Consider the following 270000-nt stretch of genomic DNA (forward strand, 5'->3'; position numbering starts at 1 on the left):
TCAGTAATCGTTCTGAAAGCGCGCACACAGTGTCTTGCGGCTCTTGTTCTTACGCTGGTCGCCACTGCCGGCTTCAAGAGAGAAGAGTAATCAGCATGCTTGGTCTAAGTTTGACCTGTTAATTTTGATCGTGCTAGTGAAAGAAAGCGGGGAATCCGCGTCAGCCGCCGCGTAACCTGTTCTCGAAGGCCCTGTTTGCGATGGCCTGCAGGCATAACAAAATATATTTGAACGAAAAGAAAAGTAACGAGAAGATTACACCTTAGCTTGGGTGATCCGACAGCCTAATCATAGCCTTTAGTAATTCCATCTTAATAACGAGCGGCAGACGTTTCGACACTAATTAAAAGAAAAGCGCCATTAGTCTCAGACGCTGTCCGTAGGGCTGGAAGCTCCGATACTATAGTTCAGCGTGCTTGTTTACCAATTAATTTTTATATTTTGTTTTGAAACGCGTCTCCCGCGATACTTAATTGCAAGCGCTTTTATTTTTCATTTTAGACTTCCCGGACGGCCGGGTCAGTTGGGACGGCGTACGCGCTCGGCGCGTTTAGTGTGCTCTAGCTCTTGATTAGACCCCGGAACGCGGCCCAGACAATCTAGGAGTCTCCGCGGTCTCTTACGGACCACCGAAGCGCGAAAAAGGCCGGCCCCAGAGAACCGCCCCGCCGACCAAAGTGAGCGGGGACCCTCACCTTTCCCTCCGCCACTGCCGAAGAAGCTCTCCCGAGTTGCCGCCGCCGCCAAAGAACACCTCGGCATCCAGCTGCCGGGAGCCGCGGAAGCCAACGGTAAAACGAACGAAGAAGGACCCGAGGAGGCCAAGCATGGTGGCTCGTAGCTGAGTAGCTTCAGAAGAACTGCGCTACTGCCGTACTTGATACGCGCCTCGTGCTGGAGTCGAATTCGAATATACGCGAGGCCTAGCCGACGACGACCAAAACAGGCCCAACTAGTAATGAGGAAGGAACAAGGGCAAGCAGCGATGTGTTTATTGGGTACGGCCGTACACAGTTGCTGCAGCGGTATCATGTGACGACTTCCATACAGAAGACCGACGCGATTTCGACGAACCAATCTTCGTTGAGTGCTGTAGACTAGACAACAGGCATTTTGGCACAGATTATTGATGAAGGTTTGTTCGACACTGCCTTTCGAGCCAAGCGTCTCCTCAGCTATGCCGATCGCCCCTTTAGCTTCCCATTGCACATGATCGCTGCAAGGTGCATTGTAAGCGCTTCTACTTTTATGAGACCGGCGTAAGCGCGGGACAGCAACATGATAGATTGTGAGGCAATGCTACCGACTGGCATTCGCGCCCTGAGAGCAAGAAAACAAGAAGCAATGATGGCAACTAACAACAGCTCGTAAATGATGCTGTAGTCAAGTGCGTGCGATGAGCGATGCGTTTCTCGCCTTCTCGCTTCATCGCGGTCGACGGCGTCTGAGCATAAGTGGCGATCCATCATCACCTGCAGGTGAGAGAGGTGCCAAGTCTCCGAAGTCTTCTAAGTAGCCTATTCACGCTTAAAAAAAAAAAACTGCTTTTATTCGCTTTGAATTCTATTCGCCTCTTCAAGGTCATGGGAGGGGAAATTCAGACGAAGGTAACAATGCCTTTCACGAAGACTACAGCAGCAGAAAGAGGGCAAGAGTGGCTCTTGTGGTCAATTTTATATACAACGTGAACAAACTTTTTGGCTGAACATAGCTCCCCATCGTATATGAGCTCGCACTTGTCGCTGTTCTGCAGATACAACGCATATATGACCGAATAGGTATGTAGCCTCGGAAATTACTTTCTTCAGAACGTTACATTACAGCGCCACTGCGAATAGACTAGCTGTCGTCGCGACCTCTGCAAATTGAGTGCATCGAGTTGCAGGCGCTTTGACCATGTGAAAGCGAGTCAGAGCCATAGGAGAAGCGATAACCGAGCTCACTTCCAACGATGCATGTGCGATTCGTGTTTACCCCTGACAGCGCATAGGCGAGAGACCGTAGATATGGAGAATGAGACGGGGGCTCCCCACGGGCGAGCGATCGGCATCGGCAGCAGCCGATAGGGGCGTTACGTCGGATGCCAGCCTGCCTCGCGAACTTACACCCGCGGGTGGGTGTTAACGAAAACGAGCATCTCTGCCAGCAGCAGTTGCGAGAGGTGTTTCGAAATTTATATTTATCAATGCATCTCCGGGATCGCTTGACGCCCCTTTTCCCACCCTCGCGCACTTTAGCCTGGGTCCGCCCGCCCCACTCACGCATTCTTTTGCTTCATTTTCGTTTGGGGCTCCCGCTTTGAGCAAAAAAAAAAAAGGGGAATGAAAAAAGAAAGGCGAAAAACAACCCTCTATACTGCTTACGTGTACACACGACCCAGCATGGACCAGTCTGGGGGGAAGAGGAGTGAAGTCCGCCCCCTGACAGTTTTCATTTCTTTACGACTGGTGAACACGAAGAGAGGGGCCCCCTGGCCACCCCGCCACTACTGGGCCGCTTGAATAGGCTGCAAGTGGAAGGAGAAGCTCGTTGTTTTTGATGCGATAAGCAAGCTAACGAAAATGTGTGCGCCGGCTGGGCGTGTAGAGAGAGAGAGAGAGAGTTTGCGATTCATACGCCGCATCCGTGCACGCGGTTATTGAAGCCTGCAGAGACCGGACGAGAGGAATGCACGATACGAGATGCTTGCGAGAGTATAAGCTGGAGAACAGATGAATTCCGAGAGCCCCGCTGCAGTCTTGCATTGAGGAGGAAGCACTGAAAACCAGTCGAGAAAGCGGCGCGGGCTGTTTTACGAGGGTCCATCAATATGCGTGTGCGTGGTTTGTTTCTCCGAACCGGTGCACTTGATCTTGACAAAAAAAAAAAGAAAGAGCTAGAGCTATGCAACAGCTATAGAACTGTATCCGCCTGGGGTTTTGTGGAAAAAATCATTTCCGTGTCTGACGCCTCAATCCGCACAATCCGAACTCGTATTCGTGAAGGCATCTCGCATAAAAAGAAAAGAAAAAGGAACGTGATCAATTAAGTAAATAAAGAACGTTTGATGGAAAGAGCAAATTAAGCTGGGCAGAGTGGGTGCGTGGGTGTGAGTGGAGGGTGCATGCGGGTGGGCAGCTTTCCTATAGGTAGGGGGTGGGGCGGGGAAGTGGCTGGCACGTGGTGGAGGGTGGCAGCTTCACGCTCTGAGACAGACAGACAGACAGACAGACAGGCGGACAGACAGACACAGACAGACACAGACAGACACAGACGGACGGACGGACGGACGGACAGGGCAAGCAGGCGCCGGCATTTCTGCGTCACTGTGACACTTGTACTGCTTTAGACGTAAAAAAAAGTCTGCGGTTTAAAAATGACGTTCACGCAAGAACACAGCTCAAATATTAGTCCTGACCATGCTATCTTCTCTAGGTGAATGTATTTGAGCTGCAGGCATGATGTCCACATACTGCTGGCCGCATCTCTTCGCTTGTGCCTGTCAAACTAAATATTCCCGCATACATCACAAGACGCGGCGGCCATCAGCTTCGGAGGCAGCGGTCTGCAAGCTGTAATTTGCTCCCGACAGGAGAAACACCTCTGCCGCGCTAATGTGACGGCACGCATTATCCCACAAATCAACAGGCACAGCGCTGCACCCGAAAGACCAGTGCCAGAACCGGCTATACTCTCGCGGTCTAATAACCGCCGCCGCCACTGCATGCAATACTCGCAGGCAGCGCGTCGCAACTACGCACACAGGACACAGGAGCTGCTAGATATATCTCTCAATCTCCCCGGCGGTTTGCGGTGCAAGCTACTCGCGTTTCTCAGTGCGCGTTGCATCACTCTCACTATGTATGGCGGCCCGCATGTGTTTGCAACCTGAGCTTTTTACGCACCCATGCAACGCACCCTGCGTCAGTGCTCCCTCTGTGTTGCAAACTTCGCCGCCGCCTGCGGCTCCTGGTCGCCCTTTCCCGCTTGGGAGGTAATCTACCGTGAACATGGAAGCCGGGATCAGCCCTGAAGCATCGTGGAGACGACGCGTTTGCCCACCGCACGGATATAATCCTGCGCCTCACGGAGAGCGTGTCGAATCGCTGGATACGATGAGAACGTCGCGGATAGTGATACGAGCAGGTCGTGACCGAATAAAACAAACAGTCAGTGCTGCTGACTCAAGGAGTGGTGGCTTTGGCCCATTCGGGCTCAACCACTGCAAATGGGATTTCATACTTTTTGGTATGAAGGCCCTTTCCTTCTTATTTGAGTATTATAAATGTCGACGTTTAAACGCGCATGGGATGAAGGGAAAAAAAACCCTTGGCTTATTGAGCTGGTTGCGTCGAACGAGTTGTAGAGTGAGGGAGCGCTTAACACCAGAGTCATTTTCGGTGCACAAGATTGCAGGCAATTATGGAACGCTTTAACACGTCGCTACCACCGCTGCCAATCCTGCTCATGCGATAGGTAACTGCTGTAGCTTTCGGTAATGATGCATAATAAACGGTCACATAATGGGGATGCGTGAAAATTACGCAGCTCGTTAGCAACTAGAAAAGTTTTAAGACATGAAAATAAGAATGCGGAATGCATACAAGCCCCCATTCAGCACATCCCTCGGTTTTGCGGGGCTCGAGAAATTCAAAGGTGGAAGCGAATGCAGCGTTTACGCACTCGCAAATCAGCGAGTCAGCCTTCGTGTCGCGCCGTTGCAAGGAGGCGAGCGAGTGTCCGCATTTGCTGAATCGAAAATAATATATCAGTCAGCAATCATGAGAACTGTATTTAAAAGAGTACGCATTATAAACTCCCAAAATTAGATGCGGTGGCAGTCGCATGCAGGCTTTTAACAAACCGCGCGGTTTGTTATTTTCAGCAAACACGGACTTTTGGAAAATCTTGGGAGGGATGGTGAAGGGGATATGCGGTCTGCATTGAAAGAAAGAGAGAGAGAGAGAGAGAGAGAGAGAAAGCAGATAAACAGAAGAAAGAGAGGGTGAGTGGGAGTAGCCGCGCGTCCGGTTGTCTACCCATGCACCACGCAGGGAATCAGGATAAACAAACGTGTATAGGGCAAAAAAAAAAAAAAAACCTGAAACTAAACACAAAGTCACCTGGCAGTTACTCTCACTGCTTTGCAGATACGCGTAAATCACTCCTCCGCTTCCTGACACGCTACGTAGCATGACAGTCTCCTTTTAGAAACATTGTTACACGTTTACATTCTCAGCGCTTCAAGCAAACCTACGGACAACCCGGGACACCGATCGCCATTAAACGACCCGTCGAGGCTTCCCACGAAGACGTTGACGCCTTCGCTGGGCTTGAAGCCCCCCGACTGGCAGATGCTGGCATCCGCGGAAAGTTGGCGGAAAGCACGCAACAGACAAGCCGACAGGCGGTTCCGTTTCGGCGGGGTCTGCGGCTGGACGCGTCACAGTAGCGGTCTCCGCGGGCAGGATACGAGGAGACACCGTCCTCAAGACGCGTCCCTTGTTGGTCGCCACACCGCGCGACCACCCGGTGAGCGACGAACGAGATAGCGGTCGCGGACCAAGCATGCGAGCCGCGCTTTGCTCGGAGAGTCGGATCTTCCCGCGCGGAGATTTAGTACGCCGCTCTACATGTGCGGTCTCGGCGGGACGCTTTGCCAGACTGACGAATGGCTCTCCGTCTAGGTGGCAGCAGTAGTCGTCGTTCTCGAGTGCTGCTTCTCTGCTGTCCTTTTAAACCTAGCCGCTCTGCGGCCACTGAATGTCACCTCTGAGACTTAGGTGTAGAATACGTGCATTGTGAGGAGATAGCAACGGAAGGAGCAGTGAAATGTCGTGGTATATGTACCCATGTATGGCGATAGCATCACAGCGCTACTGTTTCCCATTCTCGTTAAGTGCATTTTCAGCATAACTGCTTCATTTTCTTTCTCTCTTTGACTTTGCTGTCCCTGTGCGTTCAAAAGTTATGTAGGGTTTAACGTTTCCTCTCTTGTTTTTTTTTTTTTCTAGATTGAGCAGCTCATGTAGCAGTAGTTAACACAGAATCATAGCATTAAGAGCCGTCATATACCACAAGGAAGTCGACCTGCGACTGCATGTCTGTGTTCGCAGATCACTGCCTCCGAACTCACGACCACGGTACTGAATTCCAAAGGTACTGCTGCCCCACCGCGCTCTTGGTACCAACATTTTTCTTCTTATTATTTTTTTTTTTGCTGTGACCTACTGTAATTGGTACTAAATATCCAGATAATTGTGACATCCATGCCGGAAATACTGACCTTTTTCGGTTAAAGCTTAGAACAGAATTTAGAAAAATGATTGCGTGTATTTTTATCTCTATTTCTCGGCTTACACCGATAATTCCAACCCCTAAGTATCGATATGCTCTGTTCCAGGTTGTACATCTTTTGTTTTATCGCAATTAATGATCCAAGAATAAAGCGTAAATTTGGCCAAGCTGGTTCGCGCACACCGCAAAAGAAAGTTGCGGGTCCTGCAAGGGCGAGACAAAAAGAAGAGACCAATGCAGCCTTGCATTGTGAGACCTCGCAGAATGAAGCGGTGATAATACTAAAGAACAAAAAGCAACAATACGGAGACATGAACATGTCGTGAAGCCACTTAGTGGCGACTTTTGCTTGCCAGATTACAAGCCACTCTTTATTTGCGGCTTGACTCTTTCCAATACGGATGAGCATGACATGAAAGCCACTCGAGGCTGCGTAAAGTTGTATACTTGGGCAGCTGTGCTTGGACAGCCGTAGCTTTTATTTTTATCGTGCATAGAAATCAACCGCCGCTTTTTTTTTTGTTTTATCCTTGAGCTTCTGTACCTTCCGCATTATCATCGGTTCCGTAATGTGCTCCGCTTAAGAAGTCCCCCCCCCCCTGCTTCTTTCGCCTTTTTCATCGCAGAATAAACAGCCCAATGCAGTTTCTGATTGAGAATTGTTTCTGCCTCGGAGGAGAGGCTCCTCCTCTAAATACACCTATAACACGTATAACCTTACAGCAGCCCTAGCTACAAAATGCCTTCCAACGATGTCGAGTACGGCAGCGGCCAACGTTTGCAATCTTTTCTCCGTCGCAAACGATATCACCTCTCAAAATATTCAGGAAGATTCGGCCAAGGAACTGCTCTCAAAAGAAGCACACGACCGCATTAACTTCTGTTCTTGCTTTGTGTATATTTGCGCATTAACTTCTACATACAATCACAGCACTGCAAGCAATCATTTCTCAGCAATATCTGCATATTTGTTGGCTACCGTGGACACATTACTGATCGTTTAAAAACGAAGGAGAGAATGTGTAATGAGCGCCGGATTAAGTTCGGATTTCTAAAGGAGCGTCCAGTGTCACGGCGAACACTGAAAAAGCTCTAATTATAAGAAAAACTGAAACACGGTTCAAATGTCTCTGCACCACGACAGGAATCGAGCTCACTTTTGGAGGAAAATTCAAAATAATTGACAGCGACGTGCTGCTGAACATGTTCTTTGTCCTGATCCGCCAGAATTTGCCAGAATTTGTTTTTCGGGTGGAGGACGGGACAAGGTTGTCTTTCGGATGCCGTGTTCGCTAGTGCACCAGACAAAACAATCCCTGCAGAGAGCTTAGCTGTACCGTGAAAACCAGCTGCTGACTCCTATTACCAAAGCAATCAATACAGCGTCGCGAAATATCTACGATGAAGACCAATCGCGCGCTCCTTCTCTTGCAATGGCCCGGAGAATGTCGCGTTCCAGATGAATGCTTCTCTGTTCAACATTCGTTGAGCGCCATTCTCCTAGCTCACTCCAGTAATGCTCTACAACTTCGGATGGAGTGGCTCAGCTAACTGTCCCAACTGTCCAGAGATCAAGGCAGACACAGAACACAATCTCTACTCATGTCACACTGCCATTAGTTCTCCTTATTTCCCTTACCCTCCCCCTTCCTACCTGGAGTGCTTGGCTTCACTCGGGCTCGGAAAATCTTCAGCGGGCCTCAGCGGAGTGCGCTCTTCTTCACTGGGCCTTATAGTGCTGGCCTCAAATAAAGTTTTTCCTCCTCCTCGAACAAAGATTCAAGATTTATTCGCAGTCATCATCATCTTTTTGAAAAGCTGTCCAGACAAGCCACGTGTGGCCCGCGTTCCACGTCTCGCCTACGTCAGCAGATCGAAGAAAGTTCGGCGTCAACTAACCCTTCTTGCGCCGTTTGTTGAACATGCCAGCGGCTGATTGAAACACACGGATTTGATAAAAGAAAATATAGAACGCGACATCAACCTGTTCGGCGAAGTCTTCTTTCGAGTTGGTCACATATTGTTCACGTCAAGCACACCTGCCTACGCCCACGTCTTGTTCCAAGTCTGTGAACAGTACTGTGACATGCTTCAAAGTTATTGCAAGTTGCACGGCCGCTAAATGGAGGCGCGCTCTCCATTGAGCGGCCGTGCAAGTTGTATAGAAGTCCGTGGTTGCACTGTGCGAAGCAGATATATAGGGGATTTCTTACTCTGAAGTGGAACTTTCTTGAGAATAAAACACACGGTCATCCGTTCATGACATGTTCTAAACTCTGCTACTTTTTATCTCGGTGAGGTCTTGCTGCCATGCTTGACAAGGTGGAAACAGAAAGGTATAATTAATGCCTCATACACCATGTAATATATATATATATATATATTGTAATGTGGAAACTCGCACAGTTAGTGTGGTCGGGCACAGTCCTAGTCCCAGCAGTGCTGCTCAGCAGGCCGGCGTTCGCAAGCGCGCACCCGAGCTTCGTCAGCTTCGTCTTCTGTGTCATCTTCCTCTCCTTCGGCAGCGCTAGCCGCTGAGGCAGCAAACCCCAATTCTCTTTATTACAATATATATATATATATATATATATATATATATATATATATATATATATATATATATGATGTGGGGTTTGCATGGGGGAGGGTATAAACACGTATTCCCCGTTTAACCGCGGCTGAGCCAGTTCAAAGCCGCGCGGACCCCACCCCGTGGTCGCGTACGCTACTGAGCGCACGCCGACCACGGCGGGCCGTGCTCTGCGGGAACAAAGGAACGACACACTGGCTGACACAAACAAGGCATTTATTGCTATAGCAACAATAACGCCAGCTAGCAACAAAATACACTGAGGAATCTAGGATGTCCGACTCACCAGCACGGCTACGAGCGAACGTCCGCCCACGGTAGGGCAAAGGGAACTCCGAGGTCGAGCGGGACGGGCTCGGCGGGAGTAAGTTCCGACCGAGGGGCGCCCGTCGACGAAGAGCGAAGCTGCGAGCGAAACGTCCGTTCGCTTCCCGTTGCCGAGGGAGAAGAGACCCCGTAGCTCCCCGCGAGCGCGCAGCAAAACGCCATCCGTGGCGCTGGTGTCGCTGCGACGCGAGCGCCCTCCCCTGTTAGTGGAAAGTCACCGAACCGAGAGGAGTGCTTTGCGGAGGAGCTAACCACAGGGAACTAGCGCGTTGAGGGAAAGCGAACGCAGGGGACGAAAGCGTCCCCACATCCCCCCAACCTTAAATAGACCCCCGCGCCTACAAGTTACATGCTATGGAGGAGTCTCCTGGTCTTCATGCACTTGAGGCAGGTCTTGCAGCGGAGGTCACGCCGACAGAGTGCACGCAGTCTTCCGCGGTATTCCGAAGGCGGCGTGAAGGTCTCCGCTGGGACGACTCGCATGGCCCGCGGACTATGTGCCCGCAGGCCCGCCAAGAGGAGGGCCGGTTGACCACTGCAGGCCAAGATTTCGCAGTAGTCGCCAGGGCAACAGCAGCCGGAGGTGGCTGCTGTCTGGTCTCGCCACGGCTGCCCGGGATGGATGCGGCGAACAGGATACAGGCCGCTCCGTCGCAGCAGGCGGCAGCGAGACGATGTGCACAGGACAGCAAGCCGCAGTGGCTCCAGATCTGTAAAATTTCCGAAACACACTCCGCATGCCTTTAACGTAGGTCACGGGAGGGGAAACGGTGTACACAAGGGCCACGTGGCTCAATGCTCAACTCGCTAGCAAAAGGTGTCGGGCGGCCGTGCCACGCAAAGTTCGAGTGAACAAAGCCCTTTCTTGAGTTGAACGAGAATGCTCGGTTCATGCGAGGTTAAAAAAAAAAACGGGTGGCCAGCAAAGTGCGCCCCCTCTCAACACCACGGTCCGGTGGTCGTGTCACTTTTGACATGGCGCAGGCAGCTATGAATAGCCTTAGGCCTCACTACCATAGTGGCGGTCGATGACCCCCAACAAAAGAAAGACCCGAAACGGGTTTCGTGCGCGCAGCCGCGAGGAGACATCAGCGTTGTGGGGTGGTCCTCCCCGCTCACTGCACGAAGCAGCTGCTGAGTGATCGGCGCCCACCGTATCGGACGGTGTCGGAACGCCCGGTGCCGAGCTGCAATACCAGCGAGCTCGTAACAGCACCCGTGGCCCCAGGCCACCCGGCTCCCAGAGCCGCGACTCCCAGAGTCGAAAAAGAGACAGCGAGAAAATATATACAGAAAACTCGGACCACCCACGCGGCTTCCGTACTCACTCGCTTCGGGCTCGGCAACTCCGCGGGCGCTAGGCCTCGCGCTCCCTCGATGCGGACCAAGTGGTTCTTTAAGAAACTCCAGGAAGAAAACTTCACAAAAAAAAACATGCTGCGCATGTCGAAAAGTTCAAACATGCCGCAGCGCAATACACCTCGCACTCAAGAAAGCATGCCGCAGGTCCTAGCGATCAAAATTCACTCTAGGCCTAGCACTTGTCAAGTCCGGACAAAGAGCGTTCCTCGAACCGAACAGACTGTCGTCCAATGTTCCAAGAGCAGGCCCCACGTTGGGCTGCCAGATGTGGGGTTTAAAAGGGGGGGATAAATGCGTTCTCCCCGTTTAAGCACGGCTGACACAGTTCAAAGCCGCGCGGACCCCACCCCGTGGTCGCGTACGCTACTGAGCGCACGCTGACCACGGCGGGCCTTGCTCTGCGGGAACAAAGGAACGACACAATGGCTGACACAAACAAGGCATTTATTGCTATAGCAACAATAACGCCAGCTAGCAACAAAATACACTGAGGAATCTAGGATGTCCGACTCACCAGCACGGCTACGAGCGAACGTCCGCCCACGGTAGGGCAAAGGGAACTCCGAGGTCGAGCGGGACGGGCTCGGCGGGAGTAAGTTCCGACCGAGGGGCGCCCGTCGACGAAGAGCGAAGCTGCGAGCGAAACGTCCGTTCGCTTCCCGTTGCCGAGGGAGAAGAGACCCCGTAGCTCCCCGCGAGCGCGCAGCAAAACGCCATCCGTGGCGCTGGTGTCGCTGCGACGCGAGCGCCCTCCCCTGTTAGTGGAAAGTCACCGAACCGAGAGGAGTGCTTTGCGGAGGAGCTAACCACAGGGAACTAGCGCGTTGAGGGAAAGCGAACGCAGGGGACGAAAGCGTCCCCACAATATATATATATATATATATATATATATATATATATTACATGGTGCTGAGTCAGTCTAGTTTTATATATATATATATATATATATATGCACAGAAATAGTAAAATGTAAACTTGGGTCCCTGACCACGTCAAAAAGGGGTTAGTTGACGTTTCGGAACCGCTACGGGTTCCTTGTTCACACATTGTGAACAAGGTTCCGAAACGTCAACTAACCCCTTTTTGACGTGGTCAGTGACCCAAGTTTACATTTTACTATGCCACTACCTGACCAGACGGGATTCCGTCAAACCCTGGATTACATGCACAGAAATGCGTACTAATAAGACAGCATAACAGTATGCAACCTATAATGTTGTCAAGCAAAATGTGTGAAAAAATGAAGTCCATGAACATGATGGGTAGTGAAACTTCATCGATTCGGACTTCAATGGACCACAAAAAATGTCCGAATTATCCAAAGGACGAATTATAAAATGCCTCCCTCCCTAACCTCGAAAAAAACAAAAACTATCAAAAACACGAAAATGCGGTGAAGCCTTGTAAGGAGGCTCCATCGCTCACCCAACGAGCACCACGTGACCTGCTCCTGCCTCTGCACGGGAGGCGTCAGGTAAACTGGCATACGTCTCCGCTGTGCTAAAAGTTTTATTAAAGTCGGAACGGTGAGACAGCTCATAAAAAGAAAAATATGCGACCGGTGACGCGCCAATCGGCGCCCGAGAGCTGCGCGCAGTTGGATTCAGACGGCTGGCGAATGTGCGGCCGATAGCCGCTATCGCCGCGGGCTGGCGGGCAAGCTCAGAAAACGAAACGCAGCCTGGATATATTCCATGGCCTAGCGACAGGGGCCTTCCTATTGTCGTCATTGGAAGGCGCCTGGTGCGGGCAGGGCACTTTTTTCTTATTTATTTTGTAAGCCCACACTAATATCTGTCGTCATGCCTGCCGTTACGCGCACATCAGAGGTGCACGGGTTGAACCATGCAATAGATGGTATTTTTGCACGATCACCTGCCCTGGCGGTGGCACCTCGACTCGGCCCCCTTTCGGGAGCCCCACGCGAAATTCCGCAAGTGGGCTTTCCCGCACGTAATAACTGACTAAAACGATATGGCGGACATCAGTCTAGAAGAGTTGCGAGGGCGACAGGCCGAGCACCATTGCTGTGGGCGCTAAGTATGAAACACGTTACGGAACTGTCTAACAAAAAAAGAGCGCGCTTTCGTGTTGTGATTGCTCAAAACGGATGATCGGCCTTTTGTTGTCATCAAGTGTGATATGTGAAAAAGCCAACATTCGGAATTTCGATTGAGGTCCAAGCCTACCAGTGTCCAAATGTGACCGGTGCACGCAGTAAAGGATGGAGAATAAAAGCGGAGCGGACACTTTTGCACTGTTTTTATGAAGCTTTAAACTCTATCTTCGCATAATTTTCCGAGATATTGCAGTTTTGCCGTGGTCGGATTTATTACAGTCGGTAGTAGTCTGTCGCTGCCGAATGTTCGCATATCCATTTCTCTAGTCTAATATGAACCGAATTACATATTCATTCGTATTCAAAATTTCGAATATTCGCACACTTCTAAAAAATAGTATTTTTGAGATAAAAGAGGTCCTTACAACAGTGATACATGCGGTGACGGACGCCAGAAAACTGGTTGATTGTGTGTACTATGAAACCTGGTTAACTAAATTCAAATCATTAATTGTCGAACTTTCCTGGTCAGGCGCCTGGTTGCTATCAGAGACTGCCGGCCGTAAGTAGCTGTTAAGAATTTCGAAAACGCTGTTATGCTCAACGGTGAGACGCGTCGAATTCTGGGCGTCTAAGCGAGAAAAACCGAAACCGGATGTCCAAATGTTCTCTAGTGTTAAGTGGAAACAAAGCTGCGTTCCAAAACTGCCAGTCTATAAGCCATGTGTCTCCTTCCATGCGACATCACTCTCGTAAAATACCGCCCCACGTAACCCCGAGTGGGTGCAGAGAGGTCGGTGAGGGACGAAGTGACCAGCTGGAGGGAGAATTAAGGAATCCTATTTGCACCGCTCGATATCCCGGGGAGGTAAATAAGGGACCCCGCTGCCGGTATCCCCAAAGCCCACTCGTCTCGTTCTCTGTGTTCGTGCTTCGGTCGATGACAGGACTCGTCGTATGACCAATCTTTTTGTTTCGCACACGCGTCTCACAGCACTGTCGGAACACGAGACCGCGCTCAGCAATGGCCGCGACCGCACCCATTCGCACGACACGGGAGAGGAGGAAGGATAGGCGGGTTCGGGGAGAGAGGCTGAATTTTTCATGAAGCGAAAACCTGCAGACCCCTTCTTTTCGGAGACCATTTGTTAGCGAGCACACGCTGCATGTAATAGCTGATCTTGGCGGTGCTTGGCCATTCGCTTGATTAGGAGGCATGGGACAAGCACGTATCATATCGTGTTGCGGCCGTAAAAAAAAAAAAAAAAAATGGAGAGGGAAGAAGTCGGGGAAGACTTGATGGTATCACACCAGAGTGCTGATTAAAAGGCGTCGTCGAACGCTGCTGGACTAGCGTCAGTCTTTCAGGAACGTCTCGGCAAATTATATATTTGAACGTGTGGTGGATGTATGCGGTGGCATAGCCACCAGTAAAAGTCTTAAATCACTAAGTAACTTGAAAATTACTCGTGTAAACATGAGGGGCGCTTGGCTTGCATACTTCGACCAGGCATTTTTGTAGTTTCAGCATATACGGGCACTGAATATAAATATAAGTTGGCTTGTATCGACAGAGTACAGCGTTATAATCTCGAAGAGGCCTATCTAATATAAAATGGAGATTTCATAAATAAGAAAAGACAGGTGAAGCCATCATTATAGCCAGTTTCGAAAATAAAAAATCGGCATCGATTTTTTTTGGAGCATGTCCCAGCGGCTACGGTACACAGCCGTTCACTCGAAAATAGTGGCAATCCGCCCTTTTCGGTAAGGACATGAGTTTGTGTGACTGGCGGCAAAATTTGAAATCCAATTTTTTCAGCAGTAAATGCCTCTTTTGAAGCCGGACAAACAGGGCGTCGTCCAGGCGGGACGTTGTGTCAATGACTGACTCAGAGAGAAAGCAATAAATCTTGCTAATAATGGTGGAATGCACCTTGTTGAGCTCTGCATTGCTAGCAACGATTATAAATCACGTTTCGGTAACGTGGAAGTTCTATAGGCAGAAGTAAGCAAAAAAAAAAACGCCCATGAAACTTTGTAGGAGTTTTATATCAGAAAAGCGAGACAGGAATATGTAAGGGATACATCAGCTGTTCTTCGTAACGCTGCGATGAAAATTTTTTCGCGACTAACTCTCCGGTACCTTTCACCTGCACGCTTCTAAAAGCCTGGTACGGTTCCTGATAAGAAGGGACACCGCCGAACGAATCATGTAGCGCTCTAATCGTATGAAAAGTTCAGGCGCCGGTGTCGGCGGGAATCCAGCTTGCTCATAAACGCGCCAGCATCGACCGTTCGCCACGATTACTTTTGGACAACTCTTCCCGGGTGGATAAAAAGTTGAAGCCATGCTACCTGTTAGAAAGAGAGTGTATAGTCGCATATTTTACTAGTGCTGTACTGCAGAGCTATAATGTGGCCCACGTTTTTCTGTAGAGTTCATCAGGTAAAAGCACAGCACTGTTAAAGAGGACGAAAGGAGTAGACAAACACAGTGCTGACTCACGACTGGTGATCTCGGTCGCGCTGTGCCTTTACCTGACGAACATATACCGACTAGCTCAAGAAAGTACCCGTTTACAGACTGTTGACTGGGGCTGTCTACTCTCACAATCGGCGGATATGTGGTCTAGCAAGGTTAGTTTACCATCTTATTGAAAGTTTCACATATGTTTTTTGAATGTTTAATGACGGCTAAGAAAACGTTATTCCAAAGTTTAAGTGTAACGTTTCAGAAACGCTAGAAAAAAGAGCGTTAAATACGTTAATAACAATGTGTTCACTTCTGATTGTAACGTCTGCAAACGTTATTGTAACTTTTCGATGCTACCTAGATATTATTAGGGTCCTTCGTTTTCGTGTTTTATAACCAAGCAATATTTTTTTAAGTTCAAATTTGCGTTTTTTTACGTTTTTTTGCCGCAAAACTCAATTTACTATAGGTGATCATTTTTGTGCGGGTCACAAAATTGACTAATATTTGCAGAATATTATTTTACATACAACATGAGAATAGCAGGCTGCGCTGAAAAAACGTTTACTAAATCAGATTTGCTCTCATCCATTACAATTGTTTCGTTGCGTACACTAACAATCTTCTACGCAGCACCTCCGCGTGCGTGCAAGACCTGTCTTCCTTGTACGCTGCGAAAACAGTTATTCAACACCACAGATGCCAATTTAAGCTCGCAAGAGTCCTGAAGAAGAATGCCATTAGCCTGTGTAGCGCAATGATGCCGATTAAAAAAAAAAAATCCATGTCAGTCCCTTTGTTTTGTCCTCTGGTTTCAAAAAGTACTCGTCAAACTTTGCCTCAAATGAGGCCACATCACGATTAACAAGAGTTAAATGAGGTTTAAGGCCCTGGTTGAGCAAAAACACCCCTCGAATGGTCAATACGGGGTTTAACTCCCTAGAAATGGGCTTAAACCCGATTTGCCAGAAAATTGTTCGCGGTGCGAGAGTTGGGTAAAACCGGGTTTTACACGGGAACGAAGGGCCTATAGTAGGAGGTGTGTTGTACAGTGGCCTATGCACGCAGTATAAGTAGCTTTACAACACTATTGAACCACGGTGCAACATAGGGCGTTTACAAAGCAAACAGTGATTGCATGCTAATTTGTTGCCAAACAAAATGACATTCTCTCTGGTAGTTATTTTCCCCGGGCGGACCTCCTGAAAATGGCAGAATGGCTTTTTCATGCCTCTAATTCTCCGACAGAAAACGTGCCACCAGCATCGCAGACAGCTTTCTATAGTTGCAATGTTGCCCCTTTATGCACGACGCTGATCCCTTCAAATACTCTCTTAAAAGGTGTAATTGTGCCTAATACACTCGCTGCGCCAGTGCTTGTGAATAAATGCACTTTTTCTGGGGAGCAAGGGTATCAGTTTCAGACATTTTGAAACACCCTTGAGGGTGCAGAGAAACATTAGTGATAGAGGCAACTTTTTCATTTCAGAATTTCAGAAGACTGAGGTTGTTGTTGTCCTCTGTTGGAGTGGCATATACCCACAGTGGCAGAATGGCCAGGGTGCCTTGTACAGTCAAACAATTGTGAAACATTGACTCATTTGAGGTAGCCGAGGTTGAATTCTGTACTAAAAAAATTGTGCATTATAACTAACAATAGAGTCTCCCTGACGCAATGATGAAGTTTTTTCACTTTTTCATTTTTTAGAGAGCATTTTTTTTCTGCCATTCTATTTTTCTTCTCAAGGTGTTAGAAGATGACCGAGAGCAGATACGAACACACCGCGTTATCTTTATGTGTAAAAGGTTATAATGCTGCTTTTATAAAATACATTTGGATACAGCGAAAGTTTTTCTTTCCTTTAAAGCACTTTCTTTGTAGTGGCTGTTTAATGGAGCAGCAGCGCACTTTCCAAGAAAGAATTAAAACTACACTAATAAATGCGCGATTTTCCCATCCACTGCCAGCTTTTCGCTACCTCGTCGTCTTCAGCCCCTTTTCAAGAGCTCTATACAGTGGCATTCGACATTACCGATAGAGGACATTCGTAACACTGGACGTTAGTGAATATGTAGCCGTAGTAAACATCAAAACGGCGTAAATATTGCTCTCCGGCCTCTATAAAACTATTACTTACCATTGGTTCTCCTAAATAAACAGCTCCTAAACCCTTTTCTCCATCTGCTTCAATCACATGTCATAACTTGGGGAATTTGTTACCTAGTAACACCTTTTGTGGCGTTACAGAAAATAAAACTGTCGTGTCCGGTCGCTGTGTTGAATGCAGCGAAAGACGCACACGGTACTTTTAGACTTCGTTTATTTAAAGCCGATGAGGGTGCGACCAGCGTCGACCGAGGCAGGAGCCGAACTGGCCGCCCGAAGAAAGGAGGGAGTTGAGAAGCGTCCACGGGAGGGAGTGGCTTCCCAGAACAGGAGGAGGGTGCGGGGGCGCACCGTGGGGGGGCATCCGGCGACAGCGTGCGACGAAGGGCAAGCGGTCGTTAGGAGGAGGATTGAGTGGTCGTTAGGAGGAGGATGCGAACTGTCGTTAGGAGGGGAATGCGAGTGGTCGTTAGGAGGGGGCGCACACACACAAAAGCAATAAGGGGACACAACACTTCCTTCCCCCTTAGAAAGTTGCCTGGTATCGTGCAGGGGGTCGGCGCTCACGCGTGGAGGCGCGCTGGCTTTGTGCGCTCGGGGGAGAAACACTTGTAGGCTGGCTGTTGTTCGCTGTGTCTCCTAGGTCTGTCCTGGGCGAAGTCTCTTCTTCCGGGAAGAGGTGCCAGGCTATGTGGGAACATGGTGCACGTGTTCTCTCCGCTGGCGGACAGCTCTCAGACGGCGTCGTAAATCTACGCAGCTGGTTGAGATGTCGGCGCGCTACTGTGCCGTGTATGTTGACGAGCCAAGAGCGCAGGCCTATGCGTCTGACAATTGTAGCTTCCTCCCAGCGTGGCTTTTTCAGAAACTGTCGGGCGAGGACGCGCTGCCCCTCATTAAGCGTGCCGCAGCGCGGAATTGCTTTTTCTTTTCGGAACGTCTCTGCCTTTGGCTCGGGGAGGATGGCTGTGAGCTGGGTTCGCATTTCACGCTCGAACATCATTTTCGAGGGGGTCTCGCCTGTTGTGCTCTGAACCGTCGTGTGCTGCTTGAAGAGAAAGCGCGCAAGGCGGCGCTGCAGCGAGCCTGTCTGATCTCTTTCAAGGGCGCGTTTTAGCTCGGCTACGTAGCGCTCGGCTTGTCCGTTGGTCGCTGGGTGGTAGGGGGCCGATGTAACTGATGAGATCCCGTTGTCGCGATAAAACTTGAGGATCTCCGCAGACACAAACGGTGTTCCGTTGTCCGACACTACCTTGCGCGGCAGGCCGAACGTTGCAAATAGTGATCGGAGGTTGTCAATGACTGCTGCCGAAGTCGTCTGTCCCATTTGCCTTATCTCAAGCCACTTTGTGTAGGCATCTACGACCACAAGGAAAGTGCAGCCCTCAATTGGTCCTGCAAAATCAATGTGCAGTGTGTGCCATGGTGTGTCTGGCTTTTCCCATTCTGGGACAGGAGCTTTCGGCGGGGCGCTCCGGCTGCTCTGGCAAGGCTTGCATTCTCGCACCACTGTTTCGATGTCGTTGTCAATGCCAGGCCACCACATGTAGCTTCTGGCACACTTTTTCATTGCAACGATGCCCCGATGTCCGGCGTGGATGAGAGACATAGCTTGTGCGCGTAGTTCTCTCGGCATCACAACTCGGGACCCAAATATGATGCAGCCGCGATGGGTGCTCAACTCTGTAGCTCGCCTGCGGTAAGCGTCGAAGTTGTCCCCTTTGAGTTTATGCACGTTGCCTTGTTGAACAGCTGTGTAAACTAGCCGGAGAGCTGCGCACTTCTGCGTAGATGCTGCAACTGTGCCTGCTGTAAGCGGAGGTTCTGGCAGTGCTTCGAACATCAGAACGTCTCCTGGTGGAAATGGTTCGTCAACAGTTGCGTCTAGTGGCAGACGGCTTAGCGCATCGGCGTTTTGATGTTTGCCGCATATCATCACGCCTAGTGGAGAAAACCAGTTTCTCCCTAGAAGGCTTGATCCTGTGCCCTTCACAACAAGCAGAGGTAGCGTATGGGTCTGGCCGTTGTAGTTAACTTGCACGTTGGCAGAGCCCAATAGTGGCAGATTCTGTCCTGACCACGTTCGCAGGTGCGTGTCGTCTTGTTGCAGGGCGGGTGCGTCAGATGGCCATGAAGTTCGGAACGTGTCCTCACTGATCAGAGTACAGGCTGCGCCGGAGTCCACCTCGAACTTAATCAGCTGGTGATGTACGCTTACTTCTGTAAAAATCTTCGGTCGCGTGCCGAGATTCATGGTGTTCAGGTCGTACAACACAGATGGTGTTGCTGATGTTGTTCCATGGAGATCAGATAGTGGCGTATTCTCTGAGGCGTTGACGCTGTGATTAGGCTGGGAAAGTGACTTTATCTTGGCAAGTCTCCGTTTCGTAATGCATGCTCTTTCGATATGCCCTCGCTTGTGGCAAAAATTACACGTGGCTGACTGGAATCGACATCCCTGGGGGTTGTGTTGGTCGTCACACCGCCAGCAGCGTTGTGCCTTTTTGACCGATTTTACAACAACAGAAGGCTTGCGCACCTGGTTGCTTGTCTGGTGTACCGGCTCGGTGTTCCGGCGAATCCCTCTCTGCTGGTGACCGGCGCTCTCCGCTCGAACGGCGATGTCGTAAGCTTTGCTGAATGTGAGGTCCTTCTCAGCGAACAGGCGCTGCTGCAGTGACTCGTCACTCAGTCCGCACACAAATCTGTCGCGTAACATCACGTCCAAGGGAAGCATGGTGGTGTTAGCAGAAGAAGCTGCGTCTCCCTCCTGCCCGGTAGCTGTTGTCGACAGCGTTCCAAAATTGCAGTCGGCAGCGAGCTTCTTGAGCGCGGCTACGTAGGCGCTCACAGTTTCTCCTCCCAGTTGATCTCGTCGTTGGAAGCGAGCCCGGCTGTAGACCTCGGATGGCCTTGGGTCGTAGTGCTTTTGCAGCGCTTTTACGATGTCGTCGTAAGACACTGCCGCTGGTGTGCTTGGCTGAATAAGGGCGCAGACAGTATCGTAGGTCTGCTCCCCGCACAGCGTCAGCAGGTTGGCCCTCTTCAAGGCTGGGTCTGTGATGTTGTTAGCTTCAAAGTAGAACTGAAGGCGTCCAACCCACGATGACCACGATGAGCCGTTGAATTCTGGTATCTGATTGGGAAACCCTCGCGTAGCCATGGCTTGTCAATAGCGTTGCGTAGCGCGGGTCGAATCCACTTTCTCGTCGCCACTGTCGTGTCCGGTCGCTGTGTTGAATGCAGCGAAAGACGCACACGGTACTTTTAGACTTCGTTTATTTAAAGCCGATGAGGGTGCGACCAGCGTCGACCGAGGCAGGAGCCGAACTGGCCGCCCGAAGAAAGGAGGGAGTTGAGAAGCGTCCACGGGAGGGAGTGGCTTCCCAGAACAGGAGGAGGGTGCGGGGGCGCACCGTGGGGGGGCATCCGGCGACAGCGTGCGACGAAGGGCAAGCGGTCGTTAGGAGGAGGATTGAGTGGTCGTTAGGAGGAGGATGCGAACTGTCGTTAGGAGGGGAATGCGAGTGGTCGTTAGGAGGGGGCGCACACACACAAAAGCAATAAGGGGACACAACAAAAACGCAGTCGGTTTTCATGACCAGTCAGAAGTAACCTTTTACTCAAAAAATAAGGTAAAAAGAAAATAACAAGAAAGTTGTCACCGCGTAAGGTGACATTCAGTGAGAGCTGTTTGCGGTGGTGAATAGTACATTGTTCATTCATTGATATTCTTATTGGAGCCGCCGTGGTGGCCCCGTGGTTATGGTGCTCGGCTGCTGACCCGAAAGACGCGGGTTCGATCCCGGTCGCGGCGGTCGAATTTCGATGGAGGCGAAATTCTAGAGGCCCGTGTACTGTACAATGTAAGTGCACGTTAAAGAACCCCAGGTGGTCGAAATTTCCGGAGCCCTTCACTACGGCGTCTCTCATAGCCTAAGTCACTTTGGGACGTTAAACCCCATAAGCTAAGCCTAGTCTTCTTATTTGATTAAGACCGCCTGGCGTCACTGTGTTGGGGCCGTTCAGCATAATGCATTGCAGTGACGCCACGCGTGACGTCACTGCATGCTGACCAGTCAGCGTAGCGCGCATAATCTCCATCGCTCGCCCTTACCCTCCAGTTTACTCTTCGCATTCCTTCAAGTGACGCCAACACCGCAGGACAGGGAAATGTACCTCAAACAGCTATCGCTGCAAAATATGCCGAACAGTGACCTATGTATGGACGAACATCGGAAACCTTGCGTATGCTGCATCGCACCTTTCTCTGCACTATGGTATTGTCGAGACAGAACATTGGAGACAAAAAAAAAAATACCAGTTTAACTAAAAGTTCAACTCAAGTCAAACTTTTAGCTGCATAGCGTGAGCTAACATCCTGCTTCCGGCGAAGCGCTTCCTTTTTCCTCCCAAAATGCGCATTACACCTAAAATTCATATGATTTAATAAGCACGACATATGAATGAAGCTCTTAGTTGTCGAGAACGAATGATAATAATGGCAAAGTCCAGAATTCTCCCAACTTCAAACACGATCACACGGGCTTTGAGAGGGGCCTTACAGCGTGCTTTTCTGCACGTATTGTGTGCATCGCAGCAAAGCGCACTTCGAAGGCAAGAGTTATTCATTTTATCTTAGTTATCCTTATTTTTACTCTTTATAGAAAAAAAAGTATAGAGAATAATTCTTGCTCTGAAGCGATTTGTGCGAAATAATACCTCGTAGCGACGCGTTTTACTCACACAAACTCTTTGCTTATTAATAAAGACATGACAACCACTCCGCCGCTTCAGAGAACTCGGCGTGTACTCACGCCGAGTACACCCCGGGAACATTACTGTCAATAATAATAGCTCTGCGATGTTAGTGAAGAAAGAAACGGTACAGAATCCATCATACCTGGCGCTGACTCGGTCGATTTGAACTTCGGGAGCGTTGGCCGCGCAGCGGATATCCAATGTGACGCTGGCGTCATCGTTCAACAAAGACGCGCTCGCCGAAGCCGGTTGCCCGCGCATTCAGTACCGCTTTCTCCACAGAGAAGCGATGCCAGCACATAGCGAAGCTGTAAGCTCATTCACGATTCTCTTCGGCACGCCGCGTCGCAGTGGGCGCCCCGCACGCACTCGAAGTCCACGATTTGGCGTCGCTTGGACAACTGGCTTCCCCGCGTGGAAACACCTGTCGCAGGCGCTGAAGCGTAGTCACGTGACAGGATTCGACCGCTCCCATTGGCTTGTTGCGATTAAAGGGAGGACCGAGGCGAGTTCGCTGAGCGCATGGCGGAGCGTATATTTTTCTCTCTTTTTTTGGCACCATCGGGGATCGCACCGTGGCACGCGCTGGCGAGCGCACGCTATTCGGGGGAGGTTTTTGTACGGCGCGTAGGGCGACGTTGAGGGAAGGGGAGCTTTGAAACCGAAGTTCCCTGCGTGAAGCCGGCCGGCTTTGCGCGGAACGAGGGGTTCGTTCCTCGGGCGCGGTGGCGCGCTGTTGATGAGTCTGTGTTTTGCTTGTGTTAAACGGCGCGAAAGGGGACCGCCAAATAAATGAGCATGGCTTCTCGGTTCTCTGTAGTGAACACTCAGCTTGACTCAAACGATGCTCAAAGTGTTTTAACGTTAACATTTGTTTTTGAAGGCGCTGACAATACGTGGCGTCATATGTGCGTCCTCTTTATTGCAAGGTCGACATACACCGTTTAAAATCGCGTGGTATTGATCACTCCAGTTTACCGCGCTGATGCGTATTTTCTACGTGAATCCAGATTTTCTCTCAGAGATCAATGACTTATTTAATCTCTAAGCCAAGCCCGATCCTCGTTGGTTTTGAAGCTGTGCTGGCGCTGTCTGTTGGCCTTCGTTACGTTTTTGTTCCTTTAGAATAAACTGATCAGTTAGACAGCAGGGCGCGGGATCTTTGCATGTGCATGAGGGTGCGCCTCCATGCATATGCAGCGTTATAATATTATAACCCCCCTCCCCCCTCCCAGCAAACCAAAAACCTCTCAGAGACATCTAGATAGACGCCTCTGAGAGGTTTTTGGTTTGCTGGGCTCCTATAGCGGGAAATTTTACATAGGAAAACCATGCCGAATCTCAGTTTTCAGCCAAAAAAGTCGAAGAAATACATGACTGAAATGGAACCGTTTTTAGTTCATGCCATATACTTCAGGTAGAATCCATCGGTATTGCTCCTCCCGTTTACATTTATTTTGCCTTTATTATGTACAGGTGTATAGCAACCTATGTCTCCAGATTCTTGGACGATCCCTCAGTGTAGGTATGTGCCACACCTAAAGGCCAACAACAACGACCGCCCCCTGGTCTTCAGTGAATGAAACATTCAGAAACAAGCCAAGTCTTTTCAATGAATGGGCTTTTTGAGGTCGTTATTTTTGTTTGCATATAAATCGTATTCAAACCGAGCATCGCTGAATTGCGAGCTAACATTATAAGCCCAAGCTAGCAGCGCATTTGCCGGAAACACCGCAAGTGAGCGTGTGAAGCTAGCAATGGCTAGAGTCTCTATGGCAGTTCCCCTGAAAAAGCTGGTGTACACGAACTCTTAAAATATGGCGTATTTCGTATGCCCCACGAACGAGTCGTTATAATATGAACATGGTAGAAGTGACTGCTTAAAAAAAAAAAAAAAATGTGTATATCGTGTTTGGAAAAAAAAAAAAGAACTTACACACATGCGCCAAGCATGGTTTAAGAATTAAAGTGCGCGCAAACTACACATATGATTGTACTCATGTCATTTAAAGCGCATTAACAAAACACGGTGCATTGAACATTTATGCCCAAAAGCACACTATGGCAGCGGTGGGATTCGAACCCACGCCTCCTGAGAGACTGGTGCCTAAAACCAGCGCCTTAGACCACTCGGCCACGCTACCGACGGATGATCGGCGCACTTTACGGCGGTTAGGAACATAGCGAGAGGCATGGAGCACTTTTATCTTTATTTGTTGTACCTAACTAATAAATTACGTTAAGCTGGTAATGTACAGTCTTAGCACAGTTATTTCAACACTTCCGTTCGATAAAAAACGGTGTTCGGGTGAATGCTGGCGTTTCGCAGAAGCCAATATGGTAGCCGGTTGTTTACGTCGTCCACGTGAGGTCTTCACGAGGTTAGCGGGTTCGGTAGCTAGCTTTAGAAGTTATGGTTTTGTGAAATTTGAATTTGCAAGGCAAGAAAATGTCCATTACAGCAAGCAGGAAAAAGATGCTGCAGTACTCGCTTGGTCAGATAGAAGCGTGCATTGGAAACGGAAACTTCGGCAGAGCACTCGCACATTTCTGCGTTGTTTTCAAGCTGCAACCATCCACGAAAAATGACCTGAAAGAAGCATTCCTGCTTGCAGTTGGTGAGAATTTTCTACAGAAGTCTTGTCTGTATTTCTAGTGGAAAGGAAGATGAAAAGGCAATTTTTGTTGCTTCGTTCTATTTTCAGGTAAGCACACCGAGAAACTGGAAACTGAGCAAAGGTGGACTGAATTATTTGACTGCTACGAGGAGCTCTTGAAAGCGTACCACTCATGCGAAGAGCTACACCACTCGCTAGGAGCATTGTTGTTAAGGTGAGCTTCCTTCAGCGTTATTCTATTGTTTCTAGTCACCGAGACATTGAAAACTGATAAAGGTTGACTGAATTGCCTGACTGCTACGAGGACCTCTCCAGCGTGTACTACTCGTGTAGCTTCATCGCTCACTATGCGCCCCATTATTATTAGGTCAGTGTATTTCAGAGTGAATTACAGGGTGCCTTTCTAGGCTGTAACGAAATTTACACGGTTGTGGGACTGTTTGATTTTCTTGTGTGTCGAGTGCCTGTTGCTGTCTTCATGTAAGAGCTGGTTTTCGAGATTCGCGACTCATTTTCGGATGGCTTAATACTTTCAGTACATTTTGGGACGTGGGAAGACATTCCGACGTTTGGTGCCCTACTTTGCTAGACGCTGATCAGCACCATGGTCGTCAAGCTTCTCGCCCTCATCATCGTTGAAGCGGAGTTGGTCCGCGGTTACTGCCTGTTTACTGTTGGCATTGAAGTCGCGAACGCCCACATATCGCTCAGTGTGAGTTAGGGAAATTCGGGGGGTATTTCCAAGCAGTCTCTTCAGTTAATGAGTTCCTCGGACATCGAAAGCGTGTTGTTTGACTTCATTACGCGGCAAAAATTCAGATTTCTTGGCAAATTTAGCCTTTGTTCTTCTTGTGAGAGTATGTGCAGCAGCCTCATTGCACTGTGTGCCCACAGCATGCCCTGCGCTATAAGACTGCATGCTTCATTTGAAGGAGCATGCAAGATAACCTAAACATTTGACCAACACAGTTCCCACTTCGAGTTATTGATCAATTCGCTCTCGCCCTATCATACGCTTGCCATCCTGGTTAGCTCAATTGGTAGAGCGACTGCTCCGGTGAAGTGGTGGTCCTGGGTTCGAACCCCGGACCAGGACGAATTTTTCTTTAACTACGAAGTTTCTGAGAAAGCTGTATAGCTTTCCTTTGTAGCCGTATGGCTGCGCTTGGGTGGATGCCAATGAGTAATTACTCCCTTATTACAAATCTACTCCACCTTGGGGGATTCCCCTAAACATTTGACCAAGCTTACAATATTCACATGCATAACGATGGTGGTTTTTCTCCTTGTCCGTGGTGTTACATTGACCTGCAGTTGTACTTGAAGCCATTCCATGACTGAGACGTTGTTGCGCAGTTTATTGTTTCATCACTGCCTGAGCACCCAGGTTTCAAGACTTTATTTTATGGGCGTACCTGTACGGCGGGCTTTCCATAGCGCATAATGGCATTGCTGCTGCATCGCCATGGTATGAAGCCAACTGAAAACACCTGCGTTCACGTACGTGCTGGACAGTGTGGATGTTATCTTCGAGGGCCTTGAAGTGAGTGTCATCATGTGGTCTGGATGGGTTTGATTCATATTGGGCCTAGAGTGTGTGTTATCATGAGTGGGTGGGTGGGGGGCATAGAGAATGGGGCAGCTTTTGCCACCACTTCATCAGCCTGGAAAAACATGGAAGGTTGAAGACTTTTTACAGGGGTACCTCCATGCGGAACGGCACATAAACAACACGTGGATCCAAGATTGGGGGCTCTTGTTAACGTACCACGTGTTTTTGTCTGGTTTACGGATGCCTTAGGGTGGGTGCTGTTGGGGACGAAGTACATGTTGTTGCTACTGTTTCTGTCTTGGTGTTGTGCTCGAATAGCTACAGATGGAAAGCAGTGAAGAAAGGAACAGCTTTGTGTGCAGTCTTTAGCTTTTGTACATTCAGGACACCAGGGAGCTACTACATGTTGGTGGTGCACTGTTTAGGTGAGAAACTGTTCTCCTGGTCCTCACATTGTATGTTCGTCACATAGCACAGCCACGGGCGAGAGTCTTTAGGCCCACACTGGGTCAAAGAGCATGTTAGTGTGTGTCTCCTCTTTTGTAAAACATATGATGTGTGCTTGTGTGTAGGTGGCGGCTAAGCCCCTAGAAACAGGCCACAGGGCCTGTTTGTTGAATTGCTCGGAGGATGATCATTTTGTATTGGTTCCGGCTGTTGTGATAAGTAAACAGATGAGCTGACGTTCGACAGCAGGGTAGAAATGAGGTCTTGTGTGGTCACTGCTAGGCCGTGCTTATGCCTATAACTTTAAGTAACCCATAATATGTAAAACGCAGGCTGGGAAAAGTGAAAAATCTGCCCTTTTGCTTAAGAAGCTCATTATGTTGCTTTAGTGAGAAAAAATCTCTGTTGTGTGTCTTGTTGAAACTGGTGCCCAATGCACAACACATGTAGGTATTGTTGAAGGGAGCTGCATTGCATTGCAGCTGTCATTGTCATTTCTCTGCGACATGGAACAACAGAATGTCAAAGTGCTTTTTTTTATTAGCTTAACGCAAAGATTAGTTGCACATTTTAACTTTTGTTTTCATGAACACATAAGCTGACCACTCTAACTCACAGTGTGAGAATGCTACTGAGTGCTCTGGTCGGTGGAAGGTTCAGGCATTGGGACCCTGTAACCCACTACCATCTTGTAACCCTAACACAGCATTGACAATTTGTGTCATCTAGATGTAAAAGCAAAAGCTACTTCGCTTTTCAATAAGCACGTCTATAATAGATACAAACCTTGTAATGTTTTACACTGACTTGTTCTGCAGTTTTGGTAGCACATATCTGCTGGCACTCGTGTACAGATGCTGGGTTTGGCAAGTTCTTTGAGATTATTGCACCAACATTGTAAAATATACCTCATAGGATGTGTTTCACTGTGGTTGCTTGCAGGCACGGCCATATAAAAGAAGCAGCATGCAGCATACAGAAGGCATTGGAAATCAACCCAAATTTCTCAGCTGCCCGTCAGAGCCTGGATAGTTTGAAGACAATACTTGTGGAGCGTTGGCACTTTAGGATGCTGAATGATGTTTCCAGAAATCGAGCATTTCACGATGCCATCACAGCTGCTGTCCAGAATGGTCACAAGCATGTGCTTGACATTGGAGCAGGGACCGGCCTATTAAGGTTTGTGAATTATTTAATCTATATATGCCCAGCGTCCTACATATAGGGCATCGCTTTTTAGCATGGGAACTTCAAAGTTTATTGTGTAAAAGCTTGTGCCCGCTAGCTTGCGCTCAAGAGGCTCTAAACTGTGCAAGATTTGGGCTGTGTGCATTCATTTTTGTATGTTATATGCATCCAGATTGATCTGCCAGTCTTCTCTGGACGCCATTTTTCTGATTCGACCCCATAAACTAAACTGTGATTCTACTGTGAAACTGTACGCAGCCATGATATTGTGGGTGATTTGCACATGTAAAATTAACATGGCATGACATAGCTGTGGAAGGTTTTACTGTCATGCAATTATGTAGTGCTTGGTGGTGTGGCCAGATATCTCCTGGTAGGGAATATTCTTATGCTTCAGAGGTATAGAGAACACGAAAGGTGTGGCAGTGTGCTGTGCAGTTGTACTTAGTCCATCAAAGTGTTCCCATGATGGGATTTTTCTCTTGGAAGGACGCTAAATATAGGCCCCTTCATAACTTCCTTAAAGGGTTCTGAAATGGTCTGCACCGAGGGTAAGAAATGTCAAAGACTGATTGATGTTGAATCATCCATCATCCTCCCGCAAGAAATTTTAGATCAAGCTTATGTAGCACCAGAGGTGTCAGAAGTTAACAGCAGTCATCTTCCTTTTCTCACCTTGCCTCTGCACTCGAGCGAACCAGAAAAATAAAGAAAACAGGCTGAGACCCTTTTTTTGGCGACTCGCTCCCCCCACCCCCCCTGCGGGCAGGAGAACAGACGGGAGACTGGAAGGGAGTGAAACTGTGCCATCTCCAGCTGCCTGCACCCCCCCACCCACTCCCCTCCCTTCGTCTACAAACCCTGTGGTTTCTAGCGACCCAGTCGCAGCCCCCCCCCCCCTCACGACTTACGTCTTAAGGGCAAATGTCGTCGATAGACAGGATTTGCATGAGGTGCAGGAATGGGAATTTTTAAAAATTACTTGTAAATTGTCGGCTCCCTTTTGAGTACTTGTATGTGGCATGCACACTCGATGGCATTTACTGTACGTAATGCATGCATTTGACAGCCACTTTCATACCATTTCATAGGTCCTTCAATGATGTTGCATTTGTCAACAAGCCTTTACGGTCATGTTATAGCTGTGACTCTGGTCTCATTTGACTGCCTGAAACTTTTCTTCGTCTTGTGGCTTGATTCAGATAAGCAGAATTTATGAATTTTTAAAAATCGTGTTTTTTAAAATTCGCGGGCCGTTTGGTGTCTTCGTAGGGAGCCATTTTGGAACCAAAATCGGGAAAACAGACGTCACTGGTCCCATGACGTCGGCAGGCCACCACACGCTGTCATTCGTTCAAGCCGCGGCAGCTGCAACGTCATGGGCACACTTCCGGTAGCGGTGAAAATCGTGTGCTCGAGCCGCCGAGCGACCCCCTCGGGCAAGCGCGCGCCAGCTAGGCATTGCCTTCGCGCGTATGGTTTCAATTTACCTCTGCCGCCTCTTTCTGTCGCGAGTTCGGGAACCAAGAAAGCGCAAAGACCGGAGAGACGCTGCCGATGCACGCTGCTCCTCGGGAGTGCGACAACCGGAAGTCGTAAACCGAACGTCAGCGAATGACGTATTCATGGGCGGAGCCCAGTCCCGGAGCTGTTTTCTTTATTTTTTTTTATGGTGCCCCGCGCGTACGAGTTGAGGGGGGAGAGGAGGAGCGTGATTTTTAATCGTCTATAACTTCGTTATTGATGCTAGCTCAAAAATTCTTGCGCTGGGGTGACGAGTGATGGTTTGCCTATCTTTACGTAATCTCAATAAATTTATTTCATAGTCCCTTTAACTTTTTGTTAACACGTTTATGTCATTTCTTGCAGCTTGTTTGCACTTTCTGCAGGTGCAGACAAAGTATACGCATGTGAAGTGTCCCCCACATCGTGCGAGGTGGCACGCAGCGTGTTTGATGAGAATGGATTTGACGCAAAGGCACACATTATCAACAAACACTCCACCGAGCTTACGGTTCCGGGTGACATTTCTGAACGGTATGCTATGCTGCTCTCACTTAGAGGCTCTTCTCTCATTACCCTGCTGTGAAGCCGAGCTTTCAGTAAAGTTTGATCTGTGGTTGTGCTGCGCATGATTTTCAGAATAGAATTCCTGGCTTTGACAAACTCGAGGCTAGTTGGGCTTATATTTGAGGTTGTGGTTTAAGTTGGGGGGGGGAGGTAATAGAGCATCATTTTTTTAGTCCAAATTTGGGCACAAATAGGGTTATTTAGTGAAAAGCTCCATAATTTCGGTTGTTTGTGCTATTTTATGCAAGAAATTCATTTTTTTTTTGTGTAGCTTAGAATAAATTTTTTTGCTTGTCTTCACAGATAGTCTAGACATGACATGTTCCACCAAGACTCTGTCGCTTAAATTATGTGTATATTTTTTGTTTTTCCTTTCTAATTCATTATAATTATTTAGTCATGTGTACTACCATCCTGATGTGCGCACATCCACATCTGTGCTGGGCCTGCCTGCCTTTGGAAACATTCATTGAACATGATTGCGGCCATTTTAAGTGTGCATGAGCCTTGCAGTCGGAAATTGTTAGTGTAGCTAGTGCTTTATATATGATGCCAATAAGTCAGCTGGTTATTGCCTCTATTTTTACTTCTCTCTTCTAGGACAGACTTTTTAAACTTGTCCCCATTAGGCCGCGCCATGAATGACAGGTGTTGAAAGGTTTGAAATCATCAACAAATAACTAAAAACACCGCTGTAGATTGAGTACAACACATCCACTTGTTTCCGCGCACATCTTCATCTCCGTGTTAGCAAACTAAATTCTTTCGAAGGCGCATTTTTAGGTGGAAACTGGGTTTACCTTTATTTTAAAAAATCCATCTGGGTTGCGACAACCGGGCAAAACCAGGTTTTACCCACAAATGAAGGACTCTATATTGTCCTCAACTTTTGAAATGTTATGAGACAAAATAACTTCTTTACTTCTCATAAGTAGCATTATTGTGAACACGTCTCTTAGCCATGTTGATGACAACTAAGCTTGCAGCTTGCGATGTCTCTTGAGGAAGGCCTGCATCTTTTTGCTCATGATACTGCTCTTCTCTTACACAAACTGTGTTGTTGTAGTTTGAGAATATTTCGCTACTGATGTGATTACTCTGTCATATGAAGTCAACCACATTCATTGTAGATACTGGGCATATCAAACAAACAAGTAAAATCTGTCGACCTCTGCTGACAGACTTGGGCACGGAAGCAGTGATTTCCATCATTGTGCTTGAAAAAAAGCACTTGAAGTAGTTTCTTTCCCTTGATCACATAGGGACAGGTTTTCCTCGGCCATGCTAATAGTGAAAAGCAGCCTGATATATGAGAAATAGCATCTGTTGTTTGATATAATTGTGGGTCTTGTTCTTTGGTGTTGCAACCACAAAAATTTCATAAAATTGTTTGTTGTGCAGCTTAACCTAACATATCGGTATCTTAGTTTGACCTTTTCTTTTCTCTATTAATTATGTTATTTTCTTGCAGTGTCACACTTGCAGTTACTGAGACATTTGATTCTGGCTTGTTCGGAGAGCATGTCCTTAAGACCTTGGATCATGCCTGGGAACACCTCCTGAGAGTGGAGCCATCGTAAGTTGTTCTAGTCCTTGCCATTGTTTGGCTTTGTGTGGCTGTATTGATGTTCATTCTGTAGCAAAAGATTTGCTGAGGAAATTGGGCATAAAAGTTGAAAAATATTTTTTTCCCTCCTGCTTAATTTAAACTCGTGACTTCAGTGACAAAAAGAAATCCTGTATCACCAACTTGTAGTCAATAGGAATGTGGCCTGTCGTGAGAGATTCACAGCAATAAAAAAAAAAAAGAAGCATTGATATCATTGTAGTTTGCTCGTGAATATGGACACTGGTGGGGGTATACCTGTGTTTAGTTTTTTTACCTTTCCTAGCTTAAAAAGCTCTGTACTCAGTGTGCATAGCATTTTTTTCATTACAACAAGGTAATTTATCGATATGTGGCAACTTCAACTGGTCCTCAGTGGCCCAATAACAAGATTACTATGCTCTGCACTATGTTGTCACAGTAAACAGTTTAGTTGGTAATGTTTAATGGCCAGTGATGGTGGGCCCATGGCTCAAACAGCCGAACATTTGTCTCGAAACTGAAACAGTAACACTTTCACTCCCAGCTCGACCAGCAGCGCAAGGCTTATTTCATTTTATTTCTGGGCATTTTTTGGCAAAACTGCATGAGCCCCTGCAACATATTGGCTGAAACTTAGTTGACTCTGCCTTCGAGAATTTTGTGCTTAGAAGTGTCTTCATTGTTGTGGTTGAGAAGTCCAGAATAATGAGAGTGTGAATTTGCCAGTATGATTGACGAGCATATTGTGCTTGCCTGTATATGTTCTGCTTGTTTGCTCATTGTTGGCTGCTAGTATGGTTTGCTTATGTGCACTTTCTTTCATACCATGGTTTGGGTTTTTTTTACAAATTGCTTGTTTAATTGTGAACATGGCAGGTTAAATAATTTATTTATGTTTCTTAAGCTTGCTTAAATTTTGCTCTCAAGTAATAGCTTTGGCATTAGTGCCATTCCAGACATATTGTCCTTTCTGTGAAGTTAACACAGCGTGAGTGAAAGTTTCAAAGTGTCATTATGCCACGGGATTAAAACTGTAGATTCAACCAGCCTGCTGGTAGCTACATCTTTTATTTGTGCCATTGTGCGATTTGCTAGTTTGCCAAAACGTCAAAAATCTCTCGCGTTGGTTGGCTTCTCTGTTTTTGTTTCAAATGTACCCAATTGGCCAGTCTGGATTTTGCCACACTCTCAACTTCAGACAGCTAGTTCATTGTCGTTTTGCTGGTTTATTGACAATTCCTTTGCATTTGATTTTGTTTGATTTATCCTCTGCTAGAGCTTGCAATTTTTACAGTTTTTGCACACACTTTAACTTTTTGTTTACCATGGTAAAAATGAGTGGTTTTGTTAGGTCTCAGCCAAAATTTTTTCTTGCAATGTATGTGATGTCTAAAAAAACACAAAGTGCATGAAAATGATAGGAATATAGATAGAAATAGAGTGTGCTTTCCAAAGACATCTATTTCAACAAAAATATTTGGTGTCAATATTGTGATAAAAATTGTCAAACAAAAAAACAGTTGAAAAATCATTAAAAATTCTCTTGACATGATAATATCTCTTGGCCGAAAAAAAAAAATTGGAACATTTTAGAAGGCTCTAAATGTTTCAGACTTACTTAGAAACTAGCCACTAAAAGTGAAATTACATCTAAAAAGTTATGTGGTAGGAAAATTTTTTTAACACTACATGAAAAAGGCTGTTTTGAGAGCGTACTTGATATAAATTGTTCATGCCCAGCAAACACTTTTCAAAGTACAATGTAATATATTGAAATATAGCTTGATAAATGTACTTTTACAAGTCTCAACTAAGAGTGCTGTTATTTATTTATTTATTTGAGGAAGCCTCAAAATTTGAGAAACACGAGAAGTATATCCACCATAACATTTGTGAGGATCTACTCACAGGAATATGAAAGAATATAATAAAATATTTAGAAAAGCTGCAGACTGCTTTGGCTTTACAAGAAACTATTTTGGAAGATGCTTCTCAAGATTTATTAACAGTTGGAAGACGTCCGCAGCTTTCACGAACTGCTTCAGGCAACTACACCGCTCCTAGGTCGATGCCCTGATATCTGCTGGGCCGGAACTATATTATTTTTTCGGCAGGGGGAAGTAAATCTCGCCCTTATGATGTCAGAACACTGCAGAAACGAGAAATATCATTCATGATATCATTGTGATGCATGAACTGCTCCAGGTACTTACAAACAGACAAGAAGCAGAAAACGAAACTCACGGGTGGACAGCTGCCCACTTTTCTTGCTGAGGTTGCGCTGTTTCTTTGTTGTAGTCAAAATCCGATACCGCAGTATCATCGCCGCTGTCACTGCTGCTTGATGATTGAAAAAATGTACTGCAGATGCACTAGAATCTTGCGATGCCGGATTTTTCGAGCATGCGCCTTCCCCGTGGCTGATGCCGTGCTGCGAGCACACTGTGCTGGAACCTTTGCTTCATGTTCTTTTTTTTTTTAATTGGAGGGACGCTCCGCCTTAAGGATATGATGTGATAGCATTAATCGGTTAATTCCCATATACCGTATAAACGCGTGTAAGGGCCGCACCCGTGTATGGGCCGCACCCCGTTTTCCCGAAGGCAATGTTTAAAAAAAAATAAATCCGTGTAAGGGCCGCACCCGAACTTTCCATGACCCAGGCGGGAATAGCCTTCTAAATGCACGCGCCGTGGCCTCCGCGATCGGCTCCGGCTGCGAACAACGGTGCGCTCGATCGCGGAGCGCTTGATCGCAGAGGCCAAGCACGCGCACAAGAGCTTCCAAAAACCATCCATGGATGGCGCCCGAGGCCGCAGCCATCATCATCGTCAATTTTTTTTCTCCCCCCCCCCCCTCTCGCGACTTTCCGCTATCTAATCAGCATCAGTATCGCCAGCTCCAGCCTTTTATGGCGGATTAGCGTGTTCGCCGTAGTTGTGGCTTTCGCGTGCTGCCGCCGAGTAAGCACCTTATCAGCTACACGGCTGGGAGTTAGCTCTCGAAGGAGGCAAGCGTGGGGCGGGCAGGGAACTCGACATGGCCGAGAAGTGCGTCCGATGACCGTGCAATCAAAAGGGTGCATTGAGAAACACAAGCTGCAAAAAACGCGCTTTCGGAGGCGAGCCATGTGTGTTTCCCGAACTGCTCTGCTAGTGATGGAAATGCGGAACAACGGCTACACGTTGACAGCGGACATGCTGCGCGGCTTCTTTGGGATGAGCGTGCACCAGAATAAATGCCGTTCATTCCCTAATTGCTGTGTTTTTGCTTACAAAAATTTTTTTTTTTTCTAAATCGCGTGTATGGGCCGCACCCCGAAAATTGGCTCCCGAATCTGGAAAAAAAAGTGCGGCCCTTACACGCGTTTATACGGTATGCAGAATTGGTTAGTTTCTGCTTTAGGTTTGGTTTGGTTTATGGGGGTTTAATTCAGGCTATGAGGGACTCAGGCTATGAGGGGCGCCGTAGTGAAGGGCTCCGGAAATTTTGACCACGTAGGGTTCTTTTCTGTGTGCACTGACATTGCACAGTTCACGGGCCTCTAGAATTTCACCTCCATTGAAATTCGACTGCCCAAACCATCTACTTTACATTCATAGGTCCCTGGCAGTCCTTATACCACTTCTGGCACAGTGGTGCAGCGGTTAAGTGATGCGCCACTGCCCTGCGATGGCAGGTGCTACCACTGGTGGGGCTCGTGCGACCCCAAGTTGCTCTTCCCGAGTGACCAATCACTAATTTAACTGCCTCCTGCCACGGTAGGCAGTTTGCTCACAATCTGGTGGGCATGTTGAGATGATACCTCGTGTGAAGGTCACGTGACCTAGGTGGCCCACCTGCTTCTTAGGTTGCTTCTCTGGGGGTTTTTTGTGGACTTATTGTTCACGGTGATCGCGCCACCACCCCTGGATGTTTTGTGACACGAGCTGCTTCACGTTATGGTGTTAAAATTATGGCCTTGTGGGAAAAATACATACTATGCAAGAAACAAAAGTAGTGTATGCAAAACAACCCACTATATGGTACAAGTCCTCGGTGGACCTGGTTGCACTGAAATTGCACTTTGAATCTGTCGATCACCAGTGATCGATGCAAGTGGCATGGTAACAAAAGAGTTAAGTGAACAGTACTTTTTGTTTGCATCCAGTCAGCTATGTTTAATGTTCTACTTTTGGTTTGCAGTATCTATGTGTGTCGTACCACATAAGGATGCGGTACGATAATCAGCAGCTTTGCAATGTATTGCACGGCTGTGCTTGCCTTTTAGTGCTAGTGCATTTAGGAATAAGGCCGGTGAAAGTGTTCGTGTGCCTATCCTTTCCAAAAGAGATGGTGTGCAACTATACTAGGCAGTTATGCTTAGTGGCTATAAACATTATCCACTTCAGTGGCTGAGTGACTCTGGTGTTCTGCTGCCAAGCACGAGGATGAAAGTTTGAACCTGGTTTCGGCAACTGCATTCTGATGGACGTGGAATGCAAAAGCGCATATGTATTGTTATTTCAGAACGAATTTAAGAATACCTAGTGCTCGAAATATAATCTTGAGTTTTGCACCTTGCCATTCCTAGTAGCTTCATTCTCAGTTTCCTCTTGAATAAACAGCGCGAACGAAGACGAGCACAAAAGACAAGAAAACGGACGACACAGCGCTGTCAGTTTCCTCGTGTAAAATTTATTAGTTGCTATACTATGCTGTGAAAACATTGGAAACATTGATTTCTTGTAATCCTCTTTGCACAGTAGCAGTTGGTTTTTCAACAGGCTGTTTGGATTGGTAAAGATATTTTCTAACCACATTGCTATGTGGTTTGAGAATCCCCCCCCCATTTAGTCTAATAGTTCTAATAATCAGCAGCAACTGCCTTTGGCTGCTGGGAACCATGGCCGAGTTTAGGTGGCATATAGCATTCATTGATTCTTTATTGTGTGCATTCATTACTGCAGCTAATGGGAGCACCTTTACATTCTACATCTGTTCTCAGTTTGGCCATATTTTTTAGTGAGAGCAATTTTCCCTAGTAGTGTCCTGCCCACTTGGAGCTTTTTACAAGTTGCCTGAGCTACCTGTGTTTAATTATTTATTTATTTTCAGAACATGCTCCCAGCCCAAAGCTGCTGTTATTCCTGAAAAAGCGGAGGTATTTGCCTGCCTGATTGAGTGCCAGTGGATAAGGGATGGTCACAGGTGATAGAGCACTTTCTGTTATTCATACTTTTCATTATGCCTGTTTCGGAGCCACCTACGTCTGTAGGATGGGTAGATCTACTGTTGCTGAACTGGCGTCTCGTGGCTGAATTGCTGATGCAGCCAATATATGTTTGTGTTTTGTGTCTTTCGTTTTGGGGTAAAACTTAGTGTCACCTATTATATCAGCAGATTTCTTAAGAATTGTGTATAAGCTATTTCTTTGCAAAAATGTGCCTTGCCTTCTAAAATATCTCCTTTGCCAGAGTACAAAGCTGAAGACATTACATGGCGACTAGCCAGTGTCTTGTTATTAGACCAGAGTGGAGTTCTCAGTTAATCACTGATCACATTGAACATTGTTTAATGGTATCCATTGCTTTGCTTAATCAGAAGGTTGGCTCAAAATTGCGCTTTAGAAGTGAGAGACCAGGTAGATGCTGTCCGGAAGTTTTACTAGGAGCTTTGTATGGGTGCTATCCCTGCTAATGACGTCCTGCTTTCAAGGTGAGAGAACGAGAGGAAAGAAGAGGAAAGGTAGGGAGCTTCTCCAAAGCTGTTACATGCTTAAAGTGGCAGTATTGATATTAACTGAATATTTTCACAGTGTACAGATATAGTCAGGCAGGTCTAACACTAACACTGGAGTGCTGCACAAGGGTATGGCAATGCATGTTGCAAAATAGCGGTTGTGAATGAGAAAAAAAAGAAAGGAGAATATCTGATTTGGTAAACAGCTTCTTGATACAACCTGTCATTTTTGTATTCATTCAGAAAACTGTGAGCTAAAATCAGACCATTACATTTACTGCACAAAGGCAGGTGCCAGTTTTGTCAGTTATTTTTGTTGGAAAAAATAACTGGAAAAAAAAAATAGAGTATGAAAATTATCAAAAACACAATTTTTATCTGAATTTTAACTCAAATTATATGGTGCCTGATTTTTGCTCTGCCCTGAGGTCCACTTCATCTTGGTGCAGCAGGCAGTCTCCTTTGCTGCAGAAACAGGCAGCTGAGGTCGGCTAAAATGCATGGGAAACATATAAAAGCCCCAGTTTTATAAATACCTCAGGTAATCAGAGGCACATTTTAATTTTTGCTTAACAAGGTGAGAATTTAGTACGTGAGGCATGTTGTTTACTACTCAGTATGAGACTTCAGGTGTATATGTGTAATACCTTTTGATTAGTTGTTTTAGATGTGAACATGAGGCTGTGGGTGCTTGGACAGCCAAGCTAGCACTTGTCCAGACTGTTGATGGTATCTCAAGCTCTTCCTTTTCCATTATAGCTTGAAAAAAGAGAATGTGATTTTAGATGGCTGTCTTCTTATTTTTCTAATACTAACAAAATTGCAGCATGCCCTTGAAAATGCTTGTGGTGTGGTACTGTTGCTGCAACTGGTTTCTCGTAATGAGCACTCCGTCCATTGCTGTGACATAGGGCATATTGCTTCTCACTTATGGAGGCAAATTGTGGTATATTTTCGATGGGCCTTGTGGTTGCTTGTTAGCAGAATGAAACAGCTGCTCCTAGTGTGCTGGTGAAGTTTGCTGCTTCATGTTCATCTTGCCTGAAGTGCTTGCTCTTTAATTCCTGAAAAGTGAATTGGTATGAGTAAAAAGTCACTGAAGTATGAGATATAAAAAAATAAAGGAGGTTTTTTTCAGGAGTGCACAGACATGAATTGACAACTGAAAGTGCTTGTAATCTTTGTCTTTTTAGATTGAACGATGTTACATAGCTTGCTGTATATTGATTTCTTGGCCGAGCAACCAATATGGAGCTTGGTGCACGGCTGTGCTGATCGAGATCAGGAAGTCTGCAGGGATAAGGTAGCCATGGCTTACGCAGCACTGTCGAAAGGGCAAATTCAGGTGGAAAAGGCAGCTTCAGGCGAGCAGCAGGAAACTAGCTACAAGTTGCTTGGTGGCTGCTAGTGCGACTCATTTGTGGTTGACTCGCTGATGCTGCTGCTAGCCTTCTTCTAAGAGGGTGCTTCTAGAATCTGCTGCCCAGGAGGATATGGGGCGAGACTCAAGCGACTGATTGCGCTAAGTGTGTCTGTTCACTTGGGCTACAAAATAGTGTGGCTGGCTACCGTGTAAACGCTGTGCTAGGTCTAGTGAGAGTGTTGTAGCGTTCCAGCTGCTCTCCATTGGTGTAATAAACATTTGATCATCGTTTAAACCTAACATACTGAATTTAGTTGGTATCATTGTCATTTGTCACTTCTCTGTAAATTTCTTCCATGCGAAGAAGGCAGCAGGTCCTGGCTGGTTGGAAGCCGCGGCCGTTATGCAGGCATTGAACAACAGCGGGCACACTGCTTTGGGGACAGCTTTTCGTGGAATTGTTCGTGTAAAGTAACAGCTTAGGGAATGTAGTTTTTTTTGATGGTGTGAAACTCTCGTTAATTCAGAGGAATTCGGTCACACTTCAGTTAATTTGGACTGCTAGTGGAACTTGCTTGTGTGCAAGGTGCTGGAGGTGATCGTGGGTGAACAGTTCAGAAGCATCACACTAGTGACGCTAGTTTCCCGTCAAAATGTAAAGGCTCCATACTCATTGCTGTGACGATCAGTCAAGAAGTATCGATGAGATGCTTTTTTGTTTTTTGCTGCTTTCGCAGAGGCTTAAAGACGTCCTTCAATCTCCGCGCTTGTTGGAGGCACGAGTTTTTCTACTTCAGGGGCGAGTTGACAGTGCCACCTCATTCGCTATAACTGAGTGGTGTGGCCTTCGCTGTTCGTTTTATCTGAGATGAATTGCCATTTCCCTAATGCATATTTTAACGGTAGAACTGCACTTGTCTGTAATAGGTGAGCGTTCGTTATATCTGCAACCATTATAAATGGACTCGCATGTTACTAACACCTTTTAACACTTGTATTTCAGAGTTAGCCAGCAAGTGCTAGAAGCTGTTTTGGGCATGAAAGATGTTGAACTGAATGCTGCATACTGTGATGAAGAACCTTATGACTCGGAAAAGCTTAGTCAAGTTAAACATGGCTTCAGGAGACTCTCGGAACCTTTTCATGTGCTCTCAGTGGACTTCAACAACCATAAGGTGTGCTTTCATCTGTATTGTTGGTAAATTGGAAGCAGTTCCTAGTTTTTAATTGCTCGCCACCATGCCTTTTTGCTGTATTTCTGGACTCTGACATTGCTTTTCTCACAGGAGATTCAAGATCTGATCAGAGGTGTACATTTGAAGGAGAAAGTGCTGTGTGCTGACTCTGGAATTCTTGATGCTGTGTGTCTTTGGTTTCGCCTTAAAGTTGGGGACACTTGGCTGGACACGGGGCCTGATTCAGAGACCTGCTGGGAGCAAGCTATATTTAGGGGTATGTAGCTCCTTGATGCAATCCTGGTTATTACTGCTGACTGCTTGTTGAGTGCTTCTTGGGTGCTTCCTGGGCGCTTCTTGGGGCTTCTTGGGCGCTTCCTGGGCGCTTTTTGGGCGCTGATGCTTTGGTCCTGTCTGCATCTCATGAATTAAGAAGGCTCCTGTTAATAACTCCACATTATTTGAACATATTTGCGGTCCCCTTCAGGTTCAAATTTTCAAATGTCGGCTGTACTGTCATTTATGAATGGAAGTGGATAAAAATGTGCTGCACTGGGCAGCATTGAGCGAGGTGACAAGTGTAAGGTTATGGGGGCTTGCGTACCAGTTGCAGGATTGAGAAGTTGCTGAAATCTTCAGATACGTCAATGATTGTTTTGACGTCCTTGAAGGTAATGCAGCTGGTTATGAAGTAGGTCACATGGTTAACATGTGCTACAACTGTGTAATGCCAAAGAAGTCTACTTACGATGAACTGATAAGCAACGCTTTGAGATATCTGAACGTCAGGCTCTGCTTTGACATTCATCATGCACGCTGTGTGTACGAGGGGGTACCCAAAAGAAACCGGACTAAATTTTTTGGTCGGCAAAACTTCTGTGGTACCGCGTTTTGCCACTAGGAGCGCATAGAACGAACATTCCAGAGTCAGTAAGCCGAGTGCCGTCGTTGAAGGAGGTCAGACTAGTTTAGGCAGAGTTTTAGAGTGACGACTGTTTTGTGTGAATGTCGTTTTTGCAATGGCTGATTTTCGTGAACAGCGTGCGCCGGTGAAATTCTGATTTTTGCTCGGAAAAAGTTGAATGGAAACTCTTGAAATATTAAGAAAGACGTACAACGACAATGCTATGGGGACAACTCAAGTGTTCCTGAATCGAATCCTGAATCAAAGCAACAATCATGCCAATGAAAAACTTCAAATTCACCTCGCCTCAAGAAAGCTCGTCAGGTGAAACCAAACCTCAAAACAATGCTGATTTGTTTTTTCGACGTGAGAGGAGTCGTCCATTGAGAATTCGTTCCGCAGGGTCAGACAGTTAGCCAGGCTTTCTACTTGGATGTTTTGAAAAGATTGAGCAACAGTGTGCGGTGGAAGCGGCCAGATTTGTGGCGGTCGGGTGACTGGTTTTTCCATCATGGCAATGCCACTGCTCACACAGCCCTGTCTCTACTACAATTTTGGACCAAAAATGGCATGACCCCTATTCCTCAACCCTCATACTCTCCCGACCTTGCCCCGTGCTACTTTCTTTGTTTCCTAGAATGAAAAAATAGGTGAATGGAAAGCGTTTCGCTGTTGTTGCTGAGGTGAAGAAAAAAACGATGGAGGCACTGTCAAGCATCCCAAAAAATGAATTTAAACAATGTTTTGAAAAATGGAATGAAAGATTTGACAAGCGTATCATTGCAAGTGGGGAATACTTTGAAGGAGATTGAAGGTCTGTGCTTAAATTGTGAACAAATAAGTTGAAACAAAAATAAGTCCGGTTTCTTTTGGGTACCCCCTCGTACAGTCGTCCACAGTCCTGTCCAGAGCGCTCAAATGACACGCCGGGGAGTATACTGGTGTAATTTTCGAGTGGTCTAGGGCTTGAAATAAGACCATATTGCAATGTGCATGTACAATATTGCACATGCACATTGCCATGAATTGTGCTTAACTCCTCATACCTTTAAACGCTATGGAGGGCCCACCAGGGAGTGGAGACTGAAAAATTCACAACCTTGGCTTTCCTTTATTCTCCTTTTTCTGGTTCGGTTTTTGTGTGTGTGCAAGGGTTACTGTTGTAATTAATGTTCCAGAGCACTTGTGCACGTAGGCTGCTTCTGTGCATACAGAAGAAGAAACATTGCAAAGTGAGCAGTGCAAACTGATGTACACACAGTAGGATGAAGAAACAGATGAAGACAGCTACATACGCTTCTTCTATTTTGTCTGTTCTCCCTACTGTGTACGTCCCAGTCCGCGGTGTTCACTTCATGATGCTTCATAGCCAAAGAGCCTGCCAGAACAGCTTGACAGAGAAGTAGAAAGGTGTACTTTTGTTGAAAGTCGTGGCAGGAACTGGTGCTACATTCCTGCTGTTATTCTGTCCATGTCTCTCCACTGCTATTTGTTGCTGCACTCACAGAGACCTAATAATCTGTTTGTGAGCTCTAGTTAAAAGGAAACTAAATATTCAGCACCTCCACACAGCACTGGTTGTCTGACTTTTCAGCATACTGCCACAGTGGATTTGCATTCTTGGTTTTATGATTGTTGTTTTCTACAAGTAAATCACATTCTTGCTTTTAGTTATGCAGAATGCTTTTACTCATCTGTCAAGAAATGTTAGCTCAGCAGTTATTGTTTAGAATAAGCTCGGCCTTCACAGTATAGCGATCATTTTTTTGTTTTCCTTACCCACACAGTAGCCATTTACTCATTTAGCTACACCTGTCACCCCTTTCAAGGTTGTATCTAGATTGCTGTTAGATTTTTGCACTCAGTAGTAAATGCTGCAACTTCTCTAGTGTGTAGTAGCAATCTGTTTGTGTGTGTGTGCGTGCGTGTGCGTGCGTGCGTGCGTGTGTGTGTGTACATAGTAGAATCTCGATGATATAAATCTCATCAGGTCGCAAAATATAAAATTTTCTACGGCTGACGGGATTAATTTACGGCCTCGCCACCGTTCACCCCCCACCCCTCGTGTGTGTCATGCGACTGGTGATCGCGACGTTAATGATGTTTGGGTTGCGTGCCAACGCTCACTCTATATAATTTCAGCAATTTTTCACTTGTGCGCACACAGCACAACTGGTGATTGCGGCTTTGGCGGTGTGCGGGCAATACTTAGTTCTCGTAGGTAGAATCACGGCTCGTGGATTCGTATCATCCGCAGTGGCTCGGTAGAGTGTTTGGAACACCCGAAATTCTGCGCATTGGACTAAATGCACTCTAGCCAGGAAATTTTGGAAATTTGTATTCTGAGCTTTGTATCAACTGTGATCATATTTTCCTGGTTCTACTGTACAAAACCTCTTTCTTGATTATGAGTACAATTTACTACTATCATGCAATTCAAGGTGCGTAAATTTCTGAGCAGATTAAGATATTTTGAGTCTGATGTGTCACTGTGCAAAAGCTTGTGATTTAGTGTTTTTGATGATGTAAATGTCCTTAGAAGCCTAATTTGTGGAAACGTGAGCTATCCCGATTCTCTCCTGTTGTTTGTATTGATAGAGCTGTCTATTTTTGCCCATGTGTCTGTTTCTTTCTTTGACCAGTTTCCTCTTTTTTGCGCAGGGCCTAGTGTGCAAGTACGCAGCGGGGAGACTGCCATGCTTGAAATATCGTGCCAGGGCCACATCACTGTGCACTGTGTGTTAGACTCCTTAATCAGCGCCCCGAAGAAGGCAGTGACAAGCTTGGAGTCCGAGGTTATACGTGCAATCAATGGTCAAGCACCCATAATGGCAAGGATTTCAGAACAACTCAATGCAAGGCTTGGGAACTGTTCCACACAAAACATTCTGGATGCCTCACACATTCCTCTCCTGGGTTTGCTTCTGCTTCGACGTCAGCCAAACTGGAAACTCACCTATGTGCAGAACTCAAACTCCAAAGATTTTGTGGCCTCGTTTGTGAAGGCTCATGGGCTCGAGACGGCTGTGAATGCCGTGGAAAACCTGGAGGAACTACATAATGGCAAGGGGAAGCAGTACGATGTATTTATTGTCAACGTGTTTGAATCATCAGGGCTCTTGCGTCAAGGTGTTTTTGAAGACATTGCATTGCTGAGGTGAGTTGGTGGGGCACTGCCCATTTTGTGCTGCAATGTTGTTGGGTTATAGGTTTGGCACCTGTGAATCTTATTTTGGAAGCTCTTGCCATAGTGCCTTTGCAGAGGACAGGCATTTTTTTTCCATTTAACCAGTTGGAATTACATTAAAAATTTAGCATTCACTAAATATTGCCTTCTACACTGTAAGTAAATGAAAAATGTTGCATTGAACTGAAAGCTTCGAGTGTCCCCTTTCTCAGCTGCAAACCATTTTAAGATACAGTTATCACCAATCATGGCGCACTTTCATGATGGTTGCACTAGTCTATCATGACATCGTAGAATAATGAGGGTGGTCAGCTTTCCATGGCACCAGTGGTCATGCAGTGTTGATTTCAGCAGCTGTGGTTGAGGATGAGAAAGTGTCTGAAAAAAAAAGGGGGGGGGGGGGGGGGGTTTCTCTAGTCCTGGCTTTATTTTCCTCTTCGCTTTCTTGTTGTCTTGTCTCCTTCAGCTCGCTTGTATTCATAGTAGTTGCCTTTTTTGCATCTGAGTGCTGTGCACAATTCAGAATTTTTTTAAGAGACTGTTGTTTTCTTTTTGTAGGAAGAGCTGTTTAAAGCCTGACGTTACAATGGTTCCATCTTCTGTGACCTTGCGTGGTGTACTTGTAGAAAGCAAAGCACTAGAAGAACGGTCGCATCTTGTATCGGACAGGCGAACCCTTGGCTTTAAGATTGCTGACTCTATCAACATTTTTCAGGTGGGTGCTTTTTCATGTTAGCCGCCGCGGTGGCTCAGTGGTTATGGTGCTCGGCTGCTCACCCGAAAGACGCGGGTTCAATCCCGGCTGCAGCGGTTGAATTTCTTTGGAGGAGAAATTCTAGAGGCCCGTGTGTACTGTGCGATGTCAGTGAACATTAAAGAACCCCAGGTGGTCGAAATTTCCGGAGCCGTCCACTACGGCGTCTCTCATAGCCTGAGTCGCTTTGGGACGTTAAACCCCATAAACCAACCAAACCAACCACGCTTTTCCATGTGAGAGACTATGAGGGTTTTTGTTTGTGCGTTGCGGTCTCTAGGAAAGTCATTCTGTTCTTACGAAGGCATCTTTGGGACAAGTTTTATTTTTTATTGATGCAAGGGCATTCTATGGTTCTGTCGCGTCAGCAAACAGTGTCCACAATTTTGTCCTTGTGGTTACGTCACTCTCTGAAGATAAATATGTGAAAATGTGATTGTGACAGATAGTGTGTGGTAAAATATTGCCGTGGGTAAATTTTGGTTGATGAGGTGCAATTAGTTAATTAATTAAACGCCAAAAAACGCGAAAAAATACGCTTAGACATCAAAATACTCTTGGACGTCGGAACAACCACGGACGTCAATATAGTATGTGGATACTTCGCTTTCGCATTGCTCCAATGTGGGTCGCCGCAGTGATCTCAAAGTTTTTGAAGGCTAGACTGCTGTGCACAGCCGTTCTTGATCCAACACAAATGCATTCAACAAAGAGTACAGAAAGCCGGCGCTTCCAAGGGAAGCAATTACTGACTATTTCTTTTAACGGCAAAATGTTATTGTGCAGGTTTCCACGAGCACGTGTGCAACACTGCAGTTGAAGCTGTTTAGATATCATTTGGGGAACATTTAGCCGTGGAGAATTTACTTTTTTTTTGTGAAAACAATCAAACTTCTTAAACAATTCTTACAGAACACTCAGAAGCAAACCATCTATTATGAATGAGTATGCTAGAAAAAACATTTGTTTTATTCAAGAGTATTTGGATCTACATATATAAACAGGTAATTACCTAGGTGGTCAGGCATGCTTAATAAAAGTAGAAAGAACATTACTGTAATTTCCAGTATGTAGTCCTTGGACTGTACATGTGTATTGTGCTGTCCAGACTATACAGTAGTTTTGGTTTTGAAATGCCCATTATAAGGTGCCATTCCCAGTTTTCGCAATCACAACCATTTTTAGTCTTAATTGGGCAGTGTTTAGGCCGCCTGCCATCGCAAACTTTACAGGTTCTACACATGATGACTGGCACGACCAGTCATCTCCATTCGTATAATATCGCGTGTCTTCTCCCTACAGCCCACATTGAAAATAAAGCACATGGCTGATCATCGGTGCCTAACTTCATTAAGCATGTGCGTAACTTTGCTGGTTTTGTAGCCGGCAAATGCAGTGTGCTGCTGTGCATTTCACTTTGCAGGCAGAAAGAGCCTGAAAAGTTAGTGTTATCAGTGTTAGCTCGTGAGGGAAAAATCAGAGTCAAGAAGACTGCAGGGTCTAATCTTTTGACAATATAAATTGATACACCTTTGTTCCAGCAGTGTGGATAATATCGATCATGACGGGTTCTGAGACTCTGCAGTTTTTTGTAGCAATTGGGAAAAAAATGTACACTTGCCAAATAGAGTAGAAAGAAACACGTCAGTGCTTTGGCACCCGTACTGGTTCATGGGCTGTACACCCAACCCCTTGCAGACTGTGCTGAGTGCCGACAGTAGTAGAAAAAATTGCTTATTGAATGAGAATTCAGCACTGCAGACTACACATTGGGTATGGCCTATAGTAAACTACTATACATACCCTTCAGGCATACAATATGCTCCACTATCGGGAATAATCTAAAATTTTGTATGTGTATACTTGAATACCGTGTTTTGCAAAAATAACATGAATGGCTGGAAAACTTTAGGAATTCATGCATTCTGCACACTTCCACATTCATTGGATTGCAGCCTTATTTTGCAAAAAAAAAAAAACACACTTTTATGCCCAATCAGTTATTTTATTTATCATCTGAAGCTTTTTCTGCAATGCAAAATCAGCAGCAGTGTCCTTTAGTATAACATTCCACCGATGAGGGAAGAAGGAAGTGGCAGTATACCAGGCAGCACTTCCTGGGCATACCATGCAACTTGCCGACATCTACCTCTGTTTCCTGGTTTGGAAAACCGATTCTTATCTCTAGACATGAAATAGCCCTCCCATTCTGTGCAGCAGGGATTTCAGATGTAGCCGCCATCACTGACTTCCTGAAAGCAGCGCTAGACAGTTCGAAAAAAATTTGAAAAGTGTTCAGAAACATTGACACGGTGCTGTGGGGGTATATGATCTGCAGTCATTTGGCAGTGCTAAGCAGCTGTAGTGAAAGGTGGTATGTGAAGCACATCTGAATGCTGCTTATGCTCGGAAGGTGGTGCTAATGTGGAGGCTAAGCAAATATTGCTGTTCAGTTCAGTTCAGTTCAGTTTATTACCTTAAAAATCCCCCGTAGGGGCATTACATAAGGGGTGGGTTTTTATACAAACAATAAGGATCATGGTAAACAGTTATTGAAAAAATGGTCAGATACAAGTTGCAAAAACGAAGATGGGCAGGTAGTAGAAGCGATTTCGTGGGGAAGGCCGTTCCAGTCTGTGGCGGTTCGGAAAAAAAATGAAGCAGTGAAGGTGATGGTCCGGGCACGTGGGCGCGCAACTTGAAGTGGATGGCTGGTTCGATATGATATGCGTGCTGCTGCTGTGATGTATGGTGCTTGATTAAGGGACGAAAAAAAGAACTTGTGGTACAGTGAAAGGCTAGCAATGCGACGTCGACAGAAAAGTGATGATAAACCAGATTCTGCTTTGAGAGATGAAACGCTGATATTATATGAGTACGATGAATGAATAAATCTAACAGCGCGATTTTGAACTGATTCTATGCTTCGGCGAGATATGCTTGGTGCGGATTCCAAATGGGCGACGCGTATTCCAGTTTTGGCCTGACAAGTGATTTATAAGCTAGTAATTTGATATGTTCCGGGGCGTTTCGCAGATTACGTTTCAGAAAGCCTAAGGTTTTGTTAGCTGCGGCGATAATGTTAGTGACATGTGTGCTCCAAGACAAATCGTGACAGAGCGTTACACCTAGGTATTTGTAAGACTGCACTAGTTCCAGGGGTGTGTTAAGAATTGTGTAAGGGAAACAAAAGGGACTGCGCCGGCGGGAGAAGTACATGCATTTACATTTGTTGGCATTTAGCGTCATTAGTGAATTGTTGCACCAGTCTGAAACGCTGATTAGATCGTTCTGGAGAGCAGTTTGGTCAGATATGTTTTTGATTGTGCGGTAAATGACGCAGTCGTCTGCGAACATGCGTATATTAGAAGAACTACACTGAGGTAAATCGTTAATGTATATTAAAAACCTCTTGTTGCATGTTGCATGTTGCGTGTTGCATGTTCAGTCGCATTTGTAACATGCTTGCCTGATTGTGTTCATTGATAGTTTTTAGTGAATCGTGGCTGGATTAACGTATTGGATCCACACTAAAAAAACTGTAATAACATCCACATTTTACTTGCGAAATTGGCTGATGATGTTGACACCTGTGTTTCATTTCCTGGCCTTTTCTAGCCTACAAAAGCTCTGTTCTCGGTGAAAATAGTGCCTTTGACATTATATTGCGGTAATCTGTTCATACAGGCCAACCTCGGTTTTCTCTCAGTGTTCCTTTAAATCTAGTTATGAGACCTGCGGCATGAAATACATTACAGTGCGCTGCTTGGCTGCTTGAAAATCATGATTAAGCACTAACATGATGAAAAGAAATGTGAACAGAGCGGAGCCTAGGCGCTCCGCTGTTCGCATTTCTTTTAAACACACTTTTACTTTGGTGGTAGCAAAAAGATGCTAGAGTTGTCTGTGATGCATTTTAGGACAACTATAACGTCTTTTTCTTAACACCCAGATAAAAGTGCCCTCAAAAGAAATTCGAACAGCGGAGCGCGTAGTTGCTGCGCTGTTCCCATTTCTTTCCATCGTGATAGTACATTCAGTGCATGGACTATGGCGCTCAACAACATCGCTCCTCTACGTGATATGATGTTCATAGGTGACTACGAATTGTTCATTCCTCACAGTGGTACCATTGCCACTGCTTTTTGATATGTGAAGTGTGGTCAGCTTGTAGCCACGGGCATAGATTGGCACCTGCCGCATGACAACAGTGCATGGGTGCCCATAAAGATTTGCCATTTGAACACATACAAACTTAGTTTTATTCAGAGCCTTGCAAAAATGTGTTTAATTGGGCAGTACCTTTTTACTGTGCTGTAAATGCCCGTGAAGACGAACAACTTGGTTAGGATGAATTCTTGGATGAACATTGCGAGACTTTTGGTTGGTTTCCCAAAGGGTTCAGACAAACTGCTTGCTTCGGTTAAGACGAATTTTCACATTGACTGCAACCCCCAGCGACCGCGATCCTCAGCAACGCGGGGCGTCGTGCAGCACTGCTGAGCAAATTAAAAATACATGAAAAACGTTTCTAAGCACAAAAGTGCACACTGACAAGATAGCTTCTCCGCAACTTCCTGCCGTTGTCCGGAAAAACTGCCTTGCGGGAACGTGTGTCCTTGTGGGGAAGCTTACTTACCGGTTACCAGTGTGGCGAGCGCCTTCGCTTCTGCCTATGCCTGGCGTAGAGATGCCAGATCTAGGCATTGTGTGTGCGTCAAGTGCCACTTGTTGCTATTGGTCGACTAAAAGATGCAGAGGCGCGGAGTAGACCTGATTGTTGACTTTGGGCTTAAATGGTTGGGAGCCGAATTTTTAACTGATTTCAAAATACGCGTTATCGCAGCTTAGAGAAGGCCCAGTATCGGCACTGCATGAGCACTGCCTGCGGCAGGCGGAAAGGCACACGATACACCTGCTGATAACAGCTACACTGTGAAGGAAGCAAGATAAGAAAAAAGACGCCAGAGCAGCTGGGTAGCTTGTCACCTTCAGAGCACTGGGGGCTTCAAAAATCAAGCCAAGAAATAAAAAAAAAATAGCAGTAGCTGCGGAAGAGAGAATGAAGAAAAGATGTGGAAAAGAAGAAAGCTAGACCATTGCGGATTTCAAGTAGAATAACATGACTTTGTTTCATGCCCTCACTCTACAGCTCACTTCTTGCATAGTGTCATATATGTTTTATTTGTAATTATCCCCGCAATGGAACGTCATTTTATTCTTTTTTCATGCAACACACGTTTGGGCATGCAGAGCATACTCACAAATCTTTTTCGGTGGTACTTCTATTGGAACGAGCTTCTGATAAGACGAGGTTTTCTGATCCCTTCAAGTTTTTCTTAATGGGAGCCTACTGTAATTTTTTCTTCTTGATGGTAAGAACAGTGAGTAACAAGATGGGCCAAAAAAGGAACACATGATGACATGAACGCTTTCTTGTAGGCGCTGTCCTTACCAGCATGAATCACCAACTCGCCCAACAAGCATCACTTTTTGAACTTCTTAAAGTGGAAAAGTAGAACTGTTAATATTTTTGTGACTGCTGAACCTCCTGCTTGCTGGTGGTTGCCAGTAGGCAACCGGGGTGTTTTTCTCATAGTTTTCTCATACTTTAGGAGGAAAGTGGGAGAACGGGCTTGGTTGACAAAAGACAAGCAAAGCTGGATAATTGCATCATTGATGTCATGATTCTTGTTGGATGCTTAGGAAAAATTTTGTTGATTACATCAATTGTAAGGTGGTGCGCTGAGTCCGACCGGTTTCTTGTAATTGATGGAGAGATAATTGAGGGCACATATTTGTCATAAAATCGAGATCATACACCAGCCTACTTTGTCACACTTCACTTCATTGATGATGGTGATGATTTGGGGTCTTTATGAAGGTTTCCAAGTGATGTATGCTTGCATAGCTGCTATTGTCAGATTGCCATCATCTTCTACACTCTCAAGCCTTTGCTGGCAATGTTGTTGTTATAGCTACGTTGAATTGCAGTACTTTCCTTCATTCCCTGTTATTTGGAGTGAAATACCAGGCAGTGAATATGGACTGTTTGCTGATACTGTATGTTTAGCTTTAATGACTCTCCCATTCATCTGCTTTTACATTATCTGTTCTCAACTCAATTGCAAGCACTTCACAGGAGTCTTCCGAGGGCGAGTGAATGGCGGGATGTTTCACTCCTTATTCTGCTTTCGATGTCGTTAACACAATATTTAGTTTTATATCATTTTCGTCTTCTTAATTCCATGGTATCAGGTTGTGCCTTTCAGCATTCTTTTTACATTTTGTATTGCTTGGCTGTCAACTAGATGTTTAAAACCACTTAGTTTTCTTTGTCGTCTCACCTCTTTTGATGACTTGTAGGTCCACATGCAGCAAGAAATCTGCCTAGCAACGCTTCCACATCGTCCACTGTGTGATGTGTTCACCCTGCTGGAAGTCAACATGTATAATGTTGGACTTGACCTTCCTGAAATATCAGCAGTCCGAACAGTACCTTTGCTGCAGGCAGGACGTATCTCCGGCTGCTGCTACTGGTTTGAGCAGGACAGTCCTGATGGGGTCACCATAAGCAGCTATAGTGCGGAAGACACATCTCTGCAAGCAGCTGTGGTGTTTAGTGATGGTGTGCTTGGGTCTGCAGGAACTGCGATCAGGGTTGGGACGTCGTGTATTGACAGCAACATCAGCATATGGCTGGACAATGTGAGAGATGGAAAAGTACTGCAGTAATCGTTTTGGAACAGTCTGTTCATGTTTGCATTGTGGCTGTTGTTGAGAAAGATGAAGGGGAGAAATCTTCGAATGGGGTATAATTTAAGGTCATGTGTAGGAACAAAGAAGACTGTCAGTAAAAGAGGTCCAGAACAAACAAATATCTCATGTATGTTTTCGTGTGCAAAATTTTTTTTAAAGTGATAGCTTTACTACGCCATGTTCTGCAAGTTTCGTCGACTCCGTCGCTTTGACCTTCAGCAACCTTCAGACGCTGGCTCAACCATGTGACTAGCATCACTCAACACAGTGGTTCCACCGCGGGCGTGCGCTCTCTCTCCGCCGCCGCATCTGGAGCCGCCGCGCATGCGCGCTCCCACTGTCAGACCACGTGACTCGTCGCGCGCTTGGCCGCAGTTTAAAGAGGAGTGCACCTAGACAGTGCACGCTTCATCATGGATCCGAGCGAAGCTGGGTGATTTTGGAATGTTACACAGAGGACCTTGCAACATTGTACACAAGCGACATTTGACCACCCCGTGGATTTCGCCTCTTTCGCTTTGTATAATTAGGTTTAGAAGAGTTAAACCTTGAGAAGTTTTTTTATAAGACCCTCTCTTAGTTAAATGGTGACTGAGTTGAGAAGCTGTCATGATCCTGTTTGTTGCATGAACGAAGGATGAGAGTGCGCTCGATAGCATGCAACTTTGTGGTTTAACTTTTAAGGCCAGAAAAAAAAAAGGACATGGTCGGTGGGTATGGTGAGTGAACATGTAACTTTTGATTTGCTGTAGACAATTTATTAAAATGCAAACATGTTTCACAACAGATCCGAAACAATTTGTTGGAACTCATAAATTTTTTACAGTCAAAACTCTAGTGCAGGTGTGACACTCACTATGTCTCAAGACTGCATATGGCTTTCGGTGACTGTTGACTTTTTTCATGTAAGACTGCATCATAGCATTAGTTTTGGTAACTGTCTTAGTATTTCTGTACGCCGTAAGTACTGATGCAGTGGTGCCATGGGCTGCCATTATAAATGACAGGTGGCACATGGCAAACTACAAATATTCAAATGCTGTGCATGAGTTAAGTGTGTGTAGCCACTTAACTCATAGCAAAATGGTTTATAACTAAATAATGTAAATGTCTAATAGCTCTTCGTAGCTCTCTAATCTGTGTATTTGATATTTGTTTTTTATGAAGTAAAATTTGCCTAAAAAGGGATATACTTAACCCAACTGGTAGTTCCACACAGAGTGCATCGATTTTTAAATGCGCACAACACTTCTGTGCTCATTTAACGCAGCAAACTGAAATCGCCACGCATTACCCGCTAGGCTGAGCACAGCACCAAACGTGCACTGAAACTTACCCCGCGTCCAGCGCGGCATGCGTGGCGCGTTTCTCCGGATGATTCGTTGCCGTTGGCTGCGGCGTGCTGGAACTCTGGCAAGGCCTGCTGCTCGAGCATCGGCAAAGCCATCGGAGTTCTCCGACCTCCTTTATCTGCTCACTGCCCGTTGCGAACGCGCTGGGCTTCTTGTGTACCATGTGCTCAATAGTTCTCATTTTTGTGGCGTGGTTTCACAAGGCCAAGGTTAGTGTTAGCGGTGGAAAACGAAAGCGCATGGCAATTTACGGTGACCAGAAGGCGGCCATGATAAAAGCAGTTGCATTAGGAGTGTAGATATACATATAGCGAATGACTGAGCTCTGAGCACGTTATCTTCAACCCTTGGCAACAACAACAACAACAAAATCAATCACTAACACAGTCGCTCGAGGTGTAAAAGGAACTAGGAAAGGGCTGAGATTCCTTGTCTTCGCAGCATTTGAGAGCACTTTTCAAGTTTTTCCTAAGCCTTTTGTGTGGCTTATCCATTGTTCACAATACACTGTAGTCATGCCTGCGCGTCGTGCAGGAGAGCCGACCAACACGGGCGCTCGTGACGGAGTCGCCGCCTTGCGGCCTCTTTCGCAGCGGCCTTTATCGGCTTGAGCCTAGAAAACGGGGCTATAGGTCGCCAGCGTTCATTGGATTCACTGGTGTTGGCATTAGACAGCGTTGCAGACCGTTGATGTTAGGGAAGCCGTATAACTGGAAGGGGTCATGCGCCTTGCTGGGGCCCCTGCTAGTCGCAACTGTTTTGCCATTAGCTACAAGCGGAGCCATGATTCCAACCTAAGTGGCATCTCCATAATACTGGTTGGATTTTTCAACATAAAATCATGCAACAATATATATTCTGAATGGCATATGTAATGTCACCACAACGTGGTCGACTTGACTAAGCTTTCACGTGTGGCAGGTGGCAGACAAAAGCCGCGATGGAGCGTATGTTCCTCAGCGTACAAAAAACACCCGTCTTGCCACCCACCAGATTGGGTAGGCCCAGGTTGGTCCACTAGGGAATATAGTGGGTCAGGGCGAAAAGAGCCCTTCACAGCCATGCCACCATGCTGGCATGTAGCAGAAGCTTCTCCGGCGTGGTTATAACATGACTGTGTCGTAGTCTCTGAGCGTACGGGACGTGCTTGTGTGCTAATAGGTGCTCAAAGAAAGGGCCCTAACAGCGTTGAGTGCAGTTGGACTTGATGCTTGATGCCGAAAATCGGGATAAGAGTCCATGGACAGAGGGTGGGGTATTAGTAGGAGAGGCACACTGCAATCTGCGTGGCAATATTTACCTTATTTAAATTTTTCAAATTCAGCTACATGTGCCATCTTCAAAACCGAAAACATCAAGTTTTATTCATACTTTCGGCTGAGAATTCTCGCAACAGTTTCTGCCGTGTTAATTACACATAAATAAGCTACCACGATCTTAGGAAGGTGAAATTGCGCATTTATTTTCGTAGCAATTTGTATCTAAAATTGCATCAGGCTCCTGTCGATAGAAAATATTATAGTCGAAATATTTTTTTGAAAAGCTTTCTCCGCGTTCTACCCAAAGAAATGTCACGGGCGCTGCCTTTGCCTTCAATATTTTGGAGCTCGTTGCACGCATTGGAGGCTCCCTCAGCACACGTCGGCGGCATACAAAATAATAAGCTGGGTTGTCCTCGCTCTACATGCTGGCACGTAATCAGTGAAATTTGTGGCCTAGGTCACTAACAGCCTTAACAAAGAGATTGCGGGGACCTCTCGACTTCGTTATACCGAGGTTCAACTTGTCGTTACGTGTCCCGAGTTCACATGCCCATGGTGCCATTTGTAAATTTTGTAAACTTGTTTCGCTTGGCTACGCGAGCGTGTGCTAGGAGTTTTCTTTTGCTCTAGGGTGCAGTAGCAGTGGAATAAAAGTGTCACGTGGGTCACTGTTATCGTAGCAGTCTACCCTTGGAATGGGCGCTGTCATGATGTGTTCGTGGGGACGCTTTCACTGTTCTTTTTTTCTTTGCCTTGAAACCAGGCAGCAATTCTGGGAGCTCTCCGTTTCCGGGTGTCTTGCAATGTTCCCGTCGCTTACATACGTAATTAATCTGAGCTCAGGCCAGGTGTTATTCTTTTCTGGACGCAATTACAAACTCTACTCCTATAGAGGATTTCTGGTTCTGGTAGGCGTGAGCACGTGAGAGGCCCAATCCATTTCAGAGATTTTCGCTGATCGGGAACGCAGGAATGACAGCTCTAGAGGTGCACCGTGACCCGTTGACCTTTCTCGCAAGAGCCCTCTCCAGCAGGCCAACATTAAAGTCCCTAGATAGTTCTTGGAATAAGCTTGTCTGTAGCTAACCTTGTAGCTTCAAGGGTTTTCCCTGAGGACACGCGATGCCAGGTGGCAGGTACAAAACAAGCGCGCTCGTGTACAGTGCCCGGGCCATGAACAGTGAAGAGGCGCAGCGCTCATCGTCGTGTCAGCGCGCCTTCAGCGAGCGCTCGAAGTAACTCGGCCAAGTTGAATTAGTTGGCCGAAACAGCAGTGTGTCGCCTCGATAGTCGTTGCTTTACGGTACAGTCGCAAATACATTACTTCTTGAAGCTTCGATGTCGGGATGAATTCTCGTCTCGTGCCACTCTCATATCCTGGACGTACTGTGTTCTTTGCGTTTTTATTGTTGTTGTTGTTAGCCTTTGAAAGAATGGCACATACCCACACTGGGGGATCGGCCAAGAATCGGGAGGTAAAGGTTGCTATTCACCTGTACATAGCAAATACAAAAAAGCACACGGGAGAGCAACACCGGGGGAGTCTACCACAAGGAGGGCAGGGAATGAAAAAAAAAAAAGGTAGGAGTTTGGAATACCGGAGCCTTGGTCGATCTTCTTTCTCTACGTGTCCACTTGGTTAAGCCTGAGGACATCATCATCATCATCGGGGATGAAGACGACGAAGAACCGATCCTCGCGACGAGCTCGCGCTGCGCTCGCCCTCACGCTCAGAGAAGAAGGAGACCGGTGAGCTGCTGGCACGGACTGTCGACGCCATAGCGGAGCCGCGTCCTCGCCAGTGTGGAACGGGCCCCCAAGCTCACTACCGGTCCGCATATGCCTCAGAGGCGAAAGAGTGGCCCCGCCTACGCAAGCCCCAGCCTTCCCCTGTGGCCACTGGTCCTCCTGTGCGGCCTTTTCCTTGCCGGCGTCGCCTGCCGTCCGGAACAGAAGCCTGGAGTCCGGCCGCGCAAGTTCATCAGCTACTATGGCCACAAGGAGGTGAGACGTCACGAATGGTGGAGTAACAACATGTAACGTAATTTGTTGGGTTTAACGTCCCGAAGCGACACATATGGGCTCTGCAGGAAGCCGTAGTGCAAGGCACCGGGCTAATCTTGACCTCCCGGGGTTCTTGAACGTATGCTGACATCGCATAGCAGTCGGGTGTTTTTCCATTTCTTCTCTGTCAAAAGGCACCTGATGTGGCTTGGGTTGACCCACGACCTTGAGATCAGCAGCCGAACACCAAAGTCAGAGCCGCCGCGGCGGGTAGAGTATTGGGATATTGGGATAATTGAGACGCTGTGCTACAAGGTCCACAGCACGAAATAAGCTAAGATGAGGGCATCTACTTCGCTAGACGTGCGTGTTTTCAGCTTGTTCGCTTTTTTTTTTCGTGCCGACCACGCTATAAAGAGAAAAGAAAGAATTAAAAGAGAGGAAGAGAAGTTAAACGCATTGTGCAGAACAAGGACTTTTCGTTTGTATAATACACTGTTGGCGCTCGGCATATTTATCGGTTAGTTTCAACGCACAGTAGAATTGTTCCAGCTTGCTATGCTTTTTTAAGATTTTCCTTCGTGCTTTCGGCTTAATGGCGTATCCTGAGGGAGACCGGAACTACAGGCTCCAATGCGAATCAAGAAAAGTCTGCTATACTGCCCGGCCGTTCGGGCGGAATCGACGCGAACGAGACCGCGGGCAAGCGACGCAAGGCTGAGAGCAGCGTTGTCGTGTTGCCATTTTCATCTTGCAGCGTGTTCTATCTCGTTTGCGCGTTGCAGTCGTAAGCCCTGACCTTGCAGATCCTGCGTAGCTTTTATGACATCGGCGGAGTGATCTGAACGTGACTGCACAAAATTGGTTGCTACGCATTCACTCGGCTCGAACTCACTGCATACGTAGGGAGACCCTCATATCATACTGGCTGTAAACGAGAACGTATTCTTGGATCGTGGTCGTAAAAGCCCGTCGGTATAGAAGCTGCATCCGCGTGCCACCGTCAGCGGATGGACTCACAACGTCAACTCTGGAGCGCGTGGATTCATGCACTGCCGGCGCATTCTAACGAGGTCGCAAGAAACCGCGATGTACTTACATGCTCATCGTGTCAGACACGCACTCGGCGTGTACAGTCTGCAGCAAAAGTTTACGCGATGAGGACTTGAGGAAATAAATTATTTCGTTGCCGACACGCGAGCAAATCGGCTGGAATTCCTGCATCTGTGAGGGGATACATATGGGACACCCAGTTGTGCCAATACGGGCGACTGGGCCACTACGAAGCGCTACAGTAAATTTATTAAGGAACTCACGCATTCCGTCAACTTTTGCCGCTGACTATATATACGTTGATTTCTCGCGGCTCCGTTAGAGTGCACTGATGCATGGTACGTGAGGACACGCGCCCCCATGTTCAAATGAATGTGCTCGATAGTACACAGTTCTGGGAAGGCAACAATAAATAAAGACGAGGAGCTCAAGTGACAGCCTTCATTTTACCTAGTCGCGAAACGTGCATTGGAAGAGCGCACAAGATGACTGCAACTGACTATTGAGGATGACATCACTTCCTCCTACTCGCTCACGTTGCTCGTTGAATGAACTATCGTTCAGTATGTCTGTGGGAATCGAAGGCGGAGTATGGTTGAAATAAGGAGCAATTACTGATTATCATGCACCGAAGTTCAGCCATAACGCTACAAAATTTTGTGGCTGAAAAGCCGTTAGCCGTACACGCTCTTGGTTGGGTGCTAATGAGTGCCTTGTTTCAATTCTGCTCCTCCTTGCAGGATTCCCTTTAAAACGTTGGACTAACTTGATTATTGCTTTGAGTTGATGAATTCGGCCTCATCCTGCAGTCAGCTAGCCGTCGTGGTTAGCCTAGTTGGTAGAGCCTAGAGAGGCAGTAGTTGTTCAGGGTTCGATCCCCGCACCAGGACCAAAGTTGAAATGCGAAGTTCTGTGAAGGTTGCACCGCTTTGCTGCGTAGCCTTATGGCTGTGGTTTAATTTAGGCTAATGACTAGTTACTTCCTTTCTGGATCAGCGTTCACTCAATCACCACGTTGGGCACGCGGCGTTCCCAGGTCCAAGAGGGAGAAAGTTTCATCATCTACTGCTTCGCCGATACAAGAACCAAGATCTCTTGGACCAAGGACGGCTTGCCGCTGCGCTACTGGTCCCCTTGGCAGGGCTACTACGTGTCGGAATACAACGCCGAGGACCTCAGGGTGTCCCGGCTCGAGGTGCAGGCAGCCGACGTCGATTTCTCGGGCGGCTACAGCTGCTCGCGCGAGTCGCCCGCCAAGCACTTCGTCCGGATCACGGCCCTACGGGACCAGGCCGTGGCGCAGCCGGCCTGCCACGTGCTTGTGAGTCGCCGGTCGCCGTCCTGACAAGAATAAAAGAAGATACATGTGTACCCTCCTGTAGCAAGGCGGACTTAACAGCGTCGATAAAGCGTTTATTGATATGTCCATTACTATTTCTTTTTGTTTGAAAATAGCACCACACTCTTGTTGGTAGCAGTTTGCTGGAGCGAAAGCGTAAAACGACGAAAATGGCAAAATACTGCAAGAGAGAATGAAACGAAGTATTATAATGAGAGTCGTGAGTAGCGAACAATAATGAATACAGTCTACTACGGCGTCGAAGACTGCCTGGTCGTGGTCTCAGCTGCTAAGAGCGCATGATTCGCCACCTGATCTAACGCGACAGCGTTAAAAACCCCAATGACCCAGAAAATCCGGCGTCGGCGTTGCGAGCGAAAAATCCCGAGCCTGACTTTGGCAGATGGTGCCCAGAGAGCAACCTAGGAGGCAGGTGGGACACCTAGGTCACGTGACCTTGCGGCGTCACCACATCCTGCCCACCGCATTGCGAGCAAACTGTCCACCCTGGCAGGTGGCGGTTAACTTGATGATTGATCGCTGGGGAGGAGCAACCACTGCTGGGAGCATCAGCCATCGCAGACTAGTGGTCCATCGCTCAACCGCTGCACCACTGCGCCAGGAGGGGTATGAGGAATTCCAGGGATCAATGAACGTAAAGTAGCGAATGACCTACTGCATATATGGCAGTTAACCCACTATGTTATACCCTTATGGCGTCATACCCTTATGGCGGAGCTTCACTGTCTCTGTCAATTTTTTTTTCTGGTGTAAAAGTACACCTGTGGCTGTTGATTAGAAAACAAACAAGAAAAAAACTTGATTAAACTTATGCCCTTAGTCAGGACGCGGTTGTAGGAATGTGGGATAGGGGTATGCTGCCCCAAATACCAATCATCAATGCCAGATGCACTAACGGCGCTGTAGCGGAACACTCAGTCAGCCACGCCTCGAAAAGGATTTAAAAGCGCCATATTGTTGACCGAAGAAAGTAGTATAGCCAGCACTTCTAGTAGTTACGTTTGCTGCAGAATGCTTAACAGGGCTATTCAGCCACGGGAAAATCGCGTAGCCACATGTAATAGCCGATACAGATCCCACGTAATGTCAGCTTTAGGAACTGACATTGTTGAGGAGAGGCAACATTTTCATGCGTCCTTGAAATACACGTCGCACAAAACATCATCTTGTCAACATGAGACTGACGTGACGGCCTGTTTATAGCTAAATATGTAATGCAAGTGCTGGCAGAATATTGAACCTCGCATTATTTTACGCATCGATAAATCGCACGTACTGCCTTTGTCATTTCGTAATTTGCACACTCTACCGGTTGCGAACGAACAATAAAATCGATGCCAATGACAAAATACTCGCTGCCAAGTTGCAATATAACTCTATTGGCGACATGAACTACAGAAAGCTCCGCTTCGCTGCACAGGTTCCGAACGAATCCCTCCGTCTGCACTGCCATGTCTCCGCTCCGGAAGGGGAGAGTGTGACATGGTTCAAGAACGAGGAGCAACTATTTCCCGACGACGACCGGTTCGTGGCCGCCGGTAGAACTCTGGAGATCCGCAGGGCCAACGATGAGGACGCCGGCGCGTACGGCTGCTCTCCTCGGCGCTCGAACGACTCGTCGGTGGCGCACGTCCTGCAGCTGGTCACGCCCGTGCGCCTCGAGCCACCACAGGGCACCGTGGCCGCTCCGCTCAGGGCGCGCGTGCAGCTGGAGTGCCGCGCATACGCCCGCCCGGACCCGCAAATCAGCTGGTTCTTCGGCGACCGGAGCCGCGTGTCCAGCCCACTGCTCAGCGTCGACAACGCGTCGGCCTCGCACTCGGGCTCGTACAAGTGCTCAGCGTGGCACGAGCGCTGCGCGCGGCTCGTCGCCGAGAGCGACGTCACGCTTAACGTGTTCGAGTCGACGATCCGCACCAACGAGGGCTTCCCGGGCTCCGGCATCACGCTGACGCCGGGCGCCGACGCTCTACAACTCAAGTGCGACTACCCGGCCGACCGCACGGCGAAGATCATCTGGCTGAAGGAGAACGCCACCCTGCCGTCGTCCGGCGGCAAGTACGCCTTCGACGAGAAAGACCAGTCGCTGGTGATCAACAAGCCGGAGCGGAGCGACATCGGCAACTACAGCTGCGTCGCGCTCGGTCGCGTCTTCAACGAGACGGCGCTGATCGTGGTCGGGCTGAAGGTGGCCATCCGCACCAGCCACTCGAAGCCCTTCAAGGAGGGCCAAGACGGCTTCATGTCGTGCTTGGTCAACGAATATCCCAAGCCGACCATCCGCTGGTACAGGAACGGCCACCTGCTCAGCGCCTACCGAAACTCCAAGTTCAAGTACGGCGGCAAGCTAAGCGACGAATACGAGACCCTCGTCGTTCGGCGACTGGACAAGAGGGACGAAGCTCTGTTCACGTGCCTCGTGGACAACGGCCACAGCCAGGACCAAGCGAGCTTCTATCTCAGAGTGGCTATTCCACCGTCACCCCTCACGCCTTTCTGCTTTATCTGTGCCGAAGTTGTTATTATGACAGGCATCGCCTACATATTCGATAGAAGCATACGCGGCGCTTGGATAGCGGCCCAACAGAAGCCGCCCCAGGAGGGGGAGCGCTATTCCTCGACACGTGGACGCAGAAGCCCCAAGAAGAAGAAGAAAAAGAGCTGCACCGAGTCTGACATTTTTAGGTTTATACAATGCGTAGAGTCTTCGGGTGACCTGGTTCTGGACGATCTGAATGTGCCTTCTGAAAAACCCCAGTCTAAGGAATTAGATACCGCTGTCGAAGAAAAGCCTCCAAAGTCCGCACTCCTTGAGAGCGGTAAGCCAGAGGAACCCGTAGAACCCCACGTAGGTTTTAGACCGTCGGAGAAGACGGACGAAACGACCACTTCACGAAAGAAAAAACGGCGAAAAAAGAAATCGGGCTTTGGGGAGAAGACAGAGGAGGAGACTTCCCAACTTGCACCAAGTGGTCCAGCGAGCGGCCCTGCTGAAGAAGAGGTTGTTAAGGAAGGCCCGCTGAAACTGGGAAAAGAATTACCTATAGACGGGCCTGCTCCTTCGACCAAGAAGAAGCCTCGGCGGGCTCCGGGCAAGTCTGATACATCGAAGGGGGCGCGCTTGACGACTCCGCTGGAAAAGGAGGGGGCGGAGCAAGTTGGAGAAGAGCCCCTCGTGGAGTTGCCACTTCTTCCCGAGGAAGGGAAGGAGCCCCAGGCGCAGCGAGCCGCTGAAGAACCGCCTGCCGAGCTTGACTCTTCGCGGAGAAAAGCCAAGGCGAAACGAACATCGAAAGAACCAGTTTCGTTGAGCCCAGCGCAAAATGTGGAGGACATTGCGGATCGATCAGCACTGCAAGAGGCGGAAGGTTCCGTACCTCCGGAAACCTTTTCCGTAAAGCCAAAGAAAGCCGGCAAGAAAAAGATTTCCGAACCATCACCGCACACGGAAAAACACGATGTGCTCGATGACGTGGACTATCGAAAAGATTCAGTGATGACCGTGGTCGCCCTCGAGGAGCATCCCCAGGCAGTGTGCGACGGCCAGCAGGAGAAGAGGTACTCTGCCGATGCGACAGGAAGTTTTCTGTTAGAAGATGAGCAGTTTGGCTGGCCTTCTGTCGAGCATAAATTCGTGGAATACCACGAACCCAAACCGACCTCGCGAGCCGCTGAAACGCCGCAAGTTGGCCACGGCTTCGTAGAGAATACCATGGAAGAAGGCCGCACTTTGAGCAATGCCAAAGAGCGAAAAGGCAAGAAGCGGGGACGTGCGTCAGAAGATAAAACCATCGATTCTCCTGCGTCTCCAGAAAAATCTGAGTTTTTCTTTGGAGCTCACTCGACTCCAACAAAACATGTGCACGTTTTTTCTGCGCCCTTTGCCAAGGATAGTCAAGAGGTGAAGAGCGCAAATGTGACGGACTTGACCGAGAAAATCGCGGATGAACGTCGAATGATGGACGAAAAGAAACCGGCCGAAATTTTAAAGCATGGAGATTTTTCTACGCACGATGAAAAGGGCGAGTTACCGATTATAGAAGCATACCCATGTCCTCCAGTCCCCGTAATGGTACCGCTGCAAACAACTTCGGAAGCAGAACCTTCTCTGGCCCCGGAACCAACTGGATTCATTCAACCCCCGGAAGAAAACCGTATTCACACAATGCCAAAATCGAGCCCAATCCAGTTCTTTCAACCCCTGGAAGCGAAACAGCTTACAGTGCCGGGACTTCAACCAGCTTCCTTTAAACCCGGTAAAACGCCTACCGAACTCAAGAACGTGCCTATCGAACCACCAGCGTCAGCTAAAATGCTATTTCCGGAACCAACCACAGATAGTCCTCTTGTCAAACCGGCTTCTAAGAAGTATGGCTCTAGGTTTGAAAGCGACAGCCACTCGGGTTATGAAAGTCCGTCACCCATACCGTCTCCTGAAGAAGTTCTTGTCCAGAGCAGGAGAGTGAGTCGCATTCATCCAATTGTCACGAAGATGCAGTTTCCTCAAAAACAAAAGAGCAGCAAACTGCAGGAACGTGGAACTAAAGGAGAGCTTCTTGATGAGCCGGAGAAAGCTTGGCCTGTTGCTTCAGGCGGCGAAAACGATGATTTGAAGATGCAAGATTATCCCGCTTACCCAACACTACCTCTCGAAGAATCTCACGTGGGGCCGCTGTCATATAACGAAGGGACTGATAGGCTGGAAGCGGTTCGAGCAGACCAGAAGAGGGTCGAACGTAAAGAAGAGGCCGTTGCAACGCCGCTGCTCCCAACTGAACGCATTGTGAAGGTTGCAGAAATTGAGCTTCCTGAGGAATCGAGGACACTGCCTCCGAGCCTGCCGGATACGGCGGTGAAGCTCACCAAAGACACCCGTCTACCGGATATACCCAAAGATACCGATCCATCGAGACTAATCGTCTCGTTAGAAACGTTAGAATCCTCTCCTGAACCACTGACAGATTTCAAAGAAGGTGGTGGTCTTACGATGAAGCCGGTACAACATCCGGCGACTTTGGACACATCACCGTTGGAGACCGCCACTCGCGTGGAAGGAGAAGGAAGAAGGGATCGCAAGAAGGATCATCAGCCTGAACGGAAGTTGGTCGAGCGCCCAAGGAGCGACTACGTCGTCGACGAACACTTCGAAGACAATATTAAGCCTTATGAGCATCCCGCTGAGACTTCACCAGAACGGGTTTACAGACAGCACGGAGTCTCGCCGCCTAAAAGCGAAGCCGATCAGCGAGCAACGACAACGACGGGGTCAACAGGCCAGTCCAGTCCACAGGAGGGCACACTCAAGGAAGCGTATGGCACCATTGGCCTCAAACAAACAGCTCCATTGGTGCTACAGGAACCTGCTTCGCGGGCAAAAGGTGAACAGAAGGTCCAGCCAATGAAAGGCAGAGCGCCAGTAAAGAGTCCGGCTGAGTATACACCATCGGAGATAATCGCACCGACAGCGCGGCAAAAAGTTACTTCAAGAAGGAATAGTGAACAGGGCGCCAGTACAGGGATAAGAACGCCGGAAAACATGGGACAACTGGTTGAAATAGTAGAAGGCACCCCGTCGAGCAGAGGTGCTTTTGACGCTGCAGTGCCAGAAGGAAGAATGTCTGTGGCGGAACAAAACACCTCCTCGCATAGAACCACTGAACCAAAAGAGATGGTGGAAAGTAGAGTGGTCGAAAATCTTGGTGCGTTAGTTGGGATACCAGGGCACACAATTTCAGAGAGCTCATTACTAGAGAGTACCGCCGCCGAAAGCTCAGTGCTGGATAGCGATACGTCTATGACCGAGGAGCACAAAGCCGGTGAACAGGAAGGCAAGCCATTGAGGAGCGGGGTAGAGAAAATGGGGCCCCTCGTTGAAATTCAAGGGCGCAGACCCTCCCAGACCTTGCCTCACGTCGCGATGGCAGAAGACGTGGTTTCGGGTGTAGAGAAGAGAGCTAAAGGGCAGCCGCTTGTCGCGGAAGAGACCTCAACGACCGAAAGCACGGCACATAAGGCCACCACGCTAGCGAGTACTACGACAGAGAGCATCGGATCCGTAAGTGACGACAGGCGCTTGGTGGAGCGACTACCACATCCTGTCGTCCTTAAGGACAGCCCTTCGGGAGAGGGTAGCTTTGCAGAGGACGACTTTGACACTATGGAGGAACAGATCACTCTCTACGAAGGCCTCCACGTCCCCGAATATCCACACACGCCGTCTTCGGAGGCCGAGTACGAGCCTCCGCAGCCAAGCGAGCTTTTCAGCACTACTGCGTCCCCGGATTCAGATTGGACGCAAGATCCGGATCAGTACTACTTCCTCTGCCTTCCTCCTTTCGAGTTCGCTATACCGCGCAGAGAAATAGACGGGCCCGAGCGAGTGCCCGACACTGTTGCCAAACGCTCAAAGAGCAGCAAGCGGAAGCGCAGTTCCTCGAAAAAGCGGAAGCACCACCACGGTCATCGCCATAGTAAGCAAGGGGCCGAGAATCCTTCTGGGGCGGCAACGCCCTCTTCGGAGGGATCGTCGCCAGGAACCAGCGCTAGACAGCCAGACTCCGGCCAACCACAAGCTGACGCTTCCCGGCCTTCAACCAGCCGCGATGGCGGTCGTCAGCAAGATCGTGAGAGATCACCGCAAGTTCGGGACGGAAAAGAGAAAAAGTCCAAATCGCGAAAGGAGAAGCACAAGTGAATACTCTCTCCACATATCTATTGAATCCGTTCCCCCATTCTGCCCCCCCTTCCCTTTTCCGTCTCGAGCTTTTTTTCTTTGTTTTGTTTTTGCAAATAAATATTGTTGCCTCCTCCGTAGGCGAAAGCAGAGTTCAGCATGAAAATTTTTTCTCACTGTGCTCATGCGCCGTGTGCTTATCGCCATTGCCGTCGCTTTCCTTGTTGCTGTAAAGGAGGGTATTATTTCGACAATCAGCGGGCTACGCAAGAGTTAATCCTGCTATGCTTGGTCACTATTAGCTTCCTGTTAATGCGCGCTTGCTTTGGTCAGTTAGGGTTCTGTCGCGGTGGAGAGGATTGAATCAAGAGCATGGGTGCTGACAGGGCTGACGGCTGTCTTTCTAGCTGTCTGGTCTCAAACTCGGAGGCCTACTGTCGGATTTAAAACCCTGCCTTTGCTTTACTAATGCCATTCGCAGTAGCGAAAAATCTCGCTCAGTGAAGCACGCTCTTTCCGGTGAGGCCCGCTGATAATCTGCAGACCCCGGATAAAGCCAAACACTGCAGGTAGGAGGGGAGGTTAAGGGAAATAAGGAGAGCTATAATGACACTGCACTCTGTGCTTACCCTGATCTCTGGACAGTTGGGACAGTGAGCTGTCACGCCATCAGAAGTTCTAGAGCATGAGTGGGGTGAGGAGAGAGTTAGTCGAAGGACTTGTGGCTGTTCCGTGTTAAGTGACGGGTGATATTCGGGTAAAATTTTATTTATGTATTTATTTATTTCAGTACCCTCAGGGCCCGAGGGCATTACAGAGGGGAGTGGGGTACAATAGACAAAATGACAAAAGAACAGCAGTCACAAGTAACACAAAATGTGAACAAAAATATGGCTCGCGCAAATCAGTAGGTTACAGCAAATACAACCAAACAAATTAACAGTCATTTAACACGAAATTATGAGCAAAGAATAAAAGTAAGCACACCACGCAAACAAAAAAAAACATGAGGAAGTTGTTGAAAATGGCAGGAAAACACTGGTGCACACATTCTGTCATGCCCTTAAACAGCAGAATTTGTGAAGGGGGAAAAAAAAGACCAGGTCTGTTTGAACTACCACATAAGCTGAAAAGAATAAACACCAGGGCGCGAGAATTACATGTACTATGTTACCATCAAGTTAGTTAAAGCCGATTTAAACACAGAATGGTCACTTATTTCGACGACCGATCGGGGAAGGTGATTCCATTGTGCCGATGTGCTGGGGATGAATGAGCTGTAAAAGTGGTTTGTTTGGTATGAAAGAATACCAACTTTATGACGGTGATCGATCCGAGCTGAAAGTAGCAAGGTGGCGTTATAAATTTTCTCTTAAGGATGCGGCTATCATAGTAAATCTTATGGAATAGACAAAGGCGGGATATATTTCTACGTTGCGACAGTAGTGGGAGTGATAAGCTTGATTTCATGGCACTGACGCTAGAGTTACGGTGATAATTCGAGAGAATGAAACGGGCCGCACGGTTCTGTATAGATTCGAGTTGTTATATTAGTGTCTCTTGATAGGGGTCCCAGATAGATGCAGCATATTCCAGTTTACTACGAACCAACGACTTGTAGAGAAGCAGTTTTACGGAGCTAGAAGAAAGATTAAAGTTACGGCGTATGTAGCCCAGCATGCGGTTAGCGTTATTGCTTACATGGTCTATGTGTACTTTCCAAGAAAGATTATGGGAAATGAAGACACCTAAATATTTATAAAAAGGCACAGACTCAAGGCTGCAATTGTTAAGACGATATGAAGGCAATGTGGTGTTACGACGAGAAACTCGCATGTACTTGCACTTTTTTATGTTTAGTTCCATGTTCCATTTGTTAGTCCATTCAAGAGCATGATCAATATCCGATTGAAGAAGAGCTATGTCAGAGTCACTGTTAATTTCGCGGTATATGACGCAGTCATCAGCAAAAAGATATATTGTTGAACATAGATTGTCAGGTAAGTCATTGATATATATAAGAAAAAGCAGAGGCCCTAGAACAGAGCCTTGTGGCACTCCAGATCCAACTGGAGAGGTGAAAAACGAAGCATTATTAGCGGTGACAAATTGTGCACGATTAGTGAGAAACGAATGCAGCCACCTAAGAACGTTAGGGTCGAGGTTAAGTTTACTAAGTTAAAAAAAAAAAGCACTTGATGAGAGACCTTGTCAAACACCTTTGACAAATCGAGGAATATGCAGTCGACAACGAAACCCCTGTCGAGGAATGAGTTTAGATCATGCGTGAAGGTTAAAAGCTGTGTTTCGCAGGAAAACCACCTCCGAAATCCATGCTGACTGTCAGTAAAAAAGGCATCAGAATCAAGGAACGATGCAAGGTGAGAGTAAATAACATGCTCCATAATTTTACACGGCGCGCTGGTAAGTGAGATGGGTCGATAATTATGCGGGGAATGTTGATCACCAGGTTTATGCAAGGGAATCACCTTCCCGACCTTCCAGTCATCAGGTATGCATGCTGTTTCAAGAGATTCCTGAAATAGGTTAGAGAGTATAATTGCGCTGTACACTTTGGTTTTAATCAAGAACTTATAACTAATGTTATCAACACCACATGATGAAGAAACCTTTTGTTTTTCGATTATTTTTTCCACTCCAGCAGGACCAAAGATAATAGAATCCATCGGTAAAAAGTCAGCACTGTTATATGCAGGGATTACCGAACACTGATTTTTGGAAAAAGCTGAAACGAATACACTGTTTAGAACATTTGCACATTCATTAGGATGAATTAGTTGGTCACTGGAGTCTTTAAGGCTGATGGATGAATTGTCTTTTTTGTTAACTACGCTCCAAAATTGCCTAGGGTTATTTATCAAAAGGGAAGGTAATGTGTCATTGAAAAACAAATCTTTGGCATCCTTCAGTGCACTTTTATATTCAAGGGCCGCGGCCTGATAAGCAGTCTAACGTTCTTGGGAACCGGTTAGTTTTGCAGAGCGGAACATGCGTGTTTTCTTATTACAGAGCCGTTTTAACGATTTGGTGAACCATGGTGATTGACGGTTAGAGGTGATGACTAAGCGTGGAACATATTTTTCAGTGAGCGCAGCAACTTTTTCTTTAAACAGGCTGCAGTTAGCATTCACGCAGCGATCATGAAAGCTTAGCAAGTAATGGTCTAGAAAAACAGACAGTTCATGGTTAATAGCATCAAAATCAGCATTTTTGTAATCATGGATATATTTACTGTGGCTACGTTGATGGGGAACTGCGCAGGTCAAAGCAAAATGAAGGAGTAGGTGATCACTTAACCCTGGCAAGTATGATATGCGCTGGAAAAAATCAGGCGATGTGGTGAGTACCAGATCGAGGATATTAGACGCTGTAGGTGAAATTCGAGTTGCCTGCGTTACAAGCTGGGATAAGTTAAAATCACTGCACAAATTCAAGAACATGTCGCATTCACTTGAAAAAGGTTCACAATAAGAACTCACATTAGACTACACTATGTTGGGGAAATTAAAATCGCCCATTAAAATAAAGAAACTGTTCGGATAACGGACTGTAATCATATGTATGACATCATGAAGATCGTTTACAAAGGTGGGGGAGGTAGACGGCGGACGATAGCAAACGTCCACTATCAATTTCCTAGAGCATGTGCGAATTTCAACCAGGACAAGTTCCAACGCGCTTACAAAATGGATCGGAAAAGACATAACAGTATCAGCAACAGCTACAAGCACGCCTCCGCCACATCTAGAACCCCTGTCGCACCGATAAATTTTATATCTCTTTTTACAGGTAAGAAGTTCACAGCTATCTTCGCCGATAGCCAGGCTTCAATGAGACATACAATGTCAGCATCGCAAGCATCAATTACAGAACAAAGATCATCGCGTTTAGGTATTATGCTACGAATATTTGTGAACAAAAAAGAAAGTGGGGTAATTGCCGGGGACTTAGTTCCACTGCCCCTCGCGCAGTGCTAAACGGTAACAGGTTCGGTCGGTGGCGCGGAGGCGCTGTGGGTATCATTCGTAGGGTCCTCAGAACGGTCGGTTGGCAACGGGAAGGCGCTTGGGATTTCATGAACGGAGTCATCGGAGTGATTGTAGGAGTAGCATTTATTTTTTATGTAAAGCTTATTGAAGCGAAGCTTGAAAGTGAGTGGCTGGGATTTGCCAAATTCGACCAGTTTTTTTCTAGCGTGACGGGTGGCGAAAGGATAATCCTCGCTAAGCGTAGAAAGATGAAAATTTGGCAATAATTGGTCGACATTTTTCCGATGCGAACCCACCGAGCCTGTGCGCTCTATCGATCAAAATTTCAGAGGACGGAATTTCCAAGCAGGATGAAAGAACCTTGACTAGCTTTTCTTCTCACTGAGCCCAGGACTCTGATTGCGTGTCAGGTATGCCATAGATTGTGCGATTTTCCCTGGCGTTATGGTAGTGTACAGCTATATGCTCTTCGTATGTCTTCGGCTGACGTTGGATTTGTCCAGGGAATCGAAAGCGCCGGATGTTGATTCAGCGGGCCCGTTGATGAACCAACTAATTTCCCTCGATCTTAGCATGACCAGGTATCTAATGAGCGACTGTGATGTTGACATTGCTGTTATATGACTCTACTAGAACGTCATGTAGGTGAGTTTTCTAGTAGTCTGCATTGTATATTGTGGACTTCTTTGCTGGAATCGGTATAGATGTTGACGTTAGTGGTGTGGTGTTTAGTTATTTATTGATTGATTGATTTATTGGGGTTTAACGTCCCAAAGCAACTCAGGCTATGAGGGACGCCGTAGTGAAGGGCTCCGGAAATTTAGACCACCCGGGGTTCTTTAACGTGCACTGACATAGCACAGTACACGGGCCTCTAGAATTTCGCCTTCACCGAAATTCAGCCGCCGCGGCCGGGATCGAACTGGCGTCTTTCGGATCAGTAGCCGAGCGCCGTAACCACTGAGCCACCGCGGCGGGGCGGTGTTTAGTTAGTAGAAATGCTTCGTGTATGGCATATATTATCGCGTGAGTTTCTAGAGTGGTTATATATTGGGAGGGTTGGAAAATGGCCCAGCTGTGCGGGTGATTGGTTCTGTCTGTCAGCGCGCCTGTACTGTATACGCGTATGGCCACATAGATCGTGTGGCGTCCGTGTATCTCGCTGTAAATGCCCTTTCTCTGTGGCGATTGTTTTCATGCGTTTGACTTCTGCCGTCATGAAGGTGTGGCGTCATATCTTTTGATATGTTTGGAAATGCGATGTTGTGCGGTAACTTGGGGCATTGGTTGGCTGGAGTCAGGTTGATGGGCGTTATAATGACTGCTCGTTTCAGGATGGCGCATGCCTTCTAACCGTCCGCCTGAAGTCCGGCTGACTTAAGTAATGCATAACTATTTGGGAGAAACGTGGCATCCGACCTTGCACCTTAAAATCCGTGCGCTTCAAGAAACTGCGCATGCGCGGAAAGACAAACAAAAGCTCTCCGTGATGTGCTTGCTGTTTCCACTGCCATCGCCGCTGCGTAATCTCTCGTTCTTTGTGGAGAAATTAAGATCCTGGGCCAGTTTAATCCACAAGAAAGCGGCAACCCTACCAAACTTCACAAGATTACCACTACCACCACTACCACCACGCAAATCACTAGGATGCTAAGCCGCATTCGAACTAAACACTACGTACTCAAGGAGAAAGACGCAATTCGCCTAGGGCAAGCCTTCGTAACATGGAGGATCGCCTACGGCAGTGCACGTCTCCGACTCAAAGCCGAGATCGAAAAACTCGGAACTCATCCGCACTGCCTACAAGACTGTCCTCGGCCTCTCCAAATTATCCTCTACAGTCCGCCTACTGGCTTTGAGCATACACAACGAAATCTGGGACCCACAGAGGCTCTCGTAACTAAACCACCTAGCCTCTAAACAAACAGGTTGGGCCCTTCCGGACAATTTGCACTTCACCCTGCCTCACACGATAGATCAAAGAGAAGAGCTCCCACTACCGATTCGCCAAGCTATCAAAGTTGACCAAACACCCGACGTATAAGGAGCGACGGAGCCAAGAGCACGGGCAAGAAATCGGACAACCAGTCATGCACACACTATGTGGACGCCTGGTGCATTCCAAGGAAGAATGGCCATCACTGTTACGAATGCCGAGGGCAAACTGTTCAACTGCGCATCAGTGCGCACGTTCAACCCCGCTTACATACAGGAGGCACCTATCGCGCTAGCTTTAGCAACCAACCAGAACAAGTATTGACTACTGACAGACTCCCAGAACGTGTGTCGAAACTTCAACAGTGGCTTAACCCACTAAATCGCGCCTTACATTACTCACAAAACACCACCTTAACCACGTCTCACTGTTTTCGTTCCTAGCCCACACGGAACCAAACGGATGGGATGCTGCCGCTCATCGGCACACCAGAGCGCCCCTGCACCGGGCTTCCCCCTCGGCTGAGGTGATGGACGAGGAGGATAACTTCCAACTAATCACTACTTACGCAGAACGCGTACAAGCCTATAGATAGGACAGGTAAACATATCCAACACCACGCAAAAATCTCTGCGAGAAGGAACACACACACTGCCGGCTACGGACGGACACACTACTCACGCCGCACCGACTGCATCTATGGTACCTCTTCCACCACAGCCCCGAATGTCCGCGCAATGGAGGAATAGCTACGGCTTTTTACAAAGTGTGGACACTCTATTTCAGAAGGAAATATGCTATTTGCGATTTCGCGTCATATAAGCACCCTCTTTAGAACGACATACTGATTCACTTTAATGAAGTTTCCATTTATATTCTAATTTGTATTTGCGCCTTTGCTGTTCGAATACGAACTGTCGACGAGCTTGTATGAGTTTCGCTGTTACTTGCGTTATCGATATACATGTAATGCCCCACACCAGGGGCCTTTGAGGTATCGAATAATAAATAAACAAAGAATGGAACGACCGACTACAGGTCTGAATCATTTTAATGATACTTCGTTCCTTGAAAATCTATGTCGGCTGCTCTTGATAAGTAGGGCCTGAATGAAAGCCGTCAGTAGAGGTGAACCTCCACAGTAATGTAGGATTCCGGAAGTGCATCTTCACTCGCGCTTAGGCAAGCTACGTCCAGCGTAAACCAACGGACGTAGTTAGGCCTAAGTGCTGACTGTGGAGGCTTGTCACTCCGCCCAGCGGATAGGCAGCTTGGCGAAGTCCTTGGAGGTGAGCAGGGGCCCGGCGAAGGCACCGGCGTAGAGCAGCGCCGCCAGGAGGAAGGCGAGCGGGAAGAGCGTCTTGCACGCGTCATCCGTCTCCTGCGGCGAGAGGCGCACCACGCGGGCCAGGCCCGCCGCTGCTGCCACGGGGGAGGACACGGGCGACAGGAGAGACTTCCGTGGCGAGCCCCCGGCAGCCGGGCACGCAGCACCGACGACTGCCGATGAGGCACTGTGTGGCGGCGAGGCAGTCATGGCGGGAGATGCACCGGCGGCCTGCAAGTTGTCCGCCTTTGGGGAAAAAAGGAGAGAAATGTGGCCACTTATGATTGGGCCACCAGCTTTCCTGAGGCTTCGGTGTGCTAGCGGTTATAGGGCATACTCTCGGTCCCCCTTACCTTATACAGCCCTGAATCACTAGGACTGCCGTAGTGATGTCACTGCAAGGCAAAACGACTATAGAATTTCCGTAGTGGTGTCACTACATGGTATAAAGAAGAAGGGAGGGAGGGTGAAAAATATTTAATGTAACACTAAGTCCAGCGTTAAGAAGCCAGAAAATCTCTGACGTGCGTAATCAAGGCCCGTGCTTTGTAAGATTCCTTTTCTTGTTTCTTGTGCATCGATGCCGCTGGCCAGGCCCGCCTTTAGTATTGGGGCTTGCAAGTGACATTGCTGGCCGACTATATCAGCCCTGACGTCGCCAGCTGCATCTATGATAAAGGAAAATCAGAAAGGAATTTAGGGCAAAAGAAAGATCATCTACAAAATAGGGCAGTTTTAAGCTGTGATTGAGCTGAGAGAGCGTTGCTGGCATTGATGCATCAGCATTTGGGAGAACACGGTGACTGCCTCCGCTAAATTTATTTTTCACATGCCGTTGAGCACGATTCTGCTGATTTGGGTTGTTTAGTCTGTGGTGGTGTGGCTAAGCAGCGGTAGAGTCTTCCAGAGAGCTCTAGCACGGCATTCATGAAGGCGGGAATTGTGGTTAGCTCTTGAAGGGAGCGGTTGGAGGAGGAGTGTGGTCGCACTGAATTATGTAATTATTAAACTTTATACACAAAAAATTAGCCCGGGGGGCGGGGGTTTCTTTGATAGATGGAAAATTCCTCGCTCGGGGTGGAAGGAAGGAAGTAAGGGGCCTGAGGCCGCAGTCCTACCTGCGCCCCCTGCAAATTTGCTAAGGGGGGCTGTGCGATGGTGTGCCAGCCCTATTAGCGTAGTCTCGTCGGCTTTTACGGGCATGCCCGCCGCACACGACCCAGGTAAACGGCAAGGACAAATATTGTCCCGCCTCACGACGGCCGGCAACTCGCTCAAACTAACGCCGTGGTTAGGAGGTGGCTTGTATGCAATACCTCGTTTTGCGCAAAGGTAGAACAAGCGAATGTGGGGGGGGGGGGGGGGGGGGGGGAAGAAAAGCGAGAGGCAACAGCTTTTCTTCGCCGCTGGGTTGGAGCGCTTTACGCTAGTTCTACTCGGGCGATCTCGCACCTGGTCACACTCTCTACGCAATCGCTTTTACTGGTTCATCGTGAACGTGACTGCGTTACTCAAACAAATACGTGTACAGCCAGTTCGGACTTGCTCAGTGTTGTTGACAGATTAACGCTCTTGGAGCCACTTACTACTGCCACTTGCGTCTCTGCAGTCAGTAGTGACCTTCGGCGTTTGCTGTCGCTACTGTATAACAACGGAGCAGGCATTGCACAGTAGGTTAACGCCTTGCTCTGTCATGACCCGGCGAAGTAACAAGATGTTCGGTGTAACTCGCACGCTGGCGTCATGGGGTTATCGAAACACAACTGAATCTGAGTGCCTGCGGCGCCGCGTCTTCTTTTTGCTCCTGTTTTTACTTTTTCTGCAATGGTGTATTAGATTATGTTTAAACATTTGAAAGTGTTGCACGGTCACCCAGGGATCTGTCTTAATATTTTTCTCGTTTGGACAAGGACATTGTGCAGGAAATTTCTCTTGTGCGCCACTAGGCGCCGCCCCTTAATACGTTTTCATCGGCAGTTGTCGCAGTGTGACGTCACCCGGTCATCTGCTAGCACTCGGGGTTAAGTCGATCGACCTTTCTTTCCCTTTGCATGAAGAGCGCAAGAAGGGAACCAGCGGAGCTGCCCTCACCGTGTGCAGTATGAGGACGTACTGGAGGAGCGCGACGATGATGAAGCACCGGCAGACGAGGTACCAGACGTCGACGGAGCGCAGCTGGTGGTCTTGTGCCCTGGTCACCTGGTGGCTCACTTGCTGGTGCTCCAGCACTACGAAGGCGAGCGCCATGAGCGCCGTCCGGGGCACGGTGCGCCGGGCATCGAGCCAGAAGCCCACCCACGAGAGGAGCACCGGAAACACGCTCGGCCCCAGCGGATCCATGAGCACGGCCAGCAGCTGTCGTCGGAACGCCGCACGCACCACGAGCCGCGTGCGTCGCTTGCCTGGGTCGGGGTATTCACGTGACGTCACGGGCGCCATTTTGTTGCCCAGAGGGTAGCTTAAGGAGTGCAAGCCAGGGCAGGAAGCAATAATCCCATTAGACACCCGCAGCCGTTCGCAGTGGTCCACTGACAAGAAAATGGCCGCAACTCTGACATCAGTGAATACTTCCTATACGACGAAGGCATCGTTGCCAATGCGCTGGTTGGGCGGTTGGCAAGGCTATGGGTGCGCTGTTGCAGCAATCTAGAAGGCAAGTACTAGTGACCTGACAGGAACCCTCAAACTGCCGTTCGTTGACGATGCTATTTCTTCGACCTTTGACGTTTTGCCTCTCTCCATCGGCCTTGCTACGTGTGCTCGTAGCTACGCTATCGTATCCCCTTTCCTCCCTTATGTAATTCCCTTTGTGCCTTTCCGGGTAGAATAAATTACGATGATGATGCCCTGAAGTCGTTGTCATATAGTTGGCAGGGTGACGGCACTGCTCGTCCTGCGCTGTGTTGCCTCATTATCTCGTGAACAAACTGCCTTCGCCAGTGGATATAATGGATTCTGCGTGTACACTTGCGCAGCCTGTGTACTGTGACCTTTCACAATACGTTCATTGTGGGTTAGCCCTTCAGGGAGCTTGCAAGATGAGGAAATGGTTATGACCTGTGCGATGCATGTGCGTTTATGCGTATCGACACCGCGGCCGTCTGCGTAAAATTTGTTGATTCCCTGAGCCATGTGGTCGCGAGCTCTATGCTTGCTCCCAGAAGCGTTGCTGAACTCAACTTTCGACTGACCTTTTGCGGTTTTACAATTTATTTTATAGCTAATATAGATACGTGAGGACATGGGAGAGAGTTCTCAGCGATCAAGGTTTGCCTGTTATCTTGGGGAGGTGATTGTTTTAGAAGGTGGGCGCTCACAGCCATTTAGACTGCATGTCGCCAAATGCGCCCGTTGACAGACTCGTGCGCTATACAGTGTAAAATACAATAAAGTTGCCCTTCCTAAGCTCTATAGCAACTAGCGCTGAGAAAAACCACATGACATACAACGCAGAAAATACCATAACAGGAATTCTGAAAGATTTTAAATCAATACGCGCTTCTCTTCTCCTGGTCTGTGTCCTGTTAACTATGCGGACATTTGGGATTCTTGTTTTCAATGAAAGTGCAAGACAAGGGTTATTAGTTACAGACAAAGGAAAATCCTGTTTCGTCTGCTCTGCGTCCACCCAGTCACCACCGTTCGTTGGCCCTGAGATTGATTAGGGGTCACAGCACTTCACACAGCAAAACACTCAACAGCCTCGCATGTCGACAGAAACGAAGCCACTGGCCGAGGTAAATAGAGAGTAGCGAATGACTATCTCGGCGGCTTTAATAATAGGGCAGAAAAAAAAAAGTCAGCACTATTTGTAGTTGACCTTCGTGGACATCGAAGACATTCACCATCTCTCTAATAAACCGGGTGAGTGTCAACGGCCGCATATGTGGAAACCCTTTCCGTCCTGCCAGTTATTACGTGCCTCTCTTTCATTATCCATCGAAGTCGGTGCTCTATCAACGGCTGACGTCGGCACGAAAACATCCGCTAGACGTCTAACGTTGTTGTTTTTCGCGTCTGTGTATTGAGTCGGGAAGATCCGCCACTCCATTCGCTACGCTGTTTGATGATCGCCAGCTGCGCTAATGAACACTGACAGGATCCGTCCGATTAACCTTTTGATTATTCGCTAGAAACTGCACCCATTATTACGCCCTCATAAAGATAGACGTCGGGTCTTAGCAACTGCACAATGGTGAACACAGAGATGGACAAGTACGACGTCGCCTTATTGTAGCCCAGCACTTTTGTTTCAAATATATGAACAGCTGCCGTAGTCATACAAGCCTCTTCTTAAAAGCAGACTGAGTCCCTCCCTTCCTCGGGGGTGCGTAAGGAAGAGGGTTTTATCATTGTTCGGTGACCGCCAAATGCATTTTATTTGAAGGCCGTGCAGTTTTCATGCGTTTTTTCATGAAGGCGATGCATTTGTAATCCACAGGATGTATAAAAAGAGGCCCAATCTCCTAGATCCTTAACGCATGCCTATACATACCTGATTTTACTCATGAAGGTTAAGCGTTCTTCATTGCTAAAGTACACGCTTATATTTTCCGTACCTTTACAACACGTCAGCATGTTCATAAGGTGCAATAAGAAGCCGTGAAACAACAGGCTTACTGCGCCCACCTATATTTAGCTGCATGGATCTGACGCCAAGATCCAAGAGGAGGCAAACGTACCAGGGGACGGCAGAAAATTAGGTGGGCGGATGAGATTAAGAAGTTTGCGGGGATACAGTGGCCGCAACTGGCAAAGGACAGGGTTAATTGGAGAGACATGGGAGAGGCTTTTGCCCCGCAGTGGGTGTAGTCAGGCTGATGATGATGATGATCTGACTGAGGTGATTACTCCCCTTTGAGACCAATCTCATGGAAGGCACACAAAAGAAATACAAAAACACGTGTAACGGACACTGAACCCTCCAAACAGCCGGACCGAGTGATCTCGTACTAAATACATAAAGCTGTTCGTATGCAAAATCGGTTGACAACCGTATCATTGACAAGTCCGATTAACCACTTCACGGGCGCAGGCTCAACGGAGGGTACTCTTTCCTGTGTGCCGCAGGGAATAACAAATATAGATTACATTCACAGAGAAGCGAAGTTTTTAAAAATAAATGTACTAGTTTTTTTTTACATTTCTGCAATGCAAGTGTGAGTAACATCGAAATGCTGGACGTTGACAACTTTCGCCTGGCATTTTCATTGTTTTGGGCATTACAGAGAGTATTACCCTAGCTGGTAATGTCCGCATGATCGGACTATCATATCCATGACCCCCACCCCCCTTTTCCAGGAAGAAAAGAAAGAAAACCATTCGATGGACGTCGCTGCTGTCGTACCGTCCGTCATTTTTCGGCGGACTCGGGAGAATTTCGCGCACTTGAAAAGCAACCGGTCGTACCTCCGGGCAGGTCGTCCACCACGAAGAGCGGCAGCAGCCCGAGGAACGTGAAGGTCCCCTCGCTGAAGTCGCTCGGGTTGAAATGGATGCTCTTCTCAGAGACGCGGAACGGGCTCTGGTCATCTCCGATCCAGCGCAAGATAGACTGGTGGTCGTCGCTGTCCACTACAAATACGTCGGAGGTGGAGAATAGGAGGTCGATGAAAGGCGGTGACAAAAAGCTTAGCCCTTTCGATCGCTGTGTACTCAATTCAGCACTATCGGGACGAAAGCCTCGAAGACTTTGACCTACACAAATGTGGTCTGGATTCCGCGGCGGATATGAGATGTATCTACTCCGTTTGCAGCTCGCGCGTCTGACAGTCTTTTGTCCCTGACTGTACATAACGTACTCGCAGCTTTTTCTGAGTGTGCGCTTTATTTATAGCAGTGATTTTTTGTTTTGTTTCAAACGAATTTAGCCCTTCTCACATGGCAACTTCGCATTAACGTTTGCACAGGAGAAGGTGCGAAAATATCTTCGAAGAGGGCGTCACGAGAAGCCTCTAATTATGACATTTCTCTGAGAGTCGTTCTGAGCGAATTAAGCTGTCTATGGCAACAGCGCGTGGTTAGGGAACAGCGCAAGGGCGAGACACAAGGAACATGTTCCTTGGACTCGTCCCTGTGCTATTCCCTAAAAGTACAAAAGAACCAACGATATAGCCTGCCGATTCGCTCTTGTAAACAGCGCGTGCTTTGAACACGCCGCGCTTGGCACTACTTCGCTGAGGTGGCGAGGCCAAGGTACGCAAACACACGACTCTCCACGCTTCTTGCGATTCTTTTAGAGCACACGAAAAAAAAAAAAAGCGTTCAAATGAAGAAATCTTGCAAAAATTTTGTTGTTCAGCGTTCCGTTTGATGCTCCTTGGTGTTCTAACCGAAGCTGTGTACACAACTCCAATTCCTCAGAGGCTGAATAGTCAAGGTTTACAAATTTTTCTTTAAAGCATTTGGTAAATATCAGTGAAGATCAGTTAAGACTAACTGATAACTAACTTCAACTCGACGAGCTCCGCAAACAATACTGCTTCTGGTTTACCCTCACAAGATGTACATTTGTTTTGCGAATTTCCTGTTAACTTGTGTGCGACGGGGCAGGGAATTCTAACCATCCTTCGAACAGTATTTTTTCGTACAAAAAATTGCACCGATGGAAGCCTTCAGCGGGTTGAGAAGGCTGATGCATTAAGATTCGTGGCAATTCCAGTAGAACAAGAACGAACAATTTTCTGTCGTCAGAACAAATTTTTGTAATGTTCTTGCCCGTGAACTTGTAGTACAAAACAGAGCATTTCATACTAAAAGCAGATTTTTGATGTTACTACATAGAAGCACTGCAGATCTACAGACTACAGAAAAGTACTGCAGAAAAAGCTACAGTACTGCAAAAAATGCCACAAAACAATAGAAAAATTTGTCGTGACAACAAAACGAAAAACACTTGTTCGTATTTTTGACACGGCTGTGTCGTTTTTATTGACTGGGATACCGCTTTCATTGAAGAAAGGTGCCTAGCATTAAACAAATTCTCTGTGTTCTCGAACCTCTTTCTACGATAGTCTGCTGACAATTCGTATAATACTGTTATGAAGAAAGACGTTTTTACAAATAAATATTTTATTGCCATTGTTATTTGAACATTCCCAATCGTCGTGTTTCTTACCATTCACGATGGACATGTCGCACACGTGCACATCGAAGGGATAGTAAGCGAAGTCAATGTTGCAGCACACAGCAAAATGCAGTCTGAAAAAAAAAACAGGCACAAAAAGAAAAAAAAAGTAAAAAAAGACGTGATGACTGGAAATATGCAGATGGAAAGTTGAAGAAAATACAGCATTAACGCTCTGTCGAAAGCCACGAGACGAAAGTTTGTTGGAAGCCGTAGAGGTACGGCTGACAACATGGTGTAGTGAGCAGCAACGCGGAATTTCAGTGAAAAAGCACGAAGAATAATGAATTGAATATTATTTTTTACTGTCATTATAGCACTCCGACCATGACTGTTAGCTGTTTGACCCTGCTATTAGAATTTAGATTGCTCTGGCGTTCAAGTTTCGCCCCCTGGCACATTTCAAAAGCTCATTGTCTCTCATTTCTTCCCCAGTGGCGTCGTGTAAACAACACCCTCTGTCAACCTGCTTCTTGTTTATTTTGTTCCATCGTGTTAGCTGCACTTCGAACTCTCAAGTTTCTTTGTCTATGGGTGTGCGCGCCCTTGGCTCTGCTTCCTCTTCTCTATTTCCTGAAGGCACCATTTCCTCAGAAACTTTCCGAAGAACCTTGAACATTTTCTAGTTTATTCCTCACCCGACGACCTTAGCGACAGATGATATTTCCGGTTTGTCACCACGTGTCAACCTACATCAGGCCGCCGGCTGTTTGTTTTCAGCTCGAAGGACGCTATAACATTGAAGGCTGGGCAGTCTGAGCGAAAATAACACAACTCTCTGTGCAGCTAAGTCAATACTCCTTGAACACCTTTGAGGGGGTATTGGCTAAGTCCGCGGTACTTTCGAACTTATTTCAGAAACAACGGTAAACACAGCGAACTGGATATTAATTAAACAAAGCTTTTTGTTGGCGGCCGCCGACGAACTTCATTCAATGCCGTTCAAACACAAGAAGAAAAAAATCACAGGACGGTCGTGAAACCTGACGCGAGAAAGCTGCAGTGGGTGGGGGATGGGTGGATGGAAGCGTTGTGGAGAGCGGAAGGCGGGTTGATGGTGGGTGGAACTTCTAGAGGGTGAGGGTTAGTGGAGGCGAGGGGAGGAGGTGGATCGAGGTGTCAGTGAGTGGGTGGGCATCCCTCTAACTAGGGGGGTGCGGTGGCTTGTGGTGGTGCTTCTGAAGGGTGGAGGTTTCACTCACAGAGGCTTCACTCACCCAGATAACTGCGGCATTTTCGCCATGTGCCACTGCCTCTGCTTGTGGTGTAAACAATGGCGTCCGGAAGTCAGTCGCGAGATGTTTCAGATGCAACAAGAAGGGTAACCAGCGCGCCTGTTCAAACAAGGTTCCGCATAGTAAACTGCTGTTTAAACTTCGGAATGCAGGTATTGATTCAGATACTGTGAAATGAATTGCAGCTTACCTGAGTGACCGTGTACAGTCCACCCGCATTGGAAAAAACATGTCTAGTTCACTAGAAGTTCTGTCTGGGGTTCCACAAGGGTCAGTATTGGGGCCGTTATTGTTTTTGGTTTATATAAATGACATTCCTAGTGTTGTTGAATCACCTGTAAAAATCAAACTTTTTGCTGACGATTGCCTAATTTACTCTAGAGTGACCGATTCAACTGATCAAATTAAAATCAACCGATGCCTGCAATGTTTATATGACTGGTGCGCAAAATGGGGAATGGAAATTAATTACTCTAAGTCGACGTTTGCTCATATCACAAGAAAGAAAACCAAGCTTTCCTTTGATTACAAAATTGGTGAAAACTCCTTGTCCAATGTACGTAGCTTTAAGTATTTAGGAGTAATTATTCAGGACGATCTGTGCTGGCGCATTCATGTAGAGGAGGTCTGCTCTAAAGCCTATCGAAAACTATGATATTTGAGAAAAAAGTTACAGCATGCACGAAAAATTTGTAGTTAACTGCATACAAGACATTTTTCCGCCCGGTTTTGGAGTATATCTCCTCTGTTTGGAGCCCCCACCAAGTGTACTTGCGAGATAAGCTCGAAAAAATTCAGAGAACCGCAGTGCGTTTTGTATGTTCGCGTTATCGGAAGACCGATTCTGTAACAGACATGCTTAAATCTTGCGACCTGGAACTGCTCGAAACACGGCGAAAAAAACAACGGTTGAAACTGTTTTTCCAAATCACCAGGAATCAACTAAAAATAAACAAGAAACATATATTCACCCCCCTCTAAAACTAAGTGCGCGTTTAAACCACAGTGCCGCAATACGGCCGTACAGAGCCCACCTATGTGCTTTCCAAAACTTTTTTTTTCCTCTCATGTATTAATATGTGGAATGGTCTTGCGGAATGCATTGTCACAGCTCAAAATGTCGAAGAGTTTGAGAACCTTTTGGAATTATATTACCGGCAACAGGGGAATTGACAACTGATCATGCTGTTATGATTTCCCTCATCTCTGTTTGTTAAGTTGTTAAGTATTCGTGTTTTGATTATGTTTTTTGTGTCTTGTTGGTTCCTGAGGTTTTTGTTCCTGATAATTAAAATAAAAACCTCTCCCGTTATGGCCCTCAAGTGAGGGCTACAGTATTCCCAAATAAATAAATAAATAAATAAATAAATAAATAAATAAATAAATAAATAAATAAATAAATAAATAAATAAATAAATAAATAAATAAATAAATAAATAAATAAAATCTTACGGATTGCGACACGTTAGGAAAATCGTGCGAATGGAAAGTGTAATTGTACGACCTCCGTGGTCTTAATGATAATGACACGTTAGGATATGTGAATGGTGATGATATGACAGCTGAATCTGAAGATGATGACCTTATAACCATTCTCACTACCAAAAATATATCATACGAACAAAGGAAGCGCGAATGCATTCGTGGTGACACCCTTGTGCTCTTGAGTTGTGGTAGACACAAGTCTGATAGCGCTTGTAGTATGAGAAAGAAACATCAAACAGCGATGTCTGTTCCATCTTGCCTAGCTTTTACAGATTTTCTCAGTCTTCCCGAGGCCGTATAGCTCAGACACGGCTGGGTAAATATGTGCATGCAATATCGGCATTAGGTTGCTTTTCCAAGTACGTACTGCTCAGTATTTTGCTCTGTGATCATCAGACTGCAGCCCTGTCATAAGCTCGCGGAACGATCCAGAAGACACACACCGAAGAGTAAACAGAACGCGATCTTTTTTACCCGTGGCGTCATTTGTTTATTGATAATTTCGCTGTCGGTGCGTGGGACGCACTGTTTATTCAAAACCGAGCTCCTCAGACACCTAACGTGCGCAAGTATCTGGAAGGCGACAGTTTGACTGTCGCAATTATGCGGAACGGCGCCTCTCCATGCAGATAAGTTTGCTTGACCACCCGAGTAGGCACAAGTGCTAAGGTCACTAGCCGACGACCCGTGCAAAGAAGCACGAGCGTGCCTTGACTGACAAGAGCTCGCGCTGAGAGGTGAATAACCCCACATAACGGATCTTGTCTCCTATCGCAGGTCAGTGCCTTGACTTTTTTTTTCTTTCCTGTGCGGCGTTGTGTACATAACGATCATTATTTGTTTGCGCAGCAAATAGCAGCCTCTTACAAGCCTTCTCAAAAAACACGTGGGAGCCGTTCATAAAAATTATACAACCATCCTACCAGTCATGCCACGAATATCGCTCACTTAGAGAGTGCCTTTGACCCCGCGGTCATTTGCGTTTCAAGCGCGCTGCGCTGGAAGCCGAAGCGTTTACTCTGTCAGCGTTATCGCCCCTTCTTGGAGGTGGTAACAGGAAGCCCAAAGAAGTAAACGATAGAAAAGAGCAGATATCTTGCATGCTGTCGCATTACGGCACTGAAAACCGTTGTCAAAGCAGATAGCTGAGACGAGCGAAACGCTGGTTGCGTTTTGGAAGCCGCGGTCGCCGTAGTCTGCGCCGCGTTAATATGCACAGCAAAGCAAGCTGACGCTCATACTAGCCATCCTCGCTGCACAATGTTTGACCGAAGAAACGCCCCGACAAAAGCAGGCCGATGTTTCTTACAAGCCTCCCATAGTATGGGGAATGCCACTCTTGATAAGGAACCAAAGAAGTTTCGGTGGGAAATGAATCGAGCATTTCGGCAACACCGGCTTGCACTGTGCTGAAAGATTCCGCTCTACGCATGCTGGGAAGCAGCCTTCAATAGTCAGACAAAAAATGACAGAATTTTTGCCTGAATAATACAAAAGTGCGAAAGCAGAACTGCATGAACGATAACGGCGATGATGAAGACAGGGAATTATCCGTCTGTGTCTTCTTGCCGCAGATGGAAGTTGATGAAGACGACGACGCACAGCGCAAGTGTGTGTTGCAGTTTAACAGTGAGGTGTGTTCGGCTGCGGCGATAGCCTGGTGCTCTCGTGCAGTGGCCAGTGAAGCTGATTGTTCGCGCTGCCGCTGGTTCGAATACATATCACGGATATTTGTTTGATCTATTTTTATTTGCTTCTTTCACTTGGCACCAACCCAAAAACATTGCAAACACACAAACGTCACAAACCTTCGCAAACTCACAACCATTGCAAGATCTTGCTTGGGATTTGCCCATCGGAATAGTGCTTTCGCACTTATAAAAACATACACATTAACAATGTGGTGCGGAGTATGACAGCCGCCATATGAGCTGGTGAGCACATTACAATGCAATCTGTTTTGCCCTTTCATTACCGAACCGCTTCGTCGCGGTTCGGCCTTTTTTGCATTGGCATTGTGGAGTGCACAGAGCCGTTGAGGACGGCATCGCTGACTACGGGACCGTTCGGATTCAGAATGCTGCGCACACTATGAAACAAGTTTCAGCTTGCTGAGTGACGACAAAGGACAAGACCGCCCCTGGCCTATCCTTTCTGCTCTCTCCTGAGGTCGTGGTGTGAGCGTACAGGCGGGGACTAGCTTTACAGTGGCCTGTCGGCAATTCTTCTGCCTGAATCACTGATTTAAATGATTACATCTCTACCATTGTTCCATAAGACCAGTGTCCTCTAAGAACTTCGAGTAATTTTGACATTGATCGCCACTCAGTTCGGAAGCCTTCAGGGTACACCGTGTGAGAGATGTTCAATGGAACGTTCAATCTCCGTAGGTTGCTTAGGAGTGTCACATGCTCGGCACAAAAACGCGGGCACGCTAAAAGGAAATGATTCGCAACACCCATAACAACACACTTTACACACATATAGAAAAGGAGGTGAGGTGAATCTTGTTCATCCATACCGGAATATAGGCAGGGTTTGCGCGCAGGCGATACAAGAGAGTATCTCTGTCACGCGACAAGCCGCAAGTAACGCCGTGCCACTAGTAACGCCACCAGCTGCCTTGCAAAGTTCTTGTCCTTTGGGACAGCCTCTGAATATGGATAAAACCAGACTTCTTGAGCAAGAAGGTCTGCCGTCATGTTACCAGCGATTCCAACGTGAGAGAGTAGACACTGGAAACAAACTACAAATCATTTGAACTGTAACTTCCTAAGCCAGGTTAGAAACCACAGGCCAAATTTATCGTCGGGAGCCCCTCGTTGCAGGCGCTGTAGTGCAGGACGAATGCATAGACCTATTTCATAGCCGTGAACCAACCAGCCCGCCAAAAAGTGTTACCACAGGTACTACTGTAGAGAAGCTTCGAAGCCTTCTACACTTATATTTCAGCTCCATGGTCATCGGGCACCAAGAGCAATTGCTCGTGTAGAAAGAACGCGTGCGTATGGTGTCCTGCTTGGCCCCTAGTAATGGGCGGGCTACTTTTAGTTAGATTTAGTATTAGTGCTGAACATGCAGACGCCTTCAGAACATTTCAGCACGTTCACGATTACCTTGGCTGTTTGCGTGCTGCGCTTTGAGACGGCTAGAAAAGCCGGCAAGATCTTCAACGTATTTTGAACTAAACTGACTGGAATGTCCTTGACGAAGGAGCTTCTAGGGGAAGGCCAGTTTTTTCTGGACCTTTAAGCTTGCACGTGCAGCGCATACGCTGGAAACATGAACGGAGACAGTACTTTTGCATTTACGCATTCTGGACATTTAGAGTTCATAAACCGCCGTCTACCTTACAGCGACAAGGAACACTCTCTTTTGGTTTTGCCTAAAGGTATTGGGAATCGGACCAAGATTCGATTCTCGAATGCTGCCGCAAGCGGCAGCAGGTTCTCCTCTCGGTTTCTTCGTGAGCGCTCTAGTAGAATCATTCAGACGAAACAAAAGTCCGCTGAAAGAAAATCGGGCGATTGAAGGTGGTGGCCATCCGCAACGTTCGTAGTGTTCCCACAAGGTGAATGAAGCAGTAGTCCTTACAGGAGGAGCCGTCGCCTTCTCACACTAATCAGACTTGGTTCTTTGTGCCAAGACAGCAGGTCTCTAATAAGGAATGTACTCTATAGTCTACCCCCACAAGATTGGCGCTGTGCACGAAGGGTTATAATTTTGCAGCAGGTTGCGGAAATATTTCATAATCTTGAGAAAAACCGGATGCTGTGCACACTACCATTCAAGAGAGCATGCTGGCTTCCTGAAGAACAAAAATTGCACAGGTTAAGCTCTTGTTTAGCGCATCCGTCCTGTCCACTCTTGCGCCTTGTATCATCGAGTCATCCAACAGTCAATTCTTCCGATTTTGCGAACATGGTGTTCATCCCTTAGCATACGTTTAGCAAGCCGTGGCTCTATGAACGGTCTGGACAGGGCCCAGAGGGCAGCTCAGTCAACCATCTTTGTGTCGCACCCCACATCCTTCCGGGCAGCAGGTTCTAGGAACTTCCTCTTTGAAGACGACCGGCAGCGGTATCGGCGAGTCGACGTCCCTCCCCTCTCGTTCCGCCTCCCTAAAGTAGCTTTTCGCTCCAACATAAGCGCTATCATAGCAATCCAGTGCCATCTGCGTGTGTTTCTTGTTTTTGGGCGCACTGCTGTGGTAAAACGACGTCGGGGCCAGCACACGCGCAAGATTTACAAATCCTTCCCTGTCGCGTACAAAGGTTCTTTGTGTTCATTCTGGTGGTTCTTTGTATGTAAGACCTTCGTTAGTGGTACTGCCTGACACGGAATTAGAGAACTTTAGCGACCAGGAAAGAGGCCACTCTGCAATATGGAGTGTCATCTTCTAAAACGCTTGTTTTTTCTAATGGGCAAGCGTGCTTGGCTGTCGGGCTCCCCACGCAAAAATATGCATCCTGCGATATAGAAAGATTAGCTGATAGTCAGCACAGTGCACTCTCTGTCGCTCTTCTGTTGGAGTATACCTCTTCCGCACTGTTCTCCTTTGGTTGACGGCCTGCCTATTATGCGCATCTTGCAAACGTGTAACACGTGACTGTCCTGCCTGCTTAGACTACCATTTCTTGAATACGCGGAGAAGGCAAGTCTTGACTGGAAATCGGCAGTGGTACGTAACACTGTGCTTAGATCTTCCTCGCGCGATGTCACACTACTGCATAGTTGCAAGACGCGCTTATTCTCGTGGCACAACAACGTATGCGCACCTCTGGCTGGCCACGATCCGGTTGTCGGGCGCGACGCGCAGCCGCGGCCGCCGGTCGGCGTGCGAGTCCAGCGGCGAGAGCTGCTTGACGGGGGAAAAGGCGAGCCGGGGTGTCCACATGCGGGCCCCGACGCCCTCGGGCACAGCTACCATGCGCATCCCTTGCCCCAGGAGGCTGAGGTTGAGTCGCGAGTCCAGCCACGAGTATTCGAGCTGGCTCGCGAAGCTCAGCTGCTGTAAGGTGACAAAACAGGCAGTCAGGGATTGCAGGGCTTGGGATAGGGCTGCTTGATCAACGCCTTGGGTAGCCAACATGAACATGTTATTGAAGAAGAGAGGACCTGGACAGACACAGCAGTGGTGTGTTGCTCCTTTATGTCTTTCTGTCTATATGCTCTTGTTCTTCAAGAACACATTCGAGCTGGCTGCCCAATGCATTCACTAAGAATATTTCGGATAGGTGGTGGGCTTCGGGATGTTTCCAGTTTATGGTTTATGGGGGTTTAACGTCCCAAAGCTACTCAGGCTATGAGGGACACCGTAGTGAAGGGCTCTGGAAATTTCGACCACCTGGGGTTCTATAACATGCACTGACATCGCACAGTACACGGGCCTCTAGAATTTTGCCTTCATCGAAATTCTGCCGCCGCGGCCGGGATCGAACCCGCGTCTTTCGGGCCAGCAGCCGAGCGCCGTAACCACTGAGCCACCGCGGCGGGCTTTCAGTTTAAATGACTGAGGTGGTGAGGTGAGAAAGAAGACGTGCCATTAGCACAAAGCGACTCTATTTTGAGACAGAAAAGTAAGTGCGCCTTTATCCCACTTGGACACTCGGGGGATATGTCTATGCGTACGGTGAGGGAAGGGGAAGCGAGCTGGAAGAGAGGGGAGGCAGGTATGGGCTGCGCAGCACATGGCTTTTATCTTCTGTCTTATCTACATAATTTCGCTCTCAATCCTGTGGGAAATGACAAAAATTATTTCCGCGTCACACCTAGGGCCAGGAAGGACTGAAGAGCATTGGTAAATGCTTTTGTCCTTCAGTAGACTTAAATGCGGGTGATGATGATGATGAACGCAACGACTTCCCTAGTCTATTCTTGCTTGAGGTGACTGCTAGATTTTCAGATGTCTAACTTGGCTGCGCATTCTGGTGCCGAGCCCAGGGTCCAGCCGTATAGCCGCAGAGGCCGCATTTCGAGATACGAAACGAAAAAGACTCCGGGGACCTGTGCGATGTCAGTGAGCGTTTAGGAACCGCAGGAGGGCAATTTTGATTTGTAGGCGTCCACCACGGCATTCCTTATGCGACGTTAAGCATACAAGTCTCCACGCATCTAAGATACTACGTTTAATCAAGTGAGTGGATGTCGGCATACTGATACCAACTGAATAGAATTCCCCTGGGTGGTATGAGGCCTCAATGAGGGCGGCTGTCCTGTCCATAGGAGTCGCGGAAAGTTAGTTACACGTTGTGCACAACGTACGCTATTCGGTGTTCCCAATTCCGTCGTGCAAATTTGTTGTTTTTGTTTTTTTTTTATTGGAAAACACTTCATACGCCCGGATTAGATGAAATTGGCGCAGCGTAGCTCTCGTTAAACTTCAACAAATTTTTTGCTTACTTTAATGATCAACTTCATAACTATCAAAAATAAAAACGTTTCAGAATAACGATACATATTATATCGCAGACAAGCCCTTTAACTGGTTTCTCAGGCAACTGGTAAATTTCCAAGCAGTATTAAGTGATAGCTGCTACGAAGTTCATTAAACAGTGTCGATTGTATAGGTTGCGACATACAACATCAATATTACGTCTATCGGCTGAGACGACGTCTAATAACATTGAGTTCCACCAACTTAGTGTTCCACTGTGTTCCACCAACTTAGTTCCTACTTAGGTAGATGACCTTATGGTACGCTGTATGAGAACTGCAGCTAATACACGCATGACGTTAAGAACGCATGAATCGCTTTGATGTCGGTGTGCGGGGTGATCGGTTTGTGGACAAGCAAGATTTAGGTTAATCCTTTTCTCGAGTTTCTCCAAACAACCAGCTCCGCAGGAGGAGGACAAGGCGACTGCACAATGCGCTGCATGAGCAGTGCGTCGTGCTCAAAATTTGAATACGTTTAACTTCTGCGTCTCATACTGTCACGCTGGTGTTAAGCGGCCGAGGGTCAACAGTGGCGTAGTCCAGGACGTGCGCTTCCACAACACTTCTGATGATGATGATGATGTCCGCAGGCTTAATGGCACATACCCACGGCGGGGGATTGGCCAGGGGCAGCACTTCTTTCACACAACACACACATCTTTCTCTTCTTGACTGGCGCTGTCGTCTGCACGAGCACTGGCGCCGATATATGGAGCTTAACTTGTAGAGGCTGTACGAAATTTTTGTATCTGTCCTTATGCGGTGCATCTACTGCGCGGATTTCATGGGAAAAATATCAGCGCTTCATTCGTTTAGCACTAAACAGACGAGGTTCATGACTGGCGGGAAACAGAGGGTCCTGCTCACCTGATTAACTGGACAGGCCTCGAATTTACTTTGGACGAAGAGTTGGAAGTATATGACTGTTGGGTCGCCTGCGAAGGTGAAAACAGAAATACTAATTAAACTTTTGGGGAAGGAAATAAATTAATAGCATGACTATTGCTTTACAGTTTACCTTGCAGATTAGGTGGACTGTTTCGAGTAATTTTAGTTTAACATTTAAGGCGCTCCGATTTTCTTGTGCTTACTTTTACAACTGCTTTCACTGCGCATTTTTATTTTTCCTTATGTTTCGTTTTAGAGAAAATTCAGGAAGAAGCTGCAGTAGACAGGAGCCTGAGTGCGCAATACTATATGGAGTAGAAGCCGTGCTATATTACCTTGATAAAGAAATATGCTTGGAGCTCGGAAGCGAAACGCAGCTTTGCAAGTGAGGTCTTATATCGAGCTTATCCGCGATGTGCATTTCGTTATGAACTGCGCAACGAGGTGTGAAAAACTGTCGTTTTGTCTTCCTTAGATATTCATTCCTTTCGACGCAAGCAGTTCCCTATAACTGCGTTCTCAGCGCCCAAACTGAATTTAACGCTCTGAACTCGCTCTAACTATAACCAGTGCAGTACAAGTGCAGAAAAAGAGAGGTGACTGACAAAACTCTCCGCGCTATGCTGTCGCCCTGTACATTAGCCGGCGAAGTATAAGCAGCATGAAAAGCCACTAGCCTGTTTCGAGCATGGTTTGTCGTGTTGCCTTTTTTCTCGTAGTTGAAATAAACTTGGGAAGCTATAGTGACATATCTTTCTTCGGATGCGTAGGAATGGCCTTCCTGTCTGGCGTTTAATGGAAGTATAAAGTGAGGCAGCTTCCGGCAGAAGAGTTCGGCGGTGAAAGAGCGGCGAGGTGCGTCTATAGCTACCTTTGCTGCTGGGCGGAAACAGCGATCCACGTAGGTGCATGCTTTCTTCAATTTTTTGCTTTTGTTTCCAAAGCTTCTCAGAGCATCGATGCTTTCATTTCAGCTTTCACGCTACTTTGAAGATTGCGATAAACTTGAGACAAGAGTTCGGAGGAAAAAAAAAAAGAAGAAACGAGCTTCTCTTTTAAAAGCCAGAGTGCGCAACAGTACACGGACGCACTGGAAACCTGGGCGACGAGTCGAGAGGGCGAACTCTGGCCTTTAACTCGAAAGACGCCGTTGCTTGGGCCGATGATGGCGGAAAAAGAAGGTGTTATTGGATTCGCGTGGCAGTTCAGACGGCCGTTATTTCACTTTGCGTTAAGTGCAGCAGGCACAGCTTCGCTTGTCGTTCCACACTGGCATACACTAGTGGTGTGCGAATATTGGAAATTTTCGAATAGTCAATCCAATATCCGCCTACTCGATTCGATGAACGAATCAAACAGTGCGTGCTCAAAGTAATTCGAAACGAATCGAATCCGTTCGCAAGTTTTCGAATAGTTTTTGAACAAATGGCACGGCTAGTTCGAATAGGGTACACCGTAGTTTGTTTCGATGTCTGTTTCAAAAACAGTGTCCACTCCGACGCTCCATAGCATGCTGCCTGCCTCGGTCGGTCTCTTTGAGGAGGTGGGTTCAGCCCCTCGACATGATCCATTTGTGTGTCGGCGTTAATAATGCTCACACATTTGACCTTCAAGAGCGGGAGACGCGACTAATAATAACAGCTTCACGCTCGATGTCGGAGACCATTGTACAAACTCTCATCCTTCTCGTCTTCTGAGATTTGGCGCCACTTTGTTCGTTGTCGTCATCGATAGCAAGATGAAATTTTCCTATGAGTTTAACACGGCTGCCATAGAGTTAACAGTCTGACTTATTAACTCTAACCCTTGCGGTGATCAGTGCTGCGTCTGTCGACAGATGCAGCTTTAGCTCCATGACATTCTGCCGCTATGGCTTCGCTGTTTGGCATGAATATTCGCTTTGGGCGAATACTCGCATAGATACCGAATAATCACACTAATATTCGATTCGTATTCTGTATGCTTTTTAACTGCAATATTAGTATTCGATTCGGTCGCAAAGCTGCACCATTGGAATTTCGAAAAAGTGCTATTTGCCCAACCCTAGCAAACGCACATGCACGGGTACCGAGACGTCAGCAAACATGAATCCCAAATCCTAAACGCAAATAAAATAAAGAGAAAACATAAAATCGCAAGTGAGAGCGCATGAAAGATGCCCTCTATAGAGCCCTGAGGTGATTGAATCCTCTAGCAGGATGATCTCTGATATGTCCCCCATGCAAAAAGGTGGTTACAGTTCTTGTTGACTTCACTCTCCCCAATTAATTACTTGCCAGAAAAAGCTAACCAATGCGCTCCCTCTGTTTTGTGCATTGAAAGGGCTGAATTATTTGTATTGAATGCTATAGAGGCGTGGCTGTTTTATGTTCTTACGCATCTTTAAAAGGCAACTGCACCACTTTTTGAGAATTTCGCGATATTAAAGGATTCAAATTTATATAGGATGTAGGGAAAGCGTGCCAAGTCTTTTTGCACTAGCATTTAAAATAGCAATATAATCGACTACTGAATTTCGCGCTTCTCCTCAAAGCCCGGAAATGTGGGGGAGTTCGGTGTGACGTCACGGAAGGTATGAGTTCAAGTAGTAGTAGTGAAAACATTTATTTTTTTTTTTTTTTTAAGGAAGAGTTAGGGAGTAGGGGGATGGGGATAGATAGATGTGGAGCCTCAGTGGTCGGTATTCCCTAGTCCAGGATCCCGTTGGCCTCCGCCGCTGCCTTGGCCCTCGTCACCAGCATAAGCTGTGTGCTCGGGTCGGAGTCAGCCAGGAGGGCCTCCCACTGCTCTAGACTAGGGCTATTTACCTTTGGTAGTAAAGGGAGTTCAAATTACCGCTGCCGCCAGCCACACCTTGCAGTGCCTCGTTGGATGCTGACAAACAACAATCGGCGAGCTCTGTTTTCGGTGGCGTTGTTTTCCTTCAAGGTAAGCGTTTATGCTTTGGAAATGCACCGGTACCTTCGATGACGTCATCATGCCCCCGTACCCCCTCCCTCCCCCAACTTGGCGCTGCGCGCTGCGGAGATGCTTGAAGGTTGTCGCGATTTTTTAATCGGCGATTATGTCACCATTTCAAATGCTAGCCCATCGCATGATTTACTTGCAAGTTTCATGCATTCGAGGCCTTAAAGCTCGTCGGTTTCTAAAACCTATGCTGTTGCCCTTTAAGACTATTTAAAAATGGCCTTAACCTTCCCGCTTTAAACTTTATGGATTAATGGCCTAACCTTCTGGCTGTGTAAGACCTTTAAAAAGGGCCTCACCAGAAATATCATTCGCACATAAGGTGCAAAATCATAACCTTTTTTTTTTTTCACCAAGTTACGCACGCATCCTCAGTATGAAAGAGAGGACATTGAGAAGGTCGTGGGGTTTAGACATCTGAGATCCACGAGGGCAGACAACCTAATTCACAATTATGCGCTGTTGTTCAATTGTGCATTCATACCCTCGGCGTCCGTGTACATGGAAGGCGGTCTGTAGCGGTTATACTGCGCGTCGGCGAAGAAGTGCGCGTCCTGGTCGCAGTCGGGGTCGAGCAGGAAGCAGGACCTGTTGTCCGGGCCCGTCCACGAATTTGTGGCAGCGGTGCACACACTTGACGCTGCGTGCATCGTCCTGAAAGATACATCAAAACACCGCTTGCACAACTGCCCTGGCTCTTCGCTCTTTCAGCGGGCAGCTGGAATCGGCACTTTCAAACTTTTCCAAACTTTGTATTTAACGGTGCCCTCTCAAAATCAACGCGTGCCAGGACACTTAGCCTGAAACCTTTTTAGAGCGCAGCTCTTTGGCGTCCGTTCCTGGGTTTCGCGTCGGCGTCGGCCTCGTAACCAGCTCCGCCCCCAATGTCACGCTTTTCAATTGGTCGAAATGCTCGTGACGTCACAGTGCGCGAATTTCAAATGGGGCCAATTGTACTTTGGCTAGTAACCATGCAACCAATCAAAGGGATCGTATAGTGATGCTGCAACTAAGTTGGACTGAGTTTAGTTAATTGCTTAATTAATCAATTAGCCTAATTAATATAGAGGAGAATGAAGAGGTCAGAAGAAAAGAAAAGAAAGACGCGCGCCGCAGCGATAACAGCGTCCGCGGAAGGAGACGCTGCTAAAAAAAACAGATAAGTACGAAGCCGCGTTCCCTCCACCACCACGCACTTCCCCACTCAGTAAAACGTTGCTCGTTTCATATACGTTGTGTCGAACATCCTAGACAGTTCCAACAATTGACAGGTTAATGACACAACACGATGGATAGAAATACAATAATATAAATATGAAATAGCCTAATTAACCTTTCTAGTTAGACCGCATAAATCAATAAAACCGAGAACGAAATTGGTCGAGTTGGGGAATCGAACCAGGGTCTCCGGAGTGCGATACGAGCACGCTAGCCACTCCGTAATGCCAGCTGAATGGTTTGGAATGAACAAAGGCGCGTCTAGCTAATACGGCGTCTTCGTTCACTCCCATCTTCCCCCTTTCCCTTACGGCGAGGTGCAGGTGTCCACCCAGATATGCGAGAGAGATACATTTCCTTTCCTCAAAAAATAAATTTACCGTCCAGCAAGGCGTACAGCCGAATTGGTGATGGCGTTCTGTGGACTCCCTGGCAGCGTTGCAAGACGCTGTCGCGTTCCACTCTTACAGGCGAAGCTTAACATGTTAACCACACATCAGTAACACACGCAGACAGCCAATGGACGCGTCATTCGCTGGCAGCACTTGATTCATCATTCACAACCACATTCTTAACGTACGCTCCCTTGCCGCACATGCCAAGGACGTACACCACGATCACATTCTGCGCCATTCCTCTGTACTTTGCTTTGCTGAAACCTGGATGGATCCCGAAGAGCCTCTCGAAATCATAGATTTCCTATACTGCTGTGGTGCTCGCAGAGACCACAACAGAGCGGCGGGAGTCGCTATCTACTTGCGCACAGGTCTCTCTGCAATACCAGTCGAAATGTTTGGCACGTCACATGAAGTTGGCGAACTGTGCGCCGCAAAGTTGCCCAACGGCTTGCTGGTAGTAGCTGCCTACTTCGCCCCTACCGCACTCACGAAAGACGTCGTGCACTTCCTGCAACTCGCATTAGCCGTCCATCGATCCACACCGATGTTAGTAGTGGGGGACTTTAATGTTGACATAAAGACAAACAGCAATTTCCTAACACTTATGCTGGAGAACATCCCGTTCCTCTCGCTCGTAACGCGTCCCACGGCTGTGACAACCTCGCGAGGCACTTGTATAGATCTCGTCTTTGAGAATCAAGCATTGGTGTACCAAGTCGAACATATATCAGTCTATTTCTCCGACCACAAAGCTTCCTTCATGACTGTCAAGAACTGTTAGTAGAGTCTTTGTTAAAGGAATACGTGTGAAAAAAAAAAAAAATTCTGTGATAGCGCATACATGTGTTGCTCGATTTCTTTGCCTCAATCTATCGAAAAGGTGAAACAGCTTATTTGCTGCGCTCAAATTTCGCATTAGGAAGTAACGTAATCGTCGGTAATTTTTTTCTTTTTTAATGCGAAAGCAATATATGGGGTCTGTCGCGTCAGCAAAAAAAGTGTCCGCAAAACGTACGTGTCCGCAAATTTTGTCCGCACAATTACGTCGTTCTCTGAAGTTAAATTTGTGAAAGTGTGATTGGGACAGATAGTGTGCGATAAAATGTTGCCGCGGGAAAAATTTCGTTGATGAGGTGCAATTAGTTAATTAAGCGCGAAAAAACGCGAAAAATACTCTTAGACGTCAAAATAGGCATAGACGTCGATATAGTACATGGACGTCAGAACAGTAACGGACGTCGGTATAGTATGTGGACGTTTTGCTTTCGCATTGCTCCAGTGCGAGTCGCCGCAGAGATCTTAAAGTTTCTTGCTTACTTCAGAAAAAGTAGAGTAATCGGCAGCCGCAGGGTTATAAAATAGAGAATAGCATGACGGAAGTTAGGGAGGAGCATACACATTGAACGCAAGACATGTGGATTGGAGTACAGGCCATTCCTTCGAATGAATAGAGGAATCAGTTAACTCATCGTATGTTATGGTTAGAAATGCAGCTGCTATGGCAGTAACCCGAGCAACATATGCGCCTAGTCATCGTGCATGGTGATAGACGTAGTCACAGCATACTGTCGTCCCAGCAGCAATATTTCGGGAAGGATAGCCTGGAAACAAGTGAAACATATTCCGTAGGACAAAGGGAAATTGATTCTAATATGTGTCAGTTTTGAAGAATCCTGCGGTGAAAATCGAATTTCGGAAGTACCTGTGAGCAGGCATGTGGAGAAGTCACGCAAAAGGCACAGATTTGGTTCTCAACGCTATGATCGATATTTGAAGGTAAAAATCTCAAATAAACAAAAAAAGGTGCTTCTAAAGATACTAGTTTAAGAAAAAAATGTTGTCCAGCAATGAATTCGACTAGGCGTAGCAGGGAGGAATGATTAATGAACTACTGTAGTCGTGGAGCAGAACGACTGATGACGTAGCAAGACTTAACAACAGACGTAACAAGAGGTTTGTAGCCTGAATGCATGGCAACATTCAGCACACAGATTTTAAGGCGGAAGCCTTTAATGTCTCATCGTTGTAAGCAGCAGTTGTCGACAGAAAATGTCACGCTTTTCAATTGGTGGAAACGGTCGTGACGTCACAGTGCACGAATTTCAAACGGGGCCAATTGTACTTTGGCTAGTAATCATGCAACCAATTGAAGGGATCGTATAGTGATGCTCCGAGTAAGTGGGACTGAGCTTAGTTAATTGCTTAACTACCCAATTAGCCTAATTAGCCTTATTAGCTTTACTAGTCAGGCCATATAAATAAATAAAACCGATTAAGAAATTGGTCGAGCTCAGGAATCGAACCCCGGTCTTCGGCGTGAGAGACGAGCATGCTATCCACTCCGCCATGTCAGCTCGATGGTTTGGAGTGAACAAAGGCGCGTCTAGTGAATACGGTGTCTTCACTCACTCTCATCCTCCTCCATTCCCTTCCGGCGAGGTTTAGGTGTCCACGGACAAATGAGAGACAGATACATTTCCTTTCCTCAAAAACCAATTTACCGACGAGCGAGGCGTAGAACCGAATGGGCGATGGCGTTCTATGGACTCCTTGGCAGCGTTGCAAGACGCTGTCGCGTTCCACTCTTAGGGGCGAAGCTTAACATCTTAACCACACATCAGTGACCACACTTTAGGTCAAAAAAGTGCCCCCCTGAATTTTGTAAGACAGTTACTGCGTAATTTCCTTTCCTCAAATACAATTTTCATTTTCTTCATTACGGCTCCTCTTTATCTATCTTCTTTCACTCCCACTTCCTCCCTTCCTCTACGGTGCGGTTCAGGTGTCCACCGAGATGACAGAGAATTACTGCGTCATTTCATTTCCTCAAAAAGCGTTGCGTTCAAAGGGCAAGGCATCGCGCCGAACGGGTGGTGGCGTTCCGTGGACTCCCTGGCAGCGCTACAACGCGCTGTCGCGTTCTACTCCTAAAGGCGAAGCTTAAGCGTCATTAATTAGCAGTTAACTAGTATTCATGCATTAATCAGTAATTAACCATTGATTAGTGATTTGTCATCACTTATTAATTAGTACTCATTTATATGTGACGCCACCAGTGCCACAGAAACAGCGAAGGTGGTGCGGAAAACGCTTCCGCCTCTACCCACTTTAGACTGTCAAAGTGCCCCCTGAATTTTTTTTTCGCGTTCGTGCGTCAGTGGCTGAGCTTGCCTTTGCTTAAGAAACCGAAGCTTGACCTGATACAAATACACGGCGGCATACTCACATTGAAAGAAGCCAGGCAGTCCAGCAGTGTGCCAACATGAGGTGACATCAGTGGGTGACAACTTGATCTGTGCTTCTCACGTGTACGCCATTGGTGGGGTCGAGGCAACCAGAACAGACGATGATGATGATGATGATGTCCTCGGGCTGAATCAGAACAGACAGTGGTGCATGAAGTTTTCTTTTTCTCATACAGGCGATGATGATTGCGAATGAAAGAAGGCAGTGATCCTCACCGGGACAATAGAATAATTTCGATAAGTGCACCAAGGCGCGCATTCACGGTTAGTTTATTATGCACGAGGCAGAGAACTGTCCAAGACCGCGGAGCAGGATTTAGTGAAGAGCGTCGGCTTTTTTGCATACGGCGACCCTGCGGGCTCGTGGTTGTGATTGCGAAAGGAAAGCGCGTTTTTGTGTCGAGAATTTCTTTCCGTGAATACCCTGCTCTCGGGGAGGCTGTGCATATGTTTCGAACAGCGCTAGATCGCATTATACAAGTTGTATACACTGCTATTTGAGGAGCCGAATAGAAAAATAAAATTATCACATAGCTGAATGTGCATAGGCCTAGCGCAGACATCTCTATGGCCAATACTGTTTCATTTACTTTTCCCTTAAAGCTATAGAAAGATGTGTGCAGCGAACAAGAAAATAAGGAGCAACAGAGCGTGGGAGCAAAATTTATTGAGTACATTTTTTGTCGTCGAAGGTGGTCCTCTTAATTCAAATGCCCAGTGCTGGCTGTGATCTCTCGCGCATTGGAGACCACCAAAAGCTGATGGTCGGGCAAGTGGATGGTCAGCCATGGTGTTCCCTCGAGGCATGAAGAGATTGCCTTGTCCCAGAAATGTTCTCAGGGACTCTGGTATTTTCGCAATGAAAGAGATTTTGTGCGTCTCGCAAATTTACCAACGAAGTCAATGCTGCGAACATGAATGAGGATGCCGGTAAGGTCTTCTCCTTTATACGCTTTCAAAGAAGCCAACTGGATACTTTCCAAATGGTCGTACGCGTACAACGAGTGCTTAAGTCCTTATATTTTAGCACTGAAGTTCGATATTTAATGAATAAAAATTATGAACACGCAGTTCTTACAACATGTACTCCTGAAATAGAAGATAGCGGCCTTAGTGGGCCTAGTAGTAAGCGAGAATCGTGGAGTACATGAGCGTTCTTTTGAAGTAAGGTAGGGTATACTGCGGATTGTTTCGCTTCGAATGGTGAGAGTTTTTACAGAGAATACATAATCAAGAAAGGGCGTTTCTCAACGCCGAAACTTCCCAGGCCGCAGGAAGGCAATATCATCCCATCAGGACCAGCTTATTGTGAAACTCTGAAAAAAAAAGAAGGCAGAGTCAATTCATGACGGCATTTATTTGATAAAGAAAGCTATTATGGGTCGGCAACTCCCAGCAAATAAGAAAGCCCAAAACCTTTGTCCAACATTTACAACGTGCAGTAAAAGTTTGTTACGAGAACCTTAACAGGCAAAAAAACTGAGCAGTCAAGGCTGCAGTTATGCGAGGCTTACGAACCATTCTTTGCAGAATCAATACCATCTTCAGGAAGTTTAGCTTGAAGGAAAAAGAAACACAAGATTAGAAATAAAGAATAACACACAAATGACAGGAACAAAAAAAAAAAACGGTATTGTGGCTAAAATACTTACAGCCCGATACATTTAGCTCTGAACAAAGAGGAGAAAATAATTATTAGTTGACGTCACGCAGCTTGTGTGACGGTCGCACATTTAAGCTTCCTGGCCCGGCATAATAAAAATGCTATTCTATTTCTATTGTATTTGGGCTGTTCTCTATTGGAAGTATGCCCTATAGCATCGCCTCACCGCGGCTTTATGCAGGGACTGACGAGTACCAGCGGCGGTTAATATAATATAATATAATATAATATAATATAATATAATATAATATAATATAATATAATATAATATAATATAATATAATATAATATAATATAATATAATATAATATAATATAATATAATATAATATAATATAATGTAATATAATATAATGTAATATAATATAATATAATATAATATAATATAATATAATATAATATAATATAATATAATATAATATAATATAATATAATATAATATAATATAATATAATATAAATGAAGTATGAGGAAAATAATCATTACGCCACAACTACCTTGTATTCGACCGTTTATTGGGTGGCTCTGAAAGACGCATTTTTTGTTGTTTTTGTATTCCATTTATTTGCCTCTGTGTTCTTGGTAAGCTCCGCATTGGTACAGCATAGTCAGTGCATTACTTTCGGTACTTGTAATGTATAAAAAAAGGTTTCGGTACTTAAAATATAGAAAAATCTTCAAAAATTTACACGATGCCTAATTGCCTAATGACCACTAGCGCTTTATAATTTTCAGGTAAAATAAAAAATAAAAGCCCATAAACAAAATTTTGATGCCTTTAATCTCTTAAACGCAGCTTTGGTGCAAGCGAGGGCGATTATAACAAAACGTTAACGGCACTGACCAGCGCCCGATTGAGGAGTTGTCGTTGCTTCTGCTGCAAGATGGGAAGAAAAGAAGCCATGTTAATGGTTTCTGTCCATGCTCCTGATGTCGAAGTCTGCGGCGCTGTGTCACACATCTCTGGAACACGTGACGACACGGGGACAGAATTGGTCTTACAGGTCTCCTCTCGAAAACAGTTCTCTGTGTACTTTTCTCGTAAAGCCGGGCAGAAAAATTACGAGGAACTTTAGCAGCTAAAGTGGTGAAAGGCGAAAGCCTGAGTGCTGCATTGTGCTACGCGATTGTTCACTTCACATTCTGTTGGTGCATTAATTAACTGCCAATTAATGACGCTTAAGCTTCGCCTTTAGGAGTGGAACGCGACAGCGTGTTGTAGCGCTACCAGGCGGTCCACGGAACGCCACCACCCGTTCGGCGCGATGCGTTGCCCTTTGAATGCAACGCTTTTTGAGGAAAGATTCTACGCCTTGCTCATCGGTAAATTGGTTTTTGAGGAAAGGAAATGTATGTCTCTCATATCTCGGTGGACACCTAAACCTCGCCTTAATGGGAAGGGAGGAAGATGAGAGTGAACGAAGACACCGTATTCACTAGACGCGCCTTTGTTCATTCCAAACCATCGAGCTGGCATGGCGGAGTGGTAGCGTGCTCGTCTCGCACACTGGAGACCAGGGTTCGATTCCTGAGCTCTGCTAATTTCCTACTCGGTTTTATTTATTTATCTGGTCTGACTGGGAAGGTTAATTAGGCTAAATGGCTAAGTAAGTCCCACTAACTTGGAGCATCACCATACGATCCCTTTAATTGGTTGCATGGTTAGTAGCCAAAGTGCAATTGGCCCCGCTCGAAATTCGCGCGCTGTGACGTCACGACCGTTTCAACCAATTGAAAAGCGTGACATTTCTGTCGACAACTTCTGCTTACAACGATGAGGCATTAAAGGCTTCCACCTTAAAAAGAAAGCTGCGGCTTCTTAAAGCGTTTTAATGTCGCTACTTTCAGAGTTCATTGACCTAAATGGACCTTAATTTTCATTTCGTTTCTGTTCCCTTTCAGCGCCGCACAAATTATTGGAGAGGTGCAGATGGGAGTAAGTCGACAATGAAACAACAAACTAAGAGGACGAAATGCGGAATGCAGAAGTGGAAAAGACACTAGAAAAAGTGAACGCAAATGTTAAGCAAATTTACTGCGGAAACAGGGAATTAACAAGGCTTGAAACTGCTCCGGGGCTAATAATAGATGGTGTTTGAAATGACACGGGTGAAATGGAAGAGATGCTTGGCAGCGGTAGCCAATGCGGCTAATGACAGAAAAAAATGCGGTACATTTTCGGGCGCACCTAATGGCTAACGAATATGTTTCCACAGATGTTTCATGCCGTAATAAAAATTCTGAGACCCTGAAGTCCCTATTTCTGGTTCTTTTTTTCTTGCTGCAGCTAAAAAAATTTAGCAATTTAGAAAAACTTCGAGAAGTTTGATTCTTAAAATTGTCTTTGCGCCCTTAAGATTCCCTGTGCGACAAATTTTACTCCTCATATTCTATGAAAAAAGAAAGAGCACCTGAATTAGACATGACTGGATGTTTTCGTCACGTACCTATTTACTGCCACTTATTCGATATTGGTTACACAGACTGAAGAGAGATAAGAAATTTCAAGTGAAAACTTCGCCTTCTTGTCCTCAGACTGTTTTAGCAAGAGCGTAATGAATAGCAACGCTCGTACAAAACCTGTTTCCGCTACTTGGGCACCTTTGGTGGTAACGGCCAAGTAGATAACTGGGCTGATGACCACCACTCCGAGCACGATGATCGTTATGCAGTACACCGGCCTCGGGATGCGCCGGTACGAGCGGCTGCATGCACAAAGCATTCGAGTCACTCGCTTGCAAAATATATTTATCAAGGTATACTAGGCCACCACAAGCAGCAGAGAGTAAAAAATAAATAAATAAACAAACCGGTGGATATGAGGTCACACCGTTCTCGTGGCTATGTCGACGTCCGCACTATTTCGACGCAATTTCGACATTTTTGCCTATAATTAATTGACTAACTAATCTGCAGTCATCAAACTTGTCTTCTCGGTTAATTTTTTCCTCCTCTATCTGAAGCTACCGTTGGTTTTCTTCCATCTTTTTTAGTTCCCGAATTTAACGCGTGTGAGACGCTTTGTTAACGGACGACAGTATGAGCCATTAAAGGCTTTCGCCTTAAAACATGCTGAAAAGAATCGAGGACTGGCAGCACTCGGTGCTACCTCCCATAGCATGCATTGCAACTATACGCTACCATCCTCATTTTCTGCAAGATGTTTAACGATCATGCGTGAGCGACTTACAGGCTGAAGGAGACAGATTTCTTGCTCGAACTGGTCGTTCCAGTACTGTCCGGCGAGCTACTGAAAAATGGCAAGGTAAAAGAAGAATAAATACTGGACAATCAGACTCCTGGTGTGTCATTTTTGTGAAACAATCAGACTCCTGGTGTGTCATTTTTGTGAAACAGTCGGACTTACACTCGATGAATACCTTAATGCTGTTACTCCAAGCCGAATTGTTTTAGGAAATGAAGGGCGTAGTAACTGCCTCACTTCGCAGAAGACACCTCAACCGCGCCATGGGGGAAGGGAGGAAGGTGGAAGTGAAAGAAGAGAGAGAGAATTGGTGCTGTATGGCGCAGGTCTCTGGAGTAATTTCGACACCTTGGGGTTCTTTCAGTGCATTCGCATCGCAGAAGAAGTGAGTGATTTTTTTTTTTTTTACGAGTGGAGGTTCACACACACGACAATCTTTCTGGGAGGTGAAGGTGGGTTGAGGGTGGTAGCGGGTGGGTGGTCATGTCTTTGGACGTGTGATGCCTTGCTATCTGCCTTCGAGCCAATAGACCGATTTCACAAAGCCTACTGCGCATGCGCGCGTTTACCGGAAGTAGCCAGCCGCCATCTTGGCTGTAGTCCTTCGTGGCGTCGTCTGCACGACAGCCTACATTACTTTTCGCCTTGACTGGCATTATACCCGGCCGCAGTAGCTTTCCGCCGTTTCGTTTATTGTGTTGAGCTCTATAAAGGAAACAGAGGCTCCACGGCGGAGTTTCGAGGGGTGCAATGCTAATCGCGGTAGGAGCAGCGCAGAGAGGGCGGTCAGTTGCCACATGAAGTGGAGTGGCCGCGGTGGCGACGCTGCGTTTGTTCCCCGAACCTTGCTTTGGAAAATGCTGCAGGTGGCGATAAAAACGTGCTTGACCGCCGCTTTCGTTAATTTTGTCAGCAGAACATTTGAACGCATAGCGATGCACGCGATTTAATTAACGTCTTCAGACAGTATTTACATTTCTTGCCACCTCATTTTGTTGTTTCAGTATTCGCTGTATTCATCTAGGCATTTGCTATAGATGTGTCACACAGCGTTTGTTGCTTTTATTTTTTCATCATAGCCATTGATCAAAACCGGCCATGCGATTGTTTTTTTCTTATTCACGTAAACACATACATGTATGCACGACGTGCTCGGCGGGTCACCAGCAGGAAAGGTCAGCGATTCGAGCGAGCTATGCCGTTTTTCTAAATGGAGATGTGACAAATGCTTGTGTTCAGTACAAAATGAGAAAAGGAGAAGCCAATCGGGGAGCTTTTGAGTATGCCTAATTAGGGTTTAGGGGATTTTAATTTCGTGACGAATAGTTTTATTTTGATTATTGATACACTAATTACTTTTTTATTTCGGTTAATATAATCTTCTGCCAGGGAGGGCGTCTCCCGTACGACTCACTTTCGCTATTCTCGTAGTACGAGTCTGAACAGGTTGACTGATTGGTAAACACTAGATGGCCTTTTTTATCCAAAACAACAGACAAAATGTGGGTGATATCCCGGCATAAATGGCATGTGGCTGTTACTGGAATACCATGTATACTCAACGACCAGTGAGCAACAAAACGTTGGAAATTATTCCACATTTAGACAGTTTTATAGCCTCGCTTTCTCATTCCGTGAAATAGAGAAAGCATTATCGCTAGAATAGGAGCTCGAGACATCAGGAGTGAATACGTGCATCAAGCTAACATTGTGGATTCCTGAATATAACAATAAAACTTAGCACACTTGTTCCCTTACAACCTTGCACCGGGCAGAAATCGCTGCAAAGAAGGCTTGACGACGCAGCACGAAGGCAAATCCGATTGCCTTCTTTTTAACAATTTAAGGGACTGCCTCAAAGCTGAGAGCCGCGTAAAAGGCATTTAATACAGTTCAGAACTTGAAAATTTGCCATTGTCCACTGATCAACAGGGACAGTACGGCTAAATGTACTGAACAGCACTTCTTCTGCTGCCTCTCGTGAACAGCTTCTACGCAATGTCTTGGCTACTTTTTCTCTTCTAGAAAACGGAAAATCCGGGACGCTCTGCTTCGCTCAGTTGTCGGAGCTCACGACACTCCTCATGTGAACGCACTTGTCCCGCAAATACAGCATTCACGCAGAGAAACACCGTGTGGCGACGCTAACAGGGCTGCTTCTCGCGCGTGCGCCACGCACCGCGCTGACGCGGCCGCCGGCCGGAGTACCACAACTCCCAGAGTGCATCGCGGCGGCGGTGGCGTAGCGCAACTGCTTGTGAAATCGGCCTATTACACTGTTTGATTGCTGGTATCATCCGGGCCGATATGTTGGAATAAAGCGCACGCTCTTGAACGTACAGGGCTGGTTAAAAGTTCCCAGGCCATGGGGTCTGCTTTTAGTCGCTATATCCTTATACTTAAAATGCTGATAAAGCTATCAAGGTTCTCAGAGGTTAGAACAATACTTCTTCTACCCTCTACGAATATTCAGAGCTTCGGGGGAGTCGTAATTTCTTGAATATACTGCTCAAAAGCACTCCCTGTGGCCTGGGAACTTATGACCGACCCTGTACATGTTGCTTCCATTGTAACTTTTCGTGGGTGTGGAGTCCAACTGTAAGAGTCAGTAAAATGCTCTCCCTATCACAGTACATGCCTCTGTGCTGAGGAAAGCTACAAAGAGAGAGTTGAAATTTAAACAACATTCCAGGCTTCTACCAGCGCGTTAGAAAGAAAAAAAATCATAGGGCAGCAGCTTTTATCTAGATAGCAAAAACAGAACGATTAAATAAATGACACGGATCCAAGCCGGCAGCTCTGAGCCACACCTGGAGTGAAAGCTCGACCTCCTGACCGGTTCGACGCCTTCGACGATGATGTGAACGGGCGGAAGAGTTTCGGGGAGCGGGTCGCACACGACGCAAGCTGCTTGCACGCTCTTGTTGGCCACCTTGATCGTTGCGCCGCTGCCTGGGCTGTGGAAACGAGAGACAACAGGCAGAGCGATATAAACAGTCGAAGCTGTGAGTGCATTGGCTCTTGCCGATGCACGCGCCCCCACGCTCCTGTTCTCGGAAACTCGCACCTGTACGCTGTAGTTCTCGGAAACTTTCTGGTAAGAGCAAATATCCTGTTATGATCTCACACGCACACACGCACACACGCACCCGCCGTGCGCACGCACACGCAGATCAATGTCTAGGATCTGAGCCAGAAAAAAAAAATAACAAGAAACTGTGCAGGTGAGGCTTACAGATCAATTTAGGCCGCCTGTTGAGGTAATCCCTCAGTCGCATCAGGTTGCACTAACATATATGTCCTTATGCACTCATCGCGATGGAGCCCAACGGCACACACGGCCGGAATAGGATCCGTTCGACAGCAGAGCATTTCCCTCATCGGCTCTATGGGTGCTGCCAGATGGGTCGTAACAGAGATCTGCGACCATGCCCCCTGCCTGAACAAGAACACGAAAAACTAATTTCTCGTCCTCTTCAGAGAGCCTCCGACGAGGCAACTCTGGGGAAAATGAAAGGGACGCGTGCGAATTCGTCAAAAGCAGCATAGGGGAAACTAATCAGCGCGCAGCCTGATTGCGTAGGCGGGGAGGTTCGCGCAGAAGAGAGTATCCTCAGAGAAGGAGATAAAGAAGGCTTCGGTGCAACCTGCTGCAGAAAGAGGTAGTGCTAGCATTACTTTGCAAGTAGGTCTTGCATTTCTTGCGATACCCGGGGGACCTGATGCGCAAAAAAGTCTCGGTACACAAACACGCAGAGACCTGCATTCTTGTTATTCTTGTTAACCCCGCCGTGTGGCTCAGTGGTTACGGCGCTCGGCTGCTGACCCGAAAGACGCGGGTTCGTATCCTTTCACCGTGATCCCGGCCGCGGCGGATTTCGATGGAGGCGAAATTCTAGAAGCCCGTGTACTGTGCGATGCCAGTGCACGGTAAAGAACCCCAGGTGGTCGAAATTTACGGAGCCCTTCACTACGGCGTCCATCATAGCCTGAGTTGCTTTGGGAAGTTAAACCCCAATAAACCAATGAACCTGGTTATTAAAATCCATCACTTGACCAGTTCCTTAGACGGCCCCGGCTCCCTTGTTCTTGCAGTGGGTACTTGCTATGGGACTGAACTTTATGGGGACATGCTGCGACAATAGTCCTACAGCACAGCAATCTTGCCGCAATACATTCGACACAATACATTCAGCCCTTATTTCAACCTGCCGCCGCGGTGGCTCAGTGGTTATGGTGCTCGGCTGCTGACCCGAAAGACGTGGGTTTGAACCCGGCTGCGACGACCACATTTTGATGGAGGCAGGCCCGTGTGTACTGCACGGTGTCAGTGCTCGTTAAAGAACCCCAGATGGTCGAAATTATTCGAGACCCTCCACTACGGCGCCCCTCACAGCCCGAGTTGCTCTGGGACGTAAAGCCCGCAAACCATGAACCATAAACCCTTCAATCTCCCTGGCTGAATGAAGGACTGGCGTATGTGCCCTAATCTTGGTTTCCACATCCAACAGGGCCAACTTTGCATACAGTTTGGCGAGTTGCTATTTTTCCTATATTAAGATGTATGTTGGGGGGGCAGGGGGACTGGGCACGCGGCGAGGTGAAGAATGTATCTACTCTAAATGTTAAAATATGAAATTAACAACACCAAGGGATGAAAGTGTTGAGTTGCTACAGCTTATTACTTATGCTGGCATACAGGCGCACATTAGTTCTGGATGCGTACGCACCCAATAGCTGGTTTGATTTGGTTTATTGAGATTTAATGTCCCAAAGCAACTAAGGCTATGAGGGACGCCGTAGTGAAGGGCTCCGGAAATTTCCGACTACCTGGGGTTCTTTAACGTGCACTGACATCGCACAGTACACGGGCCTCTAGAATTTCGCCTTAATCGAAATTCGGCCACCGCGGCAGGGATCGAACTCGCGGCTTTCAGGTCAGCAGCCGAGCGCCGTAACCACTGAGCCATCACGGCGGGGCGTACCCAATAGCTCTCGTTCTGACTGCAGCAGCGAGCAGACGCTGAAAATGTTTCGTGAAACAAACACTGCAAAATTCACCCTTGACCAGTCAACTGATTATGTTACTAGCCTTACTTTATTTACGTGTAATGGGGAGCAGTACGGACTATATACGCCAGTGCTATTTTCTACTTCAAGGGAGACAGAAAAAAGCGACAGGTTCGTTTCTACACGAAGATAGCGTGAGAATCTGTATTCACTTGGTGGTGAATATGCATTTTGTGTTTGCATCCTCCGCAAATAAGCTCAAACGGTGCTTTGAAAATTAAAAAAAAAATGAAAAACGCGCGGGCTTCCCCTTGCCAGAAGGTACCCTGTGCTAAGTACCACGACGTGAGCCGTACATAGCCGAGAAGCAATGTGGTGTGGAGTTAAAACAAAACTACCCCAAGCAACGCTTGAAGTGGAACAGCAAGAACTGCGTATGCAGTAAGTGCAAGATACCAGCGGGTAAAGGACGGCGCGTGCCAAACGCAACATTGCAGCTTATCGCCTCGCTAAGGACCCTGTCGGTCCTCTGGCACGCGCCCACTCGCGAAAGAGCAGCGGGCACGGTCCAGCGAGAGACTCCTCTGAGAAGCAGCACTTCTAGGGACTAAGAAGCAATGGGAGAAAAAAACGAAAGCGCGCAACGCAGAATCCTCCTCTCCCTCCTGCAAACGCTCAAGAAATGACAGCAGAGCAATTGTAATACTGGACTGTCTATATTTATTTAAAAAAAAGAAAGAGTAAAAACGTCGTAGTTTCGTTTCATAACAAGTATGTCTAAGGGGGAGAGAGTGGAATTTGCAGATAGGGGGATGTGGAAGAACGGCTCCGTAAGATTTGTCTTCCTCCGGGCGTTTCGAAATGCTACGATGTCGGGTGAAAGCACGTCCGCCGCAGCGATACCGAAGGAACGGCTTTCTATTCGTTTTGGAATCGACTTTTGAGTTCCTGAGACGGCGTGCAAACCCGCATGTCGTCGCCGAACAAGGCTCGCAAGCGCGCGCACAGGAAAAGGAGAAAATGACACTGAAGTAAAACTCAAAAGCAGAGGAAACTAAGGGTGTCGGTGGTGGTTGGGGCAGGCAGGGAGGGCAGGAAATTGGAAGTGTACATATAAGAAACATAGCAACGGGTGGGAGAAGGTTTGCCCAAGATGTTATTGAGCGCAATAAATTTGTTCTTTTCCTTTTTTTTTTTAAACTCGGAGTTGCGAAGCAGTGTTTGCTGTGGACAAACGAGACGTGCTGTTTACGCTGGCGCAACAAGAGCAGCACGCTGAGGCTCTGACTTGTCAGCCGCAAGTGTGGGCGGGCATTGTGGAGGGAAATTCGTAAGGTGGAACGTATCGCTCGTTTCTCTGTCCGAAAATGGGCTCCGAATTTTTACGAGAGACTTCACGACTTAGGTTGCCGAAGCAAGGTGACACAATTGGTCTTGCGAGGATAGAGTGAGTCAGTGGTATTTGCCTGGCTAAAAAAAAAAATTGACAGACGATTACGATATATTCGGTAATGCGAAATTTGAGCGCACCTCTTCACACGCCACCTGACACCGCTGGCAGGTGGCGTGTTACGCTGCCATCCACCCTCCGGGATCTCCCCGTGGCAGCCACCTTCCGGTTGTTTCTTCCTCCGTTCTCGCCGTGGCAGGCGGCGTTTCGCTCTGCTACAACCTGCCACGGTTGTCAAATGGCGCATTACTCCGACTACGCCCACTACGCCGACTACGACACTGAGTCCACGGACGGGCACATAAGAGCTGCGCTCTAAAATGTTTAATCTGAGGACATTTTTTCTCTAACGTCAATTTTCGAAGCGCTAAACATGAGCCTCTTGAACTCGCGAAGAAAAAAAGAAGGAGTAAATGGCCCGACTTGTTTAGTAAGATTGTTCTGTCGAGCGTGAAAGTTCGGAGCAGCGCTGAGAAATTCTTACTCTCACGAATGTGCGTCATATTCCCCTTATCTCCAGGAGCTATACTTTGAAAAGAAGCGCCCATGGAACTTGTGGACACTCTCTAAGAAAGCAAACAAGTCGCCTAACAGTACGCTGACGCTTCATTCTCGTTATGCAGTCTAGTAGTAAGAACGTGCCCTTGTTGGTATAATAAAGAAGTGGCGTTTGCTTACGCTGATGTCTTGGGTTCTTGCACCACGATTTCTTCGGAATACCTGTGACACAAAATAGCTCTGCAGACTTTATGGAACACAGATGCAGGTGCGCTCAAAAGTGACGCACCGTCGGAAGGAAGGCGGAAGATTTGAATTCGAGGGAACTAAGCGGACAAAATGCAGCCACGTAAAAAGGCTGCGGGAAGTTAACGGATTTAGGTTGCGAACGTTTTTTTTTTGTTTGGCTGCATATATTAGTATTTGATAGGATATACCCAGAGGATTTGTTGAAAGGTAAAAAAGTTTGGAAGAATTAAAGGTAGAATCATATCAGATTCAGACATGGCGGTATGTTCATCAATGTAATTACAACAATTTAATTATCTTTTGAATAATGTACTATGTCACCAATTACTTTGTGGACTGGTAGTTTAGAAATATAATTAATTACTTCGAACCTGTAATTTCGCCGAAGATGATAATGACTTTTAAAGTTACTTTGATAAATATGCCCCGAATTTAATTCTTCCCCGCATGACTAAATTGTCGGTAGCAAAGAAAAATCGGATATAAAAGAATACGGTATCAACCTGCGAGTCACTTAATCTCCAGTTAAATGACAGCTATGAAGGCGATCCCTCTCTCAACAGTGTAGCGTAAGTGCAAGTTCAGTTTGGTGAGAACTGTACAGGCCATATGGTTTGCTTCCCAGCTCTGCATTGCATCGCTTATATTCCTAAAAGCCAAAAGGTCTCGAAATGTGATGACGATTGTCATCCTAACCCCACAGTAATTTAAAGGTTCAGGTGTCTCGTAAGCGCCTCGCTACACGCTAAAAAACCAAGTGGCTTAAAAACTTTCGACAAAACCTATGCGCAAACTTAGCGCCTTTTATTAATTTGCGTTTGCTTGTTATCCTACATACTTTCACGGTGTTTTAACTCTCATCTGACTCTCATTGGCATTTATTGTTGCAACGCATACGGCTTATGCTTAAGTAAGGCATTGTCGTGTCCGGTCGCTGTGTTGAATGCAGCGAAAGACGCACACGGTACTTTTAGACTTCGTTTATTTAAAGCCGATGAGGGTGCGACCAGCGTCGACCGAGGCAGGAGCCGAACTGGCCGCCCGAAGAAAGGAGGGAGCTGAGAAGCGTCCACGGGAGGGAGTGGCTTCCCAGAACAGGAGGAGGGTGCGGGGGCGCACCGTGGGGGGGCATCTGGTGACAGCGTGCGACGAAGGGCAACTGTCGTGGTCGTTAGGAGGAGGATTGAGTGGTCGTTAGGAGGGGAATGCGAGTGGTCGTTAGGAGGGGGCGCACACACACAAAAGCAATAAGGGGACACAACACTTCCTTCCCCCTTAGAAAGTTGCCTGGTATCGTGCAGGGGGTCGGCGCTCACGCGTGGAGGCGCGCTGGCTTTGTGCGCTCGGGGGAGAAACACTTGTAGGCTGGCTGTTGTTCGCTGTGTCTCCTAGGTCTGTCCTGGGCGAAGTCTCTTCTTCCGGGAAGAGGTGCCAGGCTATGTGGGAAAATGGTGCACGTGTTCTCTCCGCTGGCGGACAGCTCTCAGACGGCGTCGTAAATCTACGCAGCTGGTTGAGATGTCGGCGTGCTACTGTGCCATGTATGTTGACGAGCCAAGAGCGCAGGCCTATGCGTCTGACAATTGTAGCTTCCTCCCAGCGTGGCTTTTTCAGAAACTGTCGGGCGAGGACGCGCTGCCCCTCATTAAGCGTGCCGCAGCGCGGAATTGCTTTTTCTTCCCGGAACGTCTCTGCCTTTGGCTCGGGGAGGATGGCTGTGAGCTGGGTTCGCATTTCACGCTCGAACATCATTTTCGAGGGGGTCTCGCCTGTTGTGCTCTGAACCGTCGTGTGCTGCTTGAAGAGAAAGCGCGCAAGGCGGCGCTGCAGCGAGCCTGTCTGATCTCTTTCAAGGGCGCGTTTTAGCTCGGCTACGTAGCGCTCGGCTTGTCCGTTTGTCGCTGGGTGGTAGGGGGCCGATGTAACTGATGAGATCCCGTTGTCGCGATAAAACTTGAGGATCTCCGCAGACACAAACGGTGTTCCGTTGTCCGACACTACCTTGCGCGGCAGGCCGAACGTTGCAAATAGTGATCGGAGGTTGTCAATGACTGCTGCCGAAGTCGTCTGTCCCATTTGCCTTATCTCAAGCCACTTTGTGTAGGCATCTACGACCACAAGGAAAGTGCAGCCCTCAATTGGTCCTGCAAAATCAATGTGCAGTGTGTGCCATGGTGTGTCTGGCTTTTCCCATTCTGGGACAGGAGCTTTCGGCGGGGCGCTCCGGCTGCTCTGGCAAGGCTTGCATTCTCGCACCACTGTTTCGATGTCGTTGTCAATGCCAGGCCACCACATGTAGCTTCTGGCACACTTTTTCATTGCAACGATGCCCCGATGTCCGGCGTGGATGAGAGACATAGCTTGTGCGCGTAGTTCTCTCGGCATCACAACTCGGGACCCAAATATGATGCAGCCGCGATGGGTGCTCAACTCTGTAGCTCGCCTGCGGTAAGCGTCGAAGTTGTCCCCTTTGAGTTTATGCACGTTGCCTTGTTGAACAGCTGTGTAAACTAGCCGGAGAGCTGCGCACTTCTGCGTAGATGCTGCAACTGTGCCTGCTGTAAGCGGAGGTTCTGGCAGTGCTTCGAACATCAGAACGTCTCCTGGTGGAAATGGTTCGTCAACAGTTGCGTCTAGTGGCAGACGGCTTAGCGCATCGGCGTTTTGATGTTTACTCCCATTGCGGTAGACCAGAGCGTAGTCGTACGCTGAGAGTTTGATGGAATGCTGCGTCGGCTCGATGACACCTTGCTGCTCCAGTTTGTCCAACTCTTTTTCAACTGAATCTCGGAGAGCAAACGGCACCGGCCTGGCCTTCAGAAATTTGGGTTGCGCGTTGTCCAACAACTCCAGTGTGACCGGGGGCCCTTCGTTTCCTGGAATCTCTTCCGAGAATACTCTTTCGTATTTCTCTTGCAGTTGCTCAACCATGTTCTGGCTCGGCGTCTGGTGTATGCCGCATATCATCACGCCTAGTGGAGAAAACCAGTTTCTCCCTAGAAGGCTTGATCCTGTGCCCTTCACAACAAGCAGAGGTAGCGTATGGGTCTGGCCGTTGTAGTTAACCTGCACGTTGGCAGAGCCCAATAGTGGCAGATTCTGTCCTGACCACGTTCGCAGGTGCGTGTCGTCTTGTTGCAGGGCGGGTGCGTCAGATGGCCATGAAGTTCGGAACGTGTCCTCACTGATCAGAGTACAGGCTGCGCCGGAGTCCACCTCGAACTTAATCAGCTGGTGATGTACGCTTACTTCTGTAAAAATCTTCGGTCGCGTGCCGAGATTCATGGTGTTCAGGTCGTACAACACAGATGGTGTTGCTGATGTTGTTCCATGGAGATCAGATAGCGGCGTCTTCTCTGAGGCGTTGACGCTGTGATTAGGCTGGGAAGGTGACTTTATCTTGGCAAGTCTCCGTTTCGTAATGCATGCTCTTTCGATATGCCCTCGCTTGTGGCAAAAATTACACGTGGCTGACTGGAATCGACATCCCTGGGGGTTGTGTTGGTCGTCACACCGCCAGCAGCGTTGTGCCTTTTTGACCGATTTTACAACAACAGAAGGCTTGCGCACCTGGTTGCTTGTCTGGTGTACCGGCTCGGTGTTCCGGCGAATCCCTCTCTGCTGGTGACCGGCGCTCTCCGCTCGAACGGCGATGTCGTAAGCTTTGCTGAATGTGAGGTCCTTCTCAGCGAACAGGCGCTGCTGCAGTGACTCGTCACTCAGTCCGCACACAAATCTGTCGCGTAACATCACGTCCAAGGGAAGCATGGTGGTGTTAGCAGAAGAAGCTGCGTCTCCCTCCTGCCCGGTAGCTGTTGTCGACAGCGTTCCAAAATTGCAGTCGGCAGCGAGCTTCTTGAGCGCGGCTACGTAGGCGCTCACAGTTTCTCCTCCCAGTTGATCTCGTCGTTGGAAGCGAGCCCGGCTGTAGACCTCGGATGGCCTTGGGTCGTAGTGCTTTTGCAGCGCTTTTACGATGTCGTCGTAAGACACTGCCGCTGGTGTGCTTGGCTGAATAAGGGCGCAGACAGTATCGTAGGTCTGCTCCCCGCACAGCGTCAGCAGGTTGGCCCTCTTCAAGGCTGGGTCTGTGATGTTGTTAGCTTCAAAGTAGAACTGAAGGCGTCCAACCCACGATGACCACGATGAGCCGTTGAACTCTGGTATCTGATTGGGAAACCCTCGCGTAGCCATGGCTTGTCAATAGCGTTGCGTAGCGCGGGTCGAATCCACTTTCTCGTCGCCACTGTCGTGTCCGGTCGCTGTGTTGAATGCAGCGAAAGACGCACACGGTACTTTTAGACTTCGTTTATTTAAAGCCGATGAGGGTGCGACCAGCGTCGACCGAGGCAGGAGCCGAACTGGCCGCCCGAAGAAAGGAGGGAGCTGAGAAGCGTCCACGGGAGGGAGTGGCTTCCCAGAACAGGAGGAGGGTGCGGGGGCGCACCGTGGGGGGGCATCTGGTGACAGCGTGCGACGAAGGGCAACTGTCGTGGTCGTTAGGAGGAGGATTGAGTGGTCGTTAGGAGGGGAATGCGAGTGGTCGTTAGTAGGGGGCGCACACACACAAAAGCAATAAGGGGACACAACAGGCATTATACTTTTATTAAAGGTCTTGTGCGGATTTTTATAGCCTCGAGAATTTGTCGTCGTAATCTGGCGTAAATCTGATTGACATTTCCGTTCGTTCGATTCAGAGTATGGGTCGTTGTCTTGGTGATTATGGACCCGACGGTGTACTGATTTGTTTGGTTCTGTTGCCACTATCGCTTTTTATTGTAAGCTTACCAACTATTTTGTGTCCGGTTTCCTGCACACGCTCTGCGATAGTAGATCGCTGTGATAAATTCTCAAGGCTATACTTAACTCAGAACACGTTGATGCGAACGACGGTTTTTCGTCGACATTGGTCGGTAGCTGTTACAAAATTTTGTTGCAGTATGTCACGTGTTCTATTTATTAATTTGAACAGCTGGATTTGGCGCCCAGAAACAGAACAATCCTAATCCTCTCTCTCTTACCTTTGCTCCTCATTCTTTTTTCGCTGTTTTGCCTTCTTCTTCATGGTTTTTCTTTAATCTCGGTCGAAGGTTTATACGTAGCCGTTCATACGAACAAACAAAACCGTGCACGCACACTAAAATATATGTTTTCGGCATTTGTCCACAAAGGCTCACGACTTTGACTTCAGCCCACACTCCGAGCTACACGAGTTTTTTACGATGATGAACCGTGAAACACAGAAGAGAGTCACATAAGAAGCAACGCACGATAAATATTTTGCTTTCACTTACTCGTAGGGGTCTTGCGATTTGGAGGGCTCGTCAGGAAGTTTAGGCTCGCTGCAGAGGCGCAAGAATGAGTGTTAGCTGGGACAGGAGAGCCGAGAGGAACGTTGTCGCTCGTGTTAGATAATATGGCCAAATTTTTTTTTTGTGTGACGTGTACTTCATCACAAAACTTTCATCGACAATGCTTCTTTCTCATCAGCTCCATTTTGCTGTCATGAAGGAACGGAGGTGGCAGCGGGCGTCTGCTCATAGCGGGCTCATAGTCGTGCTCATAAACAAATGAGCTGTAAGTCCTTCGGAACTTGAAGACGAGTAGAAGCAAACCAAATTACGCTTGTTGGTTTCTAGGATGGACTGGTAGGTTATGACAAAACGAGGGCAGTGGGTGTAAGACCAATATAAAGGTCGTGTTTGCACACACAATAAGCATGCTGCACCTTAAAATCGTTCCTCGAATTAGCAAAAGGAAGTAAAAGTGCTTACGGGCAGGCGCTGAGTTGAGTCCTTTTGTGGCACACTTTGATGCGCGTATTCTTAGGCGGGCGCTGCTTGATAAAGCTGGCCTCGCTGCAGTTTAAAAAGAAAGATGAAAAAGTTAGATCCTGAGAGCAGTCAACACATCTGTTCAAATGAGCATGCGCCCTCTGAGGCAAAATGGAAGACTCAAATTAATAGGGTGAAGAACAGTAAAAATTCTCTGACTGGTTGCCTACGTTCGTATTGTACAAAAATATACCCATGCAAGTATTAGTGAGGTTTAGCTTTCCAATGTAGCAGGAACACTCGTGTTTGGTGAATATTTTCTAATTTTATCAAATATATAAACGGCTTAACGTCTAAACTGCACAGCTGTAAGATGTAACATGACACAGTTCCAAAGGTTATTTTGCTCTTTACAATAAACATTATCCACGATATAAGCAGTATACTCCTGCGAATAGACGATAAAAAAAGGCAACAAGTTCCCTTCTCTGACTGAAGTGCATCAGTTACGACGAGCCTCTCCGTCTTAGCTGGCGGGAAGATCGGCAGACCGGTGCGCTATGTTTCACGAAAGAATGGCTCGTGCCAGTAATATGTGCCCCTTCTCTCCGGGATGGGGCGGCTTTTCCGTGCCTTGCCTTCAGTGCCAGGTTACAAGCTTCTACCCGGACGTAGTGTGTTAATGCCGCCGTTCCTTCGCCTTTGACCAGAGCGGAAGGCTCCACCTTCCACGATAGTTTAGTTAGCAACCGCAGGCAGAATTAGTCTTGTCTTTCCGTTCTGCGCTGGTGAATCTGACAAGGTGTGCCTCAAAGACGCGTACAGATGACGACACGCTTCAATGAACAGCTACAAGTACCTAGGAGTTCACTTTCAGTCTGACCTAACTTGGCATTACCATATTAAAACAATCTTAGCATCAGCAAATCGCGCACTCGGCCTTCTTAGGCGTAATCTCAAACACGCGCCTTCACACTTAAAAAAACTTGCTTACATCACGCTAATCCGCCCGAAAGTTGAATATGCTTCTTCCATATGGGACCCTCAACAAGCTTACATCATTAACAACCTTGAATCCCTGCAAAACCGTGCTGTTCGCTTCATCTTTTCAGATTATTCACGCTTCACCAGTGTCACAGCATTAAAACAACGTGCCGAGTTGGAACCGCTATCATGTCGACGCCATTTCGCTCGCCTAACCTTGCTTCACAAACTGTATCACCATCCCACCCTCCACGACGATTTCTTTTTGCCACACCCTGCAGTCTTTCCTCGCCGCGACCACGATAACAAAATAAAACGCATCACATGCCGTTCATCGCTCTACGCGAAATCATTCATTCCTCGCACTATAATAGATTGGAATAACTTGCCATCACACATAGCTACTGAGGTTAACCTACAATCATTTCAGCAATCGTTAAAGCAAACCATGTACTAACAGATTTGGTATTTTTATTGTATTATGTGCATTTACTGAGTATTTTATTCTGCGTTGTTTGTTGTGTTATTTGTGTGCATTACTAGTTTTAATTCATTATTACGTGTATTTTGTTCAAATGCCTGTGCCATATTTTTATGCTTGTATTGCCCCCCTATGTAATACCCTCGTGCGAGGGCCCTTAGGGGTATTGTAAATAAATAAATAAAATAAATAAACTTCAGGCCGCTGGGGTGCGCGATTTCGCACCGAGCGCACCATTACTCACTTTGCGCCTGCCAGGCTGAGCGAGTCGGAGCCGGAGCAGCTGGAGCGGCTGCCTCCCTTGGAGCGGCGCCTGCCGGCCTCGCGGCGACTTTTGCGGAGGGCATCCTGGTGTCTCGCGTCTTGCGCGGGCTTGGGCGCTGGGGCCTTCATGGCTTGTCGCGTACCGAGACCGCAGCTTCTTCCTCCTTGTCCTCGCTTACGAGCACGTATTTAAACCACGTCAAGTACAGCCACAGCCTCCTCTCGCAACTTGGATCCTTTTACGCGCGTTCAGACTCCAAGCGGGACAGGAAACCATGAATCGTGGAGAACGAGTAAATAGGCACAGATTTGTAGAATTTTGTTATAGGGAGATTTAGCCTACCGGAGACGTACTAGCTGAGATGTGTATCGGTTTTACGTACGCCTGTTGGGCACGCGCAGTGGTTCTTCCTGGCTGCCCACCACAGCGCATGCGCAGCTATCGTACGCAAAACTAGTATATGTATCCGCTATTACGTCTCCGGTTTGCTAAAAAGTATGAAAAAGGACCCGTGTCAGAAAGAGGGAAATGGTCAGCCAACAGCAAACAATGAATACGGAAGGGGGTACCATTCTAATATATAACAGCGATGGACAAGCGATTTGGTCACGATGAGCAAGGCATGCATGATCGTGCTGGATCTGCTGGCTCTCGTTGGCGGCACTGGCGGCGCTACAGTCGCTGGCTCTGATTTGTGCGGATGGTAACCAAGCTTATGGGCGGGTAGCGTATTCGCCAACTGCAGCCTGTACAGCCACACGGCTTGGAACCACGGTGAATTGATCACGGTGACTGAAGATTGTCACAACGGCTTACCTAAAAGGGATAATAAATCCTCTTAAATGGCGTTATATGCCACTAAGCATCACGATTTGCGACCTAAAAGGGAAAAAATGAAAAAAAAAAAATGAAATTAAAAAAACAATAAAATTACAGTACAGAGAGCGGAGTCGAACGGCCGACCTTCCATACGCAACACATGCCTCTAATCCACTGCGCCATAGCGGCTTCTTTTTTTTTTTTGGCTTTATTGCCTGTTTTGACAGATTACAACAGATCATAAACAGATGTTCTGCGCTGCACACTCAAACAACAAGAACGGACATGTGTTTCACTCGTGTGAGAAAATCAAAACTTTCTCAGGGAACACAACTCTCCCATCAACTCGATAACTTCATCTCCAAAACATAGCTCCTTGTACACTTCACGTAGCTTAAATATGCTTTCTTTGAAGTAATCGCGGACAGAACGCGCATCTTCATCACAGTGTCGTACAGCCATCCTGCTTCGCCAAATACTGTGCAGGCCAAGCAGGAAAATTACATCATATTTATAAAGATCCGGCTCTATAGCGGCGATGTCAAGCCGTCGTTCTGAATGAATATTTATAACCAGCCTTAATGTGGCTGCTACCTGCCGGTGGGCGGCGCTGTCATCGCTGGCTGTACCGGCTGCATTTGGCGAACACGCGGGCGGGTATTAATGCTTATGAGTTAGAAAAAAGTGAACATAAAGGCGAAAAGATTTCCTTATAACTCGTAAATTGGTGGGTTCTTTGGCAGAATTAATTGCCGTTGATAATGCAAAGAAACTTGCTTTAAATATTTCTTTCCAGAAATTTTTGATCACTACAGTATCGAAAAAACAGGCTTCCTCATCAATTTGGCAAGTTCAGCTACGCAGAAACGAGACGCTCTGTTCATAATACGAGTATCTCCTAGAGATAACTGTTTACGAAATTACTTGGGATTTATTATGGTCATCGTCATCAGTATAACCACGTTCATTGCAGGGCAAATTTCTCTTCCATAGCCTTCCAATTAACTCTGCTCTGTGCCAACTGCGGCCACCTAATCCCCGCAAACTTCCTCATCTCATCCGCCCATCCCAATTTCTACCGCCCCCTGCTACACTTGCCTTGTCTCGCAATCCACTTTGCTACCCTTAACAGCCGTCGGTTATCTTGCCATCGCATTACATGCCCTGACCAAGACCATTTCTTCTTGATTTCGATTAGGATGTGATTAATTCGCATTTGTTTTCTGACCCGCTTTTCTTGCCTCTTAGCGTTACAACTATTAGTGCGCTAGCACTGATACGTCAATAGCGAAAAAGCAGCCTTGTCTGCGGGTGAAGCCTCGGAGTAACTAGGGTAAGCTCGCAGGTGCGTCGCGCCAGCTGCACTCAGTAGGAGGAAGCTCGGGTAAGCTCAGAGGAGAGCTAGCGTAACGGTCACAAGGAGAAGACGGAGACGGCAGTAACTTTCAAAACCATGCACTGACCACATACCAGGAAATTCCGTGGGCCTACCGACTCGCCCGCAAACAATATCATGCCGGTCACAAAACCCTAACTAAAGCCCAAGAGCACACTTGGCGCGATTGAAGACGAATGAGTACCCACAGCTCTCAATTCATTCCCACATTTACATAGACACACCTGGCGCCCATTAAAGACAAATGCGAACCCACAACCCACAATTTATTCGCACATTTACCTAGACAAGTTCACGGGTACATGAAAATTTTGCCCTCATCGAGTCAACATCACGCATATCACGTGTGGTTGCGGAGATCTTCCAAAAACACAGTAAAATTTGAAAATATGAGTCAGTGGGAGGACCTGATCCACAGCTCAGATCTAGCCGTACAAGTTGCCGCATGCAAGTGGGCTGCGAAGGCCGTCGTGGCTCATCCCGTTTGCCTGATCCCATCACTCTTCTCCTTTTGATTTTTATGTAAATAAAGCCTAACGACAACAACAACAAGCTTGAGGGAGCGCCGCGCCAGCTGCGGTTGATGGGAGGAGGGTGAAGGATGCTAAAACGAAGAAGAAGATGGATTTTTGATATCATCTCATGTTTGCCGCATGCAGTCTTCAAAACTGGTAGCCACCGTCTGGCCACTGCCAATCCCCCTTGGAAGTATGAGCCATTTTATGAGGCCAACAACAACAACAATTCTGGACAAAAGTATCTTTGAGCGGGAAACCTTGAATGAACGCAATTTTTTCATACAATTCTAGATTTCACTACAAAAATTATTATATTCGCAGGTCGCCTGACGGCAATCTTGCATTTTTTTCTTAATGTTTCTGTTAGCGTCAAAAGCGTTCCCCATTGGTTTTTATGGCTGTCTTAACTGTTCGTTACGATCAATGGAAACACTTTAAAATAAAGATTTTGCTGCTTATCAGATGAATGGAACATTATCTTCAATTTTTCATAGCAGTGTATTACAATTTTTCAGTTCTCAAAATTTTTGTCCGAGAATGTAGGACGTAAGGAAGAAAAATGCAAGCGAAACGAAGAAGCTGGATTGGAGAGGAAGCAGTTTCTCATTCTCGATATCCAACTTTTTTATCCTGACATGTTAAGCATTTATATAACTGTACAATTGTTGGCATTTGCATGCATTTTCATTATAATCATCGTCATCAGCCTGAGTACGCCCACTGCAGTGCAAAGCTCTCCCCAATGTCTCTGCAATTTAGTAGGCCGCTGCACTTTAGTAGATGTCAATTTGATAATTTGCTGCATTTAGTTCATCAGTCCTAAACTCGCCAAGGTGTTTCAGTGCGCGCACTCCTTTATCAATTCAATGTTCGGATTTGGAATGAGGTCTAGGTGCTTTGCAGTACACAATTGCTACGAAGTGAAGAAAAAAAATCGCGAAGGAAAGTTGCAAAGCGTAGTTGCCTCTCTTGTGAACCGGAGCTGTAGAGTCATTTTCTTGAGCACAAAGCCACAAGGGCGCGTGAGAGAACCCACTGCGAAGCTCAGCCTTTGCCGAGGAACGCTACTATGCTTTGCCGCAAACTGTGTCGGCCCAGGAGCACAAACAACAGCTGGCATCAGGAAATTAGGGGCTAGCTTTCAAAGCTGTTGGAGCGTTACAACGGGAGCTACAGGGAGCCGAATATGCTGCATTGGATATTGTACATGGGAAATGTACCGGGTCGAGGTAGTCACGACACATTCATATGAACTGTATGCTTGAATTCGGTTCTTCATGTTAATTGTAATGCATGCATATTACAGGGTTCCTGATGGGAGATTCGGCGGCCTCGTCGTGTCTTCTAGGCTCTTCAAGCGGCTACGACCAGCGCCAGATTGCTCAAAACAAACAGATGCGCCGAACTGGGTCTCTGTATTCCTTCACAGCATTCCATAGGTGAACAATAGAGTGGATATTTGACACTGCGTTTTTGTTTTTGACCAGATTATGGCGACTTTTTTTTTTCTTTGTGAGAAGGCATCATGCGTCCATCCACAAGGCCAGTAAGCTCTGCCTCGACGAGTGGATGGTAGTAATTATCCGCAAACTAAAATTCGAAAAGTCCACTTTCTGAAAAAGGTTTATGGATCTTTCGGGTTTGACGTCCCAGAGCAACTCAGGCTATGAGCGAGGCTGTAATGGAGGGCTTCGGATAATTTCGAACACCCGAGTTTTCTTATCATGCACCGACACCTCAGTGCATGTGCCTCCACCGTTTCGCCTCCATCGAAATGCTAGCGCCCCGGTCGGGGTCGAACCCGCATCTTTTGAGCCAGCAGCCGAGCACCATAACCACTGACACCGCTTCGGGTCCTTTGCAGAAACAGGAAATAAAGTGGTCAGTGCAGTGAACCATCCCGGGAACATAACTTGCGACGGGCATTACTCCTGGAGAAGGGCCCAACAAGTTTTGCGCGTCTCACTGTATTTGACCAGTGTATGCAGGTGGGCGTGTTACCTCTACAGCAGGCTTCCACTGTTCCAGCTTATGAATAACGACTGTTGCCAGGAAAAAAAAAAAGACGACAAGGTTTTTTTATGGACATCAATGATGAGTTGCGTTGTAAATCGCTGCTAACCCGTTACTCAATAGCCTTGCAGGTCTCTGGTCTGTTGAATTATTGTTCAACTCGGACTCTGAAACAAGAAACAGCATTCAAAACCATTCAAGACCGGTACAAGCATCCACCAAGAGAAATATACATAATAGTAGGCATGCATAACGACTCCTCCGACTGCTGACGGATTGTGCCACCCGTCTGCGGCGTTGTAAATAAAATACAGAACTATTGCTCCTGTTCGCCATACTTCTCGAGCAACTGTTGGCGATGTTTAAAACTTTAAGTGACTTAACCATAGCGTTCCAGTGTGAGCAATGCAAAGCTTATGTTAGGTGTTAAACCAAAGTGCAAAAAAAAAAGCTAAGTATATGAAGCCACTGAACAGCCAGCTTGATAATAACAGGATTTAAATTAAGCGACCACAGAACCAAAACTCACATAGACATTATTGCTTTTAGGTGTTTTGAAGAAAAACATTCTTCTCGTAACCACTCGGTGAAGAAAGAACATGAAATACTGAACTCAAAATGTTGATTTAAGGTTTTCTGTGCCACTTTTTTTCCCCTAGAAGCATTTATGAAGGTATAAAATATTAGTTTCATCTGTCTGCAGTACAGAGGTTCATTACCACAGTGAAAACGTCGTTACTTATTTCCTGTGAAAAATTCGACTAAAGGCGCATTTGCTTTGCATAAAAGAAGGCCACAATGGCTTTCCGCGAAAGAACCAGAGTGGTATACTCACCAAGAAAATAATAAACACTTGCTCCGGCGACCAACAACAACCAGATTAACGTCACGGCAACAATGCCGATTATCTTGCCGGCCGTCTTACCCCTTTTTATCCTGCAAAATAAGTGCAAGAATTCAAGCATTTTTTTCTGTACAATAGCACTGTTAGTACTATAGGAATACTTCCAAGCAACTTATAAAACGTGGCACCTTCTTACGCACTTACTAACAGTGACAGAAAGGAGAGCCCATTGTTCCGTATGATTAACGCTTCGTATTTTGAAGCATAACTTCCAATTCGTTTTATTCTTAGCGCCCAAAGGCTTGCTTTCACGCGAATTTCATTTTATGGACTCCCAGTTCCTTCCTTCTGTTCTGTTCGCACGACTTCCAAGTATTATCAAGGAGAACAAAAGGAAAACTCTCTTCTCGAGTGGCTCGCAACTCGAGGCAGTTGCAGTGCGTCTGATGAAGCAGGCATCAAGGAATGTGGGTATCTGGGGCCTGATTTCTCTTCCGAGTTAACGCTCGCCAGATCCAGCTTCAACGTGAGCTGGATATCCTCGGCTTCGTGCGGGTGAAGGCCGCTTTGTATCTCTCACACGTCTCGTGCGGGCAATTAAACAGCGCCCGTCCCCGGAGTGAGCCCCGTGAGAACTTGTCCTTTGCCGAGCGGAGCTCGTAAAAAGAAATACGGCAGGTGAGGCGTTGGCAACGCTGTGCTTGTCTTTCTTTTAGGGTCCTACGTCACTCGTGCGTGTATTGGAGGCAGGAACCGGTTAAATAGCAAGAAGTAACACGCGTTTGTGAACGGAGGGCGAACGTTACTTAAGATTTTGAGCTAACTAAAGCGGTAGGCGTTTGCTGATAACTCTGAGTAAGGATGAATTAACGCTTTAAATTTGTTGCTTGAAGGCTGCATAAAGGTGCCCTTGATGTCGGTGAAAACAAACAAAAAAAAAACTGGAGGGTACACTATAATCTCCGTCCTGAAGGTATGGCGCGATAGTGTCAGTAGATTATGCTCATATATGCGGAATCGGTCGGTCTCTACTTTACATTCATAGATCCCTGGGAGTCCTCACACCACTCCTGGAACAGTGGTGCAGCGGTAAAGCGACGCGCCACTGCCCTGCGATGGCAGGTGCTGTCACCGGTAGGGCTTGTGAAACCAATGTTGCTATTTCCGAGGAGCCTCTCGTGATCAGTTATTCATTTTAGTGCCACCTGCCACGCAGGGAAGTTTGCTCACGATCTCGTCGGCAGGTTGTGATGACGTCACAAGGTCACGTGACCAAGGCGGCCCACCTGCCCCCTAGCTTGCTGCTCTCGAGAGTTTTCGTAGATTTTTTCGCTCACGGACAACGACACCGACAACTAGGCCGGCTTTTCTGGGACACAAGGTCCTTAACGCTATCGCATTTAAGAAGAAAAGTTAGTGTGCAATGCAAACACATAAAAATGCACTTGAAAAAGTAGTTTAGTTTTATTCCCTACAAACTGAACTCCCCCCCCCCCCCCCCCCCCCCCCGACCATTCGCCACGATGAAAAAAATTGTTCGATAGAAGTAGACCAAAACAGCGGACTACTTTCAGTTACATTAAGTATGGCCTGCAACATGACGTCGGCATTCCGTGTGTGCCTTGATACGTACGCTCATATATTTAGCTTTAATGTCAAACGCAAAAGGATTGAAGTGATCCCAAAGAGAACCATACTTTATACGCCCGTTTTCAGTTATATGTGGTGGTGGTAGTGGTTTATTTTAAAAATAAAAATAAAAAAGTGAAGCAAAAGAGTATTGCCGGCCGCGGCAATTGCTATCTAATATCTTAAGCACCCGAGCTGCAGCCGGCAGAAATGAAAGGGAAAGGGAGGGGACAGTGAGGAGAAGTATAGAGCGGAGCGACAGCAAGAAAGGACAGGGGAGAGCTTTGTACACTAGAAGCTATATGTTCCATCTATTAAAAACCATCCCATGCATCACTTATGTGGCTTTTCGCCATGTATAGACATGTACTATCAGCGTCAAATGGAACGCGAACAAGAGAACTTAAACGCAAACAGCACAACTCGCACATATTATACTAGGGAGGCAAAATACAAGGGCAATTGATTTTCCCATATCAGCAGAATCACATACGTGGCACCATACCTACGGCTAGCCAAAGCAGAAAAAAACAAGATTGAAATCCTAATTAGGAAAGGCGTCAAAACCGCCCTGGGCCTCCCCCCCTACACATCCACCCAGAAAATTCTGAACATGGGGATTTCAAACACACTAGACGAGCTCATTGAGGCTACCAGAGTAGCGCAACAACAACGACTCCTGCGCAGCCATTCGGGGCTAAAAATACTAGAAAAGCTAGGCTTCGAACCTCGAGCGCGGCTCAAACACACGGAGAATATCCCAACAGACATAAGGAACAAAATCAGAATCCCACCACTCCCAAGGAATATGCATCCGGTACACCATGAGGGTAGGCGAAAGGACAGAGCGAAAGCTCTGCAGAAAAAATTAGCCAATAGACAGGACGTGGTTTACACGGACGCGGCGGAATATGAAGGCAGAACGGGTTTCGTAACCCTAGCGACCAGGGAGGGCGGAGACCGAGTCTCGTGCTGCAGCACCCAACAGAGAGATGTAACAGCGGCTGAGGAGGTAGCCATTGCGCTGGCTTTAACTCAACGGAATGTCAAGGTGATTATCACAGATTCAAAATCGGCTATCCGCAACTACAACGCAGGCAGGGTATCTGTCGAAGCAGTCAAAATTCTGACTGCCGGCCCGACACCGGCAGAACTAATTAACCTTGTTTGGACTCCGGCCCACGAAGGTCTCCGGGGAAACGAGACAGCGCACGCATTGGCCAGAGGACTCACACACCGGGACCCCAATGCGGTCTCGTCGAGCAGAGAGCCCCTTCAGAGGGACGAGGAGCTGAACACGTACCAAGATATTCTTAGCCATTACAGATTAGGAAGACAGACACTACCTGGAGGATGCAAGGGCCTCAGCAAAAAGGAAGAGGTCATATGGAGAAAGTTACAGGCGGGAGTTTTTCCGAACCCACTCGCACTAAGCAGATGGCATCCGGCGATCCAAGACCCGAGGTGTAAACAGAGTAATGAAATAGCAGACATGATCCACATGGTGTGGACATGCCCTAGCCACAACGAACCAGACAGGAATATAGAGTCCTGGGAGGCTTTAATGGCCAGCCAGAAAGAAGAAGAACAAAAAGAAGTCATCCGTCTGGCCCTGGACGCCGCTGAATCCCAAGGGATCCCAGCCTGCTGAAAGGGGAGGAAGATGACGGCGGTCAAGACTCGTCTTTTTCGCCCTCTGATTTCTTGACGGGTGCAAATAAAGTTATTTCATCATCATCGAAAGAGAAAAGACCACTCTTCCGAAGTGTTAATAGGCCACGCCTGTATTTCATGTCCAGCCGCTAATATGCTTGATTGTTTGTGCTCGCGTTTCAGTTGTTTTGTTCGCGTTTCATTTGGCGTTGATGGTACCTACTGTAATATTCAATACGTATAGCGTGCTGAGAAGGTTCTGTATGTATTTTAAGTAACCTAAACGTACTGAATCCAGGTACCGAAATAACACTGCGTTAGCGGGCAGTAATCAAGTCTACGATTTCAGGGGCCCAACTACTTGTTTTATAGCCAAGGTAGGCGTAGATTGCAAATAGAACATTGATTGCGACGCCGGTGCTAACATCAGTGCCAGACCTAAACCGACTTTTATCGACGCGTCTGGCTGGAGGAACAACCGACATGCTTAACTAATCTGGCTGCGGCCAAGGCTTTTGGATAGACCGCAGTGTTGGCTGCCCCGCCTTGCTTCGGAAGATTGCAGGATTACTGTAATCGAGCCATTATGTTCCGCGTTACGGTGTCGTTTGTTGCCCGGGTCGCTAGTTTCTTTTCTTACAAAGAAGCATTTCGAGCAAAGCAATGGCTGCTCGAATGAGTAAAAAGAGTGCATATTGGGCTCCAAAAATTTTCCTTGGTAAAGAGGCAAATTGCGGAGCAATGAACCTTCAGAGAAGCAATACCTGCGCCATCCCCTCTTTGTACAGTGTATTTAGCTATTTCGGGCTGCCTGGTTATTCGCATCCGCTTTTTTTTTCCTCTCTGAAATGGCGTTATTTTATTCTGCGTAATTACTGGCGCAGTCCGGCCATCTCAACATCTACCTTCGCAGTGCGAGCAATTAGCGGTGCCTACAGAATTTGGCGACGTTGTTCAGCATATGACGCAAGTACGCAGCCAGGCGCTCCTTCGAAAGGCTCATTCCAAGCCTTGGGAATGACAGGTCAGGAGGTATCGCTTTGCATTCGTGACCCGACAGTTACGTATAGTCAAGACGCTGTGTGAAGGTATTTCCGAAGGTCATCATATCCCTTCTCCACGTCGTCCTCGAAAACCAACATCGTGCCTCAAAAGACCGTAGTAGTGTACAGATCTCGAGTCGCCGAAGTGTCCAGAGCTGTCCCCTTCCTCTGGGCTCACCAGGAGAGCGGCACCTCCTCAATCCGGCTGTTCTGGGGTGGAGGAGAGTCCTGCATTGAGTCCAGCTCCACTTGCACCATGTCGGCGGGTCCCTCCCCCGAGCCTCCGAACGCACGCCTTGGCCTCAAGAGCAGCACCTCGCCTGCATAGTAGCGACGGAGCGTAGATCAGTGAGAGTGCTGTTTCACAGCGGCGCCCCTGCGAACGGAAACAAAGTATCTGACAAAGCCCTAGCACCACGAACCAAAACAAAGTCAAACTACACAGAGACAATCAATCAATCAATCAATCAATCAATCAATCAATCAATCAATCAATCAATCAATCAATCAATCAATCAATCAATCAATCAATCAATCAATCAATCAATCAATCAATCAATCAATCAATCAATCAATCAATCAATCAATCAATCAATCAATCAATCAATCAATCAATTCTTATCTCACAAAGATAAAATATGGATATGAGGGAAGGAAAGGCGCAGTGACTCTTTCACCTCTCGGTGGGCGCCTCAACCAAACTCGGGGGGGGAGGATGAAGGAGCGATTGAAAGATGAGAGCGAGAAAGAAGAGGCGCCATTGCGGAGAGCTCCGGATTAATTTAGACGACCTGGGGTTGTTCGGTGTGCATTGACATCGCACAACACACAAACGATTTGTGTGTTTCGCCTCCATCGTTACGTGGCCGCCGCAGCCCGAGATTTGATCCCGTATTTGCGGGCTCAGCAGCCGACTGCGCTTACCATTGAGCCAGCGGCGCGTGCTCACCGAAAAATTGGTTTTTAGGAAATAAAAGACGGAGTTCCTCTCCTGGAGGGGGCAGAAAGTGCGAGTTCTAAAGACGGCTTTATGCCCTTTGATTCCATCACTCACTCCTCATTCAGATACTCGACTTCAATCTCTCCTTCCACAGCATAAATGTACTGAGATAATGACACTTGCGCTCGTTCGTTTCAGGTGCTGGATTTGTTGTTAAGCTTGTCTCTCTCTTTTCTTTTTTTTCTTTTTTGTGTGTACGGATTGCTTGTGTAAGGACTGATTTGAAACTTGTGATTTTTGCAGATGTCCTATTTTGTATCCTGTTGTGCTGTCAAACCCTTCTAGAGTGGGATTTTGCAAAGTCTTGTGCAATAGCGACTTTTCTTTTTTCTTTTCTGTGAGGTGTTCCGTTTGGCATTTCAGCCGACGCCTATCCCTACTAGTTTCTCTTGAAATATTACCTGCTCATTGCGCAGTGGTCAAGCGCTTCACGCTTGTCATTGAAATGCGATAATAAGCGATACCTCGAGGGTCACTCCCCTGTCTTTCTAAGAAAAGCCATGAGGTGGTTAGGAAAGGAATTCCTCCCTTCCTCCCCTTTATTTTCCTGTCCTTCCCTCCTTTCGAACACCCGCATCCGTTTTAGGGGATCGCTCTTTTCAAGTTGTCATAATTTCCTTGTTTTTCGTTCTTTACCTCGTTTCGTTTTACCTCGTCTATTTAAGCCATCCCCCCCCCCCCCCCCCTTCCCATTGTTTGCATTTGTGCTTCACGCTATTCCTGTACCTCGCGCGCGCTTCAAAAGCTGTGTGTTTCGAATGCTGTAGCACACTCGAAAAAGGCTGGCCGTCCAGCCGAAACGTCGTGAATTAAACCCTGTTATGTTTCTAATCTCTGATCAGTTTATCTGATATTGGTCAATCAGCTGCGTGTATGTATATATCGAATAAAATAATGATAATGCTTTTGTTCTCTTTTTCTTCGACGGACCTTTTTGCTTGTTCCGACCCATTGTGCGAGTTCTACGGTATACTGCGTGCTCATATATATATATATATATATATATATATATATATATATATATATATATATATATATATATATATATATATATATATATATATATATATATATATATATATATATAGCGAAGTATACGCTTCGTTAAAGGAAGCATATTTATTAAACTCGACGTTTCGATCGGAAGACCGATCTTCTTCAGGAGTGATTTTACATTGTGAATGCATCCCCTTTTATAGGGGCCGGCACAGAACAGGTAAGTGGGAAACACAAAGCACATAGCAGAAAAATACGCATAAAAAATTATTAGAGGCAGTGCGACCCACACACACATACACCAAAAAAAAAAAGAGTGCGAGGAACAGGTACTCAGTCAGAAATCTGGACGTTGTATTTTCTGACTGAGTACCTGTTCCTCGCTCTCTTTTTTTTTTTTTTGGTGTATGTGTGTGTGGGTCGCACTGCCTCTCATAATTTTTTATGCGTATTTTTCTGGTATGTGCTTTGTGTTTCCCACTTACCTGTTCTGTGCCGGCCCCTATAAAAGGGGATGCATTCACAATGTAAAATCACTCCTGAAGAAGATCGGTCTTCCGATCGAAACGTCGAGTTTAATAAATATGTTTCCTTTAACGAAGCGTATACTTCGCTATATATTCTTATAAGCAGTCTAGTACTTCACGCTTTCGCAACCTATATATATATATATATATATATATATATATATATATATATATATATATATATATATATAAGAGCACGCAGTCCGTCGAAGAAAAAGAGAACAAAATCATTCTTTATTCGACAATTTCTTCGTTTCTTATATTATGCCTCGCGAAATGCTAAGCGTGGACTTCAGACGTCACCGATTTAGGCATTGCGGTGGAAAATGCTGTGCCGCAGGAGCCTGCAGGGTGCTCACCGATGATGATGTCTCCGCTGCCCGTCCGCTGGAGGCGCCCTGCGCCCTCGCTCTGCTCGTCGTCTTTGATTGAGGTCACAGGCGACTCCCGCTCCGAGCGGTCCTGCGTCGGAGATACCGCTGAGCGCAGCTTGGAGCAGCTTCGGTGCAGCGGCGAGTGCAGCTCGGTGGACATCGTGCTGCTTTTGGGCACCAGTCGAACCACAGGGTACGGCGCACTGCTGGCCGGAAGGTTTCGACCTGGGCGCGAGCGGACGTGTGGATCGACATGCGTACGGGACGTAGGGGTACTTTCATGTTAGATTTCGGCCGCGTTCTTTCGAATGTCTATCCGAAAGAAAAACGCGAAACAGCAGAATTTTCAATCTAAAGTTTCAGCTGATTTTATTTCACCATACATATGGCAAGGACCCTGGGGCAAAAAGCTGCTCGATGCACATCTAAGTAGGGAGGGGGGAATATGCAAAAACCAGAGAAAAAAATAGTAGGGCGACATAAATGTCACGTTCATACACGAATACATGCAATATGAAACACGTAGCTAAATGAGGTATCAGTATTGGGACAACGTAATCAGTAAGAATCATCAGTAAGCATAATCAGTAAGCATCAGTGAGCCTTGTGCGGCCGAGGTTGCTCTTTCCAAATGACCGGTCTTTAACTGCCACCTACCACGTTGGGCAATTTTCTCTCTATCCGGTGGGTAGTTTGTGATGACACCGCAAGGTGTCGTGACCTAGGTCACCTGCCAGAGTTATGCTCGAGATTTATCCCTCACAACGCCGCCGCTGGATTTCCTGGGTAACAGGGCCTTTAACATTATCGCATTAATACAAAGCCTTAATTAACCAAGCCATACGGCCGTGCCTGCGTGGTCTACGGAATGCACGACTGCTGGAGGGTTTCATTACGCTCGGCCTCCCACCTGATTTGAGAAGCCCGTGTTAGCAGCGCCACTCGAATCGGCCATGCCACGTGACGTCGCACAACCCTACGACCAATCTGTGCCTGGCCATGTCAGCTGCCAGCTATCACCTGCCAGAGCCATGTCCGTGATTTTTCGCTCACAACGCCCACCTGATGGGCAGGTTGTGATGACGCTACATGGTCACATGACTTAGGTGGCCAACTTAGGCTGCCCTATTTTTCGCTCACAATGCCGACAACGCCTACGCCGGATTATCCGAGTAACGGGGTCCTTGCTCTCGCGTTAAAATGACACATGTCTGGAACCAGAATAAGTAGGCTAAAGTTTCGCATCCTCTGTAGAAACACGCACAATGAACATACCGGGAGTTTTGTATTCAAGAATTGGGTCAGCGCTTTCACATTAAGTGCGGTTTGAACAGCACATTAAGGTACACATCATAAGACAAAACGTCTGCGGCAACGGTGGTAAGCATTTTAAAGCTTTAACAGGCATCAGTGATTTCTAACTTTGCTGAATTTAGCCGTCGCTTCCGTGCGTGTCATTGATCAGACCAGTACCTCACCTGCAGGCTCGTCTACCAGACCATCTTCCTCGGCCATGTCCAGAAGCATGACGGACGCTGCTTTGCGTTCCTTGCTGAGACAGGAGCCTCTCCCGCGCACTCCCAGGGACGCTTGACGCTAGGCCGGCGTCCAAAGCTTGGGCTGCGTTGTTGTGGTGAGATGCGTCCTGCTCACAGGCGAGCTTACACCTGTATGCGCCTTCTTCGACTTCTTCGACCTCTTTTGTAGCAGCACTGTCTACTTGATGGCCCGCTCATGGCTATTTGCTCTAAGCACGCGTGCATATACGAGTCCACATTTTAAACTGGTGCGTGGTTGGTAATTTCCCAACGGATCATAAACGCCATAGATGCAACTTTGGCTTTAATGCAAAGTTGGTTTCCTGCGTACATTGCCTTTCAGTTCAGCCGATTAGACATGGAGAAATTATGGGTTTCAAATGAGAATGAATGACGGAGGAAGAAGAGGAGGAAATACTCTGTAATAATTTACTCCTATCATCTGCCTGTTTAATTTTTTAGCTACGTAAATATACAGCTGAACAAATATCTATGCTTCCAAATTCAGGCCAATCCCCCAATGTGGGTATGTGCCATTCGTTGTTGCGCCAACAACACCAACAGAGAAATACTCTTGTCAGGCTGCTCAAGATGAGTAGCCCACATGCTAGAGTACAACAAAATAAAAACATGCTACACAATGGCCTGCGTGAATGAAAGAGGACACAGGTATTTAATGGTTCTGAAGGTATGAAATAAGCCATGATATAGATCACTGGTGCTAGTATGACTCAGATGGCTGAATGGAGATTGCCTTGATCTACTGCCAAAACAACTCAACCGTACGCGCTGGCATAATTTTGAGATGAGGGCGTGATTTAGAAGGTGTTTCTGACCAGAACTCGTACTGGTGGGAAGTTTTAGAATAGCGAGTGTGCGCAGAGAACTTTAGGAGCAAACCTGAAGGAGTGAAGATGTCTGATAAGTGGCGATAAGCAAGCGGTGATAATAATATTGTTTGTGCGGAGAAACAAATGGCCACACATAAAAAGGTGTGCGCAAGACAAACACAATAAAAGAGGGATACTAAGGATTATATGGTGTGGATAACATAAAAAACGAAGTGGAGGAACCTTTGTCCTATGTAATGAAGCATTGCTCTTTCTTGCCCAACAGGAAATGACACTTACACAAGCTTTTCGGACTTAAAATGCCCTTCGCGCATTTAAGGTGCCCGTTTCCTTGTGAACACTCTGATGTTCAGGAAATTGCTGCGCTCACCGAAGTAACTCAAAATAATCCCGCGCCACATATAGCGCGGATACTTGCTCCCCCCTGGCCTTGGAGCTTCAGGCGATACACAGTGCAATTGCTTCGCTTTCATTCGTACCCACTTTCGATATTGTTCACATTTACACCGACTTCCTTGCCGCAGACATTCCAAATTACACAATCCATTCACCAACTTTGCACAAAATACCTTTGTCATGTGCGTATACATTTCATTCGCGGCCATGCTCACGATCCGCATAATTTTCATGGGGATACAATGGCACACCTTGACACATCAGACATCCGGCCACTTTCCCCTCTTCCCCAGATCTGTTCCTGTCCCATGTTTCCGAGAAAAAGGCTTTGCGTCAGCGAACACACACACTAATTCCTCCGTGTTCGTACCCTGTCCTCCTAGTCTTACTCGGGAGGAGGAGGTATCTGTGCGCCGGATTCAGGCAGGAGCGGCTCTGGCTCCCTCTGTGCATCGTCGGCGGCGTGACAAACGTTTAGAAGTGACTGACAAGTGTTCCCTTTGTAGTGCTACGCCAGTACTATGTGACGAAAAACACTTGCTGTGGACTTGCCCGGCTACAACCTCCGTGAGACGATGCTTCCTAAGGAAGGTAGGCCTGCGATGGGGCATTGCAGGCGACTATCGCAAGTGGACACATGATAACCGCTTTATCGAGAACTTCTGCTACTTTTTAAGCGAGGCTTGTTTACACTCCTACTTCTAACTTTCTCTCCCTTTCTCATTATACCTAACGACAAACATCTGGAATTAAAAAAAAACCTCAAAATAACGGGTAATTTGCGCAGGCTAGCGTTAAAAAAAAAAGAAACGTTGCAGCTCTTGGCCGATATCTTTCTTGCTGCAGCCATCACAGGGTGTATTGCACCGTCCCCGCGCCATGGAGACGCCTGTCACCTGTGTGTACTCCGGTGAGGCTGTTGAGGAGCCCTATCGCTATTTCACTATCTCAAGCACTACGGCCAATTCAGTCTGTAACCACTCTGGGGCACTGAACTTGAGCCTCAGGAGTTCTATATTTGCTACCTTGCGCAGTGTGGGATGCGAGAAAGAGAGTCACAACGTAGTGTAGTTTCTTGCTGAGGATATCACTGGGGGTGAATTGAGCAGATTTTTTTATCCGTACTTTACCCGGACCTAGTATGGTGACAGTGTGTGATTCCTGGGATGTTTTTTACTTGACTCACTAAACTTGTGATTGCGGCGTTCGACTACTGAGCCGAAAGACGCTGGGGTGCACGTTAACGGACAGCGGGTGGTCGAAATTTATTCGGAGGACTTCACTATAGCTCCCTCATCGCATATGTGCAGGGTAGGACATTAAATCTACCACACCATACCATACCATACCATACCATACCATACCATACCATACCATACCATACCATACCATACCATACCATACCATACCATACCATACCATACCATACCATACCATACCATACCATACCATACCATACCATACCATACCATACCATACCATACCATACCATAATTTCGACCACCTGGTGCACAGTACACGGGCCTCTTGTATTTTGTCTCCATCAAAATGCGAGAAACTAGGCTTCGGTCCGGGCCTTGGCGGTCGCATTTCGATGGAGGCGAAGTGCTAGAGAGAGAGAAAGAACTCAATTTGAGGGACCCCAAGTAGTCGAAATTATCTAATATGGCTTTTCTTTTAGCCTGAAGCACTTTGGGACGCTAATTCTATAAAACCAATGCGAACTTTCCACAATCCTATTTGTGAACCTATTCAAACCCAGACATATTTTTCAATACAGATACCATACCAGAATTAGAGAAAATGGTGCGGTTGGGTAGCCATTCACATCCAATATCATAGAACGCACCAGATGAGCCAACCGTTGATGACTGTGCATGAATTTTTAGTTCATTCGCCATTTGTCAGTGTGTAGTGTTTAACAACCTTGTTGAAGAGTAGGCTTCTAACTGCTTTTTGAAGCTAGGCAAAAAAAAAAGGAGATTCGGTGATTCCTAAGTGTTGTCTTGATCATTCTTTCATACTCGAGCGGGCTTTGAGGCAACCTAGGAGGTCCCGTTTACCGTCTTGTACTATGGAACCTCTTGCTGTATTATCTTTGCGTAATTTCGTCTTAACTGACAATAAACTTTCCACTTTAACCTCAGTGGCATGGGAGTGCTTATCGGGAGAAACTCTTGATAAGTCAGAGCCTTATCGGGCTTTCACTCCGACGGCATGAAGTTTTTTTCCCAACTGGATTGCCGTATACGGAAAGGCGAAACTGCTTGGCGAGCTAGCTTCCAGCTACGTGCAAACAAAATTAGTGAGCATAAACAGAGACACTGAAAGTTTAAATCTTAAAACTTCAGCGAAAAAGAAAAGTTTCCACTTAGCGTACTCTTGTAAAGGCGAGCGGATACGGTCATAACATATCGAAGAGTGCGGTTAAAGAGAAGCACACGAAATAGACTGAAATATCTGAGCAAAGATTAAGCAAAAGCATCGAGACGAAGCAGGCGAAAAGCATATACTCCTCGGTGTGGCGGGCAGCATAGTGGAAGTAAGCACTGTGGGCAGCGTCGCAGATTGTACAAGAATGTATATATGACTGAATACAATACGATTACCATGTTCTATATCCTACACCCGGTGTTTACCCTGTGGTGTTTTGAAATTAAAAAAAAAAAAAACGGTGATTTGAGTTAGAAGAGCGCTTTGTTCGGCATAGCATTTTCACCTCTGTAACGCATCAGAATACAGCTAAGATGTGCTAACTAGTAAGCTTGTTAACTAATATTAAACTGTCAGCTTTTTAACTGTTACTATTAGGCGCCTTATTTATTGAGAGGCTTGTAGCCCATCGTAAGTATTATCTGTGTCATTTTTTAGAATTTCGCAGAAACTTGATGCAGTACGTAAACTTGATGCAGTACGTAAGCTTGATGATGATAAACTTGATGCAGTACGTAAGAAAATGTTTTTGTATTATTACAATTCAAATAAGTTATTTTCCTTTATTTTATGATTTATTTTATGAGTTATTTTATGATGCCCTGCGCCGCTAACAATGCTGTATCTAAAAAAAGCTGTCTTCTAATTCGAAAAGCCTGTTTTTCAAAACTGCAGAACTTATTAGGCGAATCACCCGATATGCGCGGCATTGAGTAACGCAGATGTTTTTTTTTTTGCATGAGGTACAAAGACTTCGAGTTTTTTGCGCTTGATTGTGTGTTGTTTTTATTCCTACCGCTCTATTATTCTTTTTTGTCGCTTGCGTCATGATTTATGGTCCATGTACGGCCGCGTAGGACACCGACCTAACTGTAATGTATTCAGCGGACGCGGCGTGTGGCTTTCCAGAGGAAGCGTGCATGCGATTTGTCTGATACGTTATCAACACGATGGCTTGTGCGCCGAGCTCTTAAAACGGCTCATTCCGCTGCGTCTGTCCAGGAAAAGCAGAACCTTTCTACAGGCATAACTCCATGTCGGGCTGAAGCGAAGCACATGTAGCGCATAACATGCTGCTCGATTTTCTTCAAAGATTCCTTTGCAATGTGAGTACGGTTTCATCCTGCACACTGCTTCTTACGTCCAGCTTATGAAACGCTTCTTTAGCTTTACAGGAGATACGTATCTTGCAGAGTGCTATATACGTTGGATGCGACGAAGTCTGCTTTTAATCGCCTGGTGTTTCCTCTACGATCTCATTGCGTGGTTACTCGCGTTTGTATACGTCTTATAGTTGAGCATCTTGTAAATCAAGTTACCTCGCGTACCTTGTAAATCAACGTGAGCACAGGCTGCCATGTAGGCCCTATATTGAACGGTACTCGGGTGAAACTGATCAAATGAGTTTTATGTCGTTTAGGCGTAAGCTGCGTGCAGCGCTTAGTCACCTCGTCAGTGTGACGCGCAGTCATCGCCACACTTGTCTCGAAGGTGTTTTAAATGCCTTTTGATTGACACCCCTCACGACGGTTACGCTTGCTTTGTTCGCACGGGTATTCGGGGCCTGTGTTTCCGCTATTCTGTATTCGGGGCCTGTGTTTGCCTATTTTGTACAGTAACGTTTTAATATACTTACATAACGTAAGGAGCGGACAGATTACGCATTACTCAACTGAACAGAATTGCGAACCGTTTCGTAAGTTGTTCCATTAAACCACACGCTTAATGACAGAATTTGTGTGGGCATGTGTCGCCTCGTTATTGCCGTGGTGCATAGCAGAATACGATAGGAAAATGCTCTTACTTTGGCTTATGACAGCAACATAACGCATTGTTACTGAAATGAGTTAGCCGCGTGTTTGAATCATCTGTGCTGTGTTTAAGCTTCTCTCGCTTGACCCTTAAGCGTCTTGTCGCATCCATCTCTCTCGATGCATATGTAAAATAAATGTTTCATGCTATATTGTAGCCATTGTGATGAGTAGAGGCCGGATTTTTAGGCACTAAAAAACACGTTTTAGGCGCCATAAATAGGCGGCTAAAATTGCATTTTAGGCACCTAACGGAGAAAAATAGGCACTATAAACTTTATCAAAAGTGCACACAGTTCCGAACTTCAGCGCGCAATATCTGCCGTAAAATAAAACAAAAGCACAGCAGGAATGATTTGGTACCTTAAGCAAGGCGCCATCATTAGAAGCCGTTTTTTTTTAAGGCTGTCGCGCAACTTTTCGTACAATACACATGCTTCAGCAGAGCAAAAGGGACGGTTACCAACCGTTTTAAAACATTTTTGTATACCTCGAAACAAACAATTCGCTTGTCGTGTACAAAAGTAGAAACAATGAACACCTTAACAGGAGGCCATGTATTTAGAAAGGCTGAGATCTGGGCGAGTTGGTATGCATTCATACTGGTGAACAGCGCAAAAAAGGCGGGACAACAACAAGACAAGCGCTGTTAAAATTTCTACACATATTAGAGCCCAGTGTACTAGAAATCACATTTAGTAAGGCTGAGATCTGGGCGAGTTGGTATGCATTCATACTGGTGAACAGCGCAAAAAAGGCGGGACAACAACAAGACAAGCGCTTGTCTTGTTGTTGTCCCGCCTTTTTTGCGCTGTTCACCAGTATGCATGTATTTAGAAATTGATAGAAACATCGTCAATTCAAAGCATCTGACAAATGAGTTCAGTCTTCGCTCACACAGGAATTGAACAGTGTTTTATAGTTTGTGGTTTCACGTGTCTGGAGCCACGCGACTATCAAATGGTGCTTGCCATTAGAAGGGCCTGGACACCGTAAATACGAGATGCTAGAAAATATTACACACAGTGCTGCTTGATGCGGAATATGCCGAAAAGAATCATAGTTCTGCACGGGCCCATTCACGAGGATCCATGCTAAAATAAACATCATCCATCTAGAAATCACTGTTAAAGCTATGGAAGCAGTAGCAGACAAGCACCCGCTCCATGTTGATGGACTCAAATTTACGCCTCTTATCAGTAAGAACAAGCTTGTATGCTGAAAAGGAACGCTTAGCATCAACGGATGTTACAGGAGCGTGCTTGTACTTATGAACATTTGATGGCTTTACACTGTTCAGTATCATAGAATGTTCACCGGTAAGTACTCCTCAAATTTGCTTGAAGACAGAGAACCCCTCGTTTTTGTCCAAGACGGACTGCAACTTTGCGCGGATTTTCTTGACAACTTCTCCGAGAGGAAGAGCAGCGATTCGTTGCTGCACATTCTCAGTTAGTCCAATGTTGGTAGTGAGCATTACACCCCCACATTCTATTTTTTTTTATAGTGCTCGCAAGGAAAGTGAAGTTAGCGCACAAGTACGCGAGGTCTCCTTGGAGGTTGTCTTGAGAGAGGGCAGCTTGAGCCCTCCTGACTAGAGCACTCTCATCACCTGAGAAGCTGTTTATGACGGTTTTCAGGTCAGAAAAGTGGTAGTTGTAGTATTCAACGGCTTCCAGCCACGTTCCCCAACGTGTTGTGATAGGCTCCGGCGGGAGAGGCACTTCCGGCAACTGCTCTTTAAACGCGCACACACGAGAAGGCGCTTTCAAAAACGCACCCTTGACTGAAGCAATAAGTTCATTAACGTCCTTGAAGTGCTTTCCGAGTTCTTCAGAAAGAAAAAATCTTCTTCAGAAAAAAAATCAGTTAAACTGTTTCCAGCAGGTTTATGGAACATTTTACAGTTGGTTTCAATTCGAACCAACTGGAAATTATTTCGACGAACCTATAACTTACTCCGTATACTTTCCGAAATGTGGTGCCATCTGGTCAACTACCACTTTAACAGCCAAAGTCATCAACAAGCTGCCACGATAAAATGGCAGGAAATAGGAAAAAGGTTGCTTCGATATTTTCGGCTGACGTGGTTGGTATTGTGTACACAGCCGGCGTAGGTGCCGTGTTCACCACAGCCAACTGATGAGGTCATCTAATGTTGCCGCGTGTGTGTTCTAGTCAAAACCAAAATGGATTCGAAAGCAAACAGAATCTGAAAGCAAAACCACCGCGTATTTCAGGCCCCTTTTCTCTAAAATAGGGCATTTTAGGCACCGACGTCGGAAATAGGCATTTATAGGCACGACACCCAAAATAGGAATTTATAGGCACTATAAAAACAGTATTAAACATATTGCCAACACCTAATTCGTGCTCATATGTAAAAATGGTGCGCCTACGACGCGCTGAAAAAAATAGGCATTTGCCTAAAATCCGGTCTCTAGTGATGAGTAACCTGCGCGTGGCAGGTGCCTCGGATCTTCGTCTTCCCCGACGCTATAGCAGCGCGCTTGGCAGTCGCGTCCGCTGCTGCTCGGCCGCTCCTCCTCCTGGCCAGTTGGGGCATGTGATGTGTCACGTGATTCGCTCTTGCGCTTGGCAGTCATGTTCGCCGCTCCGTCGACCGCCGCTCTGGACGCTCGCTCATGCACTTGGGGCGCGTGATGCATCACGTGATCTGCTCTGGCTGAAACAATTTGCTCTCGTTGAAGTCTTGAAAAAATAAAGATGAACCGAAGCTAAGCCGTGTCTTAACACGCTTGACAGAGCTTTCCCTCTGTATGTCCTGGGCCAGGTGAGTTGAGCCAAAGCCACTTGTTAATGGAGAGTGTTCAAACACATCACCTGCACTTGCAGGTTCCTGCGTGGGAGCTCAGCTGGTCGGCTGTGGCGGTGTGGTTGTCACTCGTAGCAAGTGGACTGCTGGCACTTCGTTTCGCAGTGAGCAACCCACGAGCAAAGAAGGAGCGGTCGCCACCAGGCCCATGGGGCATCCCAATACTCGGTTATTTTCCTTTCATATGGGAGCCGTACCAACATGCTTTCAAAGAACTGGCCGAAAAGTACGGACCGATCGTCAGGTGCGTTCTCCTGAGAGGCAAGAACCGAAGATTCGCTTAATAATGTGACGCTTACATTATGGTGACGAAACATCATCACAGTGGCTCTTAATATAAGTGACCGCGTATCACTGTGGTGTCGCGCCTTAAATTACCATCTGCATTATCACGGCAATCGTGTGCCTTTGACTGCTGCTTCATCGACTCGGCTGGCCGAGCAAGAAATTAAGAAATCCCAAAAAGGACCCACGTTCGGCTCTTATTATGCGACACAATTATGGTGCGCATGGAAAACACGTTAGGAGTGTACGAGGGACTATTAGAGAGATCTTGCAAAGTTATCAAAGGGTTATAGTTTGAAGATATGAAGGCAGAGCTACGTCGCTTGAAGCCAACGGAATGGATCTAGCTGGTACTCTACGCACTAGGTGGTCGACTGGGATGTGAGTCAGGCTACAGTGCGACAGGGCAGACTGCTGTAGCACAGGCTAACAAGGCTAGACCAGAAAAACTGCGTGCAATTAATACCTGCGTTCGAAGAAAAAATGCGTGGAATAAGTAGCGCACGTGGCCAATGTGTAATGGAATGAAGTTACTATGAGGTCCGTTGATTGCGCTTTGTTTAGTCAAAATAACTTTGTCGCAATCGCAGGCTGCGGATGGGCTGCAAGGATGTGGTCGTTCTTAACGACCTCCCTTCCATTCGGGAGGGGCTATGCGATCCAAACATCATGTATCGGCCGGACGATTTCCTGTTTCGTTACCTCGACATGAAAGGTCTGCCACTTCTTATATTTCATTTTCATTCTATAATTGTCGCTGAGAAAACACGACGCATTTCACGCTAGGGCTTTGTTTCTACTTATCAGGTATTGGCGGTTTGAATGGCGAAGAGTGGCAAGCTAATAGAAGGTACTGCTTCCAGGTGATGAGGAACTTGGGGTTCGCTAAAAAGCCGATGGAGCAGCACATGCAAGTAAGTACGGTAATTTCTAGATTACAGTCCGCACCTAGTGAGTCGTCCGCAAGGCTACACTGTGCGTAAGAAAAAAAAATGTATATTAGATTCTGTACTGCTGGTTTATTAGCTGGTAAGACAAGTTGTTTCGTGGTTTCAAGGCGGGATACTTTTCAGCGCAGCATCAGGGCCAACCAGCTGAATCATGTTCAGTGCTTTAGTCCCTGGAAGGGCACAGCGCGGTGAACTCTCATCTTTTAGGTGGCATCAAAACTGTTTTGTTAAGGCGTATGCTTCACTATCTTCACTCTTATAAGGCAGAACACCCAGCAGTAGATGAAATGTTGAAGTCAGGTATCTGTGATGTGCAACTTACACTATTTTTATTTTAAAGACAGGCCTCGCGTCTTCAAAATAAAGACGCTAATAAACGTCAGCAAGCCGGCGTAAAAATAGTTGGCTGCGCTATTGCGCCAGAAGCGCTGTGAAAGATTGCCCATACTCGGTATTGGGTGAGGTAAAAAGGGCAATGATAGACGAGAATGTCGACAGAAGGGAGGCATGAATATATAAAAAAACGCCCCTTCAGAATGGGCATTGGGGGATTCCCCTAAACATTCGACCAATGGGCATGACCAGTGTGATTTTTTGCAGGCGGGAGTCGAGGTTCGCACAGCCCAGAAAACGAAGTAATACCTCAACTGACTTCGAAACCTGAAGCAAAGGGCTCAGTGTGAAGCCCTCAAACAAATTCCAGCTGTTGGAAACGGTTGTTTAATAAAAAAGCAGTGTACGAAGCAACAACTTAGCTAAAAGAAAAAAGAGGGTCTTTCTTTAAGAAGGCGGGAGATTAAGGAAAACAAAAGACGTGGCACAGAGCAGGAGAGTCCGAGCGTGCTTTTATTTCTGCCCATCCAGGAAGAAGTGCAATGCTTCAACGAATTTTTGGAGCGCAGCAAGGGTCAGCCCATTACTGTTTGCCAGCAGCTAGGTGCCAGCGTCGTCAACAGCATCTCGGCGCTGGTGTTTGGCCAGCGCTACGACCTCGGAGACACCACTGGCCGCTTTGTAGAAGCACTGCTGAGCAAGTTTATGCTGAACGCAAGCTTCCTTTCGGTGTTCGACTTCCTACCCATAGTCCGATTTCTTGCTTACTACATTCCACATACTCGGATTTACTCTGTCAAAAGTGTCTTCAAGGACTTCAAGCAGCTTGTAAGGTGAGTGCGTTGACCATAAAAATGTGCTACTTAACAGCGTGACGCAGTGAGCAAACCGGAGACGGAACCGCACCAAAATGGGCCTTCCATATGCCGTCATTTCACGTGCATTTTGTAGGCATTCTTACGGAATTATAGGTTATTGTTTTTCAGCAAAAGTGGTTGTAGCTTTGGTTTAGAGATCTAGTCCTGCATTTAGTGTAAAAGTTACACCGTCGGCAGTAAGTTAATTAGTATGTTAGTGCTTAGTGAAATAACTGAACTTCATAATGAATTAATTTTAACTTAATCCAAATTCAATTACCACCTTCTACGGTTGGACGAAGGAAGAGTGCAGAGGGGAAAATCCTCCTCTTCATCTTTAGGGGAAAGGATAGAGAGGAAAAGTGCCAAGGGAAGAGAGAGAGAGAATGGGAGACGACGGGTGGCCTAGTGGCTTGAGAGGCTATGACGAGGGCGCAGCTATGCTGAGGCTGAGTGGCTATGGCAAAGCTATAACAGCTTTCGCTGATTCATGCACTAAGTCAGAAAACCTATCTCTGAACTTTTTTCCTAACTGTCAACGAGACTTAGCTGGTTTTTCTTGCTTTTTCAAATAAGGACAGTTTGAAGTAACACTCATGTCTTGAAACAGCAGTTGAGGAAACGAGGGGTTCTTTACGATATACGTACGAAGGAAGCTAACAGTAAATGAGACCAAGGAAAACATGGAGGATGTTTGATTTATTTTTACTCTTGGTGTTGTTGAATGGCAAATATAAATTGCAATAGTTTTTTACGTGAAAAATAATTGATTAGAAAATAGAAGAAAAGAAAAGTCGTATCCCATTGGCGGACACTCTTAGTTCTTCTCACTTAAGGCAGACACGAAGAAAAGCACGTTGCCCCACCGCTGAATCGCGCACTTTTAGACCTCTTCATAAAAACCAAAGTTGTCCCCGTCGCCCAGCTGAGCGGCGAATCATGCTTCCAGACTGGCGGTGTTCGTTCTCGGCAGCATTTCAGCAAGTTGTCAAAAGCGCGGAGTATCAAAAAATTGAGCTCTAGCAAGCTGGGTTCGATGTCACCGAGAAGTGCGGTAGATATTGTGGAAAGAAGCGTGAGCACTTGTAATCCAAGCTTACAGTGCAGTGGTGGAGGAGAACTACCATTAATGTATGGCAATGGTGAGGTTGCAGACGTTTATCGTGTCTCATAAAGCGATACGAAGACGTCTAGGTCTCGCGTCTTTGCCTGCACTTTCCGCAGAACGGCGCCTCTTCGTGCTCGGCGTCGTTCCAAAGTTATGCCCGAATTTAGGGGGTCGGACTGCGACGCTTATGTTGACTATAAGAATGAAGGTTCTGCAAGAATAAGGGTTCAACTTTACTCTTCCTTAGGGTGTGCTAAGCCTGTTCGGGCTCTTCATGACAGGAGAATGGAACTACCCACTGTTCAAGATATGCACATCAAAATCATTGTTTATTTTTTAGCTATATATATCCCACCTGAACAGACATACTTTCAGCAGCTGGTCAGCTGTACCCCTCCTTGATTTCGTTTGCGTCCACCCTGTACTATTCCCACCCGCGAATCGTGCACAATATGTCTCACCGGCATAACCAAACAACAGAATATCACTGCCACAATTTTTCTGTGGCTCCAAGAATGGCAGAAATGAATAACTGCTGTCATTGGATGAATAATCAATGCCAAGTTGAATGTGCCTCCCCCTGCTTATACCGCTGCGTTTATTTCTCCTTCTACCCGCAAAGTCCACCGACTGAAATAGTCTTTACCCAAATATCAGCAGTAACCCCGGCTTGTCCTGCCTGGATGCGCGCATTTCGCACAAGGGCTCAACCCTTCCTATTTGGTGCGCACACTTAAGCAACAGCTCTCCCGAGCAACATCTGAGCTAGTTTCTTGTTTGTTCCGGCCACCGATTACAGCGTAACTAGCAGCAACATTCAGGATAGGTGACAATCAATCAATCAATCAATCAATCAATCAATCAATCAATCAATCAATCAATCAATCAATCAATCAATCAATCAATCAATCAATCAATCAATCAATCAATCAATCAATCAATCAATCAATCAATCGACCGATAAATCAAAATTGATCCATCAATCAATCAATCGACCAATCGATCAATTGACAAATCGACCGATCAATCAAAATTGATCCATCAATCAATCAATTGACAAATCAATAAATCGACCAATCGACCGATCAAAATTGATTGATCAATTGATCAATCACAGAGGTGAACGATAAAAAGAGCACGGTGTCTCTACAGATGACAGCTGTGGTCTTTCCTATGCTCTATTTGACGCAGGAAGGAATTGAAGAGGCGCGAGGGAAACCAAAGCCAGTGCGAAAACACAGACTTCATAGATGGGTACTCACAGAAGATTAAAGAAAAAGGTGCCGGTTCCTATTACACTCGTAAGTACCACGAAGCCCGGTGGGTGCAACACTGGCTTCAATAGGGTCCGTGCACATCTTGGCGCACGACACTGTCCACAACAGTGCTAAAAATCATATCCGTGCAAGAGGGATTTCGCTTGCCCTTAAGGAACGAAATTACCGTTCATGGACGTCATTAATTTCCTTTTCTTGGGGAAGAGTGTTTGCTTTAAGGGAGTATGGACATCAAATCATTGCTCGCGCGTTTTTTTCGCTCAAATGATGAGTTAGACATTAATATACATGGAGCACCACTTCGTATTCTCTTGCGATAACTAAGTAATTCATAATTGAATTTCTTCTTAATGCTGTTCCGATTTCAGCAACCGAACGACGGCTGTGATGTGTAAGAATTGTTTTTGTTAAGCGATGCATAAAAAATTATGTATAATGGCTGATACTTAGGTTTAATTTACTACAACGCTAAAAACAGCCTGCTTCAAGAGCTGGAAGGACAAGAACGCGTCAGCGGTTAAACTTCAGTTTTTTTCATGCCACACGTCACCTAAACAGTTCTTACACGTCATATTCATCTTTCGGTAAATGAAACCGAAACTGGAACATCATGAGGAAATACATTCAGTCATAAATTATTTAACGGTCGTAGGCGAATACCATGTGGCGACGCATGTATTCTAGCGTCTTATGCATCATCACACTGAAGAAAAATGAAACTAAAAGGAGGTGTCTATAGTCCTTTAACGTATTCTGACAAACTTTCCATCTAGAACTTTTATTCACTGAGCTAAAGCTCGTTGACACATTTTGAACGCGTTTTACAAGCTGTAACGTGACGGAGACTTTTGTAATTTTGGCAGTGATTTTTCGGCAAAACAAATAATATTTTTGGTCCGTCTGTCAGATAAGGTGAGGATTGAACATGTGTTTTCACTTTCGTTCATCGTTCAACGGCCATAAAAGATTTTGGACGCATGCCAACAACTTCGAATGATGCTCATATTCAACGAACGATGCGCATACATTAGAAATTGGCAGTTTTCGGAAGACACTGCGCATGCTTTCACCGCTTAACGTAAAAGCCAGAGCAGACCTTGCATCTATAGAGTGACATGATGGGCGGAAGAATTCAAGTTTGGAATGTCTGGGGCATCATTCAAATGGCCAAATTAAAAGGGGCTTCGTTCTTTGTATTACTACGATTGAAACCATGTTCAGTTTTTGCTTCTTCATATCTGCAATGCCAGGTAGTGCGCCTCACAGTCAGTGCAGGCGGCCTGAGTAGGGGAGTAAAGGTAATGAATTTACTTGCCAGGAAAAATTTACAGCCGATTTCGGAGCTGCTGCAGTGCCTTGAATATACCAGTTGTTTCAGGGAAGATTGTAAGTAATTATCAAAAACAGGTTTTCTGAGGTAAAAACATGCCCTTTTCAGCACAGTATTAGCAGTATTGGGGGCACCAGAAAACCGGCGAATCGTTTTAACTAGTATGCTGTTGAACTAATTTTTAATTATTACCTTTTAACTATTAGAGTTGGGTGCCCAGTTACAGTTACTGATTTCCAGCCGGTCGTTACTAATAGCCATATCATTTTTAGAATTTAGAAAACGCGATTACCCTTGGCGCTGTGGCTCAACAAAATTTGGCTTTTTTGACTAGTTATGTACGTGCATCGGAAAGGTTGCTTTGCTAGCATGCTTTTCGAAAGCGCGCCTGTTTTCGCACGGTGTAGCCAGAATTTGTTGGTCCACAGCCCCGAGGATAATTGCGTTTTCGAAGTTTCAAAAACTGATATGGCTATTACGAACGACCGGCTAGAAGTCTCTAATTACAACCAGTTGCCTAGCTGTGGTAGCTAAAAAGTTAATAATCAGAAATTATTTAACCAACTTGCTACATAAGAGACTTCCAAAAGCTGCAGAGCACAATTAATCGCAGGAAAAAGTTTGTGAAATGTACTGAAGGCATTGTTTAGGCAAGCGGTATGTTGGTCAATCTGGTCGTTGCTTGAATGATAGACGCGTGGACACAAAAACAACTTGAAAACTTTTACTGGCAGCAATCTGGCTTTGCACTGTAAGCAGTGTGGTACCGGCTTTCTGGTGTCCGCCAGCACTGCTAGTGCTATGCCGCAAAAGCCACATTTTTTATCCCCAAAAGCCTATTTTTGAAAATTACTTAGTCTTCCCTGAAACACTTGGAATGTGCCAGATCCGAGACACAGAACCTGTCCCTTATCAAATGGTCTATGGACCACCTGTAGACTTCTTATAGACCGTACTGACTTCCTATACATATTTCCTTTTGCCTATTCATAGTCTATAGATTGTAGACAAAATTCTATTAAAAGTGTATGGTCATAAATCTATAGATTGTCTATAGACTGCCTATAGGATTTGTATTGTCTATCGACTAGTCTATAGGATCTGTCTATAGAAAGTCTATAGACTTTATAGACAAAAGTTTATAGACTGTCTAAAGAAATTCTTTTGAGGTGTGCACTCTCCATCGCATGGATAACACCCTAATCTCCATTGCAGTGCCATGTCTGGAGGGCAACGCAATCAACTTTTACAGCGCCTCCACAAACACCGTGAGAAGCTCGATCCTGTGGAACTTGTACATTGCCGCCAGTGACCCTGATCACCAGACACGCGTGCAGCAGGAAATCGACGTTGTGATAGGCCGTCACAGGGCGCCCGGGTGGGAAGACCGAGCGCGCCTGCCGTTCACCATGGCCACCATAATGGAGACACTACGCTGGAGGACCATATCACCTATCGGCATACACAGGGCGTGAGTGGAACAGCTTTCCGAGAAATACTCCCGTTCACGAGATGAACTAGACAAAATATGCAGTTACTTGAATGCTTGTTACTCTTTGCTTTGGAGCATATACAGCATATTTACGAGTATAAGGACATTCCGACATTTCACTTCTGCACCTTCTGTTGCGAAAGCTACAGCTATAGCTGGGACGCATGTCACCGTGAGCTTCCAAATGACCTTGAAACGACCTTTAGATAAGTCACGGCTAGTGTGCTATGCGCGTATACCTAACCATGTGGTCCACATTTGACCTTCAGTTTTGATCTTCAACTTTTACCCTGACCATAGGCCCAGAACTTTGACCTTCACTTTTGACTGTTGACCTAAGCATTTGACCTTGGACTTTAATCTTGAACCTTGACATCGAATTTTCACCTTGCAAGTTCTCGGCAGAGGCAGTAAGAATGCCACGCTGCAATCACGTTGTGTCACCTGATTCAATTTACACTTGTGACGTCAAATAGGGGGTATATATAACTAGAGCTGTGCGCTACTGACCATCGATCAGTCTTTGTCTCCATCAAGCCAATCAATGAGCACGAATAAGCGGCTGTGAAGTGGTGGAGGTAATTAAGAAACAGTAAAAATGCACCAAAGTTAAACCATGTTTAATCATGCTTATGTAGCTTTCGCTACGTGAAACTCAGTTCAGCAGAGTTGAAACGCTGCCTCACTTTTTTTCCAAAATCACTCTGCGTTGAAAGACAGATAACTGTAGTTTTATTCTTTCAGAGCACAAACCAAGTGCTCAAAATCTGCTTCGGCTGACACACCAGGCCGAGCTGACAGGCTCATTCCATAATTTGAGAACATTAAAAATCTAGTTCGAACGTTCGTGCATAAGTACAGCTTATAGTGAACGGAAACTTTTACCATAACTGGATTGAATGTGCTTTCGTTGAAACAGGATAACGTCTCTTGCTGGTCTCTTACGTCGTACTGTGCTTTAAATTGTTTTTACTCACAAAGAGACCAGATGACCGTTTCCATTTTCAGGCGTCAGGGCAGGAGAAACTGAATGGATATATCAGAAATATTCCTGCATGTCGGGATAACGAACTGCATATACATAGCAGTCCTGCTACTGCGGCTGCTGCTGCCGTTAAAACACCAGTGGCGTCACTATCAGAGGATGAATAAAAGCTGAGATCCGCTGCACTTACCACTGCTATAGGCTTTTCGCCAACGACTTCTGCAGGCAGATAAATATCTGCCCTAAGCTTTATTTGCGACGCCCACAACCAGCTCTCTCAGCGGTATGGCTCGACAGCGAATGAACTCGCCTATAGCTCAGCAAATCCGCCTATAGAAGCAGACTCACAGCTAATGCTGATAATCGTTGGAAGATAAGCTGGACGCTGCTTCAGCTTTATCTAGACGCAAATGCCTTCTTGGTAGCACTAGCGGTAATGCCCGACCCTTACTGGATTTTTTTTAATGCCCTTATAGTGCAAGATTTTGAAGATGAAACGATGCCTCCTTTGCAGGCATCATATCCGATATACGTGCCTTGATTCGTGCGGAAAATTCTCGCAGGGTGCACTGGCGTATGATCATTCTTTGCTGAGCAGATGTTTATGGTATTATGACCTATGTCATACTTACGTCTCGTTTAACTTTGTACTTTAGTAATATATTTATCCCACTCGACGTGAGCTCATTCCTAAACAACACCCGGAATATTAGCAATGTGCTTACGGTTGCTAATGGAACTCAACATGCAGAATACAGATGACGCAAATATAGTGCCTCTATGCTGCGGTCCGTAGAAGTCCACATAATTCGGCCACTGAGCGAAGGAATGCGGCCGTACTTAAAAAGAATATAGGATTTTAAATGAGCGCAGTCTGATATCACATGCCGGCACGCAATGTGCAATTATTGATAGCCACTGAACTTTTCCTACCGTTCAAGTAAAATTTCCTTCACATGTGTGTCTTAATGTCTCCGTTGTATCATAACTCTCGCTCGTGAGATCTGTAAGTACGAAATTCAGGTCACACTTCGTACTTTGCCAGCACACGCAATCCACCTGCTGTATTTGGCGTGTTCTTAGGCAATACCGCACGATGCGCGTGCAGATAATACTTTTTCATCCAGTTTTCTTTCGTTGCGCATTACAGGGCTAAGTACGACACGACAATTGGAGGATATCACATTCCAGCGGGTACTCTAGTAGTTCCCAATTTTTGGAAGCTTCACAACGATCCTACCCACTGGCCCGATCCGTCCAAGTACGACCCCTCAAGATTCCTGAATGCTGATGGCACAGAACTGAAGGAGAAACCACTGGCATTTCTTCCTTTTAGTCTGGGTAAGGCCGTAGTGCTTCATGCTTTGGAGTGTTGCAAGTGCACCAGCCTCTTAAGATCTTTTTCGAGGCAGAACAAATTATTGTAAAGGAAAGAGCTTAACTCTCCCTAGCATCCCGTCTTCTGTGTGTCGCTCAAGCTTGGCGGACATTATAGACGAAAGTGGAGTTACAGTGAGGTGGTGAAATAATTAAGATTGGTTACTCAGCTATTGAACTACTTGGCTTAGGGCCAATGCTTTAATCAGAGCTTTGAATGGTATTAACATCAGTGTAATGCTACGTACAAAATTTTAATGCAGCGCCCTGTTCCTGAGATGTCTGGCTGTTTTTATTTTCGTCACTTTCTACTCTGATTCCGAAAATGAGCACTGAAATAAAGACTGGATGCTGTGCCCACGTGATCCTTATCAAGCTGATGCTTTCGTGATGTAGAAATCTCCCAACCACGCCTCAGTGACTTGCTGCGCTGGACGGCATAACGGGTCGTTTTTCTTAGACCTAGACAAAATTAGGACTGTTGCTGAAGAAAGTCGGACGGCACATTAAGAAGCGTATGTCGTATCGACGGACAGCCTTTTAACTCTCCGTCTGAGTGGCGTCGGACTCTACTGTAGATACTGCCTAAAAGTTACCTTTAGTCACTGAACGAACAGACTCTTGATAAATGTCTCCCCCCCCCCCCCACCCTGTACGAGGGGTGACCAAAAAGCAATGCCCCTCACTTTTTGCCTCCCTTTGAGAAAATTTAACATTCACAGGGTAGCAAAACTATGTATTTCGCATATGCGTGCTCACTTTCATATCCGTTACACAGATGGCGCCGCTATACCAGTACAGGAAAATGGCGTCGATGTTTGACGGCAGTTTTTTTTTAAAACAAAAGAAATGATTACGGATTTGACTGAACTGTACACGGCCATCCTCCTCACGGATCTGATTTGGCACCGTCTTATTTTGATATTTTTGCGCCGCTAAACGATGCGCTTCGCGAATCAAGATTTCAGAACCAGGTGAAAAAAAAAAGCTCGTACAAAGAAGGCACGCATTTCCTTGCAAATTTTTAAAACTTTGAGTAAACAGCTTTCGAGAAACAAATTGAGGGACTTTATTTTTTGGACTTCTCGTTCATGGGGTGTATAGCTGAAAAATCTCGAAGATGGGGTGCTTGTAGCAGCTCAGCAATTAAAAACAAAGCCTACGTCGTCTAAAAAATATTGCCGTAACTTCTGTTATCCCCCGCATTTCTCTTAATTAAATTTTTTTTCTCTGATGGGCCAGAGAATTGCGCAGAAATGAAGAGAACAGCGCGTGGGGAAAAACGTGGTTCGTATATTAATACAACACAATAAATTGGCTTGTGGAAAAGCACAATAGCTATTTCAAAGCGCGCTGTTTTCACAATATTGTTCCTTTTGTATACTATTCTCAGTTGTGGCTACTACCTGAACGACTACTGCGACACATTACGTCATCTACGACTGCAGTGCATAGTGCACACGAAAAGAATTGTACGTGCTAGTTTTGTTCTACAGTCTTCCCTTCTTGCAGTACTTTGTGCACATTTTGTAGCCACTCCATTCTTAATCAAGGGTTAAGTTCTTTCGCAAGTTTTCACACGGCGCCATAAAAACTTTACCGCAGCCTGTGTTTCACCATCGACTGGTTCAGTGCATGCCGCAGTGTTTGTAGCTTTTTCGCTGTATTGAGGAATGCTGCTTAGAAGAAACTATCAATCTACTCGAAAATACGCACTCCCATGTAACTCGCCATCATGAAGTTTGGTATGTTCCAAGTCCTCGCACTAATTACGGATTTCAGACACTAAATTACGCCTTACCTACTTTGCTTAATCAGTTTCGCCTACCCAGCTCTTCCGTTCGTTTACCTTCGAACCAACATATGAAAACTTTATTTTTGTAATATTTGCTAGCCTTGCCTTTGCGATGCCTTGATTTCTCTTTGTGTTGGAATGTGTTTGCTTTGATATGCCTTTTCTTTTTGTATGTGATGTAAGGTATATTATGTTGATTGCTTTTCCGGTTGCGGATAAACCGTACATTCTTATTTTTTTCGATTTCTTTTTTGTTATGTTCAAATTGTGAACTAAGTGCTTTGTATGTTTGTATGTATGCTTTACACGCTTTCATTATCCCTGCCGCCGATGTAATGTGGGGGAAGGGAACGTTGTCAAGCCACAATATTGCGGTTTTTTTTCCCTCCTCCCCAGCCATGTGATTTTCTTTACATGTCTGAAATAAAGTTGACTTGACTTGCATATGCAGCTATTTAAAGCCTACGTGTCGGAGCCAGTGGGAAGGTATCTGAAAGCTATGTTTTCGGAAAATCGGTCCTCAGTTATCGCGATGACTTTTCGCCAGCATCACTGCTTCGTGTGTTGTTTTTATGAACCTTCTGTTCCTGCTCCAGCCTGTCCCATTAGCATTTTTATTGTTTCAGAAAGCTGTATCTTTTTAAATTCTATCGAATCACGATGCAATTAACGAGAACAACACAATCAGGGAATGCTGACGGAGGGAAACTTGTGGACTACATGCGTTTGGTAGGGCTACTAGTTACCCCTTGAGATAGAAATGACTAGAACCAGATCAAAAAGAAAGCATGAGGCACAGACTTAATAAAAAATCAGACCGAAAGGAAAATAATTTAACAAGAGCGAAGCAGTTCACAAAAGTACTTCCTTACTGCTACTTATAGCGTAGTGCTTAGTGACTAAAAATAAGCGTTGTGCACAAAAGGAAAATTGGAGAATAAAGACACAGCGATTCCGGTACATCATACAGTTCAAAGCTACATAAATTAGCGATGTAAAAACGTAGCCAAGTTACAAAGCTGTTTGAAACGCTTACATCAAGTGGCAAGGATAACTGTGTCGAACCCACACCTGCGCCATGGCAGCAGAAGCTGGCGAATTACATCGTGAGCAGGTCGCTATGGCTGACAGCTTGCGAAAGAGGGTCCTTGTCAGAAATTCCCAGCAAGGTGCCGAACTGACAGCGTTAAGGCATGCTTTGCCAAAGCTATCAACAGATTTTCATTGATTGCGATGCGAGAAGTGCACAAACTGGATGTAAAAGAAGGCGACGGTAACCGGCAGGGTTTGTAGAAGCCATGAAGTGCGGAGAAAGGTGAATTATAATTAGCACCTTTGCGCACTCGTCCCACATACCAAGAGCACCATTCTGTGCCTTCCATTGCTCGCAGAATTCCGTATACCACAAACTGCGAGTTGATTAATAACTCCTGCTCCTATTCCCTTGCCTGCCGTGGTGGTCCAGGGCCTATGGCGTTCGGCTACTGAGCACAAGGCCGCAGGATCGAATTCATGCTACCGAGGGCGCTTTAGATGGAGGCGAAATGTGGAAGCGCCCCCTCTTCTGCGCTATCTCAGTGCACATAAATGAATAAATTAATCGGGAGGTCTCCACAATGGTGTCGCTCATAGCTCAAATGCAGTTTCGGTATTTTCGACTCGCCATACCATACCATACCATACCATACCATACCATACCATACCATACCATACCATACCATACCATACCATACCATACCATACCATACCATACCATACCATACCTGCTATATATTAGGCTCTGGTATATATTTTTTTGCTCGTTCTCGCAGGAAAGCGAAGCTGCCCAGGCGAGACACTGGCCGTTATGGAAATCTTCATCTACGTGACCACTGTGCTTCAGAAGTTTAGGGTACGTCCGGAAGAAGGCAAAATCATATCCCTCAAGCCTTACGACGCCCTCATGACCGTGATCGACGACACACAAAGACTGTGCTTCACACCACGATGACTGCAAATCATGATTTCAGGCCCAATGACGTGTGCGCACAGCTGCTCTTCTTTCTCGGACAACTCTAAAGGCCGTGTCTGGTTGAATTAAACCGCGCTGTGCCAATGGGTTTCCGTAAATAAAGCGCGTACTTCGAAACTTGCGACTATATGACGGTGTTTGCTGAACGAGCGGCAAGAAAAATTCTTGTATCGTCGGCCGCACATGCAAGCATACACTCATGGGCACGCGACCGCCCCAGTTGTCGCATTACTTCTGTAGCACTAGAAGTTTCCACGTTTCCGTGCTGAGTGGCGACGGCAGCGACGAATCTAGACTGTTCGCGATCAGATGACCACCCCATGAACGTAGCTTGTGCCTCGTTTTCACTACTTCGTCACCAGGGGCCGCTGTTGGGAGGCAAAAAAGCCTCTTTCGCCTCCATCCAAATGCGGTGGCCACGTTTCGATGGAGCCGGAATGCAAAATGCGCCCGTGTGCTGCGCGATATCAGTGACGCTAAGATCCCCAGGAGGTCGAAATTGTTCCAGAGCCCTGCACTACGACACCTCTCTTTTTTCACTCCTCCTTCTTCCCTTCCCTCAAGGCGCGGTTGAGGTGTCCACAGATACATGATAAATTTACTCCGCTATTTCCTATAAAAAAAATAACAAAAACACCGCAAAACGTTTCCAAAGGCTTCTCGTGAAAGCATCCTGCAATAGCTGGATGGCGCGGCATCACGCGCCTACGCAGAAACAGCCGCCGCGGATAGGATAAAGACGCCACCGGCGACGTGAAACATCAGCAGCATTTCTTTTTTTTTTTGGGGGGGGGGGAAGGGTGGAAAAAAATGGCACAGTAATTGTGTCACATATCGGTTGGACACCCCAACCGCGCCCTAAGAGAAGGGAGGAAGGTGGGAGTGAAAGAAGAAAGAAAGAGGTGCCGTAGTCAGCAGCGTTGCGGGAGGGCAATGGAAGCAACCAGAGGCGAAGCAGCGTGCTCTGAACGCAGCTCCTATGCGGGAGACCGGAGCCACAAGCGTACACCCGGGTCGATCACAGGACGAACACTATCGCGACGCTGCCCGCAAACGCTCTGTACCACAAGATGTTCAAGTCCATGTTAACACAGTTGCCTCAGCATCACACACATGTTACACTCTCAAATTATAAACACAATCATCACGCGTACACGCGTGCATCATTCAAAACTGATGGAACATTTGCAGAAGCGCGATGTGGACCAACCAGCTCTGGTCTTTCTCTTTAGCACAAGTGTAATCGCCAATGAATGTTTTATTGCGCCTATTGTGTGAAAGATTTTTTGTGTAAATGGCTTCTGTGCCGTAATGTGGCGCAACTGTGAGGAACGATTATTTACTGCTAACCAATGAGAATATTGCCAGCAGGACAGACAAGGAGACATCTTCGAGAATGGGTCCCATGTCACCCCCGGTGTGACCCCGAGTGGCCTGGTCTTAACAACTTAGTGCACTGAATAACACTTTTCGTTTTTCTGCAAAAAAAAAAAGGGAGAAAAATACGACGCAATGTAGTTTGCACAACAACGTAATCAGGCAGCCATATACCCATTTCAATCGTTCAGTCGACCAATGGAGACTGGCAGAGCATTATGACAGGCCTTAAAGTGCAATGTTGTAAGCGAATTAAGCATCCTGTGACATGTACCACTCGGTTTTGATACAGAAAAAAGTTTTTACTTTGTTGGTTGGCCTTAAATTCCGCAGTAATTTTGCTTCGGCCAACTGCTGCTGCATGGAAGCATTATGCTCCAATGAAATTCTTTATAGTAGCTGTTTTGGCAAACCCGTCACACACATCGGGAGTAAATGTTTACAAGAGCAAGGACACGAAGAGCGCTAGTCCTGAAAAATTTGAGCGAGTGGACTGAAAAAAGAATACAAATAAGAACAAAACCGCCAGAGTCGATATGCGAAATAATTTTCGGGCATCCTAAAAATTGATTGATTTATTGGGGTTTAACATCCCAAAGCGACTCAGGCTATCAATCAATCAATCAATCAATCAATCAATCAATCAATCAATCAATCAATCAATCAATCAATCAATCAATCAATCAATCAATCAATCAATCAATCAATCAATCAATCAATCAATAAATCAATCAATCAATCAATCAATCAATCAATCAATCAATTTTTTATTCAAGACAATAATACAAAACTATTGTCTTGGGGGACGAGACAAAAGGCGGAAAAGTGCCTGACGAGGTCACGCCACCCAATGAGGGACGCCGTAGTGAAGGGCTCCGGAGATTTCGAACACCTGGGGTCCTTTAACGTGCACTGACATCATACAGTACACGGATCTCTAGAATTTCGCCTCTATCGAAATTCAGCAGCCGCGGCCGGGATCGAACCCGCGTCTTTCGGGCCAGCAGCCGAGCGCAGTTAGCACTGAGCCAGCGCGAAAAAATTGTAGCAGTACAGTAAATAAGCTCGATTGCTTTTTAATGTATTGCAGTTCAGTATCACCTTAGGGTGGTGGCATCGCCTTTCTATTTTATTGAATTCTACGTATACGCTGGTACCCTAATTGTGTCGAACTGCGGGTGCGGTCGCAAAGACCCTTCCTAGCGATGCAACCCATCGCAGAATACGATCAACCGCAATTTCCCATCGCCGATGTCTCAGAGATCGAACAGAGGCTACATGCGTTTGTGGCCTAGGCTAAGTGCGGTAGGCTGACTCTTCGCGGCGCCCTCGTGATAAGCGATATGAGACTTGCGGTACAGCAACCTTAATGTTCATTCAGTGTTACTATTTAAAACACAAGAAAACGTCCCAAGGAAAACTAGGCAGTGTAAATAAGACTAACATCGAAATTTTGGTGCTAAACTGCAAGGTATGAGGCCGATCGCTAGGGGCTCTTTATGTTGACGTGGTTTTTGAGCAGACAGAAAGTCAAACCCCCACTTTTTACATGCTTATTTCCGTTAATAGATGCCCCGGGCAGGCCTCGGTGCCATGAGAGTTGTATGACTCATTTTTTCTCAAGAATATTCTTCTCCTCCGCCCACTCACTCAAACTCACACTTTACATCCTGTCACGCTCACATCTATCCACGCTGACACCTGCTCACAGTCACATTCGTTCACACACACTTCCATTCATGTCCACAGCACACCGTCATGCCCACTGACAGTCAAGTTTACCCCGCATGTTTTTGTGCGGATGGCGTCATTTGGTTTTGTAGTTATTTTCTTCTATTTCGCTGGCAACAAAGGTGATGTGGGAAACTGTAGGGGCCCACGATGCTCCTGTGCAAGGCGGGCTCTGCTCCGGCTCCTCTCCCCTAGCCAACCGTGGCATGGGTGCAGACCCCGTTCGGATGTTGTAATGAGCCGCCCGGGGCTGTGTCGTTGTTGTTGTGACTGAGAGAAGGATGAAAAGGAAATTGCACGGGCCTGCCTACTGGCTCGGGCACTTTGGCTAATTTTTATAGTGCAGCTGCTCAAATTAGAGGGTCGTTGTAGCGTGGCTCGAACCAATTTCACGCTCGTGTGCTGCTGAGATGAGTCGCTGTTTATTGGTAGTATTTAGCGTGAGCTAAGGTGATTAGTCTTGCTGCTGGCATGTTTCTTGTGTGGGGTTCTATGCAGATTGAAAAGTACCGCAAAATGGTTACTGTACCAGCCGGTCTTGCAATAGGGGGTGATGGCTTATTAAGTAGCTATAATGAGTTTGCCTCGATGATGGCGTGTCTGCGAGTCTGCATGAGCACAATAGATGCAGGTGGCGACTGTAAATATTTTGGATGCGAGGAGAAACAAGAGTGTTTTTTCGGAGCACGAGGGCGTGGCTTCACAGGAAGAGAACGGTCTCGAATTCCAGCAGCGAAGAACAGAAATTGTAGTACTATACCCCTTAGTATGAAGCGTTTTGCACAGTTATTAATTGATTTACTTCTTTATTGGACAAGAACGAAGTGAGTTAATTTCCGCGTTCTACCGAGAGTGCAAACATATAAAGGTTAAACAAAGCATTTTAGCACGATCTGGTTCTTCCTGAGGCCTATCTGTGAGCAGCAAATTGTGAAAGGTCCCAAAATGACTCAGGCTATGAGGGACGCCGTAGTCGAGGGCTCCGGAAAATTTCGACCACCTGTGGTTCTTTAACGTGCACTGACATCGCACAGTACACGGACCTCTAGCATTCTGCCCCCATCGAAATGCGACCGCCGCGGCTAGGATCGAACCCACGTCTTGAGGATCAGCAGCCGAGCACAGTAACCACCTAACCTACGCGGCAGCTTCCTTTTTCTTTGCTTGTTGTAAATAAACTGCTAACCTTTCACGAAAAGCTGCGTTTCATGAAAAGCAGCTTTTAAATAAGAGGATCTAGCACCAATGAGCCTTCGAGACATGTCATCCAGCCATCAATATGTTTTCTCTCAACCCCATCCAAAACGAAAACTAACTCACGCTCACACCCACGTCTGCACAAACTCGCACCCACAACATCTAACACTCACATTTAGTGACACCCATATCTGCTCACATACATCACATCTACTCGCATTCATATCCACCCATATTCATGCCTACTATACTCACGTCCACTCACACTCATCCATTCATGAAATTTAAAAATGTTAATGTGAGACGGCGAAATGAGTGCTCATTAGAGGATGCGCCGACCTCAGTCCTCCGCATTGTCCAACAGAGGACGTATGTACACCGGATTGGCCCAACATTTTAGGTTCACATTGTTCGCTTGTCATCACAGGTGCCCTAATGGAATCCCTAAATACCGACTGCTCTGAATAGATCAAAACGAGGGTTGTCTACTGCTTAAAGCGATTAAAGCTTCGGGGGTGCCTTAAGTTCCCCATTGTATACTGCTGAAAGCAACCTTTTGGCCTAACACTTTTGGCCGAAGAATGTAAAAGGAGGCAATGCCTCCAATTTATTTTTTATGATGTTGACAGCTACCTCCGGGACAAGGTTACTTATGCAAACTGAACTAGTTTGTTTAATTCTTGATTGTAAACCAAGGACATGTTGACAGTGCAAGAACGGGAGGCCATTCGATACCTCTGTCATTGCTTCGCTGGTCATGTTTTGTTCATGCTGCGCAGCATGTAATTTGTGGGCGTTGGCTTACTGTTTCGAGTTCTCAGCGCAGACAAACGGAGGGAGACCTCCCAACGAACTGTGTTAAATAATACAGGAGAGAAACTCAGAAGCGCAAGGAAAGGTAAATGACCACAGCAGCAGAATTAGCAAAACTGTACTTTCGCCCCGCTGATACAGAAGCAGCCGCTGTATAGTAGACTGTCACTGCGGCTTCGTCGCGTTTGATGTAGGTTAGATCCGCCTTTAATATTGTTACTTCACAGCAAGCAGATGAAAACAGGACGACATGACGGACGGTGATGGCATGATTTTACGGCTGCGGGCCTAACGCGAGCGCTTCTGCTCGCGCCACTGCCCGCTTCGTCTTCTTCTAGTCCGTGACATTATTATAAGTATTCATAGTGTCCAATGTGATAATAATTGCATCACAATCAATCTTAATACACCGTACTGCAACTTGATTCAATGCAATCTACTGCAATCCATCCTAATGCAGCCTAGTTCAATGTAACCCACTCTAAATCCACCTCACCGCCAAAAGACGCCGCAATCCCACTTAATCCTACGCAACTAACTCTTAATACCTCACAATCCTCAGGATCCATCCGTAATCCACCGCAATGAAGCTTAATCCTCCTGCGTAATCCTCTCGGACCATCCGGCTTTGACAACCTTGTTTTTGTGCCATCTGCATACATTAAAACAAGCCACCAGCTTTTCTCGTAATGGAGCTAGTAATGCTTTGGCCTTAATAGCAGTATTAAACGTTCACCCAGTCTGTCGTTATTGAAATTGGTGTTTATTTCTCTCAAAAAGAAAGGGGAAGCTAAGACCAAAGATCGAATTACTTGAAAGCATCGTAATTGACATTGCTTAACGCTTTTCCGCCTCACTTGTCACCTTTCCCATCCCACTTCACCCTTTTTCACACGCTGGCTTAGCAGTCGTTTACACCGAATGTAAGCACACCCCCCAATTTTTATATGGGATCCATTTTCTTCTCTTCATCGACTGTACATATGTGAAAAAATTGTGACTACACAATTATGTTAAATGTGCACTGGACCTTGTTTCGCACCCTATGTTTTCTTCCTAGGATTAGATAGTCAGTTTTGTTGCTCGTTCCCTTCATTTTTTCTGTTTATTTTCTTTTCGTCCCGCATTCCTTAAATTATGCTTTAAAAAAATCAAATCATAATATTTCATCAAATGCTTGGTCCTCTCTCGTTAGTCGAGGTTTTGAATTTTCATTAAGTTTGGTTTTTCTCATTTTTCGCAGCCAGCTCTTCCTGTTCACCGCTAAGTGTCTCGTCGCCCCATTCTTGTTTACTTTGACTACGCTTATCAGTTATTCAGGATATTGCATATTAAGAAAGGTTTACATGAAGATTTCACAAGTGGGTAATACCTCTTCTTTGTTTGCAGAAAAGCGAACATGCTTAAACTTTCGCTCTAATGGTAATAATCCTGTATGGGGCAACAGTACTGTAAAAGTTCAGAGTGCTTCCTGATGAAGACAGGAATATTGCGCTCGAGATTAGACACCTTTAGCATACCGTGTTACCCCTAGCGTTACCGGAGTACCGGAAAACCGCCCACCGCCAATGCGCATGCGCAATTTGCCTTTACGGCGCCAGGTGGCGCCAGGTACTCGGCAGCTGCGCGCGCGCTTGCAGCATCGGGACCAATCAGCGCGTTAGCACTGGCAGTGGGCGGGATCCCGGTACTCCGGTGACGATAACGGTAACACGGTACACGGTATGCTAAAGGTGTCTCTTGAGAGTGGCCACATGATAAGCAAAGATTGCGCTTCCTCCGCGGTGAAGAACTAAGGCTGCTCACGATACACCCTATACAACCACCCAGGTGCTCCTGCTACTCGTAATATTAGAAATTGACGGATTAATTCTGAAAATAAGAGTAATTAGGCCCCTTGAAAAGCCACCAGTTTTCGTGCTGAGAGAGAGTTTTAGTCGAATGAAATATTTCACTATACTGGCATCGTGTTTCAGTGGTCCCAATAAGAAATCACTGAATTACGTCTTTGCAGATGTTTAAACTGTTTATTGTCGCAATCTAGAGTTTGAATAGATGAATATAGAACTTCTGTGACCCAACAAAATTTTTTATGGGTCCCTGAAGAATTTAAGTTGCACAGTATATGCAATGGACACAGTGGAGAGCATTTGGCACGCTTGTTCAAGAAGGAATTGGTTCAGTAGACAAAGCAATATTATGCAAAACGAAACTTATACATGTATGGAGTGAAAAAAATTCAATACGTGCGGACATCAAAATACTTGAGGTTTATGCTATACATGACACGTTTTGTTCTAAATCAACTGTTTTATGCTTCCCTCGTAGGAATGAAGTCAACGCATAGCTTTCAAAAAGTTGAAGTGAGACTATTGTAATATGTAATGCCTGCAAACTTCCAAAGTGCGACGACCGGAACCTGTATTTATACTTGGTAGCAGAAAGCGGTGGTGTGAGGATAACTCCTCATATTGAACGCATTGACGAAGAGAGACAGGCAACACATTAAGCCTGTTGTGAAGCAGTTGATCAAATAAACAATATTGTACGTAATCAAACCATAGATCTTAAGTACTGATGTGTGGGTTATATTAAAGCGTGTACTAGCGTTATGGGTCTGCCATCAGTTGTACCGGGCAGAAATCCCAACTTGTGACTGACTCATCTCATTGAGCTCATTCTTTGTGTATTTAATGCTTTCATTATAATTATCATTACTAATGTTACTTGTCGACTTGTGAAAAGAAATGAAGGGTCTTGCGGTACCCCTTTTTCTCGAATGAAAATTGTGGGAGTTTTCGTCGTAATCGCCGACCGACGATTTAAGAAACGCCATTCAGAGAAAGCCATGGCCTATTTTCGTTTGCAGTGATGACGAATAAGCCAGTGGATGCAATTTTATTGTGTGCCAGGCTTAGAGTTTGAGAAAGCCCATTTTTAGAAAAGCTAGGCTATGGATACATTTGATTTTATTAACAATAACGAAATCACGATGTTGAGCAGCAAGTTTTCTACAAAACCTAAAAAAGAAAGCGAAACTTGCTTCTGTGCAACAAGCAACAAAACTAACATTTTTGTAGCCTGCTTGCACTAATGAACGCCTTGTAGAGATCGCACACAGCAATACGGGACCACGAAGATAAACCAAGTATTTACAAAGCACTCACATATCCCGACACTTCCGCGAAATTCGTCTTTTAGGACGGAGTCCAATTGAGTTGCACCGAAGCCGCAAGTGAGCAGCGTCAGATGGCGTTAGAGCCCCAACGCTGACTATATGCGCACATTCATTCAAAATGAACATGCGATGACAACAGCGTACGTAGCTTGAAATGAAGAATTCGTCAGCTTGAATATGAAGCTTTTATTTTTGGCTTAACATTAGAAAGGCACTCTGAAGGTTTCTCGGCAGGGCACCTCTATCTCGGAGATTTGCGCTACGTTCACTCTGTTTTTCGCCTTGCCGTAGCATTCGGGCTTGCATAGATGCTGCAGTAGCTTCATCGTCCTCTGGCGTCTGTACAAAGTCAAGTCGCTTCACATCGCGGGCGTGCAGTGCTTCGCAGCTAGGTACTGAACGCACTGGTGCACGGTAGAAATCACCGTTCCCGTGAGAATGCGAGCGCGTTCTTTTCAATGCGATCCAGGTATAATATTAGGAGGTTCAAGACGCCTTCACCTGTGTCGAGAACGAACACGGAGCAGACGACGCGGTACTGCAGGCGACGACGCACGCAGAACACGCGAATGATCGGCGAATCAGCGGTCACTTTAACGGTGATCGCCCTACTACGTCAACTGCATAGATATAAGGGAAGAGAAACACATTTAAGCTAGCCACTGAGATGTGTGGAGGTGGTGTTCCTCTTCGTAGTACGCTTCGCACCCGCCCCCTCTAGCCACACTCCTCTGTTCCTTTCCTCGTATCTCCGTCACTTTTCTATGCTTCATAACAGACTATCGCAGAGCTGCCAAGGCCCCGAGAAGGTTTCTCATTAGTAACCTGTCACCGCAAAAACATAGTAAAAAAAATGCAGTATCAGAAGTCAAAGCTAGCTAGGCCGCACCGTAACTTCAACCCACCATTGCCTTGGAAATTGGCCCTGCGAGTTGCTGTTTGAACGACAGCGTAGTCGTTTAAGCTTACTGCGGAAAGAGGCCGGGATAGTTAGTACATGATTCTAGAGAAATAACGCGCAAAAAAAACTGGACAAAGAACAGGAAAAAAAAAGAGCAGAAGCACTGGGTAACAACTGAAGATTTCTTGCCGTGCTCGCAGTGAACACTGGAGCAGATATTCACATAATAAATAAACGCAAGGATCTTCAATTAGGGATATCCAAACCAAGCTCGAAATCATTAAGTCGGAGCTCATCTCGCGCTTTTGAATGACAGCGTACTCGTTAAAATTCTGCGCTCGATTATTGTAACCAAGCCCAGAGTCGTTATAGCGCAGATCTCGTTGCCATATGTTTCGCACGGCAGAAAATGTCCCTCAGTAAATGGGTTTCCTGAAAGGACGTGCTTAACCTTACGAAGTCCGGCTATGATGTTTTTTGGAGATCGGCTGTCCTCGCCTGCTGCGTAAAGAGTACAGGGCCTCCCACTTTAAGTGCGAACACGCGACCACGTGGCTGCATTTTTAGAGGGCCGCTACGTTCGACACAGCCGTTAATCGCATTAAAGGGATGTAGGATAATATAGACCTGGACGTGGTGCTTCGCTTCGTCTGCCACTTCTCTTCGAGGCCGGGCCGTATCGGATGCATTGGCTTTCCAAAGAGCGCGGCCATGTGATTATGTGTTCGAAATTAGAGTGGACGGCCCTGTACATTCCTGCCAAATTTTTCTTGTAAGCGCTACAGCTGTTTGAAACGGAAGTTATGGTTGTCTGCTGCATACAAGCGAAGCGAAGTTCATCAGCTTGGCAGGGATTGTGCTCGCTGCTTCTCGTTACCGGCGATCAGGATGCCTGTTCATCCGTTACAGACCTTATTATCATACAGTTTGGACAGTAAACGCGGACAGGTGCACAACGTTAGAACGACGTTGTCGCTGACTCATGCGCGACATTGGTCAGCTGGCAGAGCAATGACCAGGCGGCAGTCAGCAAGCGTCCTGTTTGTAGCAACATTTGTTTTTCGGAGTTCTATAATTATCATACCCTAAGAGCTGAGAATATTTTCTTCAAATGCTCATGCATGGACTTATGCGCTTACAAATGAGACACAAAAGCCACGCTATATATCCTATTTTTATAGCCACACTTTACTTCATTAAAGGGTGTGAAGAAACCTGTATGTATGTTAGTATTCGTTTCTAGTGGTCTGTATATTTGCCCGGATGTACATTTTTTCGGCTCAGGTTTCACGCGAGCTGAACCCCTGCTTTCATTTACACAATGCGCTAGAAATGTCGACTAAAGTCATGAATTGATTTTCAGTGAATTAGGTTGCTAAGAGCAGAACGCGTTTAATTAATTGTTAACAAGTACATAATGTCTTACATGCGGGATTTTAGAATATGTATAACAACGATTAGACTTCAACAACAACAACAACAACAACAACAACAACAACAACAACAACAACAACAACAACAACAACAACAACAACAACAACAACAACAACAACAACAACAACAACAACAACAACAACAACAACAACAACAACAACAACAACAACAACAAAACAGACTGAGCTGGAAAGGAAGGAAAAGAAACGAGGAGGGGTAACGTTAGGTATGCCGAGGCACTCCCCTCGGCTGGCAAGCCAATGCTTTTCGAGGCCAAAAGAAGAGGCAAATAATAGTGAGGCTAGTGTTAGCCAGCTGCTTTTCCGAACTACCTGAGCCGTATAGTAGAGAGAAGGGAGGTAGATTGGTTTCTAAAAAACAAAAGTGAACAATGGAGGGAGAAGCCTCGAGGTGCTGGCCAGTGTGTTTCGAGAAGAGGACTTGTCTTTGTCAGGGCAAGGCGTCCATCATTGGTGGGAATCGTAAAGAGGAGAGGGTCAACGTGAGTTAACCGATCCACTGGAAATAGTGGAGCGGCTAGCCGAAGCAGAGTGGCGAAGACAGCATAACCTTGCTAAACCGGATGCGGAAACAGATAAAGAGCGAGGAACGCGATGAAGAGCGACAAAGAAGAGGTGAATGATGAAGTCTCCGAGAAACATGCGGTGGATAGGTGTGTAAAAGTGGCTTCAGAGACCGGCAGCAGAGGGAACGACGATTCAAATCGCAAAGAGCAGCTCAGGCGGTTTATTGCAAGAGGAAAGCCGAGGAACGACTCCAAGAATACTTGGAGGAACCTACAATGTTCATGCCTATGAAAAGCTAAACAATGGTAGGCAAAGCTGAACAAAGGCAAACCTGCTAGAGCACCTAAGTCGCATTTAGGTTAAGCAGTAAAATCGGGGAAAATATTCAATTTGCTTTCCATGCCTCACTGCGTTGTCCTAAATTTAAGTGGAACCCTTTCCGTTAGCCTCCTCATTTCTGCCCCATATGTGAGCACCAGTCAGATGCAGCTATTATATACTCGTCTCTTGAGGGATACTGGGATGAGCCTCATTTAGCTTAACTAGGTTAATCGTGGGAAAATATTTTATAAATACTTACCTATTTTCGCTTTAAAAACTATAAACGATACTTCGGTGCGGTCTCTGCCAGCGGATTCTACTGCAAGGCGGAAATTGCGTACGTCATAGAGGTTCATAATTGGAAGATTAAGTACTTAAAATTAACTAATATACATTTTTAATTTTGATTTTCGGGCGAAAGATTATACGGTGAATTTGAAAGCCATCAACATAGAACGTGAGCCAAGTTGCTAAATTTTCTTTACGAACAATGTGGTGCGAAGTATCTTACGTCGAAATTGAGCACTTCGAACTCGCTTAGTTGACTTTTCCAGACTGCACAGTTTTAAAATGGCGTCGCTGAATGTACTATTGTCGTCGAGATCATGGTGACAGCTTCTACGCCGTCCGCACACTAACATATACTCGTACTCACGTTCACGTACACTTATGCTCAAATCAAATTGCAGTAATGTTTACCGCGAATGTTTTCGTGCCGACGTTGTCATTTCGTATTGCAGTTGTTTCCTTCTATTTTGCTGAAAGAACAGGCATGAAATACCCACTGCTGCGGCTGGCGACGCTCGTGTCTACGTTGGGCTCTGCCCCGGCTCCTCTATCCTAGCCTAGGCTGGCGTGTGCAGCCTAGGCTAAGCTGCACACGCCATTACGACGCAGTAATGAGCTGCCCGTGGCTGTTTGGAAAATTTTTGGGGTCTGTGACACTGCTAAAAGTAGAGGATCGCTTGTCGCGCTTCTTTCAAGGCTCGAACCCTTTTTACACACGTACGCTCCCGCGCTTGCTGCTGAGATGAGTGGCTGTTTATCGCTAGTAATTAGCGAGGGCTGAGGTAACGAGGTTGGCTGCTGACATGTTTTTTTATGCGGGGTGTTTACAGACTAAAGGGAACTGCTAAATGGCTACTGAACCAGGCTGTCTTGGAATAGGGGGTGAGGGCTTTTTAAGCAGCTATTGCCTCACTTTTTAAGTAAAAGTTTGCCTCGAAGATGACGTGTCCGCGAGTCTGGATAAACATTATATGGACGCACATGGCGACTGTAAATATATTGGAAGCATGGAAAATCAGAGTTCTTGCAAAGCTTTATGTCCCGTGTTAGCCGCATTTCTTTTGCTTTTTTTATTTACCATTGACTGCACGCAAGGTTTAAATGCATCAGGCTGACTGCGTGACTGTATACCATCATTATTTATTTATTTATTTATTGATACTGCAATTCCGTAGTTGGGATTTTAGCAGGGTGGGGATACAAATTAAGCAGTTGAACAAAACAGGCAAAAGTAAACAAAAAGTAACAGTGCAAGTTGAAGCTCTTCTGCACCGTTGGGAATGCAACAATTAAACATATACAACAGAACAGTGAAATAGCAAATGCAATAAAATCTAGGTGATATGTTGCGAGAACAACGTCAGCAACGGCTGCAGCACTTCAGTTTCAGTACGGTTATTCCAATCGGAAGTAGTTCGTGGAAGGAATGAGTATTTAAAGCAGCCGCCGCGGTGGCTCAGCGGCTATGGTGCTCGGCTGCTGACCCGAAAGACGCGGGTTCGATCCCGGCCGCGGCGGCTGGAATTTCTTTGGAGGAGAAATTCTAGAGGCCCGTGTACTGTGCGATGTCAGTGCACGTTAAAGAACCCCAGGTGGTCGAAATTTCCGGAGCCCTCCACTACGGCGTCTCTCATAGCCTTAGTCGCTTTGGGACGTTAAACCCCATAAACCAAACCAAACCAGTATTTAAAGCAGGTCAAGGTTGGGCGCTTTCGACACCCAGCTCGGCCTTTCGTACCCAAGCCGCTACACTTCAGGAAGTGCATGATGATCGATCACTTGAGCGGCGTCTACAACAACTCCATAGTGTGCCCGAGAGGCTCCGAGTCGCACAACGGCAACATTTGCCGCGCGACTGCCTTGAAGTGCGCCAACTGCCGCAGTCCACACGAATATTCCTTGCAAGACTGCCCCTGTCTAAAGACTGAGCGGGCGGTACTGAAGCAAATGGTGCGAAACCATTCTGCACAGAAAGAGGCCGCTGAAAAGGTGCGACGACGTCCTTCGCGCCGCTGAAGGTCCACAAAGAAGGCAACCACCTTCGAAGGGAAGGCCCCAAGCGCCACTGCAGCATGTCCGCCTCCTCTAACAACCGCACTAAATCAAGGGGGCCCGTTGATGGGGACGCCGGACCTACTGCCTCAGATATTACTTGGCCATCACTACCGAAGCCTTGTACGCCCACAGAGTCAGGGACATTGCCGCACTCCCAATGTCCAACGCCAAAGACTGCTCCAGACAAAAGCCACTACCCGGACTGTGGCCGAGATCTGCAAGTGATTCAGTGCTCACGTCCTTGATGATCGAATGTCATGCGTGTTCTGCTTTTCAAAGCCTGCGCACGCCAGCAGCACACAACGCACTGAGAATACTGGACGCACTACATCCAGTTTCAGCGACTCAACTCAACTTCGACTTGCAGTTGAGTTCCTTAGCCAAGAACCTCCACGGGAATGAACACTTTGGTGTCAAAGCAAACCGCACTGTTTTGATACCTGGGAGCGATTGGCTTGATGACAAACTGATGATACTCTTCACCCATTTTCTGTTTCCCTTTTCAATATCTTCATCCCTACTCCCCAGTGCAGGGTAGGCAACCGGAATACCCTTCTGGGGTGTTCAATCAATCAATCAATCAATCAATCAATCAATCAATCAATCAATCAATCAATCAATCAATCAATCAATCAATCAATCAATCAATCAATCAATCAATCAATCAATCAATCAATCAATCAATCAATCAATCAATCAATCAATCAATCGTAGGATTATTTTCTATTACGTTGGTTAATGAATCTATCATCAGTCCTAATGGGTAGGCATTGAGACATGTACAGTCTTTGTCAAAAGTAGCCAGGCTGCATGGTTTGCTTCTAGCTTTTATAGTGGAGCCCGTGTGACTTTGCTAAACATCAAAGGTTGTTGGAAGGTAAGAAGACCCCCAGTCCTTACTTTTAACAACCATTTCAGCTTCAGGGAAGCTGTACGGGTTCCACTGTACGAGCTAGAAGCAAACCATGCAGCCTGGTTACTTTTGACAAAGACTGTACCTGCGTGACCGACTGTTCCGTTTGAGTTCGCTCGTTGCGCAGTTAGTGTAATCATTGTACTAAACGTATAATTTTCATCACTAATAACTTGGTTGTGAAAAAGCCGTTGCCTCTTTTCATTTTCAGTGATTACGAACAAGGCAAAAGTTGATGCCTTTTGAACAGGTGTTGCTCACAGAGTTGGAGGCGCTCACTTCTTGCAAATCATAGGCTGTACAAACATTTGGTTTCCATGAACTGCAAGCTTAGTATATGGCCTGAAGGCAAGCCCTTTTGATTTCATTGCGCCTACGCGCAATGAAATCACAAAAGAAACTTTTGACTGGCGGACGTCTTATGGACGTCACACATGAAAATCGTGACCACAGGGATAAACCAAGCGTTTGTATACTGTGTCAGCATTATAAGCCCCTTTGTGAAGAATAGGTAACGTCAGGCTTAGTTTTTTATAGAGAGAGGAAAATCTGCCTTGCCATTTGCAAGGAAGAGGAAGGAGATGCCAGAAGATGGCGGACACCGGAAGAGTACAAAAGAAAAAATACTTTTGTAAAATTGATTACCAGTAAAACAATGTTACCTGGTGCCCCAGATGATGCTTAAGGACAAAGAAGTTGAGGGTTCCCGTGCTCTGGGGGCTAAACGCAACTTGTGAACAGTGCCTTGTCCCTTTGTTCCGTGACATATTTTTGGTGGTGGCGCTTTGTAAACCCGATCCCGATCCCGACAAACCTGCTGCCGTGGCCGAATCTCCTGTTCCTACTACAAAGAAAAGACTGAAACGATTCCTGGGTCAATGCGGCTACTACCGTCACTCTATCGCCGACTTCTCCAAGATCGCCGAACCCCTGACCCGTTTGAGGCGTGCCGATACACCGTTCGTGTCAACTACCAAGCAACAGGAGGATTCCACAGAGCTGCTCCGACCACTGCACACAACCCTTGTTCTTGCTCACTTTGATGGCACCGAGATACACACTGACACCAACATCATCGGCCTTGGTGCTATCCTCGTCCAACACCAAGAAAGCGGGAAACGGGTCATCACGTATGCGAATCGCGTTCTGTCTCGCGCCGTCATATCTCCTCAACAACATCCTTTTTTGCCTCTCACGACGAGCTCCGGTCTGATCACTTCAGATTTACACGCACTCTCGCTCGAGTGTGCCGGGCCTATTATTGGTCGGAAGTTGCAGCTACCATCCACCGCTAAGTCAGAGGTCGCCGTGAGTGGCAGCACGCCGCATGTCACCTTCCCCAGCTCGTGGATTTGCCTCAACGAATTGCACTGTCTCATTGAGCAAACCCGTAAGTTGGGCAAGTTGGATAACGTTCATTTTGCACTGTCTCGCACACAATTTCACCAAGCTGTTCGGATCTGCCTGTGTAATCAGCCGGTAATAAGTGGATTATAGACGCGGCTCACTTCACACATGATATGCGGAAACCAAGGTGTTGCCGCGTGGCACATCGTCGAAATCGCGCAGATCTTTATGCATCGCATTGTTTTACGACACAGTGCCCCGTCCTATAGTAACTACCGAACGAGGTACGGCTTTCACAGCTCAGCTCCTGCATGAGGTGTTTCAGCTGAGTTACAGGAGCCATCGCAAGACTGCTACCTGCCACCGGCAGTCAAATGGGCGCAGTGAACGCCTCAACGAAACCATAGCAAAGATTCCCTCAATGTACATAGAGGCACTGCATGACTTAGATCTCGAGAACTCCCCATACATGAAAATCACGCACAAGATGGCCGCAAAGGTAACTAACTACTCTTTTGACGCCGTTTACGCTTCTTTGATAGGCGTGACGTGCAAACAGTGTTGTATGCTTTGCTCCCGTACGCAACTGACGAGCAGGCGGTCACGCCGCATGGTGAGGAAATTGGCCGGCACGCCTAGGAAGCCTGGCGCGTCAGCCAATATGAGGCCGGGACGAGGAAAACATCGGCTGATTTATTGGCAGTAGTGCCAGGGTTCGATGCGCTGCCTTGAGCCAGCCGGAACAGAATAGCGAGAGGCTCCAGCGCGAGGAGGGGGGCTAACGAGGATGCTCCTCGGTGTCGTCTTCATCGGCGGCCGCTGCCACCTCTGCTGTGCGAGTCCCGTGGTGCTGCTATAAGCCCGCCAAATTGACCATGCGCCCACCAGGCGGCAGCAGGGGACGCATGAACGCCGCTACAGCCAACGTCATCGGCACGCCGAGTGCCAGCCCGACTTCCAAGTGGGGGCGTGGACCGCTGTACGTTGGCCAGGCGTGTCGAAGATACTCATATGCGGCTACTTTGGGCCCTACAAAGTGCGCCGATATCATGGATGTGACTTGTAAAGTTTTGTGCGACGCTACTGTGCAGAGTGCACGCCGTGGACTCCAGCCTGAAGTAGTGCACGTACTCCGTATGAAACCCTAGCAAAAAAAAAAAAAAAAAACGCCGTGGTGGCTCAGTTGTTATGGCGCTCGGATGCTGACCGGAAAAACGCGGGTTTGATTCTGGCCGCAGCGGTTGCATTTCGATGGGGGCGAAATGCTACAGACCCGTGTGCTGTGCGATGTCAGTGCACCATAAAAAACCTGGAGTGGTCGAAATTCCGCATTCCTTCCTTTATATTTAGCACAGAGCCCCTTTGGCCTCGTGTAAGTTTGCCCCCCTCCGTTTGTTCTGTTCTTTTACCCCCTCCTTCCGTTAACTCGCAGTGCTGTAACGATTTCCAGTTTTTATTTCGAAAATAGGGGAGGGGGTTAATGCCACTTGATGTGTCAAGGTGGCGCCTTAAGACAAGGAAGTTGAGGATTCAAGCGATGTGGAAGCTACAATGCTACTGTGAACGGTGATTCGCTCCTTTGTTCCGTGACCATATATTATATATAAGAAAGTACGAAGATAAAAGAAGTATAAGATAAGCAATTTAAAGCGAGAAGTAGTGCTTAACGCATTGTCATCGCATAATGATAATCAAGCGCGCCCGTAATTATTCAAACCGTTTTCGCGCAATTCGTCTTTTAGGTCAAAGCTCTAATGAAGTGCAATGAGGAGGCCAGTGAGCAGCATCAGATGGCATTAGAGGCCCGACGCACAGATTAGAGTGCTAGGGATTCTGCACCTTTGTTAGAATGTGCACGCGAGGACGACGAAGTGTGCAATCTGATACAGGGAATTCTTGAGGTTGGGTATGACGCTTCATTTTACATAACATTCGAGCCCATCTCGCTGTCGGACAGTTGAATGTGACCGCTCTCCAAAATTCGCTCTGTTCTTCATCTTCCCGCACCATTCGGAGTTACTTAAATGCTACAGCAGCCCCGTCGTCCTCGGGTGTCGACACAGAACCAAGTCGCTCCACCTCACCGTTATACGCAGTTTCTTGCAGCCTCGTATACCTAGCACAGTGGTGGACATAAATTAGAGCAGGCAGTTAAAGTAAATACAAATAATATTGCACAGTCCACACTGCCTGAAGCACAATAGGCCGGTGGGATCCGAACCCACGGTCGTGGGTTCGGATCCCACCGGCGGCAGTGGGTGTTTTTTCTTCTGCTTTTCTAATCAATTAGCTTTAAGCGATAACATATTCAGTAATATTCTAAATTGATCAACACCACAAAGTAAATAAATAAATTAAAAAATCCCCTGTGCCCCTTGGTTTCTGTGGCTGTTGGCTTCTTTCATGTTTATAACGAGCCCCTCATTCCCCTTCCCTTGTTTGCTTAATTGTCTATAGCATATGTACTGCCTATAGACTGTTCTCTAGGATTTTTTCACAGAGAGTCTATAGACGTTATAGACGGTAGTCTGTGGACAGTCTATAGATTATTTTTGCAAGGGTAACGACGAAAAATCTTATCTTTAGTGTGAAAACACTGATAACTGTTAGACCTTTTCGCCTGGCGTCGGCTTCGACGAAATTGTGCTCCTATTTAAAGAACAAGACTCTCGGCAGCAAGCTCTCAAGGCCCCTTACAGCAGTGTTTCCTGATCGATTGATCACAGCTGCGGCCACGGATGTCTCTATCCGAGACCTTGCTTCAGCAGATGAAGCGTGGAAATGTGCGCAGGACGGAATAGGTTACGCCGGAAGGGATGTCCTGCGTGCGTTATGTTGTACACAACATGAAACAATGTGGCCGCCGGATACGGTACTGCTCTATTCTTCTATGCCCCTTGCAAGTTGAGGAGTGTGCCGACTTGTTTGCGGAGAGAAAGCAATTACTGGATGCACAGCGAAAGAAAAGTGGTACGCAAAGTGCGCTTTCGGCGTCAGATATTGCTGTCTCACGGTAAGGTGTATATTGGACAAACGACTCACTGCATCAATAACCTACCAAGCACAGGGAGACGTATTGGCCAACTCAGAGCGCTAGGCTTGAGGTGCATGTCCTCGTTTCAACAAGGGTACCCTTCTCGCCCGAGGGGGCAATATCGACGCCAGATTCACATTATAAACCTTAAAAGGGTTCCAGAGAAGAAGAAAAGGTGCAAAGCGAGTGGACTGGCAATCTCACAGAAAATTGTATGCCTCCCTAGGAACTTTGTTGCGAAGCAAAGGTGACAAGTTAATGATGATTTATCTTTTCTGTTTTTGCTGATTGTAAATCACCCTCGTGACTGTCACTCGCATCACTCGTTATGTTTGGACAAATGAGTACCGTTATGTGCACTCGCAGTCAAAGTTTTGTGGAACGCAATGTTACCAGAAAACAAAAGAACAACCTAATTTCGTCGTCGTATTTGAAAGACGCCTAGAACAGGCTTCGAGAATGAGCTGAATCGTCACCTTGCTGCAAAGCGGAGAACCCTTCTTAAAGGAGCCCAGAAACACAATTTTAGTTAACTGTTTTGCCTGTTGATTGCATACAGTGAGTTATAATGGTGCTATTAGCGTCGGTAATACCGCGTATATTCCGTTTTTTAATATTTTAATGTCCTCCCAAAAACAACTTCATGGCTCTGATGGTGTCGCCACACAGTGGCGGGTTTTTAGCAGCGGATATGACATCACCTGGCGCGAGCTTGATGATCGGACAAACAGTAAATATACTGCAAATTGTGTGAATAAATAGAGACACATTTTGTCACCTGTCTGTATTTTATATTAGATCAACAAAAACAACTTGTTTGTCTTAGATAAAAGCCCTGCAAAGCAAGTAAAATCAAAATACACCACCAGGGGCGCTCTGGCATGGAAACGACGCTGCCAGTCTCAGCAAGAACGAGTTACAGAGAGCAGGCAACCATGGAGTACAAACTTCCGCGACGTGCTCTGGCTGGCTGTTTTGATTGGTTGCGCCAGGTGCCGTCATTGGGAGAGCGAAATAGGGGTGGGAAGCCCCGCCAAAATCGAGTTGAGGGCAGCGTTTTGTTTGCTTGTATTTTGAAATTTCTTCTCGGAATAACTTCCGCTCCTGTGCATCGATTCCTGTAATTCTTTTTAAGTCAGCATCTGTCTGGCATAAAGAACACACCTGAAGTATAGCCGGTATCCCCCCAAGCAATGTTTCGCAGCCCCTTTAAGGTGCAGCGTCGTTTCCTTGCCCGCGAACGGGAGCCCCAGAGTGCTCAGTTTATACATAAAAAAAGACGACAGCACTGATGCCTGGTCAAACCAAATAATGACCCACTTAGCACAACTACTCTACATGCTGCAAAGAATAACAAAAAAAAAATCAGGGAAGCTGAGGAGATCCAACTGAAACGCATAATAAAGGCTTTGTTATACTGCAGAATCCTCTACCAGTACCCATACATGCACCTAAACACTACCGAGACAAGAGCTCTTAATACAATCCTCAGAAAATTGACACGCCTGACGTTTGGAGTCCCTGGTTTCTCATCCGACAGCCTTGCGAAAACCACAGGCCTCTTTAACACACTGCCGAAACAAGCCACGATTGCTCGACTCCCATCTCTCTTTTGTGTGACCTGGGCGTCATTTGACAGCCAGCCGTGTGTACGAGCACCTGTACGACACACATTCCTGGTGCCTGTTGTTTATTTCACGGCTTCAATTGCTTCCTATTCATCTGTCTTACTATTGCCAAAGAAAGGCAAGCAGGCATTCACGCTATCGTCTTGTTATGAAATGAAGCCAGTAGTTGTCTCACTCGAGTACATCGATAACACGGGATCATCACATCCTCCGTCGGTCTTCGGCGCTTCGGGTTCAACCCAGCGTGGCGCTTCAAACACATCGACGATGGCATTAGGGGCTTTGTTAAAGGCAGCTGCCCTCGATAAGCTAAATACAGCCTTCCAGTGATTGTACATACATCTCCGTAAGTTGTTACCGTAAGTTGCGTGATCGAAACAGGTGTATGTATGACATCGCCAGTCTTGTAATGATGCCATCCGGCTAAGTGCTCTCTAACGTCCGTGTCAATTGCTTTTGAGAGGCGAAAATTGAGAGAAGAATATTAGCAGCATGGATGACAGTTAATTTCGTGAATGCAAGGTAACATAACACTGAATATGCTACGCACCAAACGACCTCGCTTCCCTCCTTGCGCGGAGGTGTTAACCTGACGTGGAGATATTAGGTGCAGACGAATACGAAGACAATCCATTTTTTTTTCGGAACAGTGCGTTAGTATGGAGAGTGTTTTGCAAATATCGTCAGAATCAAGTCTGCCTAAAACTCATGTCACTATCTCATAATATAGTGCTAAATCAATCTTTGTTCTCTCCAAACTCCTTGTACTAGCTTAACCACATTGATGCATTGTCCGGCGTCGGCATTGTGAGCCAAAAATTAGGAAGATGACTTTGGCAGGTGGTGCCCAGAGAGCAACCTAGGAGGCAGGTGGGCCACCTAGGTCACGTGACCACGTGGCGTCATCACAAACTGGACACCGGATAGTGAGCAAACTGCCCACCGGGGCGGATGTTGTTAAATTAATGATTGGTGGCTCGGCAAGAGCAACCTGAGCCGCACAAGGCCCACCGCTGGGAGCATCTGGCATCACAGGGAAGTGGCCCGTCGCTTAACCACTTCACCACTGCGCCAGGAGCGGTATGAGGACTCCCAGGGATCTATGAATCTAAAGTAGAAAATGACCTTCTGCATATATGGGAGTTAACCCATTACGCTTTCGCGTCATGCCATTAAGGCGGAGCTTTAGTGTCCCTTCCAGTCTTTTAAACACGCAGGCAAATTATTTCCCCTTTGCAACAAATAGGGCTATCTTTTTTTCCCCTTCAAGGTAGCAAATTTAATACATTTGCTAGATTCGATTTCATTTTGTTTGAAGAGCCAAGTGAGAAGATATACGAATTTCAGAAAATAAGGGGCTCTGACGGGTAGGAATGCACAAGTAGCTTGAACGATGGAAGTGACAAGATTGCTTCATTTCACTCGTTCATTTCACAGGAGACTCATGATACCCCCTTTTAAGTGGCGTTGGACCACAGGAGTGTCTTCTCAAGGTCCGGCATAGCAAAGGTCATGAGTGTTTTCGGCTCTCAAGCCAAAACCGTGCTCCTTATTTGTTGGAACAATGGATGCGTTTAAGCCAAAACTGCAACTCGCGAAAGTCAGATATCAAAACCTTACCTACTTTTTGTCCACCTACATTCTTTTCCGCAGAAGGGTGGAAAAAATATCGCTCCCAGATTGGCAGTGAACCATATACCACGCGTAAAATAAACTCGACTGCTGCAGCAGAATCAGTTGCGATCTCCCGAGCGAATGGGTGACGGTGAGCTACCACTTGAAAGCAAGGCCTGGATACCAGCTACTGGAGGAGTGTGCCTTGGAACTTTTTTTATCTTGTGGCTCGAGATAGGCACATCAGCCATAACAATACGCAGATATCAGCTGGAGCGCTTGCATGCCGAAGGCGTATCCTGAGATAAAGCAGCGATAACACTTGCAAATAAACGGTTTATGGCGCGTGCTGAGCTTTACACGTCGTTTGGCCGACGTACATTGTACAGAGTAGCAGCCGGAATATCCACTCCGAAGATCCGCGAAAGGTACGTTTATTACTTCCTCGCTTTAAATTCGGTGAAGTTCTCTTCTCAAGATGAGTATTTCATTCTGACGCAATGGCCTCGTTCTGAAAATCGCTCCTCGCTCCATTTCTTAACGAATTAGTTACTGGGAAGAGCTTAGCCTATTAATGTTTAAGGTCTGAGTTTGTCACATTCAGTGAGCTAGTGATCTTGGTATATTGTATATTTAAAACCTTCCAGAAAGGTGCTTGCGGAACTTTTAATTTTTAGAAATACTTCTTAAGGTTACAAATAAAACTTCAGTTAAATTTCTTTGATACGTAGACGAATGTTTCCAAGCATCCCAAAGATATGCGGCGACAGGACGTTAGACAAAGTATTTTATTTATTTTGAGGTGCTACCTAGAAACGGAAAATGAAAATGAACTTACACAAAAAAGTGCCATTGGCTTGCACTGACATGAGTTTTTTTTTGTTTCTGACTATCTAACAGTGCATCGCGATATGACGAAATATTGCAAATATTTAGAGCGGAAAAATTAGTCGCTCATAGGTAGTTAGTGCTTCACAGAGAGACGAGCAATGTGCGCATCAATTCTTCTATCTTATTGTCAGAACTTCCCAAGCCACCATTCCACCCGGAGTGCTGTTGTCGGTATCGGGCGCAAGGCCAGATTAGCTCTGAGAAACTACGCAGTGCACAATGAACAAACTTGTTCTAAAAAGATATCTGCTGGTAAGAGCTATGCTTCTGAATTTTCGTAAAGCTCTCTTGCTTCTGGTGCGATCCATCGACTATGTGCCGGAATATATTTTGATCCCTGATTTGTTAATTTCGGTCAACAGTGGACCTTTTGCTTCCAGATGATGCTCGCATGGGAAATCAGCTGGTTGGTTGCTGCAGCATGCTTTAGCATTGTCCTCGGTGGGCTGCTGGCGATCACGGGGCTCCCTTCTTGGCGGTCGACCATGAAAGTGAAACGACTGCCACCCGGCCCGAAGGGAGTTCCACTATTTGGATACCTACCATTCATACGCAAGCCATTTCATCTTTCCTTCAAGGAACTGAGCCAGAAGTACGGCCCTATCGTAAGGTATGTGCCCCTCCAAACCGTTAATTCACCGCTCGTTAAAAAGAAAAAAAAAATGGAAATGTTGAAGCAATTGTTACATTCACTTCTTCTCTGTGCCGCTATGTGGCCGCTATGAACGGATGATGCGCGTGCACAGAGATTTCAACACACCTTACCAAGCTCATACTCTTCTTAGTACTGCTGCACGCTTTCTCTGGATGTTTCTCATTGCAACTAAAGATGGAGTGATAAATAAAGCATGAGTTGCACTGCGCTCAAAGCAAGAAGATAGCGCGAATTGATTGAGACGTCACTAGTATGTGTAAACGTGGCGTAAGTTAGTCTGAACATGTCTGTCATTATGACGTCTCTTTTATTAAGGAAAGTTGAAAAGGGCGAATTGGAGGCGGTCATGCAGACCGCAGTACTAAAGGGTACGCCAAATGTAGAAGGTGTCACGTACAGCATGTCTGCCCTCCTTTTGTAGAGTTTTTGGTGCATGTGTTCCTATGGAAACCTGCCTTTCATTTAGGCAGCTGCATCATTTTTTCACACAGCATAAAGCTACACTGGGATGCCTGGGCGACCTTCCAGGCACGCAGTGAACTCTTTCCGGATAAAGTCCTGTGCAGCTGTGGGCAAACAAGAGCCGCAAAATTAGCGATAGTGCTTGAATTAGCACTGTGGACAAATTCCATGTATATGAATGCATCACCGGGGACATATGTGTGGTCAATCGCCAAATTTCGCAACGGTCAACACTCGAAAGGTTATGAGCTGTGAATTAAAATTATGTAGGCGGTTATCTTGGTGAATATAGATGCATAAGAAAACAGCACAATAAGTACTCGTACCGAACAGAGGTGACAATTTTCTTGTATAAAACTAACAACTTCACAAGCCGTAATGGTATTCGCAGGCTTCGGCTCGGCTCCAGAGATGTGGTGGTCCTGAACGACCTCGCCTCTATCAGGGAGGGCCTCTCTAACCCCAACGTGCTTTATAGACCTGAGGACTTCGTCTTCAGTTATTTTGGATTTAAAGGTTCGGAAATCAGTAAATATTTGTTGTTATTACTCGAGTTTGTTTCGTTCCTTTCTGTTCTTGTGCAAGCTTACTGCAGCCGACTTCATTCCAGTCTCTTCAACTCTTCTTTCAAACAGGGATTGCATCCCTAAACGGTGAACCGTGGCAGGAGAACCGGCGATACTGCTTTCATGTCTTAAGAAACCTGGGCTTTGCCAAGAAGTCTATGGAAGAGCACATCCAAGTAAGAGGCTGGATGCCGTTGCTATTTTTAAGTGGGTCGCATGTCGTCCAAAGTAACATGTGCCTTGCTTGTAGTTTATATGACGCATGTTGAAAACGCCCAGATGGTAGAATCTCTGCACATCGAGAAGAGGAGAGTTGAAAGATGAGGAGGAAAAGGAAAAAGTTCGATTCGAATAACGCGGCAAAGCGGACACCCCACCCACGCCTTAAGGGAAGGGTTCAGGGAGAGAAGGTATACTATGAGATTAGCGAAAAAGCGAAAATATGGAGAAAATAGAAACTTAGCATGAGCAGTAAAAAAGAAAAAAAATTGTCGCTAGAGGCCATGCATGGTCTAAGGGAGTACAGACGGCTACAACACACACCATGTGATCGGGTCCATGGTGTAGCAAAAAACAAAGCACGTGCACACAGCACGCGTCCCCGCTGGTACTGCGCTTAGTGCAAGACGTCATCTTGGCACGTGATGACTGTTTCACAGAGTGGACACCACTGAGACTTCTAACCTTGTGATAATTTGAAATCTGCGCAAGGATGTCACGTGTCCTAACAGCTACCCTTAATCTGCTTTGTAATTGTCTTGTCCTGTTCTCACTCCTTACAGAGCTTTAAGGTAAATCACGAAACATCAACTGTCCCTAGCAGCAGGATTGTTATCTGACAAAGCAAGCAAAGGGTAGCGCTAATTCGATCAGTGCATTTATAAATGGCTCTGTAAACATTTCGTGGAAACCTGTTTTCTCCGACGGCTATATGCAAAGCTGAGCCAAACCCTGCCGTATGCTATAACAGTGCGTTTTGCCCTGAGGTTGAAAGTGGGTTTGGTTTTAGGTATACAAGTTTACAGCGTCACACGGCTAGCATTCTTCATGCCGGCTTATGACTTTGCTATCAAGGATTTTTAATTTTGTTTGCTTTGGAAAAATCAGGCAGTAGCTATATATGCAACGGAATATTATACTTACAGCACCATAACAGATCAAGAAAAGCAGGTGGGCAGAGGTTGTTCTTCGAAGTTGTTGTACGCTGTGTTTACTGGATGGCAGTAAGGAATTTCTCTACCTCAGTTTCTGGTGCTCTTCTTTAATGACTGTTTTCATCATTTCTTAACTGGTGGGGTTTGCATTTTTATGCATGTTTTTTGTAAGTGCACGCAACCTGTCTACTGTTATGAAGAGTTGGCAATACACATACATTACATTGTGCAGATATCAGAGTCAGCAATGATAGGTGTAACATGAAGAGATCGGAAGCGGGTGGGATGGGTGAGAGAACAAACGCGCGTTAATGATATCCTAGTCGAAATCAAGAGGAAGAAGTGGGCTTGGGCAGGGCATGTAATGCGAAGGCAAGATAACCACTGGTCCTTAAGGGTAACGGAATGGATTCCAAGAGCAGGCAAGCGTAGCAGGGGGCGGCAGAAAGTTAGGTGGGCGGATGAGATTAAGAAATTTACGGGAATAAGGTGGCCGCAAATGACGAAGGACAGGGTTAATTGGAGAGACATGGGAGAGGCCTTTGCCCTGCAGTGGCGTAGTCAGGCTGATGATGATGATGATGATGAAAAAAAGGAACTGAAAGTTTTACAAAGTTAAGAACAAACTGCGTGTATTTTTTCCACATGGGTGTAGGTTTGCAAGCAACGCTAAACACCTCGAAGTTATGTCGTCTCATTTTCGAACTTATCATTTCGCGAAACCCCTGCGTGACGGATGTATGTCAAGCGCGAAAAATCCTTGGGGCAGGTGCAAGGATGCAAGTTACAGACACTTGTGAACCCCGTAACGATGTTTTAGGTTTTACAGTATAGTGGTAATCAGTCACAATTATTTTCCTAGCTGATGCTCTCTGGAATGGCAAGAAATCTGCGCAACCAAGATTATGGCTGGCGAGAAAATGCTTTCGTTTTGTTCTGAAATTCGGCTATTCTTTTCTTGCTCTGAAATTTCGCAGGAAGAAGTGCAATGCTTTGTGGATCTTCTTGCATCCAAGAAAGGGCGGCCCACGCTTGTGGCGCGACAGCTTGCTGCTAGCGTTGCTAACAACATTGCAGCGTTGGTGTTCGGCCATCGATACGACCTCGATGATCCGAAAGGTCGCTTCATCGAGGGCCTGCTGAGCAAGTTACTGCTGAACGGGAGCATACTCTCAATGATGGACTTTCTTCCAGCCCTTCGTGCTGTTTGCTGCTACGTACCGAACACGAAGCCCTGGATTATGAAATACGTTTTGAAGAATTTAGCGCAGGTTATAAGGTCAGCACCGCTAGCTAACAATGCGGGCACATGTTAATTTAGACATGTTGTGCTGTTCACAATTCCAACACCAACTCCTTACACTTAAGCATTTGGAGCGAATATTATAAGGGCTTGTTCTCAAATGCTTGTCTTGGATCAGAAATTTGTCCCCCCCTCCCCCCCCCCCCAAAAAAAAAAAAAAAAAACGTAAGCAACTTTTGCTCAAGACTTTGTGTTCGGTTCTCGCGGGATACATCAAGCTGAATATTGAAGCTTTCTACTATAATGCCTACATTTATCATAGCTGCAAATGCACAGTTGTCATCGGCTGGTCCTCTGCACGTATACGCTTGTACACGGCCGTTATACTGGAACTCTGTCATAAATGAACGTGGACGTGTCGACTATGCCGTGGTTTTCTAGATGCAGAAATAATCGATCTCAGACATTCATTAACAAAAAACGAAACAAGGTCTTGCAGCTCTATTACAATTGAGGAAAGTGTGTTTAAAATCACAGCCTCGTAACCAGGAATCAAACCATTTTTTAGGAAAATTGTTTAAAATAAATTAATTCAGCTTTTGAACACAAGCAAGCTTTTAAGCGGAGCCGGTTGGCCCAATCGTCATATGATATATGCATGTTTCGCCACTGCTGGTACTGGGGTGGTGAGGCAGCATGAATTGAGCTAAAAGTTTTGCCATTAACAGCATGCTTTTTGCTTCATGACTGACAGCTAACTAACAGCACTGGGCGTAGCATTCGTTGTGCGTGTGTGACGACTGTCTGTTCTTTCAGGAGTGAAGTGAAAGAACGGGAAGGAAACATGGATGAGTACTTGGAAAGAGACTTCATCGACGGCTACTTGAGGAAGATGCAGGAAAATGGCGCCAACGAGTCACACTACAGCCGTAAGCAGTTTTGGAACGGGAAATGTTAAATCAGCTACGCTGCGTCAACAAATAATCTTGGAATAGTCATTTTGTTTTTGGATGCAGCAAATATAGGTGCAGTCGAGATGCGTTGCAGCACAGATGATGTTCACATGGCTCCCACGGTGTCCCTTTTTCCCACCTCCCTGACACAGCTTCTCAGTGTGAAGGCAAGGCCGAGTTTTTAATATGAAACGTCGCTTGCTGCATACTGCTTCTTATAAGAAGAGGTAAATTAAAAAATGAATTTAAAAGTATCTCAAATAAATTAAATCAAAAATAAGAAAAAGTTATGATACATCAAATGTCACCCCGCCACAGCACAGCGAATGCCTGCTACGCTACTGCAGCTAGCAGTCCGAATAGGGTGGCTGATGAACCGATATTTGCAACCAAGGACTGAAGTTTGAATAGGGGCTGCGAAAAAGTGAAATTTAATGCTCTGTTAAAAGAATTTGTGTTACATGCTACAAAATTCGGTGTCAGCCTGCTAGGGGGTGCCCTTTAAGAAAACACGAACTTGTTGACTGCAGTGCGATACCTGGAAGGAAACTCGATCAATCTATTCGGTGCGGCCACGAACACGGTACGGAGCGCAGTCCTGTGGAACCTGTACATCGCTGCCAGTGACCCGGACGGCCACCAGGCGCGCGTGCAGCGCGAAATCGACGCCGTGGTGGGCCGCGAGAAAGCGCCTTGCTGGGAAGACAGACGTCGCATGCCGTTCACCATGGCCTCCATACTGGAGGCACTCCGGTGGAGGACGACAGCACCCATGGGGATTCAAAGGGCGTGAGTGCCTCCTGGAAGGAGTGATCAGAAAAGCAGGAGCGATGAATTGCCCTTTGTCTAAACCGTGGCTTGTCGCTAGCCGTCAGCTAATAGCATGAAATGGAGTGGTGGGGTTAGAAATGGTCACGGTAAGGATGAGAGGTCCCCGACAGGATGCGTGAATGCTGTTGATAAGCATTCATTATTCCAACAAAGCCCCTTTTATCATGCGTATTAGGAGTCTTATCGAAGTGTTGCTGGGATTCCCGGCACATACTGCAGAGAAAGTTCTTGATATGGTCGCTGGTCTATGTTCTCAAGGGCTCAAGAATAAAATTGGCCAAAGAGAACACAAGAAATGCGTGCGCTATTTATCAGCTATCGAATAACGCAAACAAGCAAAAAAATGCGCAGTGAAACAAAACTATACCAGCCATACAAGATGCTGTACTATATCCAGATAAAGGGAATTGTTGTTGTGCTTCGAAATAATCACTGAAGGCAGCCCAGGTGTCGTTTCTGTTATGTTCTTAATTACACAATTTTTCGGCATTTAAGACCGCTATATACTAGCCGGTACTAACTTCGTCGGTTGCATTTTCTTGATGTTTATGGAGGTTTCGAATATTTTATGACATTGTAAAACTGCAGCATATATTCCCTGCTACACAACTTGATACTTAGTGCCCAATCATTCCCCGAACCATTAGGTATCAAACTTGCAAATTTATGGTTATGAAGTTTGTCCTCCTGTAACAGGTTTCTTCCTCCAAACCTCAGCGCAGGAAGCGACACTGTCATCGGCGGCTATGATGTTCCTGCCGGCAGCTTCGTGATAGCTAACCTCTGGAGCCTCCACAACGATCCTGCCCACTGGAAGAACCCGTCCGAGTACGACCCGACGCGATTCCTAGACCGCAATGGAAAAGAGCTGGCTGAGAAGCCCTTGGCGTTCCTCCCTTTCAGCGTGGGTAAGTGGTGATTACACGGCTCACATTACTGTATCTCATGTCGGTCAGGGCTATCTTTGCTCAAATACAGTCATAATTGCACCAGAAAAGAAAATCAGGCCGCTAGTTGAGCAGAATATTGCCGGACTTCTAACCGTTGCTTTCTAAGGATTTATAGAGCCCGTTACCAGCTTAGCTGAAAAGTCAGAGGTGTCATCCTTCTCTCGTCACGTGACCCTGAGTCATGTGGGCAGGAGCTGAACTACCATCGCATTTTTAAAGAGACCCGATCCAAGGACCCCGTCACGGTCGTCACCGAGCTGGCCCTCTGAGGGGCGCGGACTCTTGAATTAGAGAGGAAGGGGGGTGGGCGGGATGCGAATTCATCTCGCTTTTTGCCTAAAGTGCGAAGAAAAAAGCCAGGGAGCTTTGCTAAAAACACTGTCACTTCACTCACGAGATTGTTCGCTTTCATTTGCGATTGTTGATTAATGCAGTATTGAATCACTTTCCGGCACATTCATCTATAGTCGAAACCTATGTGAGCCTTTTAAGAAACAGAGTTCCAAGCACTGGCCTACTGTTATTTTTTTGCCTTGCATTTCAGGAAGGCGCGCGTGTCCAGGTGAAAGTCTGGGATTAATGGAGTTGTTCCTCTACGTGACCACTCTGCTGCAGAAGTTCAGAGTGCTTCCGGAAGAAGGGAAAACTGTCTCCCTCGACGCGCAACATGCTTTCATTTCAGTGGCCAATGATACGCAACGACTGCGCTTCGTACAACGGTGACTGAAAATGATGCTATTGACGAAAGCTACAAAATGGTACAGACTGCGAAGTCGCTGGTTGGTTCAGAATTCAATGAAGTTTCATCACAAATCCAGCGCTTATTTAGACTGAATAAATGAATAAACTACTTCAAACAAAATGTCCTACGGGAAGACAGACAGTGGCTGTCTAACAAAAGAAAATCACGAGTATGTCGGCGAAAAATTTTTCATGTCCAACACAAACAGGAGTGAAGAAAATCGCGCGCAGCTTGAAATAGGCTAAGATGCTATTTAAAAAATTCGTACAAACACCACATTGTCGTGCACAACTGCACCACTGAGTGAGCTTTTCATAAAGCTATTACCATAAACATGCTTTTGGAAATTTGTGCGGCTGGCAGAAGCACGTATAAATGTCCCGGACATGGGTCACAATCACGTTGTAGCCTAGGAAGAAGTGCTCGCTGCAGCTAGTTCATTAACTGTACTTAGCTGCGAGACACGTGAAGCTTCACAGGTAAACTCTAACGGCAAGAAATGTCCTGAGCTTGCATGTTGCAGTACTGCTGGCACTTAATCATTTCAATGTTTTATTTCGCGGCTGCTGATTTAGGACTTAGCCTTGAGTTCTCAAAAAAGTTGCCCCTGAAGCAGCCCTAAACACGTTACTACTTCTGGAAGTTACGGTTATATATTGCTGTCAGCTGATCACGTTGCTGGGCAAGTCGGTTGAACATCGCTAAGCAGGGACAGCGTGACACAAACATGGAGATGAAGAGCGCAAGGGCGGGCACAGCCTTGTCCTTGTGCGCTTCCCGTTCATGATTGTGTAACGCAGTCCATTGCTGAGTGAGTCCTGTCAGCGAAGGGAAGCGCGCGGTGTATGGAATGAGAGCGGCGAGCATTCCGACAGCCATTACGGTAATTACATTTACTAGAGCGCTGCATTCGTCTTGCAGCGGCCTGGGTTGTGTGTTTACATTTTTTAGCCGGTCCCGAAAAACCTACGCTGCGTGTATCCACACCGTCAAAATCAGACGCGCGTATCCGAAACGTCAACGGCACAATGCATGAAGTACGTATAAAAGTAAGCACAATGAAAGGAAAAGAGATCGAACGTATATGAGTTCCAGGCACAAAAGTGACAATGGAATATGAATATCAGGAACAATATAAGCAGGCATGATGAAGTCCCTTTGCACCAAGACCACCAACAGCGTTGACGTTTGCAACGGCATTGAGTTGCAATATTAAGTAGTTGGATCGGCCAACCACTGCCACTTGGGTCGGGTGCGCCCTATCAAGGCGGCCGTGACGGCGGTGGGCCAGAGAGAGCAGCGTGCGTGTTCGCATTGCTCTCGCTGTTACCGAGGCCGGCGTTGCTGCAAATAAGGGCAGAACTAGCATTTGGCAAGTTTTGTAGCTGTCACACAGTGTTTAATGTTTAGACGAGGCTGATGGTCTCCGTTTAGACTTCGTTCTTAAATTCGCCTTGACACGCAAGCACGGGGACAGCGGACGGTGGCCTGCGAAGCCTTCCGTTTCGGCTGGTGGTGTGTGAAAGACGACTGGGCTTCATCGGAGATCATTTTGGTTATACAGAGCGAGTTCTCAAGGGAAGACTGTACGATGGCATGGGTGAGACGGCGGGGCAGTCACAAATACCGGTTAGATCGTGTGCATTGCGACCAGAGAGATCATGTCCAAAGATGCGTACACATGCCTGTTGTTACCACCCAGCGCTGCAGTCATCGTTGAATACTCTATTTTCCGCGATGCCTTGCATGTAACCTCATAATCGCTAGCTCTGTGAGCTTAACTGACCATGGATTATTTTATTTTGAACTTGGATAAGATTTTCGGCATAAAATTGACTTGACAATATAAAATTGACTTGTCTGTTGTCTCGCTACAGTGAGCTATAGTATTCGTTCCACTGAACGGAGCATGCATGTTCCCTCGTGTTTCATGCTCTTTATTGAACTGGTTCGCCTCACGGCGCAGACACTATTTTTTTTTTCACAAACCAATATTCCTGAAACTTCTGTCAATCACTGTACAACATAGCACCGAGGTCGCATGTCACATCCGGCGTCGTGTAATGCCCGTAAGTGACAATATTTGAGCGCGTCTAATAACACCATGGGCACGTGGCGTGGGCTTGTCTGCGGCGGCTAGCAAACCTAAACATGCCTTCGCTCGGTTCTCGAGAAAAGGCGACATTTTTACGAGAACCAAAGTTGGAAAAACTGCTTTACTTTCAAGCGATGTGGCAATGCTCTGGCGTCACCACACAACGAACTAAGTTCAAGCACTTGTTTAGACCAGGTCGACTGAGCCAGTGGACTGTTTAAACAGTGACGAGTTCACTGGAAACTGACAGCTGCATTTCCCCGAGTAGTAGCTGTCAAATACATTGGAGAGAAAATACAAATAGGTCTTGGTACAGTGCCGGATGATATTTGTGGGTGCTTTCATCACGCTGGTCCTCGTTCACAGTAGCGAAGCTGTTCTTGTCAAGCTGGTATGTCAGTCCCCCCCTCAAGAAAAAAAAAGTTCGCTGAAACTTTATAGCGCCGAGAAAGCCTTGAAAGAGGAGACAGGAAATAAGATTTCATGGTGTGCAAGTTGGGGACCCAGTCATATCAAGAAAAAGGAAGCTGAAAGCTTCATGACTAACCTTCATGGAAAACTTGCAATTTCCTAGGACAGTTTCTGAACGGTAGGTCCTGGAGACGATCTGCTAACGATAAGTCGCTGGCACTTTGAAGGAGTCAATTAAGTGTAATAATGCTAGATGCTCAGACAGGACCTGCCGGCGCAAAATATTTAACAACACAAAATTGGCTAAGTGGATGATAGGGAAAGTTAAAAAAAAAATGGAAGCGTCCCCTGTTCTGTGTAAAACTGCCCTCGAAATTCCATCTATAAGTACGTACAGTTTGGACACTAGACTAATAAAAAGGTATTGATAGAGAAATACAAAACTTTTTTTCCGCTGAACTCAAACCTATCCTATAGTTACATCAGTTTTTTTCCTGAACTAACGACAAGTACTTGCGGCCTCGTGCCTTTCTCAGTGTGGTCGATGCTTAGTAAAATGTAGAACGCTCCAAATGCATTGCCAGCAAGCAAGGAGCACCCGTGTTAAGTGGGGAAAAGAAAGTTAGAATAAAAAGAAAAGTCAATCCATCCCAAAGGTTTATTTTACCGATCTATTTTTACCATGCCTGATGAAGAATCTTTGTTGCAGTAACAATTATATCTTTTGTAAATATAAATGTCATTACTTTTGTACTTGGCAAGTTATTGCGCTTGCTCATTTATTTTTTCCGATGTGCATATATTTGGCTTCTCAAGTGTAGTGCCGCTTACTTCATCTTTCGTGCTACGTATGTATGCGGGGGACCGAGGCCCCGTCAGGTGTTTCTATGGCTAAAAATAGAAAATTTCCCCTTATGCTTAATAATAAACGGCCCGCGGGATGCCATCTGCTGTTTACTCTATCAGCACGTTCAGTTTGGATACTAGACTGATAGAAAGAACTTTATAGAGGCATACGAAACTTTTTCCTGCTCGACTTTATTTCCACTAAAGCCCACCCCCCTGTGGCAACATTAGTTTCCTCCTCAACTAAAGACAAGTACATATCAGGGTGAATGACAAGACCTGCGGCCTCGTGCCTTTTTCGTTATGAATGATACCTAACAAAATGTGGAGAGGAAAAAAAGTATATCCACTTCAGGAAGCTGGTTCCAATGGGACCATGTGCCTGATGAAGTAGCCGGACAAAACATGTTGTTGCTGGATATTTTGTTCTTTATTTAGCAGGAAACTTGGCCTTGGTTAGTTTTTACTTAGCACGGGCCTCGGCTCCCGGCTGTGAGCAGGTCGGGTGTGTGGCACGAAGCAGCAAACGAACTCATTCGCATGGGGTTTGGGCATACCAAGATGTTCTGTCTCTACGGCCTCTCTTGTTCTTCTCCCCCTTTCACTTTCCTTCTCCTTTTTCTGGCGATGTGTTCACACAGAGTGAGAGGAAGTGGTTAAGCTTTAAAAATAAAAGACTCACACCCGACATGATGTCTCCTACTCTCTAATTCTCATTGGGTTCCTGACCTTCTCCTCTTGCTCCTTTGAAGGTATGGTTGTACAAGTTATCTCCACCCACTGCTCAGCGTCGCCCTTTTACTACATTCTGCATTGTATAGCAGCAAGCCGTCGTTTCTCCATCATCATAATCATTATCATCCTGACTACTCCCACTGCAGGGCAAAGGCTTCTCCCATATCTCTCCAACTAACCCTGCCCTGTCGTTTCTGCGTCTTTTAGTAAATACATTTCGCAGTCTTCATTCTACTTGCGGCTATCACTTCGTTTTTAGCCTGCGATATGCCAGTTTTCACTACCAAGGTATGCGGAAAAAATGCGCACAAGTATGCGGACTTTTTTTGGGAGCAGCACACCTCTGCGGAAAATCTGCAGAGCGTGGTACATCCTTACGACTAGCCCACAAGGCTGCCCTCTTACAGTAATGCTTAAAGCAGAGCAGACCCTCTTTGTCTTAATCGGAGTGCTTCCTTTTAGAGCGCACTCTTGCCCCCCGTTATCTGAGGTCAGGCTCTCCACCTCAAGCATCCCCGCTAATGAGTGGCTGCTATAATGTAGAGGAAGGAAAAAGAAAGATAAATGTCAGGGCCAGCTCAGGCAGTGTTTTAGGTGCACGCAAAAACAGCAGAACCACTACAAATGCCGTTTCTCTAAGTGAATAAGCATTCCGAATTGGTGCGCTTGCTGTAAAAAAAAAAAAAAAGAGAACCTGCTTGTTTAAACTACATCATAAGCATAAATTATTTCTCGAACACCATCCAGTTGGTATTGGCACCTGTAATGAAGGAAAATAAAAACAGATTTTTTTTTATTTGCTCCAGCAAGTGTTATCAGTATGGAGGTTCTGCACGTGTATGCGATTCCGTTAGGACTGCGACCAAAGTGCAAGAAAGAAAGAGTATCCTCTTAGACGCGTCTCTAGCCAAGCCTTTGTAGCGTCGGTAGAACCTCAGCCCTCAATAATTACCAGCCTGCCCAGCGTTATCAGTTTTTTATGGTAAAGACTCCGCTTATGGCAACTGTATAACTCCAAGATAAGAGTGTCAGTTTGAGTATGTAGTTATGTCCTTCTTTTTCTTCAGAAAACAACAGTGATATGGGACCTTGTTGCGATAGAGCTGAGCAGCAGGAATCATCACAGCATTGTTTTGTCCCACTGAACCTCAGAAAATCTGAAGCAGTGCATAGATGACTGCTCCTCCTGGCGCAACACAGTTGACATTTGGAAATGATTCGCCAACTCCTGCAGACCTGCTTTTCTCCAGTAAGTAAGGGTCTTCAAAACAAGTCGTTGTGTTGTACTTCTTTCACATTTGCCTCTTTATCTTAGTTTTTTTTTTATAGATGCTTTGGCATCGCACTTCAGCAGAGGCCTGAACATTCTGAAAATTGATATCTTGGTTCGCACTCAAGCGTTTAAAAGCTGACAGGAAAGTACATCGCGCCAAACGTAACGGTCTTTTCTGTAATCTCCTGGCAAACATGTATAACCTCTGAGAGAAGCCAACAGCCACAGAAACCAAGGAGCACAGGGGATTTTTTAATTATTTTTTTTTGTGGTGTTGATCAAGTAAGAATATTACTGAATATGTTGTCGCTTCATCGACGCTTAACAAGGTCTAACCAAGTCTAACAGTCAGTGGATGGGCGCCTGAATTTTTTTTTGGCGTTCGCAGCATCGTACTGACGTTTGCACACCATCTTCACCACGTGTGAGGGAGTTATTTCGCTAATGTTACGCGTTCACCATTGACGTTTTCTGTATGTAATCTTCACAAGCGTGTCTCAATGAAATCTGAATCTGTCAGTTGGAATTTTCTAAACGCGGATACCTAAGAACAGGATCCTAATTATTAAAGGTTACGCCACTGGATTCTCGGTTGTGACCGTGCTAGAATAAAGAAATACTAATACGGCATAGCCGTAAAAAAAGGTTTTCAACCCAGCTATTGTAGTGAAATGACGCAGTCCATTCTTGCCAATGAGGCTGAACGCAGCTTTCGAGAAAGCTCACAGGGTGGTTACGAGTGTGCAACGGGTTATCCTAGTGTTAGCTGTGGTGTGATAGCAGATAATTTTTATACTAGAGTAATGATGCCAAGGTCTGTGCTGCGGACGGCATCAATGCCGATGGCGCTAAGAAGAGCTAAGGCTCTGGAAACATTAATTTACTTGACGAGGCCAGCTACTGATGGTGAAGAGACCCCAAGCACAAGGAGTAGCTAAGGCTGATTGTGCAGTACCCACAAATGGGTGTGGAGAGCTCAAACAGGTGTCTCGTTCGCTGGGTCGATTTGCGATACCGAAGAAGCACGACTGGCACTTCGGCTCCATCATCTGCCGTACAATGTATGCTGAGGACGACACAGCCGACGCCGACGACGGTGCAGAGTTGACGAACGACCGAAGATTAGCTAGGGTGCTATATTAAAAAAATAAAAAAAGCTTCGAGTACTAACAGCGAGCAGCTGCGGTGGGCGGAAACATCCCGTTGCTGAGCTGCGTGGTCCGTAAATGAACGGAAATTCACAGCATCCTGTTTTTGCTACAGACGATACATTAGATAATGCGCGCACAATGCATATAAAAACGGCGAAAAGCAGCGACATACGAAATACGTTTATCCGAGATTGTTGACGAGATCGCTTGTCACCAGACTGTCATGATTTGGCTCATTCCGCCTGAAGTCACCAGTATGGCCATGCCGCAGCTAAGCTCTCTTTTTCAGATGATTTTCCGGGATGGCAGCTGGCCGCTCGTTACAGCGTGCTTTGCGCTCGTTATTGGTGCGCTCCTGACAGTTAGGGGCTTCGTTACGAGCGGCGTAAAGAAAAACGACAACCGGCCGCCACCCGGTCCTTGGGGCGTTCCTATACTTGGATACCTACCATTCATACGAAAGCCATACCACGTTGTCTTCAAGGAACTAAGTGAGCAGTATGGTCCCATAATAAGGTAAGCACATAGAGACCGCTGCTTTGTTATTTGTGAATGCGAGAAAAAGTTCGCTTTTCCAAACGCAAACATCCGTCTAACATTGCTCATTGCTTCTATCACTTGTTTCATTCAGATGTATTGTTATTTTTTTATGTACCAGCAGTTGCCTTACTTTTCTAAGCCACTCTTTTTGTTGGGTATAATAAAATTGTTATTTTGTGATTTATATTAGCATTATGCATTATTATGTATATGCATTGCACGTTTGTTCTTACCTTGTGCACCGATGCTCCCCCCTATGTAATACCCTCGACTAGAGGGCCTTAGAGGTATATTCAATAACAATAATATTTAATAATGATATTTAGTATTTATGTTATGCCATGATATATTCTCTTAAGTTATGTTTTGGTATGTTACGTTATGTAAGATATGATATGATGGGATGGGGTGTAATCAAATGTGGTGTGTTGTGTTATACGTTGCTATGTTATGCTATGCAGTATTATTTTATTGGTATGGGCTACTATCATAAGGCTTCACTCTGTGCGGAAAATTAAGACGTTATGGTTTTTTTATCGTGGCCTCGGGGCCATGCCTTGTGTGACGTTTATCACTGCCCCTTAGAAGTCAACGCACAGAAATATAAGAAATTGAGAAATGTTGAGAGGGAATAAGAAAGCTTTACTGCCCATTTAATGTAAAAGTGCTGCTCTCTCATAAAGAAGGCTGCGATAGCACGCGCATGCGTCTTTTGTCGTGTGCACGTAGCTATTTGCAACTGCCTCATTATGTTTTTGAATAAAGCAGTTTATAGCCATTTCCAAAAAACGCTACAGTTGCATGCATTCGATCGAGACTTATGTGTTCATCGCAGTCTAAATCGTCCAATTACATCTGTTTCTGAGGATGTCAGTAAGCAGTGCGGATTCGATTCTCTTCAAATAACAATTGAGATGCATGTCGAAGTAGTGTAATAAGTGATGCGTGCATTGCCATGCGATTCATATTTTTATATAATGAGCTGACGGACAATTATTGAGCTTCACACTCTTTTTCAGAGGAACCACCGAAAAAGATGGTTGAGTGCATTAGGATTAACTCGAGTTAATTCTATTGTCACTGAATGAAGCTTATACCTCGTCTTTGAAATGATAAAGAAGTCAATGTTAAGAATTAGTATTAACATGATACCGCTGTAATCGTTAAATCTCTGAAAAAAATGGGAGTGGCGTGTGCGTCTCCAACCAAGCCACTTCACCTCCTACTGAGTGGCAGTGCATTAAGCATGTATAGCTTACCACCACTTTAAGCCTCGTACTTTCCGATTTAACAACGAGCATGTTCACATTGGGGTGTGTAGGCAACTATAGCCATTGTGCTTTCTTGCGGGATCGTAAGGACTGGACAGCAGCAACGATTACTGGATTTTCAGGCTCCGGCTTGGCTGCAAGGACGTGGTGGTGCTGAATGATCTCGCATCCATTCGGGAGGGTCTCACCAATCCCGACGTGCTCTATCGGTCTGACGACTTCGTCTTCCGTTATCTTGGAATACAAGGTTTGAAATAATGAAAAACGCTTCCACGCCATTGAGATGCGCGTAATCTCGTTGTTTTCATGTTATTGGTTTCTACACTTCCGACAGCGCGTCCGAGTTCTGAGTTTTTTTTTTTTTTATTCATGAAAGGTATCGCGGCCATAAACGGAGAACCGTGGCAAGACAACCGAAGATATTGCTTCCACGTGCTGAGGAATCTGGGGTTCGCGAAGAAATCCATGGAGGCCCACATCCAGGCAAGTACTGCTGTTCGGTACACGGGAAGACAGCGTCGGTGTCGCCATGTGCAGATCATAGGGGGCGGAGAGATAACAAGCATGTAAACGAAAGGCAGGGACGTTAACTGCACTCGCATCCGGCTCGCTACTCTGAACAAAATGACGAGTGAGAAAGGACAATGAACGAAAGATAGATGAGAACGGAAGAGTAGACTGAGAAAAAACGTGCATGTGTATTCAGACAATCCTATGCTCTAACAGAGGATGTAAACTGACATCCTGTATCTCCTACTATAGAGGAGGCCAAGTAGTTTTTAAATTCTCAACTTGGCCTTCTGTAGTCAATCGGCTAGTGCTATTGTGATTATTTATGACTTTAAAAGAGGATATCATTTTTTTACGCGGTCTCTGATACGGCCAAGGTACTGCTTTTTTCCAATTAACGTCGCGTCTTTGCCTGGAGCCCCGCCTCATAGACTGAGCGGGTCCTTTTGCGAGCACCGGTTTTAAGCTCGAGGCCACCACGCGGATGCCATTTTCTTCGGGATTGACAGTCCTGTTGCGTGCTGTCTGATAAGGACAGCAAAGCGATAAAACTTTTATGATCGTTAAGTAAGCTTTCAAAAAAAGCTCACATTCTTAGAGCTAGTGAACAAATGCTGACGATCCTTTCTTGTTGTTATTTCATTCAGCTATCTCGAGGTCTTTTGTACCACAGTAGGTTGAAACCCCCCTGAACAGAGGCCTGGTATCTCCATAATCGCTCTAATATCCCCCTGTCAGCAAGACACCTAACTTGTTTGAAAACTCAAGCTCTGAGGTCAAGCGTTCATCGTGAACATGACAGCAATAATGGGCTCTTTGTGCAGGATTTGGCGATGCAATAAAGGCAGTCCCCTCTTTTGTAACTAGCATCAGTGTGAGCTCTGTGTTCGGAAATTGAGGAGTGGTGGCAAATTCTTGATGTTTTTTCATAGCAATTCTTTCCGTCCATCAGTGCAAAAAAAAAAAAAAAAAAACAAAGAACGTTGTACTTTATCCAGGACAGAGTTCAAACGGACCTATTACGAACATTGTGAGAACTGCTATCACGCCCATGAAACTTCTCCTGTTACTAGCAAGAAAAGTTCTGGAATTTATCACTAAGGTAGGAACGTATTATTAGAGCTATGACCTCCCTTGTCACGCGAAAAAGAAACTGCACATTTTTATTTCTGTAGCAAATGCCGGCACTGAGAGCCCGCAGACAAATGGGTGCTCTGTAGCTTTTGTTTTCGAATAAAGGAGTGAAAAAACAGGGCTTGCAATGGCACTTTTGCACTTCTGGCATGTATGACAGCACACGGGATCTGCAGTGTGTTAGTGTGTACTTGTAGTAGGTCCGCGAGTCGGTACTGCGCCCTCTGCGTTGTGAAAAATGACGTTGAAGCGTATGCCTCTGTGCCAAAAGGTCCTGGCAGGTATTTTGCTTCTCTTTCTTTCTTTTTTTCTTTCCTTTTTTTTTTTTACACTGTGGGCAGAGCAGCATTGGGGTCCCCTTGCGACGTATTTTTCAGCTGCAGCGAAATTACATAAAAGCCAATTTCACGGCTCTGTAGTTTCGCTCTCTGTTTTGGGAGCGCGAGAAGAAGGCTTTCGCGGTATCTCTCAGTGTTGATACGTGCCAGAGCTTTTCCTTTAGCCTCCGAACATTCGATAAGAGGATATTTTTCTGGTTATTTCATTTGTACACTTGAGCAAGGGGGTTATTTGTTGTCAAACAGGCAAGACAAACGTACAAGGGAGAAGAAAAACGCTACTTAATGCTCTGTGTGCTGTTTCCCGAATATCCTACGTGCTTGATGCGCCTGTTTCAAGGTCTAAACGCATTTCCTTGTTTTACTAGAAGAGCTGAACCTAGACCTGGCGAAATGGTCTGCTACTTCTTGAAAACTAAGCAAACTTTGCTCTTTCAATTCTAAGTCACTTTTTTTATCGTCATACTGAATATCGTCAAAAAACTACAGCTCCTATCGCCTTCGATGGCGTGATGCGACTCCAAAGTTCTTGCTGAGAAAAACAGCTGGAGCAGCATGCCGAGTCTGAAATAGAAAGGTTCAGAAATGAAGGAAGCAGCAGAGATACAAAACTATTGATAGTGAAGAGCGTAGTGCTAGCGTTACTCATTTTCAAGCCGTTCTGTGTTCCGGAATTACAAATAAAATAATTCTTAAAATGCTGAGGCGGCGCATGAGTATCGAGTGTTAGCAATATCGAACGAATATTAAGGCGAAAGCTTTTAATGCCTCATCGTTGTCGACAGATGGTCGTCAGCAGAGGGGTCACGCTTTTCTAGACAGACCAGGAAAAATATTCTTGTGCGCGATCGGATTCGGCCCACCATCCTTCCGTTCCGCAGCCGAGCGTGCTAATGGCTACGCTACTTCCTACCAACGAATATGTAGTTCTCCTTGTCTAGGACGCTGGACAGTGTTTGCGGAAAGGCATCGAATCAGACGGACGCCTCCCAAACGCCCTCTAGTGTCTCCAGCGTTTAAGATTGACAAACAGTTGTGTACTTAATTAACAACTTAACCACACATCGGTGACACAGCAACACCGCGCTAAAGGCTTTCACGTCACCGCACTTTAGGTCAACAAAGTGCCCCCTTAAATTTTTGCGTCATTAGCCATCTTCGCTACACCAGGTACAAATTTTTCTTTATATCGGGATGAATACTTTTTGATTCCAACGTATACAGCGCAAGAAGACAAATCATTTGACACCACTTCGAATGTCCTACATCAATTAGTTTGGCCGTAATGGACGTTTGAAGTTCCAAGAAGTCATGGTTTGGGAAAGCAAAAGTCGTCGGCGTGAGTACCTGTGATAAGCCACGCTTTGATTCGACTAGTAACGTTATGCTCCGTAACGCGCTGAATCGTTTGATACCACACCGAATATTCTACAGCAATTAGATGGTCCACAATCTGTGTACCAATGGTATCACCCAGTGGCCCAACTTGAATGACCTTGTGTTTATACTAATGTGACCTTGAGTAATGCAAGCTAACTCTAAGAAAACGCTTCAATTTGCACTCTGTCCTGAAAACAAAAGGGTACGTGCTGTTACACTGATTCTGGCAGAGCTCAAAAAAGCAACTGCTCAACTTGGTAACACGGTGTATTCTGCAAATATTCGAGATCACAAGTTGGTATTATTTTACTTTGCTCTTCTCTTTAGGAAGAAGTTCAGTGCTTCATGGATATACTTGAGTCAGGCAAGGCAGAATCGATGCTGGTGGCCCAGGCACTTGCATCGAGCGTGTGTAACAACATTTCGGCGCTGGTGTTCGGGGAGCGCTACGACCTCGGTGATGCCAAGGGCCGCTTCATCGAAGGCCTGCTAAGCAAGTTTCTTCGCCAGGCGAACTTCTTTTCCCTCACCGACTTCTTGCCGGCCTTACGTGCTCTGGCCATTCGCATCCCGAATACACAGCTCTACACCATGAAATCGGTTTTGAGCGAGCTGACGCAGTTCATCAGGTGAGTGCTCTTGCTAGGGTCCGCTGAGGGGCTGATGTAGCTGATGAGAGCATCAAAACTGCTAAAATAAGCACGACGAATGTGTAAAGGTACTGATCCTAAAAGGTCCGAAGTAAGGTAGGCTCTGTGTTTACACGAATATTGGCGTGCATGCTGGGTTGTTTTTTCATGTTGGATGCCTTTGTGGTGTCAGTGTGTCGTCTGTTGTCTCTCCGGTGCCGGTGTGTTCACAGGGTTTTGGAATGGAGATATTGATATTTCGACGCTTTAATTTCCACGAAAATTTTAACCTAACCCGAGTTTAAATTTATTCACTGAAATTTTCACTCATGGCAGCCTGCATAAAGCGGGGTTGCTAAGAACGATGATATTGTAACCGATCGTACTAGGTTCATTCGCAGTAAGGTCATGTATATAAGTGCGAAGGCATTAAATGCCCCAGTAACACAAAAGCCGGTGTCCGCCACCGTCCATGGCACGAAATTTGTCAGTGACGGCACCGTGTTCTCGCATGACGTCAACAGTAGACCCTGATATACTACGACTACATCAAGGAGAAATGAAACTTCCTGCGAAGGTGCGGGGAATTGAACCAAGGACGTTCAGACTGCGAGGCGACCATGCAACCCATAGGAAACAAAGCCGCTTTACTTCTTCGCGAATAAAGGTGAACATAGTGTATGCGTTTTCCTACGACTGTATGCTAGAGTAGGTATGTCTGTAGAAAAGAAATCTTTAATGAAGCTCCCAACGGAGCTCACGATGAGACAGTGCTTTCGCATACAAAGCCTGTAAGCAGTCTTAAGTGCCCTTCGTAATTTTTTACTGTTTATTCTTCTTCTTATTCTGTTTCTACACACGGCTTTGATAGAAATCTATAGGGACGGTAACAGTGTAAATTTTAAAAAGCAGTTTAGACTTTTTTTTCACTAACCAACTCTAAACTGGTCGTTAAAATCATAAATTTTCATGACCGACACGTGTTCTGCTTTTTTTTTTTTTTTCAGAAATGAAGTAAAGGAACGCGAAGGAAGCGTGGATGACTACTCAGACAAAGATTTTATTGACGGATATCTCCGGAAGATCAAAGAGAACAATGGCAAAGACTCCCATTTTTCTTGTAAGTGGGGAAAGACTCACAAGTTTGTTCTGCAGTCCGCGTCTGCCCTCGATAACTCCACATGGTTTGTTTCGCGCCCACGCAGCCTATTTCTACCGTACGCGTGCGTTACAACAAGATTCAGGCGTATTATGCGATGCAGCGGACAGCACCTGCGTTTCGAAAGCGGTGTGGCATAATGGAATGGCTGAGACGGCCTGCCCTTTTCCGGTTTCCGGCCGCGTTTCCGCTTGTTGAAAGTGGCGGCTTTGATCGGTCGGAGAACTTCATTGCAGATGCGTCAGAAAAATGACGGGACTGGGCTCCCTTTTTGCAGGTTGGTTAAAAATCGAAAGGTTTGGGAACTTTCATTTGCGATTTTCTCGGCTACCCACCTTCCTATGTAGAAAAGAACGTCGGTGGTGTTTCGGAGAGATAACCACTCCGTCTAGCCTATTTTGATAGGTCTCTTTACTGTCCGTTTTAAAGCCCGAGGAGAGACTGCCACAAGGCTACCTTATGCGATCAGCTAGTAAAATCACTCATCATAGGTCTCCTGCACGCTAAAGAACCGCTCTACAGTTACTTATCATGCTTCACTTTCATCATAGGCAACAGGATTGCTCTGCCATGTGGAGGAAAACGTCACATAAACTTATGGACGATGCACACTCCGGTCTTCAAGGAGGGAGATAAGACAGCAAATGCGGGAAAGCTAACCAGGCAGTGTCTGGGTGGGCACTCTACACGTGAAAAGGGGGATAAAAGAGCGAAATGGAAGGGAGAGAAAACAAGTTTACGCCTTCTAAACGTCGCTTGCTACATGTAAGATGAGAAACTGTTTTGAGTGTAGTTACGTAGAGCGATACAGCGCTTTCCTGCATATTACTGCGCGTTATTTGTCGAAATTTGCGGAATGATTTCAGAATGCAGTGTTTTCTTTTATGGCTTTAAAGTGCATTGACAGCAACATAAGCCTCCCGTCTGCTGTGCGAAGTCGGTGATCCCCAGGTGGTCGAGATTATTCCGGAGCCGCTCGCTAAGTCACGTCTTTCTCTCTTTCTTCTTTCAATCTCTTCTTGCTTCCTTCCCTCATGGCTCGGTTGTAGTGTCCGTCGAGAAGATACAGTTACTGAGCCTTTCATTTCTTCTTCTTCTTCTTCAAAAAAAAAAATCCTACCAATAGTGCACTCGACACAGTGCACGACGGTAATGGACAGTTAGAAGAGTGAGAAGGGTGATGGTACTATTCCTCGTCAGGCTTCTCGGCAAAGCCGATCTACCAGATGAATAATGAGGTTCCCCATGGGGACCTACCTGAGAGATCTCCGTATAAGACATTGCTTCGAGACACTAGGTTCGCCTGAGTTGGGGATTAGATTGTTGCAGGGCCAAACCGAGCGCCGGCTAATAACGTAGGGTTTGTAGGGTTTGTCCGGCTTGCTTCGTTTCTGTCGGTCTGGTCACCAGCTTCACCTGGTGTTTTTAAAAACCTCTCCTAGGATCCTCGTATGTGTTCTCAGAACAGATGACGTTTTTGCGGGCGCAGAAACGGCATGCACTGCATTGAGAGGCTCGACCTTGTCCCTCTAAGCCGAAGTAAAAAAAAAAAAATGTTACGTATGACAGCCATCACTGAACAAAGTCTTGTAGAGTGGGCGCAGAGCTAGGGGGCGCTGAAAAATGCAGTTAACTAAGTTAACTTCTGCCTCTGTTCGAGTTTGTTCGTAGGCTGTAGTCAGAGCGACAGTGAATGTTTTGTACTTGCTTCAGAATGGCTTAGGTATGGCGGCAGCGAAAGCGCTCGTACTCAACACGAGGCGACGAGGATCTCTAAGCTCAGTTGCGAAAGTTTTCCAAGGTGGGCAAGGCACTGTCTGGCGTAAAGTATGAGCTGGCGCCATAGCCTGGTAGCAGCCGCGGTGAATAATTCAGTAAAACGGCGAAGCGGTCATGGTTAAGCCTGGGGGATCATCGTATAAGACACCGCTAGTCCGTTGCACAGGGTTGCTAACAACGACGACGAACTTCAAAGTTAGCTTAAGGAGTAGTGAATTAAAGAATCCTCGCCTTGCTTGATACCGCCGCTTGAGTGTTCGCTGTTTTGCGTGTCACGTGTAGACTGTGTGAGCCTGCTTTCACCTTGCGGTGCATTGTGAAGTGGGCCTCAAGAGGAAACCCTGATGATTATAAAATACAAAGACAGGTATTACCATGCCTAAGAGATCCACAGTGCGGCAATTAAGCAATGATGCACGCGTACACATGCTTTGAGGTACTCTTGAACAAACGTTTCTAAGCATATAATTTTGCCATACGTTACTACAGTGACACTCAGTTTCTATTAACCTGAGTGTCATATTTATCAAAATTAGTTAGCTCAAGGCTTAGCCTGTGATTTGCCTATGCCCACAACGGCGCAATCAATTTCAATGAGTTGCGAAGGCACGTTTCACTAAAGGAAGAATTTACAATTAGAAAACTAAAACTGCTTATTGCGCACATTGAAACACATAATCTGAAGACTTTATGGTAATTTTCGCTCTATTTTTCTGAGGCTAGGTAAATTTTCGTCTCAACACCCTTATTTTGTTTTGTTTTTAACGAAAGAGCTATCTGAAAAGTGTGATGAAGGTATTGACGCAGTGTCTGACTACGGGTGCATTTAATCATTGTCGTGTTTCATTGTGATGTGCCTTAACTTCTAAATTCACATGTCGTGTTCGTTGCTTCTTGCTTCGCTTTAGTTTGTGGCGGTTTCGACGCTGCAGGTCTGGAGCGTGCTCTTCGTTACATGTTTTGTTTTCATTTTAATACGTAAGTTCACATGGGCAGCAAAAGCGGGCCAGGTTTGGAAGAATTGGAGAAATGCAGTCAGGGTGGTGGAACTAAAATCTTAGCTTGTGTCGGAGTGAACAGTTTCAAGCGTCTCAAGGCTTCCCTCGCCCCATCCACCCCTAAGCCTTCTCGGAATTGAAAAGCTTGACCAAGAAGCGATGTCTGTCGTTGTTTAATTTGCAAAACAAGAAATGCTGAATTAATGAGCAGGCCTATTCCAGTGCGCTACCTAGAAGCAAGCACGATCAACTTCTACAGCGCGGCCACCAACACGGTACGGAGCGTGGTCCTGTGGAATCTGTACATCGCTGCCAGCGACCCGGACGGCCACCAGACGCGCGTGCAGCAAGAAATCGACGCTGCTATCGGCCGCGAGAGGTCGCCAGCGTGGGAGGACAGACGCCGCATGCCGTTCACTATGGCATCCATACTGGAGGCGCTTCGGTGGAGGACCACGGCTCCTATCAGCGTGCCGAGGGCGTGAGTGCTTTATAGATAATCGATAGGGGATAGAATGTGGAACGGGGCACAAGGCCGTGGAACGTACAGTGGTGCAGCGCGAAGCTGCCGATTGAAACTTTTTACACTGGCCATTGCATCGTGATTCCAAACGACGACTTCGTGCGAAGTTTTGGCTTGTGCTGTTTTTAGTTGCTTAGAGGTATTTATTCGTCCTCATTGCCTTGGCCTGGTGATCGCAACGTGAAATGAAAGAAAGTACATTGGTATCTTTCGGATGATCGTGAAGATGTAGAGAAAATGTAACCAGTAGGCATATCCGAGTGGCGAAGCACAGCTGTATTATTGACCTGAGAAGAGGAAAAAGCGAGCTGATATCAACAACAAAACCACAACAAGGCATAGGAGTAACAGAATGATGTCTATGGCATTGGTCTGAAATCTAAAAACTAAAATTTGCAGTGTAGCGTTGACAGCCTTGGACCAAACTGCGGCAGGCCCGATTTAAACGCTAAACATTGCCAAATAAGTGTATCTTGGCCGTTGTATTATGCAGCATGGCACTATTTCTAACAAGCTGCCCCATCACTTTTGGGGTGCGAACCACACCGTTAATGCATCGTCGATCGCAACAGCGCTGCGTGGACCACATGGTACTGAACCGTCCATGCTAGCTCCTGTTGGGATTGTCAAATCGTTCGCGTGTTACCAAAGGTCATCCTATTAATATTTTTCTAAACCACTCTGTTTCTCTGCCTCTGTGTCAAAAACTTTAGCGATGTTTCGGAACCCTTTTGGGTTATTTGTTCACAATTGCATGTTGACGTAGTTCAGAGTTTGACGGAACACCGTGTGGTCGCGTAGTGGCATAGGGGAATAAAACGTCAGTTTGACATGGTCAGTGAGTGAAGTTTCATTCTACTATTCTACTACCTGATGACACTCCATTCCGTCAAACCCTGGACTACTGAAAATTTTTCTCTTTCTCACACCTTTACGTCTTCTGGGTCCACTCCCCAAACTAACAGTAAGGACCAATGCGAAGTACCAAACCGACAAGAGCCCCACCTCTAGTAACGTACACCTCCTGTCAAAGTATACAGCTGAAGGGGTTTGCTGGTGAGGCTTGTAGCGTGTCACGTTATGCATCCTCAGCGAACGTAACCTCTCGAAAGGGGAATGGCTTCGATTCGTCAATCTTCCAAAGCTTTGGGCGGCTAGATGTACTATGGAGCACCGCTAAAAAGCTTAGAAGCAAACCTCTTGGGCTGTATACTTTTGACTGGGGCTGTACATTCTTCGCTTGCCAGCCTTCAATTTCCTTACACGCATCAACCCTTCAATAACGAAATCAATGGTGGCAACAAAGTTTTTGTTTACCATTGTAATTTCCTCATCACCAAAACGGGAGAGTTCACATTTGCGAGACGTATAAATACTACTTTTCCGAAGCCAAAACCGAATCCCTTAGTAAAAGCGCTGAATAATACTGCGTGTAGCCTTCAAAATCTACAGGATTAAGCTGCATCGAATTCGATAGCGAGTTGCAATATTCGCTTTTTTTCTGGCTTTGACAGCTTCACCAAAATACAGGCCGATTTCTCCTGGAGCCCGGCAATGAAATGAATTGCAACTTATTGCGCTCATTCATCTCTGTGCGATGATCTGGTTAAAAAAGTCAAAGGCCGCCAATTGCTTTTCGAAAACGAAAGAATGCGTTCAGAAGTAGTTTTTATGTGCAGTAGCCGTTCATTAGAAGCCCCATGGGGCCCTATGAGTCGTAGGTCATAAAACTCGCCCGTTGGCTAAAGGGTAGTGATACCACCGGGTCCGAAGTGGTCTGTTCTACCCGTTCATTCGAAGCCCCATGGGGCAAAAATGAGTCGCCGGTCGTAAAACTCGCCCATTGGCTTGAGGAAAGTGACGTCACCGGGCCTGAAGTAACGTCACTTTCAGTGATGCATCAACAGCTGCTAATGATATCGCATTGCCAACACATAATGGAATTAAGTGTCCCTGTGAATTCCGTACATTGCGAACTCGCTCTTGTGCAGTTATGGCATTTTTTTGTGATATGCGAGGCAAGCAGTTCACTGCAATAAGCCTATTGTTCAATGGTCATGTAATAAAAGACAGAGCTAAATTAAGTGCATTCTAAAACGCAGCGCTTACATCTTGTGCCATAGCGCAGGGCGTGACACAGTCATCGGCGGATATCACGTCGCAGCTGGAACACTGGTAGTGCCAAACCTGTGGAGCCTTCACAATGACCCCGTCCACTGGAGGAACCCGTCCGAGTACGACCCCACGCGATTTCTCAATGCTGATGGAACGGAAATGGACGAGAAGCCTGTGGCGTTTCTTCCCTTCAGCGTGGGTAAGGCTAGGAAGCGTTATTTTGTCAGGACAATGAGGACGAGCTTATGAGGGTAGGAAAGGCGCGGGAGCTCTAGCTGTGCGGGATAATGGGAGTGAGAAGAGGGGAGAAAGAGCATGGAGTGCAGGTGCATTCAGGAGCGTATAGACAAGCGTCATGTTTGTAAACAAAGGTGAAGCTGCGGTCGGCAGCGACGCGGGGTGTAGGCAAAAACGTAGCATGCCCACTCCGCGCCAAGAGATATGCTGTTATCTAAACCAACTCGCGCACGCGAATATTTCAAAGCATGCTCGTCGCTTGTAGTTAGAAACATTTCTGTTGGTGACCGCAGAGCAGTTCAGCACTTTTTAACCTGTTCGCCAGACGGCATTACCTGGCGAAGCGCTTCATCGGCTTTCTTCTCCGCTCTTGTATTTGGCAGCAACGGCGTGGCTTCGCCCTTTTTTGCCCTTTCAATACTTAATCTGAATAAAAATTTATAGTGTGACAGTCCTCATACGTGTACTTCACTGTTGCTCTGCCCAACTACCTTTAATAAATATTTCCTCTGAAACTGAAGAAGAAATAGGAAGGTTGATTTTCCACAGATGCTTACTGATGTACACGGACTTACGTATCGCTTTGTATTTCAGGACGGCGAGCGTGCCCTGGTGAAACTCTGGCCATAATGGAAGTCTTCCTATACGTGACTACGACGCTCCAGAGGTACAGGGTACTTCCTGAAGATGGCCGACCCATCTCCCTCGAGAGCATACCCGCACTTATCTTGGTCGTCGACGATACACAAGGGCTGCGTTTCTTAACGCGATGACAAAGAATTCTGGCGGTGTTAAAAAATTCGCTGTGCCGTCTTCGTCTTCCGTCGTTGTTTGACAAGGAATGCAGACGGTTCGTCTGCGAGAGTCTGTGGAGCTTTCACTAAACGCGGTTCTGCATATTGGGTAGTAAAACAAAATGCTGCTGCCGAAGTGAGAAACCGACGTGTTTTCTATTCTTCTTCGGAGGGAAATGGTGCAGGTCTGGTTTGTTACAAGAGTGACAAAAAAAAAATGGTTCTTCATGGTTGGAACCACTTAGCGAAGTTACATTCTGTAAGAGAAATGAACGAGAAATTTGTTACAGTGTGCACAAAAGACCATTACGAAGCAATAAAGCTCGTCGCATTAGCCTAGGTAGGTAAAAGATTTGCACTGTGCCAACACCTCTCATAGAATTCCCTCGTTCATCGTGTGCAGAGAAAGGGTGCACAATGCCCGCCATGTGCTAATATGTGCGGCAGACACGCGATGGGAGATGCGTAATGCAATAGAACCACGCTAAAGGTATGCGTCCGTGGCACCTCGGCAGTTTGCTATGCAGGAAACTTACGCGAAAGTCAGCGCATGTTGACCAAAAAAAGATGCGCATACTGCTCCTGCTTACGCAATTACTGATTCGGGCTCGAGAATTCCACAAACTTTTTGAAATCAACGTACTACAGGATGCATCACAGAATCCTTATCCGCATCAGCTGAACGCATGAATACTCCGCTGTGGATGCGTCTACAGCATTGAGGCGAGCCCGTATCGTAGGAGACGGCGACATCAAGGCGCTTCATTTTAGGTTTAAGTAAGCACTAATCCACTTTAGAATCACTTCCGCTGCTATCTGTGTACAACGACACCGAATACTTTGGGGAAGGGCCGGTGCACACGGATGCAAGACACCTATACCTAAAAGCACGCTATTTACTGCGAACCACTGCCTCGGAGCGACAGCAAAGAGAAGCGACCTCTCAAGAAACACATTTCTTTATTGTTAAGTTGCTTGTAATCAGATTTCTAATCCTATAACAACACAAGTATGATAACAAGCTTGACGAACGCAACGACCAGGAACACGAAACAGGACAAGTATTTAAGGATGAAGCAAACAATACAAAGCAAGGAACTGCCTAGAACAAAACAAACGTAGCACTGCGCCCACTGCAATGGATGAGTAGCTATGACATTGAGCTACTGTACCTTTGTTCAAGGGTTTTATCCTGGCTACGGAGGCAGCATACTTATGTACGCGAAATTAAAAACAGAAAACACCTTTATGCTGCAGTTTAGGTGCTTGTTAAATGTTGCTCACTGTAGAAAAAATTTAAGAGCTCTCCGCTACGGTCGCTGCTCATACTCCAGAGTGCTGTCCTGGCAAGTGAAATTATAATTTGTAAGCAGTGCTTGCCAGCTGAAAAAAACATTCTATTTTTATCCGACTTCATTATGCCGCAGAGGTTACTTGGCGTTTACACCCTCTTTTACAACCATGTCTAGAAGCTGCTAGTGCAAGAATCTTGGGGCATTTTAGCCGAATGGGTCATTTAGTGATAATAGCGAGACACTCGTTCGTGGCTTAACTAGGGACGACATTATACTGTCTCTGCTTTCCCCACAAATCGCCGCAACCCAAATGGCTACGATGAAGATCTTTCTTTACCGGCTGTCGTGGTATGCCTTCATGCATCCACCGTTTATTTATTAACGAGTCTTGCTTCGCCGTCTCTTGTGTAATGCGCGTGGAACTGTCCGCAGCTTGCTGGGAAAGTGCACAACAGAGGTTTCGTTGCGAGGTCACGGGTTAATCACCTTTGTCCCCGTTCACCGAGTACTGCTTCGTTCTCAGCGCTTGCTTGCTTGCGCTGCCCCGTGGAACTAAGCACGGATGACCGTAAACGGATATGAAAACAAAACGGCGAACTAACGCATGCCCTCTTCTCACCATGTTCCGAGCACGCTCCGGTTACGAGGTGATCAACAGAAACTGCCGGCGTGTCGCCGGGCTCCAAGAGCTCTCATTCGAGCAACTTTGGGGTCAGCGTGATTAGCATCTCTACATCGCCGCGGAGTCGGCAGGGGTGATTACAAGTGCAATAACCGTAATATGGGAACACGTGCGAATAACAGCGTAAGTAACGCCGTGGGGCCGTGTGCAGAGGGGAGGCTCTTTTTTTTCAAGCCTATATCCCGTTGTTAAACGAGAATCTGTAAAGCTGATGCTATAGCTAGCCGTTCGATGTCTTGTACAGTCGTATGCACTATGAAAGCGAGCAAAGTACGATTGTTCGCTTAATAATTACTCAATAATTACGCCTGATAAGCAAACTATTGTTTTGTTTTCTCGCTAATGTTCCTGTTGGCATATATTATGCAAAATCCGTTCTCAAATTTAGCGCAAAATTGTCACTGTACAAAGTTTGTTCGCTCTCATATTGCACACGACTGTAAGCATGGTGGCTGAGCTGTAATCGAAGGAGTCTCTTTTCGCACAGCCGTCCACATTTCTGTTCTTTTGTTTTCTTCATGGTGCCAACGTCTAGGCATGAAATGCGTTGATGAAAGCAAGTACGGCTTGGACAGACAGCGTTGGTTCTGGTCTGCACATTAATAAATCCACATGGAAATAAAAATCGCACCGGCAGCGTACTGCACACCCTTTATTCTTAAGGATAAACACTGTGGTTACGCTGATGAATGCGTGTGTACAAAACTTAATTGCGCTGGAAACGGTATGACTCAAACGCATTTTTTGATTTCATTGAATGTTTGGTGAAATCCTGGGTGCCTTTGTTCGAGATGGTATGTGCACAACGGACTGACGAATGGTGAGAATTCTATCCATTCTCTTTACAGCGGTGTCCCTGAGCTTCTAGGTCTTGGTCATGCTTTCTGGCATTTTAGTATACGATGCCAAACCTCGCCCTTGACACGTTTCCTCAGTAGAAAAACGGAAGATGCACTTTTCGGGCCATTCCAAATTTCGCTTCCTTGCTCTTAAAGCCCGTCGCCGTAAGCACTACTAAGCTGATGCTCCGCAGTCTGTCAGCGTGCTGCATTGTTACCAACGCGCAGTCAAAATATCTTGTAAATAACTTGGCTTCAGTGAAAAACAACGTCACTTAGCCGAGTCACTAATGCAGACACTTGCCAGGTTTTATGGCAATGTTTTCTGCCTTCGCTACTCCACGTGGTTGTTTCTGTCTTGATTGGGGTTCTCTGAATGACGTTGTTTATTGCTAGCTGTCTTATTTTATGGTATACGTATCTATATAGATCGACAATGCCCATGACGTAATCTACTCTCGCCCTCAATGTTGGCACTGCTATTATGATAACATTAAATGATAAAGAATGAGGCAAGATTGTCGGGGAAGCGAAAACGGCTGCTGGTATATAGTCGAGTTTTATTTCAACGAATAGGAAATGATAGTATAACGGCCGCACCGTGATTGTTAAACCGATGGTTGGAACTTGAACACATGTACGCCGGCCGGCAGGGACAGGGCTCTGTAGAACGGCATAAATGAGGCTGTAAGGAAGGATGAGAGGGAGAGAGATAGTTTGTACTGATACTCGCCGAGAGTGAGACGATTGTATATACAACTCATGAGGAGGGAAGGCGGATAGAAATTTCGTGAAAATTGAAGCACTCAAAGTCTTACAATTTATTTCTTCTCACTTTCACACTTTGTTTCCATCGTTTTTCGGCAACTTATATATGTACTAAAAAAATTGACAAACAATCACCATAGTACGTAATGCAAAATTTGAGCATTAGATCTTCGCACGCCACCTGACACCGCTGGCAGGGGGCGCGCCACGCTGCTAGCCACACTCTAGGGTCTTTCAGTAGCAGCCACCTTCCATTTGTTCAATCCTTCGCTTTCTCCGTGGAAGGTGGTGTTTCGCTCTTCTACTACCTGCCACGAATGTCAGGTGGTGTGTAACGCCGACTACGGCAACGCCGAATCCAGGAACAGTCGCCTAAGAGCTGCGCTCTAATATTTTGATGCATATGCACCTGTGTATAAGGTGGGCGATAGTTTCTTGCCGTTTAACGCGTCTCTTACTCTTACCTCCCGAATACGCGCTGGAAAGTTAATCAGGCACGTCACACTTTTAGGTGCGGGTTCCGAAAAAAAAAAAAAAACGAACCCGGAGAAAACGTCTCCGGATAAAGTGTCCCTGGAAAAGACGTCTCTGGAAGAAACGTCCCCGTTTCCTAAATAGAAAAAAACTCTCCCCAAACGCGTACCACCACATGTCCTGTAGTCCCCTGTGATTTGAACATCTTCCTCGCATGCGGGAGGTACAGGGTTCGATCCCCAGGGCCGTCGGCTGGTACCCACCAGTTTTTTAACGGGTACCAGCTTTCCCCTAGCATGGCGCTCAGCTTATTTTAAGTTACATGTCGTACCGGTATGCAGTGCGCTCTAAACTGGAGGCTTGTCTCTGCTGGTGCTCAGCCAAACATAATGGCTGCATTGGTGTTTTAAATGCGGACCGTTCCCCAAGATACTAATGCCAGAAGCTGCCCGATAAATACTGAACTGTTTTGATACGTGATATGTTTCCGGTACCTACAGGCGGGTAAACACAGCTGAAACACGGTAACTTTCCGGCGAACGCCTCCCACGTATCCCTCTGTGGTGTTGAGCGTCAACTTGGCCACTCTTGGTGGAAGACACAGGACCAATAATCTTGCAACATCTTATGCTACAGCGATTCCACCCACCAGCATAGAAGGGACTCAACAAACGAACAGATTCCGGGCGTTCATCCTCTCATCGGAGGTGTGCTAAACGTAATGGCTGTTATCGTGTACCCTGAGAGCTCCCGAACTGAACGGCGATCAGCGTCACAATCGCTCGATGTTTTTCGAGGACCCTAGCTTTTGGAACAGTGGTAGAGCCACAATTATTTAAATCATTGACTAAGGCGGCGCAATTGTCGACAGGCTACTGTAAGTCTAATCCCGCCTGTATATTAAAACCAACATCACCACAGGACATTTGTGTTTCAGAATATTTTGGCGCTTCAGCGAAGTCACCGGCGGAAGTGCTTTGTGGTATGGCTTTTCTTGGCATGGCCAAAGTGTGATCTTATACTGCAAAGTACGTCATGCCTACATCTGTTCTCAAAGTCAAGGTAGAGTTCAATAAAGGGGGCAATTTTTATCAAGTGGGTTCCCGAACAATTCAGTCTTAGGGCGATTTTCACTTGGGGACTATTTTTTTCTGGTGGGCGCTTCCTCAGGTGACTTTTTTTCCTAGACCGTTTTTTCCGGGGACGGATCTTCGGGGGACATTTTTTGCTACTCCCGTTAGTTACAATCTTTACGGGCACATAAAGCTGCTTTTTAGAACTGTTTAAGAGAACTACAACCTACTGAAAAGTCATTTCAGCAGGCAAACTTTTCTCTCGTGTTTTCATTATTTTTTTTCGTGTTACACACATTGCATTCTACGGGTGAATAAATTTTTCCAGAGAAAGGCTCTGCCCGATAAAAAGCTTTGACTTCCGAGTCCTACATTTCCAAGCGACTGACGTATGTCGTAGCAATACACGTAGGAAGGATTCCTAAGCAAATTTAAAGCATTGTATTTGCAATATTACAGCAGGCATTTTTCTCGGTCACTTGCTTTGAATTATCGCGCTTATGTCTTAAAACACATACATGTTTAATCTTGCGCGATGACTTGCGAGAAGCTCACACATTTTTCTTTCGCGCTCTTTTCATCACATACAGAAAATCCAACCCTGACCTTTATCCACGTATATTGTTATCATTACAATCGCGCCAATCTGGCAGATATTTTCGTGTCTAGGTATTTACAGTTGCAGTTGACAAGTGGGAATATTACCTTTGTTTTATCAGCAGAAAGCACATGAGTACCCTGGGCCACTATGCACAAAGATAAGACGGGGGTAAGATGGCTGGAAGCGAGCTGGCCTCACTGTGAAGGTTCAGAAAGTAGAAAGGTCACTAGCCGTGCGCCGTCTGCTAGACAAGGATCCTTGATTTATTCTCCGAAATGGGAGCTTTTCCCCTTCAACAGGTTTTTCTCAATGTGAGTAAGTCTTCATCAGAAGTTAAATTTCATGTGCCGAACAATGCATAATTTGTAGAGAAGAACGGCGAGGGGGGGGGAGATACTCATCTAAAATTGAAACAGCGTTTAAAAGTAAACGAGAAATTTACTGTCACAAGCGCGATTTTGTCTCAATAGTCGCTGACACGTAAAATCCATGCGTCTTGCCTTCACATTTCACGACACTTGGTTCGTCCGTGATTTATTGGCAAGAACTACGGGAGGACTGTTACAATGTGTGAGGAAATATCTAAGGGTCAATTTCTTCTGAAGATAACAGTCACGAAATCTTGTCAACCTTTACCATGACTGATGTACATTGAATGCAGGCGGGCATGGGGCAGATTGCTAAGCAATATCACGTCATCGCAATTATACTTACATAATCAGTGCATAATTATTTCAATACTGCGTACTTTTCATGTGAAAGTTTCTCCTAGTTTACCTGGTTGTCTCTTGTCCTTGTCGTCGTTCGCGCTGTTTATTCAAGATGCTTAACCAACTAGTCCGCAAAAACGTGTGTACCTGGTTAAGCTAAATGCCACTTAGGTGCGCTGACGCGTTTGCCCTTGTCAAGGGGCGATCAGTTAGACTGCTGCGGAGGAAATCGATAGCATTCACTTCAGCGTCCACTTCATCGTTTCATTGCTTCTCTTCTACAGTTTAAGCCGCCCGTTTTAGACGCATTTAACTTTGCTTAGCCATTCTGATTCCTTTTCATTTTTGCTGAGCCATTCGTAGTCTGGCGCCTCCAGCACCTACCCTACAAGTATTGAGGGGATATTCCTGAATCTCTGCCTTGGCAGGTGACAGGAAGAGAGAGGGAAACCGCCCTTAAGACCACCTGCTATGATTGGCAGGTGAATGCTTCACCAGGACATAACGTCTTTTCGCTACTGACCCATCTAGTGCTAACGCACTAATATAATCACTAAAATTACACCTGTAACATATCTGCTCAACGTATTGTTCTGTTGCATATGCACGCCCGTATGCAAGCTGTATTGCAAGCGCAGCAAAACAGCTGAAATAGTTAGGAGGAGCTGTTACGGCACCACATAAAGAATCCGTAGAATAATATGATTGGTTTGGTTTATTGGGGTTTAACGTCCCGAAGCAACACAGGCTATCAGGCACGTCGTAGTGAAGGACTCCGTAAATTTCGACCACCTCAAGTTCTTGAACGTGCACAGCACACAGGCCTCTAGAATTTCGCCTTCATCGAAATTCGGCCGCCGCGGCAGGGATCGCACCCGCGTCTTTCGGGTCAGCAGCCGAGCGCCGTAACCACTGAGCCACCGCGGCAGGGCGTAGAATAATATGAGTGTTGCAAATGAACCGCTTTGGATCTCTTATAGGGCACCTCCTAAGTAAGATGTACTGCGAGACAGCTATTTTTTTCAGCTTGGCCCCACAGGACTTTTTTTCTGAAATGTGTAATTGTTACTCGGTTACCTGTTCTTTCCTTTAGATTTCTGCTTGGGAAAATGGCTGGTCGGCAGCTATTGCCTGGTTGGCTATTGTTCTTGCGGGAGTGCTGACGCTAAAGACCCTGACAGCGAAGACCAGAATAGTGAAGGACAAGCGACTACCACCTGGTCCCAGAGGCATTCCTCTACTTGGCTATCTTCCATTCATCTGGAAGCCTTATCACGTTGTGTTCCACGAGCTCAGTGAGCGTTACGGTCCGATTGTGAGGTAGGTTTTTTTTAAACAATGATATGCTTTAACATGTTTTTTTTTTATTTACGATTAGTGAAATGGCAAGCTCGACCAGTTGGTGCGCGTTTGTCTTTGCAAGCAGCGCGAAAGCACAGAATGAAAGAAACAAGCTGCGAACGCATACACAGAGTAAAATAGCCAAAAACATACCATGCAAATACAACCTAAGTTTTAGCGCTGCCGTATCAATATTACACAGAGGAGAAGATCTATATGCATTTTTAAGAAATGCGTATGTCGAAGGGAAGAAAAGACAGTACTACAACCGTGAAAAAGAGAGTGCGACAATTAAGGATGGAAACTTGGGCGAGTCGGTATCTGTGATCCATGGCATGATGAGTAGCGCAAACCATGGCGACGGACAAAGAACAGGTAGTGTGTGTGTCAGTTCTCTGTCCATCTTGGTTTGTGCTACCCCTCATGACATAGAAAGCACGGTATTCAGAAAGCAGTGAATTCCAAAAGAAAATGCTCGAAGAACCAACTTTGGAGCCCTACAGGAGAGATAAAACTAAAATGCCGAGGGGAAAACGTTTTCGACAGTTACAAAAGAAGCGCTTTACTTTTCGAGGTTGAGCGCGTGAGGACAATATGCTACCGGCGACAATTTGAAACTACGGATGTCATTTGCACTTGCTGTCTGCAAGACAGTGAAACGATACAATATATTCTTATCGAGTGCAAGGCCCTCCAGCCCTCAGTGCACAAGGCCAGCACAGAAATCCGAGATACACTGGGAAACAGCCAGGCCATGCATGCTCAGTTTTCAAAAAAGTAGACTCCAGTAAGAGGCGATCAGAGGATGGGTGCAGAAGGGCAGTAGAGTAGCTCCGATAGGGGAAGAATAAAATTAGAAGACCATCGCCCAGTACAGGGGCGCTTTTTACATTTCGCCTACATTGAAACACATAGAAATAGTAGAAGTGAAGAAGAAGAGAAGGAGGAGGAGAAAATGGAAGGACACGATGACTGCCACCGAACGTTTTAACTAAGCCTTAGGTAGCTTAAGAAGTTTTCGTTCGCCTAGCAGCAAGCAGTTGGCACACTTGACAAAATTTAGGAACTGTTTGTATCATGATTTAAAATCTCCAAATTTAGATTATTCGTGAGCAATCTCGTCTTTAATACACTTTTTACCCCGGTAGCTCTCCTCGTATGATATTTCTTCAACTACAGAAAGCAGCATGTCGGCACTTTCAAACACTCGGTCAAACATCTTTGAGTTTAATTAAATACGCCTATCTCTCTGTGGTACTGGGGTCATCCATTGCGCATTCATGACCTTCGTTGTCCTGTTGATTGCTGCAGAATGCGACAATTTTATTTCTCCTGTCCCATTCATTTGGCACTGCGCCGATACTCATGCTGGCCCTCAGGGAAAGAAAATATATGTCCATATTTCTGCGCATGACACGCGTACTTCGTACCGTTGTTTCTTAGCCTCCATGAATTACATGAAGTCCGTCTTTAAGCAAAGGCAATAGAACATGCTCTGTAAAATTTATTTTTCGAGACCGACCATTATTTAATTACGCACGAAAATTGCAGCCATGTTTTTCTGGCAAAAACAAAATATGATCAAGGAGTGCTCCCAAGGGGCTGCCAGAAGATTACCTGTGATATGTAATAAAGCGGCAGCGTTCTCTAGTGAACACCTCTGTGTGGCACCTCCTTGCTTGAGTTGCCTTAATGTGGAAGATGTTATAGTGTGCCCATGTTTTGGCTGTGAAAGTAAGTCATTTCTGACCAGTGTGAGGAAGTGGCATGTGTATATGGGCAGCTTCGCTCGTAATGTGTTCCCAGAAGGTCCACAGTCTAAGAGGGACGCTGTACCAAGCCTACTTTTAAAACTCTTACAGAATATTGCCAATGATGAGAGAAATATCTCGTTGACCCTATGCGAAACAAGTGGATCAATTGCCTACACTAAACTAAACTAAACTAAACTAAACTAAACTAAACTAAACTAAACTAAACTAAACTAAACTAAACTAAACTAAACTAAACTAAACTAAACTAAACTAAACTAAACTAAACTAAACTAAACTAAACTAAACTAAACTAAACCAATTGCCTACATGCTCAATGTAAAGCTTATCTCTCGAGCTTTCATTGCCCCTATCACCACCAGCAGCTGCTTCCTCACTCTAAACAGTGATTATGCAATTACGATATGTGCAGAGTTCAACTGGGCGTAAAAGATGTTGTGGTACTTCACGACCTCAAGTCCATTCGGGAGGCACTCACAAATCCGGACGTGCTGTATCGACCTCATGATTTCCTCTTTAACTACCTTGGAGTAACAGGTATGACAATCGACAATACCGCGTTTGTTTAATGAATCGTGGTTACACGCATAAAAATGAAACTGTCGAGAGGTCGGAGGACTTGACTTGCACATATTGCATCTGTCAGTATCCTAAGCACAGGCCAACAAATCAAATATAGAGAGGAACTAAAGTATGCGAACCGCTCTTACGATTGTTTTTGCAGTAGAAAGTTTCGTCAACACATAGCATGGAGTTCTAAGAGTTCTATGTCCGAACCATATACAGGGCAACAAGTGCATCACTGACGCTACCTTTTATATTGATGTGGAAGGATTGGAAAAGTTCACCGCGTGCCTTTGGTTCGTGGCTCCGCCCTAGGGTATCTTACTCTCTGCATGCATCAGCTCAAACCCGCCGGCAATGAAATTTGCCTAAAAACAGCGCCTAAAAACTGCGCAAACATTGCTGTACCTGCTAGTGTGAGAAAAATCTCAGTGATCAAAAATTGTAGTCGAAGTCGCTAAACTAAGTGGTCTGAATATTTCGACGCATTCCACATTAAAAAAAAAAAATAACGCCTGAATCAGAAACATATACCTGTTTCTCATTACAGCAAGAACATATATGTATCTTAAGGAGTCTTTATTGAATAAACAGAATGTCAGATTACGCAAAAAGTCCCGAAGGGCCTCAGAAGAGGTTTTATAATTCGACACGGGTGAAGGGAACAATGTGTGAAACTTGCGCGTAAAGCGTGGAAAGCCCTTTCTGTGGTGTCGTTTGGAACGGTGACGTAATTATTTAATCAAGCCCCGATGGCTTTAAGGCTTCTCGGTAGTGAACACCGCTGAATAGAGGGCACAATGATTACGTCATCTATGACGCAGAAACGCTTGCTCGGAGTAACAAAAAGACAATGCCACCTACGGCAAATCCCTCGGACAGTGTGGGCGGAGGTAGTGGAGGTATAAAATCATAAAATCTCATCCTATATGACGTCATCACCGAGCTTGTCCGGCCTTTTGTGACGTATTCAGGAGAAACCTGGAGATCGTCCAGGGTTTAGTCAGTGATTAAGTCACTATTTTAAACGCTAGCACAGAAAACCTTGGCAAGCTTTACCTTGAAGTTTCATGCATTTTAATCTTTTAATTTAGTCGAATTCTTGAAAGTCGCTTCATCTTTCCTTAAAGGATACTGCGCTTGATCAGGTTCCTCTTCGTATTTGCTGGACTGTATGAATGAGGCGAATCGACAGGTGGAAATAATCCGTCCTCCTGCCTTATGCGATTGCTTTTATTTGCCGGCTATAAGTCGTTTTCTTAAAAGGAGTTTCGACCAATTAGCCTGTCTTCGTATTCGTCGTTTTTAATTTCGCATGTGTTTCACTTTCTTTCACCATGTCTCCACCGTTGCACTTGGCGATTGCCGGATGCAAACTTCGGCAACAAGTTCTTTGTTTTGCTTTTCACCGAACAGGAATTGCCGTTATGAATGGAGAACCGTGGATAATAAACCGAAGGTACTGTTTCCATGTACTGAGGAACCTGGGCTTTGCCAAGAAATCTATGGAAGCACATATTCAAGTAAGCAATACTGCAATGGTGGCTAATTAGTTTTTCATCTTTAAGGTGTCGGCGCTCTGTACTTAAACACAAGGGCCTACACGGGCTTAAGTTACCTGTCTCGTCTTCTTCTTCTTTATTGCGAGCTCTTGAGTTTAAGCGCAGCCCGCCAGCACCCTGAAGTGGTTCAAGACATCGAATTTTACGCATATTTTGTACGACCCAGTAGTCAGTATATTTATTCATGTTATCTATACAAGACATCACAAAGAGTGTTGAAACCAGTTCCATTGCCCATATAAGGTGTACTTGAGTCGTTACTTTCTCGAATGTTCGAGTGCTTTAAATTGGATTATCATACGAGATTACAATAATCCGAGCCACTTATCCACCTTCATCGATTCTGTGGGTTGCACTTGCGACCAAAATTTTGAGGGTCCACAGGAATTTTGGGGGTGGACCAACTTCCAAAATGTGGGATGCTCCCATTTTGAACTTTGGCGCTGCCCTATTATTGGGCTCTTGGCTGTTGCTCGGTGTCGGTGACGTCATGACCATCGCATGAGTCCCCATTCCCATACTGGCGCAGTGGTGCAGTGCCTCCGCTCTCAACGTGGCAGCTGGCCTTTCACTCTGTTACTACCTGCCATCACGCCACCTGTCACACACCGCAACATGTCAGGTGGCATGTTACATCGATGACGACTACGACGTGGTGTGCACGAACAGGCGCTTAATATCTGCTCTCTAAAAGAAGCGTTACTGTACGTCAACGACTGCTGGCGTTTTTGCACGTGAAGAAGGGTGTTTCTTTGCCGCCGACAAGGGCCTTGGCTCGGTTTCTGTAGGACGAATTTATTGACACCATGCTTTTCTTATTTGTTATTTCTTTTCAGGAAGAGCTTCAATGTTTCACTCATCTTCTTGCGTCGAGCAAAGGGGAGCCCATGTTGGTCGCCCAGCCACTCGTGTCCAGTGTAGCAAACAACATCTCAGCGCTCGTGTTTGGGCGGCGTTACGACCTCGACGATGCGCAGGGCCGCTACGTCGTAGGTCTGCTGAGCAAGTTCCTGCGTCACGGAAACTTCTTTTCCTTTTTGGACTTCCTGCCGGTCGTTCGCCTGCTGGCCTTCTATCTTCCATACACAAATCTGCGCGTGATGCGTTCCACCCTCAAGGAGCTGACGAAGGTTGTAAGGTGAATGCTCGTACCACTTCCTCATATGCTGATTATGCGCGAGATAAGGTGGGAGTAAAAGCCGAGACCCCTGCTCCTCGAAGCGAATACAAGCCCAGTCGGAAGGCCAGTCAGCAGTTGTTTTGCACTGTTTCAATAACACACACCGGGTGTTTAGTTAGCCGCGCCCTGAACATACGTATAATCACGTCCAGGAGAGAAGAAGAGACAGAGAGAAAGGAGAAGGAAATGCGTGGAAAGGAATGGGAACATTTGTGAGGTATTTCAGCTAAGAATTTGCACAATTTTTAAAAATATGCTTTATGAGTTAGAAAATTGCTTTTTTCTGTAAATTACTGTAAGTGGTGTAGGGCATCAGGATTCAGCTAAGGCGTGCTAACTAGCAGGCTGGTTAGTTTATTTTGAATAGCTAACTTTTTAAATATTACTTTTAGGCTCCTTAATTTGAGAGGCGTGTAGCCCATCGTAAGTGATATCCATATCAGTTTTTAGAATTTCAAAAACGCGGTTACCCTCGCCGCTGTGGCCCAACAAATTTTGGCTATTTCGGTGAGTTACGTGCACTGGAGAGGTTGCTTGCCTGCAAGCTTCTCGAAAGAGCATGTATTTTGGTGCGATGTAGCCAAAATTTGTTTAACCACAGCGCCGAGGGTAAGCGTGGTTTGGAAATTAAAAAAAAAAGAAGCAAGAGATATAGATATTACTTAGGGTGGGCTACACGCCTCTCGTATTAGGGAGCCTAACAGTAATCCTCAAAAAGTTAACTATTCAATATTAGTTAACCAGCCTGCTGCTAGCACGTCTTAGCTGAATTCGGATGTAGTACACCGCTTGCAATTATTTGCCGAAAAAAGTGCTTCTTTAACTCAAAAAGCCTGATTCTAAAAACTGTGTAAAATCTTAGGTGAAACAGCCTGTGTAGTAAAAGTGAGAGCAGGCATAGTGGAAAGCCGGTATTGCAAGAAAGCCCGCTTGAGGACGGTGGCTGTGTATGAAAAATTTGTCCAATCCACGCAGACAGTGTGGGAGAATGACGCTGCTCTTTCCACGATCATCGCAAGTCGCGCACTACCTATCTTTCCACTGTCTTGCCTACACGCGAAGGAGCTGACAGAACTGCATTTGAAACTCCAAAGTGCGCATTGTCTTTTCCTGCAATACGGTCTCTATATTACTTGCAGTATAACCGAAGGTTACCGATGTCGAGTCCAGCAAACCACGCTCCAAAAAACCTCAAAGGCTTCTGGGCTATAGAATATGGCCAGATATTGCGCGCAGGCTTTCTTTTTGATACTTCGGTAAATGCTATCATCCAACAATGCGGCGGAGGCACTCCCCACGTTATTTACGTTAATCGGCACACACAGACATCTTTAACATCGCGCCACCCATCATGGCGCGCATTTAGTGCCTCGTTTCCCTCAACTCTTCCTCAACTCCCCTGAATAACTTATGACCAGAGACACTTTTGTACATATTACCCTGCGGTATTCATGACGGCAATGCCAAAGTATTGGAATATGACAAAGTCTGACTTGACAATTCACCCAACCTCGTAGGAACGCAGACGTAGGACTGAAGCTTGTTCATGACTGGGGTGCACCATACGACGTCCGCTGCTCAAATAAGACACAAGGTCGAGGGCGACGGCTAAATGAGTGATAAAAAGCTCGGCAAGTTTTCGACCTGCTGTGGAATTAGACATGCGGGAGTAATCTACAACGGTCCGGCCGTCTGCACGAACCAGCTTTGACATCCCGTCACAAGTGAGGCTATACAGACGAAAGCCCGCGGCATTTTACTCATGTTGCGTTCATCACCTTTCAGTGACATGCAGAACACCTTGCCCAGTTCGCCTCATCCTCGGCTGCATGTACAGGGGCGAAACAAAGAAATGAGAACAACGGAGCGGGTAGATGGATCGCTGTTCGCATCTATTTGTATCGCGACAATACGGCCTGGGCACTGCAGCAAATATAAACACAAAGAACCCAGTGGTTTCTTCAGGTCGACATTAGAAAGATTTACTTCAAAGTGATCCACAGCCCCTACGTCGATTTGCTTTTTCAGGGAGTCACTGCGCATGTGCAGATCACCCTTAGGATGCCAGACGCCGCCAGGTGCCGGCCATGTGTGCGCACACCTGCCGCGTCGGAACCAATCAGCGAGTGCGCACTGGAGACACGCGGAAGCGGCTCGCGCTATGCTAAGAATACTACTCGTACGATGGGCAAGTGGGCTTGCAAAAGGCTGTGCTGTCGCCTAGAATCAGGCAGTGAAACAGCTGCTTTTGAAGCGAAAAGCTTCACTAGGTTCGTCAACACCGGGTCTGGCGTGCGCCGTGATCAATTTTAGCCACAGCTGCGCATGCGCGAAACCGAGCGACGTCACGCGGAGCGCAGGTGGCCGCTGCTGCCGCCGCAACCGTCGTCGCTGCCGCGAGCTGACTCCGTCGTCTGAGCGTCGCCGCTTGTCCTCCTCGCCACCGTTTTACCCATCGACGCTGCCGCGCGGTCGCCGCCGCCGTCCCAAGAGGAGAAGGTTCTTTCGCAAGGCGTTGCGAGAACGCGTGAGCGGCGGCGGTGGCCATAGTAGAGGCGGCCATCCTAGCCACCGTTTGACCTTACGCCGCAGCCGTGCGCAGTGCCCATTTGAAAGGCGGGGTATATAAGGCGCGCTTGGCCATAGAACAGACGCAGCCACTCGCCATGGAAGGAGAAGAAGAAGCAACAGTCGGACGGCGTAGAAACACTAATCCAGAAGTGGTAGCTTGGGAGTTGGCTGAAAAACAGCGAGAGCTTTTCGCTTATCCAGGCTTAACCTTAGCTAAGCCACAGCCATTTTTTCTTGCTGAGAGTGCGAATTATACATCGCTTCCGCCCAAGGAAACGGTGGCTTGTTTTTTTTAGAAAGGCGGCCAGCCTTTCGGCAAAGTTCAGCACTCCGCTGTCAACGGGCAGTACCATTTTATACGCCTCAATGCACGTTAAAGAACCCAAGGTGGTTGAAATTTCCGGAGCCCTTCACTACGGTGTCCCTCATAGCATGGGTCGCTTTGGGAAGTTAAACCGCAATAAACCAGAAAACCAAACCATTTTATACGCCTCTCGCAGTAGCTCATGGAAGGTGACTGAGTGATTGAATCACTCAATGTCTATTCCTCTGATGAATAGCGGGCGCCATTTTCAGAATATTTTAACCATTTTCACATTGATGTTGAGGAAACGACAACACAATTTTTTTTCTTATAGGGACGAAATCAAGCAGCGCGAAGAGAACTTGGAGGAAAAATTGGAAGCAGACTTCATAGACGGATATATGAGGAAGATCAAGGAAAACAAGGGCAGCGACTCCCACTACACTTGTAAGAATTGAGTGAATTTTTATATCATTGACGTCCCATTTGCCTTGCGATCAGTTGCTCCCTTCTTTTGCTAGCAAGTATTTGTACAAGAAAGAGGCTGCTGACGAGTTAGCAGTAGTCGCAAGTGGCTTGCATCAGCAATATTCCGCGTTTTTCATTTGAGTGTGTTAACAGCAGAAAGAACAATAAGAAACACTAATGCAAATTTCAAGGCATTTCAACTTTATATCTGGTTAGTTCGACGCTAGAGTGCTGTACTACGTTGTGAGTGAAATACGTGACTGCACGTTTGTGGGTTAGCAAGTTTCCAACACAAACAAATGAGGCAGTAGAGGGTGTTACGTCTCCTCTGAACAGGACGCCGAGAAGCAGAAAGAGAAGGTTTCTGGGCAGTATGTCATGACGTGAAATAAGAAAGGTTGTTTACTTACTTACTCATTTATTAATGCGGTGGCATTATAGGTGTCGCCACGTTGACCGTGACGAAATTTGCTGATTGGTCAAACGAGAGAACGTGGTATTGTTATGTCATCGTAATCTGCTCTGATGGGTCAACGCGATTGGTTGAGAGAGGTCATGTGACCACGTGACGCCGTGACAACCTGCCCACCGGTTTGTGAGCAACGTGGTTTCTAGACTGCAACCTAGATAGATAATCAATGTAAAAAAATGGCTGTGGCTCAACTTGGTTAAGCCGGGAAATCGCGAAAGCAATACCCATGGCTACGCCCTCGCTCACATGACAGTCGTGCTGTTGTGGTGCTTGTGTGAAACTTGTTGTATACCTTGGTGCCGCTGTGGTGATCACTTGGCTATTCTACGCACAACTAGTGAAACTATAATCGCTGCGGCTGTGAGGATATACTTGGTCACTGTCGACAACACTGAGCGAATCAGACCCATCATCCACTGAAGAGCTCGCACGTTCTCGCCGAGCCGCATACTGGGCACGTCGCTTAGCGAGTCTTGTTTCACGCTCTTCCTCTGTCTCTGTAGCTCGCCGCTCTCTTACGCGCATTACGACGATCCTCCCTAGTGGTAGGCGGCATCGCCGCGAAGCAGTGTTAAGGCGCTGGTGGTTGGCACAGTTACTGCTTTCTAGCGACGTGAGTCGAGCCTAAATCTCTCCAGCGTAACGCCAAAATCGCGCTCCTAGCGGAGAGCGCAGGAGTTAGGCGCCCGTGGTCGTGGCCGCCGCGATCTGCTCCGGCGGCGGCGCGCGCGTTGCTCAAAAGCGCGCTTCGATCGCGGAGGCCACGCCGTGGTGGCACCGCCGCGGCTTGCGACGGCGCGAGTCGGTCGCCCTTCTCTTCGGCGTGACGTCGCAAAGCACCTGTTGCGCTCCTAGCGTAGAGCGCAGGCGTTAGGCGCCGGTGGTGGCACCGCCGCGCCACGGCAAAGGCTGAAAGTGCAGGTAGTAAAGCTTTCGCTTTAAAAAATAAAAAAGTGTGACATATGCAAATGTCGGCCTCTTTACAGCATAGTGTGTACCCGCTATCGCAGCTAGCAGTCCGAACAGGGAAGTTGATGGACCGAAAATTTCAAACAAACTGACGTAAACATACACAGAAGTTCCAACAGAAGCTGCGACAAATGTGAAGTCTAATGCAATCGCATTCCTCTTTGAAAGTGACTTAAGCGTCCCCATAGTTTTTTACCCTCAGTGCTTTTTCGCATTACAGACTGCGGCTTGATATGCCTTAAATCAAATGATCGCAAGGACCAAAAAAAAAAACACATTTACAGGGACACACAAAGAGAAAATCATTATTAAGTCTTCGAAAGATAGCATTAATCGTGATGTCATGGGGAAGGTGGCTGCAGCTGACACGAGTTTTGTTTATGAATGAAGCGTGGAAACAATATTTTTTACAAGATTAAGGACGAAGCGTACGTAGTTGAACTACGCGGCTGTTTTAGATGAGATTGTTAGCTTGGCATTGCTCACATGAATCGACCTAGAAAGAGAGAGATAATTCTTGGCAAGAATGCCAAGCCTTGGTCTATGGGGAACCTGCGCTGAAGTTTGCCGTGTCGATTGCAGCGCCGTAACACACAGCATAGCGAGAGAAGCAAGCAGTTTTTGGTGCACTCGTAGTGCTATATTTCACGCCACCTTCCTGAGCTTATTGGCGTGAGCTTCTGCGCTCTGTCGAAGCCACACGTGGTGCGTGTCAGTTATCTGGGTTATGTCTACAGAAGCGAGGCAAATGTTGCTATCAACCAAACGCGGGCTTCCAATCGTTCAGAATGTGCCCTCGCGTTTGTAGCGGCCCAAGCGACTGACGGCAGCAGTTTTTAGTCTAATAGTGGAATAACTGCAGTGCCACCTGGGCAGCGCAGGCTCCCCATACGTCAATTTGATAGCCACGAATTGTGTAAGCGCTTCATTGTGATGCTTGTTGGGAAAAGCGCATTTAAGGCAACTTATAAACTGTCTCGTAGTGTATGACTATGGTTGGTTTGAAGTCTAGCACTGTGTATACAAGAACATCGTGCGAGATGTTTTCAAAGTAAGATGGTTGTATTGGATCGGCTTTCTGTGAATAAGGATAAAAGGTCATTCCATCACGTTAGGTAATCGCTCTGGGGTTTCAGTGTTAGGAGTTAAACTTTTGAATTTTGTTGAACCCGACTGGAAAGAGCGGTGAGTGACCAAGCATTATTAAGAAACCGGGTTGGTGTGGTACAAAAAGAAAGCTACAAAGCAAAACAGATGCAACCTACTGCTGAAGAAACGTCCTGTTTCCATCAGCAGAAAACTTAATGTTCATTGCAGTAAAATACCTAGAAGGGAACGCACTCAACTTCTACGGCCCGGCAACCAATCCGGTTCGCACTGTCATCCTCTGGCTCGTGTACCTTGCTGCAAGCGACCCAGACGGCATGCAGGCCGGCATACAGAGGGAAATTGACTCGGTCGTCGGTCGACAGAGGGCACCCGAGTGGAAGGACCGACTTAGCATGCCTTTCACCATGGCCTCCATACTGGAGACGCTACGCTGGAGGACCGTGTCACCTCTTAGCCTACAGCGAGCGTGAGTATTACACACCTGGTGGCGTCGGCAGGAATTTCTTTTATGCATCTAACTGGAACTCAAAAGTATCTTCTTCTTCTTCTTCTTCTCAGTTTCTGTTTCTGAGACGCACAGCGAAGTGCTAGATGAACGCATTTCGTTATTGCACTTTACAAGGGGTTCGAGCACTAGGCATACGTGCAAGGTTCAGCTGAAAGCACTTGCAGTTGCGCTTTATACTACCGCGTGCTCATGGGAGAGCAGACGACGGGGAAAGAGTGTGCGTGTGGGAGAGTCGGCCATCTTGTCAGAGTGCAGCCTTCTCTACTGTGCCAGCGCGACTGTGGCAGGTCTTCGTTACCCTTTCTGATGGAGGTCCTGGAGACGCCGAATCCAAGGTCAATCACCAGAGTTCGGGCCCTTATCCCCTAAGGCCAGACCTCCAGCCGGCATGCACAGAAACTGTAACGAAGACTTGCCACAGTCGCGCTGCGCAGCAGAAAGGACTGCACTCTGACAAGATGGCCGACTTGCCCGCAGGCACACTTTATCCTCGTCGTCTGCTCTCCCATGAGCACCCGGCAATACTGTTTAGAAGTGCGCGCAGATATCTGTGAGTACTTTCAGACATACGCAGCCTGATCTTGTGTTAAAGTGAATCCCACATGACCAGATGACCTAATGGACCGCTTTTCCTTGCCCCATAGGGCTGGGCGTGACACCACTATTGGCGGTTACCACATCCCTGCTGGCACTTTTGTCGTACCGAACCTATCGACTCTTCACAACGACCCAGCACACTGGCATAACCCGTCGCAGTTCGACCCCACACGGTTTCTTAACGCTGACGGCACGGAAATGAACGAGAAGCCGTTGGCCTTCATTCCTTTCAGCATTGGTAAGGGCATTTCATTTGAATGTACTAGCACACATTTTTCATGTTACGATAGTTATTTTACATTGAGTGTTGTGGAAGTCACTGTTGCTGCATCGCTGTGGCTTCGGAAAGCACGAAGCGAGAACATTTATACAGTTGCAGTAGAAAATGCAAGCTCTCGCGGCTACCATAAGAAGAAGGAAAGCAAGGAACTAGGCTTAAAGGGACTACTGTGATGCGTCGGAAAAAAAGAATGCGCGAAGATCGGGGAGATAATTTGTGATGAAATGCATGTCAGAAATTTAAAGTGCATGGAAGTGTCTGACATTTCATTTATTTATTTATTGAACCTTACAGGCCCCGAAGGGCATTCTCTAATACATGTTACAATATCAAAGTGAATCACAGTAAACGAGGGGTAAAACACTGCTTAGTGCGATATTACAAAACAACATAGCAGAATTCCTAAGCATTAATTGAACATAGTCACTATTAAATATAATACCTGAAGATGCACAAAAATATTATATATACAAAAGGAATACTAGCTTGATAACAAATATAGATGGATTATTCTAGCAGTACAAGCTGCAAACTTGCTCACGGAATGGAACAGGATTACGAATAAAACGTCATATGCGCAATCGAATGGTAAGGAAAAAAAGTACAAGAGGAAGTGAAATTCAACAAGTTCATTGCAGAGGCCTTCCATGATGTGAATGATGCTCAGAGAAACAAAGCTACCAAGATATAGTTTGCTGACCGCAAGGCGGGAGCTGCGGCAGGTTTTAGAGGACTAGTGAGAGCTACATCATAAGAGGAGGGTGCTTTTGTCGCATCGTGTACCCTGAGGGCTATCGAACTGAGCGGCGATCAGTGTCACGACCACTTTTGCAGTTTGGGAGGGCACTGGCCTTATAGAACAGAGGTAGCGACGCTATCACTTAAACCAGTTTCTCAGGCGCAGCAATTGCCGAAAGGCGACTGTAAGACTAATCCCGCCTGTACATTTACACCACTACCACAACTTCTCATGCGACAAAAAAAAAAAAATGCAGCCATGAAAAAGCGATGGTAAAGAAGGGAAAGCATGCTATGTATTTGAGAAAAAGCATACTTTCACGACAGGAAGTTTAAGAACATTAAGATGCTTTCTCGCCAAGCGGACAACAGTCGTGAGAGCCTCTAGCATTTCCGACTTGGAATTGTTTTGTTCACAACAGATAACTTCCAACTTGCGCAACTGTGATCTTTGTTGCACCGATTTCGACCCGCGATTAGGAGGCTTAGTAATAGTGAAAACCTCAAGAAGTATGAAAGGATCACAGTGAGCTTGATTTCTGGCACATGCGTTTTTCCACTGTTTATCATTATTTATTTTTGTATTTCAGGAAGGCGTGCATGCCCAGGAGAAACTCTTGCCTTGATGGAAATATTTCTGTACATAACCACAATGCTTCAGAAGTTCAGGGTGCTTCCAGAAGAAGGAAAGACTATCTCCCTCGACATCCAACGTGCCCTACTCGACGTGGTTGACGAGACACAAGCGCTGCGTTTCTTACCTCGATGATTGAGACAATGCAGTTTACACCAAGCACACTTTTTTGCGCGGTCCTTGCCGCTTTTATCACAATAAATCAGACAGCTATCTGCCGACCACAGCTAAACTTCTGACTTTCAGTACTATTAGTAAACAAGCGAGAGTCGCAGGGCAAGTGCCAACAAAAACAACGAATTACAAGCGAACCCCCCCCCCCCCCCCCCCCCCCCCCCCCCCCGAGAAGTAACAGCCTGCACGGTACGAGGGTTTGGGACGAAAGACAAAGCACGCACGGGTTTGCTTTTTGACGCTGACCGCTTGATCTAACGAAAAAAATAACCTCCTGCAATGCGACAAATGAGCATCTCATTCTTGCACCTGGGTGTAACGGAGCTAATATCTGAACAAAATGCTACCTCAGAACTAATGATTTTCAGTTTTATGTAGTTTGTGTTCTTCAATTGTAACTGATGCTCTGAACAGCGATCATGACTACAAGGCTTCGTGTTTTCTTCAGCAGCACTTCAGCGTTAGCGTAGCTTACGTGAAATAATAACAATGGCTCCACTTGCTATCAAGCCGTTGTACGCCATCGACGTGGACCAGTGCTGCTCTAGCATTTAAAGTATATAAACTTCTTAGGTGCTTGCGGTGTGTTCTAATCTAAAGAAAAAAACTGTGGGGGCATTTAAGCTTCAACTTATGGGTATGGCCCGATAGCTTAATGGAATAATTCCCATATATGCGGAAGGTCCTTCTCTGCTTTACACTGGTAGATCCCTCGGAGTCCGCATACCCTTCCTGACGCAGTGCTGCAGCGGTTAAGCGATGCACTTCAGCCCTGGGATGGCAGGTGCCCCAAGCGGTGGGCCTTGTGCGGCTCAGGCTGCTCTTTCCGAGTGACCATTCATTAATTCGACTGCGACCTGCCACGGTGGGCAGTTTGCTCATTAGTCGGTGGGCAGGTTGTGATGACGCCGCAAGGTCATGTGTCCTAGTGGCCCTAGTGCCTCCGAAGTTGCTTCTGAGGGAATATTGCATAGATTTTCGCTCACGGTCAACAGCACCGACTCCGACGACGCGGACCACACCGACGTCAACAGCAGCGATGACGACGCCGGGTTTTCTGCGACATGAGCTTTTTAACGTGGTTGCGAAGAGAGTACCCGAAGTCGAGGACGCTGCAGCGCTGACGGGGGGGGGGGTCTCCACTTGTACGAAGCGCGTGGGTTGGACCCTCCTATGAGCAACGAGGTGGCAGTAGTTGAGTGGTCCGCCAAACTTGCAGGGAGGGCTTTCGGGCTCGAAGATGAACTGACTTAAAGAGGTACAAGAGCACTCTCTGGAGTGGCAGTCCACCTTTGTTTGGGACTCACTCTTGGGAAGGCGTCTGGTCCTGGCCTACTCTGTGTATGAACGAGGGAATATTTTGGCATACTGTAAACTTCTTAACACCGAAGCAGTGCTCTTTTAGTCGGGCATGTGCCTCGCATTCGGGACATGCAAGGATCATCCCCAGTGACGCCAGGTACCCGGCGGTTTTCTGGTGGGTAAGAGATTTCCCTTAGCCTGGTGCTCGCCTCTTCTGGAGTGAAGTGCTTGGGAAAGTGCCTTTGGTCACTTAACTCTCCCTCAATGGGATATCTATCCTCGAGTTGACGAAATCCACCTCGCGCGGTAAAGCCCATGTTTTTTTTTCTTTTGATGCGATGAAGAACCCTCAGAGCCCGCTTCGACGGCAGATACTCTCGTCTGCTGAACTCTCTTAGAACATAACCATGTGAACTGCACTGAACTCTCTAAACTCCGACGAACTCCGTTTAACCTCTCAAACTGAATAACGAACCACCTTTGCAGGCTAATGGTGTTCGAAACTGGTTTTGCCTCCGTAAGGACGCAGAGCTGTTTGCGGAGCAACCTCATCAAGCGCACAACCCTGAAGAAGCCGGACGCCAGGCCGGGGGACAATTATACTCATTTGTGCTGGTGGGTGCCTAGCGGTGGGTTTCGAACCAACAACCACCCACATCCGAGGCGGACGTCCGAATCACTGAGCTCGCATCACTAAGTCGCATCGACCGAAGGCGGTGCGACATGCAGCGTCTTGCACCTGCCCTTCGTCGGGCACCCCGCCAACTTGTGCCTGCTGCCTCAAATGTGGGACTGTGACTCACTTCAATCAAGAGCACGCCCAACGCATGCCCAAGAACGCTAATTTCGAAACCCCGTATCCGGCCACATAGCTAGGCGGCCCGGCGAGACGGATGACTACGCCCAAGCAGGACATGTAATCAGGCCAATATTGCAAATGAATGGATTCACTCTGGGCTTTTGTTGGACCGGCCTTTGCCAGTACGTTTCCAATATTGGGCCGACAATTGGGCGTCTTGGGCGGAAGGGCCGTGCGACACCACACGCGTCGACACAGCTACTGGCAAGCTGCGAATGTAATGCCAACCGTGACAACGTCACACCCGCAGTTGAACACGATCAGAGCGAACGACCAGAGGAGGCACCCAACCAGCACATGGATGCAAGTACATATAACCTCTCCCCGTTCTGTACTCGGGCATCCCAGCCTGGAAGCAAGTACCACTAGCCCCAATCCCTGCCCGCACTTGAGCATCCCAGCCATATGAAAACAAGCACGATGGTCCACATCCAAAGCTGATAGGCCTACTATTGACACGGCAGGGATGAGTCAGGTAGCCAGCCTCACGAGGCCTTCCGACCTTCCTCAGTTGGAACCCAATCGTACCTACCCCGAAGAGTTTTAGGTACACAACCGTCACAGACACAGCCGACCCAAAAGGGGCAGTTCGTGTCGAACTTGACTTGGGAATGTCAACGAACGCATCTCCGCCAAGGTAGACGCTTTCTTTTACGGCCGGCAATAGTTGTAAGACAAGGAGGGACATTCACCTGTGCAGTTTCCTTGAGATAGGCGCCATATATTTATGACCTTGATGCTGGGACCAGTTCACGTCTGCCTTCACGAGCAGACGAGAGGACGTCCCATGACACCCTGCTTGTGCTGGTAGGCAGTGTCAGTAGTGTCAATGACATGGACCTTGTATACCTGCAGAACTTGCTTCTCAGTTTAAGTATTGTTCTTTTTGCAAGCTACTTTATTAGAATCGACTTAGTATGGCGGCCTTTATAGATTGCTCGCCTTATTTCATCGGTAAACTTCTTTGCATATGGAACCACGCTGTTTGTACAGCGCTTTTACAGTTATTATTATCACACGACATAAGTTTTCCTACCTCATAAGAAAACCTGCTCGTGGAGCACATTGCAGTCGCATGCCCCTACGCGCGCCATAACTCGGATGATTCCTAAATAATTATTGAGTCATGCTCAAATTATCGCCGAATGACCACCGGATATACATTTTTCAAGCGTCATAATTTCCAGGAAATTAATTTTCTCAAACAGCTTTGCAAAAGTGGTCGGACATGAAGTTCAGTGCGAAGTTTAATATTCTGGTATTCCACGTCATGATGTTAAAGAGAACTTGAGCTTTATGCCTGTCTCGATAAATTTATTCTAGAATTCTCCGCTGTCACTGCGCCATGGTCTGTTTCAGCACTGTGGTACCTAATGACTGCTGTCATGTTCGCACATTACGACTTCGCTATACGTGACACTGCCTCTCTAGATCAGGCACCGCTTTCCTTCTTTCAGGCTTTATCAGGAGCGCTGCGGCGAGATGCTGGGCCCAGCGAGACGCTCGGCACATTCTTCTTAAAAGACTAGATCCGACAATGATATTCCGCGGCCTCATGTATGCTTGCGGCATAGACTCTGTTTAGATGCTGCGTTCAAGCGCAAGTACTTGCATTTAACCGGACCAGCGGACCCCCTGACTGTTCCATTTGTGGCATAACTGAGACTGTGGAGGAAGTACTAGTGGTGCGCCTAATATATGCGCGGGAAAGGCTGACGTTGGCAGCTTCCTTGGTGCATTTCCGTAGCAGGCCACTCTCGGAGGAGTTACTGTTAGGCGTTTGGCTGCAGAGTTGGAAAGCTGTCCAGGAAATACGGGTGTTTTCACGCTTTTTGGACGATGCGAGACCTTGACTAGAGAGTGTGCTGCAACCAAATGTGCTAGTATATACTCGTGTTTTCATCTCTTTTCTCACCACATCGTCACTCATCACGACCCTCTTTCTTCCCCTCTTGTCCTTCTACATTGTAGAGTAGCAGGTAAGATACTCATCCTTCCCGGCCGACCTCATCGCTCTTCAACTCAATGAATTTATCTCTTCCCTTTTACGAAAAAAAAATTCAAGATGTGCACTTAAGTCTTCTTACGTGCTGAAATGCTAAAGCATTTAGAGCATCGCAAGTGTCAGCATCCAAAAAGAACTCACACGGAGTGACGAAAATTCTTGCGTAGACATTTATTTTTCTTTTGTGACGTCATCAACTCGTCGACAACTTCTTGTTTCGGCATGTTCCTATCATATGACTGATTGATGACGTCACTATCAATAAATATTGCTGCCACTATTACTGTCACTACTTTTGCTATCACTATAATGTCACTATCGCTACCACTAATTATTACTATAGCTATTACTGCCACTGACTTTTACTATGACTATCACTAACTACAGTATTAATGTAACTATTTTTACTCGTTATTTATTACCTGTTAATATTTTATTGCATTAATGATTACCTGCTAATTGCCTCATTGTCGTTTATTAACATCGTTCTTATCGTCGTTATCTCATGGTCACGCCATCCATGAGGCAAGAAATACTTTCGCATTAAAAAATTAGTTTGTGCATAACGCGCATTGCCTGCGGCCCTCATCCGCACTCATTGCATGCACGTTCAGTTTAAACCCAATATCAAGCGGCGATCCGTGTACACGAGTATAAACAGCATTACGAGCTGCGTTCGAAATGTGAAGCAAAATTACCTGGTCGCGGTGAACCAAGCCTTAGAAGAGTGCCACATGTTCTCTAAATTTTTCTTTTCCAGACTTTATCTTTGCAAACAAGCTTGTCTGTAGTTGTCTTTTGGGCAACCGCACTTGCTGGATTTTTGGCGCTGAAGTGGATAACAGCCGGAAGCCGACAAAAGCGCCAGCGCTTACCACCTGGTCCCAATGGCGTTCCTATACTGGGCTACATACCGTTCATACGGAAGCCATTTCAAATCGCTTTCAAAGAGTTAAGCGAAGAATACGGGCCGATTTTCAGGTAAGAGTTTTCGAATGCTGCTTTGTGTTAAGCAAAGTAGAGTAGCAAAGGAAGGCCGCAGACCCTGCTTTTCAAAATGTTTCTGCTTTTGCCTTTTAATTCACTGAGTAGACAGAGCTCACCCGAAAATATTTACTATTGCAATTAGTTAAGTTAAACGCCATGCGATCAGTGCATGGTCACTGCACTTTTCAGGAAAGAGAGGCGTAGTTACACGTTTTAGGTGCGTAGCGTGTGAGATTGACTGCATTTTGTAATGTTTTGAAAACACTCGTAGACTTCGCCTCGGAAGCAAGGATGTGGTGGTGCTAAACGACCTCCCGTCCGTAAGGGAAGGACTGGTTAACCCCGATGTGCTCTACCGACCCGACGATTTCATCTTCCGGTACCTCGGAGTTAAAGGTCTAACATTTTTTTTTATTTTTCAGCTATACCATTCGTAGTGCATTTCCTTCATACACTGGTAACAACTGGATGGCCTGCGTCCTCTTTTTTTTAAACAGGTATTTTAACTATGAATGGCGAACCATGGCAAGTGAACCGCCGGTACTGCTTTCACGTTCTGAGAAATCTGGGATTTGCAAAGAAGCCAATGGAGGAGCATATTCAAGTAAGGAGCCCTTCCTCAGTATCAAGAGAAGGGCAGGCTTAGATTACTGCGAGGTAGCCGTTAAGTGGAGTCATATGTTGTCAGGTCGCAGAAGATAAGTGGACAGGGCGGATCTGCACTCGTCCTGTCTGCTTCTCTTCTGTGTCTTGTCCCCGGCGTAGTTTTATGTTTTTATATTAATGTTGTCCTGTGTTTCAATGGAGTCAAAGAAAGGCCAGACATTTACCCTGATGCTCGAGTCGTAGTGACACACAGGCATAGGTGCTATCATGATCACGCAAGTCACGGCTTGCTGCGCTGGTCTTTCAGGACACCCGCCTCGCCTAACAACAGGTAAACGAGCCCTCCATCACTGGAGGGTGCGCGGACAAATACGCTGACCCTCACGACGGCAACGTGATTTCGCCAAACATGTCATGTAAAGCTGTCGCTGAAAAAAACTGTTCGGCTGTGTGCATGTGATGCAATTACGTGCCTAAATGTACTTGTCCACAAAACTGGTTCACTGATTTACTAGGTGCGTATTTACTTCGAAGACAATGAATGATGGATATGACGTGATGTTCAAGTATCGTCCCATTTGTCTTTCTTCCTACTGGCTTTCTTTCCCCAAATCCTCTCGCCATCATGAATAGCATGTCGGTGAACACATTAATATATATCGCTGCCTGCGGCATAAAAGTAACCCTCAAATTAACAATGGAATCCCCGCCACCAGCTATCTGTGGACAAAGTTTCATTGTATGGGATACAAACTGCCTGATGTTATCTGCAAAGTATGTCTAAACGATGGTTCGATGCTGGGTGAATTGATACGTGCTCACTCGGTGCGAGCAACGCGAAACACAGGAAAGAGAGTCGAACACAGGACCTACCTCTCGGGACGCTGCCATCAAACGCGCTGCACGACAAGACGCTCTGATCTGCACCAACACGTTTCTCACACCACAACAGACTCGTTGTATTCCTCTCAAAACCTAAATGTAATCGTCATACGCTCATGCATAAGGCAACAGCATTGTAGATAACCAAGCGCTTTAGGCTGTCCTACAAGCAATTTAGGCTGTTCCACAAGCATCACTAGAGAATCTACATAGCGAAATATCATGCAAGTCCCGTGCAAGTCTCCAAGAAAGGTGTAGTTCAAGGGATACTGTTACGACTGAAACAGTACTAGAGGAAAGCGCTACGGGTGGTAATTCATTGAGAAACATCTCAGAGCTAAGGAACAGCGAAAAATATGTGGCGTGTCTCACAAACATCAGTGTAGAGTGAGTGCTGTGTTATAGGCGTGGACATAAGTGAATGGAGTTCGCTATCCCTTTCTAATGGTAACCATGCCTTCCCTATCGCCATGAAGAAGCATTATTTTCCCAAGAGAAAGCGCACTTTCATTCACTACCATCAAGCACATGCTGCGGCTGCCAGTATCAGTTAGTCAACGTGTGAAAAGTGAAGGCCATAGAGTGCTTCGTTGCTTTCGTCCGAACCTGTACATTTTCAAGGCCAACACTGTGGCAAGAACTTCACCATGAAGATAGAGTGCTGCCTAAAAAGCAGCAAATGATTTTTCACTATAGCACAAAGGTGTTCAACGTAGCAGTCATGTTACATTCGTGCCCATTTGCTCCTAGTGAGTTTCGCTCCCGTGCAGATAAACACCATGTTGTTCAGTCATATATTTTTCTGGACTTCTATATGATGCCTAAAGAGCCAGCACCTTTGTTTTGCATGCCTTTTCTCTTCGGATCCGCAGGAAGAAGTGCAATGCTTCACTGACCTTTTATCTTCGAGCAAGGGGCAGCCCATCACTGTGGGTGAGGCCGTCGCAGCCAGCGTTGCCAACAACATCTCGGCATTGGTGTTCGGGCAGCGATACGACCTGAATGACCCAAAGGGTCGCTTCATCGAAGATCTTCTCACCGGATTTTTACGCCACTCGAGCTTCCTTTCCCTGGTGGATTTTCTGCCGGCAATTCGTACCTTGACTGCATATATTCCGAAGACAAAAACGAGCATCACGAGTTGTATCTTCAAAGAGTTCATCCAGCTCGTGAGGTAAGGCAGTGATGAGACACGCTCGCTGCTTCCTCAAAAGAACTTTGAGGACAACAATACTGAAGTTTCCTTCTTAAAGAAATCTTTTTTCTTGGCTTTTTGTGCCTCTTTTAATTTCCATTCGGCAGAAAAACCGATTTATTGATGATAATGCAAGATTGAGTATTGAACATTATTTTTCCTGTCACTGGATCAAGACTCTGTGATCACCCCAAAAGTCAGTTGTGCTGTGGCCTAGCCTCAGACATTCATAGCGAAAGAAAATGCATGATATCACTGTTAGTTATAGAAAACGACACGTGGCGGCGATGCCATTTTTTTTCCTAGTTGATGAAAGATAAATTTTCGCTCAAAAAGGAGCCTACGTAACTAGAAAACCGTGATTGATTAGTGAGGAAGAATTCAAACAGTTTACTATGAGGCATGAAAAGCCAGATCACTGAAGTACGGCTAACTTTTGTCGCTGACTCCGTCGAACGACACTTCGGTGTCCGAGCACAACATAAGGTCTAAGCATTCGTCGGGAACGGCGCCGCGATCCACGGGCACGGATGGGGACCCTACTCCCGCAAAGCGTGGATGGAGCGCTTGGTCCTCGGTCCTATAACACCTTCCGATACTGCCGCCCACGCTCTGGATTCGATGTTCAGGACATCTTGACACAATGGCTTCCGGGGGTTTCCTTTGCTGTTTTGGTTTAGAACCTGCTTGACCTTGAGCTTGGGTGCATCATCTGAATGATCACATTGCAGCGCTCGACTGCCCGCCACTCTCTCCCCCCTCCCTTTCCTCCCTCTTCGATAAGCGACGTGGACATACCAAACAATCGGTGCTTTGGTGTGTCTTTGCTGTGTTTGGGAACTTCTTTTGGACATGGGACATAATCACATCGGCTCTTGCTTGGTTATCAGAAACATTCAAAATCTCATTCAAAAAGCCTTGTAGGCGCTTATTCGAGCAGTGGCAGATGTGCGGTATTTTACGGTAATACACGCCCACTTCAACTTGACCAGTGTCTTTTTAAAGTATTCTTCAGGAGATAAACGATAATAAGCGTTAAAGCTTCTAGGATATTTATGTAAACGGCTATCTAGAAATTTCCAACTTCTCTATGAAAGATACAAGAAGAATGCGCACATTAAGACAGATGTTTAAAAAAAAGCAAGAACCCTTAAGCAACTCTACTGAATCACTGATGCATCACTGATGCTGTCTCTACTAATGACTGATATAGTTTGCAATGAGATAAAAAGAAAACAATTCGCAATGCTTATGCCTGGAGGCCACTTACCTTCAAGCCTTATGAGGCACGCTATTAAAAACGCAGAGCTCCCCTAAAAGAACCTTACACAACTGCTACTAGCTTCTGAATATACTATCCTACAAGTGGCCTTTTTTGGGTGTTTAAGGCTCTTAAGCGGCAAGGTCACACATAGCATTTCCACTTCATTTATTATACTATTAAAGTATTCATTTCGGCTCAGCTAGGTATTGCGGTCGTGCAAGGAGATAAAAGAAAAACGTAGAACACTTCTCAGTGCATCATACTTCGACTAGTAGATTTGGGAAGAAGGCTCGGAGGAGGTAAACAACCAGCATTATCTGTAATGGTGATTACTACACGTACTCGATATTATTTATTTAAGGATACTGCATTGCTGTTTGGTGCCGTCCTCACTGGCAGTGGGCTAAAAGGCTGCAGTCTTTTACAAAGGTTCGTTACAAACCGGTATATTGTTATGCGCCAGCTACTTTTCGCACTTCAACTTTCTGAAGAAATGTGCGCTTATTTTAATTTTTTTATCTATCACAAAATGAACAGTGGGACATACTCCAAGTCCTTGCGAGGACACATTAAAAAAGAGATAAAAAGGAAGGAGATAGTTAATTTACGATTCTCACAAGCATTATACAGTAGTTCACGCTGCTTTCATGAGGCAGGATATGGATATGTTTGCGGATGCTTACACATTTAAAGTGTTGTAGACATGCTTGCCGGTGCTCTTTCTTCTAAACTAGCCACTGCCTTCACTTGCGTGAAAGTGATAGTTTTTTAAGGCTTTTCGAAGAATTCCTGAGCAACAATAAAAAAACTCCTTTCCGGGCAGACTGGTGGCATAATTTTTTATTTATTTCACAACGTAGATCATACAAGAGATTCGAGCAGACGAATACATGAGTACATGTTACAGATCTAAGGGCAAAAGGTAAACTAACTAAAAAGAAAGGCTGCACCATCATTATGCGCTCTTAGTAATTGGGTCGGTGTATTCCACTCTGTTATTGTGCGCGGAAAAAAGTACTTGAGGAACCGCCAATTGAGGTTCTCTGGGCTGATTGAGCGAATAAAAAGTAAACATATCGCGTGCTGGAGACGCTTGCTTCACAGTCGTACCCACAATTACTGTACAAACTCTGTCTGCCATACAGAAACGAAGTAAAGGAGCGAGAGGGGAACATGGAGCTCTACGTGGAAAGGGACTTCATTGACGGATACCTGAGGAAGATTGAAGAAAACAAAGGAGCCAAGTCCCATTACTCCCGTAAGTGCTGCTTGCTTCGGTAATTGGAGTTGAGGCTTATCTCAGTACACCCTGAATACTAGCTGCGCAGAAGTGTGACTGAACTTTAGAATTGCTAGCCAGCCTGACTCAAGACTGAGCTTGCTGGCACGCTTTTTGGCAAAAAAAGTTTCAATTACTGAAAAGAAAAACCTCTGAGCTTCACTGCTTAACAAAGGGAAGAGAAGAAAAAGTAAAAATCAGTGCTGGTATTTGTGTTTCTCGCCGCAATTTCATTAACTACTTAGTTATAATTAATGCGGCTTTTAACACAGCCTTTGAATTCACGCCCACTTCATCTGGCTTTTTGCTTCCACTTCCATTTGGCGCCACTCCAGATCTTTTCCAGAACTTCCTGATCTTCTTTTTGCTGCGGGCTCGCATCCCCGCACATAAGCGCGATGCACTCCCCGCAAGAGTTCGGCTTCGGTTTTTTACTTCATCGCACCACTTAAAAGGACGGCGGCTGCACTTGACGCCGTCTGCCCATTAATAATGCGACAGTAATAAGCGGGATCTCGAAATTGAAGAACATTGATGGATGAATGACTCAATGTATAGAAGCGTGATTCCCTCTTGTATAAGGGGCTGGCATTCGTGTCACCAAAGTGGCTTTTGTTGGTCACGACAGACTAGAACCACTGGATGTATGGGCGCTAAGTAGGCGGGTAAGTTGATGGATAGATAAACGAATATATATGAATGGGTACGTGAATATATCTGCGGGTAGGATAGACGTGTAGCGAAACGAAACGGTAGCGATTTTTGGAAAGCTCGTATTTTGCTCAATATTTTATTTTCTTGTGTTTTAGTAACTATTTGTTTGAGGCAAATAATGAAGAATTGCTCAGGACTGCTTTTTTTAAGCAATTATAGGGAACATAAGTGAGCTTTTCTTTCTTTTATGCTTGCTTTTAAATATTGTTACACCCCTAATACTTCAGCTCCCTTTTATTAAGTTTTTCATCCGAGAGGCTAATTTTTTCTCCGCCGCGTTAAAATTAAAGTGCCTGGGAAGGCTCACAAAGGCCACACCTACTAGACGATGCATACAGGGAAGCTGTGAGAAAAAAAAAATGAAATGGTGTCTTCGTTGTTTTCGCAGGCTATAGGAGAGAAATCGTTATGGGAAAATCCTTCGAGTTACTCGGCAGGCTGTTTAAGATGGCTTGATCAAGTTTCAAGCAGTTGTGCAATACGTTGCAAACTGCCAAGTTTTTTTTTACTTCATTGTTTACCATTAGACGAAGATTCATGGATAGAATCTTTTCTGTCCCATTCTTTCCCTAAAATGCTTTGGAAAGTCAGCAGTTTCGTTTATTCTCCATTCCTTCGCCACATTTTTGCACTTTTATTTTCTGTTCCGCTTTCTTTTTAGCTGTCATCTTTATTATCAAATTGTTAAAGTCAACACGAACAAATTCTGGCTATTCTATACTCAGCCGCAAGAAGCTCTACGTTACAAAAACTTTTTTTTTGTCCAAGGCAATCGGCAAGACCTTACTAAGAGGCTATTGAAAGCACTGCAAGATCACGCACCTCTGAAGAAAACGCGAAAACTCACAGTCGGGGTTAGTGTAACAGCCTGTATATACATAGATGGCCTCCCCCTAAGTTAAAGCGAACATGAGGGAGAACTGGTGTTTGATTCGTGCTCACAACCCGGAACAAGCGTAGTAGCATATGCCGCTTGGTGAACGGTTGGCATGCCTTCGGCACGTCCTGCCTTGCCACCCTAACTATTACATTTCTTTGAGACGATAGCTTTTCATCTTTTATATACTGCTCTAAATGCTACCGTATGTTCACTATAACTGATATTTCAACAGGTCGTGCTGATACAAAAAAGACAGGACAAACTCCATGTGATTTTTCTTGCCGCTTATGAATACTCACACATTATGGAAAAGAACTAATGTTTCTTCCCTAGAAAATAATTGTCGCCGAAAGAAAATACTTTTTTCCCCAAAATGTAGCCCAAAAAAAATTCGGGCGAGTTTGAAAAGAAAAACAAAAAAGAAACTCCAGCTACCAGTTTTCATCCTTCTAGAACTGCTTACAAATTAAAAAAAAAATTGTTGCACGCAGCACAGGAGCAGCGCTTTTATTGTGACAACGAAATTTTAAAGAAAATGCGCGAACACGGCACAACCACGTGCAAAAAATGTTTAAACAGCGAAAACTACTACACGCATGTATGAAAGCCGAGAAACGCGGTTATTCTGCCTCACAGAGCAGCTTTCGTCACGGAGACACCAAAGAAGGGCGACGCGCGCGTCCCGTATTTATCTGTATACAAGGTACACAAAAAACCCCTAGCATTCGACACACGCGTTTTTCTGCCATTTTTTTTAATCCGGTTGTTTTATTACGCCAAAAAATTCAGCCACAAGGCAAAAATGCCAGAAAAACACACTTTTGGCAGTCCTGAAACATGGCCGTGAGACAGGAAAAAAAAAAAAAAACAAAGTCCAAGTTTGTTTCTCAATAATAGTTCGCGCACGAAGGATACAAAAAGCCACATGACAGCAACAGGTAAGCTGCACGTATATAGACTTGTCACGCTTATCTGGTCTCCTCCTGTCTGAATCACTTCATCTTGATGTAATGAAAGGATGTATTATTTTTTTCTTTCAACATGCTGCAAGCTGCTTTACTGGTGAAAGAAACTATGCAAGCAACAAACGCTTCACAAGAACTAAATTCTGAGTGCAAAGAAAAGAAAAGAAAAGAAAAGGAAAGAAAAGAGAATAAAAGAAAAGGTAACCGGATCACAAATGTGTTTACTGAGGTAAACAACAACAACGAATTCAGGAGGCGCCGAGGTCTCTGCCCAGAGTTTCCCAGTATTACCTAGAAGTTAAGCTCATGCCACCGTCTATGCGATTTTCCTAAACAGCGCTTGACCCACCGCGGGAACGCAGGGAAGATGATGTTGCGCGTTTAGTTTGGCTAGTGTTGGGTTAAAAACATGAATTGTGCCTCGGATGTGGTAGCTACGCCACGATGCTCTCCTCTGTGCGAAGATTGAATTATTTCAAAAGGCAGCTTTTTCATTCTCAATTAAATTTAAAGGAAGTGAAAGTTTGGTATTAGGCTGGCATGGAAACAATCACAGCATTTCCGCTACAAGAGTCGTGTTGTTACGAATAAATCCACGTGTTATGCCGAACAATAGCCAAGCCGAATATGAAACCTCATATCCCATCATAACCATCCATCATCCAATCATCGCCCATCATAATGATGGGCGAAGCGCTGCGCTGCAAAGTTTCACTTACGATAGTATTGAGAAACTATATTGGGCTATGCACGATGATGTTCACGTGATGATTTCGGCGATGTAACTGCTGCTAAACCACTGCGGAAGAATTTTTTTGTTGCGCTTATGCATGGTTTCGTGTTGGACGTGGCCTCTTACTTTTAAAAGTGTTATCAGTGTGCTGACATGGGATGGAAACCGTACTTAACCAATTAAGGACCCGAAAAGTTGATTCAGACTTTTGGGTAGCGTACTTGCCTGAATCGGTGAAAATTAATCGACACATCTTATATGATGATATGGGACCACAAAGGACTGTTTCACAACAGCTGTACAAGCAGTGCCATAATGACGAAAGATGACGAAAGACAGACGAACGCGAGATTGATAGAGCTTATATACTACCAAAGATCACAGGGACAGTTAATGAATATACATTCCACTTACAACAACGGCAATAGGGAGCAAGAGGAAAATGCATTGGAAAGGAAATATGACACAAACTCAGCCGAAACAGCTGATAGCATTTTTACTGCTGTAGTTACCGATGCGCGTCAATCAAAAGAAGAGGCGTTGAGTTTGCTGCCGAGGAAGTAGCCATAGCCATCGCCATCCAGGTGCACAGTCAGGTAGTCGTGATCTCAGACTCTCAAACCACCTTTAGATGTTACATCAAGGGTAGGGACTGTGAGCAGGCCGCCCGGATCCACAAGGTTACGTAATTTGGAAGCGTATTCACAATGTGGTCTCCTGGACACCACGAGGGGAGAGGCGACGAATTTTCTTACGACCTTGCTCGCGAATTCCTAACCCGGGCACCGTCGCAGAATGATCATGACTATGATGTAGTCATGATCATTCTGCGACGGTGCCCGGGTTAGGAATTCGCGAGCAAGGTCGTAGGAAAATTCGTCGCCTCTCCCCTCGTGGTGTCCAGGAGACCACATTGTGAACACTCTTGAAATTTTACAGAACTACAGGCTAGAACGATCACAAGTTAGCAAACCCTCGAAAGAATTAGGCAAGGACGAAAGAATAACATTAAGAAGGATACAAACCAATACCTTTCTCACCATCAAATCACTACACACGAGCACGTGGTACTCAAAACTTTACTGGCCAGAATGCTGGCACTGTTGAGGAATTGAGGATCTCAACCACATCTATGGACTTGCCAGAAAAACAAGGGCATATCCCCATCTCTTTCCAACACCTAACCAGAGGGAGGCTGCCTTGCTCAAAACAGACCTTGAAGGCCAGAAATAGTTCGTAAGAAGGGCAGCCGTAGCAGCTTCGACAAATGGAATTATGAAATAGGGACTATATGCATGGGGTCTATGCTCAGTTAAGTCGATAAACATTTTGAACAATAGCAGCGAAACGCAGAGTGCTCCCCGGCATTTCGAGTGCGAGAGATGGCGCTCCCAGTACGGTCGTTGCGAAAGCCTAACTTTTCGCCCGGCATCGCCGCTTACGATACGTTTCACACAGATTCAGGAAGTACCGGGTTCAGATGTAGTTAAAACAAAAATTGCCACTAAATGCCACCTCTGCCAGAAATATGAGTATGAACAACAGAGCGGTTTAGATTGCATAATTTTTCTTCGATTCTCTCTTAGCGAGGCAACAGCCAGTAGGCATGAACTTGAGCCCTCTGTTGAAGCCACTTTCAAGCGCATGAGCGAACTAGGATACGTCAAGAGCACTTAGGCAAGGAATGTAATCAGATAAACGCGCACCTCTAATCGCTCAGAATGGAGTGCGCGTTTATAGGGTCATAAGCGGCTAGGGAAGCAATTTCTAGGCGCGCAGTAAAATAATTTCAGCGTCTTCTTGCCATCGGAGGCTGCTTCTATCATGCGAGCAGTTTGGCAGGGGGGGGGGGCTACTGCGGAAAACCTTTCCCACACCGGTCAGCCGAGTAGTCGAGCTTGTTGGAGGCGCCGTTGCCATGACTACGTTGTTATTGTACCAGAGAGTCCCGCGCTTATACGAAGAAAATTACGTGACTTCCTGCTGCGCCCAAGCTCTCTATAGCCTTTCCTCTGTTTTCGTCCCGACCATGGAAGTCGCGAAATAACGCTTCGAAATATTGAATCATGCTACTTAATCCAATAATTCCACTGCTTTACCGTGCTCATGGATTCTGCACTAATTTTCTCGTACGATTAAGTGTAATTTGTACTCAATAGCCAGCACAGTGTGGCATGTATGCTATGCGTACTGACCTTTTTTTGCCCCCGGTTAAAACCGAATTCGAAAAAGTGAATGCGGCGCATATTGATAGGTCTTATTTTTTTTTCGTTAAAACAAAAAATTCACGACGCAACAGCTGCTATCCTGCTATAGTCGAAATGCGACGATTAACCGAAATCACAAGGTTATTCTCTTTGCGGCTGCTGATAACCACGTTCACTTTTCCTCGTCTAATTTCTGCCTGAGTAAAAGTCCAGCACTGCGGTACTCTTCAAATGAATGCTGTGAATTCCGAGGAGGAAACCTGCTTTAGTATCGCTAGTTTGTTCCAAAATTGTTAAATGAAGTAGCTGTACCAAGACCAGCAATGAAGGTTGTTCATCACCAATTTTTAATCTCAGAACTAATAAAAGCAACGACCGTGTGAATAAAATTCAATGCTATGTTTAACATTCGGTGCCACTGACCGAAAAATTACCCCCCCCCCCTTCCCCTCCTTTCCCAAGAATCGCCACAAAAACCACCTCTCTATTAGTTTTTGCTTCTTCATTTTCTCCATTAGGACACATTTTCCTCTGAAAACAGTAGATTATCACGCGTACTCAGTTACTCCGACTACCTTTTATTGAATTTCCAGCCTAACGTACTTCCCTTGGCGAAGATGAGCCGCTCTAGGTTGGCTGTTTCGTCCGTATGCTGATAAGGGTGCTGGCAGATAGATGAGTGCAAGAAAGCCGTACAGGGTGCCTTTCAAGTTCACACCGCCTACGATCGCGTTATTATAAACTGTGCTAGCACTGAACATCATACATTTCCCATCCTCGCTTTCAGAAATTGGCAACCTCTACTCTCTCTCGACTTTCATTTACTAAGAACAAGGTGAGAAGACAGTGAAATGGCGTGTCTATTATAATAAAAATCTGACATCTAATGCAGTGCGCTACCTGGAGGGCACCGCAGTCAACCTGTACGGTGCGTCCACAAACACAGTTCGCAGCACGATATTGTGGAACCTGTATATCTCAGCCAATGATCCCGCTGGACTACAAAAAAAGTTGCAGCACGAAATTGACAGTGTGGTGGGCAGACAGAGGGCGCCTCGTTGGGAAGACAGACACCGCATGCCGTTCACCATGGCCTCTATGTTCGAGACACTGCGCTGGAGGACCGTCGCACCCATCAGCATACACAGAGCGTAAGTTTGTCACTAAGTGAATGAAACTGAAAAATGTATTTAACGTAGCAGCCGAGTACTTTTTTTTAGTATGTTTTCGGATTGATTTGCTTCGTTTAATTCTAGTTATATTGTCAGGCTTCAGTGAGTGAGTGAGTAAATGTTTATTGAACTGGTTAATGGTCGCTGAAGCTCCTCCCTTCATATCGGAAGGACCCGAGCGTTTTTCTGGTGGCTGCATTTTCTCACGTTCACTGACGAGTAAATTTTGAAAGGAGGAGACTTTTTCCAAAGAACCGGACATGTGTTCCTTTCTGCTGTGGTTAATCGTCTTCGAAGTGCACACATGTATTCAACATCTGTTCTTTCTGTTATTTTCTGTGCAAATTCCATTTTTTGCAGTGCGGGGCGCGACACCGTTATTGGTGGCTACGATGTTCCCGCCGGTACGTTAGTCGTGCCGAACTTGTGGAGCATCCACAACGACCCCGCCCACTGGAATAACCCATCACAATACGATCCCACAAGATTTCTTAATGCCGATGGCACGAAGGTGAAAGACAAGCCGCAAGCGTTTGTTGCTTTCAGTCTGGGTAAGTTGCACATGTCTACGGGGCAAAGTTTTGATGCTTTCGAGATGGAGCATTTTAAATATTCTTGTAAGGGCACGTAGACTGAAAGATGTCAAAGTACATGGCAGCGTCATTGCATACAGGGGTCATACCTTTAGAACGGTTGTAGACACAAAGCATAGAGCAAACCAGAGAGCTTTTGGGACAGTGAGCAATTTTGATTAGTTTTCTGTGCTGCTGAATGCGTTAGTTCCTTAAACTGATCAAAAACACTCACAAAGGAGTCATCAGTGCTCCTGCATTGTTGTTTCTTTATTTAAATATAATAGACTAACATTATTTGAAACATTCTCTGCGGATAAACCAAAACACTGCTGGTTAGAGCTACCATAGCATATAATTAAAACCAATATTAGTTTCTAAGTGACCATGATTAGAGAGTGTGGAGCAGTTTTGTTGCGTGATTGAACTTGAGAAAGTTAGTGCCTTTGTTCAGCGAATTCGCACCTCTTCACATCGAAAGAAAAAAATTCAAATAGCAAGAGAGTATCACACTCCCGCTTTCCCACAAGCCACAAAAGAAAGCTAGAAAGAAATGTGCTGCAAAACTGATAGAAAAACTGGGTGTGTGTGTGTCTCGTACAACATCTCACCATCTGGTCAAATTTAAGTGGAAAAAAGGAGAGAATTCTTAATTTTCTGAAGCATAAGTAGTTCAAAGCTAGTGTTCCATCGACTACCCACACACATTTGAAAGCTCTTTGTTATTGATAGTGTTGTACATACGATTACTGTTCCTCTTACTTAGCGCGTGCAAATTGTGCCTGTTATACTTTATCTGAGCTATCGCCTAACAGTGGCGATGGTGGAGCGGCCTGTAAACCTATAGGTAAAGTTCTCTCTTCGCGAGTAGCATCTCTGTGCTTGTATTTTTTTTATCTGCAGGAAAACGCGCGTGCCCAGGTGAATCCTTGGCACTTATGGAAATCTTTCTCTACTTGACCACCATACTCCAGAAGTTCAGCGTACTTCCCGAAGAAGGCAGAACTGTATCGCTCGACGTCCAGCAAGTTCTCATCTCTGCGCCCAATGATACGCAACGGCTCCGGTTTATTGCACGGTGATCGCCTGCGCAGCTCTCAGATCGCTCGCTTTAGGTCCGCAGTTAAAAAGCTCATTGGAATCAATAACTAGGAAAATATTTTCTTTGCGAGGCTGGGACTAACCGAACTGCTCAGCGCCGGTTGATCTTAGAATATAGAGAGAGCACGTATGAGCTCGAACGCATCAGCGGACCGAGGATAGTGCAAAGCCGCTTGTAATTAGGCAGCCGAAATAAACGCATCGAGTAATAAATTTGATAACAAAAGACTACAATGCGTTTTACCAAACACTTCAAGAACACCACGTACACTCGCAATTTTTTCACTCTAATGAATGCATAAAAAAATATTCTATAATTCCATTAGCCCAATTGGCCACGTGAACTACGTATCCTAAAAGCAAACAGTTCACTAAACACCTGTTGCTTAGTGCACCCTGTGAAGCATGGCAGAAGCGTGCGGGTTTGTTTTCTACCACTCTAAAATGTAGACACTTTCAAAACAGATTAACCCCCGAAAACTGGCGGCTGCAACGTACAAGCACTGTACAGCATTTTGACGTCCAGAAGGTTGAGATAAGTGAATAGGGCTGCGTGTAACCCCCAATTTACCGGGGTGTGTCGGGCAGCATGCGATCAAAGAGCGTAAGTAGTTCCTGAAACTCCTGCACTTTGAGCGCCAGACCCCTGACGCTGTCACGTAGATCTTCCGAGGCGCTTATCGCGCAGCTGGGCCCGCCCTCAGACGTTCTGGGCCTTGTGTGGTGTGTGAGTATTTACAGTTTCATTATTCTTTTTTTCTTCCTGCTTTCAATTTTTTTACCCCTTGCCTGAAGGCGTGGTTGCAGTATTCAAAGAGTAAAAAAGTTACCACACCTTCCTTCGTTTCAAAACTTCTCACACTCGCTCTCAAGGTTGCTTTGCCGAGAGCATCGCCGCCGTGTAACAGTGGGTGTGGTGTTATTCCTGGGTCTTTCCAGCGCCGCAACGACCGCTTGCCGGTAATATGGCAGAAAAGGTGCCGCCATTTATGGCCATGACAAAAGCTCGCACGTTTTATTTTTGAAACAGAAAACGGTCTCTAGGAGCCTTGTTTGTTTACTAGTGCTATTAACTGTTCGTGTTAATTAAAATTATTAACTGATGTTACTGGAAACTGCTATAACTGGGATGTGAGTCATCATTGAGTACAGCTCCGTGCCGACGTCAACCACCTGACGCTATTCAATGTGCGACAATAGTCGTAAAAAACGAGCGTGCTTGCGTTCCAGCTCATCCGAAATAGAGCTGCCGTGGCCGGGGCTCAGCCAGAGATCTACGTGGGTCCACGTTTATGAGAGGAGGTTTCAGAAGACTGACGCAACATTTCTGGTTGGGGACCTTGCAGTTCATGCTTGGGTTCTCGGTCAAACATTATTGACTCACGCTATCAATGCTTACAGTTTTTCCTTGGCGCAAAGTGCGCCGGATGAGGAAGAATTTTTTTTGGCACCTCCTAGAACGCGCTTCACGGATTTACGACGCGAATGTAAATTTCATTGGCTAGACCACAACCGGACTAGAGCGACGACGGCAGCACGCCGCCGCTGCTCCAGTCCGGCCGTGGCTAGACAAGCTATTCGAACTCAGAATTAAAATAAACGGGAGTCTTTTTGATGCGCGGTCAAGGGTTCGCGTCACCGTCAGGACATCACGTGCTCACAAAGTGCACGCAATGCATAACTGATCCGCCATGCTCAGCACGTTTAGGCTTTGCTGCATAGAGTGATGTAAAATCAAATCAAATCAAATCAAATCAAATCAAATCAAATCAAATTTATTCATTTTCATTTAGTACATGAGTTTTCCCGTCCAACCTAAGCACAGCGTGCTTGTTGGTTGTTCAGGCAGTACAGTGAATCACCGAATGTGTACAAAAAATTATGCACAAAACAATAAATTTGAGAACACTAATGCATGCATATTATACAAAATTTATGTATGCATATTGAGCAAATAGGAATGAAACTCGAGAAAAACGAAAACAAACATGAACAGACGTCATCACAACTTGAAATGAGCCATCCAAACAACTGAACAAATCTAAAAATATCTAAACAACTCTAAAATCTGAAGCAAAAGGGAAAGTAGATTATAGCAAAAACAGAGAAAGTAGATTATAACATGTAAGAGGCCATCAATGATTTATCTGCAAGGATATGCACCATTTTCTTATTGCTTTAGTCATTTTACGTTTTGTTTTGAAATTGTAAAATTCTTCACCAAGTGTATTGAATACCTGTGGTACGTAATATCTCCGTATCTTTTTCCCATAATGCGTGAAGCAGCGCGGCTTAATATAAGCTTCAGTCTTTCTTAAGGCAGCGTTTTTCTTGACGGGTATTTTGAAAGCATTTGTAAAGTAATGACGTGTGAGCACTGTGTAATAAAATAGTTCCCGCATTTCCAGTACACCTAGTATACTGTATTTTTCCTCCTTATCAACCTCCTGACGCATAGTACCATAAGTTATACTGTTTACAATTCTTTTAATTATGCGATTTATGGATCCCATTTTGTGATCAGAGCAGGTGCCATATAATGTAATGCTGTAGGTTATAATAGATTCAGCTAGTGCCTTGAATATGACGCGCCTTAAGTGCATCGAAGTCTTACCTCTGAGGTTGTACATCATCGCGGACACGGCTCTAAGCCTGTTACATACATACTGCACATGATTAGTCCATGTCATATGCTCATCAAATAATATTCCGAGATATTTTACTGAAGGTTCAAATGGTATGACATTACATGTGCACGAATCACAATGCGAGCCATGTAAAAAAAGTGACTCATTTAGGAGTACTCGCTTGTGCGGGTTTCTAAAACAGAGAAGTTTCGTTTTTTGCTGCTTTAAATAAATTGAGTTTTGAGCAAGCCAGTTTATTACCTTGCATATATCCTGCTGAAAGCTTTTGCTTGCAAAATGAAGATCAGTGAATTCTAGTGCTAGTGCTGTGTCGTCTGCATACTGAAAGATTCTCGACGTTAATTCCAAAAAACCGAGTTCAGAGACGTACATATTGAATAGTAATGGGCCCAGTGTACTTCCTTGTGGAACACCAAATTTGATCGCCCTAAATTCACTGTATTTATCATCAATTCTAACGCACTGCGCTCTGTCTGTGAAATAGCCCTGAAAGAATTGATGAAATCGTCCCCGGAAACCCATGTTTTCTAACTTTTGCAACATTAATGCGTGATCGATAGTGTCAAAGGCTTTCGATAGGTCTAAAAATAGTGCTAATGTAAGATGATTGTTTTCAATTGCGGTGTTAACGTAATCCGAGAATTCTTCTAAGAGCGTAGTTGTGTTCCGGTCCTTTGTAAAGCCGTATTGTGCCGGGTTATTTAAAGAAAACTTCTCGCAAAAAGACTGCATAACTAATCCCACGTGTTTTTTCCAAAATATGCGCAAGAGCAGATATAATAGAAATCGGTCTGTAGTTTGCGCAGTCATTTCTTTTTCCGGTTTTATACACAGGCCTCACTATCGATATTTTCAATTGTCTGGGCATTATTCCGGTTTCTAATATGCCGTTTAGTATTTTGAGGATCACACCTTTTAATATGTTAAAGTTGCAGTACAGATCGCGCACACGGATCTTATCAAAACCTGGCGACTTGAACATCTTCATTCTACGTATGATGTTCCACAACTCAGTATCTGTTAACTCGGGAAGGTACGCTGTTTGTGCGCATGTAAGTATTGGCTTGTATTCTAGACGTTTTGTTCCATGAGCGACGCGCAGCTTATCTGTTGCGTGAATGAATGTGTCGTTAAACAGTTCACACAATGACTGTGTTTCTTCCTTCGGAAAGTTTTTTTCGATCGTCTCCTCAATCGTAGACTGTTTGACCCGGCCCATTAAACTGTTTGCTAATTTCCATGTCTTTTTTCCGTCGTTCTTGTTCAGTGCAAACTGCTGGGATAGGTATCTTCTTTTAGCCAGTCGCGTTTTGGCTGTTACAAGATTTCGCAATGTGCGAAATTGCTGTCTAAGTGCAGTGTTTTCAGGGTCCTTCCTACAGTTTTGCCAGGCTTTATCCTTTAAGTAACACAACTCCATAATTTCCTGCGTTATCCAGTGGTTGTCTGGTTTTCTTTGTTTAATTTTGACAGATTTGTATGATGTCGATTATATTAGGTGCAACTTTGCAAGAAATGTATTATACAAAGTCATGTGATCCAGAGATAACATCGCATCCCAGTTTGTTTGCTGAATTGCATTGTCTACACTCCTGTCGTCTAAAATTTTCCTAGCTATAGGTCTTATGTTCGCACTACCTTCGTAGTTGGAAGTTTCTTTCATGGTTACTAGTGCCACAAAGTAGTAATCTGCGAGTTTCAGCTTAATTACTCCTGAAGAGCAGTGTTTGTCTGCCATGCGAACAACTATATGGTCGATGCACGATGTCGTTATCTTGGAACCTAAAAATTCCTCTCTAGTACATTTATTAATAAGGTTAGCTAAGCCAAACTCTGCCAGTAGATCAAGATAGTCCCTGACTACCCTCTTTGACTCTTGCATTATATCTATATTTAGATCTCCGGCTAAAATAAAATGCTTCTCGTTCATATATGTTTTTACTAGTGAGCTAAGTTCTTCCAGGAATAAAGTGGTGTTCTTGCTGGGTGGTCTGTATATTGCACACACAGTGTAAGTTACATGCAATTTGTTAAGAGAAACAACAACCATTTCTGCGTGGTCTATGGATACCTGAATTTCGTATGACAGCCAGGTATCATTAACAAACACGATCACACCTCCTCCTTTTCTGTTTTCTCGACACCAAGTGTAATGAGAGTAACCAACAAGGCTGTAAATGTTTTGTTGGGTTGCGTCTAGATTAACCTCGGTTAGGACAATTACATCTTCTTTCTTCTGCCGGCTATTCACATAAGCACATAGCTGATCCCAGTTTTTTTTTTATGCTACGTATGTTTACATGCAATAAACTTAGTTCCTGAATCAACCCTTCTTCTTTTGCAACCTGTTTTACATGAGAATCCCACTCAAAAAAAAGACATGAACTCAGCCATTAATTAATTTTTTCCAAATCACTTTCCGTTGCAATGTTGATAGCAGTACTTCCTTCTTCCCGCCTTGCAAAGATTTTGCCATTGCGCATCCAGACAAACTTGTAGCCCTGCTGTTTGCCCCTCTGTTTTACTCTGCCAAAATAACTTCTTTTGTGCTCGTGTCAGATTTTCATTTATGTAAATTTCATCAGACTTCAGTGCATACTTCTTCGAAATCCAAAGGTCACGATCAGCCAAGTCCTTAAATCTGAAAATGATTGGGGGTATCTTATCTTTCTGCGCTTTTAACCTGTGAACGGCTTCTAGTGAGTGACGCTCGACTGTCGCTATTTCTAGCTTTGCGCTCAGTTCCGCTAGAACTTTGTACAGATCTTCGCCCTGCTTATAGGGAACGCCATGCAGCTCGACGTTTTTCCGCCTTGAGTACTGTTCAGCACTCTCAACGTTTTCCTTCAGTCGTGCGATTTCAGTGTCCTTTTCTGAAATCCTTTGCATCAGCTCTGCTGAAGTGGTTTTTAGTTCAGCAATATCCTTTTCTTGCCTTGCCATGGTGGCGATAACTTCGTCATATTTATGCGACAGGAGTTCCATCGATGCTTCTATTCCTGCTGTTGTCGTGCACTGGCTGTCTACCTTTGTTTCCAGCGCTTCCAGCCGAACCAAGACTGCAGCCATCTTTTGGCTAATCTCCTCAATCAGTTTTGCTACATGACTCATTCGACTTTTCTTTTCTCCCCTTCGTTCTCTACTTAGTTCTGGGTCACTGGTTTCTGATGTTTCTTCCTCTGTGTCCTTCTTTTTACAGCTCTCACACATCCAGCGGTCGATTTCGCGTGCTGTCATGTTTTTGAAAGTTTTTTTAGTCATTCCCGCACATTTACCTGCATGGTATACTTTTTTGCATTTAGCACATGATGCACTCTCTTGACCATTTTCAAGCAACTTTGAACATTTCATGCAATCTCGCGGCGGCATGGTTCAATACAGGAATGCAGTCCAGTGGAGCAAAGAAAGACGTCTGAACTCAGCTGAAAGGCCTCTTACCTAGAAGTAAGCAGCAAGATCAGCACGTAGCTCGGTGCTCCACCGGACTGCACCCCAGCATCGTTTGGCTCTTCCTTTTGTAGGCTTCAGCTCCTTCCAGGCCCCTGACGTCACCGCTGCCGTTGAACATCAAGCGATGATGTTATCGCTGGCCCGCCCACGCTCTTGGCTTAGATGTTGCGCCGTGCGTATTCCGTTGCTCGCTCGTTGATCAGCCGGCAAGTAGCCGGCAGGCGGCAAAGTGAACGGGGGCAGCAGGCGATCGCAAAAACAGGACCTAGAAGTAAGCAGCAAGATCAGCACGTAGCTCGGTGCTCCACCGGACTCCACCGGACTGGAAAAGGTCTCGTTAATCATGAAGCTTGTAAAGGATCGTATATACACTCGTCAGAGTGGGTCAGGACACTTCAATAGCAGGAAAAGTGGATAGGTTGGTAGAATAATACGTCTCTAGCCTGCTAGTGGGTCTGTCAAATACTCACGAGTTCGAGCTTACTGTAGAAGTGTTCACGGATTCTCCCTTTATCGGGTACTTTCACAGCCTGCTCCTAGCCGGATACTTCGTGCCGACCTCTAGAGAAGCGCAGAGAAGTGTGCTTCTCGTACCTGGTGATCAATGCGCATGATGAAGAAAGTTTGCCTTCCGTGTAGCCGTTTTTTAAGTGGTAAACTGTTACGCCAATTCTCGCTGGAGGACGTCTGACGCTATGAAGGTGACGAGGCATACTCTGTTTAATACTACATAAACTATTATTGATTGGAGAGGATAAAAGCTTCACATAAAGTGAGGGGTAAGTGTGGCGAAGCAACAGGATCAGTGTGAAAGCACAGCTGGTTCCACGCCCACTTCATCGCTTTCTTTTCGAATTAAAAATAAATAAACGCACAATACAGCCAACACTATTACAAGTTAATTATGCTTCGTGTTTTGTATCTCAGCATTCAAGATGCTCAAATCGTTCCGTGTGAAATTAAGCGGTCATTTTTAAGTTCAAGTGAGAGTTGAAAGCGAATGGGGCGACAGTAATGTTTTTGATAATGTGTGGACTGAAACACCCAACGCTATAAAAGTATGGGCACTGCGAATATACAAGGACAGAATTAGGGAGTGACGTGGGTGCAGAAATTCTCGCTAGGAAATTGATGGTCTATTTAAATGGCCACGAAATGTTTAGTATTACTAATGCGTGTCACAGAGAATGCCGTTGGAAGAATAACAAACTTGGTACCTCATTAAAATGGAGATTGTTGTCAGGGTGGGCTTACACGAGCCAAAAATTCATGTGAATTTAAATTTCGTCAAGCACACTTTCAGTGAGTGGTTAGACCCGCACACAAGCACTGGGTTGTTTAAACTGGTTCTAAGGTGATGTGAACGAACTTAGTTCAAATCACTTATCCAAATTTTTTCACAGTCAACAGGTATGTAGCAAAGGCGTATATTGCAGCTTCGCAACTAGATTTTTATAGAATCTCACATCCGTGGGCATGAGTTCATTAGAAAAGTCTTGTTCGAAGTCAGTGTTCTGTTAAAAGACCTAGCAAACAAACTCTCCTAAGACTTCGCGTCACTTAACACTGAGTACAAACGAAGACTAGTCAGCCGCATGTGGTGCCTTGATGACGACCAAAATACGAGTGCTGCCTTCTTTAGTAGTTGCGAAATCTTTCTCAGTTTCCCAACTGCTGTCTTATGAATGTGCTTCGATAAACGCGAGGTCTCTTTCGAAAGCCAGCCGACAATCCTTCATCTGCATACTTGAATATGCAATAAACCTGGCTCCACTTTTCTAGCCAAGAAGCATTCTTTCGCGCAGACATGGCATCCAGAGAGACGCGACAGGGTCGTCTGCTTGACAGCGACAACTTCCACTGCCGCCTTTGTTGCGATAAAGGTGGCAGGTCGCTCTGCGGTCCGACTCTCAGACCACTGGCGCCATCATTGTGGAGTGCAGACCACTTGCAGACAATACGCAGCGTGACGGACGCGAAGGCGTGCGTTTCCCGTCGTGAAAGCAGAAACCCCACGTGCTTTGAGACAAAGTGCCTGTGAACGGCTATCAGCAGAAACGGTAGTTGGTGGTTTGACGTCGTACAAGCCATTTTGCCTAGTAGCCTAGCGTCTATGACTCACCACAAAGTGTTATACTTCACGGGAGATATTTTGTACGACCTCAAAATATCACCGAAAGTTTCTCAAAATCTAGCCCCCCTGATGACAACACAAGCAGCAATAGGGAAATTCTGATAGTGTTTTCGACAACTGGGTCATTGACTGCTTTCTGTTTTTGTGTAATTTCATTATTTTGGACTGCACCAGCTACGCAGAAATGATCAATGAAAAATGTTTTGGCTGAAGTTAGGTAACTAAGCAATGACCGAGCTGATCTATAGCTATCCAGCAGCGAAGCTAACATACGCCTACTCGGCATTTGTTTTCAAAAGATGGCAAGTGATGAACCTGACGCATAACGACTAAACGAGCGCCCGTCGCGGTGGCTCTTGTTGTAAGGCGTGCAGCTAGGTGCTAAGAAAAGGGTTCTCAATAGTTAATCTACGTGAAGCACGGAAACACTTGTGTATTGAGATCAAGGCGCACTTGAAAGACCGCTGCTATGTACAGGATGTTTGGCCTAAGAATTTATACCATTTCAAAAAAAAAAAAAAAAACGCTTTTTGAGTTAGAACAGCGCTATTTCGGCATAGCACTTTCAGCAGCGAAGTACTTCAGAATGCACCTAAGGTGTGCTAACTAGCCAGTCGGTCAACTAATATTGAACTGTTAACTTTTTATCTATTACTGTTAGGCTCCTGACTTGTAAAGACTTGTAGCCAAGCGCAAGTAATATCCTTATCAGTTTTTAATGTTTCGAAAACTCGTTTAATCTCGGCGCTTTGGCCCAACAAATTTTGCTTACATCGCGCCAAAATGCATGCGTTTTCGAGAAGCTTGCAGGCAAAGTCACCTCTCCAGTGCACGTAACTCATCGAAATAGCCAAACTTTGTTGGGGCACAGCGCCGAGGGTAATTGCATTTTCGAAATTATTGAAACTGATATGAATACTACTCATAATAGGCTCCACGCCTTTAGTAATTAAGGAGCCTAACAGTAAGAGTTAAAAAATTAGTCTTTCAACATTAGTTAACAAGTCTGCTAGCTAGCACTTCTTAGCTGTATTCTGATGTACTTCACCGCTGACATTGCTATGCCCCAAAAAGTGCTTTTCTAACTCAGAAAGCCTATTCTTAAATAACTGTGTAAAGTCTTAGGTTAAACAATCTGTACAATTAAAATGATCAGCGTTACCGCTTGCTTCACAGTGCAGCCCTGCATGAGCTTCATTTGAATTATATTGTTTTAGCGCGTTAACACTTCCGCCCACGCTTAACGATTTCGCCACAGAAAGTGAAAGAAAGAACATGTGTGGAAAACTAAAAATGTCCCTGCATAACTATGTGGATACAAATTCGTTTTCAAATTTTCTACCTCAATATATTGTGAAATGAAAATACCTCTACAGCCGTTACTGAATCTTGCGTTACACATGGGTAACTGTCCTCTGAGTTTTTTCATGTATTGAACTGCGATCATAAGGTAAATTTGGAGACACGCATCAAAGCACAGAACTATGCCCGCACTGAAAACAAAGCACTCAAAAGCACAAAAGCACATCACACAAATGGATTTTACAAAAACATCTTTCAAACTAGCCATAGCATAATGATATAAATTACAGAGATTTTTTAGTGTTCTGATTGATAGCCCTTCAAAACACCCTGTCAGAATGTATGTAAGTGGTTCGAAATATTATGTTTCCAAGTCATTTAATTTCTTTCTGAATTGTTTTAATGCTTTGTCGGTTGCAGCTGCCTGGCCACTTTATTCTCTCGAACAGGTTAAGTAATTACTCGCAACTGACCTGGTACTGTGACGCATCATACCTTACTTATGGATCCTTACGTCAGGTAAATTGCTTCCTTTTTAACGGTTTGAGAAAAAACACTTGCGTTAATGTACTGATTCCCGTGATTTCTATGTACAACATTTTTAATGTTCGTAAATTTCTATTCACGGCACTGCATATCGCATTTTGTGTTGTTTTTACAGGGATAACTGTTATAGTTTTGATTTAGCGATATAAGCCTGCATGTTACTGTGGTGTCGAAAGGGTCAGACCGAATACGTTAATTACTTAGTGAATTATTTAATTTATTTTATTCATTTCATTGGCCACCGTTTATCAACCATGACAGGTGACGTGATTTATTTCGCTCATTGAAGTGAATTAACTCAATGGCTACCACCTGCCATGGCAGGTGGCAAACTGAAGAGAGGGAAATGTTTCTCTTTCACTTTAAACAATAACTGAAAAACCCACTAAAATAGGTTTTTCTGATCGAAGTTCCCCCTTTACTGCCATAATCTCCTTCTTGTTGCTAGCAGTATGCTGTAAATAATAATCATAAATCGCCTACGGCCCTCATACTCGCAACTACAACACAGCATTCCTTTTCCACGTTTAATTAACGCAATCTAAGCCATTTCTCTTGTGCACTGCTCCTAAGAGCGCAAGAAAGAATACAATATAATCTTAACATCAGTTCTGCATCAAAGGTTTGCAGAAAAGCCACGAAGTGAAGTTGCTTTTCGGAAGCAGTGTTTATTAAATCAGCATAGAGACAATGAAAAAAAAAATGAAAAACAGGGTGAGGCGCTGCACTTTAATACATTCCTTTCAAATGTATGTGAAGGTTTTTTAAGTGAAAGTGTTTGCAACCAATCAATCAAATCAAATGAAAGCAGCGAGAGTATTTAGTGCTGTAGACAAAATGCTGACACAAATGTCTGAGAGAGGTCTCTCTCGCGAAAGCACAAATTAAAAAACAAACAAATAAATAAAATTAACGCAATTTCACTAATTGATTCATTTAATACAGAATAATTTTTACAACCATTCTTCTTATGCGTTTGAGCTGCCCTCAGATCGTCCCTAAATTAACTTCAACCACTATATTCACATTGGAATGTAACCGCGCAAAAGAAGGGTCGCTGCAATGGGGAAAAAATAAACAAGGTCCCGTCGGTTTTGCACACAAGGAGTAAATACAAAGCGAGAAACAATAAAAAAAACAGCGCTTAAAGAAATATACCGTTCTTTCTTGGCTCCCGCAGCAGCTTGCTTACTGGGCGCCGTCGCAAGGTGCTGACACAAAACTTATTCTTTTACTGCCGACGCAGCGAACTGCTCGAGTGCTTACGTCGGCGGCATGCATTTTTTTTTTCATATTTACCTGAAGTATCTCGTGTTCGTAGCGTGTGTTTATTCCTATAAAAACCCAGACTTCTAGCGGTGAGCAGACTGAGAGCTCAAAGGTAATCTCTATAAAGATAAAGATTGTGGTTGGCGTTTGACCTTACAGCACCTTTGATTTTGCTGGTCTCCGTAATCGTCAGTGCAAGGCATGACAAGTGAACCAAGTTAGTGCGCAGTATGCTCATCAATTTTAGAATAACCTGGAACTGTTTAGAAACCAATATTTTGCAATCAGTCGTTGTCAGCCGAATAGTTCTTGTCACACAATCAGACTGAGAACTCAAAAGGACGGAAAAAAAAAACTGCTACCAAAAGCATTGAACTATCTCTCATTCTTGTGTCTCGACACAGCGATCGATAAGCTCATCAGTGGAGGTGCGCCAAGTTACCATTCGGCCCCACTCGATCCGGGCACGAAAACGTGATTTCTGCCCCCTCTGACGTCTCGTGCGACCGCAGACAGGTTGGGTTGGAGTATTTACAGTGCAGTACGGTAATGTGACAAGCTGTAATGGGTTTTCCGTCAGTCTGCAGCTTGACAGTTAATTGACTCTGGCGCCATATTATGTCAATATTAGCCGATTATTGCCCAAATTACGAAAGGTTCAACGAAAAGATTATTAACTCTACGTTATTCTAGCTAATGTATTTATATTCAAAAAGCATTCTTAAATTTTTTTACCGTCGCTTATATTTCAGAAATCGGCATGTCACCAATTAGCAATAATTAGCTAGAATTTAGTTCATTTCCAAATGCTAATATAATAAGCCCAAGACCATACTGAAAGCCTCGAACGAACTCGAAGGCCTATAGACAGGAAATAACTTTTTATCCAAAAATTGTCTTCGTATTTTCCCCACAAAATCTTCCCAACGCTGGCTGGAAGCCGCATATCCGCACAGCCTTTTGCTTCCCACAGCTTGCCGAGGGGTAAATATTGTGACTGGAAAGCCCTGGCTACGCGTAACATGCTGGCATCAAACTTCCAATAAGAGTATTTTTAAGTTCCTTCTAATTAGTCTTTTAACTGAGATAGTTTTGTAAACACTGCAATTTTCAGTCATGGAGGAGGAGGAGGAGGAAAAACTTGATTAAAGTGAAGGGGCGTTGTGCGAGCTTATTTGTGGGGTCCCCATTAAAGGGCGGGCTCCACTGGCTTGAGCTGCCCTTCGGATCTGTTGTATGAGGGCCTGTTGGTCCTCCAGGCTATCGCTGACCTGCAGCGCCTCCCACCGCTCAAAAAACGTGTTCTGCGTCTATAGAGTGCTTTGTTTGACCACACATACCCCCGAAATGTAGAACAGTGTAGGGCGGGCCTAGCACCAGGGACACATGTCGGAGTATAATGTTGGGTGTATGAGATGTTGCCTATGGAGGTTTGGAAATGTGTTCGTCTGCATCTGCCGCCAATAGGCAGCGTCTGGGGTGTCTAATTTCCTACGAGATGGGGGGAAGTGTCTCCTTTGAAGAGGCTGAAACTCGAGGCGTTCGTAACTCCTGTAAGGCATGCCTGCTTTTACCCCTCTACCTTCAGTCGCGACCGAAGCTTGTTTCGTTAAGTTGTGGAGGGGGCCCAGAAACAGCGAATACAGCTTTTGTAGCAATATATCACCGTCTACTTCTTTTTTGTGGCACTTAACTAAAGCGAGCGAAATGTAAAAAAAAAAAAAAAACGATTGCGATCTTGCGCTTTCGTATTACACTCCGAACCGAGTTTTGAACGAAATAAACGTGCAAGCTTACAGGGCCAAACTGAGCGGACATCGCTCATTTTGAGGAGCTTCCATGTTACAGTCCAAGGTGCTGACGCATCTTCTGGCTGGGGCTAGTAGCGGGGTCAGGGTATCACTTCAACACTAATAGCGCGTACGCTTCGTTTTTTACGTACTTCGTGGCCTTTCTTTAAATGCCGGAACAAAGAACCACGAAGGAGTTGCGCTGATAGAAAAACCGACCTTGGCTTTTTCCGGACCTCCTGAGGAGCTTAACGAAATGCGCGTGTGCCAAAACTGAAAATGTTTAACTGTCTTACAACTTCCGAATTTACACTTCCTTCCTGAAGTCAATGTTTTAAAAGATAGCGTATTAGTTTCTGCTAATTAACATACTTTATGGAAGGAAAACTACTATAGTCTAGGCCACACTACTCTAAACTTGGAGAGAGCGAGAGAGAGAGAGAGAGAATAAACATTTATTACGCAAAAGGAGACCGGAGAGGATTGGGGGTGGGGTCCCCAGTATAGGACTCCAGTAGCTTCTGCCGACGCTTCGACGATGGCGACAAGCACCTGATGGTCTTCTAGGCAGCCGCTGGCCAGCGCCAGCTTCCGCTGCTCCAGCGCTGCGTTGGGGGGATTTAAGTCGTTGGGTTTAGCTGTGCATGTCCAAGTAGTGCGTTCCAATGTGGGAAGGTCACCACTCCAGGGACATGCATCTGCGTATGATGTTTGGTTAACGTGGTGTAGGTGGTGGAGATTAGGGAAAGTGAGTGTTTGTAAGCGTCTTATGTGATAGGAGTCCTCCGGGGAAAGTTGCTTATGCGGCGGGGGGTAAAGACGCCTCTTTAGCCGGAGAGTCGCTAGGCTGGTCGGAAAATGGGCTGAGAAGAGGTCGAGGGTAAAGACAGTGTGCTCCGCTCGGTAGATATAATCACGACCTAGGGCACCGGCCTTAATATTGCCATGAAAAATTGAATGTCCTGGGACCCAGGTGATGACATGACTGACGTTGGATACTCCGTCTTTATTAAAAAAAAGTGTTACGTTCAGTTGACACACCTGTTCCATAAAGGAGGGAGCAAGAAAGGAGCGTTTAATTGCTGACCAATAACCATTACACCGTTTTCTTTAAGGGATGAAGAAAATTCTCCCCGCATGCCGAACGCTTGTGATGCAAAAAAATCACTCTCCGATGCTCAATTTAGCTTCTGGAAGAGTTGCTTCACGGAAACAACGTGTGCTACAGAATACTGAAAGATATATTCTTACACTTGCTTTATTTACAGACTTTACTAAAGCTTTCGATTGCCTCAGTCGCAGGATATAGACTTTCTTGAATAATTCAAAGAATAGCGCTTGGGTTTGTTTTCCACAAGTAAAGCAGATTTGATGTTCCTGCAAAGCTTATGGTTTAAAATGAAATCCCGCATCTTTCAGACCGCCGCAAAATAAACCGAATTTTGTTCCTTCGCTAAATTCTCTCGCAAGAAGTAAATATTTCATTATTTAATTTCATTTAGCCATCAACTGCCGCGCAAACACGACACACCAGGGAACATAAGCTACAACCAATATTTACCTGTACAAATTCGTTCAAGTTCAGTTTCTTCCCCAAAAACAACTTCGATTGGATTTTATTTCCAGGATGACTTTTTCAAACTGAGAATTGCATTCCGTTATTGGAAAAGAATCTAATGTTTAGGTTGTCTCATGTTGTATTATTAATATTTTATTGTTTGTTTGTTTGTTTGTTCTCACCGATTTATGCTGTGTGTTGTATTTTTATATGCACACCTAAATCAAAGTGTGAGTTTGTGTTCTGTGCCCCTCCTGCTTTATCCACATCGGCCTGCAGTTTCTTGAAATAAATAAGAAAATAAACAAAAAGAGTGCGCACGAAAAGTAGTTTTCAGCTCTGCATTTTCTTATTGAAAAGAATTCGAATTCATTTTGGAACCCAGCGTATACACCAAAGAAATTTCCCGGCATGTTCAAATTTTCTGAAATAACAACTTCTGGTAGGTGTGCGGTGAAAAGAAAACTGTTTCGTGCACTTGCCACTTCTGTTTTTCATCGAAGGACTGAGCGACGAAAGTTAATAGAAAACACTGCGACGTAATATTTGCTGCAATAGAAGATTTGGGAGGTGCGATTATTCAAAGCCGCCGTCATTATTTCACGTATTTGTGCATCGGGCGGCGTTATTTTCTAGGCTTTGTGGGCGCGCGGGAGTTGCCGCCCGCGGAGGCGGGAGACGTGCATGACGTCACCGTTCTCGCGGCGACCTGCTCCGTCGCACCTTCCCGCGGCATCAGCACAGCTTGCGCGTGAGTGTTCAGGCTTGGCGGAATAAAAACATGCATCAAATCATCATCTCCAGCGTAGAAAGTGGCATTTGGAGCGACGATTATCATTCAGATATTAAAACGACCAAGGACTATAGGCCATGCGGCTACGACCCCGGTGCTTCATCAAGCGACGGCGAGCCAACTGAGCCCGACGCGCCTCACATTTCGCCCAGGCGTGTGTACCCAGCAAAGTGGTAGCTGTACACATTATAATCTGGATTGGTATGCCTCTGAGATGTTTCCCTGATGAGGGGTTATAAATAAGATATATAAAATATTTTAACGCGACAGTGTTAAGGGTCCCTTTAAGATAAAAATGCGGCGTCGGCAGCGCTGGCGTTTCAAAAAAATAAGCCACCTATCACATAACCTTCCGACGTCATCGTAACGTGCCTACCGTGAGAGGTGGTAGTTAAATTAGTGATTGGTCGCGAGAGGTTGCTTGAGAAGAGCGACATGGGTCTCACGAGCTCCACCGGTGGCTGTGTTACAAACATTCACCTGGCGGAACAGTGGCGCATCGTCTAACTACTGCTCATCTGCACCTGGAGTGGTATGAGGACTCCTCGCTGTCTATGAATCCAAAGTAGAGAACGACCAATTCCGCATGCATGGGTATGTATGTAGAACTTAGGCTAAAAGAAGAAGTACTTACGTGGGGCGGAGCCCTAATTCTATCTCATTGTACTCTTAAGGGCAAGTTAAGCGTTATGTGGTGGTTATGTGAAAGCAAGAACCATGTCCGTGTCTGCGAAATGTTATGTAAAGAGGATCCCAGGCCGCTGAAGGGGTCCATTAAACGCTATCAAGTCGTACCCTTAAGGAGGAGCTAAACTGTCCCTTCAAGTTTCTTCTTTGCCAACGTAAATCAGGGCACCGCCTTCATTCATCGCTACAACCACTCAGAGAGCAGCCGCATCTCAGGAATGGGTGGGTGGGGAGTCTGAAGTGGGGTTTGTACATCCCCCAAACAGCGTCAAAAGTGGAGTGAGTGCTCGGTATCTAAAAGCAGCCAGCTCAATTGCATCGGCATGACGAAAAAATATGCTGCAGTTTTTTTGAATAGAGTATTTTTCCTCTACGCTGGCAGACTTGCATCCGCAGCTCCCGGGAATGGGATTTGGCAAACAGTTCTCCCGGTTTGGGCCTAGTTATTAAATTGAAAACATTGTTACGCAAATAACTCCGCCGATGTTACTTCCTGATCCTCTCGGGCCTCCGCGAAGAACTCCTCCGCTCTGTTTCGTTGTATTTGAGCATGCTGGCACGAAAAGACTAGTAGACGATATATATGTTTTTCTGCCAGTTCAGAAATACAAACATCCCATTGCGAATTCTGAATAATGAAGACAAATGCGTTTCCAATGTAGTTTTGTTCCGCATCGCATCAGAGATGATTTTCCGTCGGAGGTTATTTGAATCAATGAAAAAACGGGAACGAGAGAAAATACTCTGAGCTGTTTCTTCACAAGGAAATTGAATTGTACGAAATGCTCCCGCCTTTTCCTCCTTCATGTTCTGTGTTACTACGTGCACTCAAGATGTGTTTATAGTGCGAATTTGCTGCAACGTGCTCTGCTGTCATTTGTATATGGACTACCATTTTCATGTAGCTTTGGTCCCTTCTTTGGAAAAGTGCGGCTGTCAAGCGTTCTGCCTTGCGCTTTCTGGGGAATATGTAGAGCAGAACCTGAGGTTTGAGTCGCTGTCATTGAAGTGATTTGCTAAGGATTCGGAAGAGACCAATATTTACTTCGTAGTTGCTGTCGAGGATCTGGTCCTGATAAAATGCACTGAATCTCGTGGTCGAGATAAGACGTAAGCATGAAATGCCTTGCAGCACCTGCGTAGCACATTCTAGAGACTGAACTTTGTTGCAGGCTGGTCTTGCCTCGTCCAAACACGCCCATCCGTCCGCAGGGTCGGTCAGGCGGGAGAGTGCAACGTCTCGTGCGGTGTCATATTAGCTTTGTTGTAGTATTAGTTTATGAAAAGAATATGCGCAATGCACAGCTGCAGAGTGCGTAGCAGTATAACACAAGGCGTGTTCGGCTGCTGCCATAGCCCGGTGCTCTCTCGCAGTGGCCAGCGAAGCGTTCCGCCCCGGGTTGGAATCCCACTCGCGGATATTTATCTCATTAATGTTTATTCATTTATTTCACTTGGACAAACCCACAAACATCTCAAGATCTTGCTCTGGGTTTACCCACCGGAATAGTGCTTTCGGTTTAATATTCGGAGGAAGTGGGACATGTGACGTCATAGCTTAATCTGAGCAGTGGTTTCGGATGCCGCAACCAGGTGTACAAGCAAGAAACGATGCGCTTTCAGTCGACTTAGGAACGCTAGCTTTCATTGCAGAAAGAAATTAGACTGCCTAAAATTTAATTCACTGCCGTTTAAAGTGTTGCGTGGGGTTGAGCTATTTGCTTGAACACAGCGAGCATTGCGTGCGCTGCATAGTAAGACCTTTTTAGACAGGTTAAGGATAGACAAGCGGCAAGCAAGAGGATTATACAATTAGAATCACTATGTTCCTTGCCCTTTCCTAACCCGTGTTAAAAATTACTACTATCGTGCGGTCATGTGCTCCCCTTATTTATTTATTTACTTTTTTATTTATTTATTTATTTATTGATTTATTTATTAACAATACTGCTGAGTCGCATGACTCTAAGCAGGAGTGAGCACAAAAAAATTACATACAATAAAAGTTACACAACACCATAAGCATCAACTACATCACATCAGGACATGAACTCAAGCAAATGAAATCGGACACAGGAGTACAAGAACATCAAGTCGCATTTTCTTCAAATTTGCAATTAATGCATCAACACTGCGACTATCGACGATATGGAATTTATTCCAGTCGATTATGGTTCTAGAAAGAAATGAAAATTTAGACGTGTTATTGAGAGCGGCATACTCTTAAACCATTTTACCATCATCAAAACGGGAGCTTTACCGTGCGTGCTTTCAATTTTGTTCAAATACTTAGGATGCAATGGAGACGTGGCATTCAGCCTAAAAGAAACCCTGGTTGCTTCACGAAATGCAGCACAGTGATGCTGCCTGGGCATCAAGCTTCGCTCTGGTGTCATAACGCAGTGTTTTCGAAACGAACACCTTTGATTATCTCTGTCCCGGATTTCTAAAGATTGCTTCGAAGATAATCGTTTTCCCCGCTCCATCTTTGTTCAGCCTGCTCACATGTCTGTAATGCTTTGAGGTGTTGCAAACGAATATAACATTCACGTAGAGACAACCATTTTCCCGAAACTCTTGGGGTTATTTTCGATAAGATTTCAGGGGTTTTAATTTACAAACTGGAAGATTTCTAAATACAATTTCCTCGATGATAAATGCGTCTTTCTTTCCCTCACGACGAAGAGTCGCGCTCCCTAGAAAAGATGTTTGATAGCGCGCGTATAATAAAAGGGGAGGCCTGCAAAATCAGAGGTATGGTGCCCTGCACGTCAAGTCACGGGCACCAGATGACGCACCATGTCCAACATTTTTGAACAAAAACTTTTGAATATTGGAAAATTGTAACGCACTGTTACTGAAATATTCAAGGTAAGGGTCCATTCTTGCGATGTGTAGCAAAATCTTTCTTTTAAAGTTTTTCATCGCTGCCATCAAGCAGTCGAGACGTCCATTAAAACCAATGGGTGGGGAACACTTTTTTTGAAATAAAAATCGTTATTAAGACAAAAATGCAAGCCTCTCAACGGGAGGTCTGTGGATATATTGATTGCTATAGTTAAATCTTACAGTATATGAAAAAAATAGCCTACATAAACTCTTTACCATACAAAAATGCTTTTGTCCAGATTGGTTGGGCATGAGTGCGCACCAAGCAGCAAAGGCGAAAAAAGGAGCACCTGTCGGTAAGCGGATTAGACAAGTTCGCAGCCCTTCACTATGCTACGTACGCCCACATGGCGGCCAAAGGTACGCTGTCAACCACCAGAAAAAATACACTGGCATTTTTTCATGGTTTTCCCACACCTATAATAGACTCTTTCCATCCAATGACTACTTTCTGCAACCGCCCACTCCAGCACACTCGCTCACTGCCGCACCTCGACACCCCCAAACTCTGTAGGCGTGACGCATGCCAACACTCCTTCATCCCTACCCTCAACACCTCCATCTCTATCCCCATCCAGGTGCGGAGTATGGTGCGTGCATAGGTCGTGGGTTCGGATCCCACCTTTGGCATAAGGGTGTCCTTTCTTCTGCTAAGTATACCCGGATAAAACACAGATACCCCTCAAAGGAGGCCCTCCAGTAATTGACGTCGACCGATTTTCCCCCAGCCGCGTTGAATCCGATTAAGCCGCGGTTAATCCCCATTAATCTACCATTCCTGGCGATTTCATGCTAGCCGGCCCAAAGGGATCGGTCAAGAGGGAGACTCGGTCGAGGCCATTAGCTGGAGGGACTCCTTTGAGGGGCATTTGCCGCTTCGTACTTAAGTTGTATCCTACTATAGAAGAATACAATCTGTCTAAAATGATTAAACATCTAATTAAATTGCTTCGCTGGGGATTTCTTGCGAATTTTTCGCTCGCGGTTAACGACACCCTCAACAGAGGCCGAGACGATGCCGGCTTTTCTGCGACATGGTCTCCTTAATACTATGACGTTAAAAAAGTGGTTGTACTGCGTGTGGCACTATCGGTACACCCTGCCGCCGTCAACTTCCGCAGTCTTTCGGGAGGCTGCGTCGAAGTGAGACAGTGTTGTGATTGGGTAAATCGCTTTATTGAAAATGCAGTTCGCAGAACTGCGCGACGAAAGGAAACAAGAAAATTACAGTCGGTGCAGGAACGCGCTATTTCTTAAAGCCTCTGCTTTTATCCATTTGGAAGCTTGCTGAACATTTCTCCCGACCATTCCTGTACTTTCCTGCTTGAACCTAAGAGCGCTACAAGCGCTACACCTACTACAATAAATTCTTAACCGCGTCCAAAGTTACTAAGAGCTCAATCACGTCCACTTTACAATGCAGCACGTAAGAGCTTAAAGTACCCTTACTCCCCGTGAAATATATGCTTAACGTGGAATCCTAGCGTGAGATATACTCTCTTCCAGTACTGTTCATAGTGAAAAACTCGAACGCAAGCACTTTCCGGCCATCTTCCCTGCCGAAGTTTTCGTTTATGGCCTTATCCAACGCTGTGGTTATATAACTTCTACCTCGCTCTTATTATGTACGAACACAAAAAATAGGGCGGTTGAATGTTCTTCTTCACGAAAAACAACAAAAAAAAAACACACTGAAAGCGAGATGCCAAAGTAGTCCGCAACAGTACCCAACCTAACTAGACGGTCACAGCGAGGGACGAACTCGTCAAGCCGGTTGGTGACAGGAACGCGTGGGGAGTGCTGGCAGGACGCCGGGCCACTAGCTCGACTGTGGGCGTGTGGAGAGAATTAAGGACCTCGACAGGCTTTTTCATTCCCCCCCCCCCCCCCCCCTCTTCGATTTAGCTGAGCAATGTCATCAGCACATTGGAGGCTACTGAAATGTGTTCCCCTGTTAGCTCTTACGTCCAGCTCCTCCCAATCCATCCCTCTGAATTACATCTTGCAAACACGGTGAACAGAAGTGGATAGAGACTGTCCCTCACCACACCCGCGTGAAAATGAAGTGTAGCTCTGGCTACTTCAGCGGGTACTCGCTCTCGGCTATTTCGAGTGCGATTCTTATTACGTTCAAGTATTTGGAACGAGTACGGGCACTCCGTCCACACCAAGCTACGCAAACATTTTCATGGGTTTACCGGAGTATAAACTTCTAGACTCACTTTTAAAAAGATCTCTCATATGCCTGCGTTGGGTAGTGAAGAATAAAAGTTTCTAGTGGCCGGCCCTCGTACCCATTTGGCGCAGACGAATGGCTGCTCTTGGCGCAGCAAACATACCACCTCAAAGCGTCTCTTCTCGTCTGTGCTTTCCCGTATTTCGTCGGTCGTTGCTCTGCAGGAAGGTACTTCTTCTCTGAATCCAGCGTGAGGTGTGCCTCGAGGGCGCGAGATCTCTCTAGTGCGCCGGCAAGAGGAGTATTAGCGCGGCTGTGCTGTTATGCAACGGATCGAATTCTGGCACGTCGAAAAATCTCAGCACCCCTACTCACGTGCCTGGCGCAGGGACCTTCACCACGAACTCGTTGCGTTCTTACTTGAATCATACCTGCATACTTCGCACGAGGCCCTGTTGCATTTTTTTAGGGGGGGGGGGGAGGGGGGGGGGTTGAAAAAGCCAGGATATGTGTGAAGCCTCAACCTTTGACCTTTGACTGAGCACCAGCGGCGGAGGCCTTGCGCAGCTGCTTCGTCAGCGCATGGGACTGGCTTAGACGACAACCTAAAGGCTGGCGCATTAAATAAAAAAGGCCAAAGAAAAATTAGGTGTCAGTGTCTTCTTATTAAGTCGCGACCAGTTTTTGAAATAAGGGAGTAATTACTCATTGGCATCCACCCATGCGCAGCCATACGGCCACAAAGGAAAGCTACACAGCTTCCGCGGGAACTTCGTAGTTAAAGAAAAATTCGTCCTGGTCCGGGGTTCGACAGCCTCGCCGCGGCAGTCGCTCTACCAACTGAGCTAGCCGGGACGGCTAGCATATGGTAGGGCATGAACGGATTGATCAATTACTCTAAGTGCGAATAACTCGAAGCATAGCTGTATGGCGGCGCTTGGGTGGATGCCAGTGAGTAGTTACTCCAAGTCTACTCTGCCTTGGGGGATTACCCTTAACATTTGACTAACCCCTCAACCAGTTTTTATGGCACTGGGTCAAAGCGATCTCTACTCGCGCATTTAGCTCTTATTGTCTGGAATTGTATAGCCACTTCTGTAATTCCATACGTGTGTCCTTCGACGGGTGAATTCAGATTTATAAGGCGCACAGCTGCTGCTGTTTATGAAGGGCGAACAGTGAGCATTACGCGTGGCGGCTATGTTAGTTGTCGGCGTTCTAACGCAAAGATGCCCAGTAGTATTGGATGAAGCGTTCTGAGGTTTCAGTGGCGTCAGGGACTGCGATGCGCGGAAGAAAATGTCGGTCGGCAAAGACTGCGAAGGTGGCACCTACCATGTACCTTAAAGCCAAACACGTGAACGTGACGAAACTATTTCCCTCGCGTGAGTATACAACTTTCTACACTGTATCCAAATACGAAACCATGACAGCCTTGCCTGTGGGCATTAAATGAAGAAAAAAAACGTGCACTTAAAATACGGCGTTAGCAAAAACTAGTTCTGAAGTATCTCTTTCTTTGGAACTGCTCCCAGAGACGATATTGACTAAAGGTTTTCCTTTTCCGCATCTTTCTCAGTGTATGATGAAAGAAACAAAGCAAAACCATACTTTACGAACAAACCTGGTATCGTTGTAGAAACACTTAATAAACAAAAATACCAATGCCTTATACCAGTGTATATCGCCTTATACCAGTGTAGCGCCTTTTTACTAAATGATCAGAATACCTATTGATTTCTCTCAGTAGCATTGTTTCTTGACTGCGGTACAATGTCCCATCCTCTAAAAATTTCTTTAGGCAGTCTATATACTGTCGATAGACTTTTGTCCATAAAGTCTATGGACTTTCTATAGAGAAATCCTATAGTCTAGTCCAAAGTCAATACAAATTCTACAGCCAGACTGTAGACAATCTATAGATTTATGGCCGTACACTCTTAGAAGACTTTTTCTGTAGACAGTCTGTAGACTATGAATAGACGAAAAGGAATATCTATAGGAAGGCAACAGAGTCTACAAAAAGCGTATAGAAAGTCTCTAGACCATATTTATAAAGGCACGAAAACACACCTGTGACAACACTCAGCTCCACTTGAAACTTAAAAGTGCAAGTGAGCAACCTAAGCCAGCACCGGGCGAAATAACCACTTGTTCAAAAATTCACCGCTTTAATTCTTTCTCAGAGCAATGCGCTGCCGTCTCAGACTTTGAATACTCGTTACTGCAGTTGGCAGCTCGCTTTGCACTGAGTTGAAAACATGTCGAAATGCCAAGTTGTCGAATTATGAGCTGCGGGGCAGCGAGACAAAACTCTTTTTTTTTTCCGGGCCCGCCGAAGTTGTTCAGTGGCTTTGGAGCTCGGTTACTTCTCCGAAGGTCGCGGGGTCGAATCCTGGTTACGGCGGCCTCATTTCGATGGAAGCGAGATGCAAAAACGCTCGTGCGCTGTGCGATGTCGGCGCATGTTAACAGGTGGAATAAATCAACCGGGAGCACTCCACTATACGATAGCCTTCCTAGCTCTTCTTATTTATTTCAAGCATGCACACTCTGCAGCGGCGAACCATTAAGCAGAATGTAACATCAAAGTGACGAGCAATAAAATAAAGTTTCATGACTGCCACAGACATATGCTGCTTCGGGACGTTAAACCCCGCAATTTACAATTTTTTTTAACGACTCTGCGAAGGCAGCCGAGAGTTGCAAAGTCGTTGAAATGCGAAAAGAACAAAAAAAAATTGATATTAACGAGCACTTAAAATACACGAGCTGCCCGGAAATGCATACGCTACTAGTAGTGAACTTGATAGAACGATTCGTGTTCCGCATCGAAAAATCAATCACATTAAAAAATTAAAAAATAAATTCTGATTATTCTGGCCTATGTCAAGAATGTAATAGAGCAAACAAGGGGCAGATTGTAGAGCAGGAAGCTGGGAGGGAGTATTATAATTAAGTTTTTTTCCCACCCTTTAAATGAGTCCGGTTGGTGACCCATAGGCTGCCGGTTTGATGGTCGGCACGGCGGGGAATTTTAACGGATGCAGGCTGTAAGCACTTCTCGGTGTCCAAATTTGTGGGCGCCTAAAAGAACCTCACGTTATCGAAAAAAATTTAACGCCTGCTATTACGGGGTACCTGATAGCCTACTTTTTTCTAACTATAAATCAGTCAATAAACCAACCAAGATTGCTTCAGTGGGGCATATAGGGTTAATACGAATATAGAAAGAGCCAAGAAACGCAAACTCAAAACAGCTATACTGCCTGAGCACGTAATTTGAAAAGTTCGGATTCGGCATTGAAGAATCGTGTGGAAAAGCTAGGGAGCTCGTGTAATCCTGAAGGCCAAAGCGCTGACGTCCGTTCTTTGTAGAAGTTTTCTGTGGCCTTAGGCTATCGGTTTTACTGCGTGTGCGAGAATGTTGAAGATGACAGAACCTAAGTGCCGTCCTTGATTTATATTCTGATCTGTGTGGATAATAGGAAATTTCGGTAAGCCATCTTATTTTCTTGACTTCTCTGGATAGCGCCCTTCGCAAAGGCTATTCCAATCAGAAAAAGCCTTTTCTGCATCGTCATTGCATTCTATTTTGCAAGTTCACCATTTTTATAATCAGGCGAGGCTTTATTCCTCCCAGCGTATAGCCTAGCCGCTTCACGTGCAGTCAAGTCTTGCTGCGTCATAAAAAAAAAAAGGCATCAGTCATTAAGCCCCCGCTCAGAGCCGAGGAAGTCGCGATGACGTTAAGCAAAGCCACGCAAAACATAGCCGCGGCCTTACGATGCAAATGTGCCGTACGGTTTTCGAAGAACTGTGGTTTTCGCTGTACGATGAACAGGACCATGCCGCGATTTTCTAAGTTTTTTTTGTTTTTCTTGCGCTAATACCGCCGTCGAGTTTGCACGGAAAGTAACATGCTTTGGTATTCACGGCTTGCTGAGATCCTTTATTGGTCCGTGTCAGGGCGTAGTTAGAGGCTAATTGTCTACACGTCTCCACCCAGAGTCTTGATCGGCAGCGGCACCACACTATACGACATACAGCACCACAAAGGAGACTTTTATTATGCAAATACAGCGCAGCTCTTAAGTCTAGGGGCTATAGCGCTACGCTCATTTTTGTCCCGCTATTACATCCGCTCCTCCGGGGCCTCGCAGCATTGTGCGGCTCCACACAACAGTAAATTCACAGAAACCTTCCGCGCGTCGCCCCGGCTAGCTTTGTAAAGAACGCGCGCGCGCGCGCGCGCGCACACACACACACACACACACACACACACACACACACACACACACACACACACA

General features: G+C 46.0%; 9 protein-coding genes and 1 non-coding gene across 28 annotated transcripts; 7 read left to right on the forward strand and 3 right to left on the reverse strand.

The window, feature by feature from the left end:
* Positions 1-24020: 24020 nt before the first annotated feature.
* TRNAL-UAG (transfer RNA leucine (anticodon UAG)) lies at positions 24021-24102 on the reverse strand. Its single transcript has one exon. It is a non-coding gene; the product is annotated as a tRNA-Leu (tRNA).
* An 8-nt stretch (positions 24103-24110) lies between these two features.
* On the forward strand, positions 24111-75023 carry LOC149372434 (protein arginine N-methyltransferase 9-like). Of its 5 annotated transcripts, none has more exons than XM_089566916.1 (11): positions 24111-24576; positions 24664-24790; positions 27518-27754; positions 29633-29800; positions 31305-31409; positions 36519-36611; positions 39509-39680; positions 39792-39957; positions 43246-43741; positions 44330-44486; positions 74319-75023. In XM_089566916.1, exons 1-11 carry the CDS (start codon positions 24408-24410, stop codon positions 74364-74366), a joined length of 1938 nt encoding a protein of 645 aa, XP_089423042.1. In that variant the 5' UTR covers positions 24111-24407; the 3' UTR covers positions 74367-75023. The 5 variants fall into 5 exon arrangements, with proteins under 5 accessions (XP_089423042.1, XP_089423040.1, XP_089423043.1 ...); XM_089566914.1 differs by lacking the exon at positions 74319-75023 and adding an exon at positions 50892-51805; XM_089566917.1 differs by lacking the exons at positions 24111-24576; positions 74319-75023 and adding exons at positions 25113-25288; positions 50892-51807.
* Positions 55238-58381, forward strand: LOC149372435 (uncharacterized). The gene is made up of 2 exons (XM_089566931.1): positions 55238-55902; positions 57992-58381. Exons 1-2 carry the CDS (start codon positions 55738-55740, stop codon positions 58298-58300), a joined length of 474 nt encoding a protein of 157 aa, XP_089423057.1. The 5' UTR covers positions 55238-55737; the 3' UTR covers positions 58301-58381.
* On the reverse strand, positions 65779-97845 carry LOC149372436 (glutamate-gated chloride channel subunit beta-like). 6 transcript variants are annotated; one of them, XM_089566920.1, is made up of 8 exons: positions 97243-97374; positions 92885-93054; positions 89413-89480; positions 86886-87115; positions 79379-79461; positions 77671-77835; positions 74353-74663; positions 65779-72507 (listed from the first exon to the last, which is right to left on the reverse strand). In XM_089566920.1, the coding sequence occupies exons 1-8, from the start codon at positions 97278-97280 to the stop codon at positions 72181-72183; spliced, it is 1392 nt and encodes a 463-aa protein (XP_089423046.1). In that variant the 5' UTR covers positions 97281-97374; the 3' UTR covers positions 65779-72180. The 6 variants fall into 6 exon arrangements, with proteins under 6 accessions (XP_089423046.1, XP_089423045.1, XP_089423047.1 ...); XM_089566919.1 differs by having other exon boundaries at positions 86886-87118; XM_089566923.1 differs by lacking the exon at positions 65779-72507 and adding an exon at positions 72765-72929 and having other exon boundaries at positions 86886-87118.
* A 65-nt stretch (positions 97846-97910) lies between these two features.
* LOC149372437 (uncharacterized) lies at positions 97911-175855 on the reverse strand. Of its 5 annotated transcripts, XM_089566927.1 has the most exons (10): positions 116819-121629; positions 115110-115193; positions 114630-114677; positions 109267-109308; positions 104939-105085; positions 102114-102173; positions 101504-101628; positions 99768-99886; positions 98780-98818; positions 97911-98577 (listed from the first exon to the last, which is right to left on the reverse strand). In XM_089566927.1, exons 1-10 carry the CDS (start codon positions 116965-116967, stop codon positions 98554-98556), a joined length of 837 nt encoding a protein of 278 aa, XP_089423053.1. In that variant the 5' UTR covers positions 116968-121629; the 3' UTR covers positions 97911-98553. The 5 variants fall into 5 exon arrangements, with proteins under 5 accessions (XP_089423053.1, XP_089423055.1, XP_089423054.1 ...); XM_089566929.1 differs by lacking the exons at positions 109267-109308; positions 114630-114677; positions 115110-115193; positions 116819-121629 and adding exons at positions 126933-127074; positions 129637-129876; positions 175685-175855; XM_089566928.1 differs by lacking the exons at positions 109267-109308; positions 114630-114677; positions 115110-115193; positions 116819-121629 and adding exons at positions 126933-127074; positions 129637-129876; positions 175681-175855.
* LOC149372438 (cytochrome P450 2J2-like) lies at positions 135866-153433 on the forward strand. 4 transcript variants are annotated; one of them, XM_089566910.1, is made up of 9 exons: positions 135866-135975; positions 139537-139760; positions 140392-140516; positions 140588-140715; positions 141616-141917; positions 144241-144350; positions 146872-147127; positions 149284-149474; positions 153117-153433. In XM_089566910.1, exons 1-9 carry the CDS (start codon positions 135940-135942, stop codon positions 153293-153295), a joined length of 1551 nt encoding a protein of 516 aa, XP_089423036.1. In that variant the 5' UTR covers positions 135866-135939; the 3' UTR covers positions 153296-153433. The 4 variants fall into 4 exon arrangements, with proteins under 4 accessions (XP_089423036.1, XP_089423037.1, XP_089423038.1 ...); XM_089566911.1 differs by having other exon boundaries at positions 140609-140715; XM_089566913.1 differs by lacking the exon at positions 135866-135975 and adding an exon at positions 137540-139474.
* A 153-nt stretch (positions 175856-176008) lies between the features above and the next one.
* On the forward strand, positions 176009-184251 carry LOC149372439 (cytochrome P450 2A12-like). 2 transcript variants are annotated; one of them, XM_089566933.1, is made up of 9 exons: positions 176009-176102; positions 176946-177175; positions 178074-178198; positions 178318-178424; positions 180380-180681; positions 181462-181574; positions 182129-182387; positions 183147-183337; positions 183924-184251. In XM_089566933.1, the coding sequence occupies exons 2-9, from the start codon at positions 176946-176948 to the stop codon at positions 184100-184102; spliced, it is 1506 nt and encodes a 501-aa protein (XP_089423059.1). In that variant the 5' UTR covers positions 176009-176102; the 3' UTR covers positions 184103-184251. The 2 variants fall into 2 exon arrangements, with proteins under 2 accessions (XP_089423059.1, XP_089423060.1); XM_089566934.1 differs by having other exon boundaries at positions 176029-176102; positions 176928-177175.
* A 5066-nt stretch (positions 184252-189317) lies between these two features.
* On the forward strand, positions 189318-204175 carry LOC149372440 (cytochrome P450 2A12-like). The gene is made up of 9 exons (XM_089566932.1): positions 189318-189457; positions 190922-191148; positions 192566-192690; positions 192820-192930; positions 196137-196434; positions 197442-197554; positions 200593-200851; positions 203017-203207; positions 203840-204175. The coding sequence occupies exons 1-9, from the start codon at positions 189422-189424 to the stop codon at positions 204016-204018; spliced, it is 1539 nt and encodes a 512-aa protein (XP_089423058.1). The 5' UTR covers positions 189318-189421; the 3' UTR covers positions 204019-204175.
* Positions 204176-209924: 5749 nt separating this feature from the next.
* On the forward strand, positions 209925-225777 carry LOC149372441 (cytochrome P450 2F5-like). 2 transcript variants are annotated; one of them, XM_089566936.1, is made up of 9 exons: positions 209925-210082; positions 211575-211801; positions 214007-214131; positions 215548-215681; positions 216557-216858; positions 220110-220222; positions 223002-223260; positions 223947-224137; positions 225508-225777. In XM_089566936.1, the coding sequence occupies exons 1-9, from the start codon at positions 210047-210049 to the stop codon at positions 225684-225686; spliced, it is 1566 nt and encodes a 521-aa protein (XP_089423062.1). In that variant the 5' UTR covers positions 209925-210046; the 3' UTR covers positions 225687-225777. The 2 variants fall into 2 exon arrangements, with proteins under 2 accessions (XP_089423062.1, XP_089423063.1); XM_089566937.1 differs by having other exon boundaries at positions 215575-215681.
* Positions 225778-230639: 4862 nt separating this feature from the next.
* LOC149372442 (cytochrome P450 2H2-like) lies at positions 230640-246178 on the forward strand (the record flags this gene model as incomplete). Its single annotated transcript, XM_089582085.1, has 8 exons — positions 230640-230872; positions 231150-231274; positions 231376-231482; positions 233239-233540; positions 235971-236083; positions 242496-242754; positions 243136-243326; positions 244251-246178. Coding segments are annotated over 8 exons (1509 nt in total), but the record flags the coding sequence as incomplete, so codon positions are not given.
* Between the last annotated feature and the right edge of the window lie 23822 nt (positions 246179-270000).

The sequence above is a fragment of the Amblyomma mixtum genome, chromosome 1 (genome assembly GCF_055824585.1).
Source record: "Amblyomma mixtum isolate Tamu chromosome 1, ASM5582458v1, whole genome shotgun sequence".
Classification (NCBI taxonomy): Eukaryota; Metazoa; Arthropoda; class Arachnida; order Ixodida; family Ixodidae; genus Amblyomma; species Amblyomma mixtum.

What these genes read in the sequence shown, in the direction of transcription:
- LOC149372440 (XM_089566932.1), top strand. Translation starts at nt 189,422, where the DNA reads ATGATTCGCCAACTCCTGCAGACCTGCTTTTCTCCA. An exon ending in CAGTATGGTCCCATAATAAG is followed by an intron (nt 191,149 to 192,565) that starts GTAAGCACATAG and finishes CTGGATTTTCAG; the next exon opens with GCTCCGGCTTGGCTGCAAGG. An exon ending in GGAGGCCCACATCCAGGCAA is followed by an intron (nt 192,931 to 196,136) that starts GTACTGCTGTTC and finishes CTCTTTAGGAAG; the next exon opens with AAGTTCAGTGCTTCATGGAT.
- LOC149372436 (XM_089566919.1), bottom strand. Translation starts at nt 97,280, where the DNA reads ATGTTGGCACACTGCTGGACTGCCTGGCTTCTTTCAAT. An exon ending in CGGATCGTGGCCAGCCAGAG is followed by an intron (nt 79,462 to 86,885) that starts GTGCGCATACGT and finishes TTTTTTTTTCAG; the next exon opens with ACTGCATTTTGCTGTGTGCT. An exon ending in CGACATGTCCATCGTGAATG is followed by an intron (nt 77,836 to 79,378) that starts GTAAGAAACACG and finishes ACGTATTTGTAG; the next exon opens with TGGACAGCGACGACCACCAG.
- LOC149372439 (XM_089566933.1), top strand. Translation starts at nt 176,946, where the DNA reads ATGATGCTCGCATGGGAAATCAGCTGGTTGGTTGCTGCAGCATGCTTT. An exon ending in CAACGAGTCACACTACAGCC is followed by an intron (nt 181,575 to 182,128) that starts GTAAGCAGTTTT and finishes TGTTGACTGCAG; the next exon opens with TGCGATACCTGGAAGGAAAC. An exon ending in GTTCCTCCCTTTCAGCGTGG is followed by an intron (nt 183,338 to 183,923) that starts GTAAGTGGTGAT and finishes CTTGCATTTCAG; the next exon opens with GAAGGCGCGCGTGTCCAGGT.
- LOC149372435 (XM_089566931.1), top strand. Translation starts at nt 55,738, where the DNA reads ATGCCTCAGAGGCGAAAGAGTGGCCCCGCCTACGCAAGCCCCAGCCTT. An exon ending in GCTACTATGGCCACAAGGAG is followed by an intron (nt 55,903 to 57,991) that starts GTGAGACGTCAC and finishes CGGCGTTCCCAG; the next exon opens with GTCCAAGAGGGAGAAAGTTT.
- LOC149372437 (XM_089566926.1), bottom strand. Translation starts at nt 131,178, where the DNA reads ATGCTTCTGGACATGGCCGAGGAAGATGGTCTGGTAGACGAGCCTGCA. An exon ending in CAGCGGAGACATCATCATCG is followed by an intron (nt 127,075 to 129,636) that starts GTGAGCACCCTG and finishes GCTACTATGCAG; the next exon opens with GCGAGGTGCTGCTCTTGAGG. An exon ending in AAATCTGTCTCCTTCAGCCT is followed by an intron (nt 101,629 to 102,113) that starts GTAAGTCGCTCA and finishes TTGTGCATGCAG; the next exon opens with CCGCTCGTACCGGCGCATCC.
- LOC149372434 (XM_089566914.1), top strand. Translation starts at nt 24,408, where the DNA reads ATGTCCATTACAGCAAGCAGGAAAAAGATGCTGCAGTACTCGCTTGGT. An exon ending in CTCCTGAGAGTGGAGCCATC is followed by an intron (nt 31,410 to 36,518) that starts GTAAGTTGTTCT and finishes ATTTATTTTCAG; the next exon opens with AACATGCTCCCAGCCCAAAG. An exon ending in TGGATAAGGGATGGTCACAG is followed by an intron (nt 36,612 to 39,508) that starts GTGATAGAGCAC and finishes CTTGTATTTCAG; the next exon opens with AGTTAGCCAGCAAGTGCTAG.
- LOC149372438 (XM_089566910.1), top strand. Translation starts at nt 135,940, where the DNA reads ATGCTGCTCGATTTTCTTCAAAGATTCCTTTGCAAT. An exon ending in TTCAAAGATTCCTTTGCAAT is followed by an intron (nt 135,976 to 139,536) that starts GTGAGTACGGTT and finishes CTGCACTTGCAG; the next exon opens with GTTCCTGCGTGGGAGCTCAG. An exon ending in TGCCGGTTCCTATTACACTC is followed by an intron (nt 144,351 to 146,871) that starts GTAAGTACCACG and finishes TCTCCATTGCAG; the next exon opens with TGCCATGTCTGGAGGGCAAC.
- LOC149372441 (XM_089566936.1), top strand. Translation starts at nt 210,047, where the DNA reads ATGGGAGCTTTTCCCCTTCAACAGGTTTTTCTCAAT. An exon ending in CCTCTTAGCCTACAGCGAGC is followed by an intron (nt 223,261 to 223,946) that starts GTGAGTATTACA and finishes CTTGCCCCATAG; the next exon opens with GGCTGGGCGTGACACCACTA. An exon ending in CTTCATTCCTTTCAGCATTG is followed by an intron (nt 224,138 to 225,507) that starts GTAAGGGCATTT and finishes TTTGTATTTCAG; the next exon opens with GAAGGCGTGCATGCCCAGGA.